Raw genomic sequence first — 288,358 nt, forward strand, 5'->3', positions numbered from 1 at the left:
AGTGCAGAGCCCGACACAGGGCTCAGATCCACTAACCCTGAGATCATGACCTGAGTTGAAACCAAGAGTTGGAAGTTTAACCTACTGAGCCACCCAGATGCCCCCTCATTGGTATATTTGGACTATAGATATCATTATTTTATTAGAATGTCTTGTAAAAATATATCTGCTGCAACTTTCATATAGTTTTATTTTATGCAAGTTTGGGGCTCTGCTCTGGGGCAAAGTTTTGTTCTTGAGTTAAGTTAACATTAACACTATTGGGTCACATGTTTTCTTTCAACGAACCTCTTCATGACCATTTTTATATCACTCTCAAGATATATTACTAATCATATAAATACTTTCTCTATCGTGTTTTTTTTCTTCATAATAGTTTGGTTAAGGCCACTTTATTATTTGGATCAAGTTCTGTTATTTCTTTGTACTCTCTCTGATCTGCTGGATGAGTGGCATATTTGCTTCTTCAGAATGCATGATTATGGAAACACATACATAGGCCTGTAGGCAGTGGGATTCAGTTTCCATTTATTTGTACTGAGTATATCCCAGCATTGCTCTTATTCTTTCCCATCTAACACATAGATCTCCCATCGATTTCAATAGGATCCTGAAAAGGGCATGAAAAGATGAAAATCTGATGCTAATTTTGGAAAGTAGAGTTCACTTTCTTCTCTTGATGGGTTTGCATCATCTAGATTAATGTGATCTTTTTATTTGCCTCTATCTCTACACACGAAAGGTAGAAGTATCACAAACTGTCCCTCTGAAAGAGAGAGAAATAGGGAAAAAGATTGTTTTCAAATTCCAGACTAATCATTTTCACCTAATAATGGCTGAGAAACAAGCTTGAAAAGAGAATGCTTCTTTAAATTAGCTGCCACTGTGCAAATTAAATTAGTACAATAAGTAATCTAATGGTGGCTTGCTATATCATGTAGCTAATTAATATATTATGATTTGAAGAATTACCTTTATATTAAATGTATATATAATACACATTTTATGGGAGATTTTGCAAAGCAGTTTTTAACCAGCAATAGTTGCTGTGTGGTTTTCAAAGTTAAATTTGGAAAGCAAACTTTAAAAAGATTAGTCATTTGTGCCAACTTCTATCAATGTAAGCTGAGCTTTTTAAAAAGAGGAGTTTACTTCCCTTTTAAAATCATACATTATGTGTTTAAATTACATTTTATTTTACTAGATGTTAACAGAACAAGTTTGTGATTTCACTTTAATTTTATCATCTGAAAATTTAAATGGTAATGAAAATCAACCTTCATGATTATTCCTCAGAAATGAGTAAATGCAGCGGTTATTGTGTTCTTAACAACAATGATATTAACACTGCTATAAAAAAAGGCATTTAAAGTAGCTAGGTTTAGAGTATCTCACTAACATTTTGAGTATCTTAGTCAAAACTAGTTCCAGATTTCGTAAATAACAATTAGTCCCACCTTTTTAGAAATGGTTTATAGGAAAAAAAAAGCCTGGATCCACTTCATAATATGATTTTAAATCACTTACACTTATTTAAACATGTATGTTTCTATAAATATATGAATACTTGTATATATACATGCAATATAAAGTGGTAAATGTATACACAAATATGAACTATATCTATATGTGTATATGTATGTGTGTAAATAGGTATGTGGATAAATATGAAGTGATAAAATTAGTGATACAATACATTTTATAAAGAAAAAACTAATTTTGGAAACATAATAGTATTTTAAATATTATTGAATATATGCTCTAAATGTTAGCAAAATACAAAGGATGACACAATTTTGCATTTAATATTATTTAGTTGTTAGGAAACACACCCACCAAAAGTCTCCTTTTCGGAAGGGAGCATACTAGGATGAATAGATCAAGCAAACTTTACAAAAACTTCAAGTGTTTTCAAAATCTCACCTGCTTGAAGGAGATACTCTTATTAGTCCTGCTTGTTGAAATAAGGAAACTGAGTCTTAGAGATTTAAGGCAGCCTGGCCAAGTTCACAGAGCAGGTGAGGGAAGTAGTCATGTGAATCTTGTGCTATACTGCTTCGAGGCTCATTGGAGTAGGAATTGGGAGTTGTGATTTACAAAGTTTCACTTACAATAGTTTAAAATAGAGATGGTGAGAGAATGGAGGTAAGCCTCATCAATCCTAAAAATACTTTGGTTTTTGTTTTCGTTTGGTAGCAATCTATCGAAAAGTGACATCGAGGGGGCCCAAATCAGAATAGAAGCAACTGAAATATTTTTGAAGTTTAAAATTTTAAATTATGTATGAATACTAGAAGTCTGAAAAGTCAAAATCAAGAATGTTGCCCAACTGACTGGGCAGGAATTGAACAGAGAGGTGCCAATAGCAAAACATAGGAGAATTGACTAAATAGAACAAAGTTTACTCTATTTCTAAAGGTTAAAAGGGAAATACTCAAACTGAGTCAGCTACCGCAATACTTTATTAACACTTATCTGTTAAAGAAATTCTGCTTTTATGTGCCGTGCTTTTCTTTTGTTTAAAAAAAAGACAAAGAAAAGAAAAAAAAAATGATTATTCTAGAAAATTTAGTGTGTCAAATTCTAAATTTTTCTTACATTTTCTATTTATGCTTTTCAAATATTTCTCCCTCTCTTGTATTGAAGAGTTACTAAGTAGTGACTTGACTTAGTCAATTTAAACATTTGAGAGCCACAAGTGGCTCTAAAAAAATGAGTCAGCATTTGGGTGGTAACTTTTCTTAGTGACTTATAAAATATTTCCAGGTTGCCATATTATAACTTTTCCTGACCCCTCTCTCCCAAATCATGGGCATATAAAGGCAAGTACCCTTACCCCCAAATTACTTAATTTAATTTGTGAAAATATCATTAGTTCAATAAATTATCAAAGAACTGCTAAAACACACTATACTGCCTCTACCCCCTGCATAGTTCTGCCAAAATCATAGGTTTCTGAGTGCCGGTCCGCCCATCACCTAGATTAAGGTGTCTGTGTGTCCAGAGCATCTTTCCATCAGGCCACCATGGCTTTGAAGCAGCCACACACTTGTTTGCTCTTGTCCTGTTCTTACAGGCCCATAAGCTGCCAAACTGTTGCTAGTAGGTTTAGCGTTATGTTTGGTTTACTTACTCTGAAGCCCTGAACTCAAATGTGGCCGAACAATCTTCAGTTTCACCAGTAGGTGGGGGAACTTATTTCTTTTTGCTTATTGTCACCATTTTTCCCCCCTCGGAGGGAAGTATAGTATTTTTTCCTGTGGCTTCTCCCACAATCCCACTGATGTGCTCTGGACTTTGGGTTACTGTTTCCTAGAGAGTACCATTGAGGATGCCAGGAGGAAGATATTTAAGAAATAAGAAGCTTTAGATCTATTGACTAAATTAAAGGATACAAATCAAGGAAATTTTTAAAAACCAATTTATTTGAAAATGATCTTTATATTTGATAATTAAGAGAAATTGTGGCCTTTGAGAAAAGTCTTTGCTTGAGAAGTCAGATAAAGATAGAATCCAGATATTGTACAGTAAGTATTTAAATGATTTAAAAGATTGCATATAATCTGTACTTCAATTTCTTTGGATGGGACAGAACAAATAGAATCAAATTGGGTTGGAATCTGCTCTATTTTTAAAAAATCAACGGGAAAACAAATTTCTCAGCTCTCTGAGCAGCCTACTGTAATTTTTAACAATGTTTCTGGTAATGAAAGTCTTTTCATCTACCATGAGTTAATTTAACTTATCTATTCTGTTTGTGATACAAAGATAGGGAGTATCAGTCATCATTTTCCATTTGCAAAGAAAAAACACTGCTTATCATTTTCTTCTTCTGTGTTTTTCAAACACTTTCCCCTCCCTTATGTGCAAGAACCACTAGCTAGATTTAGTCAAGGAATTTAAATGTTCAGAGATAAAGCCTTTTTAGTTGCAAGCAATGGCATCTAAATTGTCAGAAAAGGACACTAGAGGATGGGTATTGGGTGGCTAACAGCAGTATGCAGGAGTCAAGATAACAGTGATTCATCTAGAGATTAAAATGTGCATTAGTGCCTTTGAGCTTCAGCACAAGTGTTATGTGGACAGATGTGGATGGGCACACTTTGGTATGTATTCTTTAAAGAACCTTCGGATCCCCTAGTGTTCCTATCACAGCCCATACAATCAGGGAGTTTGCAAAGCCAAGCACATGTTCTCATGTTGAGAAGCAAAGAGGAATAAAAAATATAAAATAAAGCAAATGTCCACAGAAAGTAAGTAAGATTTAGCTGAATTTTAAAAATGATTTGCCTCTGAGAAATGTTGACTTTGATCTAAACAACAATTAGAATTGGTTTACACCATTCCTTCTTGTTTTTACTAATCAATTCTCTCAAAATATAGCATATATTGACTAAACCTAAGAAACGCACCACAGTATACCCATCCAAGAGCTATAATCTAAAATACAAAATCAGAAAATCTGAAGATTAACACAGATAACGTTTCACTATTAAATAATTTTCACTAAGTGTATGCTACCACAATTAGTAGTCTCCATGCATATACTAATGGGTCAAGTAAAAATTCCCATGAATTGTTTTCACTACCTTATCTTACAAATGTTGCTGAACAAACTAAGCTTAGTGAGCAGAAGATGCATCAATTTTAAAATCATTGAGTAGGCAAACCTACAGAAGAAATATACCTACTATATTAGAAATAGTGAAGAGCTGCCATGAAAATGTTGATGAACCACACTAATTCAAATTTACCTAAAAATATGCGGTGCTATTTAATTTATTATCATGTATTATGTATCTTGCTCAAGCTTCACTTCAAAGAACATCTAAGTATGTCAGTTCAAGTATACCCATTTAAAAATATACTGAGGCTCAAAGGTATTAACACACATTTTATTCTCTAGTCTGGGACATTGTAATCTTGACCCCTGTATACTGCTGTTAAACACAGAAGATTTACTTTGAAGCTTTCATTTAAGGAATTGAGTTATTATCCTTTGCTTGACCTTTGTCCATGGCATATTTATCATGAAGCCCTGTAAAACCATAATGTGTGAGAAAAGTGAGAAAAGGAAGTAATATATTTGTGATTTATAAAGAAAGGAGAAATAGGTGTAAATCAGACTTTTAAAATCCATTCAGAGGTACCTCTTTACATAATCCATTTATAATCTCAAAAGCCCTCCCTACAATGATTTTTGCACATTTTTAAAACAATCATTAGCAAAAGTAACTTGAAATTAATCATGATCTGTGATTTCCAAGATCTATTGCTAGGTATCATTTATATTTATTACTGGGAAGAAATGAGGGAAACAACATTATTTTCAAAAGTACAGAAAGAGTTTTCAAGCTGTTCCCTTAATGAACTAGAAATAGTAACCCTGTCAAATTTAATATAAAAATAGTGTTATAAGCCTATGGCATCTATTTATTACTGGAGAACAAAAGCCTTCATCCATTTCCTTTAGAGAATGACATTTTTGTAATTCGCTGCCCATTTCATTTGTTCCAAAGGCCTTCGTGGGGTGACAAATATCCCACAGAAATGGCTACTGATACTTGATAGGATAATGCGCAGCCCCTCAGGACAAGGGCAAAGGCAGCAAACTTATCATCCTTTAGTTTAGCTTAGCATGGGTCAGTAACAGCGCCAGAGGTGACAGAAGATGTTAAAGTGTGGGAAGCAAGAGCTGAAAGCTGTAGGAGGGGAGTTTTTATAGTTTATCCTTTCTTTTGCCAAGAAGCTACGGAGACAGCTTGAATCACATTGTTGATTTGGTTCACTGCACGCCACACTAACTGTTTCTGGAAAAGAAGAGCAAGGGGGAGAAAAATCCAACACTTATGGGTCATTCTCACCAACAGCATGTGGCATTTCAACATGTCCTCCAGGAGGAGGAAATGCATATTTAATATTTTAGCTTCAAGTTCATACTTTAAGAATGCATTATCCTGTTGGAAGGTCTGTGGTGAATAATCAGTAGGACATTGCCATTGTATCAACCTGATAATTTTGCAGAGAAAAAAGCATTAGCCGTGTTGTCTTTCATTTGGGAATTTTCGCAATATTGTTGTCTGTGTCAGAGTGAATAAACTACGAATGTGGTTCTTCTTAAAGAATTTCATGTACAGGTGTTCCAAAACTGTGGTACTTTAAATTTATCATTAACGTTTGTCCATTAAGGACAACCGACCTGCATGAAATCTTGAATATACATATTTTATTCCCAAGAAAATTAAGTCAGTATAGAGCTTTCCCTCAGAATATTATAAAAGGATGGTATGCATCAGCTGGTATATTACTCCTGATTCTATTAAAAGATCACGTGAACAAATTCTCCTCCACACGTCCCAATTTGAAAAAGAAGAAAGTGAAAAGGAGCATAAGTTCTTCATTAGGCAGGTATCTCTCGTCATGGCTGTCATTGCACACAATGACATTCACAGAAATGTGATGGTTATGCTGTGATGTCTCTAATGGCACATCTGGTGGAATGATTCCTGTGTTGCAATATTAAGAAATTACTTTTTTATGTTACATGTGATTTGAATTAATTTGTTTTAAAAATTAAATTACACAATGCAAAAATTCCTAAAGGACTGATAGGAAAAAGAACTGACAATGGTGACCTTGTTTCACAAGGCAAGATGCCAACTCCACCTGAGTAATTAACAGCTTTGATGAGCATTTTGAACCATGATGTCCTCCCTAAGAACTGTCAGAGCCTTTTTGAAACACTTATTTTTCTTCGTTAAGCAGAAAAAAAGGCCCACTTGTGAATCTTTTCTTGCTAGTACAGATAATGAAGTATGTGTTATCAACAGAGAATGATGAATATTAAAGCTTAAAAATAATAAAGATATTTTTAATTGAGTAAAACTCTTTGCAGTTTGATATAAATATAAGGAATGTTACGAAGCGTGGAGTATTTTCTAGCAGACTCTTTATTCCAGGCATATCTGGAAATTACATAATTCTGAATTGTCGGAAGATGAAGACAAAGTGATGCCTACTTTGAAATAAGTATGTTAAATAGTTCACATACTTTATCTCTGAAAACCTGGTTGTGTTCTCCTAATAGCACTATTGCTGGCTAAAATTTATACAGTACTTTTTCCATTGAGTTGGAAATTGTTCCCTTTTCAGAGAGAGGTTCATGTTTATTTCCAATGCAGAAGAACTTGTTTTAGTTTTGAAGGTAAATTGAACAAGTGATTGCTTTCATATATCATGTAATTCCTTACATGTTGATGGCTGTAACTTTTCTACTTAACACATTTTATTCCTTACCATGCCTGTCACTGGTTTAAGCAATCTGTGGGTAATTGATTTCTTCTGTAAAACAGATAACATTTGCTTAAAGCTCTTCTGATAGCTTTACAGCCTCTGCATTAGGAGAAGCACTTCCGTCACCACTGGCATTCTTATAAAATATAATTATTATATATCCATCAAAGACTAGAAGAAAAGGGGAGTAAGAAAAGGCAGTGCAAATATCTACTGAATTCAGTGTCATGGCCGTCATACTGCTGCTCCTGTTCATCAAACCACCACTCACCCTGTTTCACTGCCTTGGTCATATGATCCCCACTGGCTTTACACTTCCCTGTTTATTTGAACAAACAAATCTTAGTCTTCTTCAAATGCTAAGCTGTGTTAAATTAGGTTCCTAAATTTAAAAGAAAAAAAAGCTATCTTTAATACTAGTAGTGGCTATTTCTTAACTATGATTCACATTTTTATTCATAGCTTCAGAAAAGTAAATATGTAATAAGTCCCCTAAATAAACAACTTCAAAATGCACATAATTGGAATACAAATAAATTCAAGGAGTCAAAATTCTTTTTGTTTCTTTTTCTCCCTTCTTTTCGTCCTTCCTTCCATCTCTCCCTCCCTCCTTCTTTTCTTTTCTTTCTTTCTTTCTTTCTTTCTTTCTTTCTTTCTTTCTTTCATGTTTATTCCTTTTCTTTTCTTTCTTTCTTTTTCTTTCTTTCTTTCTTTCTTTCTTTCTTTCTTTCTTTCTTTCTTTTTTGCTGTTTTGCTTTTTCAAGCCCCAAACAAATTTTCTAATATAGTTCTTGTCTTGAGATGAAAGAAATGACAGTTGTGGCTATTTGTGTCTATAATACAAGAGAGCCAGTCTGACTTGGTTTTCAGTTTATGAGTGTGTTTGTATATGTGTATATGTGACAGAAGAATACAGAGAAAAATGGAGGTATAGTTATGTTTCAAGAAAAATTATTTGCTAATCTAGAGATCTAATTGATGTGACTTGATCTTTCCTTTCCTTTTTCTTTTTTCCCTTTTAAAAATCCTTATACAATGAAAACTGATTATTTTTGCAATTCTGAATGTCAGTTCCCTGAAAGAGTACACTGCAAGCTGAAAATGCAGATAAGAGGGAGATAAACCAGAATGAGATAGTTCAGTTTGAGTTGATGGAAAGTAATCTGTAAGATTTGAGTGCTATATTAAGTTTAGTATCTTTAATAAATATTTAGGAGATGCATATAATAGAACATTAAGTAAATAACCCACCAACCAAAAACAAAAACAAAAACAATAAAAACAGACAAATGCTTTGTGTTTTTCTATCATAATGAAATTGGATTGGTGTTCTTCACTTTCAAGTGGAAGTCCTGTATAATGGGTGCAAATTTAGCATTTTCTTAACATTTGCATTTTTCTTTTTTCTCATTTGAATCATTTTTGCATAGCTCATATATTAAACACTGCTCTGCCTTTAGTTTATATGTTTCTCCCACTGAATTTTGTGGTTTTGACATAGCAACTGTCTACATGGAGTTTCTTATGAATAATTCTCATACTTGTTTTTTATTTCTGTTGTTTCTAGTTAAGTTTTTTTTTTTTTTTTTTTTTTTTTTTTCAATTCAAAACCAGAAGTGATACTGACTTCTCCTTGGTCTGGAAAGCTGTTATCCTGGTCTAGGCGCTCAGGTTTCTCTGGCCTCATTTCAGCTCCCTTCTCCATTTTGCTGTGTGCACCTTTTCATAACCTCAGTCACAGTTTCTCAGCTGCCTCCTTTCTGTCATTCCACCCCCACCTCCCAGCGTTGTTCCAGTCAGACCCCTAACATGTGATCACGGAGAATTCTGTCTTGTCCCTTTGCCCCAGTGTAATCTCCCTGGAAGCCCCACATCTTCCAGAAGTCTTTGTGTAGGATCAGAGGAAAGCTGATACATTCCTTGTCCCCACCCTTCTGTTCAGCTTTCACTCAAAGTTTTTATGACTTCCACTCTTCAGATGACTTCATGGTCATATTTTAGTATCTACTTCTTGTCAGTTATTGTGACATATAACTAACACTGATCTTTTCAAGTTAGTGTCATCAGTTCTGATTTTAAACTCCTAGAGGTAGAATCTCTTTTTCTTGTCCAGTGACTTATATGTAAATTGTAAGCAATACGTATATTTTAGTTATGATGCTCTTATGCATTTTTAACTATAAGAGAGAGAGTAAGCATGCAATGCTATCATGTCATTCTTTCAAAAACTAAAACTGTTAGTAAAAGATTTAAGCCACAGATCACCATTTATTTCTTTTCCCTTGACTGATTTCAGAACTCCATGAAATTTGCAAGTTTTACTATTTACTTTGTTGATAAAGCTCATGTGTTCAGTGCACGAAGTTGTAGTTACTTTCTCTGAATTATGTTCCTTTCTTTCTTTTGACTAACTCCATATGACCCAGACCATTCAGATGATGGAAGAAAAAAATTCAGTCTTCAAAATTGCATCTTAACAATCGAAATGTTTCATCTTAACAGTTGCTGTTGCCTAAAATTTTTAGTAACATTTCTGAAATGATTTAAGCTCCTCTTGACGATTCATGGCATATATTTGGACTCTTAAGTTCTCTGGGAGGAATATAATTCAGTTTTTACACTGACTGTGTGGAGAGGTACCAAGCATAGCCCCAGGCCAAGACATGTCTTTACAAAAATGATATAGAAAAGTTGTTACTTCAATCACCAGTTTGAAATCACATCATTATGATTACATTAGGATTGTCTTCAGTATTACCAACAATACCTTAAATTAGGCTTACTTTTTTAACACTAAGAAAGGTCTCAGTCAGAAGTATTACTAATACTTTTGAAAAATCAAAGCAAAAAGCCTTGGCATTTGCACTGACTTGTGAAAGGTTACCCAGTGTGATGGAAGGGAAGATTCATATTAGTGATTTATTCTTGGGAAAGTGCTTTTAAGTCCAAGTATAATATTAAATGCCTTTCTCAAGACTCTAAGTGAGCTCTTCCAAGTGACCTGTGAGTTTAAGTCATTTGACCTTTGGGTATTTGAGTGAACTGCTTAATTTCCTTTCTACTTAAAAATAATGTTGAGACAGGTGTTAATACTTCTATTTTAATTGAAATTTACTTATTCACTGTGGTAGTATGCAGAAATCCCTACATATTTTTTTTTAATCTGATAGGGTAAAAAGGGAGCATCTGGGTGGCTCAGTCACTTGAGTGTCTGACTTCAGCTCAGGTCATCTCATGGTTCGTGCGTTCAAGCTCCACATTGGGCTCTGTGCTGACAGCTCAGAGCCTGGAGCCTGCTTTGGATTCTGTGTCTCCCTCTCTCTCTGCCCTCCACCCCCAAATATATATAAACATTTAAAAAATTGAGAGGGTAAAACAGTCTGTAAACTTAAGAATGCCTATATGTTTATCTATTACTACTTTCAAGTATAGGCCTTCAGGGTCCTCATTTAAATACTTGTACTTCTGGGAGATAAGTGTCCCAAGAATGTGAAATGATGCCAGTTTTAGGCAGAAATGTTTAGCAGTATAATGCTGATTCCCTTGATCCCTCCCAGTCCCTTAACACAGTTCATAAGGAGGATTGCATTAGCAAGTGGACAACTACAGCAATTTAGCTGGTTTGCCTGAGAACGGCCCACTTTCTTTGCTCTAGATCTCAGCCACTTGTTCTGTTGCAACTTGAATTGTGGCCACAGTGGTTACCAGGCTGACTGCTCATTGTGGGACAGGCCAGAAAGGAATTTAACATGGGAGAATAGTGTGCTAGGCACTGGCACAAGGCAGGTGCCAGCAAGGTCATAGCGATTTTGAAGCTAGGAGGATCTTTGTAGCTCATACGTGTGTCAATCAGAATGTATTAAATTATTCCATCCCATTATTGTCATCATTGCTTTCTTCTTCTCTTCCTTCTCCTCCTCCTCCTCCTCGTCCTCCTCCTCCTCCTGCTTCTTCTTCTTCTTCTTCTTCTTCTTCTTCTTCTTCTTCTTTTGTATTTTCCCTATTTGTTGTTCTCTTAAAACTTGAGAAATATTCTTCTTTCTAATTCTGATTTCTCACCTATAACACTAGCACATGAAACATAGTAAATACTCAATGAATGTTTGCTGTATGATTGAAGACATGTGTGTGTAAGTCTTAAGTGCTTAGACATTACTGCAATTGTAGATAACATGGACATTCATGACTATTAGAATCCAATGAGAATACTCCTAATTGACACAAAATCACAACTTTATATAGAGACCTTTTGGGAAATGTAGCACTGTCAGAGAGAAGGAATTCCAAGTCTCTTATTTTACCTGTTTTTACAATGCTAAAACCCTGCCTAAAAATATTTGATATTGCTTAGAACAAATCTGAGTCACTCTAGGCCTGGTCAGAATGTTCCTGTGTACTAAACAGGGTTTTCCTTCAGGAAGAGACAAAACTTAGAAGGAAAAGAGAATCAATAGGGAATGATAGACTTTGAAGAATTAAAAATATGTTTTCAAAAGTCATTCTTAGGGGGAATTTAACACCATTTTATAGAGTGATCCTAACTGAAAAGGACGGTACTGGGATCCATACCAGGCAATGAGATAACTGGAGGAGAAAAGAGCTTTGCCATCCCCTGAAAAACCAGTGCTTCTTGTATTCTCAGGGCCTCCCCAGGTTTCTACGCTATTCAAGACTCTGAGCTTACTATATTCCAGTAGTTTTGGTTACCTTTAAGTGGCGGCCATAATTATAGGAGTTTGGGTACCAGGCAAGATTTCTTTAATAGGAGAATGTATGGACCAGTGCCAGAGGGCAGAACATTTACATATTAGGCAGGTTTGCAAAATTACAATTTTTCATGCATGATTTTTGAAAAAAAAACACATTTATACACAAGACCATCAAATTCCCTATATTTTAGTAACGATGTGCATAAAGAATATGCTTAAACTTTAATAGTAGCAGTAGCTCCAAAGAATATGAATGAAGTCATAGTCCAAATATGATTTTGATTCTTATAAGAAGAGACTTTTTATTAATGATGTGGCTGGAGAAAAACAAATAAGCAGTAGTGTTCTTATATTTGGTTTAGGTTTATAAGCTATTAGGGAATTTCATAGCACTAAATAAGACTGAAGACAGATTACTTAATGAGTTCAGTCAGATATTGATAAGCCACTAAAACCCAAACCATTATTTATTTTTGCTTATTATTCTCCCATCCATAACATTTGTTAACGTTTTATATTCCTGACAGGTATCTGAAAATTGCAGGCTTAAAATGAGACATTCCAAGGTAAATTTGCTTATAGGCTGTAAAGTTCGAGATGTTTCTTCTTGGAAAAACACTTCATGTTTTAAATCAACTTTGGAGGCAACTGGCTATGGCCATAACAGATGTTATGATATTTGGCTCACAGGGAACAAAATTCAGCAACACATAAAGTTAACAGGTATTCAAAAAAGGCAGTGTTGTTTTGTGGATAGTCTGTTAGCAAAGGCTCAAGAGACATAGAAGGACATACATAGTAAAAGACAATATGAAGATGCATGGCAAATTCTTGGGTAAAAATTATACACCCATATTTCTGAAAGATGTCAACATTACCTCTAAAAAATCTTTCTAGTGGTGGAGAAAATTATGTAGTTTACCACTGAACAGATTTCATCTGTCCTGCCCCTATTACCTATTAATGAGACAGAGAAATGAGACTGCAAGAGATGAGAAATGGAAACAAGTTGGACAGTGTACAGATATATAGAAGCTTTGTGTGAAGCCCAGTCAAATCCAGTGTAAATCATTTTACCTCCAGCCATCGGGCAGACTGATAAGCATGGAAAAATGATTGCTACTTTAGGACACTGAGGAGTTTACGAGTGGTTTGTTACACAGCATTAGTATGGAAATAGATGACTAATACACATGCTATTGTTAATCTTTAGAGGGACTGATCAAGTACAGGTTGCCCACATAGACATATTGAAAGGTATTGATTTTTCTGATTTCACCACTGTAGGAAAGAGATATATTCTGACTGAGTCACATAAATTCTAAAACAACTCTGTACTAGTAATGCAGAACTAGCCATTAAGATATAGTTAGGGTGTATTGAAATCTGGCTCTAAAAATAATGCATATAATAATAACGAACCAAATAATGATAATTTTAGTAATTTTACTTTTGTGTAATCACTATTTATAACTTTTTTGTCTCTAGAATTCTATGACTTTTTAGGGTTACAGTCTTTTTCTGAAATGTTCCTCAAACAGTCTAATCCACACATTTTTTTTTTCATTCTCTAATAATCTAATATTCTCTAATATAGAAATTTATAAGCCTCCAGCAACGACTCTGTTCTTAAAAGTCCTTTTTCAAAAAGTGTTGAGGGAATTGATAATTCCAGCAGTTTGACTCTGTAGTAATGTTTATATATAGTCTTTGGAGAGAATATGCAGGTCTACAAATAAATGCAAACATTGTTGGTGGGGGGAATCACAATTCCTATTGTAAACACTCAAGGAAGGAGGTGCTTTATCTGTAACATACTAAAGCAGTCTCCTACCCCACACATAAGTGGAGTGATCAACTGTATAGGCAAATATCTTGGTTAGAATTCTTATGTTGTACACTTGTGGGAGTTAATATTCTTTCATCTGCCACTTAGATTATTTGGAGTCCAGATTGTTTTCGGATAATACAACCTACAACTTCTTCTGCAATTTTTATAAAATTTTGTTTGACAGCAATTTTAGTCATGGATGATTGAATAAATACTGTATAGTCCACCCAGTCCTCTACATTAAGTGTATCCTTGGATCAAGCTGGTACATAAGAAAGCTGTAAACAATAAAAACCCTGTTTTAGGGTTCTTTATATAGCTAACTTTATTGGCTTACATTTGTGTTTATATTTAACTTAGCTACAAAAGCCATTTTGGATTCTAGAACAAAGACTGACACAATGAAAGCAGTATGTTGTGAAGATGAGTCTGTAATCCTCCCCCTGCCCAAACAATCCTTCATGTAATTAATAGCCCTAGAAAGTAAAATGTTTAAACACAGTAAATAATAGTTAAGACATTAGTGTAAACTTTCATTCCTGGTCAAGATGGAGTCATAGTGATTGGAACTACCCTCCTTTGGGAAACATTTAAAAACTGGAAAAACATGTTTGAAACAATGGTGTTAAGACACTGGACCACAGTCAATGAAGGATGCTGATTTCTGAAAGATAGGATACAAATAAGGTGAGCCACTAATGCCCCAGTTAACTGTCCTGAATTTCTAGACAATGGCAGAGAGGAAGAGAACATAGGCAGAGTCTGCCAGCTTTCCTGAAATGAGGAGATGGAGTGGGAGTCCAGGGGGACGAAGGTTGTTAGTATTCATATAACAGAGTTCAGAAAAGGAGAGGGCTGCACATAGAGAAAATTCTAGAGATCTACAGAGGGCCCCCTTAAGTAGTCAGTAAATCAGTGCATGCATGTGAGGAAAATACCCCAGCCCTGGGAAATAACCACCCAAAAGGATTAGAGGAGATGATGCCCAACACTCATCAACACTGGCAATACTTCCTTTCCCACTAGCCAGACTAGAAAAACTCATAATTTGGCAAAGGACCCAGACGAGTCTTACCTCATTAGATGGGAATCATTTATCCTAGATAAACACTCCCTGTTTCTGAAATAATGATTTTAAAGGTAAACCAGGATGGCTGGAACTATTTCTAAAACTGAACTGCCTCCCAAAACAAAGTTAAAAATATTTTTAGGAATACGAAATTATCTACTACCCAAAAAGGTGAAAGATACAATGTCTCATATACATTCAAAGATTAATCAGCATGCAAACACGCAGGAAATTATAATCCATGATGAGGAAAAAAAAATCAAGACCCACCCAGAACTGACACAGATATTAAACTAAACAAAGACATGAGAAGTTATTGTATCTGTTTCATATATTCTCTATATTTACAATTTTAAGTAGAGACATAGAAGATACTGTAAAAAATTACAAAATAAACTACTAGATATGAAAACTGCAATTTCTGACAAAAAATACACTGAAATTAATAAACAGAAGATTAGACATTGAAGAAGAAAAGATTAGTGAACTTGCACCCATAAAAGTAGAGATCATTTGGAATAAAACATAGGGAAAAATAATAATGATAGCAGTGATGATAAAGAAAAGTACATCAGTGAGTTATAGGACAACTTTATGTGGACTAATACAAGTGTACTTGGAATAACTGAAGTGAAGGGGATGTGAAAGCTATAAATCTACAAATCCAAGAATCTCAACAAAACCCAAGTACAAGAAACAAATAAAACTACACCAAGCATGTCATAATTAAATTGATAAAATGGTGATAATGAGAAAAAGTGTAAAGCAGCCTTTTCCTTTATACATAGGAAAACAAATAAAATGAGGACAAAATATTTCTTTTTGGGAAAAATAAGAAGACAATGGATCAACATCTTTTAAATATTAAAAAACCACAATTTCTTTATCCATTCATCAGTTGATGGACATTTAGGCTCTTTCCATAATTTGGCTATTGTTGAGAGTGCTGCTATAAACATTGGGGTACAAGTGCCCCTATGCATCAGTACTCCTGTATCCCTTGGATAAATTCCTAGCAGTGCTATTGCTGGGTCATAGGGTAGGTCTATTTTTAATTTTCTGAGGAACCTCCACACTGCTTTCCAGAGCGGCTGCACCTAAATGTCCATCAACTGATGAATGGATAAAGAAATTGTGGTTTATATACACAATGGAATACTACGTGGCAATCAGAAAGAATGAAATATGGCCTTTTGTAGCAACGTGGATGGAACTGGAGAGTGTGATGCTAAGTGAAATAAGCCATACAGAGAAAGACAGATACCATATGGTTTCACTCTTAAGTGGATCCTGAGAAACTTAACAGAAACCCATGGGGGAGGGGAAGGAAAAAAAAAAAAAAGAGGTCAGAGTGGGAGAGAGCCAAAGCATAAGAGACTGTTAAAAACTGAGAACAAACTGAGGGTTGATGGGGGTGGGAGGGAGGGGAGGGTGGGGAATGGGTATTGAGGAGGGCACCTTTTGGGATGAGCACTGGGTGTTGTATGGAAACCAATTTGACAATAAATTTCATATATTGGAAAAAAAAATAAAAAAATAAAATGCAAAAATTCTGAAAAAAATAAATAAATATTAAAAAAAATGGCAACCCAGATTTCTATATCCAAAGGAAAGATCTATGAAACATCTATCCAATGGAAATGATCTGTCTATCAAAATATCTATCAAATATCTATCAAAATATCTATCAATGAAATTGAAATGAAAACTTCTTCAGGCATACAGAAGCAGAAAGAATTCATCACCAGTTAACCCATACTATAAGAAATGTTAAATAATCCTTTTCAAGCATAAGGAAAATTATATAAGAAATAAATATTGGTCTTCACAAAGGAACATAGAACATCAGAAATGGTAACTAATATGTAAATATAAAATACTTGTATATATTTTTTTAAAAATTTTTTTACATTTATTTATTTTTGAGAAACAGAGTGAGACAAAGTGTGAGTGGGGGAGGGGCAGAGAGAGAAGGAGACAGAATCTGAAGCAGGCTCCAGGCTCTGAGCAAGCAGTCAGCACAGAGCCTGCTGCGGGGCTTGAACCCACAAACTGTGAGGTCATGACCTGAGCCGAAGTCGGATGTTCAATCTACTGAGCCACCCAGGTGCCCCTACTTGTATATATTTAAATCTCTTTAAAAATATACAACTGTTTAAATTGACGTAATTTCAATGTTGTATGGAGTTTATATATATGTATAAAAAGACTGTATTGCAACAATAGGACAAAGGCCAGGGAGGGAAAATTGAGGTACACTCTTGTCAGGTTCTTACATTATATGTGAAATGGTATAATATTGCTTGAAGATTGTATAATTTAATGGAGTGAACCACCATACAGGCAACAACATGGATGAATTGCAAAATACTTTGCCAGTAAACGAGGCCAGACCAAAAAAAAAAAAAAAGAAAAGAAAAGAATACATGATATATGATTCCATGTATATAAAACTTTAGAAAATGCAAATTAAGTGGTTGCCCAAGATGACAGTTGCGGGGGTGATAACAAAAGGGATAGGAAAGCCACATTAAAGGGAAACTAAAAAATTTCTTGAAAGTGATGAATATGTTCATTACCTCAGTTTTGGTACTTTTCATAGGTTTATACATATATATCAAAACAAAATACATATTAAACATATATGACTTATTGCATTAAAAAATACACGTTAGGGACACTTGGGTGTTTAGTCAGTTAAACGTCAGACTCTTGATTTTGGCTCAAGTCTTGATCTCACAGTCATGAGATCAAGCCCTGTGTCCAGTTTTAGCATAGAGCGCACAGCCTGCTTGGGATTCTCCCTCTCCCTCTCCCTCTGCTCCTGCCCCACTCATGCTCGCTCTCTCTCTCTCTATCAAAATAAATAAATAAACTTTATATAGATACATAGATGATAGATAGACACACACACACACACATATATATATACTTGGAATAAGTTGGAATATATATATATTCATATGTGTTTATGTGTATACAGTGTGTGTGTGTGTGTGTGTGTGTGTGTGTGTGTGTGTGTATAAAACTAAGAGTTATCAGTGTTAAAGATTGCCAAATGATTTGGACTTTTTTTCTTGTAATAAAAGATAATTCAGTAATCATAAGATACTCTTTAACAGTATAACTGAAATAATTACTGTATGTCAGGAAAGCAGCTACATGGAGTCTTAAATGCCTATCAATATATTTTTTTCAATAACAAGAGAATCCAAGGCCAAAGGAAATTGTAATAAAATTTAAGTGATATTTTCAGAAATTTTCCTGTAATACAATTCTTTTCCTTTCATACTTTGAGTTAGAACTAATTTTCAAGTGCCGGTTTCTTCAGTTTCTGAGATAAAGAGTTTATCTTTAATGAGTATTTCATCATTCATCATAAAGATGAAATTTTAGGGGTGCATGGGTGGCTCAGTTGGTTAAGTATCCAACTCTTGATTTCGGCTCAGGTCATGATCTCACAGTTTGTGAATTCAAGCTCCACTCAGGCTCTGCGCTGACAGCGCTGTCCTGCTTGGGATTCTCTCTCTCTCTCTCTCTCTCTCTCTCTCTCTCTCTCTCTCTGCCCCACCCTCACTCACATACTCTCTCTCTCTCTCTCAAAACAAATAAGTAAACTTAAAAAATAAAGAAAATATAGATGAAATTTTTTGCCTTCTAGTAATATTTTTCTCAACATCACAAGTTCAATCCTCAAATGTATTTATTTTCTTATATAGTATTAAGACTAGATATCTAATAAATATCTATTAAGACTAGATACCAAAAACTATTTAGGCAATAAATACTAGTGATATAGTTCTCAGGCATGGTTGATAGCTATGTAAATTGGCTATAGACTTTCTTCATGGGAACTTGGTAAAAGTATTTAGTGTACTTAACTGATTTAACAACTATGCTTCCAAATGTTTATTAAATAATTTATCAAGGTATGTAAAGATTTAGCTCTAAAGATGCTCATTAAATGGTTAGTTATAATAGTAAAAAAAATTGGGTACAGCTTTAAGGCTCAATTACAAAGTATTATTTAAGTAAATGTGGGCACATCTAAATAACAAAGTATGAAGCCACTATAAATAATATTTAATCATCAAAAACATACTTATAAAAAGTGAGAATGACCAGGTGCAATTCTCAAGACAACCTATACAGAATGCTACAGTTTTTTATTTTAAAGTCTGTATTTATAGCAACAGATATACAAATGCATACATACGCAATTCCTTAGTTAATCCTATATTTCAGTTAAGTATTACTGCGAAAAATATCAGCTCAAAATGATTTGGCTTAAAGAATTTTTTCCACAATTGTGTTTGTTGAATAGGACCACATGAGATTACTTACAGAGAGAGTGTGGACAGAGAGAAGAGATCTCAGAGGCACACCAATGCCTAGTAATTGGTAAGAGAAAAATCCAGCCAAGGACATTGGAAAGGACCATCTAGTGAGGTAACAGGTTAATCAGTAAAGCATGGAGTCTTGAAAGCAAGTGGAAAAGGTTTTTCAAGAAAGGACGGATCAACTATCAAGGTGAGAAAGAGAGAGAGAAAGGAAAAGAGAGAGAGAGGGAGAAAGAAAGAGCAAGAGGGAGGAAAGAAGGAAGAAGAAAGGAAGGGAGAGAGAGAGGGAGAGAGGGAGGGAAGGAAGGAAGGAAGGAAGGAAGGAAGGAAGGGAGGAAGGGAAGGAAGGAGGGAGGAAGGAAGGAAGGAAGGAAGGAAGGAAGGAAGGAAGGAAGGAAGGAAAAAAGGGAGACAGAAAATGAACCTTGACCATTGGATTTTAAAATATAGAGATGTTTGGTGACCCTGTCAAAAGCTGTTTCATGGAGCAGATCCAGGAGAGAATGACAAGTTAGAAAGTGGAGGCAGTACAAATAACCAATTCTTTAGTTTTATTAAAAAGCACATTTGCAGGGCACCTGGGTGGCAGTTGGTTGGGCGTCCAACTTCGGCTCAGGTCATGATCTCACGGTCCGTGAGTTCGAGCCCCGCATCGGGCTCCGGGCTGACAGCTCAGAGCCTGGAGCCTGTTTCGGATTCTGTGTCTCCCTCTATCTCTGACCCTCCCCTGCTCATGCTCTGTCTCTCTCTGTCTCAAAAATAAATAAAAAAAGTTAAAAAAAAATAAAAAATAAATAAAAAGCACATTTGCTTTATAATGTGGATGCAAAGAATTAACCAATTTTCTAAAGTCACCAAAATGCAGAAATCCCTGATCTCAGTTCAATGGCCTGAATGTTTATGCTGTGCCCCAAATTCATATGTTGAAATCCTACCCTCAGATATGGTAATATTGGGACATAAGGTCTTAGTAAGATCTTAGAGAAGTAATTAGTCATGAGGGTGGAGCCCTCATGAATGGAATTAGTCTCATTATAAAAGGGACCCCTGGGGAGCTCTGGAGCTCACTTTCTAAAGTTCTCTCTTACACATCTGGGAAAAAATGAGAAAAGAGTAGTCCACAACCTGAAAAAGGGTTCTCACCAGAACCTGACCATGCTGGCACCCTGATCAAAGACTTGTAGCCTCCAGAGCTATGAACAATAAATGTCCATTGTTTATAAGCCACTGTCTATTGTACCTTCTTAGAGCAGCTCAAACTAAAACAGGTTTTTCAATTTTTATAAAGAGGACACTTCAGACTTAAGTTGTTAATTTATCTATTGTCAAAGGTAGACTGTTACCCGCTTGGCATTCTGCAAGCAAATTGGGCAAATAATTTGTGTTCAGGCCAGTGAGTCCTCCTTATGTAGATGTTCAATTAATGCATATTCAGCGCTCAGTCTCCCATATGCTCTCATTTTAGCTGGACTTTCTCAGTTCCCAGTGCTCTTGGATTCTAAAGAGAAAGAAATCTCTCTTTTTGGCTCTATTTCCTCTTCATGTTCCCTAGGAAATATTGTTTCTTGTTTCCTTTTTTCTACTTACTTTATATCTTCCACAAATACTTTACAATTCTTAATTACTGAGGCATCTCACCTGTTTCTTCATTTATGAGTTTATATCATTTTTTTCTTCTTTTGTATTAATAGATCTCAGGGAAGAGGGGAAGTAAATGCATTTATTTAAACTTCTACTTGTAACCAGAAGGGGTGTGTGTGTGTGTGTGTGTGTGTGTGTGTGTGTGTTTGGCAGAAGGGAGTTGAGGAGGAAGAGTTACTGTTACATTAGGATCTTTACTCTCCTGCATAAAAATATAATGCTGCTGCTTGCTTTGGGAAAACAGAAGCAATTTTAACAACATTGAATTAATCATTCTTTGAATAAAGTATGTTGCTTTAAAAATTTTGGGCTTGTACAGTAGACATATAAGCAAAACATAAAAACAGTTTCATAACCATACATATTGAAGTTTTTCTTGGAAAGTGTTCAAATCAACTATAATATATACAATGTATCTTTAGATATGAGGCACAGATATATTATGGGCCCCAGGAATTATTTCAGAAACAATCAAAACAGTACATGGAATGTCAAGGAATTTTGGAGTTGTTCTGGAAGGAGCACAAGACTTCATTTCACGGGGAAATCAAAAAGGTAATGCAAAGGAAATTGATGTTATGCTAGATAGTTTTCTACCTTAAGTATTACATGACTCTTAAAAAAAGGAATGAAAGGAAAAAATACAAGAGACCAGACTATTCTGTCAACTGAGAAATTCAGAATGGATATCCATATGTTGTGGTGGATGCCCTATACTGACACTTTAAAATCATGTATAGATATAGATATATGTATATATATGCATTTTATATATAATGACATTTTAATGGCATATATATGACATATAACCTATGTATACTACTTAATATTGATCTAAAACTATATTTCCATAAACTCTAATAATTTCTATATAGGTTTTAAAAATATCTCTGTCACTTGTGAAATTTGTATTCGATATCAACTTTTGCTGCATTGGCAATGATTGATAAAGTTTGGTTAAAAAAAAAGGATGTAACACTTTCGTAGTAAATTAAAGTACATTCAAAGTAGTTAGAAGTAATTTTTGTCATCACAACAAGATTCTGCAACATAAAAGTATTATGAAATTTATTTTTGACTTAAAACTTACCTTCAGAAGAGATATCTGATAAAGGAAATAAATTATGATTAAGTTCCAGAATTCTTAGCTTATTTCATGGAAACTTTTTCATTTTATCATAAGTGGAACAGAAGACATAAGGAAAATGTGAATAAAAAGTTATGTTCAAAGAAGGAAAAAGCCATGTATCTTTTTTGTTGTTGTTTTCTGCTCATATTGCTGAAGACCTAAAATGAGTGATTCCCCAAAACTTTACCTTTTTTGGTTGACAGAGAAATATTAACATTGAAAACCTTTGATAGTGATGATCCAATTCAAAACAAACTATGCTAAACTTTTTGAATTTGGAATTCTGGAAAACTCTCATTTCAGGAAACACAACAACCAACAGAAGGGAACAACCATATAAGTGTAAAAAAAGAAGAATAGCATGATTTTTGACATTGATGATTCAGACTTTATGACAGTCCTGACAGACTGAAACTTATCTTTGGCTTTTTGCAGAAGAAAAAAATAAAGGAAATGTAAATAAAATAAAATAATAACCTGATTAAAGTCCTTTCAAAAGCTGTCAATTCTCTACACTGTTATAAAAGCACCTGTGGCTAATTATTTCACGTCTTTTTAAAAAGAGAATCTCCTAAGGATTTTATATAGGGAAGACTTAGAATCATTGAATATGAAAAAGAAAGGATACTGGGGAGACTACCTTTACTTGAACACTTCCAGAGGCATTACTTCCAGCTTCTCAAACAATTCATTGACATTTTTAACTGTTCAAAAGTCCTTTCTGATGATGTTAGGAATAAGAGTAGAATGAATTTTCTTGGAAACATTTTCAACGTTGGCCAGACATCTGTTGTAAAGAATGTAATGAAAATGGGTAAAGAGGGCAGAGAGGAGAGTGGGAAATCTTGTAGAAAGTGGGTGGGAGAAAGCAACCAGATGTGGAACAACTGGAAAGGAGATTGTGGAAAGGAAGACTGGAGCAGAATTGTCAAGGAACTGGCTAAGTGGAAGATTTCACCAAATGTTGATATGGAATGTGAATTCAACCTTCCTCAATTTTTTAAAAAAGTGAAAAGTAGGGGCACCTGGGTGGCTTAGTCAGTTAAGCTTCCAACTTTGGCTCGGGTCATGATCTCACAGACTGAGTTCAAGCCCTGTCTCAGGCTCTGTGCTGACAGCTTGGAACCTGGAGCCTGCTAAGGATTCTGTGTCTCCCTCTCTCTCTGCCCCTCCCCTGCTCATGCTCTGTCTCTCTCCGCCTAAAAAATAAATAAAACATTTAAAAAAAATTTTTTTAAAGTGAAAAGTAGGATTGGAAAATAGTTTTCATTACCTTTTGGCTGCACCACCAGCAGTCTGAACCTTGTCCAGTCTTACTTCTTAGGTTGCGTGTTTTTTACAGAAACACAAATATACCTAGATTCTGTCCCATTAGGAGGTCACTCAACCAAATTTTAAACAACTGCAACGACATAAATATCACTATCTAGATTGTTTCTTTTAAGACATGTTGTTGTATGGTCTCACCACACTACACTCACTTCTTCACTGTTTGTCTTTAAGATAGTGATTTCACTAGTTTGCTTCATTTTCCTTGTTGATGTTAAGTAAGGACCTTGTGCATACTCATAAAACTCCCAACTTAATAATATATATCATTGAGGCCCTCAAAAAAAAAAACAGATGTCAAAATTAATTGTTCAAGGTTTCCATTAGAAGTATCTGTGTGAAGGAAAATAGGAGAGGAGTTGGGTAAAGCTGGGATGGTGATAAAACCACAAGCAAATCTGACTCTGATTGAAGGAAGGAGGGTAGGGACATTGTCTGGCATTGTTCCAGACAGACCTGCAGTATAAGGGAGGTTTGACAAAGCTGTCTGAGAATGTCCTCAAACCAGGGTTGCCCACCAGAGGAGTCCATGTCTCCCAGGAATGGGTCTGCCTTCATATTCCTGCCACTCTGTCATTGACTGGGAGCAGCCCATGGAGCATTGTGACCTCAGCATAAATGAGTTTGGATTTCAGAGCACAACAGCTGGGGGCTTTACGGTCAGTTATACTACCTGCTGTGGGGGGTCTGAAAAGTTTATTCTCATGGCCACCACATTGAGCCCTTGCACCACTCAGATCTACTTCATCACACAGGTTCAGGAGCAGCTCCTCCATGGGTTCCATGGGCCTTTCTTCCTGAGCAAAAATGAGGAAGAGGGAGGTTAGTGTGATGAACTAAAGCTCCTATCACTACAGTTATTCTCCAACTTCTTTCTAAATCACTTATCCTCAGTGATTCCTTCAGCAGGTCTTGGTGGCTTGCCAGGTGGTATGAACCAAACCCTCATTCCTGAAATATTTGAACCCTTGATTATCACACCTTTCATAGTCCAAGTTGCTTCATATGACTGTTCCATTTACAGTAGGGTCAGGAAATACTAGGGTACAAATGGGTTACTTGGGTTCTACATTCATTTTTCCCTGTCCCCACTGTGCAAGCAGCTTTCTGTCATTCTGCTAATCAAAATCAATTATCTCTGCCAGTATGGTGATTTCCGTTGTCTCTTGTTAGTCCCTGGATGTGAGAAGTACCAAGTTCTCAGATGTAACCATAAATTATAGCTTGATGGAACTCTTAGTGTGTTCCCTGGAAGAGCTCAAAATTCTGAGGAAGGACAGATCTTCCAGTGAGTCATTAATGGCCACTCTTTTGGACCCATGTATCCTTCCTATTAGAAACAAAGTGCCATATAGGGGTCTCTGACTTGATAAATATATTGCATCCTTATGGAGTGTTTCCTTAGTACTGGTACCTTAGTTGCACATTGAGTAGGCTATTCTAGGATTCTATAAGGCTGGCCACTCACAGAGTTGTACAGTTTGTGTTATGATTAGTGGACCCCCTAGTCATGGGTCCACTCCCATACTTCATTTGCTGTGAAGTGGGTCCGGAAATTAGATCCTGTGCTATATGGGATTCCATGCCTGTGGATCAGGTGTTCTATTAGCCCCTGGAAAGCAGTTCTGACTAAAGTTCTGCAGGCATAAAAGGTAAACCTACACCCAGAATAATTACCTATCCTTGTAAGTCAAACCAGAGTGTAGATGGGCAATGTAGTCAACTAACCAATTGAATTCTTCAAGGAATAGTGCCATATAAGTGACTCAGTATTGGTCTTTATTGTTGGCAAGTTGGACATTCAGAGATAGCAGTAATTAGATCACATGTGGTAAGTAGGAGTTGATGTTGTTGGGCCCATATATAGCTTTTATCTCTGCCACTATGGCCACTTCATTTGGGTGCCCATCATGGCCATCAGAGTCGCTGATAATGAGTGGCTGATAATGAATGCAACTGCATGAATCATTTTATTTACTTGGTTGTTCAGTTCCTTTTCTATTGTGGATACTTTCTGGCAGACAATGTATAATACAAAAATCTTCATATCTTGTGCCTACTCCTACATGACCATCAACATGCCTCTATGTCAGACCACTTTGTCTCTGATGTTCTTGTTCTTTTTCTTCCATACTCCAATGGTTAGATTATTAACCATTGCCCAGAAATTTATATATATTCTTCCTAGGGTTATTTCCCTTTGCACACAAAATAGGTGACTAAGTACACTGCCTACAGCTCTGCCATTGAGAAGATTGTCTTCCCACTCCACTGCTTTGTAAGTCCACCCCTAAATGTGGCTATAATGCAGCCACTGTCCATGTTTTACTTGCACCTCCATGCTGAGCCAACCCATCCACAAAAGGTTAAGCTCAGACTTTTTCCTGCTCATTTGGCTGGTAATACAGGAACTCCCAGACAACCATAAGTACAAGCCAGGGGAAGAACACTAGTATCAGTCTGTTGTGTGACATGTGATCTGGGCTACTTTCTCATGACCAGTGGACTATGTCTGACCCTTTCTGATAATTATGATTTGGTTGGCCAGACAGAATTAAGCTCATGATGGGCAGTTTTAGGTACATGGCCAGTATGTTTTCCATGGTTAAGTGTTCTGTGTTTACCAAAATCCAAGAACACAAAAGAGATGTTTCTCAAAGAATAATTTTCTACTATGCCTGGCCTTACTCCAGAATCAAGGGCCTATATTGTGATTCTTCCACTGGAACTTGCCAGTAAGTTCCACGTTGCACATTTTCCAACATTTTAGGGTCTGCTGGATTCTTCAACACTAGAAAGTATTGTATGGCCCAGATGGTGGGGCTGGACATTCTACCGCACACTTTCTTGCTTCTCTATTTTTGCATTTTTGTTTATTGTTTGTTTTTTAATTTTAGATGTCAAGCAGCAAGTCTTGTTGGCTTCCCATCTCTTCTGCTTGTAAAAATTCCATGCTGTATTAACCATTTACACAACTTTTTAGGTTAAATCCTTTGACTTTCTCTCCAACTTTACCTGTCATTATGTAGTTGGGCTGGCACTTAAGTGTCATAACCTGGTTTTTATTATTTAGAGGGAGGGCATTATTACCCACCATGGATGTTCAAGAGCCTAGATCTGTAACTGCCCCTCCTAGCATCATCCCTAGTCTATAAAGAATGATCACTGAGTTTCATAGTTATTCTGGTGCCTTACTTACTAGCATAGTTCTGATGGCCTTGGTGAAGGGCATGTTCTCTTGAGTCTTCTAGTTTATATAACAGTCCATTCATCATGCTCACTTCCCTCAGCCTCATTATTTCTTCTTCTATCTGCCAGGGCAATATTTGCATTTTGTTTTGCTTAGAGTTGGCCATCACTTTTTATAGATCTTTAAAATCCATCCCAGCAGCAAGTTTGCCCTATTGCCTGGAGTCCTTGCTAGGATATTATATTCCTTGTCTATAGAAAATACATCTAAGGCAACAAATTCTTGCTTTTCCATCCATACATTCTGGTGCCCTCTATTGCCCTCAAAATCTAATCCAAAAGTCCTTTCTTCACTCTTGTCAGAATATATCAGCTAGTTCTTGAAATGTTTAAAGTATTTGGTCTCTCTCCTCCCTTATTAGGCCTGGCATATTCCCAGCCAGGTTATGCTCTTTTTCAACCCTAGCTATTGGCCCAGCAACCAGAAGAGAAATTGGGGCAACTCTTGAGAGAATGCCTATTGCCTTGTGAAGGAGAAGCTTTTGTAGCATTTTTCTATGCAGTAGAAGTAATAGCTGTAACTAAAGAAGAATGGACTATCTTTCCAAATCCTGAGGGTACAGGGGCAGCCAGGGGATTAAATAGTCAGCATCTTCAAGGTTGTCCATGCATATTTCCTTGTCCCATTTTTCACAGTCTTAGGTTTTTTCCTACCAATGCCCTATTTTTGCATAACATACCTGACTTGGCATTGTATTCAAACATGTCTGGAGTTCTATGACTGATAAGTAACCCTTCAGCCTGTTGCTTGATTGTGTGTAGCATTCCACTACAGGAAACTACAGCTAAAACTCTGGGTTCAGACACTGAACTCCTTTTTAACAACCCTCAGTCGTTCATTATCCTACTATAAGGTGCCCTAGTCTGCTGTCTTTGTAGGCATTATTTCTCACTATTTTTCAAACACTTACATCATTGTACCTGCTGTAGCATTCTGCTTTACCAGGACATTTTCCTTGTCATCATTGATAAAATCTTTAGCAATTAACCTGCCACATTGTACCAAGAACTATCTATGCCCACATACTAGCCAGGATGGTATCCTTTACCTGTCCAGTGTTGGGTTAGCCAGTCCCAAATGTCTATCTTACTGTTCATTTGCTCAGATCAGTTTCAGTACTACTTGTCTGGTTCTTCCAAGAAGTAGATACCAAGATGGGATTAAACATGCAACTGTTTTGTTACAGAAAACACTTCTTTGAGATAAAAGGGAAGAATTTAAGGCTGGGAGCATCTTCAGACTATAATGTGAGAGAGAAGGAGGGAAACGCCCTTGAGAATGACCAGGAAATTTCAGCAGCTTCAGGGAGTCTTCAAGCTAAAGTCAGCCATCAGAGGAGTTCCATGTCTCCCAGGAATGAGCATCACTTAATATCCCTGCTATGCTCCATCATTGGCCAGGAGGAGGCCATTGGAAGTGTGACCTCAGTGCAAATGCCACAGTGAATTTCACAGTATAGTAGCTGGGGCCCTCTCATTGGAGGAAGCATACAAGGCATGTTCTCATGACTTTCACACAAAGATAGATGTTTACTTCTAAAGTCCTTTCCCATTCCCCCTCCATTTCCTTCCTTCTTGGTTATAATTTATAAACGTAGTAGTTATCTTCTTATTATTTTCCCTAATATTAATAATTGGAGACAGCAAGGGATTCCATGTTCAAAAAAACCTTGGTTAAATTACTACCATACTATTGGATGGCTTCAGGACAAGTTAGATGACATCTCTGGTTTGCAGTTTCCTCATTTAAAAAATCGTGAGGTTGCAAGATTGCATTGAGTGATCACAATGAGTGAAACCCAGTCTGCAACCTGATATATTATATACTAATTTATTTATCATCTCTCTTCCTTTCCCCTCCCCAACTTCATGTGCCTTCAACTGGCATTTAAACAATATTTGTTGAGTGAATTAAGTAACTTGTTGACCTCAGTATTTGCGATATATTTTTTCCCCTAGACTAAACAAGTACAAATTCTTCCTGTACATTCATTATATTGTTTCCTAAGTACAGCCAAGATTAAATTTTCTGGTAGAAAACAAACAAACAGGAAAATGGTGTAAAAAATTTCCATGATAGCCAGAGACTTCTGAGACCATTTGAAAACCATGGATGTGGATAAATCACAGATAATTTTTGGAATTTTATTCTATAATTTAATCAGTATATAATTTTAGACAATGTCTGAATATTGGGATTATTGTTAACATAGAATGTTTTATTTCAAATGCATATTTTAAATTTGCTCCACTACTTAACAAATACTTCATATATTCCAGGCAATGTGCTAGACTTACAAACTTGCACACATTTAGAAGTATACCTGGCTTTCTAATATTTATGGCAAGCTTTCTTAACTAGTAAACTAGAAAAAGACAAGTCATTATTAGAATTCCATTCCTGACACAGAACTTTCCTTTATCCGATACAAGTATATGTTCTTGTGCTAGGCCTTCCAGCATGCCCAAGGCCCTGGTTTTTCAAAGGACTGTGAACTTTCTTTCAGAGGTATATCAGGGCACAAGAGTTTATCTTAGCAATAGTAAGCAAGTTCCTATCAAGTGTGTGTTCTAATACAGAATCGGAGCAGAAAGAAAATCAGGCTAGCATTGTAGATTGTGAAACTCACTAAGCAGGGACCGTGTCTAATTCTGTGTCCAGTACTTGATTTTTAAATAAAAGAAAAGAAAAATGAAACCATTTTTTTTCATGAGTATTGGAGTTTCTCATTTGAGGAAAAATAATGTTTTCACCAGAGGTTTGTAAAAGACTACACAGTAGGAGTTTGGGACTTAATTTAAAACATATAAGCTTTTGTGTAATAACTATTCACTTCAGATTCCTGATTGGTTTAACAAGTTTAATACCTTTTCTTAAATATGTACAGATGTTATCAAAAATTTGATTCATTTTTAAAATGAATAATAGACAAATGTACTTTAGAACTGGTAATTGTATTTATTAATTTAAACCTTTATGGAGCCTATTTAAAAGTGAATAAAGGTTAAAAAAGACTCCTTATTGAATAGTAGTATGCATATTATTGTAGTGAATCTACAAGATTTTTCCATTGTTAAAAATCTTTTCCTCAGGAGGGGCACCTGGGTGGCTCTGTTGTTTAAGCATCCGACTTGGGCTCAGGTCATGATTTCACCATCCATGAGTTTGAGCCCCATGTCGGGTTCTCTGTTGACAACTCAGAGCCTGGAGCCTGCTTCAGATTCTGTCTCCCTCTGGCTCTGCCCTGTCCCTGCTCTCTCTCTCTCTCTCTCAAACATAAAGATTAAAAAAAAAATTTAAACATTTTCCTCAGCAGAGGCTGGAAGATGGCAGCAGAGTAAGAGGACTCTGGGCCTGCCACCAATACAACTAGATAACTATCACATCATCCTAAATATGCCAGAAATTGACCTGAAGTCTGACAGAACAAACTCCACAACTAAATGTAGAGAAAAGGCCACATGGAAGAGGGTAGGAAGTGCGGAGATGGGGCTTGGGAGAGAAACAGATTGTGGCTACAACAACGGGGAAGTAGCTGTGGTCACAGAAGAGGGTGAGAGACAGACTAGCACTTTGGGGGAGCACACCAGGAAAATAAAACTCCATAGCAATTGGCTTGGAAAGGGAGAGGGACCGAATTTTGTGAGTTCTTCTAATAGTGGGGCTTAAAGCCTGAAGTTCTAAAGGTCAGTGGGTGGGGCTGGGATAGAGCCCAGAGGACATTGGGGCTGCTCTTAGAGAAAAGGCAGGGAAACAGCCCATGGACATACAGTGTGGAAACAGTGATCTGAAGAGTGCATAGGACACACAGTGGGGAGGTTAGTTGCTCATCTTGGAGCAAGTATGTCCCAGAGAGACAGAGCTCACGGAGAGATCCCTCAAAACAAAGGAATTGGTTAGTGCCATTTCCCTTCCCTGACCCTCAGCTTAAGCACAGAGACACTGGTGGGAACCAGCACAGGGTGGACACTCCCTACCTAACTTGTTTACATCAAGCCCTGCCCCCTCTGCAGTCAAGTGCAACTGCTTTTTCCAGCCACACTTGTCTCAGTCCCAGCACAGCAGTCCCCTTCCCCTCGAAGACTGGCCCAACCCCTGCCTACACCAGGTCTTCTTATGTGGGAGTTTGCAGGGCCTTGATTTCCATAGCAGTGTGATAGATCTCAGTTCACAAGCAGACCAGACCACACCTAGTGAAAACTTGCCACATTCAGGATGGGCACCAAACACTGCCACAACAGGCAAAGAGAGCCTCTGCAGAGGACTGGCCTGAAGGATAAAGTAGCCAGGACACAACAGCAGAGCGCACACAGCACACACTGGAGACACTCCTAGAAGTGCCGGGCTCTGGGAAACAAGGGGCACTACATGGCAGGGCACTACAGGACTATTTTTTTCATAAGGCCATTATCCTCAAGAAAAAGGAGATGTAGCTGACTTGCCTAACACAAAGAAACAGGCACGGAGACTTAGACATTTTAGACAAAATGAGAATACAGAAAAATTTGTCCCAAATGAAAGAATAGAACAAGGCCACTGCCAGATATCCAAACAAAACAGATACAAGTAGCATGCCTGATGGAGTATTTAAAGCAATGATCATAAGGGTACTCACTGGACTTGAGAAAAGAGTGGAAAACATCAGTGAGACCCCAAACAGAGAGATAAAAAAAGAACCAATCAGAGATGAAGAGTGCAATAAAGGAGATTAGAAATAGGCTTGATGCAATGAATAGCAAGCTGAAAGAAGTGGAGGAATGAATTAATGACCTAGAAGACAGAGTTATGGGAAGTAATCAAGGCAAACAAAAGAGAGAAAAATAATTATGCAAAATAAGAATAGACTTAGGGGACTCAGTTACTCTATCAAACATCATAACATTCATATTATAGAAATCCCCGAAAAAGAATAGAGCAAAAAGGGGGCAGTAAATTTATTTGAAGAAATAGTGGCCGAAAACTTCCCTAATCTGGGGAAGGAAACATATCCAGATCCAGGAGGCACAGAGAACTCCCGTCAAAATGAACAAAAGCAGATCCGCACCAAGACATATTGTAATTAAACTGACAAGATACAGTGATAAAGAAAAAAATTTTTAAGCAGTAAGACAAAAGAAGACAGGAACTGTCAAGGGAAAACCTATAAGGCTAGTAGGGGATTTCTCAGCAGAAACTTTCCAAGCCAGAAGGGAGAGGTATGATATAATCAACGAGTTAATAGAAAAAATCTGCAGCCAAGAATGTTCTATCCAGCAAGGTTAACAATCTAAATAGAAGAAGAGATAAAGAGTTTCCCAGACAAACAAAAACTAAAGGAATTCATGATGACTAAACCAGACTTGCAAGAAATATTAAAGGGGACTCTTGGAGTGGAAAGGAGAGATCAAAAGTGGCAGTATACAGGTAGGAAATACAAAAGCAGTAAAATGAATATTTATGTGAGAAATCAGTCAAAGAACTCACAAAGTAAAAAGATGTAAAATGTGATACCATATACCTAAAATGTGAGGAGGAGAGGGAAAAGAATGGGCTCAAACTTAAATGCTCATCAACTTATTGTAGAGTACTATATGAAGAAGATGTTATATACAAACCTAATGGTAAGCACAAATCAAAAGCCAATAATAGATACACAAAAATAAAGAAAAGAAATCTATTTATAGCAATAAAGAAAATCAACAACCTATGGAAGAGTGAAACACAAGAAAAGATCAGAGAAAATCTTCAGAAATAACCACACAAGAAATAATAAAATGACAACGAATACATAACTATCAAAAATTACCTTGAATATAAGTGGACTAAATGCTCCAATCAAAAGACATTGGGTGACAGAATGGATAATAAAACAAGATCCCTCTATATGCTGCCTATAAGAGACTCATTTTAAACCTCAATACACTTGCAGATTGAAAAAGGCGTATGTAGAAACATTTATTATGAAAATGGATGTCAAAAGAAAGCCAGAGTAGTAATACTTATATCAGACAAAGTGTCTTTAAAACAAAGACAGTAACAAGACACAAAGAAGGACATTATATAATAATATAGGGGATAATCCAACAAGAAGATAAAGCAACTGGAAATATTTATGCACCCAACATAGAAACACCCAAATACATAATACAGGAAATAACAAATATATAAGTAATCTTTAATAATATAATAATATAGGGGACTTTAACACCCCAGTTGCATCAAGTGGACAGATCATATAAACAGAAAATCAACACAGAAAAAATGGCTTTGAATAACACACTGGACCACATGAATTTAACAGACATACTCAGAACATTCCATCCTAAAACAGCAGAATATACAGTTTTTCAAGTACATATGGAACATTCTCCAGAATAGATCACATATTAGCTCACAAAATAAGCCTCAAAAAATTCAAGATTGAAATCAGACCATGCAACTTTTCTGACTACAATGCTATGAAACTGGAAGTGAACCACAAGAAAAAATATGGAAAGATCAGAAATACATGGAGGTTAAATAACGTGCTACTAAACAATGAATGAGTCAACCAGGAAATAAAAATAAACAAAAAAGTACACGGAAAAAAAAATGAAAATGAAAACACAATGGTCCAAAACCTTTAGGATGCAGTAAAAGTGTTCCTAAGAAGGAAGTTTATAGCGATACAAACTTACCTCGAGAACCACAAAAAATCTTGGGGCTACTGGGTGCCTCAGTCAGTAAGCATCCAACTCTTGATTTCAGCTCAAATCATGATCTCATCGTTCATGGGATGGAGCCTTATATGGGGCTCTCCACTGATAGCCTGATGCCTACTTGAGATTCTCTCTTCCTGTCTTCTGCCCTTCCCTGCTTGTGCTCTCTCTCTCAAAATAAAATAAATAAATAAATAAATAAATAAATAAATAAATAAACCTGAAAAAAAGAAGCACAAAAAAATCTCAACTAAACAGCCTAAATTTACACTTAAAGGAACTAGAAAAAACAACAACAACAACAAACATAACCTAAAGCCAGCAGAAAGCAGGAAATAATAAAGATTAGAGCAGAAATAAATGATATAGAAACTAACAACAACAACAAAAAACAAAAACAAACAAACAAAACAACAGAGCAGATCAATGAAACCAGGAGCTGGTTCATTGAAAAAAATCAATAAAATTGATAAACATCTAGCCAGACTTATCAAGATAAAAAGTGCTCAAATAAAATCACAAATGAGAGAGGAAAAATAACAACCAACACTATAGAAATATAAACAATTATAAGATAATACTATTAAAAACTATATGCCAACAAATTGGACAACCTGGAAGAAATGGATAAATTCTTACAAACCTATAAACTACTAAAACAAAACAGAAAGAAATAGAAAATTTGAACATACTGATAAACATCAAAGAAGTGGAATCAGTATTCAAAAACTCCCATAAAACAAAAATCCAGGACCATATGGCTTTGTAGATGAATTCTACCAAACGTGTAAAGAAGAGTTAATACCTGTTCTTTTGAAACTATTCTAAAAACTAGAAATGGAAGGAAAACTTCCAAATTATTCCATGAGGCCAGCATTACCCTGATACCAAAACAAGATAAAGTGTCCACTAAAAAGTGAAGTACAGACCAATATCCCTGATAAATATAGACACAAATTTCTCAACAAAATACTAATACACTGAATCTAACAATACATGAAAAATAAATCACTCACCACGATCAAGTGGGATTTTTTCCTGGGCTGCTAGGGTAGTTCAATATTCACAAATTAATCAATGTGATGCATCACATCAGTAACAGAAAGGAAAAGAACCATTTGATCAGGGGCGCCTGGGTGGCTCAGTTGGTTGAGCTTCTGACTTTGGCTCAGGTCATGATCTCACAGCTCTGTGAGTTTGAGCCCCACATTGGGCTCTGTGCTGGCAGCTTGGAGCCTGCTTCGGATTCTGTGGCTCCCTCTCTCTCTGACCCAACCCACTCTCATTCTGCCTCTGTCTTTCTCAAAAATAAATAAAACATTTAGAAAAAAAAATTTTTTGAATAAAAAAAAGAACCATTTGATCATTTCAATAGACATTTGACAAAGTACAAACATCATTTGACAAAGTACAACATCCATTTATGATAAGAACCCTTAACAAAGTAGGTTTAGAGGGAACATACATCAACATAATAAAGGCCATATATGAAAACCCACAGCTAATATCATCCTCAATGGGGAAAAACTGAGAGCTTTTCCCCTAAAGTCAGGAACAAGACAAGGATATTCACGCTCACCACTTCTATTCAACAGAGTCCTGGAGGTCCTGGCCACAGCAATCAGACAACAAAAAGAAATAAAAGCATTCATCAGGAAGGAAGAAGTAAAACTTTCACTATTTGCAGATAACACAATACTATATATAGACAACCCAAAAGACTCCACCAAAAACCTGCTAGAACTGATAAATGAATTCAGTAAAGTCACAGGATACAAAAATCAGTGTACAGACATCTGTTGCATTTCTATGCACCAATAATGAAGCAGCAGAAAGAGAAATTAAGAAAACAATCCCATTTACAATTGCACCAAAAATAATAAGAAACGTAGGAATAAACCTTAAAAAGGGGTGAAAGACCTGTATGTACTCTGAAAACTATAAAACACTGATGAAATAAATTGAATATGACACAAAGAAATGGAAAGATAATCCATAGTCATGGATTGGAAAAAAACCCAACATTGTTAAAATGTCTATAGTACCTAAAGCAGTCTTTAGATTTAGTGCAATCCCTATCAAAATATCAATAGCATTTTTTAAGAACTAGGATCAAATATTCTAAAATTTGTATGGAACCACAAAAGACCCCAAATAGCCAAGCAATCTTGAACAAAGAAAAGCAAAGCTGGAGGAATCACAATTCTGGATTTCAAGATATATTACAAAGCTGTAGTTATCAAAACAATATGGTACTGGCACAAAAATAGACACATAGATCAATGGAAGAGAATAGAAAATGCAGAAATGAACCCACAACTATATGATCAATTAATCTTCTACAAATCAGGAAAGAGTATCCAATGGGAGAAGTTCTAGAAGGCAAATCTGATGAAAGGTCAGTATCTGCCAGATGCCAGGGATGGGGTCAAGAATTACCTACAAAGCAGCACAACAGAAAGAAACTTTTGAGGATCAAGGAAATATTCTATACTTTTATTAGAGTAGTTGCATTACTGTATATAATTGTCAGAATTCATCAAAATGTATACTTAAAATAGGTGCATTTAATTGTGTGTAAATTAGAAATCCATAAATTGATATAAGAAACATGTTAAACCTGCTTTGATTATTAGCAAAACATCTTTTTTATTTAATGTTTCTTTATTTTTGAGAGAAAAAGAGAGAGCATGAGCAGGGGAGGGGCAGAGAGAGAGGGAGGCACAGAATCTGAAGCAGGCTCCAGGCTCTGCGCTGTCAGCACAAAGCCCGACACGGGGCTCCAACTCATAAACCTCGAGATCATGACCTGAGGAGAAAGTCGGTCACTGAACCGATTGAGCCACCCAGGTGCCCCTTTTAACAGAACACCTTAAACCTATCTGCTTGCTATTAAGAATACAAGTTGTTTTAAGAATGTGAAACAAGGGTACAAGTAATCCACAAACCCAAGCATTGTGCCTTCCAGGAAGTATGTCTGTAAAAGCTGTCTGAGTATCCTGATTTTGTTCAATTCAATCAAATCTTTACACCTAGGGAATAAAATTCTGATCAGGTGGTTAATTGGGTCCAGTTCTGATATTTCTAATTTACCAAAATCTGAATCTTTATTTCCTAACAATTATTAAATGAATACATGTTCTTATAAAAAGCAACACAAGGTAGAAGAGCATCCATCATTCCATCACCTAAAGAAATTATTGCATTTTGGAGCATTCCTTTATTTTTAATGCAATTTTTACATGTCTCTGATAATATGGTGAGTGCTATTTTGTGAGCGTGTTTCTTACTCAGTATTAAATCATTAACATTTTCCCAAGTCATTAAATATTCTATAAACATCATTTTAATAACTGCATAATGGCTCATCATATGCCTGTACCATAATTAACGATTACTCTTTTAATGGCATTTAAGTTTTTTTTTCTAAACAGCAGTCACACTGCCTGGCTCACTGAAAGTACAATGAAATTTTTGTTGAATGAGTGAATGAGTCATAAACAATGTTGTGAAGAACATCTCTTTGTCACAACCTCTGTATTTTATGAGAAGCTAAGATAAATTTCTGGAACTAGAATGTCTATGGTAAATATATAAAAAATGTCTTAAAAATGTTAAAGGCACTCAATTCATTTATCATAAGCTTTTATCTTGAGAGAAAGATGAAAATGATATTATATCTGGGTTTTCAAAAGTTAATTAAGACACATTTTAAAATAATTGTGTTTTAGAGAGTTACAGTTCATTTTGAACAGGCAATTTATTTTAATAGTGTACTAATGTGATCAGTTAAAGGTAAAACTTCACCTCTGCTTCTTTCTTCCTTTTCTTAAAAAAAAAACAAAAAAACAAAAAAACCTCATGGTAATCCTATCTCCAAGAACATTCTGGTTTTATTTTTTTATATATATTTTTAAGTTTTTTTATCTTTTATTTTTGAGAGAGACAGAGAGAGAGAGAGGCAGAGGCAGAGACTGGCTCTGCACTGACAGCAGTGAGCCGGTTGCAGGAACTGTGACATCATGACCTGAGCCCCCCAGGTGCCCCTAAAAACATTGTAGTTTTATATTGTCTCTGATTCCACTGTATTTCTTTAACTTCAGTTTCTAAATTCAAGATTTCTTGCCTCGATTATAGCTTCTGCTACTGTTTTGTCATTACTGCCTTTTTCATACAGTTTGGTCTTTCTGTAAATTCATTTCCACTCTGGCACTTACTGAGTAGGAGATTCTAAGAAAACACAACTAGTCTGTTGTAATGGTGGCAGAGTTAACACTTTTTTTTCTTGTCCTCTGCTCTATATTAATCTGCCCTGGTTTATTTTCCCAATGCAGCAGCAGGCTGCTTTTTGTGTTGATTCTTCTTTGCATTATTTCTCAAAGTCAAACTTCCTCATTCCTGAAAGGGTGAGTTTTAGGCCCTATTGAACACATTTCAGGTCTTCTAATCAAGTTGGCTGTGAAGGTGAGAGTGCTGGCTGAGGATCTGGCTCCTTGGCTGGAGAATTGCTTGATGCTGGCCCCTACCTACTCCTGTCTATTCTCTCTCTGATCTCAGCCTTTCCTATGCAGGGAGAGGTTATTGAGCCTGATGCAATGATACCGAGCTAGAAAAAAGGATTTTCTTGCAATATTGCTGCTAAGACATCAATTTGGAAGGCTCTTAATTTCTTTATAGTCTTTTCTAATTTCTCCATTTCTAATTCTCCTCTTTTATCATAATTTGGAATAGTTGTTTAACATAAAAATATTGTTATTTATTTTCAAAGGACTGTTTTCCTGAGAGAGAAGTCACTTTTTAAATATTTATTAGATAATTAAATTATGCCATGTACCTTATATAAGTCATGCCCAGGACTTACATCCGTATCCATAAGACCCAAATAACCAAACTAGTGTGTTTTCTTGATAGTTTAGCCATCCTAAAAATGAAGTCCATATGCCACATGCGTAGCCTGCCTGGCTTTTGCAAAGATGAGTCTGAAAAAAGTAAATAAAATAGTTGTAGCAATTCAAATGATTAAGTAACAGCATTTCAGTATTTCATATATGTTTCAAGGAACATTTATTCTTTCACTTCTTTGAGTAGAGTTCAGAAACTGTCTGTTTGAAAATTTAGAATTTCTATGAAGCTTTATAAAATCTGTGAGGAAAAAAACGTGGCTCATTGTTTCCCTCTAGGAGATGTATTAAAACTGAGGTACAAAAATCTGAATACAGGTAAATAAGAAATAGACCAGACACCGCAATGAGTAAAATTGGTCATATTGGTCAATTGACCAATATTGGTCATATCAAGTTCACAGAACTTGAAATTATAATAATCTAATAAAAATTCTGAAAATAGAAAAATAAATTCTGGAGGTGGATAATACACTAAATGTAGTTAAGAATACAAAAGATGGGCTTAACAGCAGAATAGACACAGTTTAAGAGAGAATTAACAATTTGGAAGAGAGGACAGAAGATAATATCCAGACTGAAGCAAAGAAAAAACAAAGGATAGAAAATAAGTAAAAATGTAACAAATATGCAAAACATGGCTAACTGGTCTAACATATATGTAATTGAAGTTATAGGAGGATAAGAGAAAAAGAATGGGGCAGAACCCATTTTTCTGTAGTAATGAAGAGGTAATTGGTTTAGAGTTTTCCAAACTGGACAGAAAAAAAATTGTATCAGACATCCACAAGCTTTGTAAATTCCAAGTAGAGTTAACAAACAAAACAAAACAAAAACAAAACCACCTAAAAACAAGTACTACATAGAAAACTGCTGAAAACCTAAGATAAAGAGACGATTTTAAAAGTAGCCTGAGTAAGAAGCTTAGTTTCACAAGAGTAACAGAAAGACAGATGAAGAAATAAGCCAAGAAATAGAAAGACTTGGAATTCAAGAAAAATATGATCTAGACCAGGAGATGGAAGATATCCTTGGGTTGTTGCTGAAGGGATTATTTTAGTATATCAGCTGTGCCCAGATTTAGAAATTCACTTGCCCAGATAAGAGAATAAGGGCATAAAATATCCAACCTGTTGAAAAGTTCCCTTGTGGTTGCCTTTTCTAGGTCACAAATGACAGCAGGAGATGCCCCAATAGACCTGGACTTTCTTATTTTAGTGGGGGAAATAACAAGATCCCTGGTAGAGGCCAAATAAATCGGGATGCATATCTATCATAGACATAGTAGAAGCAATATTTACCACAATAAATCTTGGGAATGAAAAAAAAAATATGACTGCTTTTGCAGAAAAGCTCAAATATTTTACAAGGTTATTTGCTGACATGTGACAGTAAATAAAGCTGTGATATCTTGAAACTCAATCTAAAGCTTTTTAGGCTAAGCAATACTATCTTCAATTTTAAAATTCATTTCTCTCCATTATAAATGAGTTGAGAGATACTGTTAAAGTGGCTAGTCAAAAAGTATGGCTCAATTCCCTTGGCAGCTGCCCATTTCCTTGATTCCATTACTATGCACTTCATGAGGTCCTGTCAATGCCGCCAGCTGAGTAAGGGTCAAGGGTTTGGCGAAAACAGGTGTTGCTCAGACCATTTTACTTGACAGTAGTGAGCACTGAGGTCACTGACCCAATGGAAGGAAAATAGGCCCAACAACGGTGGCAAGCTGTACGTGTGACATTCTTTGCCCTCTTTTCTACATTCATTTCCTTTTTGACTCATTGTGAATCTTTTCTTTTTCAACAACATAAGGAATGCCTGTTGTTTCTGGGCCCTAAAAGGATTCAAGTCTAAAGATACCTGTGGATTGTTGAATTTTCAAGACAGGATGAAAAGTTATATTAGGCCAGTGTCTGGGTCATTTAGTGATAAATTCTGACTTCTGTCAAGAAGCATAAATAAAATAAAATAAAAGGTACGGATGAATTAGGCAATGATTTTTTGTTTGTTTGTTTAATCTGCTTTGACTTTAATTTTCCTACATACAAGTGGATATAATGTTTTTTTTTATTTGACTTTTCTTTCTCTCTTTTTATTTTCTTCAGATTTCCATTGCTCTATTTTTCTTTTTCTCTCTCACAATCTTTCACACTCTAGGTTGCTTATACATATACACACATACACCAGCACATTTCCCTCTTTAAATAAAGGGTAAGGTTTTATACAATATTTTGAGATTTTTATTTCAGGAGTATTATTAAGGGATGAAAATTGGGCATATTTTGAAATCTTCTTTGAAATATAGCTGTAAGTCATATTTCTACTTGATGCATGCCACACAAAATTAAAATATTCCTGCCTTTTACTGTATTTTTAGATTCTTTTAAAAGTAGCAATCTTCTATAAAGATGCCATCAGGTGGCATTAAGTGTCTTAAATAATTTTGCAAAATATAAAAGGTATTTCACTAGATACTCCTATTATTATTTTATAGCTTAGGTAGTATGCAGCCTTCTAATACTCTAGAGTATTTATGAAGACAACTGGGAATTAATTTAATAAGTATTGAGTTTAAAACCACTATAGCATATTACATTGCCTAAGTAATACCAGTATAAATGGGGAAAAAATTAAAGAGTATATCAACATGAAAATGATAGTTAAAAGAAATATCATTATGTACTGTGATGGAATGATAATGTTATGAATATCTGTTGGTATATTCCAGCAATTAAAAGAATCTGTTTTTTGTAAGTGGAATAGACACATTTAATCAACATCTGTCAAATTCAGACTTGAACAGCTAAGGGAAAAACCAAAGGCAATGATTGCGGGGGGTTTATATTTACAAGGAAATAGTATATGGATCAGTTTGTAAGCTTCTTTTTTGATAAAATGAGAAATACCAATTGTTTTCAAGTTTACTTTTACATTTGACATTTAGTTTGCACATGTTTCTTTGTTTTACTTTTCAGGCTCAACTTTCCTACATAATTAAGAATTTGCAGCTTAGGCACTGCCAAAAACCACATCTGCACTGAAATCAATTATCTGTGTTTGGTAAGTGGGGCCGAAAACATTTGATAAATATTTTTTGTCTGCAGTAAACTTCAATGTTCATGTTTTAGCTATGATTTTATTGAAGACACTTAAGAAAAATTTCTAAACATCTCTAAGGATTATTTTTCCCAAACTGCCTTGTATTTTGGCAAGGTGGGGGACTTGCTTTTATGGATATATTTAATCTAATCTATTGTACCCAAAGCCAGAAAAGTCTGGTATACTGCCATTCATTTTTTAAATTTTTGTTTAATTTTTTAAGTTTTATTTATTTATTTTGAGAAAGAGAAAGAGCATGAGCAGGGGAGGGGCAGAGAAAGGGAGAGAGAGAATCCCAAGCAGGGTCCTCGCTGTTAGCACAGAGCCTGATGCAGAATTCGTTCGAACTCGTGAACCACGAGATCATGACCTGAGGTGAGATCAAGAGTCGAGACACTTAACCAACTGAGCCACCCAGGCAGCCCTGGTATTCTGCCATTCTTAAATAAAAAACGGGAAAGACCAAAACTACATGCCTTTCTATAATCCATTTGAATCTGGTAGTTTAACTTTCCATCAAAGTCAAGCTCAAAGCAAAATACTTCTAATTGATCATATTAAAAAATTAAACTTACTGGTCTTAGTCTGCATCATATATCATCATATTGGAGACCAGTTTCAACATATAAATTTAGGGAGACAGAAACATTCAACCTGTGGTATCACTCTTCATTGCTATTTCTTTCATCACTTTATTCTATCAAGATTAGGAATTCAGATACCAGGATATTTTACTTCAGTGGTTCATCCCATCTTCCTTAGAGAGTCAAACTTCCAAAATGCCTATGCATTCTCTGACTATACTTGGCCCTTGGCCTCAGTTTTCCCTTTGGCACTTTCTGTTGTTTTTTTTTTTTTCCTGAACATTGAATTATGTACACAAAAATGGGCCATGATTTTCATCTTTGATAATATCAGCACAAAATACAAAATTCATCCATTTATTACTGTTGTTGGTTAAATCATTTACAAAAATGATGACAAACAATGAGCAATATTACAAAAGCAGTTAGAGTGATTGTGGAAAAGTTAATCTAAGATCAGGGTATAGAAAAAAGTATAAGGAAACAAAAGGTTGAGAAAGAGAAAAGACAACAAAATTTAAGAGAATTGATATTGAGTGCTAATCCATTCAATGAATATTTTTTGAACAGCTACTGTGTTCTAGATGCTGATCTATTTCCATGATTTGCCACTAATCACTTTGTATTGATAATTTTTATGTTAAATATTTTTCTGATATAAAAGAATGGCTTTTTGTAGCAAAATTCTAATATGGAAAAATGTCTAAAAAGAAAAATGAAAACCTCTTTAATAACATCCTTGAGTATGAAGCATTGCTAACATTTAGTATATTGTCTTTTTTCTCTGTATATACTGTTTTTATTAAAGTGCAAATCTAAATACTGAGCATATATTCTCATTTTTTAAAGTTAGCTTTAGTTTTTATTAATTTCCCGTCATATTAAAAATCTAAAATATTTTAAATGTCTCTATGATATTTCAACAAATGTCTGTACCAAAATACATTTAATCCTTCCCACACTCGGGGTTTGAGGTTATTTACAGTGTTTTGTTGCTTTATCTAATGCTAAAATCAATATTCTCATTCATATATTTATGTTTTTTCTTCATCACATACATCCCCAAAATAAATTCCCAAAAATCTAACTGTGAACAGAAAACATAATTATATCCAGCAGAATTATCTCAATAGAAATGTGTAGTAGTACCTTGAGACTATGCCTAATTCTTGGTTTCCCCTTACCCTACTGTGAGTAATACTGAAAAAAAAAGTGATTATTAGAAAAATTTTTGTTGATAATGAATGAAGAGAGTATTTTGTTTTAATTTGCATTAATCTGACTGCAAATGTGGTTGAATATTTTTCATATGCTTGTTAAGCGTTTGTATCCTTCTCATATCATAATAGCTTACTGAGCTATTAGGTTTTTTCTTATTTATTGACAAGAATTTATTATATATTAATATTATAGATGTATTTTTATATTTATAATAAATTTCCCAAGTATCATTTGCCTTTTCATTTTATATATATATTTGACATACTTAATTTTGACCAAACTCAAATCCTTGGAGTTTTCTATTATGATTTCTTCATTTATGTTTGGAGTCGATCCCATCTAGAGAATTGAAAAGTAAACTGATAGAATTTCCTCTAGTTCTTATTTTATCACCAAACACCTTTATTCTTATGGAATAATTTTGGATTATGATATGAAGTATGAGTGCTGATTAATACATCTATTCTCACAAGTAAATTTCGCAGGTGAACTTTAGGATCATTTTGCCATTGTGCTATTAAATAGTATATCAGTTTCAGGAAATTTCTCCTTCAGATTTTGTTTAGCACAAAGAATAGATACTTCTTAAAATTTTATATCTAAGAGAAATTTATGTCTCTATTCAAATAATATTGTGAAAATTACAGTAACACAAAAATAAAAACTATAATATAATAATGAAGTATATATTTTATAATATATGATAATGTGATATTTTATTTATACTACTATATAGTATACATTGTACAGTATAGTATATTTTGTATTACTATATGTAATATACTAATATAAAGCTGAAAGTTTAGTAATAAAACTAAATTATTTTTTAGGTGATTTCATGTTTTGGTTTAAATCATTTATTAGTGTTTTATTATTTTGTTGACATTGCAATTCTATTTTACATAATTTTATAACTGATTATTAAAGGTATTAGGAGAGAGATATAGAGAGGAAAATAGTGCCATGTTAAAAGCTTAGACTTTTGATTCCAAAGTGCTCAGTTTTTCAATACTGACTTTGGAAAAATGCATATTTCTGGTGAAATTATGTGCCCACCAAAGAATTATGTTATGTAGAATTATTATATAATTAATTATTATATTAATTGTTATATAATTGTGAGGGTGGGAGAAAGATACTTGAATATATGCAAGATATACAAGAATATCACTAATATACCCATGTACCGCTTCTGTGGGAATAACTCAAAGCTCTAAATGAAATGAACACTAGAGAAACCTCAACAAGGGGATGAGAAAGAAGAGGAGAGATACTGGGATCAGTAAAACTTATACTGTTTCATCCAAATTTACCATTTGCTTTATATAATGCATATAATGGGAGTGTATAATATAAACACTATATTAAAATCCTTGAGAAAGGACAGATATTCTGTAAAGGAAACTTTAATAACAATATCAAATTTGAAATATGTAACCATCTCAACAAAACATAGAATTTATGGTTGAAGATGAGAATAAGCTGGGGAAGGAAGTAAGGAAGTAAAATTTTTCCAAATGTCTCTTCTTTCTGCAGAAAAAGAGAGAAGAGTGAAAGGAATGGATTTTATTCCTCTGAGCTAATCTTATTGCAGTGGGGGCTAAGTCTTGGATAAAAGAAAGTAAAGCATTTTGATGTACATAAGAGTTCATCTGAGTGGGGAAAATATCTAGCATATTCTTTTCTAATCATGATAGAGAAATATATGCCTGATTATGTAAATAAGGAGAATAATATCAATAACATGATAACTTGTAGTATTACTTTCAAATTTACAAGTAGGGAAGAAAATGGATCAAATGAAAACAAAATAAAATTTAGTACCTAAGAAATATATAATTAAGATCAAAACAACAAAGTCAAATTTATAAAACAACACTAAGCAGAAACAGACTGAATTTTCTCATTAGAAGACAAAAAAAAAAAAAGAGGGATGGGGAAAGAAACACTAGACAAAAGTAAAGAAGGTAAAATGTCAGTGGTCATATCAGACATATTGCAATCAGTGTTAAAAGCCTGAAAATGAGAAAGATACCAAGCTCTGATAACACACTCCAGTTAGAAAGGTGATATGCCATGATCTTGTATTTGACAAGGCACAAAATAGCTGAATCTGTTTTTAAATGGATATTTCTATTATCCTCAATAGGTTTGGAGAGAGATAGGAAAAAAAATAGTCATACAAAATAAATTGCATATTCTCTATATATTGGAGTTTATGTCTCTTGAAAAGGGAAGATACTTATTTTGGGTGCTCTGAAAAATTTGCAAAAATCTGACCATACTTGGCAGAAGAAAACATTGAAAACTTTAAAACAAAAAAGTTTTTTGCAGGTTTCATTATTGATTATTACCAAATAAATAAAGCATAATAAAAATATAAAAAATGCAATTCATTTTGTGGAAAATACAAAAAAAAAATCACTTTATGACAAAATTGTAAAGACATAGCAAAAGTCCTACCAAAGGAAAATGCATTAACATCTTGATAAATAAAAAAGAAAAAGATTATAAATTATTTTACAAATTAAGAAAAACTGCAGAATAAAGTAGAAAGAGACCATCCTAAAGTTAAAAATAGAAATTAAGAAAATAGAATACAGAAAATAGTAAAATTTAAAATCAAGACTACTTAACATCTGCAATATACAGATGAGTTTTGACTTACAGTGATTTAACTTTGGATTTTTCAACTTTACCTTGAGAAAGCAACAGGCATTTAGTTGAAACCATACTTCAAAATTTGAATTTGGATAATTTCCAGGGTGAACGATATGTGATGCTGGACAGCAGCAGTAAGCCATAGCTCCCCCAGGCAGCCACATGATCATGAAGGTAAATAACTGATACACTTAAAGTAATTCTGTCCCATACAGTCATTCTGTTTTTCACTTTCAGTACAGTATTCCATAAATTCAATAAGATATTTAACACTTTATTATAAAATAAGTTTTGTGTTAGATGATTTTGCCCAAGTGTAAGCTGATGTAAGTGTTCTGAGCATGTTTAATGTAGGCTAGTAAGCTATGATGGTCTGTACATTAGGTGTCATTAAATGCATTTTCAATTTATGATGGGGTTTATCAAAATGCAATCCCACTGTAAGTCAAGGAAGAGCTGTAATGGGAAATTTCTCATAGGATTTATTAAAAATAAAAGTGAGTAAAAGAAAAAAAGATTAAAAAATGTAAAAGAGATAACTACATATTTATTTCATATAACATAATATATACATATATATAACATGCATATACTTTTATGTATCATAGGTATAAAATTATGAGATAACACCGGGTATAGCTTCATGAAAATATATGACAGAAAGGATAATTAGTGTCCCTGAAAATACAAAATTTCCGAAAAATAGGCATGACTACTGAATAATTTAGAAAGGTAAATAAAGATTTACCTTTGAAAAATATGACAGATACTTTCATTTCTGATGACATCATGGACTGCATACTGTGCAAAATATTTGCACTTCAAAATAAACAAAAAAAATCTGTTCTTTAAAATATACTCTAAACAAAATAGACCAACACATAGACTTGGGTTAAATATAGATATGAATCTCAAATATGTAAAATGCACTTAAAAATTAAAGAAAACCATAATCCTTTAAAATGAAAGGCTTTTACCCTTTAAAATAAGTTTTAAAAATATTGAGCAAACCTTTCACAAAATAGGATGTACAAGCTACTAAGAATATGAAAATTTTATCAAAAATTGTTTTCCATCAGGGAAATGCAAATTAAAGCCCAATGGGACATTCCTTCACAGTCATTAGAACATCAAAAAATTAAGATTAATAATGCCAATTGTTAGCAAAGTTTCAGAGCAATAGGTACTTTCTTAAATTGTTGGGGGCAGGAGTTGTAAAATGGTAGAACTACCTAGGAAGGTTATCTGACAATTCCAATCCTATATATTTACCCAAGTGAATTAAAAACATAGTCATAAAATAATTGTTCAAGGGTATATGTAGCAGCTTTATTCATGATATCTAAAACCTGAAATCAGCAAATGGCTCATAATATGTGAATTTGTAAACAAATTCTGATATAATCACAGAGTGGATTACTACTCAGCACTATAAAAGCAACAAATTACTGAAACTTCCAAAAATCTTTTAAAATTATTATTATTTTATTGTTATTATTGTTGTAATTGTTATTATTATTAGCTAAGATGAAGCTACATACAAATGCCAGACATAAAAGAGAATACTTTTTGTATGATTTCTTTTTAAATGTTACATCACCATATGTTTCTTTTTTTTTTAATATTTATTTATTTTGAGAGAGAGAGAGAGAGAGCATGAGCAGGGAAGTGGCAGAGAAAGAGGAGGAGAGAGAATTCCAAGCAGGCTCTGCATTCTAGCACAGAGCTGGATATGGGGCTCGAACCCACAAACTGCAAGACCATGACCTGAGCCAAGATCAAGAGTTGGATGCTTAGCCAACTGAGCCACCCAGGCATGCCTGTATGATTTAATTTATATGAAGTTCAGGAACATACATGATTAATTTATGGTAATAGAAATCGGAGCAATGGCTGTCACTGAAAAGAATAATGAGAGAACTTTCTGAGGAAATTGTAATGTTCTATAATTTGATTGACTTTGAAGTTACATGGATATATACATTTGTCAACCAGGGCACATATAAAATAATATTCATCAAATAATTATTTGTAAAAGCAAAATCATCATTATAATTTATGACAAAAATTTAGAAATATGCTAAATATCTATCCACAGAGAATGATTATAAAATGCCTAAGGAAATTGTAATGTAGTGCAATAGTATACTTCAGTGAAAACTTGAAGAATTGTGGATATACAGAACAATATGAGTGACAAACACTGAAAAATACTGTGTTGCAGAAAAATACATGTGGTATTATTCCTGTTAAGCAATGTTTGAATCCATTTCAAATTAAGCAATGTATCTAACCCATAAGTAGAAACATCATAAAGCTATGAGAAGAGCCATAAAATTAATAAATCCAAAATTTGGGAAAGTGGATGCCTTTGAGTTGGAAGACAAGGGTTAGTTATGCATGTAAAGGAATACAGGGAGTTTCAAATGTTTTTGGAAAAAAAAAGGTTCATTTTTTTTAGCTTGGTTGTGCATTCTTTTATATATGTGAAATATTTAATAATTTATAAAATTGGGGTGAAGAGTCACTAGAAAAAGATTGTTTTATGTCTGAATTTTATCCATACCCAGGAATACAATTCCATTGTGATTGAAATTGTTACAAAATATAAGCAGCAACAGAAATCTACCCAAAACCTGATAAGAGGAGCATAAACTAGAGAATTATGAATCAACTCTTTTATTAGCCTTGAGTTAATATGGTAAAAATGTCAATTCTTTAAATATTGATTATTAAGTTTAATGAAATTGCATTTGGAATCCAAACAGAACTATTATGGGAATTAGATAAAATGATTTAAGCTGTATATGGGAGGTTAAATAAATAGGAGTCTATATAGATAGGATAAGTAATCAATAAATTGGACTGCTATAATATAGCATGTACAAAATAAATTCCAAATGGTTTGAAAAAGAATCTCCACATATAGTTTAGATTACATATTCAACCTGGGTTTCTATGAGAAGCCTTCTTAAACAAAAATGGAAATCCGGTTGCCAGAAAAGAATAAATAGGCATGTTTGATAATGTAAAAATAGAAATTTTGTATTGCAAAAGATCATATTTTCCTAAAACTTGAGAGGCAATACAAAAGTAAAATAATTGAGGATCTCTTATATTGTTTCTAACCCTGCTTTGTAGGATATTGTATATTGAGTGAATTATTTAATTACTATAATTAGATGACTGCTTTAAACTCAAATGAAATCATCAGTCAATAAGTATGTTTCAAGGCACCTATTATGTTCCAGCCCTATTATAGGTGTGAGGGACACAGCAGTGAATAGAGCCAAAGAAGAAACACCTGCCCTTGTGGAGCTTACACTCTAAATAAGTGAAATATATAATAAACAAAATAATATGTAAATTGTATTTCAAAGAAAATAATATTTAGGTATGTAGTATGTGAGATAATGATACAAGCAGCGGAGAAAAACCAGAGTAGTGATAGAGGGAGTATGTCTGTGTGTGTGTGTGTATGCACAATTTTATTTTTTTAAATTTTTTTATAATGTTTATTTACTTTTGAGAGAGAGAGCACAAGCAGGGGAGGGGCAGAGAGAGAAGGAGACACAGAATCTGAAGCAGGCTCTGGGCTCTGAGAGCTTAGCACAGAGACAGCGTTGGGGCTCGAACTCATGAGCGGTGAGATCTTGACCTGAGCCAAAGTCAGACGCCTAACTGACTGAGCCACCCAGGCTCCCCTGCGTATGTACAATTTTAGACAAGATATTCAGGGAATTGCTCATTGAGTAGGTGACAGGTGACTAAAGACCTGAAGGAAAGAAGAAAACAAGTCATGTGACTATTCAAGCTAAAACTATTAGAGGCAAATGAAAGAGCAGTTCAAAGGCATGAGTTGGGAACATGCTACGTTTTTTGGAGGAGCAACAGAAAGGCCAATGTGGTTATAACATAATGAGCTGGGTTGGGGGCAGTGGAAAGGAAGGGACAGGTGATAACGGCAAAGAGGTAACAATGGATCAAATCAAGACTCTCCACAGTAATAGCAGAAAAGGCAGAATATATAGTCAAAAGCAGATTGCCAGAATTAAGAAAATTCAATAAGCTTGTGGAAATTCTCTTGCATAAGTTTCTGTTTTCTCAGTGAAATAGAAAGCAGGGTGGTTGCTGAGAGCGAACATGAGGGAGGAAATACTAGAGAATTGTAGGAGGAGGCGATCTGAGTAAATCATCATTGTAGGTGATGGAGAGAGTGAATGGAACTATAGTACCATTGAGCACCCAGAACACAGTTGAGGTTTGTGATTATAAATGTAATGTGAGTTCAGGAAGCATTCTGTGTGTGTGTTTCTCCAGCCATACTCAGTACAAATGTACGTGCCAGAAGAGACGGAGTTGGATTTAACCAGTTTGGTTGTATTGCTGTTTGTTACAATGAATTGAAAAGGAGTGAGGGAATTTGAAGTGTATGTGGGGGAGTAAATAGAACTAAGGAAGGTAAGCTGTGTAAACAGGTGAGTGGGGACACAAGGATGAAGACCATAAAAATCTAGTCGAGTCAATAGATTATTGACTTCCAGGTCCTCTGGAATCGAGGGTTGTTAAAAATGGGGTTTAAGAGAATGAGCTGAAAACATTAGATGTTATATATCAGTCATAGGTTGACAATATTGGCATGTAGTTATAGAAGAAAACACCTGCATTTCTCACAAAGTTTAAAGATAAATAATATCTATTAGATTCATGAAAATTCCAATTCAGTAATTTGTTTTGGACACAGGACTGAAGAGGCACTTTGTACAATATTTAGTAGTCTACTTGATAACAAGCTTCTCAAAAAAAAAAAAAAAAAAACCTGGCTAAATGTATTGTTAAATCCATAGTTCTGTTTTTCATCATTTTTTTCAAAAGCATTTTGGAAGCCATTGATAATTTCTTGAGTGATATTATTTTATCACCTCTGACTATAGGGATTTTTATATGTTTTAAAAAATACCCTTTTCAGTGGATGCTTTATATTTTAATGCTGGAATCAGCAGTATCCCAATGTGACACCAGACAAGACATCGACTTTTAAATGAATCATTGTTTTCTTTCGGAACTAGAATTAGAATAGCTGATTCATCCACAATCTATTATGTGTACATTATTGTTGCTATTGTGATAATAGAGAATTTTATTTATTTTTATGCCGGATTATATTGTGAGTACACTTTTAGTCAGCTTGGGTTTAGCAATCCTGTTATATTTGTCCTTAGAATGTCTTTCACATGTTCGAGGTTTGTACTTGAAAAGTTTATAAATAAATAAATAAATAAATAAATAAATAAATAAATAAACATATTATTTTTAGAGAATAAATTTATTCAATTGTGAAAAATACCCCTTTCAAGTTTTAATGCCCATTTGTTCAAATACATATAATTTACATGTTTGTGTCTGTTTATTTGTGCATATGTATGTGGGGCTTTATGACTGACAGTCCTTTTTAACACTGATTCTTAAATTTCATATACTGAAGCATCTTTAAAAATATGTGTTCCCATGGGGTGCCTGGGTGGCTCAGTCAGTTGGGTGTCTGACTTCGGCTCAGGTCATGATCTTGAAGTCCGTGAGTTCAAGTCCCACGTCAGTCTCTGTGCAGACAGCTCGGAGCCTGGAGCCTGCCTCAGATCCTGTCTCCCTCTCTCTGTGCCCCTTCTCCACTTGCACTCTGTCTCTCTCTCAAAAATAAAGTAAAAACATAAAAAAAATTAATAAAAAAATATGTGTTCCCATAAAATAACATTTCCCACCTACTCTCATCTACTTATGGTGGTCATTTTTTCTACAATGTTCACTTTCCATTCTTCACATGTCTTTTGTAAGGTTCCAGTACTAGAACTTCAGTCCTAATCTACCATAACATTTATTTTTGGCTGCTGAAGACATGTAGGTCGTCTGTTTTAGGGAACTTGAATATGAAGTCACTTTGTTATGCTATAAATGTTTGTAGAAACATAGATTTCTGTAAACACAGTTAAAAGTATTTTTTCAATACAGTTTTAATTTGAATTAAATTCCTATTTCCTGTATACACATAACCTTTAAAAAAAATCCCTAGAATTTTAAAGTTTTACAGGGAGGAGGGAACTTAGATCATTTTTTCTAATTTTTTTTTTAATGTTTATTTTTGAGAGAGAGAGACATAGTGTGAGCAGGGGAGGGGCAGAGAGGGGGGGAGACAGAATCTGAAACAGGCTCCAGGTTCTGAGCTGTCAGCACAGAGCCTAACATGGGGCTCGAACTCACAGACCCCGAAATCATGACCTGAGCCAAAGTTGGACGCTTAACCAACTGAGCCACCCAGGCGCCATGGAACTTTGATCATTTGTTTTAACATTTTGCATAATCTGTGCAAGATGATAATAAATGTTCTATTTGTTGTGTACTCTATTTTCTAATAAGACCGTCACAAAATATATTAGAATGTTAAAAATTCTGGGAAGTCCTGTAGCAAAGAAATCTGACCAAATTGAATACAGCTTTTCTCAAACATGGTTGATATCAAAATTACTACGCGTCTTTGTTTTTTGCTGAACACCTATTAACATCTCATTGAACAAATTGTTCTCAGAACAGTTTAAGAAATTCTGTTCTCTCCTTAGATGAATAAACAGAGACATGGTATATTAATATGTTATTCTAAAGTATATGGCTATTTACTAGCAGAAAGTATCAGAACTAATTTGGACTCCCAATTAAGTGTCTCTTTCTTCCTGCCATTTGTCTCCTGGTATTTTCTTATTCCCAGTGCTGTATTGAGCCATCTGTAACGCTAATCCTGTCTTTGTTTAAAATGCTGATATTTTGTTTTTGATTTATTTGTATAAATTTTATTTTTAAATATTGATTAAAATATTATCTATCTTGGTTACTGAGTTTTGTGTTGTCCCCTATATTTTGTGCATGAGTGCCCCATTCACCTAGCCCAGTTCTGGGTTGGATTATCCCAACAAAACTGTATGTGTCTCCTCCAGTCTTGGAATATCCAAATCATTCCATATTCCAAATTATTTTGAAGTATGATGAATTAGGTCTCCACATCAAAACCCAATCTTTGGTTACTCTCATTCTTCACATTTATAGAGAGAAACATCCTAGTGTTTTCTGCCCTCTTGTTCCTGGGAATAAGAATATCCCTCCGATTATTTTGCATATTAATTTATAAATACCACGTAGATTATTACACTTTCTGAAAGTCTGAGATTTTAATTAACTGATAATTAACAACCCAGATCTTACATTAACCAGTTCCTATGTTCAAGGGAATAAACTTGGGGCTGAGATAACATCTACTAGCCCCACTTAATAAAAATTCATATTCACGAGCTCAGTGAACTCTAATACAGCATGTCCCAAAGTATGTTTCAGAGAAGGGGATGTTAATAGGTTCAGGGCAGGGGGGTGGAGGGATGTAATAATAAAATTAGTTGGATAGATAAAGATCTGAAGGAAACTAAAGAGAATCTTTATTTCGGGACTTCTCAGAGCCTTTAATATGCTGATGTTCTCCAGGAATATGAAAAAAAAAAAAAAAACTCTTATACAATGCGGTGTTTCTTAAACATATCTGACTGTAGAATCTTTATATATTTATCTGAATGTATGAGAGCTTTTGCACAAAACATCTGTCATGGCACTATTGTTTCACAGATCATGTTTGGAAAGTATATCTGTAATAAGCTAGCTGAACCTGGATTGTGTTTTATAGAAAGTGTTTTTCAGATGATGTGTAATTCAATGTCCTATGGTACCACTTTGTTTTCCAGTAGTGGTTCACTTACCCCAAAAACCAGCCAGGACTCTTCTTGTGCATGAGAGAAATACTGAAAATTAATTGTTTTACTGAGTGGAAATTTATAAGAATAGACTATTTTTTTTGATCATCATATCCAACTTTTTCACAGCTGAATGTTTTTATAACTCTTGGGTAGCTGGTATCCACTTAATGAAAGAGTTCCCCCTAATCAATCTCATATGGAAGAGCTGATATGTTTACCCCTCTTGTCTCAGGTATTTCTGACCTGTTTACTTCAAAAGAAATTTTGAAAATGTGCAAAATCTAAACTTCCTTCCTCGTTATACCTGTATTATTTTCTATATACAATGCACGCCTAGACCATCCCTGAGGTCTAGAAAAACTCTTATTTTGCTTCTTTTCCATGCTCTCAGAGATGCTGACAGAAATAATTCCTTGCCCTCAGAGCCAGTTATTAATTGGAAAAAGATTAATAGTGATCTGCTGAAAATTTAATGTGAAGTTTAAACCTGGTATTCCTGAAAAGATGTTTGAGAATAATTTTATATTTTAGAGAAATTTTGGATAAGTTCTGATAATAGTATTTTCAGCTGCAGACAAAGATCCAGTACTGACCACAGTTTAAAACCATCGTCTCTAACTCCTTCTCCATTTCTTTTGTTTTAGGGGTGGACACTTTGATAGCCTGTCAAGGTATGGTAACGAAACATCGGCCTTTAATAATAGCACAACAACTACCCGTAGTACACGTAAACTTATTCATATAAGTTAGTTCTGAGCTCTGAGCACCCCATCCATGGCGCATTCCCTGGCCACACACGTGGACCCTATTTGGATTCGAAAGGAATTTTCTCATCTTTAGCAGCCTTACTTTCAGAGCTTGAGTTTTTCAAAGTGAAATAGGTAATTGTTGTTTATAAAATATTATGATGGTACAGAGTCTGTAGCAACTAAAAACATCCCAGTGTTTGCTGCAAGGCATGAGGAGACAGTGACACAGCTCATTTCCTCAGCCGAGCTCTCTTTGCCGCCTTGTACAACACTTATTTCAAAGCACGCCACAGCTTAGAACTGTCGTGATCCCCATTAATATAAAATCATTGACCCCTGCTCCCGCTGGTGCGACTAAATTACATTCTGCTGCTCAGCGGCAGCCGCGCATGGGGCCAGCGCTTTTAGTCATCGCCAGGTGCCTTGATGCAGGCGCAGCCCCTCCTACGCCCAGGGTTTGCCTTTAATGAGGATTAGGCACCTTCAAAGATCTAGGAGGACCCACTCCCAGGATGGAAGCCTTTCTAATGGCATCTGGGCTTATCGTAGGCAGTAATTTAGTATCTCAGAGGAGACTGAAGAGAGATTCATTTCTCGCCTCTAAGAAATTGCAAGAATGTGTGGTTTTGTGATTGGCTTTTTCCCCCCCCCTCCCTCTCCACCAGCACAAATTCAAGAGCATTATGCCTAACAATATCCTGGATTTATAAAGCCTAGAAGGTGGATATGGTAAAACAGTATCCCAAATTATGATATATCCCAGCTGAGGAAATTCCTCCTTTATACTATATTATATGATGTGCTGCTAATAGGACTAAACCCACTCACAGATGCCCCACGCTCATTTCATTTTTGTATTTCAGTGGTGGAATTTCCTTACTAAAGGATTGATAGCCGGGTCCGGAGTGTGGTCTGTCTTCTCATTGTGTGGTCTCCCTTTGCATCAGCTCCTCACCCTCTCAGGCCTGACCTTCCACGTGGTTCCCTTGCCCTCTGAAAATGAGGGGATCAGGGGTCTGCACCTTCCTACAGTGGGTGTGGAATTTGCAGGAATGTTCTCTGTGCTGCTACAGCAATCACTCCTGCCTTGACTGTTAAGGGACAAAGCTGGAGAGCGCTAGGTGTAATGAAATGTAGAAAGTAGTCATCGAACACAGCAAGCATACTTAGATAATCAAAGTCCTCCCTTACAAAAATTGCAGAAAAATGAAAAAAAGTATTTAAGGATCAGTCACACATATGGTATTAAAATAAGTGTGATTATGTGAATGTATATACATATATTCACACAATTATTTGCAGTGTGTTTAGATTAGTTCTTTATATAGCAAACTGTTACTCGTAAAAAGCTCAGAAATAGTTTAGCATCAGAGTAAAATCTGGTGTTCAAAGTATTATTTGTGGAAAAATCGGATGTTTTTGTCTGGCGAGGGAAGAAAGCTATGTATTAAAGTAAAGCTGGTGTTTAATCCAGGAGAATCTGAGCTCTGATGAATCAGTTGGTTTTCTCTCTGATTTATTTGTAGTGAGACAAAATCATGAAAGTTTCTCAATCTAGTAAATGTCAACATTTAATTTTTAGTTTTTCAGTATATGCGGTAAGAAATGGTGCCTTAACTGAGTCAAAGTACACAGTGAAGCTAGTCAGCAGTATAAAATGAGACAAAATTTAATCAGTACTGTGGTGGTCACACTGTGTATGGAGACTTTGTCTGAATTTTCTACTCTGATTCCTATCAGAAGAAACAAATTAAGTTTTATGGCCATAGGGAGTATCTGCAGAGAGTTCTTACTAACTGCAGAGAGGTTAAATGGTCTACACTATTTAATTACAAAATTTATAAATACTATTTGTTGATAAAAATCCATTTTAAATAAAAATGCACAAAAGCAACAGTAATAAGGAAAAATGTGAAATTTCTGCCGGTTGAGTTTATCTATAGGATCTATAAATACACGTAAGTAATATAAAGAAAAATAGGTATATTCACTATACTTTGGAAAAGACATGGTTTTGGTTCCTGAAATTATTATTTTTTTTTCCCTGAGGTTTAATTGTATTTCATGAAATTCAGTATCTGGATTAACAACTTGCTTCTGAAAGCTGAGACCCAAACAGAGGTCTTTCTTTCCAGAAGGGTGTCCTAACCCCAGTCACACGTCTGCTAATTTGGCCTCTCTCTCAATCTCAGAAGAACTTGCTGAACAGAAGTGAAACTATGCACGTGCTAATGGCTCACGCTCTGCAAACTCCCCTCTCTCCCCAAGAGTGTCTGGTGTGCAAAGCTGAGCTGGAACAAAGATACACTAATTATTCCCCATTAATGTGTCTGCTTGAATGGCCCTAAATACCAGAGTGATTAATTAGCGCAAGGCAGCCGGGCCAGGATGTCACACCCTTCCCTGCGTTTAAGTGTCGCCAAGGTTGTGCTCGAGTGTTGACAACAGCATATCTTTAATTTTCTCCAAGAAGAAAAGTTTCGTCAGTACAATTAATTTGAGCTTGGCTGGCGTGCAGGAATAAATGTAACATGTGGAATGATATTACTGCTGTCTAGGCAATTTTTTTTTTTTTTTTTTTGCCTCCTTAGGGTACAGTAAAACTTTTTTGGCAACTTGGTTATCGAATAGTGTATTTCTATAATTGTCTCAATTTGGCTTAATTACTTTTGTGCACTTTGCAGCAAAAAACATGGATCATAAAATAGTAAGCGGTTATTATTCACAATAGCTGGGATGGATATAGATGAATGCATAGATAAGAATTAGAAAAAGAATGGCATTAAATTTGGTATCCTTTCAACTATGCAATTTTCTCTCATGGATTGAAATGTACATCAGTGTTATCAAAAATAATTTGAGACCACTTAACCCCTAAAAGATATGAATCTATTCAAAAATATGTAACAGAAAAGTGCCTATTTGGCCTGATTTTTTAGGAGGCAGGTTTTGCTGAGATTTTAAGCTTTCCGAACAATATTTTGCCTCAATTAGACTCTCAACTACTAACATATATAAATCAGTTGTAAAGAATAATAGCATAATAAGTGATTTTTAACACTTTCATTATATTCCTTTCTTTTTTGTAATTTTGTCAAAGTGATTTCTTAAGGAAAAAAATTAACTCTATTTTAAAATAATTATATACTGTTTAGAGAAATAGAATGAATCAAATAAAGTAGCTGCGACTCATACTATTTTCCCTCTGTTTTTAAGATTGAGCTACAAACATAATTCTGGAACAGAAACAAAATACTGTATAATTGGGAAGTAGTGTGTTTCATTTGCTGCCTTATATTTCTTTGCTGTTGCTGAAATTTTAAATTAATTCATTTTGCTATGGGCATGCTGTCTCGTTTTGTTTTGTTTTCAAACAGTGGAAAGAGAAAAAAATCAGAGTGGCATGCAACCGGCAGCATGGATGTTCTTCTCTTTTCTTTCACAGTCTTCCTCAAGCTCTATACAGGCCCAAAAGGCTATTCAGCAGCAGGGGTGAGAGCACTGAGGGAGAGAAGGGGTCACCTCTCCCATCTCTCCATGTATCTCATTGTTCTTCCCTTGTCAGTGTATTTCCCACACACCATCTCCAGCCACTCTGCGCCTCATCCCGGCTGCTGCTTCCATGACCCCCACAACATTATTCTCTCCCCCTCCGCTCTCCACATCTAAGCCTTTGTTTTCTTTTTTAATTTTTCCCAGACTGTTATTGCTATAAGACAATCACTGCGGTATAGGGTTGTAGAAAATATTTGTTGGAACAACTAAGCAGAAAACAAAAGTTTCTCAGTGCGGTGATCCCCAGCTCCTACTGCATCTAATTCTTGCCTTCCTTCCATTCTTTTACCTCCAGTTCTTCCACAGGTTTACACAGTGTTTATTCACTTCTCGTGGAAGCAGCATGTATAGTGAAAAAAGCGCAGTCTCTAGGCTGGAATCTCAGTTTTACTACTCATTAATTGTGCAATTTAAAGCAAAAAAAAAAAATCACTTAACCTTTTGAGCCTCATTTGCAAACTAGGATTATTAATATTTGCTCCATGGAGATGTAAATGAAATAAGAAATCTGATTCCTCATCCACTTTGTTCAGCAGTCTGTTACTCTGGGTAAAGCAAAGGTAACTATTTTTCTTGGTGTTTCAGAGTTTATTAAATATTTGCCATACTTGCCACCTCGATGGCAGGGCATAAAATTATTGGCAATACTTACATTCAGTTGAAATGATAGAAGTCCCATTCGTGAGTTTTGTTACTATTCCTCTGCCTCAAGTGCAGATAAACCCAGAGACAGTGAAATGGTTTTGGGCCTCTTTAGATCAAAAGGCAGAAGTGCTTTCACTGAAATTTTTCACTTTAACTTTGAGACATGTGTGCATCTTTGAAGAGAGTAGAACCCCTAAAAAGCTGTGATAGTTCAAGCTAAATACCATCAATTTCTTCCCTCTCTGTATGTGTACACTGCTTCTCACAACAAAAGATGGAATTTAGTTCCCCTCTTCTTGCCTGGGCTTAGCGACTTGTCTTTTTCTATAGAATGGTACAAAGAGAGATCCTGGGATTTTCAAAGTAGGTCATAAGAAGCTTTGCAGTTTCCCCTGCATTGCTTGGTATACTGCACTTATGATGCTTCTTCTCAGAACCTGTAAGAGGCTACATGAGAGAGCTACATGGAAAGGCCACATGTGGAAGCCCTGGTCAACAGCTCTAGCTGAGCTTGCAAGTGACATCCAGCATGAACTGACCACCATCTTGGATGTTTAGCCCAATCAGACCTTCATATAACACCAGCGCCAGCCACCATTTGTTTACAAACCCATGAGAAAGCCCAGTTGAAGAGTTACCCAGATTTTTCTGTGTTCAATTCATTTACAAAAATATGAGAAATGAAACTAAAGTGTTGCTTTAAGGCACTAAGACCGGGAATGATTTGCCATATAGACAGACTAACTACAACAGGAAAACTACATCCGAGCATAATTTAAACATAATTTAAACATTTAAGCATAAACATGTACATCATAGTGGCAAATCAAGATCATATTCATAGCTAGAACTTGAATAATTGAAGGAGAAATTGTATTTATGTGTATCACTTGGCTTTGTTCATTCATCCATCCATCACAGGGCTACCGTGAGCCAGAATTTTTGTTTCCTATATACACTGTAGAATGTTTAAAAACAAAAGGTTCAGTCCCCTGATGCATATTGATTTAGAAATGTGCATCACAAAAATAATTTTTATAAATAAAGGAGCAGGTTAAAAATGTGCGTCTTTAAAAAGCCATTATAAATCATTTTAAGATGTTGTATGGAAACCAATTTGACAATAAATTTCATGTTAAAAAAATATAAATAAATAAATAAATAAAATACATCATTTTAAGAAATGAGGTGAGATACCAGATTTTGTGCTGTAACTGATTTATCCTTAACTCTAAATTACATTGATTCCTAAGGACAAAAATTACCTGAACAGAGGTTATAATTTTATCAGTGTTTGTAAATATAGAATGTGAGAAGAAGAATGGAAGACTCTAACTGTTAAGACAATTACACTTCTTTCCCCCACAATTCTTTGATAGGATCGTCCTAATGGTAGTGGCATTAACGCTCGCTCTTTTAGAAAGATCAGTGCCAGTACCATCTTACATGCTGTGGACAATGTTGGTCACAAAAATCACATCTTTTGGGAGAGCAGTAGATAAAAACAATTTAATTTATGGACTTGACTTTTCCAGAAAATACACATTTTTTCTTTTGCTTCTTGCCTTTGGCCTTCTTTGACAGTTCCATCTGCTTTTCTTTATCACCTTTGTGGGCTTGCTCCCTGATGGACCTTAAGTTGCAAGGCTCAAAGAGCAGAAACAGTTTATCAAAACAGCTTGTGTATCTTATAAAGTAGAAGTGACGCAGGGTGGCATGGTTAATATTTGGACATCAAGCACCTTGTAATATCTAAGGCAATGATATACCTCCCTTCCTCTTGCTTCACTTTAATGAGCACTTGGCTACTTACAGCCCAGGAAAAGAAGAGAGATAGAAGGTGATTTTGCTTTGTAAAAATAAATGAATGGATTTTAAAAGCCTATGCTGCAAGCAACAATGAGCAGGGGAGATGATAATTGTGCTAAACATAACCAGCCGGATCTCTTGAACACTAGGTTACATTCAGGAATTCCTTCCTTATTCTCTCACAAGTGTCAACACTGTTACGATGCAAAGGAGAGCAGAACTCAAGTAATGGAAAATTTTTCCTCTTTCAACAGAAGACAGTTTCTGGAAGCATTTCTTTTCTTCTGCCCATCGAGAAGCTTTCTGAAACAGTGTTTTAACATCCACCATCATACTGAAACTAGTATTTGTGAACCTTACTTCACTTGTAATACCTAAATGCGAAGCTTTAGAGGCACCTGGGTGGCTCAGTCATTTAACCGTCAGACTCTTGATTTCGGCTCAGGTCATAATCTCACAGTTCATGGGATCAAGCCATGCATCAGGCTCATGCTGTCAGTGCGGAGCCTGCTTGAGGTTCTCTCCATCCCTCTCTCTCTGCCCCTCCCCTGCTCATGTTCTCACTCTCTCAAAGAATAAATAAATAAACATTTAAAAAGTAAATAAATACAAAGTTTTAGCTTTAGCATCAGAAACTCTCAAATATCAGTCCAAGGTATGATGCCAGGAAGTTACCCTGAAATCACCTGGAGAGTGTGTTAAAAATCCAGACCTGTAGACCCCACGTTGCAGGAATGGGGCCTGCGAGTTTGCTCTTGTTGTCATCTACAGCATGCCCAAGATTTGTTCTACTGAATTATAGTCCCTAAGATGTTCTATGAAAGGAACATTCTGTCTTAGAGATTCACGATCCATGCAATCACATCAAAGTCCTTAAAGATATTTAACCTGGCATAACCAAGTATTTCCAAACTTACTGGACCTTCAGAACATTTTTTAACAGAGTATTCCATGGAGCACACTTTGAGAAAAGGGAGTTTAGAGGAGTGCTGAGATGCCCCTTCCATAATAGAAATTAAGCAAAACAAAACTTCCTTTGCTTTTGCAACTTTTTTTCTCATATACTCTTGTAATATTTCCTGTAAGCTCAATATTTGTTCTCTCTTTCTAATTGCTCAGTATCTGTTGTCAACTTATATGTGTGTTCTAATAGTATTTAAAAATTAGAAATTACCTTAAAATTATGTGTGCCTGAGATGCCCAGCTTTTTCCATGGAACATATGTATTATTCATTACTTCAAAGGTATAGTTCTAAGAATTTATAAAAGTCTAATAAAAACATTCTGCTATAGAGTAAATGGTCACCTGAACACCTTTCCATATCCTGGTTTGTATTATAACTAGTTATGGTCATGAATTTTCTTTCACCGGACTCCAAACTACTCGAGGGAAATGACGATATCATGCTCTCGTTGCCATGTTCAAAAACCTTTGTTGAATTGTGTTGATTTCTGAAACCAGGTTTCTCCTGATTTGTGATAGCAACATACAGGTGCTGTCCAACGTTCTGATTCACTAATTCACTGACTTTGTCAGGTTTCTCTATCTTGTTTTGTTTTTTAAAGATAATTGACATTTCATCCTCAGTTTGTATTTTGGAAGCATCAATAACCAACATTAGCTCATCATCCAGTTCTGCACCAAAATCCAATTTGTCATATTTTTTATAAGCTCCTTGAGGACAGGACTTATATATCTTTTTCGTAACCCTGCAGTGCTCTTTTGTACGGAAGCATTCAAGAAGTAGTTGTGGAGTGGATATAAATAACCAAAAGGAAAATATGCTGAGCAACCTGTGACCATTATGACTTTCTCAATACAATGTTTTTCTAAAAATCAAAATCCCAGACTTGATGTTTATGGCAATGTATGTGCCAACCTGGGGCTGCTTTATGCACTAAATGGATTTCCCCTGTTTGTTTTTTCTGTCCCCTTGCTCTTATTCCTGCTCATACCCAAAACTCTGAATATTCAGTTTATGCAGTTAAAAGTTAAATTTCAAAGGTAATGAATTTCAAAGTGGGTGTTTTATTAAGTGCAGCAATAAACAAGTGAGAGTCACATTACACTGTGACAAAAGTTCTTCAGCTTCTATGGGCCCTTGTGTTCCCAGATGAAGAGCCAAATGGAAATGTTTAATAAAACATGTGTGAGACTGCACAATAGAACAGTCCTTACATTTTACATCAAGCTGCATCAGGGTCACGGGAGGTGTTTTATTAGCACAGTCAACAATAATATCGTGATTTTTATTAGGAGGAAAAGATAGTGAGAGACTACTAATTATTTTTCAGCCTGAGGGGCATTTTTTCTTGAAATGACTGTTAATTTGATCATTGTCGTGCAGTTCACAGATTTACATGAACTTATTTCACTGTGACACATGGTTAAGAACCAGACTAAGATTGTTGCTTTATTAATGGTTTTCAGTAAATGTATTCAAAAGTGCTAACTGTGTGGGTGTATGGATGATATTGATAGCACTTGGAAGGTTGAATCCTTTTGGAAGTAGCTAGCCTGAAGCCCTTTTCACATGATATTTTCTTTGTTCATGCAGTGAGATGTTAAGCCTACAAGAATGAAATAAAATCCCAGGGAAATAAGAATGGTGTTGTGTCAGATATTACCAAAGTGGCTTTTTTTGCAAATGTTTCCTTTCTTGTTTTCCCCTTCCCACGAATAGGGCAAGCTTTAAAGATATGAAAAAACCAGTGATTTCTCAAAACCCTTGCTTTGGCATAATCAACAAAATACTGCACCATGTTTTTGTTGTTAAATGTTACAGAATAGACATAATCCACTAACACTTGAACTAAGAATTCTTGCAGAGTATACTTCTAAAGCTAATTTATTATGATTTTCTTTTTGATCTGTATGCATTATGCTAAACTGAAAACAAGAATCTTAAGCTAGTAGTGACCAGGTTCATTTTTCTTTTCTCTTTCTTTTTACAAACATCATTAATGTGGTAAAAAGTTTTATAAAAATCTTCTCCTGCCCTGATACCGAAAGAGATTCCACATAAGACATATTTTTAATGATGGAAGTAGTCTTCAAAAAGGGCAAAAGTTTAATATGTATAGAAGGAGAGAACCTGTGATTCATTCTGCAGAGTTTTCTATTTAATTTAAAATTGACTTGTTCTAAATAATTTAATGCATTTGGAAAAAAATCCTGAATTGGACTCAGAAAATTGGCAGTTTTCTTGACATAAGAATCTTATTAATTTGAGAAAAAAATCCATTCCTTAAGGTAACAAATTTTTAAAGTGATATTACAAATATAAAACTGACTCGTAAATTATAAAGCAAATCAAGATTTTAAGTTATTGTCGTTATTAAATGAATAGTTAATATGTTGGCCACAAAAACCACTCTCACTGTCTTTACACTATGTATTGTTAAATAATCAAAAATTATAGAAAATTTGGCAGATATAATCCACACAACAGAGTGATCTTATAAGAGATATAATGAGTAGATACCAATTAAAAAATTAATGTTTATTCCATGACAGATGAATATAATTCATATTTTAAGGACATCCTCATTATGAAAACTGCTTGATATAGCAGCTCTTAACTCTTACAAATGGGAAATGAATATGATAAAAAGTGGACTGAAACTTGAATTTAATTTTGCGACAAGTGAAGGAAAAATATAGCATACTATTCAAATACCGCCATTGGTCAAAAATAGTTAAAAAGTATTATGAGGAAATAATCTCAATTATATTTTCATCTTTGTTTAAAGGGGAATTTTTTTGCCCCAAATGCAGTGTATATGTTTGAATTGATGAGCAAATTTTCCTTTGAATTTTTTTTACCCTTTGGGGAAGTTACCTATACGAAAGACAATTTTTCCATGTTTTTATCACCGATCATTAACGAGTCCTCTTTTAAAAGCATATTAAAACGCCATTTTGTGACATGGAAAACTTCCAAGAATTCCAAAATTCCAGGAATTCAGAAGCACAATTACAGACTTTCAGGGCCTGCAGAGACCTTGAAAATCATTGATTCCATTTGTCAGATTCTCAGCAGGATGTGGGAAATTTTGCTTATTTATTTATTGTACTTTCCCACAACTCCCTTTCAAAACTCTCATAGCATCATATTGTAGCAATAGCCTGTGGTCAAGGAGGCAATGATCTGTTTATACTTAAGTGATGTCAGTCTCCTGGAAAAGGGTGACTCCAAAATTCTGAGTCTTTCTGAGCCCCTATGTACAATAGTGGGCCACATCTGGCCATGGATAATTCCAGATGTAATTGATACTCTTATCCAGAAAGAATTTTGATTGGGAATATCTTGAAATCACTTCAGTTATTTTTGAGAAATCTCACAATAAATTAGATGTGTATTAACTTTAAGGGTCATTTAAAGGTCTCACCAAAGATGTTTCAATAAAGAAAAGTCTATTTGTGCACACCGATTAGGCTAACAAGCAGTCCTAATTATATGGTGTCTCTTGCGCTACATTAGTGTAAAAGAGAACTTTAACTTACCCATTGCCGATGCTGACAAATGCTTTGTTAGTCAGGGCCATTTGTCACCAAGAAGGCTGACTATTACAAAAAGAAAAAAAAAAATATCGGCAAGTCTCTGAATCACACTATAAATTAAGAAAAAAATCAAAACCAGAACCAAACCCTTACTCTAAGATAAAAACCCATCACATTATAGTTTGCATTTCTTCTACAGTGTTTTGTAAATCTTTATCATGTAGTCCATATATACAATTTAGAAACAAGTTTGGGTGCTTTGAAAACTTACTTTGTCTTTTTATATACAGAGGAAAGAATTTAAAAGTTTATCTTAAGAATTAAAGAAGCTAATACTACCTAAAACATATATGTAGTTTTGATCCCCACTTTATTATAACAACCATTCATGACTAAAACCTACAAATATTATCGTTCTTCTTCTAAAACAACTTTCATTTCCTTATGACACTTGCCAGAACTAAGAGATGATACGCATCAAGTTGCAGGGTGATTTTATCTTAAATATGTAGTCGAACAACAAGAGATGGTTGATACTAATAAGAATAATAACAATAATTGACAAAGCTTTTGCTTTATACTAGGTCCGGTGCTCAGTAATTTACATGCATTGTTATATTGCGTTATACATACAATATAATGAAGACTAGGAAGATGTTTCTTAAAATATGAAAACTTAATTGCATTCAATGTGATGGTGGTTAATATTTTGACTGGCACATTTTTTCTTAGGAACACATGCAAACTTAGGCAACATATATTCAGGAAGGTTCTGCTGAAGATTCAGTTGGCCATTAATGCTGTCTTCCTCTTCAAGTATTTCCTGCACTTGGATAAGAAGCAGTGAGACAGCTTATATAAATTGCTAGAGGAGGAAAGCTGACAGGCAATGAAGACAGGAACATGAGTCTCAACTCTGCTCCAGAATAGTAGATAGAAAAGAGAAATGCTGGAGGGGATACAATAGCAAAAAGCCAGAAAAGAGCCAGAGTCTTTTTGGTGAAACCATCAGAGCACCAGGCACTACAATAAACTGTATTCTGGGAGCATGTTCTTTTATCGCTATACCTATATTGGAATGTAGATTAAGAAGTACATGATAGCACATTATTTCAGCTATGCTGAGAGTCAGTCTCTCCGCATTTCTTTAAGTTACATCTCTGTAAGGCTCTATCAGTGGTTGGTGGCCATATGCCTGCTCCTATGTATGGAAAGCAACAACTACGAAAGGTAGACTCATTCAAATGTGTTATAGCAGCAATGCAATATGAGCAGCATTGCCCTAGGTATGAAATATGTTGTGAAATGGTAACTGACTTTTATCAGTCTGGAATAAATGAAGGGCATACTTCCATCATTTTATATAATGGCCCAATATCTGGCAAGTTCCTATTATGTTAAAACTATACAAATAACAGCTTGAGTTTCTTTTAAAAACTGATGTAGAGGGGCGGCTTAGTCGGTTAAGTGTGTCTGACTTCGGCTCAGGTCACGATCTCACTGCTTGTGAGTTCGAGCCCTGTCTTCGGGCTCAGTGCTAACAGCTCACAGCTGGGAGCCTGGAGCCTGCTTCAGGTTCTGTCTTCATCTCTCTGCTTGTCTGCAACTCAAGCTGTGTCTCTCTCTCAAAGATAAAATAAATATAAAAAAAATAAAATAAAATAAGGAGGGGTGCCTGGCTGGCTCAGTTGGTTAAGCATTCAACTTCATTTCAGGTCATGATCTCATGGTTTGTGAGTTAGAGCCCTGCGTCAGGCTGTATGCTGACAGCTCAGAGCCTGGAGCCTGCTTCGGGATTCTATGTCTCCCTCTGTCTCTCTCTGCCACTCCCCTGCTTGTACTCTGTCCCTCTCAACAATAACATTAAAAACACTTTTTTAGGGGCGCCTGGGTGGCTCAGTTGGTTAAGCATCCGACTTCGGCTCAGGTCATGATATCGCAGTCTGAGTTCGAGCCCCGCATCGGGCTCTGTGCTGACAGCTCAGAGCCTGGAGCCTGTTTCGGATTCTGTGTCTCCCTCTCTCTGACCCTCCCCCATTCATACTCTGTCTCTCTCTGTCTCAAAAATAAATAAAGGTTAAAAATTAAAAAAAAAAAAACCACTTTTTTAAATAAAATATGGTGCGCATGGGTGGCTCAGTCGGTTAAGCTTTCAACTTCCATTCAGGTAATGAACTTGCAGGTCATGAGTTTGAGCTACATGTTGGGCTGTGTGCTGACAGCTCAGAGCCTGAAACCTGCTTTGGATTCTGTGTCTCCCTCTCCCTCTGTTCCTCCCCTGCGCTCTCTCTCTCTCTCTCTCTCAAAAATAAATAGATTTAAAAAATTAAAAATAAATAAAAACTGATGTAGGTTCTAGGTACCATTCACATCTTTATAAATATCTTGGCAAAACATTAAAAACTTGTGTGGGACTCAGGGCTATTTTTCGCAGGTTTTCTAGCATTCATAGCTTCTATTCAATAAAATGCCAAATGTGCCTCAATTAGCGTGACAACCAAAAATTGCCTCTATAACTTTCCATTATCAGTCTTGGTATGACAATGAGACTTCTGACCTTTACAACCTAAGTACTCTGGTCTGTTTGAAAGGATGACCACTGGTTCTCTTCACAAAAACAGGAATTTTCTCTTCCATATGCATTAAGATAGTTTCCTTTAGTGGTCTTATTTGCCTTTCATCCAACTTTGCCCAAAAAGTTGATAGCTTTTTAATGTAAAAGCTCAGAAACAGAGTTTATGATAAATTCACTGGCTGATACTGTATTTGGTCTTAAACAAATATAATCATCGCAAGGCTCTCTTCCTACACACATCCACTTACCACTTACTTTCTGCTGCATAAAGAATTATTTTTTACAAATAAATTGATGACAAAACAAAGAAGGCAACTTTAGTTGAAACACTCCATGAAAAGTCTATTTTCAAATGTCTCTAGGAAGGCTAAATCCAAGACTGTCACACAATTTCCTCTGAGCATTAAGATGCTCTGTGATACACATTTCTTCCTCTGTTTGGTTTGCTAGTTTTTTCTGAGGACTTGTCATTACAACCTCAGTGGAAACTTCTAGTATCGGCTTAGTAGGGCTTCCTTATTCCTGGATATCTCATCAGTCAATATCTTGAATGGTGAAAACTCTATGTGGAAGAATGTCCTTGAGTAAGTATTCCTATTAAATTCCTTGAAATAATCCTATCTTCTGGAAGTTTCTACTCTAATACATTTCTATTAGAAGCATTCTATGAAATTTTGTTCATTTAACAAACACTTATTAAATGGGCTAGATGAGCCTTGAACTCAGGTAGGCACTTCTTAAATCCTTTTCTTGATGGACCAAATAATAAAATATAATTTCAAGTTGATTATTACAATAGCATTACTAAAAAATGATACTTTAATTCATAGCTATTATAATATTTATTTCTGTTAATCTTATAATAGGAATGATAAAATACTATATGATAATATAATAGAGAGGGCAGGCAGGGTGGATTCAAAATTTCCAGGATACTGAGAACAGATAGTCTAAATACACTTATGTGAGGCCTACAATAAATATATTTTAAATAATTTATTTCCTGGTCACAAAAAAACTCGAGTGAAAAAGCAAAATTGACATCTTGCCCTGCCTGCATTATGACTCAGCATATCATAGCTCAGTCAGAATGAAAACGAAGTACATAGACAATCAAAAACAAACACCTTTGCATTATGGGATAAAGTAAAACAAACAAAACAAGAACCTCTGTCTAGTACCATTCCTCCAAATCGATAGACTTTAGTCCTCTCCCCAAAGTGGCCAACTTGCCAGCAAACAAAATTAATCCTGACTCTGCAGCACCTGACACCTACAGATAGGTGAAGACCCTTGAAAATAAGATAATAATTTGAGAAACCAACTGTTTTTCTTCCACCTTAGTAACCTTCTGTTTGGGTGTTTGTTTCCCTTTACACAGCTGCTTCCAACTGTGCTCAAGAAGCCAGTTTTTCAGAAGACTTCCCTATACACATATTACTTTTGCAAGTAAATGTACTTTTTTAAAGTGGTTTTTCTCTGGATTTTCCTTTGACACTCACCCTGTGACACATATTCAAAGAAAGCATTAACTTATAAATAATGATTACAAATTTTGTGCACCCTTACTACGAATTCTACACTCCTTAAGGAGAACCAAGCACTTAAACCTATTTTCTAAAGTGGATTTCAGTTTAACTCTATTGAAATGTGTAATAAATGGTTCTTTTTCATATATTTAGGCGGCTTCAGAAAGTTATGTTAAATTCAGTAATTTCATCATTTGCTTATTTATTCAATAAATGCCAAATATCTACTATGTGCCAGCCCCTATTTAAATCTCTGAAGATGAAGGAATGAACAAAACAGACACAGTCCCTGTCCCCATGGGGTTCACATTCTAACAAGCTATTAATATATTATAAATTACATGTAATATTTGGGATAATTGATTGTATATAGTGAAAACATGGCTAAGCAATTGGGGCTTCAGATTTCATTCAGAAATTATTATCCTACTATTTTTATGTATTTTTGGAGAAGTTTTATATCATTAATATTTACTGACTGTTAAAGGCAAACTGCAGTAGAGGTTCTATGACTCATAGAGAGAAAACACTTAGTGTATCTTTTTGAATGTGATGGCTGTTAAGATGGCTGATACTTATTTTTAAATCTTCACATTTTGAGAGATTAAAAAATAGAATAGTCTAGTGCTAAAAGTCATTAGCAAATTAACAAAATTTCTTAAAAAACTTTAGAGTATCTCCATTCATGCCACTAAAACAAATGTTAATGTAGCTGTTGTAAGTATCTAGGACACAACTTCCTCACTGAATGATTTTGGCTCAATATTTATACAAAAATCATTGCAAACCTCATTTCTGTTTTGGGGGATAAGAAAGAAAATTAATACAATGAGAGTTACAATTTCCATCATGAGCCTTGTGAACGTTGTGAGGTGGACAAACTTAAAGAATAGCAGCAGCCTTCAGAGAGACATGTTTCTTGAAAAACTATGGGATGCGTGGGTGGCTCAGTGGGTTTAGCTCAGATCATGAGCTAAATGGGTTCAAGCCTCGCATAGGGCTCTGTGCTGACAGCTCGGAGCCTGAAGCCTGCTTTGGATTCTGTGTCTCCCTCTCTCTCTACCCCTACCCTGTTTTCTCTCTCTCTCTCTTTCTCTCTCTCTCTCTCTCTCTCTCTTTCTCTCTCTCTCTCAAAAATAAATACACATTAAAAAAAACTTAAAAGAAAAACTCTGATTATTACTGGCCTTCCTAAATGTTATTAACACAGTAACAAAGCTTATTTAACCATTCCCTGCTGCACGTTCGCAAGATTATCTATCACACAGAGCATACATGTGACCATGTAAGGATTCTCTTTGCTCTTCAGCTGACTAGAACCTCCAGTTCACATCATTTCTTTTGCAGTTAGGGAACTTGGGGTGCCATCTACAGGGTCATTAAAACACTGTTCTGTACGTAAATTATCTTAATGGCTTTTGTCATTTGTTTCTGATTCTTCTTTGCTGTTCCAATAGGGAATCCAGTGAGGGTGGCTCTGTTATTCTGATGGAATGCTCAGTGAGATCAGAGCCAAGTTGTTGAAGATGCCTATAGAGTCTGGGGGAGTTTGAGATAACCTGCAGGGTTTGAGAGGAGGGTGCTGGAGCTTAGAGATTGTTGTGGATTTCATCCTGGATGGTTTGCTGAGTGCTTTGGGATGCCTGAGGTGAAAATTACAGCAATTTTAAAAGTCTGACACACTCTCCAGCTGGTAGCACTAAAAACATGACTCGTTGCGTCCTCTTCTTTCCTTGTTTCCTTCTTTGAATGAAGATGGCACAAATGCTCTGTATGAACTATTACCCATTATGTGAATTTCTATGAATTAAATTAGTTTATCGTTCAAAAATTCACTTAGTTTTTTCTTTCTCTGTGAGCAATTTATACCATGGAGCAAATCCACAATATTTGTCAAGTTATTAGAGCCCTGGGTTTTTAATTACTAGTTGGAACCCCAGCCCTTTTGGTAAAATGCAGACTGCATACTGAAAGGAAAATAAGAAAAAAAGAAATAACAGATTATGCAGTATATGAAGAGGATGTCAGTGACCCATTCTCATCTAAGACAATATTTAATGCAATGATAGCTGCTGTGGAACCCATATCCCTTATATTCCTTTTTTTTTTTTTTTTTTGAGGGGAGGAGGGTTTTGATGTTATCAACCAGTACAATAAGTTGCAACCTCAGATGACACATTGTCTTTAACAAAATTAAAATAATGAAAAATTCAAAGTTGCATGCATAAATAATAGAATGTTTTTATGTACAAGCTAAAACTTTATCCTGTAGTAAAACTTTAAGTGTGTTTCTCCTTAGAAAATGAAATTATATGCCTAAAAAGAGATGACATTACTCCTATTTGTATAACTTCTATCACATTATAGAATTAGATTTGTCAGAACTTACTGTCAATAATTTGAAAGTGTTCTTTCAATATACATGAAATTTGAATTTACTATTTTATAGAAAATAAATAAATCATATTTTTCCTTTCCTAGAATTTTAGAATCTATGAAAAACTCAAAGCAAGTGTGAAGCACCAATTTCAAAATGAGTCAAATTTGAGGGCACACTAAGCTATTCCTACAGACAGTTTTTGTGCAACCCTCAAAATATTACACCTCTAGGTAGATGTGAATTACCACTGTGATTTGAATATTAGAGTCTACATGTTAGTTTGAATGCTGACATGTTCAGGACTTGTTATTTTTCTCCATTCTTATGACTCTTCAACAATATAATAAGATAAATAGTAAATGCTTTATTGATGAATCTAAGCATAACTAGTAAAGGTTCTATGATTTTTAAATTAATAAAAGAAAACATTTCATATCAAATATCTTTAGTTGTAAGTTACGAGGAAGTTGAATAAGTTTAATTCAGCTGTGAAAAATCATATAGTTCTATTCTAGTTCTGAAAATGTCATATTTCTTATATGCATGGATATGTCAAAGAAGTTTAATGAATGAATATCTTTACTTATAATAAATAAATGTTCTTACTTCTTTCTACAATGACTGTGGTTCTGCATCTTTTAACTCTAATTCTGCTCTTTGGTTTCCCCAGAAGTCTGCTATCCATCAGCTCTTCCTTTCTACATCTCTTTTCTGCATATTAACACTATGAGGAATCTTAAGCAGTCCTCAGCAATCACATCATAAATCTAAGAATGAAGTCTAAACCTAATTGTTCCCATGTTGTCAAATAAGAGTGACCAGGAAGGAGGTGGATGACTAAAACGGCCACTTGTGAGTATACATTCAGCTCTTGACACAGTTGAAAACCGTAATTCATAAAATATCAGTACAAAGAACAAAATGCAACTTTGCAATTATTTGCAAAGAAGTTACCACTTAAAATGAGCACCAATACCTGTGACATTTGGGCTGTCTAGACAAAGGTTGTTTACCCAAACTTAATCCATGAAAGGTATGTCTCACACTGTTAGCTAAATCCTACTAAAAATATTCATATGGAATCCAACTTGCCCTGGTGCCTAACTCCCTGGCATAAATTAAGATTCAGAGAAAGTTTCTTAACTCTTTCACGTCAAGAGAGCCGTATTCGTAAAGAGCATTTCAAGTAATCCTTGGATTAATCCAAAATGCAAACATCTGCATGTGAAGGTTTATTTATCACTGTAAGTTTTCATCTATATTAAAGACATGAAATGTAACATTTGAAAAGAGAGCCACAAAAACTGGGCATTTACTAAAACAAAGCAGAATAAGATTGTGTGTATGTGCAGGAGGCAGTTTGGGTAGAATGAAAAGTGTGTGAGGGTTATCCTTCAGAAAAGTGTGTGAGGGATTATAGATGAATCACTCGGGGATCACAGCAAAATAGTAACAGTAAGTACTATTCCTGCAAGGAGGAAGCAGGACTTGACATCTACCCTGAGAGGTTATTATGTCTTCTAACTACTTAGACTGACTTCCTTTATGAAATTTTAAAATTGGACTCAATTTGTGATTTTTCATCTTCTTGTCTTTTTAATATTTTTACGTTTTTGTCTCAAGTTCCACAGACCAGGTCCCTATCTCTTATTTTATAGTCACTGTACCTTATATCTTAAGTCATTCTTTTATTTCTGAGAATGCAAACTAAAACAGATGGAGTCTGAAACTCTTCAACCAAAGTTAGAAAGGCTGCTGAATTATCAATGAATTTAGTACCAGAGGTATTCAGCACTTAAAATCACACCATTTGACAAAAACGTGATGAGTGTAGAAAAACCTGGGCTCGAGAATCTACATAATCTAATCGTTCCTTCATTGTCACTTTGACTTTCTTGCTACTCAAGTCATTGGATTTATCTAAAATATTTTAAAACTGCATTTCCCCTCCCTCACCCTGAACTTCTGGGATTAGCTCTTCAAACCAGAATGTGAACTGGTGTAGTCTGTTCCTCATCTATCCAGACTCAACCAGAAATAACAAATTCTTGAAAAATATTTGGGTAGAGTGATTGTAATCATTATTGGTTTGGTTTTTGTTAACCTTTATTTTTTGTTTAAGGAAGATTAAGTCAATCCACCTGGAGTTTAATACTGTATGTTACTATAGTAACTTTATAGCCTGTTTGGCTGTGACAAAGGGGCTTCATCTCGTCCATTTCATGCTCCTGTGTCGACCTACTCCCTCCCAGTGTTTTATTATATCTGTCTTTAAGGGTATCTGCGGGAGCCACAGCTGCTGTGCTTTTGTCACAGAAAGCAGCTTTCACTGTGTGAAATGCTCAGCTCTAAGAGGTCTTACAGGCTGATAGCATTATTGAATTTCAAAGCAAAGACAAACAACATTAAATTGTTTAAAGCTAATATTCATGTTTTCCTGCATACAGTGAATTTTCCAGAAACAGTATATACTCTATCTTTCTAGAAAAAAGTATATAATTGCTATCTCATGGAATTATGAATGAAGATATAGGGAGTAATCTTAAAGTAATATAACTTGAAAAAACAAACCCAAAATATATTCGGGTCAGAAAAGATACCAATTTTATATACAGTCTTTTAAGTGGGGAGATTTTCCTTCTAATCGAGTAATTTGCTTGATTTTTAAAAAAATTTAGAGATATCTAAATGTTGTTTAGTGAGTAATTTCTGAATATGCTCTTATAATCTACATACTGATGCTGATTCACTCACTTCTGCAAAACCTTGCGTATTTATGTTGCATATTTATATTCTTAAACCAAATTTGGTCTTGATCTCTTTTGAGGAATTGTGTTAGACCCTGTTATTCCCAAAGATAAAACAGCAGTGTTTGTAAGGGCAGAACTGAATGTAGTTTCAGTGCACTCAGAAATTATTCATATGAATGTACTGAGAAGATACTTTTGATAAGAGTTCTGTCTTGCAATTTCATCTCAGTTTAGCCAAATCATCCGCCCCAACTTGCAACTTCAAAATACTCCTCTTCCCAAAGTGGACCAGTATTTATTTGCCTCTGTTCCATAGAAGGCAACTTTGGTCAGATTCTTTTTCAGAATATCTATGCAGTGATTTTCCAGTTGTGTTAATTGTTGTGTTGGAAAAGTGGTGAAAGCTCAGTGTGATCCTGTTAACTTGCTAAGCATCTGGTCAGCAGGGTAGTTCAGTTCCAGCAAGGCTCTCGACACCTCTGCCAAGGGTTATTGATACCTCACACACCCCAGCTGAGGCAGATTGTTTTAGCTGGGCTTCACATCCATGGCTAGCCTGTAGTTAGGAAAAAAAAGAAAAAAAAAAAAAAAACAACAACAAACAAGTGATTGACAGCCCACACCTCCTGGGCCCTTCTTACTACCAGACACAACATCTGCTATGCCCTGTGGAGCAGTGAACCAACACACAGGAGAGAGAGAACTGTTTCTAGTATTGTCAGGGTGGATTTTGTTTAACCCTTTGTAGTTACTCTCTGGAGACAAGTGTGAGATGGCTTTTATTTGGGGGAGAGGATGGAAGTAAATGTAGATTTGTGGGGAGATTAGAATGGCTTGCAGTAAAAGGAAGTTTACTTAATAAAATACCACAAAAAGCAACAAAAAAAGGAAGTCTACTGTAAATGCCTAGACATAACCTCATTGTGGTGCTTCTTAGTGTCCAGTGTAAGATCTGTCGTATTCTCTCCCATTGCTCTTAAAGAACCAGGAAAACTGACTTGTGAAGAATGGTGAATTAGGGACAAGTGGTTTTGATTTCGGTTTTCATTCACACATTATCCTCAAGCATGTAAGATTTTCATTCCATCTAGATTTGTAAAAATTATTCTCAAAACTTCAAAAGAGATGAGGAAGCCAGTGTATTTCTTAAGTAGGCAGAGAAGTCACAATGTGTCCATGCCAATGTTTTTATAAGACAAAAGTACTGTGCATCTAACATTCTGTGACTTCTGAAGTTACCATCCTGAAATATGCGAGGTATATATCATTTTAGAAAACTTATTTTTTTGTTATTGCCAACTCAACTACCCTGCTGATAGCATACAAAATCCTGTATTTGATAATAAATATGGTTCATTAAAAATGCATCAAGGAGATTTTGTAGACTTCCAGCAATGTATAGGAACATTTAAAGGTTTCCCAAAGCAATTTCCAAGTTAGAATTGTTTTGACATTTTTGAAGGGCTCATCTTTGTGTCTGGATATTTTAAGATATCTTCTGAAACAATTTTTCACACCTTGGGCACATTAGTAAAATAGGTAGAGAACAGGGGATAACAGTGAGGTAAAATCATCTAATTGCTTTGTATATGTGTTCTTTTGATACTGACAGGAATAAAATTAGGACCCAAAGCTTCTACATTAAAACAATATAGCAATGGATCTAAGAGTAATGTAACTATTTCACTTGGGCCAGTATTTGTCAAACTAGCTGTCCATCATAATGCTGTACATCAGGGCTCATACTTAATAGCCATAATATTTCTGTTTACAGCACTTTAAGGACAAGCTATGCTACAGTAGAACAAGTAGTGTTTTTATTACATCTTTAGTACAGCAATGTAATTAGCAATGTTATTATTGTTACCTTACCTCTTGTCAGCATCATACTACTCCCACATAATTCACCCAATGTCATGAAAACAAAGAAATTATTACTTGAGTTGTATTCTATTATCATACTGTTACCTTCATAGTTATATTAGTGAATGAATGTGTACATATTTGGTATTTAAGATGCATTTGTTGGGGCGCCTGGGTGGCTTGGTCGGTTAAGTGTCCGACTTCGGCTCAGGTCATGATCTCACGGTCTGTGGGTTCGAGCCCCGCGTCGGGCTCTGTGCTGACAGCTCAGAGCCTGGAGCCTGTTTCAGATTCTGTGTCTCCCTCTCTCTGTGACCCTCCCCCGTTCACGATCTGTCTCTCTCTGTCTCAAAAATAAATAAACGTTAAAAAAAATTAAAAAAAAATAAGATGCATTTGTTTTATTTTTTATTTTTTGAGAGAGAGAGAGTGCATGGGAGAGGGGCAGGAGGGGAGGGAGAGAGAGTATCTCAAGCAGGCTGCACACTCAGTGAGGATCTTGATGAGGGGCTCAATCTCATGACTATGAGATCATGACCTGAGCTGAAATCCAGAGTCTGACACTTAACCCACGGAGCCACCCAGGCACCCACAGATTATTTTTCTAATAATCAAAATATAAAAATACCTACATGCAGACAATTTAAGAAATATTTTTTTTCCTTTTTTCCACGGCTTGAAATTTACTTACATACCATATTTGTGTGTGTGTTTACTAGTTAACTCTGTTTCATTGATTTATCTATCTGTTACTATTCCAAGCTACATAATTCTCATTATTATTGCTTTACATTATGTCTAAATGTGTGCTTAGAAAATATTTTAGTTTTGTCCTTTTTCATCATTTTTTTCCTGGGCTATTTGTGCACACATATGATCCATAAATATACAAAAAAGAAAAAAGAAAAAGGAAAAGAAACTTAGGTGTAATAGTTTGGTTTCTTATATGTGATTCAATCATACAGTCTCTGAGAATAGGGAGAATTTAGCTCCCTCACAGCCATCATGTTAGCCATTCATTACTCATGTCTATCATTTTACTTTGTGCGTTTTATCTATCACGCACGATCTATGTTTCCTGATTTTCTACTAGATTCACTGAATTTCATTTGGTTCCTATTTTGATAGCTCTATGTTCTATTTCTATTCTTTGAGTTGTTAATGCTTAGTTTTCAAAACATAAATTTAAACATTTTTTTTTTCTTAAAAGGTCAAGAGCTTATTATTTTGTTCTTCCCCTTTGCCTTTCCTTGCCTCTCTGACCCCTCACCCTGCCCTAAATCATTTGTGCCCCTTATCTTGAATTTTATTTTCAGATTAGTGTTAAAAACATTTCTTCCTTCTTTTCTTTGCCTCCTCTGCTGCCTCCTCCTTCATTTCTCTTCTCCCTTTTTCTTCTTCTTCCAATTATACTTAGTAGGTTTTAACAAGCATTTTAGTTAATCTTATGCCCATCATTCCTTCTACTTCTTGTACCCATATGAATTCATTTTTTCTTTTGGAGGAATATATCCTTGAGTGTTTGCTTTTATTCACTCAGAGAGGCTCTTATTTTACTCTTGAGAGTAGATTTCTTTAAACATTTCCCCTCCTACATACTATTTCTCCTTCAGAAGCTACTAGTAGAGCAAATGTTTTCCTCTATTCTGCTTAATATTTTCTTTTGTTAATGTCCTTTCATTATATTTTGACATAATTTTTTACCTTGATCATTTAGCTCACTAATTTGCTTTTTACCAATGTGCAATTATTAACCTATTTTTTAAATGTGTAATTCTATTTTTCATATTAAAAACTTTTAGCTTTCACTTATAATGAATTTTGAAGTTCTTTTCTGACTATTAATACTGTTTCTTTGGAAAACAATTCATTTGAATTCTTCATATTTTTTTCTCTTAGGTCAGTTACCCTGGGAGTTTGTTTATTTTTTGGCAGTACTTCATTGGTATCTGATTTTCCAGTGCAGTGGTGTGTTAGTTTTCTATGGCTGCTATAACAACCACAAATTGATGGCTTAAAACAACATAAATATATTGTCTTATAGTTCTATAATTCTGAAGCCTAAAATGGGTCTCATTAGGCTAAAATCAAGGTATTGTGAGAGCTGCCTTGCTTTTGAAGGCTTAAAGAACAATTTGCTTGCTTGCTGTTTCCAGTTTCTAGAGCTTACCTGCTTTCTTTGGCTCTTGGCCCCCTTCCTCTTTCCATCTTCAAACAATAACACTGGACTAAGTCCTTTTTCACCTGCCATCTCTCTGGTTCTCTCTTCTCCTTTCCTCTTCTTAACAATTTTTAAGAGCAAATCTGTATAATCTGGAATAATTTCTTTATTTTATTTTAAGCTCTGCTGAAATTCTGTCTGCTACTTCAGTTCTCATTTGCCATGTAATCTAGCATATTCACAGGCTCTGAGAATTAGGATGTGGGCATCTTTGGGGTAAGGGGCATCTTTTATTCTGATTATTACAAATGGACTATAGAACATATTCAGGTAAGGTCAGCAGCCTATTGGAGTGACCTTAGCTAATTAGAGTAACCTTGGTTGGCCATGTGAATTCTCATCTGTCTACTCTTTTGCAAAATTTCTCAGTATTACGTCAATACAAAGTGTCTGTTTTTTTTTTTTAGAAAAATGTGTATCTATTTAATTTTCTTTCATGTTCTGAGTTTGACATGGAAGTAGTAAATTGTAACAGGTACTCAAGTGTAACAATTAGAAAAATAAAAAGCAGAAGGTATATGTGTAAACCACTAAATTAGGAAAAAATAAACTGTTTTTTTTAGAAAATATTAGGGAAAAAGGAAACAACAAGAAAGAATAAGAAAAAAAAAGGTACTAAATGAGACACAATCTGAAAACCAAACGTATGAGTAATAAAAATATGTCAAGGTTCAAATTATTGATATTTTCAAATTAGGTCAAAAATGTAAAAGAAAACCATTTCTTTTAGAAACATTAAAAGAAAATCACCTAAAAAAATGTAAGACAGCTATGTTGAGATAAAAGAATTTAAAATGTTGCATAGATACAAAAAAAAAGCAAAAAATCATAATAATATAAAAAATTTACTCATTAAAAGTAAGTAAAAATGCTAAAAATAAAAAGATTATTTTTAATGAGTAAGTTTATATGATTTTATTCAGTAGAATTTCAGATTTTATTTATGGTCTAATCAAGTTGGTTAATACTTCATTTTTAATTTAAGAATATATATTCGGTCTGTTCAAATAAAATTTTCTTGTTTTTATAATATCAGACTTTATGTTATTCAGTAACAGAAAGATACAGAATTTAAAAGATCTGAATGACAAAAACTAGGAATAATAGAGTATAAGATGATTTTAATGTTAAAAAATAATATATATTTTATACATACAATGGAAAACTAACAAAATTGATATAGGTCACAAATAGAACCTCAAATTCTCCAGAACATAGACAGATCACATTCTCTGATCATACTGTAGTAAAAAAAAAAAAAAACAAAACATTAATATAAAATATTTAAACAAAAACCTCTCCTCACATTTATTTTTTAAATTATCTGTTATGAAACTCTTAAGGAAAACAAAAAGTGTAATTAGGTCTTTAAAAAGAACAAAGATAGGAATATTTTTGTCATCACTTATGAAATATTGCCAAAGCTTCCTCAAATGACTATCCATAACTGTGAATATTTTATCAAGTAAAAATATGAAAGTGAATAAATTAAGAACTGAATATTAGAGAACATGTGCAAAACAAACGTAAGTAAAAAGTTTGTTAAGGACACCAACAGTATAAAATATAAAATTGGTAAAGCTAAGAACTTACTTTATGCAGGAAAAATAAAATAGGAAAACTTTTAGATAGTCCAAAACCCAAAATTTAGGCCAAGAAAGAGAATAAAATTTTAAAAATTAGGTTAAAAATTATGACTAAAATAAAAATTGTAAGTCTATGTGTATACATATTTTCCAAATAACTTGAAAACTTGCTATAAGAGAATGCTCTGTTTAAAATACAAATGACTGGACACCTGGGTGGCTCAGCCTGTTCAGTGTCTGACCTTGATATTGGCTCAGGTCATGATCTCACGCTTGTGAGATAAAGCCCTGGTTGGGCTGGACTCTGTGCTAAGTGTGGAGCCTGCTTGGGATTCTTTCTCACCCTCTCTGTCTCTGCCCCTCCTCTACTCATTCATGTGCGTGTGCACACATGCTCTCTCTCACCCTCTTTCTTTCCCTCACTGTCTCTCAAAATAAATAAACATTTTAAAAATAAAATGATTATATTCGACGAAATAAAACACAACAATCATGAAGAGAACTGAAAATTTTTAAAATAATTGCCTCTAAAACAATGTACCAAACTCCTTCAATTTTTCAAATATGGGAATTACTATACTTTATTGTTAATACTGTAGAGAAGCATGGAATTAATGACACCAGAATTAATAAAAATTATGCAAAAATGTGAACCTATATTTTTTAATTAATTTTTAACACTTATTTTTGAGAGACAGAGAGATATAGGGCATGAGCAGGGAAGAGGCAGAGAGAGAAGGAGACACAGAATCTGAAGCAGCCTCCAGGCTCTGAGCTGTCAGCACAGAGCCCGACACAGGGCTCGAACCCACACACCATGAGATCATGACCTAAGCCGAAGTCTGACGCTTGACCAACTGAGCCACACAGGTGGCTATATTTTTATGGAAATAATTGAAAATAATAAATATGACCAGACCCCAAAACTGGTAATGTCCAACTAAATTTATTTCTGAAATGTAGTTTTTCAGAAATTTTCCCAATTAATACAGTATAATAATCTTAATATTTACTGAAAAGATATTTTACATATTTAATATTCATTCCTGAATATCATAACAATGAAATAAATTAAAAATTAAAAACAACAACAACAACAAATAGAATATACATTCACTGGACATAACAAGGAATAATGAGGAATATGAATATTTATTATATCTTTAGATCTACTTTAAGCTACTAGCCAACATCATTTTTAATGGAGAATTATTAAAGTCATTTCAATTAAGTATAGGTAGGAATTTCAAAAGTCCCACTATTTTTTTTGTGACATTTTGTTTCACGTCAAGTTTTGTATAGTAATACAAGAAAAAATGATAAACAACTAGACAGAGAGAGAAAAAAGAGAGCAAAAACTGGAAAAAAAATTGTTAGTATTTACATGATTTTGCAAAGCCAAAAGCCATTAACTAATAAACTGTATTAGAAATAGATTGAAAAGACCACCCTGAAAGCATACAAATACCAATAGATTTTCTACATCCAAGAAGAAAATTAAATGGGAAAACAAAGGATTACCTATTAAATAACAATCAGAAACATAAAATATCTGGAAATTAACTTAGCTGTAAATGTGCATCTAAAAGAAAAAAACCAAAATCTTACCAATAGATATACAAATACTGGCAAAAATGTATATACTTCCCAGGTTCTCATAGTGGAAGACTAGATAATTGAAAGATAAATATTTACCTGAAATTAGTTTGTACTTAATGCAAATCTAATCATTTTTAAAGGGATGTTTAGAACTTTATTGTGATTGAGATATGAAAAAAAGAATGGTACTAGCCAATAATATGTTAGAAAATAACAGTTATAAAGAGGAATTTATGTGATAAGATATTAAATATATACTGCACAGATATGTTTGTTTAAACAGAAGGAACTGCTGTAAGAATCTACTATCCATGGAAAATAATTAGACCATACATGAATTCAAATATGATCTCAGTAAGGACTATTCCAATCATGGTATTTAATACTGGGAGCCACCCTTATCTTATTTTTTTTACCATCTAATAAATTATTTAAGTTCCTTGTTTATTGTCTGATTCCATCCATTGAAATGTGAACATCAAGATAAAAATTTTTGTTCATTATTCACTAATAGATTGTGTGAAAATAAACAAAGAAAACTTCATTTAAAATGAAGCCAGGGAGCCCTGAAGGGGGAAGATTGCAGGCACTGGTGCTGACACCCCAAACAGGAGGAAGCTTACATTACATGCACCAGCAGGAAGGTGGAAGAATTTTTCCTTGCCAAGCAACAGCCCAGCCAATGAGAAGCATCCCCAATCTAAACTCTTCAAAATAGCCCTTCTCACAACTTCCTCCTTTCCTCCAAAAAACCAAGCCATTCTCTTCTGTTCTCTGGACTTGCCTATGGTTATCCATAGTCTGCTTGTCCCAAATTGTAATTCTCTGCAATTCCTGCAGAATAAATAAATTTTGCTGGTAAATGGCTTTTTTTTAAATGTTTATTTATTTATTTTTGAGAGAGCATGAGCACAAGCCAGGGAAGGACAGAGAGAAGAAGACACAGAATCTGAAACAGGCTCCAAGCTCCCAGATTTCAGCACAGAACCTGATATGGGGCTCAAACCCACGAACTGTGAGATCATGACCTGAGCCAAAGTCAGATGCTTAACCAACTGAGCCACCCAGGTGCCCCATTGTTTTAAGGTCAACAATTTAAACAGTACTTGGAGTGTATTAAGTGCCTACAAATATATTTTGAATTGGTTAATTGCTTCAAAATCATTGGAAATAATAATTCATAAATAGTGGTGGTGCACTTGATTGACTATTTGATTTAAGGAATTGAGATGTGCCAAAAATATAAGTACAGCTACCTTATACCATGCAAAATACTATTCAATGGAAATTTCTATTATTAAAAAGAACTTACTTAGGTAGCTCTGCTTTAGAACATAGTAATCAAGGCCATCACTTGTGAAATTTTACAGTAATGATAGACCTGTGACTCTGATTACTTACATATTTTTCTTATATTTTACGCTTTTTTGTGGAATTTTCTTACACTTTTTATGATTAAACTGCTACCCCATTAAAATTTAGATAATGTATTTGGTGGACAAGAATAATCCAAGGATTTTGACTTTTGGCTATAACAAAGCAACTAGTTCTAGAATTGGCCTCTAATGTAATAGAAGATAAACTGAACAAAAGATGTAATAAAACAATGTTCAGACATTGGATAGCACACAGCACAGGGTGAGAATCTGTGAGAGAAAGAAAATGCACGAGGTGAGATCTACAATTACTCCAGCTTTGTACCTGAGCATAGTCTGGGCCCCATTTAGACCTACCTGTGGAAAGGTAGAGTCAAAACAAAGTAGCCCTTTTGCTGAGCTGCAGAGATGAAGATTGGAGTTTGGTGACACTGAGACTACTAGTGTCTACAGGGCAGGGTGTTGGAAAACTGTGTAGGAATAGAGTTCTAAAAATCTGCATGAGGGTTCCTTCACAACTTTGTCTGAATAGAAAGTTGAACTTGAGTAGGATGAGATGCTACAAAGGCTGGCAAAGAACACTTGCTGGAGTGCTGTGAATTGAATGGAACCTGAGATCTCACAGTGACAGGAGGTGTAGTCTTTCTGACTAGCTAGAGTGCAGAAACCTCTATACAAATACAGGGCGTTTGGTGAAAACACAGAGAAACCACTCTGTAGAAGAAGGTGTGCTGTAGCCCTAAAGTAAGTGCTACTGTGGTCACAACCTAACAAATCTAAAAGACTCACAAAATTCAAGCTGATCACAAAGCATATCCCCAGTAAATTTAAGTGCGTGCCAGAAGAAAACAACATTTTCTAAAGGAAAACAACAAAATATGGACTTTCAACAACATAGAATCCACAATGTCCAGCAAACAATAAAAATGATTAATAATGGAAAGAAGCAAGACAAGGGAACTTCTGAACACCAACAACAAAAAAAGCAGTTAATTGGAAATGATTTTGAAATGACCCATACTTTGAAATTAGCAAAAACGAAAAAAGCATTTTAAAAATATGTCAACATAATTGTAATAAGGTCACAGCTAAGACTTTAATTCAAGACCTTAAAAAAAAATATATATATATATGGTTATAATAAATAAACAAATGAGTAATCTCATCAGAGAAGTAGAAACTATAAAAAAAAAAAGAATCAAATGGAAGTTATTGACATCAAATTATGTGAGTCCACTGAGTGGATTTAACAGCAATTTGAAGATGACAGAAGGAAAGTTTAGTAATTTAAAAGAGGTCAATAGAAATTTTCTAATATGAGGAATAATTGAAAAACAGAAAATTTAAAGAAAGAAAAACAGAAAATATCTTAATGATCTAAATAACAGTAGCAAGAAATACCCTAACTTTTTCAACTTGATTACCAAATATCTACTCATAGATTCAAAAAGTTCCGTCAGCTTCAAGCAGAATAAAGCATAGGCAACATAAAAAAACAAACAAACAAACAAACAAACAAAACCCCACCTGATTAAAAGACATTGATTTTCTTGGAAATAGTCAAACAAAATGACACATTACATACGGTTCTCATCAGAAAAACTGGAGAAAAAGATGATGGAACATCTTTCAAATACATAACTATTAGCTCAAAATTCTAAATGAAGTGATGAAATTATTTAAAAACAATGGTTTCAGTAAAGACATTTTCAATTACTAAGAAAATTCATTACCAGCAGACCTGCTCTATAAGAAACACTAAAGAAAATTTTTCAAGCAAAAGGGAAGTGCCATGAGATGGGACCTCCACAGTAAAGAATGAAGTCCATCAAAAAATAGCAAACATAAGGGAAAATATGCAAAATAATATTTTCCTCTCAAGCTTTAAGAGCAAAATTTTGTTTTAAAAGCAAAATTGTATGTAAAGTAAAACACAGAGTATTTCATCATTCTGGACCGTATAATTATATGTACAGGTTTTATATATGTATATGAGTAATTAGTATATAATTATTATATGCTTATATGAATTATTCACATATCTGAATAATAGCACAAAGTTATCTAGGACTAACAAAACTGTATTGTTCAAATATTCATATATTTTATATGAAATGGTACACTATAAACCCTGAGTAGACCTTGACTTACACATATTATAACCCATATTTATAAGTTTAAGAGCAAAATGCCAAATATTACAGCTATAAAATCAGTAAAGGAAATAAAACAGAATAATAAAAATATTTTAAAAAAAATAAAAAAAGGAGCAAAAAGAAGGACAGGTAGGCATAAAATGAATAATACTGAATTAAAAGGTAGAAGTTATAAAACAGTACAGAAAAAGCATGACTCAAATCTATGCTGTCTATGAGAAGTAAACTTTAAAATATAAGGCACAGGTAGACTGAAATAAAAGAACAAAAAAAAGTGTCTCACACAAATTATAAGCATAAAAAGCTGAAAAATGGACTATTACTATCAGAGCAAATAGATTTCAAAACAAGGCTTATTATCAAAAGATTAATTTCACAATGATAGAAGAGTCAGTTCATCAAGAAGATGTACTGATGTACTAATTTTATTAGTGATGTGCCTGCTAACAAAGCTTTAAAATACATAAAGCGAAACTGACAGAACTAAAGGTAGAGAGACAAACCAATGACATAGTTAAAAATTTAAATATTTTCTGTCTAGAAAATTGGACAAAAAATGTCACATAGAAAATTTGAAAAGTACTAGCTATCATCTTGCTGTAATTTGTCTTTGCAGAATACTCACACTATATACATAATGTATATAGAATATACATTGCTGTAAGTGCTTATTAACTAGACCTAGTATACATCTAGGTAGATAGACCATATACTGGAACAGAATATACTATCAGGCCATAACAAAGTTAAATTAAAAATTAGCCTTGAACAGGAATATTTAGAAATCCTCAAATGTTTCGTTATAAAATAAATCGCTTCTGGGGTACCTGGGTGGTTCAGTTGGTTGAGCAACTGACTTCGGCTCGGGTCATGGTCTCAGGATTCATGGGCTCAAGCCCTGCATTGGGCTCTGTGCTGACAGCTCAGAGCCTGGAGCCTACTTTGGATTCTGTGTCTCCCTCTCTCTCTGCCCCTCCTCCACTTGCACTCTGTCTCTCTCTCTCTCAAAAATAAACATTAATTTATTTTTTAACATCAAAGAAATCATTTCTAAATAATCCATAGGTCAAATAACAAATCACAAAGGAAACTAGACTGTATCTCAAAATGAATGATAACAAAAATGCAGTACATCAAATGTACCTAAAGCAGCACTTAGAAATTATATTCATAGCGTTATATGCTTATACGAGAAGAGATTAAATGTTTAAATAATCTAAGTTTTACCATAGTGTTAAAAAAAGATGAACACAGTAGACCCAAAATATAAAGTATAAGGAAAATAATAACAAGGATAAAAATAGAAATACATAAAACAGAAAATTAACACAGCCGAAATCAACCCTTTAAAAAGATTGTGGGTTTTTATCATTCATCAACTAAATATGTGGACTCTTGGGGTGCCTAGGTGGCTCAGTCAGTTAAGCCTCTGACTCTTGGTTTCAGCTCAGGTTTCGGCTCATGGTTTGTGACTTCGAGGCCTGCATCAGGTTCAGTGCTGATGGTGCAGAGCCTGCTTGGGATTCTCTCTCTTCCTCTCTCTCTGCCCCTCCCCCACTTGCTCTCTCTGTCTCTCTCTCAAAAATAAATAAACTTAAAAAAAATTAAAAAAAATAAATATGTGGAGTCTTTTCCAACACAATTTTTCATCCTTCTGACACTAACTAGGTGTCCTATAACTTAGTTCATTTGTGACACTAACAATCCAGAGTTAGCATCAGACTCCACAGGTTTAAGGGCTCAGTCCTATCAGACTGCCCTTACTTCAGACACCAGTCAGAAGTCCCAGCTTACCCACACTTCAGTCTGGCTTGGCTACAAAGTCTGGGGTTTCCACAATACCCCTCCTCAGGTTCAGTAAGTTGCTAAAATGACTCACAGAATTCAACAAAATACAACATAAACTGTTATAAAGAATACAAATAAACAGCCAGGTGAAGAGGTACTCAGAGCAAGTTCTGCCAGTGTCCCAAGTATAAGAACCTCTGTCCCCCTGGAGTTGGGGTATGTAAACTTCCTCATATGTGGATGTGTTTACCAACTCAGAAGCGCCCCAAACTCTGTTATTTAGGTTTCGTTATATAGGCATGATTACATCCCTCTCCCCTCCCCAGAGGTTAGAAATTTCAGTCCCAACCCCCTACTCAAGGCTTGGTCTTTTTGGTGACCAGCCCTCATCCGAAAGCTATCTAGATGCCTGCTAAGTGCCCTTTCATTAGAACAAGAGATGCTGCTATCATCCTTATCGCTCAGGAAATCCCAAGGGTTTTAGGAGTTATGTGCCAGGAAATGGGGACAAAGAACAATTATTTTTCTTATCATACCACAAAGACTAATAAAAATGATTAAATATGGGTAAAACCCATCACAAAAAAGAAAAAAAAAACAAATTATTACACAAGAAAAAGGGATCTCACTATAGATTTTTATAGACAATATAAGAATAAGAAAATATTATGAATGACTTTATTCAGCAAATTTGACAACTTAGATGAAATGGATGAATTCCTGAAAAAAAACACAATTTTCAAAAACTAGCACAAGATAAAACAAAATTAGAATAGCCACATATCTAGTAAAAAGAAGAATGTATTATTTTAAAAATATAAATAAATAAAACCTTTTCATAAAGAAAACTCAAGGCCTAAATGTTTTACTGGCAAATTCTATCAAGAATTTTAGAAGTGCCAATTTTTTTTTATTTTTTTTAACGTTTTTATTTATTTTTGAGACAGAGAGAGACAGAGCATGAACAGGGAGCATGAACAGAGAGAGAGGGAGACACAGAATCTGAAGCAGGCTCCAGGCTCTGAGCTGTCAGCACAGAGCCTGCCCGACGCGGGGCTCTAATCAAGGACTGTGAGATCATGACCTGAGCTGAAGTCGGACGCTTAACCGACTGAGTCACCCGGGCACCCCTAGAAGTGCCAATTTTATACACAATGTCTCAGAAAGTAGAGATGGAGAGAACACTTTCAAACTTATTTTGAGGGAAACATTACCCCAAATCTGACAACGACATTACCAAAAAAAAAAAAAAAAAAGAAAAAAAAAGAAAAAAGAAAAAAAAAAGAGAAGAAAGAAAAAAAAAATCTAAGGCCAATATCCCTCATGAATAAAGATGTAAAAATTCCTAACAAAATGTCAGCAAAATGAAGCCAGTAATATATAAAAAAGATAATATATCCTGAGTAAATGTGGTTTCTCTAAGGAATTCAAGGTTGTTTTAGCATTTGAAAATCAATTATTATAATTCACTATGTTAATAGACTGAGAAGAAATAGCTTAGAATCCTCTGAACAGATGCAGAGAATGATTTTTTTTTTAATCTTATATAAGGCATATCCAAAATATCTACAGTTAATATCATGAATAATGATGAAATATTGAAAGATTTTCCATAAAATTTGGAATAGATACAAATGTTTGTTTTTACCACTTCTCTTCTATATTGTGGCAATAGGTAAGAAAAAGAAATTAAGTTTGGAAGGAAAAAGTGAAATATGTCTTTAATTATGGATAATATAGTTGTTTACATAGAAAGTCACAAGGAATTTATAAAATAACTGCTTGATTCAGTAGGTGAATGTAGCAAAGTTGTGGGGTACAAGATTAATATACCAGCAGCATAAAAACGAATTAAAAATCAGTAACATGTACAATAGTATTTAAAAGTATAAAATATCCAGTAATAAATTTAACAAAAAACTGCAAAACCTGCACACTGAAAATTACAAAACATTCCTGGAAGAAATTAGGGGAAATTTTAATTAACGGAAAGATACACTATGTTCGTGGACTAGAGCATTCAAACTTGTTAAAATGTGAATATTCCACCTTCCCTAATTGAGCTGTGGATTCAACACAATCCCTATGTAAATTACAACAAGCTCTTATAGAAATATAAAAACTGACTCAAAATTTATTTGGAAATGCGAAATGACCAGCATCACCAAAAAAACTTAGGGGAGAAGAAAGACGGAGGATTTATATCGTCCAACTTAAAGATTTACTATAAAGCTACAGTAATTAAGACATCTTGATTTTGTTTCATGATAATAAATAAATTAATCAAACAGACTGGAGAGTTTAGAAACAGACCCACACTTATACAGCATAATTACATTTCCAAAGAGGCAGTAAAGCAAATCATTGGGGAAGGTGTTTTCAACAAAGCTGATCAACTGAATATATGGAGAAACATGAAGCTGAAACTTCACTCAACAGGAGAATAGGAATTCATTTGAGATGTATCATAATCTAAATGTTAAAGCTAAAGTCACAATGGTTCTAAAAAGCAAACAAAAAAGATTAGCTAGGCAAAATAGAGTAGGCAAGTATTTTAAACAAGACACAGTAAACAATTACTTTAAGAAAATAAGATGAATGAGCATGACTAATACATTTGGGAAATACATATTATAGCCATAAGTGGGATGCTACTATAATGACACTCAAATTAATGAAATTGTGAAGTGAAAATACCAAATTAGGTGAAGACTTGAAGCAATTGGAACTCAAATGTTACCACTGAGAATGTAAACGGTGCAACCATTTAAGAAAAAAAGTTAGCAGGTCCTCAGAAAGTTAAACTTATACCTACCATATGGCTCAGTAATTCCAATACTAGGTGTTTTCCAAAGAAGTTGAAACACATGTCTATAAAAGACATTTTAAAGAATAATTTTGGAATTTTAGTCATAAAAGGTGAAGGAGTCTAGAATAAGTCACCGTGCCATAAAAATTATTTTGAACTGAAGGCATTTGAGTTCCTGAAATCTCTTATCTGCCTGAAATCAGAACCTTGCAAAAGAACTCAAAAATCCCCTTCCAGGAGCATCTCTAATCTTGTAACCTCTTCTTGGAGACAGGATTCCCTGGCAACACACCCAAGCAGACTTTATCACAAAACAATTATATCTCTTATCTGTTTTCTTAAGGCCCCAATTATCTCTCTAAAAAGAAATCCATTTTTCCATAAGTTCTCCTTTCTTGCTTCTAAGAAATTTGTTCTTCCAGACACACCCCCTTCTCCTCCCCATTCCCTACTAAAATGCCACATAAGCCTCAAATTCTAACCTTCTTGAGTTACAATTTTTGGTGTACCTCCATATTGTTTTACCCCCTCTTGTGACTCTGCTTTTGTTAATTTAATTTGCAAAACACCAAAGGCTGGACCTACGAAAGTAGAAGAAAAGTTTATTTTTTATATTTTTTTTAAGTTTTACTCATCTCTGCACCCAATCGAAGTGGGGCTTGAACTCATGACCTTGAGCTCAAGAGTTGCATGCTCTTCCCACTGTAAAGTTTTTACTTTAAATTGATAAAACCATCTGCTGAAAAAAACCCAAATATCCATTAGGAGGAGAATGAACAAATGACTTGTACATTATATGTAGGAATACTAATCAGCAATAAAATGGAAGAACACTCCTAATAGATGGAACAACACGGACAAATCTTACTGACATACTAAGTGAAAGAAGTCAAACATCAAAGAGTGCATATTATATTATTCTACTATACTATAGGATAAAAATATTCTAAATTTTTTAGGAATGTGAGTTTAATGAATATCCATTTTCAAGACTAATAGAATTTTACACTTCCAATTTGTGAATTTCACTATGTACAAATTTTATCTATAAATTAAAACAAACTTTGAATTCTTTTCCATAAGCTTGCTTTTCACAGTGGTATGGATTAGCAATTTCAAAAGTATCTTCTATGTTTTCTAGGCATTAATGAATAAGTAAATATATTGAGGATAATGGAAGGAAAACTTTTTTGTTGAGGAAGTGACTTACAAATATAGAAAAGGTGAAAACTAGTTGTATCCTGTGGCATTGGGTAATTTAAAAGTATCGATATAAAATAATTAAATATATATGTCATTTACAACAACATGGATGGAACTAGAGAGTATAATGCTAAGTGAAATAAGTCAGTCAGAGAACGACAAATACCATATGATTTCACGTATGACTATATGTGGAATTTAAGAAACAAAGCAAGCTAAGGGGAAAAAAAGAGAAAGAGAGAAAAAAATCAAGAAACAGACTCTTAATTATAGAGAACAAACTGATGGTTACCAGAGGGGAGGGAATGGAAGGATGGGTTAAATAGGTGATGGGGATTAAGTAGTGTACTGGTCCTGATGAGCACCAGGTGATGTATGGACTTGTTGAATCATTATATTGTACACCTGAAACTAATACAGCACTGTATATTAACTAATTGGAATTCAAATAAAAACTTAAAGGGCCCCCCAAATTTTTAAATTCCATATATATTTTAAATACCTAATAAACATGCATGAACATATATGCATATATATATATATATATATATATATATATATATATAACATAAACACATGCATGTATACTTACATTTGCTAGATCTATCAACTGATAACTGATACTAATAGAAATTAAGACAAACTTGTTTTCTGAATATAAGTTTCCCGTAAAGAGAACTAGGGATACTTGGAGAAATGGTTGAATCCCAAGACTTTGGCAGAGAAAGCACAAGATAAGTCTGAAACATCTTGCAACAATTAAGAGACTGTTAAGAGAATACTGGGGATATGTCAAAAGGACACAAAAACCAGCTTGAAGTGGCTCAAACTTGGTCAAGTCTGGGACAAATTGAGTATCATAATAAATCATAATAGTAAATAATACTAATAGTAAATAATAGTAAATAATAAATAATACTAATCGATTATAAATTATAACATAAGAACCCACAGTTCTGTTGAAATGATAAATGAAAACTATATGATGATAGATAGACAGTAGATAGATGAATAAATAAATCTCTTCCTTATAGTATGACTCCAACTAATAATTATAGAAGAAACAATGGAGTTGGAAAATCATCAGTGGAAGCTAAAATTAGTGGGTAATTTGGATGAGGGACAGAATAGTTACATATATACAAAACATGTCATGACAAATTAGACTCAAAATATCTCCATGTAAATCATATATTAATTACAAAGAAGAAAACAGTAACTGCATAGTGGAGAAACCTAATTATATAACATAATACAGCATATACCGAATGATCAAAGTTGACATCATTAATGTTGGGTCTTGTATCTCCAGTTACAATGCACTAAGAAAAACACAGTGTTGGTGTTCTTGCTGCCAAAGATGCAAAACCTAAATTTCATCATGAGGAAAAATTACATACTCTCAAATTGAGGAATACTTTTACAAAAAAAACCTAGTGTGTACTCTTCAAAATGTCAAGGTTGACAATTAAAAGAAGGCTGAACAACTCTTCCAGATTGAAGGATTCTAAAGCTCCACAGCACTATAGGACACCAGATTGTACCTAGACCGGGGAAAAGAAAATAGGAATTCTCGCATCAGTTCACAAACTTGAATATGAGTTGCTGATTACATAATAGCACTGTGTTACTGTGAGATTCTACAGTTTTGATCATTTTACTGTAATTTAATAGGATATCTGTTCTTTGGAGGACATTCTGAAATATTTAGGGGTAACAGGAAAAAAATATCTCCCAACTCTGTTTCAGACAGTTCAGGAAAAAATATGTATATGTACAGATGACAGAAAGGTAGAATCATAAAACAATTAGAGCAAAAAAAAAGTTAGTAATTCAGGATAAATAGCTTATTGGAGTCTTAGAGATATTCTTACAACTCTTCTATAAGTCTGAAATAATTTTGAAATAAACTAATATGCAATTCCTCATTTGAGGATACATAAATACCCTTTCTATCTTTTATAATCTTAGCTTCTGCAAACAAAATTTAGAAGAGGATATCAGAAATTACCCTAAAGCTAACTGAGAATTGTATGTAAACTTCATAGGGACATTTTTAACACTGCAATAATATATGCATATTACTTCTGAATTATAGTTTTATCCCACTCAAAATTGGTAGTTAATGGGAATTCCTCTATAATTTGCACCTTGTTTCTCCTGTAGTTTGTCTGTAATATGATGATTTTTATGGACACTATTTCAATATCATATTAAAAATCTAGAGACTGTGATTTGCCATCTTAGATTTCCTGTTTTATTTTGATTTCCAAATTCAGACTACTCTATTATATTTTTCAACTTATCTCAAGTACTTTATGAGTTCATAAATTTACTTTTCTATTGCTTTGTTCAATAACATATACTAGTTGGTAGTAAAATGTGTTGTGCTTCAACAACCCAAGTTTCCTTCAAAAACCCAGAGGTCAGAGCAGAACACATGGGTTGAGTCATTTTGGATGAACAGAACCTTGAAATGACTTATTCTGAACATTTCACAAATCTCTCTTCCTAGACCACAACTTCCTTCAGTTGATTCAAACTAAATAATTCATTGTTTATTAAGTATAGTCATTTATATAGCCTACATACAATGCTGTACTTATTGCATTAAAGTTTAATATGATTGGGTATGAATCAGGGGAGTATATTAATAAACAATAATAGTAATAACTTCAAGAATGGAAGGTAGCAGATTCAAACGTATCCATATCTTTTTAAAGCAAACTCTGGTCCATCACTTTTATTGTTAAGTGAATTAAAAGACATTTCAAAACAACCGTTCTGTCTTCCATTACTTATTTTTCTATAGGGTTCATAACTTGTCATTATGCACATGAAGTTATTCTTAATTATTCCAAAATTAAAAATTATCTGTGTCAGAGTTACTATTCCCAAATTGCTATCAAGGACAGTGTTCCAAACATATGACACATATACAGATAATGGCCCTGTTACTTACCATATCTGAATAAAGAAAATCATAAAAATACATTAAACATTCTTCTTGATTATATGGGCTATCAGGATATATCATTGCACTCTATTTTCTATACCTAACTCAATTAAATGCTACTGGAATATACCTGATAGGTTTTCCTTTTCAGATTCCAATTTTCTACTGTTTCTGTAAGAAAGTAATGATAGTTAAACCTTCATCTCACACAGGTAATGTTTCTGATGATTAGGTTGACTTTCTTGGCTCAATTAATTCAAGATCTAAGCTGTCCTCATTTATAAGCTATCTTCAATTATACAAGCTATAGCTACTTTTTTATGTTGGGTTCTGTTTTATTTTTTGTTTAAATTATATTATATTTGAATGATAAAATGATAAGTATTTCCCACTGAAAATAGGTGCCTAAAATATTACCAATTTCTACCTATTTTTCTAAAATGTATTAATGGTATACATGTAAATATGATTTATATTCTTAACATATTACCTTATTTCATATTTTCATCTGCGTGTTAATCCCGTTCTTTTACTTGTATATGATGAAGTTTAAGAACTAGCCTGTTATAAGATAGGACCCATATTTTCCCAATCTTTTGCCCTACTGTTTCTAGTGGTTAGCACACAGCACCATCAGCCAGTTAGTGTCTTCCAAATTGGAAATTTCTCCTTTCAATATATATCACTATATTTTATAGTGTTGGGATGTAGAAGGATATCACCATCAATGCTCAGAAGGGGTTAAGTTTTGAAAGTGATGTATAAAGACCCACCAAAATGATTTCATTAAAGAGGTGTCATTGAAATGCCTCTTCATTTATGCAAATAGCCTTAGTCTCCACTATCTTCTATCCAATCAAATGTTTAGTGCTTTGGAACAAACAGTGGAATACATATTTTGTTGGGGAACAGATGCTGTTTCCATTTGGTAATGTGTCTATCATAGAGTTTTTCATATCATTATTCAGAAGCTCCAGTTAGTAACCCTAAAGTAATATAAGGAGTAAAGAAAAGGGTAATGACTATTAATTGAGCATTTAAGTGGCACCATATTTGTGCTAAGCACCTGAAAAGTGCCACAATTATTATGTATATTAGGTATATAGTGCTTGATTTACATGCTCAAATTCGAAGAATGAGATCTTTTGCATGCAAACTTTGGGGTGTAATAATAACCAATATTTATAATTTACTAACTGCAAGGTAGATGCTATTAGTAGCTTCACTTTGCAGATGAAGAAACTAAATCACAGAGAGTTTAAATGGTGGACTAAAAAGTGGAGTCAGAAATCCCTCTCCAGAACTCATGCATTTAACTTCTACATTCTATTATCTATTATTAACCCAAACTAGGTGGAGAAATAGATGAATGGAAAGATAATCATTCTCACATGATGAGAAATACAATGTCTGTATTATTTAGCATACTTCAGTTATGTTCTGTTAGCATTATTGAGAACTTACCATGTACCAGGGAATGCTCAAGAAAAAGAAAAAAGGGAGAATTTCTTTGGGGCCACCTAGAATTCTTCAACTCAAATCAATGTATATGTAATGAAGCTTACTATGAGCAAACTGATATCCTCATCCCAATAGAGGCAAAGATCTTTGCCTGGCAGAAGAGCTTGTAATGTAGTTGGAGATAAATTAATACATACCATATAGTGGGGTAGGTAGAATAGGACACCAAAAAAAGATGTGAATGATCAGGGAAAGCCATATAAGTCTCAAAGGAAAGATTAAAATTTTGAGTTGGGACTGGTGGTAAGGGAATACCAGATGTCAAAAACATCACATTGAAAGGCATAGAAGTGTAAATTACATGGTATGTTCTGAGTATGACCAGAGTATAGTATATTAGATGGAAGAGGCCGAGTGATTATTAAGTGAATCTGGAGAGAAGACCGGAGACAGAAATAACAATTAGTACTAATGGCCATGGTATTATTGGTTAGCTTTGCTAAAAAAGAATATGCTATCTAAGACCGTTGGCTGGCAACGATATGTTGATCAGCAGAAATAGCAAGAATTGACCAGCAGGGCATATCTAGGTGTTAGATATTCAACTCCATATGGATGTCCTGATCACTGGCTTCAGAAAAGGCCAATGATTCTTTAAGAAGCTGAAAGTCCACTCACCCCACCTCTGAAAATGAGCCCAACTATTTTTATTCTTTCAGTCTTCATCCAATAAGGGACAATCATCCCCTGTCCAGACCCAAGGTGCAGACAACATTTTAGCCAAATCCAGTCAATGCTCTCCATGAGCCTTTGGGCCCAAGACAGTGTTTGCTTTGGATTTAATTTCTTTGTCTTGTTACTCTTGTGTCTTTGAGGGCTTACAAATGTGACCCTGAACTGTAGTCTTGTCAGTGTTGGGGATGTCACACATATCTTAGTAGAGAAATACATGACTTTCAGACTTGGATTATACATCACTGATTCACCCATGTGTTAGGAACTCTACTACTGTCTCTTTTCAGAAATCACTGGCTCATTATTATCTCAACCACTACTAAACATGCTTTTGATATTGAATCTTGAATTTCTTCAGCATTTCAGTTTTAGCTGCCATCATCTGTCCTACTTTATTGTGTGAGCTTCATGGAATAACTTACTCTGCCATTTCCTTGCTTTCTAATATAAATCATCATGCCTCATATCAAGCCCAAGATAGGGAAAATTATACCAACTTGTGTGGATCTTGCAATCTCAAGAACATTGTGCAGTGAGCAATCTGCATCCTCTTATATGAGTCAAAGACACGGATGGAGCTTTCCTAGGACAGATTTCACAACTGGAAGAGACAAAATAAGAGTATCACTAGGATATCCTGCCAACCATAGTACAGGCTAAAAATCTCCTTCTGAAATATCAGGTCATATGGTAACATTTTGACTTGCTGAGAAATAGTATTTGTTATAATAAATATTAACAACACCAATACTAAGTAGGAAGCCGTTGCCCTTAACTGAATTCTTCCAAAGGGTTATGGTACTTAACTCTGACCAAAAGAACTGCATGATAAAGTACAAGTGATAGAGGTGGCTGTTTTATTTTAGTATTTTATCTTACTATTTTTCACAGTTTTACTTCCCTAACCCAGCAGTACAGATGAGTACACACTCCTGGGGAAAATTCTTAACAAATCAGAGACAGAGGTCAGTGGATTAATGAAGTCTCCTTGTCTTCCTGTGGGACAACTTGGAAATATTCTATGTGGTTTCTTCAAGCATTCATAGCGGGGTTGAGCCCCAGTTACCCACAGCACTAACCCTCTCTTTCATATACATTTTACTAACTTCTCTCTTTCTTGTCTCACTTCTCTCTTTCTTGTTCACTCTTTCTTGTGAACCCTGGGATCTCCTCTCAAATAAACCACTTGCACCCAAACCCTCATTTTATGTCTATTCTTGAGAGACCCAAACCAAAATGAGTGGTTGCTTTTGGAGTTGGTGATAACTGGTATGGGAAAAGAAAGAGGTTTCTGGGGGTACTGCTAATGTTCTTTGTCTTAATCTGGGTAGGGTTAAAAAAAGTGTTCACTTTGTAAAAATTCACTAAATGTGCACTTATAACTTGTTCACTTTTTTGTTATATTTTATGTAATTCAGTGAAGAGTTTTATACAAAGCAGTAATTATATATTAAAAAGTATAATGAGGGATGTTTAATTCAAATAATTATAGTCATATTGGGTGACTTTTGATGTATTGTTGTTGGTATTAGAGTACTGAAATGATCTAACATATAAAATAGCAAATTTTGTTTATTTTGTTATTTTGCTTTTCCCCAAATCTCTGTGGATTAAAAATAGTATATATACGCATTTCTGTATATATGGGTTTATACATTCGTATACATTAATTTTAATACATTTAATTAAATTAATTAATTCAATCCAATAAAAATTAAATGAATAACACACTCACAGACACACACACACACACTTGACTATAATTATGTGTGGATAAGAAATTAAAGAGCTATATGACTTAAATTTTATATCCACAGTATTCATTTCAGGTTATATCAAATATTTAATACCAGCTATTCTTTGGGATTTGTTAGCATATCTTTTAAAACTTGCCTGCGGCAGTTACAAGAACGAATGTAAAAAGTGGTTTTGATTATCGTTTTGGATTGTCAACCTTGACAGTTTGGGTGGGATTTATAGGCATGAAGAAAGAATACACAGACACTCACACCAGTGTACCTTTATCCTTTTCCTGGGGAAGATTCTTTCCCAAAATAACCAAAGAGCTTGTTATTTGTCAGAAGAATTATAGAGTGGAGCTCTTTGGGATTAACCTGGGCACAGAAGTCTGGAAGCAAGAATCTACTAGTGATCAGTTTGGATCTACAGGCACAGACGAAGACATTTTTAAAAACTCTGCTTTTTAAAAAGCGGTCTTAAAACCCCATTTACTTTATTTTATAGCCACAATCTGGAAAAATATGATACTTGTAATGTTCATTTCCTTAATTGTATTATTCAGAAACATAGCAAGAGTTTAAATTCAAAAGTAAAAAGCAAAAATAAAATGACTTAATATGTGGCTTACTGTTAAGGAAAAAGAAAACCAAGTCACTAACGTATTGCTTGGATGTTATCAGAGGGTGAACTTTCTGTATCCAGATGCTTTAGAGAAGCTACTTAGGGCTATTTGACCCCTCTAGGAGGGACCTGAAAGAAAGGGAACTATGAACTTTATGACTACAGAAATCCAGAGGTGTCTCGGAAAGAATGTTTGAATTCTCTTACCTAATGCCTAACCGATGCTTTAATAATTCATTAAAATGGAGGTTCCAAAGGATTGGCTGTTGAAATGTCCATCTTGTGTTCATGGGGGTCACTTTCTGACTAAGCTCTTCTCTGCTCAGATACTAAGGCATGAATAAAATATATTGGTAAGAGGATGATGGTGCCAGAGGAATAGAAGCGAAGAATGCTGCATTCAGGTCTTTCCTGAAACTCTTTCATGATTTGATTGGAAGCTGAATTTCAAGATTCTTTGTTACTAACACCCATGCATCATAATTGCTGAGGCATATTATCATCCATCCTTACATTGAGTCTGCATATAGCTTTACCCTGAAATCCGCATGTCTTTGTGAGGCATACATTTTTTTTTTCATTTAAGTCCTTTTATTACAGTGGTGCCAGCTACTGCTGCTATCGTTAAATGCCTGTCAGCATTTCCATTATAAACCTTATTTTCAGGGGATTTATAACCTAGCCATTTTAATTCACATTCGGCTGAAAGTTGCCATCGAAATTCTCGACATACAGTAGGTGCTGTTTTCTTTTATCACCAAATTTTATTTGAATCTGTTTATCTGCCAGAGATTTAGCAATGTGTAAAACCATAACACTGAGATGGAAGAAAAGTAGAGATGTTTTGGTAGATCTTTTCTAAAGTAAAGCTGTACCCATGGAAAACTGGAAAGGAGTTGTAAAATTGTCAGATTTTTGACAAGCAAAAGTCTTAATGGATAATTTGAAGCCATTATTATTTGTAGTGTACTAATATTTTATGCTCATAGTTTTTAAAATATATTTTACCGTGAACACCAATTCATATCATGAAAGAGTTATGGTCAATTCAGCACAGCATCCTGTTCACTATAATAGACTTACTGGCATCGTGAAATGTAATATAAAGCCATATCCCTTTTATGGTAAAATAAAAAGTTTTAATGTGCAAATTTGACAACTAATTTTTTTTTAGAAATCCTATCTAACTTAGCTTTTGTTCTTCATGAGGGAAACTGTGCTTTATTATTTTTTTCAAAATATAAAATGTTTTTACATCATCTAGTTCCTTTAGTTCATTTTTATTGTTGAAATAAGTATATACCGATCATTTTTAAACATTCCGGAAATAATAATTCAGGTATTATATAAGCACATAAAAAGACCAGATCACTTCAGGTCTTATGGCTGCTGAAGAAAACATAAGACCAGGTCATCTAAACTTGTGGAGATTTTATGGCAATGAATAAAAACAGGTATGTCAACATCATGCCCATGATGAACACAGATAGCTAAATAACTAAAACAACAACAACAACAACAACAACAACAACAACAAACCTTCACGCAAGCCACACAACATAGGCATAAAAATATTTGGACCTTCTCCAAAGAGTAAGAACATATGTTGATGGGAAAGAACTGTAAGGATAGGGGCATGTTTGACCTTACTATATAGTTATCACTTAGCATTTCCTTTCTGCAGGAAACTGATTTATGCTTTACACTGCCTCACTTAAGAATCATAATAATTTTTTGATATGAGAATAATCATTGTGCTCATTTTTTTATGAAGAAACTGAGGCTCAGTAAATTAAAGTTGTTTGCTTAAAGTCAGACAGAATGAGGTAACAGAGCCAAAATTTTACCCAGACAGTTCTTAAGTCTGTGACCCCTTAGCCAAAAGGTATAAAAATTGAATGCAAAGAAGATATATTCATTTTTCATATGCATGTGTGTGCATCTAAAATATAAAAGTAAAAGCAAATTGCACTTAACTGGCCCTCCATTTCTCCATTTCTTTATGGCTATTATACACTGGCTAGACATCTAGATGAAAGCATTTAGTCATTCGGCATGAGTCAGTGAACCAGCAATCTGCTGCCCAGAATCCCATTCTCTATAGTGCTTTACTTCATAGAATGTGAGGCATGGAACCTTCTACTGATGACTTTTAACATCTGTAATTTACTTCTTGAATTTGAGATCCCCTCTTACTCCGTATATCTGTACAGATTTCATACAGCTTTCAGTGACCATTCTTAAAAATAATTTCAGGTTAAACCTGTTAAAACGGGTTGCTGTCACCATTTTTCAAATCTGTGATCTTTCGGTCATTTTCAACATGGCAACTAAATTTAATTGCAACGTTGGGACCAAATCTCTTATCCTTCTAAGACTTTGACCATGCCCCTGAGTGTGCAGATTCAAACCTTGATCTTTCATAGAACCATACATCTCTATTAGAGCTCTGCCTCTAATTTGCTGTTTTAGATACCAGACATCTTTGCTTTGTTTCTAAGATGGAATTCAGTGAATGCTGCAGTTCTGAACTTTACTGAATAGTTTAGCCTTAAAAGTTTTTTTGTCTATTTTCTTTAGATCAAAAGTTTTCTTGGTATAAAGCAATTATGTTGTTCTAGGACTTCCCTTATTGGCATGCACTTATTTTTTAATGTTTATTTGTTTTTGAGAGAGAGAGAGAGAGAGAGGAGAGAGGAGTGGCAAAGGGGAGGAGACAAAGGATCTGAAGTGGGCTCCACGCTGACAGCAGAGAGCCCGATGCAGGGCTTGAACTCAGGAACAGTGAGATCATGACCTGAGCCAAAGTCTGAATGCTTAACCAACTGAGCCACCCAAGTGCTCTTGGCATGCACTTTAAGACAGGAAATGCAGGATACAGTAGGCCCTTATGCATAGAGTTCTCTAGAATACCAAACTTCTTTAATTCTTCCTTCCCCTCCCTTCTCTCTCCTCTTTCTTCCTCCCCTCCTCCATATCCCACAGCTTTTGCTCCTCTTTTTCTTCCTTCTTCTGTTTCTCTTCCTCCTTCTTTTTATCCACTTTCTCCTTCATTCTTCCTGTTGCAAGTATAACTTGGAAAGCTTTCAGTGAGGATTTTTTAAGCTAGATGTTGGGAGGACACAACCTGGTAAATATTGGTTCATGCAAAGTTTGACTAAAAGTCCCTCAACAGTAGAAGGTATATTTGCATTTTCTAACAAAGATCCATGTTAACTTTAGAAGACCTCTCATTGGTTAGATTTGTGGTGGCATATCAAAAGTATCAGTAAAGCCTAGGTGAGAAGATGTGGAGATACACTGGGACAGAGGAATATATTATACAGATTTTTTTTTGTTTTCATGTGAAGTAACTCTAACTTAAGGAAGTCATAAAAACTTATTAGTTTAGGCAGTCTTAGCTGTATCCGGTAACTCAGCCATGTAATCAAGAATCTATTTCAAAGCAAATCACAACTGTAATGAGATATTACTCACACCCATTAAGATAACTACTATCAAAACTAACAAAGCAACAGAAAAACACAAAAAATAACAAGTATTGGTGACCATGTAGAGATTTTGGAAAACTTGTACACTGTTACAGGATTGTAAAGTGGTGTAATGGCTTTGAAAACAATATGGTAATTCCTCAAAAAGTTACAATTAGAACTACCATGATCCAGCAATCCCATTTCCTGGAATATATCCAAAGGGATTGGAAGCAGCATACTGAAGAGATATTTATATATTTATGGTCATAGTAGTCACAAGAGCAAGAGGCAGAAATATCACAAATGTTCATTGATGATAAATAGATAAATAAAATGTCATATATTCATGCGATGAAATATTATTCACCCTTAAAAACAAAGGAAATCCTGTCACTTACTACAACACAGATGAAGATTGAGGACATAAAGCTAAGTGAAATAAGTCAATCACAGAAAGACTTTTACTGTATGACTCCGCTTAAGAGAACTTAAAATAGTCAAATTCATCTAAACAGAAAGTAGATTGTTGATTACCAGGAGCTGCGAGGAGGGAGGAAAGGGGAGTTGTTGTTTAGTGGCTATAGAGTTTCAGTTTGCAAGATGAAAATGTTCTGGAGATCTTGTGAATATGTGAATATACCTAACAAAAATATGTAAACAATGTGAATTGCTTAATACTACCAAACAACATACTTAAAAGTGTTTAGGGTGGTAAATTTTTTATGATGTATTTTATACAATTAAAAATTACATTTTAAAAAAATTTTTTAAAAAGGGTTATCTATCTCTTCAGTCCTACACAGGTCTCTTCCATCAGTTACTGGATAGGTGCTAGCCTCTCAAAATACAGGTTCTTTAAAGATCATTATTCTAGAAGAAAAGAGAGCATCTTTCCCAATAACTTACAGAAAAGCTCAAGAGTGGAACTGATTGAAGAGCTCTGAGATATGTGGACTTGGGGAGTGGCAGCGGGAGGAGATACAATCCTTCCAGAACCCCATGTAGGAGCACTACTATGGAATGGGGGGTGGTTATTCCAAGGACATAAATCTGCTCCTGAAGCTTGTCTTCAAGGAGGCAACTCCATTGTGGCAAGAAATTGGACCAAAGCCTTGAGTTTTCTGAGCTATGAATGATCTTGCTTTTGATAGCCTTTCTCTAATTCTTTCTTTCCAAAATGCCGAATTTGCTGATGGTTTTAGTTATACCCTTTAACTTTCAAGACAACGTGAACATTTATTCAACAAATCATTCCGAGTGCTTATTTGTGCCAGATGCTGTACTGAGAGCTAGGGATTAGGGATTTGGTGTTAAAGGCCATAACCCTGTGGAATGTATATTATTACAGTATAAAAACAAGTTAATTAATATGTGTGTGTGTGTGTGTGTGAGTGTATAGTACAACATGATTATAAGCTTTGATAGAAATGTGAACAGAGTTATGAGAGCACCAAAGAGGGATGCTTCCTCAGCCATGGAATGGGGAAATGAGGAGGATGGGGGGAGAAAAACAGGCGAAGGATGTTCAGTTTTTTAATTTTTTTAATGTTTATTTATTTTTGAGAGAGAGAGAGAGACAGAGCATGAGTGGGGCAGGGGCAGAAGGAGAGGGAGACACAGAATCTGAAGCAGGCTCCAGGCTCTGAGCTGTCAGCACAGAGCCTGACATGGGACTCAAACTCACGAATGGTGAGATCATGACCTGAGCTGAAGTCGGATGCTTAACCAACTGAGCCACCCAGTCTCCCCAGATGAGAGATATTTAAACTTAATCTTGAGGAGGGAAGTGTATGTAAGAGTTCCAAAGCAGGCAAGATTGAAAAATTCCAAGGGGAAGTTTGAAATGAAGGGACATTTCAGGTTGTGTGTACAAGTAATGGAGAGGTAAGAGAGCAAAGCATATTCAAATATCTTCAAATGGTTTAATATGATTGGAACATAAAATGTGGGAAGTAAGATCCAGAAGACAGGATCATGATCTTAGTCTAAGAAAATCAGCATAGATTTTATTCTGAAAGTTAAGACAATTCACTCAAGGCACAAATCATAAAGAACACCAAATTGTAAATAATTATTTAGGAGTTTAGGAGAGTGACATAGGGACTTTTCCAATCTAGAAAACTTGATCTGCAATTCTGTGGTGGATATAGTGAAGTCTGTCGGGTTGTCCTTCATTTTGCAGGTTGTATCTCCAGAGCTTCCAGAAGTATCTCATAGGGTTATCCTGGTGTTTTAGCTCAGTTGGTAACCATGAAAGAATAAGCTAATCTCCCTACCTCCCCCCAGCCCAGTTCACCCAGGGTATCCAAATTCCTAGGAATCCTCCAAAAAATAAAATGTCTGAATCTCCTTGACTTCTGCACAGCTAAGATAAATGGCGATGTAAAACCAAGTCCAGAGTCAGATTCTAGCACTTCCTCATATCTAAACTAGGCTTCTAATACATACAAGTAAGACCATGGTGGAGGTGTTAAAAACACTAAATCGTTTATAATTTGGTATTCATCAATATATTTCCACCTGTCTTTTAACTGTTTCTCTAGGTTATATACTTTGATGACTTAAATTTACTTAAGAGAACTTCTAAGTACGGTTTCAAGAACTTATTATTTGAACTCCTTTATTTTCAGTGATAATAGCATTCCCCAGTCACTCTCCTGTGAACATATACATTAATATGTACTTAAAATATTGAAAAGAAAACCAGGTGGAAAATTTTCAGTAACATTTAACTTTGATAACTTAATATGTTATATTAAGAGACAGAGCCCTATCCAAACTAAAAGAATTATTCCATTGATCCATAGACAGGTCAGGCCATTCATGAACCCAAATTCAGGCAAAAAGTTGAAATTGCTGTTCTTTATTTGATCTTTCAGAAGGTTTTGATTATTTAATATGTGGTGGGATTTATATGAGTTGATAACTTATTGGTTTTCAAACCTTAAATTGGTTACTTATTGAGCATGGTAGATATAATGTATTTTTCATCAATATACTGTATCATAAATCTGCAGTTTTTGCTATTTACTTTAAAATCAGCAAAGCAAGCAAAATACTGTGATAATAGTTTATGTAGTCAGCATCAGCCTTCCAAACTGGTCAGAGATTGAATATCTTTCTCTTTGGGATTAAATAAAATGTACATAAACAGAGACTTTCTATTAAATTAGATCTTTGTTACAAAGTTTCTAAAATGGCATTGTCCATATAGCATTTCATCTGTGATAATCATGAAAAAGCAAGACTATTTACCCAAGGTTAGTGTAGTAAGACTTTAAGTTTAAACTTGAAATTTTAGTATGGCAAATTCTACTCAAAATTCAGTTCTTAAAATACATTTGAAAACATGAAGCAAAAATATAAGTAAGTTGTGCTTTAGAAACCCATTATCTTAATATTTTTGGTTATTTTCTGAAACATCGCTTCACTCTAAGGTAAAAAGTCTAGAGAGATCGATTCAAACCCTCCTATTTGCTACAAAAACAACCTAAAATTAACTGCATTCTTAAGTCTTTATCAATGACAACATTAGTTTTTGTCTATTTCCAGGACAGAGTACAATTTCAAACATAACTAAATTTTTTTTTTTTTTTTTTTTTTTTGCTTTTGTCACTCAGGAGCTTGTATTTAGAAAAGACTAAACACATTCTGTGAAAAACCACATCTCTCTTTCAGGTGAATATCTTCTATTTAAAAAATTATTTAATCAAGGGGTACAAATTAAGGGGTACAGTCCTTCTACTTGATGTGCATAACCAGTTACACCAGCATTCCGTAAGACAGGGATTCCCATTACAGGGTTAACAAAGAGACATTGATGAATTCTGGCTTCATGATTCTTATCTCCACTGTATTGTAAATACAAAGAGGAAAAATAGGTCAAATAACTATGTTTTCTCTTATTAGTTACTCATTTCACTTTAATTCACAGTGAATTTCACATACTGTGAAATGTCAAAAGCAACCTTAGATTGTTTCATGCAGTAATGATATAGTTAAGCAGTTCCTTTAAATAAATGTGTCAAGTTTCATTCATCTTAGATCCAGATGATATGAGAAAACTTCACATTCTCATGGGGGATGATGGGTGGAAGAAAAATTACTCATTCCAGTTGCACTGATGGTAAACACAGATGAGAGTTAGAATCTTGGATTTTAGCTAAAATGGATTCTTATAGTAGAAGAACACAATTGGGGACAATAAAAAGACTGCCAAAATATTAAAAATGAAAGCACTCTTCATAATCCTCAGTGATTCCTATCCTAACCACAGGTTATTGTAATAGGTGTATATAATAGCAATCATGTCAATGGGATTGAGCCATGTTAAATTTCAAACAAGAAATATGCAATTTTCCAATTGCTACATAAAATGTAATTTTTTCCCCCAGGAAACATTGTATTTCTATACCCAAAACTAGAATTATAGTTAATATTTAACAGTGATGACAATGAACCCCCCAAATATTAAGTTATTCTCTTCATTCATCTCCCTTAATGGGGCTCCATTTCATATATTTTGTCTTTCTGAAATTTGATCTATGGGAGAAGAGCAGGTAACACACTGAGCTAGAAAGAGCACCTTCTCCCAGAGACTGAAATGACTTTGTTCCATGTAAAGTGAGTGTTAGTGACTGGTAGAACTATAGTGCTCCGTTTTTAGGGAGCTACTGATTAATTAGATACTGTAATGTCATAATACATTCATCTTACGTTTCACTGACCAAACCTATTGTCTTCCTGTCTACTACATCAGGGTCAGTTTAGGCAACAGACACGACAGATACAGTCATATGCCACTAAGGCACCTTTTAAATTGGAAAAATGAAGAAATGTGCTCTGAATCCACTGCCTTATTTCTTAGTGTAGAAGGAGCTGTGGAGGTAACCCAGAAAAATAAAGGCTGATTTATACATTAACATCCCGTTCAAAACGTCCACTCCAGACCAATTAGGAATCCTTCTCCTACCTCCAGGGCTACTTTTGCACATATCAGTGTGAAAGTCTCCAGAGAGGTCTGTATTCATTGTCTATCCATCAGCCCCTTTCTTTCTCAGGAAGTGGGCCAATGTAAGTAGAAAGTGTTGCCCAGAATATCCTCAAGGTTACAAATCATTTAACAAATATAATAAGCAATGTCTCAGCTAAGGATGATGGCCAAAGAGCCAGTCTAAAAGAGATAATTCTTTCTATAGGCTTTAAAAATTGTAACAACAAAGATTCATCTGTCTCTTTGGTGCAAGAGACATAAAAAGGCTGGCTACTTGAAATTTGACAGATTAATGCCAATCGGATTACTATCTGCTGATTTTTATGCTTTCAAAAATGTGTAGTTCTAACATCACACATTTAAAATAGCATGAATGTGGGGCGCCTGGGTGGCTCAGTCGGTTAAGTGTCTGACTTCAGCTCAGGTCATGATCTCACGGTTCATGGATTCAAGCCTCACGTCAGGCTCTGTTGGGACAGCTCAGAGCCTAGAGCCTGCTTCAGATTGTGTCTGCCTGTCTCTCTGCCCCTCCCCCACTCATACTCTGTCTCTCAAAAATGAATAAATGTTAAAAAAATAATAAAATACAATAAATAAAATATCATGAATGTCTTTTAAATTACTGCTTATGAAAGGTTTTCTGAAATAAACTCAGTGCTGTGCTGAGCTGTTGCCAGCTCATGAGGGCCGATTGTTAAATTTTTAGGACTTTTGGTTATTTGAAATAACTATTACCAAAAATAAATTACATGAACTTACAATCAACGAACGATATTAAAATAAAAAGGAGTAAATACTACAACCTATTACTTCCAAATTGTTTCACTACATTTACTGTGCTCTTAACGTCCGTTCCAACTATCATATTGGTATGGTGAAAATACCATATAATGGTTTGCTACCGTGAATCTCTTCTTAACTCCTCATTCAATTACCCTATACTGGTAGCTGGACATTGGCCATAGTGAGAGCAAGTACACAAATGAAATCAGCAAACACTATGAATAAGCCTGTTTTTCCTTTCTTCTGTAGAGTTGGTGTTAAACATTTACCAGCACACCATTGACTACAAATACTATGGTGAAGCAGGTGAATGATTAGAGCTGTGTTTGTGGAAAGGAAAGGAGACTCAAAGCTGTAACTAACAATAATACAGCGAGGCCTGGGTCACTACCATAGTGTATGAAACTTGAGAAAATACTAAATTTGAATTGCAAAATACTTTTTATCCACAATTACAATTGAACTGAAGGCTAGAAATAAAAGAGACAAAATTCCATGTAATTGCTCTAATTCTTTCTAAACATTTTAATGAATATTAAATTATTATAATTTGTTTTATTTGAATTTACCAAAATAGTATTCTGTTGGCGATATTGGGTGTTCTGTAAACCTATCTAATGTCTGTTTATGTTTATGGTCATTCTGTGTTTTCCCCACCAAGGCAGCAGAATTTGGGTTTATGTGGTCTCTTATATACACTGAATTATAGAAAGGACTCAGATATAAATCAAGATCAGAGATACGAGATTGTGGAAAGGTTTATGATTTTTAAAATAAATGTGATGCAATTGAATCTGTGGCTTTAATCCATCATCTACTGCTTATACTACTCCTTTTTTTGGGATACTACTGTTTTAATGATAAGTCTTAGCTTGAAATTAATGCAGAGATTGGATAAAGCAAATTTAAACACAAAATTTAAATACCTAGAGAAAAAGTAGCTTTATTTTATTTTTCTCCTTTATTCATGGGCATTACAGAAGAATTAATTATTTCATGGGATATGGTACATTTTTCTAGGGAGAAGATCCGGTTGTAATGGGCTGAAATTGTTGCTAATGTCACATGATTCAGACAGTGTATCCATGGAAATGGAAACACTTAAAATGCTGTTCATAATGTTGTTCTTCCAAATAACAAAAACTTTGCTATATTTTTTTAATAAACTATTTATTGTTACAAGTTAAAAGCTGGCCTTTTTAACCCGTATATGTACCTGGAGATAATAACTTTTTCTAAAATGAATTACACATTTTTACATAAGAATTATATCCTGGGAGATAATAATTGTGTTAGAATATTTCGATCCTTTGCTTTTGTTATGTGATACTATAATTCATAAACTTCACCATTCATTAAGTATACCTATCCCCAAGTTTTTAATAATGCCGAAGTAATTCTTTTTTTGTATCTAAGGAAAAGCCTGATCATAGACCTCTGCTAGAAAAAACGCCATATCTTAGGGAATGTATGTAAAATCAAGTGCCTTTCTTCTCCACAAAAAGTATTATTCTGTATAGTTAAGATTTTTATATTCTTCTACTAGAGCAAAATGACATGTTCACCTCAAAAATAGATGTCTATTCTATCACTAAATATTCTCCTTCTATAAAACCTTTCATGTGAAATTTTTTAAAATCTAATTTATTGCATGCAAAAAATTGAATTTTACCCCTAAAACAATGCTTATAATAACAAAACATTTTTATTTTAAGGTGATGTTCCTATGCTGCAGAAAGGTATTAAAAATGTTTAATTAGTAATATGAGTCCATGTAACTTGTTGCATAGAAAAGTTAATGCTTCTTTTGCTACTGAATTTTACATATGAGGACAAATGGAATAGCTCATGTGATCGGTTCACAAATAGGATATTTTTATTTTCTGATTTGTGAAAATAAAATTCATGTGCTATTTGATTTTTATAAACTGTCTTTTTATACAGGGGTTAATGTAAGTAGGTAAGGATAAGAAAATCAGCTTCGTGGTACATGAGTCACTGTGTGTTGGCTAAGTTCTACACAATAACGCTTAGTAGTGAAATCCTTCAGTATGACTATTTAAATTCACTTATATAAACTTCTTTATGTATGGAGCAGGCTTTTGAATTTAAGCCACACTCTAGTATTGATGAGACGGTACTGTGCAAATTTGCTGGTGGGTATCCCTTTCTGATGATAAATAAAAGGAAAGAAAAGAATAAAGAAAGAAAATAGAGAGATTATGGTGGGAAGAAAGAAACACATCGAACTTTACTTTTAGCATGAAATTGCTGCCTTTTTAAAACTTACATTAATATTGCATCTGTATTCATTATGCATTCTGGCATTAATACGTATTATGATCACTAATGCTTGATAACAAAGACTGTAGTTTATTTTTGCTTCAAAACATACTTTAGCAATTTTCTGAGAAACAGAAACAGGGCAACATACATACCTCTTGAGAAAAAAAAAACCAAAAAACCAAGGGTTCTTAGTTGTAGATTAAAAGCTGATGATAAACCATCTTTACTGAATATTATAGATGTTAGTGGTTACTAACATTTGGCACAAATGACAATATATGACATCCATAAAACCTTCAAAGGTCACATAAAAAGACAATAGAATTTTTGTTTAGAAATGTAGTTTAATGATCTGGGTAGTTGTATGTTTAAAATTAGGGATTTTTATGCATTGTTATATTTTTCTGTAAAGGATCTTGTGGAGATCATCAAAATACCATTGTATTTAAACCTATTCTCTTTATTCAGTCATACTTGTGTCCATTGTTGGCATTAATCTTTTTTCCTTATTAATGACTTGGAATTCAGGCTCAGAAAATTGTGCTACCACTTGATAAGTCAGGCATAAGGAATAGAATTCTATTTATAAATGCATCTACTGCTAATCTGAAATTAATAGAAAGGAGGTACAGAAAAAGCATATGACAGTCTTATAGAGAAATATTAATGTAGTGAAATATATTTACTTTGCTACCTAAGATGTGACAGTAGTCCCTTAATCTATAAGAATAATCTCTTCTGCTGTAGCAGCAAATAAAAAGAAAGATGCATATTATGGATTCTTTGAGTATCAGCATATCACTCTGCTATAATATATCATGCTTCATTGTGACACATTCCCCCATTTGTCACTTTCTGTCATGTTACTGTATCTCAAAAGACACAACATTGCCCAACCTTTTTTTTTTTTAAGTGTAGCAAATGGACACGAAATGTTTGACACCGAAAACAGAACTATTTTTAAAACCAGGGAGTCATAGCCAAAAACTGTTTAAATGGATATTTCAAGGACTACATACCAGGGAAAGTTTCTATTTAAATGTATATTTGTACAGGTTGAATGTCTAGTGGAAACTAGCATTTCTCCTTCCTTGTGAGCATTTTATTCTTAAACAATGAGAACTTGTTTCCTTCCTATTTGACTGAATTCTAAAAAAGGATTCTGTTTTCATTTCTGTTTCCTACAAAAAAAAGTTTGTCCTTATAAAAAATACTGAAATAGTCAAACTGCCTTTATCAGCTTTTACATCTAAGTGTTTCAAGTTAGTGTTTTAAATTGTCCTTTGAAGAAGTACGTAAACATATACACATGTATTAAATACTTAGGACTCCATGTTAGAATTCGGGCAACAAAAGCCACAGAAAGTGCAGACCATCAGCCATCTTGCAGATACGGCCGCTGAGAGCTGGTGCTGTCAGAACCAGTAAACTTCTGCCAACATTCCACATGCATCCAGACAGAATAAAATGGAAACGCTTAAGTAAATAGACAGAGATTGTTATAATTCACCTACCTTTCCATGTAATCTCATCCCATGAATCTTTTTATATAGACTAAGATTTTCTAGCGTCATTGGGTATCTCAACCTAATTTAAAACATATTTTGAACTTCTACTGTGTAATTCGGTCCCTTGGAACTTTCTGTAACTATTTGGGTCAGTACATAGGCGAGCTCCCAGATTTTGTTCTCCAGTGTTGACCCTGCATTAACATTGTTAATAGCTGGTATTAGCTCTTCTACTGTACCAGGCTCTATGCTAAGGGCTTTACATATTTTGTAATTTTATGATTTAAACTTTATAATGTAGTGTTTAATACACTAGTATTTTTGTTGATGAGAACACTGGCGCAGAGAGTTTATCAGAGATTGAGTTTGTAGCTGCTGCTTTAATACAGAGTGATCCCTTAGAAACATCATTGTACTCTGCAAATTTTTATTGTTTTTGTTAAATAACATGGTATTTATGCTACATATGTTAATATGTCATATTTATGTTATATTAATATAATGTAAATAATTATGCTAATAAAATGTTAACCTATAAATGCTTTAGTTTGTGTAAATTTGGAGCAGTATTTTTGTTTTTCATTTATGCAGCTAGTACCTATCATAAATAGGATATTTTGGTGAAAACGTCATAAAGAAAATTCCATTTAACTATGGCTTCTGTAATATTTTCAGTGTTCAGCTCTACTGGAGTCATTCCCCTGTTTGAAGACCTCTAGTCCTCCCCATTACACATAAACTTGGTTCAAACTCTGCCAGGATCTTTGTTGCATACATGAAAGTATATTTTCTGTTGTCTTTAATTATATGTTTATGTGCCATTGGTCTCTGGAACAGCTGAGTCTATCAGTATATTCATGTCACCTTAGTTCTGTCATTTGCTTTGGATGGCCTTCCCTTCCCCCAAGAATGTCAACCTGTGGTAATATATTTTGTTCTAATAATCCTGTACTTTTATGCTTTATATGTAACTCTTACATCTATATCAAAACTTGCTGGAGTATGGATTAAATATATGACTTTATTTTTTCCCAAATGCTTCCTTCCTTTTTTCTTTTTTCATAACTGGAAGCTTGTACCTCCCACTCCTTATCTTCTAAAAAATTTAGCCGAGTGACTAAATTAGATATATTTGCACTACAAAAATGAAGTCATTAAACACAATCACAATATGCCTTTGCAAGCAAACTGTGACTCATGGGTCAATAAGATATAACTGTCCCCTGTTTATCGCTTGCTATTTTTACAATAGCTACTCAGGCGGGACTTCAAATCATTCTTTTCTAGGGGATATCTTGTTGCCTAAAGGGAGTCTAGAGGGTCATTTGTACAGATTTGGAGCAAATATCAAGTTCTGAAGTCCAGGTCATGTTCTTGCTCAACCACCATGTAGGTACAGGAATAGAACCCTAGAATATCACCTTCTACATGTTGGAAACAGGACTTTTCCAGGTGAAGGGGTTATGGCACCAGCTGGTCGAGGCAGGAGCAGCACAGGGGGATGAGTTTCTATCCCTGAAAAAGACAAGCAAGATGTAAATTGTGGGAGAAGTCCAAGACATGAACAGAACAGGGACATGCTTGACTCGTGGCCAAATATAACATACTCAGGCGAAGATTTCATCAGTACCCTCCTCTCTCTGTATCTGTTCCTTAAGCTCTGCCTCAGACTACCACTTCTTGTTTGGAAGTACACATTTTCTGGGTAAAGAGGAAGTAGAAATAGTACCTTTTCACATTAATACAAGGAGTTATTTCTGGACCCTTAAGACTTCTACCAGAAGATGAAAAAGAAAACTAGACTTGAGGTTTTTATTTCTTTTTCGTCTTGGGAAACAATTTATCACAAAGGGATGGGAAAAGTAATTAATATTTTCAATGTTTACTATGGGCTAATTGCTTTCTATATTTTATCTTTAAATTTTTTTTTAATTTTGGGGCACCCGGGTGTCTCAGTGTGTTGAGTGTCCAGCTTCAGCTCAGGTCATGATCTTACAATTGGTGAGTTCAAGCGAACTGACAGTGCAGAGCCTGCTTCATTCATATCCTCTGTCCCCCTCCCTCTCTACCCCTTCTCTGCTCATGCGTGTTCTCTTTCTCTCTCTCTCTCTCAAAAAAAAAAAAATGTTTTTTTTTTTTGTTTTGACAGTAGCTTTTCCATGTAGGTGTTATTATCATAATTTTAGACATAAGAAAACACAGATTCGGAATAGCCACACCACAAGAGATTCAGGATTCCAGACTACGTGCTTCTTCCTGCACAGCGTGCACTCTGCTTCCATTCTCCGGCTCCTTCTCAGTGGTTCTCCAGCTGCCTTCTACGCAAAGACAACAATCTAAATGACTCATTTTTCTGATTTCACACCCAGCCCTTTTAAAAGACATTGCTCAGTAAAGAAGAAATGTTTGTACCCCTAGCTCAGATTTTGCATTGCATGTTACACTGATTCACAGAGTAAAACTCTCCTTGTGGCAACCTTCCTCAATGAAACCAGCTCATCCTGGCAGATAAGTTTGTTTCGTCTCAAATACCAGTGTCAAACATTACTTAGCAGATAAGAAAACTGGAGCAAAATTAAAAGGACTTTCTCAGCACTACCAAGATTCTTGGTATTCAGAATTCATGATCCTTCAGTTCCTAGTAAAAAAACAATATCCTGAAAGCATGCACCTGCAGAGGCACCACACACATTCTCAGTTTGGTTTCCATATATACATCTTTTTATTTAAATATTTTTAAATGTTTACTTATTTTTGAGAGAGAGAGAGCGAGCAAGGAGGGGCAGAGAGAGAGAGGATCTGAAGCAGGCTCCACGCTGACAGCAGAGAGCCTGACATGGAGCTTGAACTCACGAACCACAAGATCATGACTGGAGCTGGAGTCGGACGCTTAACCAATAGAGCCACCCAAGTGCCCCCAGTTTCCATAAATATAAATGTTTATTTTTTGAGAGAGAGAGACTGGGGGAGGGATGGAGAGAATGGGAAACAGAGGATCAGAAGTGGGTCCTGCACTGACAGCAGAGAGCCCGATACAGAGCTCAAACTCACAAACCACCAGATCATGACCTGAGCCAAAGTTGGACGCTTAACCAACTGAGCCAGCCAGGCGCCTCTCCATATATTTTTAATAGTAAAGCAAAACCTCTCAGATTCTTGAAAAACCCTGTATAATGTGTTTTATGAGCGCAAATGTCCTTTAGCTCAAGCAATGAAACTCACCTGTGCCATGTAAGTAGAACCTGCACGTAGAAACGGACTGTGTTTTTAAGCATTATTTATCATCAAACCATTGAGAATCACTCAGTTCATTTTCTTCAGAAAACATGTTAGTTTTTGTTTTGTTTTTTTGTTTTGTTTTGTTTTGTTTTCCCTAGCAGTCACTCATCAAACTTTCATAGGATCACAAACCATTTATATTCAGAAGGCTTATTGTTCTAGGTACTCACATGGTGCAAATAAAACCCAATACAAGTATATTTGGAAAGTGAATTTTAAGGAACACCTGGTTTACTTTTTAAAGAAAAGAAAAACATGGTAATTCGTTCTGTGTCTTTCATTCATTTGTGTATATTGTATTTCAGGTGCAGATGATGGGTATAATCATAAGTATCTGTGGCTCCTTACAGGCACTGGTTCATGTAAAACTCTCCTGCTTCATTCACTCTTCACTCTTTATTTCCATTTCCCATTCCCTTCCATGGGCAAACATCAAATGTGTTTCCATTTGTAAACTTTCTTTTGTGTGCATTGGCTTTTTATGTAGCTATTTTTTTAAGTTTTTTAATGTTTATTTTTGAGAGAGAGAGAAACTGAGCGTGAGTGGACGAGGGGCAGAGATAGAGGGAGACACAGAATCCAAAGCAGGTTCCAGACTCTGAGCTGTCAGCACAGAGCCTGACATGGGCTTGAACTCACAGGCTGTGAGATAATGACCTGAGCCGAAGTCAGATGCTTAATCAATTGAGGCACCCAGGCACCCTTTATGTAGTTATTTTTAAAGTTATATATTTATTTTTGTTCCTATGGTGGCTGCCCTTAACTTGAGACCTATACTCCTGTATACTTACTCCATTTAATTCCTTAAACATTCCAATATCGGTGTATCCTCTGAGACCAGATGTTTACCTAGGCAAGCTGACCTGTCCCACTGATTTATCTTCACCACAAAGATCTTTATAATTTCTCACTTTGGGATCTTGTGTTGTTGTGGAATCAATAATAAAATTATTATTTACGATAAGATATTGTGTAATAAAACATTGCTACAACGTATTATTGTTAAGATAATAACACACGTTATAAGACATCTGGTTATCTTTACTTTCCATATTTCTAGATGTATCCCCTTTTTTTCTTTTGAGTTTTTACCACATTAGTGTTTTTGATATTAGCCTTTGCTGTCAACGCTAAAACTGTGAGGTCTTACTCTTTTGGTGTTTTGTTTTGTTTTACCAGAGAAAAGTTCCATTGACCTTTGGTTGTATATAACATTCTAAGTTCAAAGTTTCTTTTCCATTAATACCTCAAAAATATGATTTCTTATTCTTTTTGTATCTAGCATTGCTTTAATAGATCTGATGATATGCTTATTCTTATTCCCATGTGGGTAATCTGCTCTTTCTCTCTGGAAGCTTTTTAAAAAATTTTCTCCTTTTCTTTGATGTTGTTAATATTAATATAATGTGTCCAGGTATGGCTTTGCTCCCCTACTTCTCCTGTGTAGCAATGTGACCCCATTGTATTTGAGGTCATTCATCCAGCTCTATGGTGGAAAGCTTATTTTTATTCATTTTTCAAATATCTCCCCTGATAATTCTGCTTTTATTCTCTTATTTTTTTTCCTTTCTATTTCTATGTTTTTATCCCTTCCTGCTGCCTTCTGAAAGAGTTCTTCAATTTGGTTTTACAGTGGACTCATTTGTCCTACATCTGTTATTATCTTTTTCAGACCTATTATCTTTATCTTTTTCCACTTTATTCTTTTTTTTTTTTGAAATTGTGTCTTCATATTGTTTCAGATTGCTCATTTGTTCCCTCATCTTCTTTTCTGTAATGTTTATTTCTTTATTTTGAGAGAGAGAGAGCATGAGCAAGGGAAGGGCAAAGGGAGAAAGAGAGAGAGAAAGAGAGAATCCTAAGCAGGCTCCATGCTATCAGTGCAGAGCCAGATGCAGGGCTTGAACCCACAAACCATGAGATCATGACTGAGCCAAAATGAAGAGTCAGATGCTTACCAACTGAGCCACCCAGGCACCCCCCTCATCTTCATAAAAAGGTTGCTGATGCTTCTTTTACATTACTGGTCTATCGCTTTCAAGAATTCTGTTTCAAATGCTATATACCGTCCTTTTCATTGTCCTGTTTTATTTTTGAGGTAGTTGTACTTCTCAGTTATGTGGCTATTTTGACCTGTGAATTCCTTCCTGTTCCTGACGGTGCTTTGAGGAGGGGTCAAAAGCCTCATCTTCATCCCACGTGAATCTGAGAAGAGGGGAGGAAGGAATAAATCCAAGACAGAGAACCCCGGATACCATAGAACTGGAGTTTATGACTCCTCTTTGTTGCCTGGTGCCAGCTATTGCCAATACTTAGGGCTCTTCAGAAGCAGTGTTGGTAGTGCATTTACTCAAATCATCATTTTGCAGGCCTGAGGGTTTGGAATGGGTTCAAGGCAGAGGGCGCCTGATTTTTCCTTCTCTTCACCCTTTGGAGGGCTTTTAAGCTGTACTAATACTACCCCCTTCTTTACTCCTATATATGCTTAAAAAAAAAAAAGGCTAAATATAGGGACTTATTTGCCTCTTCTGTCAACTTTGATTTATGTTTGAATTTTTTCATAATAAAAAGTTTAAAAAACTGGAGGTAGAGAATATCGCTATTTTCTTTTATTCTTACGGTTTAATATGCATAGAGAACAATGAAAAAATCAATATGTAAATAATGACAAGAATAAATCATTAATATTGCTTTAAGATCTAGCCTATCTAATCCTAAAATAAAACTTGTATTCTTTTATTACTTCAACAAGCTTTTATTGAAATACATATCTATTTCTAGCATCAACCTTAGATTATACATTTATACTCAAACAACAACAAATAACAATGAATAATGCAACTATAGTTTACTATTCCAATGTCATAGTGAAATATAAAGTATGAGTATGTGAGTTTTAAAAATATGTTACTGATTTCCTTCTCTCTCTTTTTATTTTCCTTACCTGTGTTTTGGAACTGTCAGAATTATTTTCTGCTTGTCGTCTAGAGAAGCCAACACCTTTCTTTTGGAAAGGGCCAGGTAGTAAATATTTCAGCTTTGTAGGCCATGTGGTTTCTGTTGCTACTGAGTAGTTTTGCTGTTATAGGATGAAAGCAGTCATAGGTAACATTTAAACAAATGGGTGTGGCTATGTTCCAATAAAATTTTATTTGCAAAAGATATATTGTGGGCCAGATTTGGTCTGCAGGCTTTAGTTTACTTATACCCAAACTAGAGGTATCTCTGTGTTAGACTACATTGCTGAGAGTGAGAAAACTCAGAGAAGTAGAAAATTACCTGCATTGAATAATTGATATTTGGTTCCCTGGGAAGAGAGGGAGGTTGGCTATTAAAAAAAGTTATGTAATATTATATGCATTAAAAATGTTATATGTTACATGTATTTAAGTTATGAAGCAGAAAAAAGAAAGAGAGAGAGAGAGAGAAAGAGAGAGAGAGAGAGAGAGAAAGAGAGAGAGAGAGAGAGTCCATGCACCCAAATGAAGAAGTGGGGTAATATTAAACTAAGAACTGGCACAGAAGCTATTGTGCCCTGCTCCTAATCCCATCCACTTTCCCTGTAAACAGAGAAATGGACAATTTTAAACAGAATTTTTGTGGCTTTCTGGGTATTTAATGATGAATTTTTTCACTCACAAATTACTGCCTAGGAAAACAAAAGATACTTTATTTATCTAAAGGTGTAATATGTTTCTGGAACTGCTTTCCTCGGACACAGCGGGGTCTAGTCCAATATGTGTACAGCATTTTCATTACCCTTGCAAAATTGTAACTATAGAAAGACAATGTGATATTATTTTATTATTGTTGATATTAATAGAATTGTTCATAACGAGTTGTTATTAATGATGCGATGTTATAAAAAGAATCCTTAATTATTAATGGCATTGATATGACATTATTAATTTTGATACTAAAATGAACATTTCATTATTCCCGATGCAATTATATTGTTAGACACAAGTTATTGCTAATAGATTATACTTTCTGCAGCCTTGTTTTGGCACATGGTAATTAGCTGTAGGTTTATATTGCTGAATAAAAAATCGGCATTGGGATTTTATTTCAGGATAGCGGAGGATGAGAGCATTAACTCAATGGAATGGGGCAGGTAAGAAGAATCATTGACCTTACTTTGTTCAGTCCATGTCCATTCTGCTCTGGATGGCTTCTCAGTCATACACGTGAAAGAAAAGCATAGCTGACAGTGGTAGTATGTAAAGATTTGGCTGGTGAAGGGTCTTCTGTCATGTCACATTTTCTACACAGTAAATCAAAAGAAGTCTCTTTTCTGTTCAGCATTGGTTATTAAGATGTGATATTATCCTGTGATTTATATCATGTTGTCACAATGCATTTCATTTTGCTTTGTTTCAATAATACAATGAATTCTTTCATAATTTCTTTCAATTTGCCTCAGGAGTTGTTATATACTCCAGGCTTTTATTTCTTTATATTCTGCTCAGCCTTATTAATACAAGTGAAGAAAGTATATCCCTCCATAATTGCTTATAGCCTGTACAGTGCAATACAGCATATTACCTCATTTTAGATAATTCTTTTGTAGTGGCGTGATATTCTAACACTTAAATGCTCTGTGTAGAAGCAAATAGCTTTGCAAATTACTTTATAATCTTGGTTAACTTCAACTGGTTATTCCCACACAACACTTCAGTCTTTGTCCTTTAACAACCACCCTGCACTTTAAAGATCCTCAGGCACAACTTGAAGGGCAGTTGAACAGAAAAACTAATAGAAGGAATGAAATCTTCTCCAACAAAGCCTACAGCAGGATTTCCTAAGGCCTCTTTTGCCCTCTCCATGCCTCCATCCCCTCTTGATCGCAGCACATATAAACACTTCCTCAGAGCCCCTGCACCCACTCACTGCCTGGCTTAAAGAAATCAGATGACCATCTCATTTGAGACAATTAAGGCAGGTTGAGATTCTTTAAAGGCAGGTGTAAAAATGTAAAATGCTTTATTCTTTTATCTGAACAGAATGTCCAGCTGGAGATTTGATTTCACTTGGTGGCTTAGTCAATCCTTAGTCGATTATTAAAAGATTAAAAATTTCGGGTTAAAAAAATTCTTAGTCATTTAAGATAAGCAAATATTCCCTGTTAATATTTACTTACTCTTAAATATTTATGATATAATATTTGGCACATACCAAGAAATATGTATCATATATGTAAATTATAAAACTAATAATGAAGGGAACTCTTAAAGAACTTTTTTTTGTTGTTGACGTATAGTTGACATACAATATTATATTGGTTTCAGATGTGCAACACAGTGATTCAACATTTATATACATTACAAAATGATCACTAGGATAAATCTAGCAACCGTCTGTTACCATACAAAGTTGTTACATATTATTAACTATATTCCCTATGGTATACATTGTATCCCCGTATCTTATTTATTTTATAACTGGAAGTTTGCACCTTTAATCCTCTCTCCCTACTCTGCCCATTCCCCGATCTCCCTTCCTTCTGGCAACCACCAGATTGTTCTCTACATCTGTGGGTCTGTTTCTGTTTTGTTTTGTTTGTTCATTTGGTTTTTTTGTTTGTTTTTTAGTTTCTACATATAAGTGAAATCGTGTTGTACTTATCTTTCTCTGACTTATTTCACTTGGGATAATACTCTTTGGATCCATCCATGTTGTCACAAATGACAAGATTTCATTTTTTTTTTTAATGGCTGAGTAAATTTCCATTGTGTGTGTGTGTGTGTATCACATCTTATTTAATAATTTGTCTATTGATGGACACTTATGTTGCTTCCATAACTTGGCTATTGTGAATAACACTGAAATGAACAGGGGGCATATATATCTTTTCAATTTAGTATTTTTTTTTTATTCAGACAAATACCCAAGAGTGGAATTGTTGGATCAAATGGCAGTTCTATTTTTATTTGGGGAAGGGGGAAGCCTCTATACTGTTTTCTATAGTGACTGCAACCTTTTTGCATCCCCACCAATAGTATATGAGGGTTCCTTTTTCTCTATATCCTCGCCCACACTTATTATTTCTTATCTTTTTGATAATGGCCATTCTGACAGATGTAAAGAGTTATCTCATTGTGGTTTTGATTTGCATTTCCCTGATGATCAGCGATGTTGCACATCTTTTCATGTGTCTATTGGCCATCTGCATGTTTTCATGGCAGGTTGGATTTTTGTCTATACACTTAGAAAAATACCTCTGTTAAGTAGTTTTTGAAGACTTGTTGCTTCTTTTGTGTCTTTTAGTAATGAGAAACTTATGAGAGAAATTAAAACTGGCAAGAAATTTCAATAGAGTCCTATAAAAGTAAACTTTGAAATTCATTGTACATTCTTATTGGCAGTGTAAAAATATGACTATGAAATTTGATGATTTATTCAAGATAAAATTGTATTATTGAATTTGGTGATTTTTAAAATTTCCTTTAAAAATAGAATTTAAAAAACAATGAAGAAGAAAAGCTTTATTTTATCTCTCTCACAAAATAATTATAAAACTGTAGTATACTTTAAAATAATTCAGCATAAGCAGTCTGAGATCATGTTTAAGCCATACTCGAGGGACAAGTAATTATCTAATCAGGAAATCTCACACCATGGGTGGTCACCAAGTGTCTAGTCAGAAAGAAGACCACTGTCCAGAGGTAGCTATTAAAAGTACTTTGAGAATCTGTATCTTTCATCAATACCAGAAGCTTTGCTGATTTGTGTAGATCCTAAAGGAGAAGTGGGTTTTCACTAGTGATATTGGTGGCTTATTAATTAAAATAAAAGATATTATAGGCGGCATTGATAAAAGTACGTTATTCAGTATAAATGCACGTGCAGGAGTATTGCAGCCATTTTTCCATCCGTGCATGGACAAAGCGTACAAGTCCTCAGGTCATTGCCTGTGTCTTTAGGTAAGGCAATGTGGACTAGTCTCTAAGCTTTCTGATTTGCTGCTGGGTCAGAGGCCTCTTGTTTCTCTGACCCTGACAAAGAGTTAATTAAATTCTGCTACTAGAATAGCATTTCATTTGCTTTAGGTACACTCTTTCTGCAAGGGGTTTTCAGCGCTTTGGAGAACACGGGGACACAAAACTTGTAGGACTGACTATATGGCAGTTTTGTGATTTCTTATTAATAAATATCTGTGTATGTTGCTTTTGTCATAAACCTGGTAGCAGGTTGAGGGGAGTAGCTATTTACGTACTTCAAATTCTCTTTGGCTTCCAAGGTGTACTGAAAAGAACCTGATACATTTGTATAACCAAATTAGTTTATGGTAGTTCACAACAACAGAGTGGGAAAATAAAATACAAAATAATCTGGAATTCACTGTACCTATGGTACACCAGATGTTAATTTTCATCTTTTCTGCTTAAAATTTAGGATAAAATTGTTCTGTCCTAGGTGTCTGCTTTATACATCCCCATTGATCCCTCCCCTTAGCTGACGTAATGGAGCTTTTCCTCAGCTTCAGTCATTTTTGTTTTATTCTCTATCTCTTTGGTATGCTCTTGGGGGCACAGCTATGCTAATGGATTCAGTTGGTTGGAGGTCAGGAGTCTTGTAATTGGTGTCCTCCTGAGGGCAAAGGAGAAAGTCTGGCTTTATTATAACAAAAAGGTAGAGTTATCTAATAAACAGCATTGTGCTTGGGAAGCTGTAATTATGGTTATGGAATTATTTAATTTAGGTTCCTACATCTGTGTTTCCTATATCGTATCATCAAAAATGCATTCTTATTTTACATTACTGTTGCACTGTATTTCCCAAGTGATTTACATTCATAAATTAGCTTCTGTATGTGAGAGTTTGATGTGAAATGAGGGTAGTGATGGTCTTCCCTCACTTCCATGGGGAAGGTTAAAAAATAATATATTCCAAAGGTTAAAAAATAATATACTTTATATCATCAGTTTTTCCCTGATTGATTTTTCACCTAGATTTTCATTCGCACAATTTCATTCACTGCTAAAGTAGGTAAAATGGTTAGAGGGTTACATAACACTACTGCAACTACAAACAAGTAATTATAAAAATGAAATTGTTTATTTTATGATGAGTCAGTCTCTCAACTTGGTAAATAGTTTGTGTATTCCCAATGGCCACCATAGTTTGTACTGGAGATGGAGAGGTAATGTGCCCAGAGCAGCTCTGGGTCCAAGGTAGGGTTACTAATTTTAGCACTTCTTATAAACAGAAGGAAAAGTACAAATGTTCAGGTTATAAAGGGCAAAAGATATGAACAGATAATCGACAGAAAAATAAATGCAAATGTTCCTTTAACGTCTGAAAAGATGATCCTCATCCTTACTATAATATGAGAAATGCAAATTAAAGCTATGCTAAGCTATCATTTCTCACTTATCAGATTGACAAAAATAATAACAGTTCTACAATATACTCTGTTGATGAGGCTGCGGAGAAGCAGGCACTCACACATTACGGGTGGGAAGAAATGGTAAAGCACCTATTGGAGGCTTAGCAATTGTATGTGTATTACACCGTGTACCAGAAATTTTACTTCTAGGATTTATCCTGAATTCTCATTGAAAGCATATGAAGTCCTATATACAAAGGCTATTTGTTGTGACATTATTTATAATAGCAAAAGGCTAGAAACATTATATATGCCATCCATAGAAACTGGATTGAGTAAAAACTGGTACTATGCGGTGATGGCATAGTAAAAAGAAATGAGGAGCATCACTATGTAGTTAACATGGAGTGATCTCCAGAATTAAGAGACTTAAGAAAGTTATATCCAAAGCAATGTACGCTTGTATGGAATTTAAGATTTTCTGTTCATGATTCGAATAAATCAATGTAAGCAGACATCTTTGTGACAATTAGAAGAATTTGAATATGGACTGAGTATTAGATGATAGTGATAAGAATCACTGTTATTTTTATGAGCTGTGTGGTGGAGATGCATAATGGAGTATTTATAGGTAAAATGGCATAATATCTGAGATTTGCTTTAATAAACTCCAGAAAAAGAAGTAGGATGGTCTGTAAGTGAAACAAAATTTGGAAACATATTGATAATGCTTTGAAACTGGAGTGGTGAGTAAATGAGTGTTTGTTAAAATTTTCTTTTCGTATGTGTATGTTGGAAAATTTCCATAATAAAATGTTTTTAAAAGTAAGCATTTAAGCATCTCATACTTGCTTATAAAATCCAATAAGAATGAGTTATTTAAGCTACAGGAGAATTCTATCAGCATGAAAAATTTGTTCCACCTGCATTATACACAAAAATTCTTTGCTCATGGTGGAGAAATAAAATGTAAAGAAAAGCAGCCATCTTGGCAGTAGTACTCATGGGACTGATAATGATAAGGTTCCATAGGCAAAAATATGCTTGCTTGTTTGTATTTTCTTTTATAGTAATATGGACAAACCCAAAGGGCACTAGCGTCAGTATGTTTGGATTCCCCAAGAGCGACATGTTGTAACTCTGACTCTGTAGCCTCCTTCCTCTGCTTCAATGGTCTCCTTCTTTTGAATGTGTTTCAGTAGGCAAGGGTATTCCAACTGAAAAATTGAAAATCGTGATATGTTCAAAGTTGGCTGAGAAATGCCATGGTCTCAGGTCTAAATGCAGCCAACGTGTGGCTTCACCTTCACAATTGATAAAATGGTTGCCAGTGAAAACATTCCACTCATTTCAAACATGCTGGTTTGTATACTGGATGTCAACAAATAAATTTATCTGAGTATTCTCATGATAAAGTTAAATAATGGTATTACTAAGATAGGCATAAGTTGTGGCTTCAATAACAATTCCCAAGAGAATTGATGTTCAACATAATACAGTTTTTCCAATAGAATGAATATTTGGCATAGGTCAGTGGAATTTATGCCAAATCTTTGTTCCAAAGTTAAAACAAGAATGTTGCATTTTTTTTCTTGGCATTCAGTTCAGTCAGGTTTTGTCACTTATTCTTTCAGAAGAACAACAGATGTCATTAAAGAGAATAACCCCTTTTAGGTGTTTATTATCGATGAGGATAGTATTATTACACAGCAGTTCATTTTTAGCTATCCTTTAAATACTTTGCTGTGGAATCAGGATTTATTAATGACAGTGTTTTCTACAGCTCAAAGTGAAGTATATATCACAAGCAAGGAAGGAAATTTGAGATTTCAAGATCAGGTGCTAAACCAAGATTGATTTTAAGTCTGCATATCAGTAACAGATCAATAATATAAACTTGCCCAATTGAAAAAAATGTGGACTTCAGTCAGGTTCCGTCAATATTTTGTGAGTTGCGCTTTTTTTTCACATTTACTGTCCAGTTAAATTCTATATAGTAAGTATATAGCAGTGAATAGTTATTAGAATGGCACTTTATCAAAATAACTTCAAGATTGTTTGTAAAATACTACCAGTTCTATTATTTCCACTTGTTGTAATACCTAAGTTTTGGCAAAAGTAGAATTCCTAGGAAGAGGAATAGAAAGAAAACTCCAATTGCGAAGAAAATAATATACTTTTAGGCAATTGTATTTATAGTAATTCGTTTTGTTTTTAATAAAAAAACCCTCAAAATACTTCATCCTGATTCACTGTTTACACAAAAATACAGTTTTTCAGCTGAACTACAAACAGGTTTTTAAATTGTGGAGCTGATTTATAACAGAATAATAGGGAAAAAGGTTTTTTTTTTTTTTTAAAGAAAGGTAGAGTTGGAAATGCAGGTAATGAATTCTACACATTTTGCCTGTGTTCAGACCCTGTTTCACTGATAAAGACTTGACTCAGGTGTAATCTTGATGGGCTGTTGGAGGTGTTGCTGGGCAGGTGAGCAAGGGGAGGGAGTCAGAACCTGTCTTGTATGTAGATATGCAGATTTCTTCCACTAATTAAAATATATGAGTTCCAGAAACATTTCTAATTAAGCAAATTTGTATTAAATGACTCATCAGTTATAAAATTGGAAACTGTTTTTTAATATTGAAATTAAAACCTTAGAAGTTATCAATTCTAACTCACTATGGGACACATGAGTCTTTCTATAATTCAATCCAGGAACTATTTAGCCTCTTATATATATTCAAGATTGTGCTGATTGGTGGAAAATACAAAAAAATATATAAATTCATATAAATTTTTATGATCCGTCTTGTCTCAAGTTGACCAAAACTTGAATCTTGCTCTCAAGAAGTCTCATTCTAAGTGGGATGATACACACACACACACACACACACACACACATATATATATATTATGACATAAAATTAAATATGGTAAGAGAAATACAAATTAAATACTAAAAGAGTGTATGGATGTCCTGAGGCAGAACTAAAGCTGGAGATTGGAAGAAGTATTGTTTAACTAGGGCTTTCTTGGCCGAGTAGGTTTTCAACAATAAAGAGGGTAAGAATGCAGCAAAAAGGTCATTTGGGCTGAGTGCACAAACCCTTGAAGGTGTAAAAAGGCACAGAAGTCAACTTATCTGACCTGGTTAGGGAACAGTGAACAGTTCTGGGTATCTGGCATAAGGTCTGTGAAAAGCTAATGTTAGGAAGATAGTTTATGGACAAACTGTGAAGGACCCTGGATGGCTTTTGAATTTTTCTTTAAGAAATAGAAGATCATTGAATGAGAGAATGTGGTAATTACATCTATGGTTGAAGATTAGGAGGCAGTGAGAGGCAAGGATTGGAGAGAGAGTAAGCTGAAGGCAGGAACTCATTGAAGGACTCAGCAATTGTGCCTCTGTGGGAAAACAGTGGGGGTGGAAAAGAAGGCAGAGACGGGAGACGTTGTTGAGATGGAGTCTATGGGGTCTTTCAAGGGATGGGTTAAGAAAAGTGAATGAAAAAGAGAAATGGGAAATGAGAAGATGGCCAAGTTGTCAAAAGAGAAAGAGAAACATAGAAATTGAGAAAAAAGAAAGAGGATCCCTGATAAAAGCTCCCTTTGAGGACTAATGAGTTTGCTGTGTTGCTAGATCATGCATGTCTTTAGAAATGAGGATCTTAGGAGACAGATGAAGTCTGAGGATGAAGATCTAAGAGTCAGCGGTGAACCGGGGATGGCTGAGATCATGGGGAGGGGAAAGAACTACCTGGACTGAAGGTCAGGAGGAGTGAGTTTTACACCTGGTTCTGCCATCCATCAGCTGGGATCTGGGCAGGTCACCTCCCCTCTGGGCCACATTTTTACACATCTACAAAAGGGCCTTGTTTACTTCACAGGGTTATGGTAGCAATGTCATAGGTTGGTGGCTTTAAAAGTTCTTTATTAAATGCACAATGCAATACACACATCATGTAGTTCAGAGATCTTGAAATAAACATTGTCATCCACAAGATGAATTATCAATTTAATATTTTCATTCAGAATTATGTACAAATGAATATGCTTTTTAACTTTCAGTTACATTTACATCCTTGAACTCCTTTCTCTCTCTCTGCATGTATGATGTCTGTATTGTGCTTTGTAACATCCAAGACACTATATTGGGCAATAGAGGAAGGGTAACGTGGAGTCCAAACTAAGAAAACAACGAAGCCTTTGCCCTCGGGAAGCTTTCAATTAAGCTTCATCAGGAGCATGCTCACATAGGCGTGTTAAGAAGGAGGCAGGGCAGAACAACTGAAAGAGGATGTACGTCCGGAGGGAATGCAGAGCAGACAACGGTCAGGTGGCTGTGAGTTTTACATGAAAGCATTTAGGCAATGAATTATGTTCAGTCCAAATTGTAAAAGGGGGTGTGAGGCATGGAATCCTAGAGAGAAGGAAAGAAGGTGCTCCAGGCATTTGTTACAGTCTATTTATTCAGGTAATAGCCATGCTAATGAAGACTGCTGTTGCCTATAATCACTGCTGTCTGCCAGCCGTTCTTGAACAGGGTGTGCACAGAAATCACTTGAGCTCCAGCCTTTCATGTGAGGGTTCTGACTAGGATGTCCGGGACATATACTCAGGCATTGCATTTTTCTTAACTCTCCCAGATGATTTTGATGTATTCCGGTCCCTGGCTAGATACCACTATGAAAGTGATGCCCCAAGTTTTATGTATACTAAAATTACATGAGGATTTAAAAATTCTAAAATTCAGTCCATATCCCAGACCAACTAAATCACAATATCTGGGGGTGAGGGAGGAGACACAATCATCAATGTCTGTCAAGCTCCCCAGCTGATTTCCAATGTGCAGACAAGTTTGGGAACCACCACAATTTCCCTTCTCCCTCAATCCACTCCTCAGAGGGAGGAGAGACTCATATAAGAGTAGAGAAAAGAATGAACTCCAGAAACCCACGTATATTAATGTGTTAAACAAAGGAGCATCTATTTGAAAAGGGGCAAAAATTCCTCTATGAGTCTCTTCCTTATTGGCATCTCAATGTCTTGACTCCTTCAACTCTTAAAAAAATATTTCATGCCACTCTTCCTTCACTTCTTCAAAATACCTAGTGCCTCAAAAGTGGCTGGGGTTCATTTCACAAGGGAGATGTTATCTTTCTTCTCTTTTCTTTAGAGGAACAATCAGGGAAAGAACAGGGGACAAGGAAAAGGAGTTATGGAGCATTCAGGATGAAAGACTTAGATAATTTTAATTGTATAGGAAAATGATGTATTATTTAATAAGTTCACAAACAGATAATATAAACAGTTAGCCACATATGGAGATGCATAATTCTAGCTACTTTTAGATGGGACTAACCACTAAATCCACACTTAGATCTTATTACATCATAGTTTCTGGTATTTCCCATTTCGTTGTGAAATGGAAAGTTTTCCTGGATTTGCTTCTTCCAGAAAAGAAACATCAGAAACAGCTACAGAGAACATTGTTTTTTTGTTGTTGTTTTGTTGTTGTTTTTAATGGGAGTAGTTCCTTTGTGATTTCAATTTCTTCTGTAGTGATGAATGTGAACCAAGTTAAGGGTCAAAGTGACTCAGAGCCTATTTTTTTAAAAATTTATTTATTTTTGAGAGAGAGACAGAGCATGAGCAAGGGCAAGGCAGAGAGAGAAGGAGACAGAATCCAAAGGAGGCTCTAGGCTCTGAGCTGTCAGCACAGAGCCCCACATGAGGCTCGAACCCACAAACTGTGAGATCGTGACCTGAGCCAAAGTTGGATGCTCAACCGACTGAGCCACCCAGGCGCCCCAGAGCCTATTTTTTATTGTTGTTCCAAAGGTCCTGGGAATCATAGAAAATGTGAGGTAGAGTTCCTTGAGTCTGCTGTAACCCAAAGTCTTGTGATCCTGAGGGTCTGGTGTTAGCCAGGGAAATTATCATAGTATCAAGGAAATACTGTCACCCCACCCCCAAATTCTAATCCATGTTTTTGTTCCTCGATCATCCCTATACTTGAGGGAAATTCAACAAGGATAGTTTCTATCCTTGGAGTTAAGGCTACCCTCTAGAGTAACTACCTTATATTGAACTATTTCCAGGAATAGTTCAGGAATGTTATTTAAAACCATTCACCATTGAGAAAACAAATATTCTTCCATTGGGAGGGTACAGGCAAGGAAGATTTTTCTCAGCTATATCAGAAGTTCTGCATCTGTCACCTGTGTCCTCATCTTGGTGGTTGGAGACTTGTAACATGTCATATTCCTGCAATATCAGATCTAAGGATCCTAGTAGTGAATGGATGGGACAGTGGAGTCTGTCACACCAAGTTACATAGGATAAATTGGCCCCACTCAGTCCTGAGAAATTGGGCGGCACAGTTTAGTGTTTGTACTCCAAGAGAGATGTTTTTCCAACATAAAGGGAGCCCTATGTCTGGTCAATATGGCAAAAATAAAAATACCATGAACTGGGTGACTTATAAAAGAGAAATTTATTTCTCACAGTTCTGGAAACTGGGAAGTTTGGGATCAGCATGCCAGCTTGTTTGGGTTCTGATGAGAGCCCTCTTCCTGGTTTGCAGTTGGCTGTCTTCTTATTAAGTCTTCACATGGCAGAGAGAGAAGAAGTGATCTTTCTCCTCTCTTCTTATAAGGTCACTAATCCCATTATGAGGGCTTCACCTTCCTGACCTAATTGAATCCATAGTTCCCATCTCCAAATACCATCACAGCGAGAACTAAGGTCTCAACTGATGATTTTTGGAGGGACATGAACATTCAGTGCACAGCACCCTTTGTGTAAAGTTCTGTAGCACTTAGTGGTCAACAGAGGAAACATTCAAAATCGTGATGACCACAAAAGAGAGAAGCAGATATTGTTAGTTCAATGAACACAGAACTCTTACTACTAAATGAACAAACAAACAAACAAACAAGCAAAAAACAAAACACATGTGGGCTTCTGGGACTCTGAGAAGATAAATGCAAATTTGGGTGTTGTTTTTGAGAGTCCTACAAGAGCACACGCTTTCTATGGAGTTTATTTAGAGGCTTAATGGAACTTAGTAACAAAATTGGCTTGAATGTGGAAGGCACAAGCTTTTGCAGTGGCTCATACCAAGGGTAGGTCAATAAAAATGCATATCATATTTCCCCAAGTAGGAAGAGATTTATGTTATAGGATCTCAAGATTGTAAAGATTATCCATTGTAAGTTTGACCCGAGAACTAGATGATAGCTAAGTTCATTCATCTATCCATTTATTCATTCATCACTTTATTCATTCACCATCTAGGACCTAGAGATGTCACTCCTAATGCCATTCTGTTTTTCTATAACTGGATCCACATGCTGGGAAGAGAAACTCAACTAGTGTCCTTGGTCACCACCAAGCTGATTTAAACAAATAGCCTCTTTTATGACAACTTAGAGGACAGCAAAGGTCCATACAAGGCAAGTGGCCCACTATACACCTAGTAGAATGGCCCAAATCCAGAACGCTGACAAAACCAGCTACTATTGAGGATGACAAAAGGACCTCTCATTCATTGCTGGTGACAATCCAGTTTGGCAGTTTCTTATGAAGTTAAACATACTCTTACCATACAATCCAGCAATTGTATTCTTTAGTATTTACCCAAAGGAGTTCAAAACGTATGTCCATGCAAAAACCTGCAAACACCGATTGTTTTATTAAATAGCTTTATTCAAAATTGCCAAAACTTGGAAGCAACCAAGATGTCCTTTAGTAGGTGAATGGATACACTGTGGTACATCCAGACAGCGGAATATAATACAGCACAAAATGAACTATCAATCCATGAAAAGACATGAAAACAACTTAAAGGCATATTACTAAGAAAGAAGCCAAACTGAAATGGCTATGTACTGTAAGATTCCAACTATATGACATTCTGAAAAATGCAAAACTATGGAGACACTAAAGAGATCAGTGGTGGGGCACCTGGGTAGCTCAGTCAGTTAAGCATCCAACTTTGGTTCAGATCATGATCTCATGGTTCGTGGGTTCAGCCCTGCGTTGGGCTCTGTGCTGACAGCTCAGAGCCTGGAGCCTGCTAAGGATTCTGTGTCTCCCTCTCTCTCTGCCACTCCCCTGCTCATGCTCTCTCTCTGTCTCAAAAAAAAAAAAAATAAATAAAACATTAAAAATAAAAAAAAAAAAGATCAGTGGTTGCCAAGGGTGGAGAGAGGGGTGGGATGAGGGTGGAACACAGAGGATTTTTAGGGCAGTGAAACTACTCTGTATGGTACTATAATGATGGGTACATGTCATTGTCGATTTATCCAAACCCATAGAATGTACAACACAAAGAGTAAACCCTAATGCTAACTATAGACTTCGGGGGATAATGAAGTGTCAATATAGGTTCATTGATTGTAACAAATGTCCACTCTGATGGGAAATGTTCATCATGGGGGAGGCTCTGCATGTTGGAGGCAGAAAATGCTTGAGTAGTCTCTGTCCTTTCTGCTCAGTTTTGCTGTGAACCTAAAACTGCATTTTAAAAAGTCCAGGCCTATCTCAAGAAGCAAGAAAAATCCCAAATACAGAACCTAACTTCACACCTAAAGGAACTAGAAGCAGAGCAGCAAAGAAATCCCAAAGCCAGCAGAAGAGAAATAATAAAGATTAGAACAGAAATAAACTATAGAATCAAAAAAGAAAAAACAGTAAAAAGATCAATAAATCTAAGAACTGGTTTTTTGAAAGGATAAACAAAATTGATAAATAAACCCATAGCCAGACTTCTCAAAAAGAAAAGAAAAAAACCCCAAATAGATAAATTCATGAATAAAAGAGGAGAGATCACAACCAACACCACAGAAATACAAACAATTATTAGAGAATACTATGAAAAATTATACGCCAATGAACTGGACAATCTGGAAGAAGTGGACAAATTCCTAGACACACACACACTATCAAAACTCAAACGGGAAGAAATACAAAATTTGAACAGAACCATAACCAGTGAAGAAATTGAATTGGTTATTCAAAAATCTCCCAACAGATAAGAGTCCTGGGCCAGATGGCTTCCAAAGGGAATTATATCAGACATTTAAATCAGAGTTAATACCTATTCTTCTCAAGCTGTTCCAAAAAATAGAAATGAAAGAAAAGCTTCTGGACTCATTCTATGAGGCCAGCATTAGCTTGATTCCCAAACCAGACAAAGACTCCACTTAAAAGGAGAATTACCGGCCAATATCCCTGAGGAACATGGATGCAAAAATTCTCAACAAGATACTAGCAAGTCGAATTCAACAGTATATTAAAAGAATTATTCACCATGATCAAGTGGCATTCATTCCTAGGCTGCAGGACTGGTTCAATATCCACAAATCAATCAATGTGATACATCACATTAATAGAAGAAAGGATAAGAATCATATGATCTTGTCAATAGATGCAGAAAAAAAGTTAGACAAAATACAGCATCCTTTGTTAGTAAAAACTCTTAAGAAAGTCAGGATTGAAGGAACATACCTTAACATAAAAGCCATATATGAGAGGCCCACAGCTAATATCATCTTCAATGGAGAAAAAAATGAGAGCTTTCCCCCTGAGATCAGGAACACATCAGGGATATCCACCCTCACCACTGTTGCTTAACATAGTGTTGGAAGTCTTAGCCTCAGCAATCAGACAACAAAATGAAATAAAAGACATCCAAATTGGCAAAGAAGTCAAACTTTCACCTTTCGCAGAGGACATGATACTCTACATGGAAAACCTGAAAGACTCACCCAAAAAACTTCTAGGACTGATACATGAATTCAGCAAAGTTGCAGGATATAAAACCAATGTACAGAAATTGGTTGCATTTCTATACACCCATAATGAAGCAACAGAAAAAGATATCTAGGAATCAATCCCATTTACAATTGCACCAAGAGCCATAAAATAGCTAGGAATAAACCTAACCAAAGAGGTAAAATATCTGTATGCTGAAAAGTATAGAAAACTTATGAAAGAAATTGAAGAAGACACAAAGAAATTGAAAAACATTCCATTCTCATGGATTGGAAGAACAAATATTGTTAAAATGTTGATACTATCCAAAGCAATCTACATATTCAATGCAACCCCAATCAAAACAGCACTAGCATTCTTCTCAAAGCTAGAACAAATAATCCTAAAATTTGTATGGAACCACAAAAGACCCCGAATAGCCAAAGTAATGTAAAGAAGACCGAAGCTGGAGGCATCGCAGTCCTAGACTTAAGCCTATACTACAAAGCTGTAATCATCAAGACAGTGTGGTATTGGCACATAGACCAATGGAACAGAATAGAGAGCCCAGAAATGGACCCACAAATGTATGGCCAACTAATCTTTGACAAAGCAGGAAAGAATATCCAATGGAGAAAAGACAGTTTCTAGCAAATGGTGCTGGGAGAACTGGACAGCAACATGCAGAAGAATGAAGCTGAACCACTTTTTTTATACCCTACACAAAAATAAACTCAAAATGGACGAAAGACCTAAATGTGAGACAGGAAATCATCAAAATACTAGAGAAGAAAAATGGCAACAACCTCTTTGACCTCAGTTGCAGTAACTCCTTACTCAACACGTCTCTGAAGGCAAGGGAAATAAAAGCAAAAATGAACTATTAGGACCTCATCAGGATAAAAAGCTTCTGCACAGCAAAGGAAACAATCAGCAAAACTAAAAGGCAACCAATGGAAAGAGAGAAGATATTTTCAAATGACATGTTGGATAAAGGGTTAGTATCCAAAATCTATAAAGAACTTACCAAACTCAACACCCAAAAAACAAATAATCTAGTGAAGAAATGGGCAAAAGACATGAACAGACACTTTTCCAAAGAAGACATCCAGATGGCTAACAGATATGTGAAAAGATGCTCAACTTCACTCATCATCAGGGAAACAAAATAAAAACCACATTGAGATACCACCTCACAGCGGTCAGAGTGGCTAAAATTACCAACACAGGAAACAACAGATGTTGACAAGGAAGTGGAGAAATGGAAACCCTCTTGCACTGTTGGTGGGAATACAAACTGGCGCAGCTATTCTGAAAAACAGTGTGGAAGTTACTCACAAAATTAAAAATAGAATTACCCTGTGACCCAGCTATAGCGCTACTAGGAATTTATCCAAAGGATAGAAGAGTGCTGATTCATAGGGGCACATATACCCCAATGTTTATAGCAGCACTATCAACAATAGCCAAATTTTAGAAAGAGCCCAAATGTCCATCAACTGATGAATGGATAAAGAAGATGTGGTGGTTATATAGGTGTATACCCATATACCAATAATACCTATGTACCTATATCACATACACACACACAATGGAATACTACTCGGCAATGAAAAAGAATGAAATCTTGCCATTTGCAACAATGTGGATGTGACTGGAGGGTATTATGCAAAGTGAAATTAGTCAGAGAAAGATACAATATGTTCTCGTTCATATGTAGAATTTGAGAAACTTAACAGAAGACCATGAGGGAAGGGAAGGAAAAGAATAGTTACAAACTGAGAGGGAACCAAACCATAAGAGACTCTTAAATACAGAGAACAAATCAAGCATTGATGGGGGAGGGATGGCAGATGGAGGGGAAAATGGGTGATGGGCATTGAGGAGGGCATTTGTTGGGATGGACACCAGGTGTTGTATGTAAGGGATGAATCATGGGAATCTACTCCCCAAGAGCACACTGTATACTCTGTATGTTAGCTAACTTGACAATAAATTTTATGTGTGTGTGTGTGTGTGTGTGTGTGTAAATATGTATAAATTATCTTTATATATGTATACACATATATACATACATATAACATGTGTGTGTATATATATGTATATATATAAATTCTCTTTTTTTAAAGCAAGTATCTGACGTTCATGACGATGTGCCTCGAATTCCTTAACTACTACTGGTACAGAGAGGTTGCATTATCAAGGGAAGTGAACTAATATTAAGTGATATTCAGGGAATGGAACAGGCCAAGAGAGTAGAACGTCAGAGAACATTGGTTTCTAGAATAGGCAGAGACCCAAACAATTATATTTATTGAGCTGTAACCTGAGAGCAGTCCTCTCATGGTGGCAGGAAGAGAGTTGCTTTGGAAGCATTGATCTTTGGCAAAATTTGCCTATGAAACAGGTTCATCCTGTAGGACAAGAAGGTACCAATAGTTAGGAATGTCCTGCTGAATGTCATTAACTCCGAGGAATAAGAATGAATTGTGAAAATAATCAGGAAGGGCAGTTTTCTTATAAAGGAAGAATACTCAGACCTACACCAGGTTTGCTCAGAGCATCAGATGGCAAAAGAAAATGGAGTAATATCTCCAGAGTTTTAAGGTATAAAAGAATACAAATGATCTATAGCTAGAGAAGTTGCCATTCATGTGTGAAGGTGATAGAAATATATTGTCAATGAAATGCCATGCTATTATATTGGGTAGAGAGTAATTATTAGTATAGAAAGTCACAACAAGATAAATAATAACAGTGTCAACTTAATAAATATACACCAAACTTGTGTACTGCAGACTCTACTTAGACAGCCAGTCACTCTCCTTAGAGGTCTTTTGACCTCCCTGTCATGCTGTCATGTACTCTCAGATGTTCCTAGAATAGGACCAAAATCCCTGCCTTTTTCCCTCTATGTTTTCAGCCAGGGCAAGTCTCCCCCTCTTTCTAAGTCTCCTTTAGGGTAGTGTTGCCAGATTTAACAATAACAAAAATGATAGGATGCTTTGGTATATTTGAACTTCAAATGAATAATGAATAATTATTTTTTCCCCTTTTTCTTTCTTTCTTTCTTTCTTTCTTTCTTTCTTTCTTTCTTTTTTAGTTGTAGCGTATCTCATGCTACATTTGGGACATAATTGCACTGAAAATTATGTGTTATTGATCTGAAATCCAAAGTGAACTGAGTTTTTGGTATTTTATCAAGAGAACACTCTCTGTTCTAACCTGTATCTCTTCAGGATACTTACACAAGCTGACTCAAGCTTTTGGAATTAAAAGTGAACTAGGGAGGAAATTGTTTTCAGGTGAATTCTGCTTTTACCCAATCCCGAATAGTAAGCACAGAGCCTTATTTCATAATAAGCTAATAAGTGAAGGAAAAAGGGGAAGACCCAGTGAAAACTCTCATAACTCAAAAAAAAAAGTGCTTCTTATTACCTTGACTCTTATTGAGGGAAATTTCTATGTAAGAAATGTAATGTTGGAGGGGTTGGACAAGAGGGAGGTCTTCCAAATTTTGTCCTTCAGTGGATACAAAGGCTTTTCAATAACAAATAATGGTAGCATATAACCTGAATAAAATATATTTTTTTCCAATCATGAAATAAATTATTCACAGTCTCTGTGTTTAGTGCTGATTTGATCCATGTTTCTCACTTCTTAGCACCAGTTTTCAGTGTGAAATAAACCAGATGCTCTTTTAAAAACATATTCCTAAAAATCCTTGATTTTAAAAAGGCAATAGATAATTTTTTTAGAATAACACTAAAAGTAAAGGATTTCATTTTTATTTTTTAATTTTATTTATTTATTTTGAGAGAGAGAGAGAGAGAGGGATAGAGAGAGAGGGAGAGAGAGAGAATCCCAAGCAGGCTCCATTGTTGTCAGTACAGAGTCCGACTCGGGGCTCAATCCGAGAAACTGTGAGATCATGACCTGAGCCGGAATCAAGAGTCCGATGCTCAAACTGAGCCACCCAGGTGCCCCAAGGATTTTATTTTTTTAAAGAGATAAATAAGTGAGGGAATTTCGGATTAAGTTTTCATTAATAACTTCTGCCAGCAGAGTTTAGTCAGAGACCCTGGAGGAATATTTCAGCCCATGCTTGAAAGAAATGTCACTGCCACAACAGAACCCCGAGTCCCTGATCTTCATCTTGTGAATGCAGATATTGTTCATGAGGGATTCTGGATGTAAATCTGTCACTATTGCACAACAAATAATCCAAATTACATGTCTCTTACCAGTGGGCAAGTAACATATTTTTCACACGTAGGCAACAAAGCACTCATTACCTGACTCTGATTTGTTTCATCTACTGAGTTTCTCCCGTGTGCTGTGACTGTAAGTCATCAAGTGACTTTACATGTATGTACCTTTTAAACTTATCATATCTAAGATGGAGTCACTGAACCTTCCTTTATCCTGGAATTGGTTCATCCCCCAAGCTTTCTCATTGTAGTCCAAATTGTTCACGGCATGAGATCTGAGAGTCACCCTTGATTCTTCTCTTCGTCTCACTCCTCACATCCAATCCTCAAACAAGTCCTATCAATTCTGTCTCCAAAATATATTTTGATGATCTTTGCTGCCATATTTCACACTTGGACCACAGCAATAACATCCAAAAAGGGCTCCCAGCTTCCATTCTTGTTCCTCTATTACCCATTTTTCATACACATACCGAATAAGAGTTTTAGAAATGTAAGTCAGATTATGTTACTTCCTTGCATAAAACCTTCCAAGGGCTCCTCTTGCTCTTACAATAAAACCCAAACTCCTACAAGTCCTGTCTCATCAGGCGTCTGAGTACCTCTGCAGCTTGATGTCATGCACACTATCCCCAGTCACATTAGCCTCTTTTCTTATCTTCAAATACAGCAAGTCCTTTTCCACTTCAGAAACTTTGCACTTACCACTTCCTCTGGCTAAAATGTGTTTCGCATCTTTTTCTCTGATTGCTTATTCTTATTCTTTACTCAAAAGTTACCTCCTGTAAGGGGCATTCCAGATGAGCTACCTTAAATTTGGTCTTCACTTTATTACCTTTTGGAACTCCCCCCTCCCATCACTCCTGTTTCCCTCATAGCCCTCAGTAACAGTCTGTTTATTTTTCTCTATGTCTTATTCATCACTGTATTCACTGCATAGTATATACCATATAATAGGTGCTGAGTAAATATTTATTAAATGTGTAAACCCTCTAATACCTACTGTAATATAAATGCCTGTAAACTATGAACCCATAGGAATTGTAGCAAAATGATGGAAATGATATTGACAAGGCCAACCAGGAGAATCCATGTTCCCCACCTGATTCCAGTAAATGTGATATTATTAAATATTGGGCTTCCCAAGTGATTTTAGAATTCATAGTTATTTTTTTTGTCAGAGCCATGGATAAGAAACACTTTTTTCTTTACCACAAGAAAAAGCTGGCAGCTGTCAACAACACCCATTTTCCACAGAGTTCATAGGATTGTTCTCTGAAGACCTTACCTATGACCGGAACTGCAATTCTCATTTTGAATTGGCAGCTATTTGAATTGTGTTTCATAAACTTCCTGATTCCTAGAGGCATTTTTATAGGAATGTTTGGTCACAAACTTAAAATTGTGCAATTTTATAGATTTATGTGTACTAAGCTTCTAATTGGAGTATTGATTTTTAAATCTCTATAACTATTTATTTTAGATGCAATGAAGCATTATCATAAATAATTGAAACTCAGATAACAAAGTCCAAATAAATTACAAAGAACACATTATAATTTGAGGTAATTTTTATTGCATTTACCATCCACCACCTGACAAAATATAGCGGTTCATAGTTAGCAGCTATACCTACAGAATAAAATAGATTGTAGTCTACATGTAATTTTGACCTCAGTTACACCTGTAGGTTATTTTTTTTAATTTCTATATAATTAATAAGTAAAAATTATTATATAGATAGATAGATAGATAGATATAGCATTTTCTATACTGGCTTTTCCTACCCATCCATCTAGGCATTTAAAAAATACTTATTGAGCCACTATCATGTCCCAGGCCCTAGACTAGATGTGGAAGACCTAATGGTAACTAAGGTGGATGGTGCCTGTTTCCTCCTGGAGTATATTATATCAGGGAGGTCACATAGCACTGCATGACCTTATACAATTTGCTGACTCCATGAAATTGGAGGATGTAGTGTATTGGGTGGGGAAAAGGTAAGGTTGTAAGTCAAGATTTCTTGGAGGAAATAGGTCTTATTGAGGCAGAGTATGGGAGAAAAGATTCCAAGAGAGGGAAAAGCATTTACAGAGTCCCAGAGGTAAGAGAGAGCATGGCTAGAAGAATTGAAAGGTATACAGGAACATAGATGCAAAAGAGGAAGGTGCAAAGATATATTCAAAGGGTCCAGATGATGCAAGGTCTTATGAGTCTAATTAGAGTTTGGACTTATCATAAAGACAATGGGATTCAACTGTGAATAATGTGATCGGATTTATGTTTTAGAAGGTCTTCTTTGGATGCATGATGACAAATGGATGGGAGGGAGAGAAGACACTAGGTGAAGAAGTTGCCAAAAATAAAACCACTTTTAGTCAAAAATATAATGGGGTAAATTAAAATTAAAAATAAAATGCAATGACAACTCCAGACAGATGGTAAGGTTCACAGAGCCAAACTTGGATTAAAATGCATAAAATATATAAAATGTGATCTAATCAAATGCAAGATGTATGCTAAATTCATGTTCTACTGAAATTTAAGATGCTTAAATAAGGAAATAGAAAAGTAGAGCAAGTGAAGCCACATTACCACAATTACTCAGTGCCATCCCATGTACCCATATAAAGTATGTTTTCCTTTCATATGAAAGTCCAAATGGTCACTGCTGCATAGCCTGCAAACCCAGGAAGGCAGTGGCATAAGTGTCTACAGCATTTTTCAATCAGCACCCTGCAACATTAACTCCTTCATCCACCTGATATAGAGAGCATTCTAATCCTATTGTTCCATAGAGAATCCAGGGTAAAACTATTTGATCCCAGATAATTAGTTAATGGCATTATATATAATGAGATGCTTTTTTGTTCTTTCTCTGAACAATGTCACTAATATGCAGACCTTCACCTTGAGCACCAATGGCACGGTGTTAAGATGCCATGGTTTAAAATGTAGATAATTTACTTCCTTAAAAATTTTACAACTGCACACCCAGCATTAAAAGACAACTGTTTTGACTTATTCCTTTTACCGCTTTTTTCAGCTTCCTCTAAAGAAAGGAGAAATACTTTAAATACACCTTCAAACCTGCGCAGATAGGCAGGGCAAACTTCTAACAGTATAAATTGAAATAAATTGTTAAGTGTATGTTCAGTTCCAGATTTTGAAGCAAAAATAACTTTGAACATTTTGGGGCTAGAATTAACAAATATTATAGAATTTCCTTCCCACATTTGAAATTTTAATTTCATAGTATTTTCAGTCCTCTGGGCTGAAACGAGGACCAGATAATATTTTAGCAAAAAAGGTGTTTTGTTTTCACGCTTTCATCATGCAAAAATAACCCAACTAATTTAGCCCTAACTTTCAAAAAAATATTCAGTTACATACAGAAATCAACTATGTAATTCTCAGGCCAAAGGAATATTTATCAGAAAAGTCTGAAGCAAAGATTTTTATAAAAATATACTCTTCCATAAAGTTTTATTTTCAGTCATTTTTGACATGATGTAAATGAATCACTGCATTATTGCCTACTAGTTATCTCTTATCCTTGATCTGCCAGGATTTTGTAATTTTTTTGGTATAAATTTTGATCATTTAAATTAAAAACCTGAGGCCAAACTTAAATATTGTAATTTTTTAATAATTATAAAAACAATAGCGGTGTGCATTTATGCTGTGCTCCCAAAATGCCAGAGACTGTGCTAAATGCTGTGTATACATCATCTCTTTTAACTGTACCACAGTCTTAGGAGGGAAGTGAAATTGTTATCTCCAGTTCACAGTTAAGGAAACTAATTCTGAAAGGATTAAATAATTTGCACTGAGCTACTGTGTTAGTTTGTGATGGAGCCAAGATTCCCCTACCCCCTGCCTCTCTGACTCTAGACTCCGCTCAAAAGTGGCACCCCCTTGTGAAACAGCCCCTGGCATAGCCCCAGTCAGAACAGTCAGAGTGAGTAGGAATAAAGCCAAGGGTAATGAGACTCTATCATATATTATAGTAGGTATAGATGAAAAACTATATACCTAAACCCTCTGATAAATTACGTAGCCATAGGAATTATTAATTCATTGTGTTAACTTCTATGGTGGATTGAATCAACAGATGTTTAAAAGCCAAATTAAAATTATTTACGGTATCTTAATACTGGCAGAAAGTATCAGCTCAATAATAGCAACATATTAACTTAGTTGTTAGGATACTTTGGCCTAAATCTCGAGCTGTCAGTGGCCATTCTAAAGATTTTGGATAAGCACAGAAATATATGTTTTATTCAGTTTCCCTTAGGATTTTCACTCAACCAGCTATTCTGAGCACCTCTGCTAAGAGGATACTGGCATTGTTAAGTGCTGGAATGAGGGACATTCAGGTGAGTAGTAAATTGATTTTGACCTTAAAGAATGTACATTCCATATTTAGAATAAGGGGATTAAAACATGTAAGGGAATCGCAAAGTATAGATTGCTAATAATAAAATTATGTATAAATCCCAATAGTATGTGAAAGAAAAAACACTTCTGCCATAAGCAGTGCTCTATAAGGCACACATGATTTGCTCGGGGCTCAGCTCTGACTGTATCTCTTTCCATACTTCACTCTTGCTCACTTTGTTCTTGCTACCTTGGGACCATGTATCTGTTTCTTGAAATCTCTGAGCTCAGGGACTTTATATTTGTTCTTACCTCTGCCTGGATACTCTTGGACCAGCAGTGCATATGGCCGGCTCCTTCTCATCTTTAAGGACCCAAGCCTTATGTCCTGTTCAGAGAGAACTTCCACGACCCCTTTTTCTAAAGTGGTCCTCTTCTATCACTCTCTTCATTTCTTTCAGAGTACTTAAAACCATCTAATGATAGAATGTAATAGTAATTTCTTCTGTTTTGTACATTTTGAGAATGAATTAGCTGTGAGAGTGATTAGGTGTCCATATCACAGATAAGTGATTAGATATGAAAGACTTGATGATCAGGATTCGTGTCCGTGCACAATTGGAAACTTCGGTTACTGATGGGGGCACTCCTGTGTACATGCCCTAGAAGTCAGTCCCAATTCTTGATTCAGATGAGAGTTGGAAGGAAATGGAGAGGTCTGATGTCACCTGGTTCTGTTTCAGTAGGTTTGGATTGAGTACCAGAACCTGCTTTCCCAAAGTTCCCAAGATTTTCACTGGTGACCAGCCTCCTTCTGAATATAGTCATCTCTTTGACAACATCCTTGTTGGATCATTATCTAGTCACTGTTTTAACATTTTGGGTCATCAATAACTCAGTACTTCAAAAGCATACATTGATTTTAGTCATGTAAAACCTTTTTTTAATATAATTTATTGTCAAATTGACTTACATACAATACCCAGTACTCATCCCAACAAATGCCTTCCTCAATGCCCATCACCCATTTTCCCCTCTCCCCCACCCCCATCCACCCTCAATTTGTTCTCTGTATTTAAAAGTCTCTTGTTTGCCTTCCTCCCTGTTTGTTAACTATTTTTTTCCCCTTCCCTTCCTCCACGGTCTTCTGTTAAGTTTCTCAAGATTCACAAATGAGTGAAAACATACAATATCTGTCCTTCTCTGACTGACTTATTTCACTCAGCATAATACCTTCCAGTTCCATCCACGTTGCTGCAAATGGCATGATTTCATTCTTTCTCATTGCCAAGTAGCGTTCCATTGTATATATAAACCACATCTTCATTACCCATTCGTCAGTTGATGGACATTTAGGCTCTTTCCATAATTTGGCTATTGTTGAAAGTGCTGCTATAAACATTGGGGTACATGTGCCCCTATGCATTAGCACTCCTGTATCCCTTGGGTAAATTCCTAGTAATGCTATTGTTGGGTCGTAGGGTAGTTCTATTTTTAATTTTTTGAGGACCCTCCACACTATTTTCCAGAGCAGCTGCACCAGTTTGGATTCCCACCAACAGTGCAAGAAGGTTTCTGTTTCTCCACATCCTCACCAGCATCTTGTAGTTTCCTGATTTGTTCATTTTAGCCACTCTGACTGGTGTAACAAAATACAGCATCCTTTCTTAACAAAAACCCTCAAGAAAGTCGGGATAGAAGGAACATACTTAAACATCATAAAAGCCATATATGAAAAATCCACAGCTAATATCATACTCAATGGGGAAAAACTGAGAGCTTTCCCCCTGAGATCAGGAACATGACAGGGATGCCCACTCTCACCATTGTTGTTTAACATCGGGTTGGAAGTCCTAGCACCAGCAGCCAGACAACAAAATGAAATAAAAGGCATCAAAATTGGCAAAGAAGAAGTCAAACTTTCACTTTTTGCAGACATGATACTCTACGTGGAAAACCCGAAAGACTCCACCAAAAGACTGATACATGATACATGAAATCAGCAAAGTTGCAGGGTACAAAATCAATGTATAGAAATCGGTTGCATTTTTATACACCAATAATAAAGCAATGGTCACGTAAAATCTTGATGTTCATCCAAAATTTAACCGAAATTAGCCCTCCCATCAACTTTGCAACCTTCTAATTTCTGCTCATAAATTTAAGCCTACACCTCAACACTAACCTCTTTTGTTTCACATTATAGCACATATTTGAAGACATATACCACCTTCCCTACTACATTTTCTATTCTTCAGGTTAAACATCTTCACTTTCTTTTACTCTTCTTCCTTTTAAGCAACAAATATTTGAGTTACTACTACTTACTAGACACTAAAGTAACACGTCCATTCCTTTTGTAATTCTAGTATTTTGCACTATACTTATACTGCATATGCAACCTACAATTTGCACTCTTGAGACCCCATTGTCCCTTAATGTGGACTCCACACATTTAATAATATACTGTTAACTCATTTGTTGAGCAGTGCATTACCTTGTATTCCAGCATTTCTTAAACTTGTCATTCTCATATTTCCATCACCATTTTACCATATTTCGGTACTACCAGTACAGACTTGATGATTTTCTTTAAATTTTCTCGCTTTTGACCTAAATATTGTTTCAAAAGAGGTTTTTATGCCACTGCCATAAAAAAACACTAATATTACTCTACAAATGGAAAGAAATTATAAAATAAATACAATGAAGATGTTAATACAGTTAAAAATAAAAATTATCTGTATCAATAAACATAGTTGTGTTTTAAATGTCTACTTAAGAAAAAAAAGTTCTCAGTGAAAGGAATAGAACTATTTTCACTAGTCACTAAGTTTATAATGAAAAGAGGCACTACATATATGAGTAAACATAATTTTTAGTTAGATATTAATTACCTCTTTGAAGTTTTGGTCATGTATATCCCTAGACCAGAAAGTGATAGATAACATCAGCTACAATATAATTTACATTTTTAATGGCAATAGGTGGCCCTTTGACCAGTGGGGAAGGAGTTGCAAAGCAAAAGCTTGGTCAGCATTCTTACCCATTAAACTCAGCCTTCATTCTTGTTCAGGAGGCAAGAGCATAAAAAACCTGTGAAGTGAAAACAGCTCCAAGGATGGCAAGCTGGGCACATCCACTGGCCTCTATTCTCCCACAATCCCCTCAGAAGGCCTACTGTATCCACAGGAAAGGAATGGGGGAGAAAGGAGTTCATTCAATGAAAAAATGGGGAAGAAGATAATAGCAACGGCTGACAAATAAATGGAAAGATTGTAAATGATTTAACATATCCCCAAATGTGACTCTCTTTAGCTGTGGATTAATCCAAGAAGCAATCTGACTTACACTGCCCTGAAAAAATCTCAGAAAGTTCAGTAACTGGGTAATACCAAAGATTTCTGAAGACATGGATGAACATGGGGTTAATAATGTAAAGAATTGTTAAAATATTATTTAAGAAGCAATCATAACACTAAGGTACCCCCCTCACCAACTGACTGATGACTAGAAGTTTATTCTCTGGAAAGAGTAAAACAGGCTCATTGGACTCAGACAAGCTAAGCACAGTTAAGGTCAGGAATGGCACATTGAAATTAGAAGCATTGGTGAAAATTTTCATCCTGAATATTGAACCTCCAACTTTATTTTCCACCCAATTCCCATAATGCTAACAGCCGTGATTCTTTCATCCAAGCAGGAGATTGGAGCAATTTTCTCTGAAAAATATGACTTTAATAAGACCAAGAGAAAGAGACTAAATCTGCTGACATCTGGGTTTCCATCTCCACACCCCCATATGACTCAAAAGTAAGAATCCCTGACAATGTTTACATACACATACAGAGGTTCCACCTAGCTTTTTATTTGCCTGCTCTAATATCAGTAGACACTTGAGAAAGCCTCTAACGTGAGAGGGAGATCAAAACAATCAAAATAAAGCAATCAGTGCTGTGAGCACCACACATTAAGAAATAAAACCCTTGGGTTTTCATTTAATAATTAGTAAACATTGGTTAAGCACCTACTGTTAGGGATTATGACCAATTGTGAGGTGAACTGAATCAGACAGAAGGAGATCATGATTTTCTTGAAAATGTTCCATTGGAGGGCATGACTTAATGGTCTAGCTAAAAGGGCATGCTAACATGATGCTAACCACCTACTCACAGATCACCATCCTCCCAGTCTAGACACTGGGAAAATATGGAGAAAAGTTTTCATCTACAGAAAAGGCACAATACACTGACCTAGGATTGCTGCTTTAACCTGATCTGATAAAGAAGCCAAGAAAGCAAATCCTCAGTAATCATGAGTTTTCAATTGAGTAGTTCTACCCAGTAAGGAGGTGAGGAGTGATGGCACCAATGACCATCACCGACCAATCTAGTAGCACCTTCTTTCTCCATAGATAGAAATGAGTAAAGGTGGGAGAAGTCAGTGGTGCTACTCCAGTTGAGGTCCCTCCACACAGAAATATGAGGAAGGGAGAATAAATGTTCCTCTGTAACACCTGTTATGTTTTAGACTCTTTTCTGTAAGAACTGAAAAAAAAAAAAACCCATTCTTTTTCATAGTGTCATTCAATTTACATTTACTTCAACTTATTTTTACTTAATTACTTTGGAACAGTCTTCCCAAAGTTTTGACATATTTTCAAGATCTGAATGTAATAATAACCAGCTTATCTACCTTTCTTGGTTGTACAAATTTGAGATCTTATCCTTTCTATACATGTATCCAAATAAAGTGGTACTACAAATATGACAGAGGATGAGACCCTGTTCCTCCATGGTAATGATAACATATTCCATGACTTTGGGGGGGTATGATCATTTGACCAGTTATAAATCTACTTACCTAAACAGAGTTTATTTTGAATTCTTATCACCAAAGAAACATGAAGAAATTTTACCAAATTTTGTTCTGGAATTCACATATTTGATGTTAATGGCAAATTCTTCATTCATTTATGCTATAGCCATTTTTTAAAGAAAAAAATATACATATAAAGAGAAAGAGGGTTTTTTTTAATTAATTGTTCTAGGTGAACCCTTTCAAGCTATAATTGAACATTGCTTCCTCTTCCCAGTGCTAATAAAATAACCTTTTAAAAAACCTTTCTGCAATGTTTTCAGTGACAGGGTAATACTCATTTACCTATGGTTTCCATATTTTGTTTTTTTGCTTTTTTTTTTGAAAATCAAAGAAAGATTTCCCATTTCTAGCAAGATTTCTGGTTTCCTAGCAAGTTTTTGTCAGAGGTTATCAGTTGAGGCTCTATAGTCACATCTGCAACTTATTTCAGTTTCATAGGATGAAATTCACCTAGCCTAGAGATTTGGATTCATTTAAAGAATCTCAGTACTTCCCTACTGTCTTCTCACATTTACCTCTTCATCATTTGTAACCTTTCCGGTTTGCAAGTCATTCTCCTTGAAGAAAAAGACAAAAGCAAAATACTTGTGTAGTTTTGCTTTCTCTGTGTCAGCTGTCAACTCAATCTCTCTCCTCAGAAATAAAATGATATAATATCTGTTTGGAGCCTGAAAAATCCTTTTTGCTCAGCATTTGTCTAAGAAAAAACCTAGAAGGAGAGAAAGAAGAGATAGCAGATTTTTTTTCTATCTTTAATGTGTACATTAATTTACTTGCTTGCTCATTGAGCCATTTATAGGAGGTGATTAGGCACCATTTTCTTGGTTTTAGATATTGTACTGAATACAAATGATAGATGAGTAGAGACTGATACTATGTCTTGAAAGACATGTTTTCGTCACTGGATATATGTTCGGGTCAGGGCAGGGGGCAGATCAGAAAAGTAAATTAGCAAAGAGAATGCAAAGATTGTGTACCCCAACTGGGTGCCAAAGGAAGCACACTTTTGCCAAAATCAGTGCTTATGGTGGGGAGGCTGTGCAGAAAAGTCAGGCACAGCTTCCAAGTAGAGTCAACCCTTTTGCTGAATCTTAAAAGATGAGTAGAAAAGAGCTTCTGGAGCAGAGGAGCAGGGTCAGAAAAGGTAGAGAAGATGCTAAATGGTTAAAGAGAGCATGACCACTTAAAAATCCCCAAGCCTGGCCATCTGATGAAGTGGAGAGGTGATGTGGTGTGTTCTTTTTAATGACACTTTCATTAAAAGTACAATTTTGGGGTGGCTAGTTAAAGTTTTCTCAAGTGCTCTTTATTTTGCTTTCATTCATGCCCATTGGGGGTTTGCATATAGGAAGTGATTTAAAACTCATGCTGGTCTTGTCTTGTTCACAGCAAATTTATATCTCCTTCTGAGAAGCAACATCTTTCTTCAAAGGCTTTGCATGGTGAGCATCTTCTGTCCTGGGGTGCCTTCATTTCAGATATTTTGTTATCTCTTATACTAAAATACTTGTCCCACTGTTTATAGTACAGAGGGCTTTATATGAGAGAATACTGGAATTATTGAAATCTTGGCTTTTAAATAACTCAGAAAGCAGAGAAATGTAAATAATGAAAAAGAGTTCATAGCACAACCAATACAGACAGTACTTGCATAATTATTTTTTTGTAATATTTCATGTTGGTCTAAAAAGTATCTTTGGTTGTTGCAGATTATCATTCACAGAAAATCATCTTCTGAGGCAGATGATTAAAATGTTCTTCTCTGTTTATAAAATTTAGATAATGCTTCCCAATTAAAATAACATTGGACCAGCAGAATTCCCTAACTTCCTACTATAGCCCATAAGACATTGAACATACACACACACACACACACACACACACACTCACCAGGTAGGAAGCTTCTTTATACCCCAGTTTCTTTTCACAGCTATACCATCCCTAGCTCCCTTTTGAAATGGAAGTCTACACACATAACTCAAGATCATAAAGCCCACATATGAAAGACCCACAGCTAATATCATCCTCAGTGGAGAAAACTTGAGAGCTTTCCTCCTAATGCCAGGAACATGACAGGGATGTCTACTCTCACCACTGTTATTCAACATAGTATTAGAAGTCCTAACGTCAGCAATCAGACAACAAAAAGAAGTACAAGAAATCCAAATTGGCAAGGAAGAAGTCAAATTTTCACTCTTTGCAGATGACATGACAGTCTGTGAAAAACCCAAAAGACTCCACCAAAAAAATTGCTAGGACTGATATATGAAGTCAGCAAAGTTGCAGGATATAAACTCGATGCACAGAAATCAGTTACATTTCTATACACCAATAATGAAAGAGCAGAAAGAGAAATCAAAAACAGACACATAGATCAATGGAGCAGAATAGAGAAACCAGAAATGGACCCAAAAACATATGGCCAACTAATCTTTGACAAAGCAGGAAAGAATATCCAATGGAAAAAGACAGTCTCATCAGCAAATGGTGATGGGAGAACTGGACAGAGACATGCATAGGAATGAACTTGGACCACTTTCTTACACCATACACAAAAATAAATTCAAAATGTATGAAAGACCTAAACATTAGACAGAAGCCATCAAAATCCTAGAGGGGAAAACAGACAACAACCTCTTTGACCTCAGCCATAACAACTTCTTACCTTGACATGTCTCAGGAGGCAAGGGAAATGAAGAACTGTTGGGACCTCATCAAGATAAAAAGCTTCTGCACAGCAAAGGAAACAATCAGCAAAACTAAAAGGCAACTGACAGAATGGGAGAAGATATTTTCAAATAACATATCAGATAGAGGGTTAGTATTTAAAATCTATAAAGAACTTATTAAACTCAACACCCAAAAAAGCAAATAATCCAGTGAAGAAATGGGCAAAAGATATGAACAGACACTTTTTCAAAGAAGACATCCAGAAGGCTAACAGACACGTGAAAAGATGCTCAATATCACTCATCATCAGGGAAATACAAATCAAAACCACATTGAGATACCACCTCACACTGTCAGAACGGCTGACAGGAAACAACACAGGAAACAACAGGTGTTGGTGAGGATATGAAGAAAGAGGAACCCTTTTGCACTGTTGGTGGTATGCAAACTGGTGCAGCCACTCTGGAAAACAGTATGGAGTTTCCTCAAAAAATTAAATATAGAACTACCCTGCAACCCAGTGATAGCACTACTAGGAATTTTCCAAAGGATACAGGAGTTCTGATTCGAAGGGACACATGCACCCCAATGTTTATAGAAGCATTATCAACAATAGCCAAATTATGGAAAGAACCCAAATGTCCATCGACTGATGAATGGATAAGGAAGATGTATACATACAATGAAATATTACTCAGCGATCAAAAAGAATGAAATCTTGCCATTTGCAACAACATGGATGGAACTAGAGTGTATTATGCTAAGTGAAATAAGTCAGAGAAAGACAAATACCATATGATTTCACTCACATGTGGAATTTAAGAAACAAAACAGATAAACATAGGAGAAGGGAAGCAAAAATAAGATAAATACAGAGAGGGAGGCAAACTATAAGAGACTCTTAAATACAGAGAACAAAAGGGGGGTTGCTGGAGGGTTATTGGCTGGGGGAATGGGCAAAATGGGTGAGGGGCATTAAGGAGGGCACTTGTTGGGATGAACACGGGGTGTTATATGTAAGTGATGAATCATGAAATTCTATTCCTGAAATCATTATTACACTGAAATATTATTACATAACATTAGTTATGTTAACTAACTTGGATTTAAATTAAAAAAAAAAAAAAAACTAAAAAAAAAAAAAAGGAATAGCAAAAAAAAAAAAAAAAATCAAATGTAAGTCTTCACCAAAAGTTAAAATCAACATAAAATAGCCCTCATTGGCATTGGTATTCTAACAAAGGTGACCACTGTACCACCTTAGCATAGGTACTCTTTCCACATGCATTCAGAGACAGCAACTTCTAGGTAACAACCCTTCAGCAAGGAGGCAGGTAAAATGTTTAACCTTATGGTGGCCATAGAAACTAATATCCGAGCCATTCCAGCCCATGAGCGTAAAATGACATCACATTAATCTTTATGCCTACACTGTATTGACTTAAGGCCCTTTGTTTTAATTGTTGGGTGTCAAAACAGTTCCTCCCTTAGAAATTATCTTGGCAGAATTATCCTGAAATTATTTCTTAAACCCCCAAACTGGGTATATATAACATGTATACATGTTACAAATCACTTCTGCCAACTAACATCCCTAGGGCCACCTGCTGTGTTCCTTTTTTCTGCTAAAACTATGCCCAGCTGAGGTGTGCAACCTTTAAGTCCACTACCTAGAGAAGCCTCACAGTTGGTACCATTGAGATGGCAATCATAAAATTGCCTGTGTCTGTGTCAAGGTCTGAGCAAAGACCTCCATATTTTCACACTCTGCTGAGAATCACTGGACTTTGTGTGGAAGTAAGAAGAAATGCCCTTTTATTAATATCTCAGCCATATTTAATTGGTTGGTCTCCTAAGCAACTCTGGTCATCACTGGACTGTTATAAAATTCTTTATTTCAGCATCTATGTTTTGCTCTTTTTCTCATATAAGCAACTTTCAACCTGCCCCACCCACAAGAAAACACAGTCCTTCCCACTCTCCCCACCAAATGCCTATTTCCATAGGAACAAGAAAACAAGCCACAGTCCTGACAAGGTCTATTTTAGTTTATTTTTTTACAAAGAAACATTTTTTTCTACTCCTATCCAGCTTCTACTCCAGGAAGACATAAATATAAATATAAATATAAATATAAATATAAATATAAATATATATAAATATAAATATATAAATATAAATATAAATATAAATATAAATATATAAATATATATATACACACACACACATGCATATCACACACACGTCAAAACAACAACAACAAAATACAAATTGCCATGGCTGTATTACCAACCAGAATACTTAATACTATCAGTAGGGAATTTTTAATTTTCCTCAAGAATACTGATAGGTATGTGGCAGATTATATTACTGTGAGAGGGGTCACAACTATATCTATCATCCCACATGCTCTTCTTACAGGATTATTTTGACACACCTCCCATTGAAAGGCAAGGTCTAAGTTCCCTCTCCTTGAATTAGGTGGGCTTGTGATCATATCACAAGTGACACTATGTGATTTCCAAGGAGGTTGTAAAAGGTGATACTATTTCCACCTGATTTACTTGGGATGTTTGCTCTCTGACCCAGCCAGTATATTGTGAGAAAACCCAAACAGCTCATGGAAAGGCCTGTGGAGAGAGGAACCAGGCCCCTGGCCCACATCCTTGCTGAGCTCTTAGCACCAATCTATCTATCAAGTTGAAAATGGATCTTGCAACCCCCAGTTGATCTAATCCCCTTCCTGACACAAGAAGGAGCATAGATAAACTGTAACTGCTGACTTTGTAATTACTAAGCTCAAAATTTCAAATTCGTTAGCAAAATAAATGATTGAGGTTGTTTGAAGCCATTGAATTTGAAGTGGTGTATTATGCAAGAATATATAATTGAAACATACTTGGGTGCCTGAAAGTGCTTCTGTAACAAAGGGCCTAAAGTGTGTGGCATTGCCTTTGGGATCAGGCAGCACGTGTAAACTTCAAGGGTCTCAAAGATAATTAGAGAAAGCTCAGAGGGCTTCAAAGAAAGTGTTAGCAGAAATCTAAAGAGACCAGAAGATGCTGTCAATGAGAGCTTAAAGAAGATTCAGGAAAAGAGGGGCCTTCTTATGTAGTAGCAGAAAGTTTGACAAGTGTTACCTGAGTTAATTTGAAATTATATCTAATGAACTCGATGGTCTAGCTAAAGAGATTTCCAGAAACAGTATTGAAGGTACTGTCTCACTTCTTCTAGCTGCCTACACTAAAATGAGAGGGATAACAGATGAGCTAAGAAAATAATTGATTAGTTTACAAACAAAATGTGAGGAAATAGAAATGGTCTAGGACTTGTAGGGGTCCTAAAATAAAACTGTTTCTCATTCCCATCACTCTTGACAGCAAATGGTTCTCAAATGAACAATTGATCCTGGTCAAAGATCAAACCAAGTATCGTCTGTAAGATCCTTTGTTAAGATCTCAGAAAGATTTAAGATGGTCCATCAGGGTTGCCTTGTACCTCCACACTGAGAGTTTCTCCACCTAGTAGCCTCTGATTCAAGGCACCCAAGTCCTATGGCATATCTCAGTGCAGCAAGTCCTTCTGGAGTATATTCCATGTGTACTGCTTGGGGAAAATTCTATACCATCTCATTTATATCTTCCAATAAGGTGGGTACCGGGTCTTACAGAGCCTCAACAGATGCTTACAAATGCTAATGAAGGTGACTTATCTTGTGGTCATCTTCAACTGTTCCTTTGTTCCTGCAAGTCTTGTCCAAGTTGTGGATTTGGGAGCTTGTTACTGCGTTTTGTTTTGTTTAGCTTAAGGTTGTTGTTATGCAGCCACTAGATAATTGAAAAAAGGTATTAGCTTTGCATTTAGGTGCTTTCTCAGAGAACTGGATGATACTAATTATTATAAAAAGTTAAAATTTATCAAATGACCCATCACAGCATTACCTTACCAACTGTTTGATATTAAAGAAATAGGTAAATTGTACCTTAGCCACCTTCTTGACTATTTTGAAATTTTTTGAAGTGTTACCATGTAATAATTTAAAAATCATATGGTTGTAGGGGAGCCTGGGTGGCTCAGTCAGTTAAGCATCCGACTTCAGCTCAGGTCATGATCTCGCTGTTCATGAGTTCGAGCCCTGAATCCAGCTCTGTGTTGTCAGCTCAGAGCCTGGAGCCTGCTTCAGATTCTGAGTCTCCCTCTCTCTCTGCCCCTCCCCCACTCGCACTCTGTCTCTGTCTCTCAAAAATGAATAAAGATTAAAACAATTTTTAAAAAATCATATGGTTGTAAAGTGTGTGGGGAAAAAAAGACACCACATATTATGTTTGCATGTGACTATAGCTATGAGAAAATAAATATTCCAAAAAAAAAAAAAAAGAGTCAAACCAAAAAAGAAATACCATGCATGGAAAAAATAGTGGAAAAACATTCAAGAAATCCCCCCAAATGATGTGATAGTTTTGTTAATCTTTCTTTGTTAATCTTTCTTGTTTCTTTCAGTTATTTCTAAAATTTTAAAAACATATGTTATTATACTTATAATGGAAACACATTATGCCAATTTTTATGAAAACTAAATGATTTGCTGAAACCTCAGCACAAAGCAAAATTGTGGCTTTGTAGCTGCTAGTTGTCATTTCAGGTTTTCAGGGCAAATAAAACATGAAATTTATTTTACTTTCTTGATACGATTTTTGAAATATGCCTAGATGAAACTGGTTTCTTCCTTTTATTTCCTTACTATTCCTAGGACAATACTTTGAAATTTTCCTACTTAAATACATGTTATTCATCTTCCTACATGTATAACTAATTGGCACATGCCACAAAATGGCCCTTCAATAAATATCATCCCCTGATGAGTCATCACCTTTGTCACAAAACTTCACATGTCCTGTAATACTTGGGGAGACTGATGCATTTTTTTCTCAATCATCCTCTTAAAGAGCTGTTTTTCTATGATATTTTTGACTACCTTCTCTGTGTAGATAAATCACCAATCTTTGTTCTCATTCCCCTCTCCTCTGCCAGTCTTGCATTTCTCAGTGTTCGGTTAATATCAACACAGGGGATGCTTATATATTCAAGATTTCATTATTTCTCTAAACGTCATGCTTATTTTCTCATCCCTATAATATGCAAAAAAAATTCTTCCCTTTTTCATAGTTGCTATTCAATCATAACCAGACTCTTCCAAAATTATTTCTCTGCTTTTTCCAACCGATCATTAAATTTTCTTCATTTCCCTCCCTTTCTCCTATCCTGGGAGTAAAATGATCAAAACATTTTGTTTGGAGCAAATGAAGAACTCCAGTACTCACCTCCAGCAGAGTGCCATTCAGTCAGACCTTTATTCACTGCTCCTTTCTCTCCCTAATCCATTGCCCTGGTTATGCCAAGCAACGCACGCTTCTTTCCTTTTCTCTTCATTGTGGCTGGACTCAATCCCCACGGTCACAAGTCACAAGCATCTTTCTCATCTATCCTTTTGCCACCATAACTCTTCACCATAAATCCCCACTGACACCGGTTTTTTTCTCTCTGTCACTAATGCAGATGATTGATATGAAGCTGTAAATTCTCTAGTAGCCAACCCTATTGACTCCCTTGATACTTCATGATCAGGCAAGCAAACTTGCTTTTAGTCAAACAAATATAAAAGAAATGATTTGAAGAAAATAAGTTATCTGGGAGAAAGTGATCTGGAGTTGTTAATTTTAAAAAAAAGCAAACTACACATTAAAAAATCTTATCACTTAATTTATCCATTAACAATTTTGTTTTGATTTTGTGTGTGTGCATGCATTTGCTAGTTTTTCCTGTTTAGGAGGAAAGGGAAGATGTAGGCAAATTAAGAAAAGTAGACCCATTTGAGCAAATCTGAAAATAAAAGTACATGTGCTTAATGCAGATGAGTATAATACATGACTCTCTGTTTGTAAACATAATGGATGGTTATGTAATAAAGTACTCAATGATACACTATACTTAAGGATGTATAACACTTGAGAATATGCATAGGACAGAAAGTGCACAAAATAGAAAATACAAGGTGATGCAAAAGTTTGTAAACAAATATGGAACTTTTAAACCTTGCTCAGATAATCAGGGCCAGGAAAAGTAAAACAAAAATCTATTGCCATTTTTTTGCATTAAGTTATCAGAAAATTTAAATTATATTACAAATGTAAATAAGCAGGTCATGAAATTATTACCTTTCATTCTCTGTTGGTGGCATTATCAATTGGTATAAGATTTTGGAAAGCAGTTTGGCAATGTCTATTGAGAGTAATAACATTTGCAACCTTTGAGCCAATAACTGCATTTATGGAAATTATTTTGGAAAGTAATCCAAAAACAGAAAACAAATACATTGTTATGACAGTAAAAGAAAAGGTAGTAGCTAATACAACTTCTCTCAATTATGCAATGGAAATTATGCTACAACTAAAAATTATGATTATAAATACCATGTGATAGAAAATATTGAAATAAGGAAACTGATATGATTTATTTTACTACATTTACTGAATTTCTTTTTGTAAAAAAAAATCTTAGAACACACTCTAGAAGCCATAGAACACTGATTAACAATTGAAATTGTATTATCTAGACATAAATGCTATTAATATTTTTGTTCCAAGAAAAGATGGACAAATTTTTTGCTGGTTAGATAAATACACAGATAGTAAAATAAATACATAACATAACTATGAATTTTTTAAAGCTCATTTATTTATTTTTAATTTTTAAAAAATTTTCTTAGCATTTATTTATTTTTTGAGAGACAGAGAAAAACAGAGTGTAAGCGGGGAAGGGGCAGAGAGAGAAGGCAGAGAAGGAGGGGCACAGAATCCAAAGCAGGCTCCAGGAGGGGCTCCAACCCACAAACCATGAGATCACGACCCGAGCCTCAGTTGGACGCTTAATGGACTGAGCAAGCCAGGAACCCCTATTTTTAATTTTTTTAACGTTTATTTATTTTGGCAAGACAGAGAGACAGAGTGTGGGTGGGGGAGGGGCAGAGAGAGAGGAAGACACAGAATCTAAAGCAGGCTCCAGGCTCTAGGCTCTGAGCTGTCAGCACAGAGCCCAACGCGGGGCTCAAACTCACCAACCCTGAGATCATGACCTAAGCTGAAGTCTGACGCTCAACTGACCAAGCCACCCAGGCACCCCTCAAGTTTATTTATTTTTGAGAGAGACAGAGATAGTGTGAGTGGTTGAGGGGCAGAGAGAGGGAGAGAGAGAGAATCCCAAGCAGGCTCTGGGTCACTAGCACAGAGCCTGATGCAGGGCTCGAACTCATGAAACTGTGAGGTCATCACCTGATCTGAAACCGAGAGTCTGACATCTAATCGACCACCCAGATGCCCTTATAACATAACTATAATTATGGAGTTTATAGTTTTCTGTTTATTGTATAATATTGATGCTAAGTGAGAGGAGCAAAACAAAACTGAAGATAAAACAATGATGAAAAAAATTTAAGTAGGGGAGAAAATGAAGGAAGTATTGAAACACATTAACACTGGACTGGAATAGTGAAATGCAGTTAATTTTTTTCAACTTAGCCAGAATTTTGTTTTTCTGCTTTTGCTTATGAGGATTCAATGATTATTTGTTATTTTAACCACCCAGATCCAAACATCCTTCCTCTCTGGAAGAACACCCCAAAATAAATGGGAGGTAGGGTCTCTAACAGAAGCTTAGAAGAGGTAGCTCTTAACCTTCCCAGCTGTCTGGCATCTAGTGTTTTAGGTGTGTAGCACAAGCAGAGACCATCAGACATTTTTGTCTGTGACTTTGAAACTAATGTTGCAGTGACAGCTGGGTAATTTTAAGTGACTGTGGAAAACAGGGATGTGGCCATTTGTCCGGAGATAATGATACCAGTAGCTACAAAATTATTCAGATTCCATAGGGTAAATCTTGGCTGTGCCACACATACCTGGGGGTCTGTGGACGAGCTTCCAAAAACTTAATGAAATCATAGGTCAAATACATTATGTGTATATGTACATTTATCTTTGAAAAGAATTCCTTGATTTCCTTAGATAGGCAAAGGATTCTATGACTCAGGATGTAGGTCATTATTACAGAGGTGCTCTACCTATTTCTGGGTTCCATCTGTTCCTTGGAAGATAGCTCTATCAGACTGCAATGCTCAATAGGCAGAGGTTTGAATCAATTGTTATCGATCTATTATTTTATTCAATTAATGATTGATGAATCAATTCATCTGTTAAGTTGCTTAAAAATATATTCACTGCCACCTTTTTTCCTGCAGGCATCATTTGGCAGAAGGGATGCAAGGCATAGGCATTCTCAAACACATTCCAGGTCGAGGATACAGACAGATAAATGAAGTCACTGCAGTCTTTTTCTCCTGGCAAATGGCAGATTAGATGCCCTGAAAGTTTCCCACTACAAAATATCTAAAAACTCCAGATAAAATATAGACAACATCCTCTTGAATAGAGGAATGACCTTGCAAGATAGTAATGGTAATCCTCTGAGAACAAGAAAAAAAAAAATCCATGATGTGAGTTAGTGCTGCAGCTACCAGCAAGCTACAGTTCTGGGTGGCCCCAAGCTTCGGCTTTAAAAGGCATGTGTAGGAGAGAGACTTTCTGTAGTCAGTGGAAATCCAGTATTGGGTTAACTCTGAGCTTTCCTGCAGTTACCAATACTGGATTCCTGGTGGATTCCTCCCACTGATAGGTTTGTGTAAAATTAAACAAGCCATTTAAACTCTTTATCTCTCAATTCCTCTACTAATAAAATTTTAATAACAATACTTCTATTACCTTTGCAGATATAGAAAAATATTAATCTATGTTACACAACTATATCCACGTATAGACAGAATTCTTGCATCAGACGACCTGGTAGGCCTCCAGATAGGTTACCTTTGTGTCAGGTATTCACTGCAGGTCTAAACAGCAGCATGTAGTCCATTTTATGCTTAAGGGATCACCTGAGCCCCCTTCCCTCAGCAAAATCTATGGGTAGGAACATGTTGGAAGGAAGTAGGGAAGGAATTTTGAAGCTTCGTGTGTCCAACTAAGATGAATAAAGGTATAAGTCCTAAAAAGAAGCATTTCTCTCTATTCATAAACAGGGGTGTGGGGGACAACTATTTCATTTGATCTGAAAGAGTAACTTAAGTATAATACATTCCTGAATTCCAGCTTTCAAGCTCTAGTAAAACAATGGAAAGAAAATAGTTTGTGTGCAACATAGGAGACAATACGTAACTGGATGTGTATTTTAATATGTTATATTGAAAATGTGACTTAGAAAACTAACCCCAAGAGGCTGGGAAATGTGTAATGTGTCAGTCATCTGTATGAAAACATATAAGCAAAAGGTAAAATAACCTGACAAAAGACTAAGTGGTAACACTACCTAAGACATGTATTAATTTTCTTTTGGGGGAGAGAGAAAGAAAAATGGCAAGAGTCTGTATAATATAACTTGATTTAAGACTAATAATTACAAAGGATAGCTGAATCTTAAATTTATAAATTTCATAAAATTTGGGTGGCTTGTGAGCACCAGCTATAACTGAAAATATGTTTATGAATATAGAGAGGTTACAGCTTTGAGTAGGAAATATCAAAATAAGATTAGGCTTTGAAAAATGTAAAGTAATGCATCTTGGATGAAAAATTCACAGATAATCAGGGAAATGGAGCTACTGTACTTGGAAAATGGTAATGTTGAATGAGACCTGGGAGTGATAGTTACAGAAAATTAGTATGAGATTGCACAGGATGATATAGTGGTTTATAAAAACTGTTTGGGCAGCACATGCAGAGATAACACATCATGAGTCAGACAAGTGTGTCCATTTATGAAAACTTCAGTACCAGAAGGATGTCATCATACCAGAGTGAATTCAGAGAGAGCTACAAAAATGATTGAGGGACTGGAAGGGCTGATGTGAGGTAAGATTAAAAAGAACTAAATATGTATGGCTTATCCAAATATAGACTATATCGCCACAAAATGTAAGGTGCTCACACAGTGAGGAAAGGGAGAAAACTTTTCAAGGAAGTTTAAGCAGAGGTTATCAGGAACATTCTGAAGAAAACTAAAAAAAGAAAAGTCTAGGTGAAATAAGCATTCCCTAGTGGGTTAAGTGGAGAAAATGGTACACCATTTTCATTCTCTAGATCCATTGTGTGAAGTGGAAAAAAAAAAAAAAAAAAAAAAAAAAAAAAAAAAAAAAAAATATATATATATATATATATATATATATATATATATATAATTTAATCTCCTACTCCTTCAGTTTCCACATCTTTAAAACCAGGAGTACTGGTTTTGGCACACTTGAGTTTTGACTGGTAAGATCAATTCTAGCCATATTCATTTAAATACCATTTTAAAAATTATGTGTCAAATGCTCAGCATCAGCTATAATGGTACAGATTTTTTTAAATAATTAAATAAAGTTGATCTAAGAAATGAACAGTATACTTAAGTTTTAGAAAATGGGCTAAATATGAGCATGTAATATGAAAACTTGAATTTATTGTCGTTCTTGACATCAAAGAGCTTACAGTCTCATAGATGAGTAAACATGTATTCAAGTACACAAGCAAAATATGCTATAGCTGTTATAGAGATTCAAAAATGAGCGATTGAGATTCCAAAGAATTGAAAGAGGAATGTTTCAAGGATAAGAAGGAGGAGCCCTGAAGGGTACTTGGAATTCAACAAGAAGAAACTGGAGGACGATTCAAGGACAGAAGAGCATGACACACACAACCCATGGCCAAAGCCATGAGTGATCTGGTGTGGGGGAAACAAACACAGAAAAGTATGGTGTAATACAGATCTGGACAGGTGTGCTGTCATTTATTGGACCATGACTGGAGCTTGAATGGGAGTTGAGACTGTAGATAGACCACTAGTTTTCACAGTTTTCAGGCTTTCATCAAATAAAATCTAAATAGAAGCCTCATCTATGGAACAGATAAAAGTAGTGCTTCTCTGTTTGAAGCTGGTTAGAGACCTAGGCTCCTGCCTGCAGTATACTGTCAATCTCTCTTCCTCCCTACTCCTGGAGACCCTGAGGCTTCTCAAAAGACCCCTACAAACTGTTCAAAGAACACAAATTTAGCAAAAAGTAATAAATAAGGAATTCTGAACAAGGCAATGAAATGACTGGTATAGACCTGTAAAAATTGACTGGGAAGAGCACCTGGGTGGCTGTTTGTTAAGCGTCTGACTTCAGCTCAGGTCATAATCTCATGGTCTGTAAGTTTCAGCCCCGAATTGGGCTCCATGCTGACACTGTGGAGCCTGTTGGGATTCTCTCTCTCTTTTCCTCTCTCTGCCCCTCCCCCATTCATTCTCTCTCTCTCTCTCTCTCTCTCTCTCTGTCTCTCTCTCTCCCAAAAATAAATAAACTTTAAAAAAAATAGGAGAAATAAGAAAGTGGGTTGAATTAAGAGTATACTGCATGAGTCTGAATCTAGATTGTAGCTGAGGATTAGTAAAGATGTGGCTTTGATATTATAGATTCAAACACCAATTTTTCTTGATTAAAAAAAAATCTCATTGTAAGAAGTAGAATAGATGCTAACTCAGATTTTCACAGTGAGTGGGACATTGTTATGCCACTAACTAAAAGAGAGTTTTATTTAATACATGATTCTGGTTTAAGATTTGAATCTACCGTAGTCTTCCTTAGCGGTTCTTTTTGTATACCTACCTTAGCGGTTACTTTTGTATAGTAAAATGTACTGGTTTAGAAATTATAGCTTAATAATACTTCTTTTTTGTTGAGTCTTGAATTACAAAATCTTGTCACCTGGATGAGAGAGGAATAAAATATATGCCAAGAATGGGAATATCATTTTTGTAAATGTATTCATTCATTTCTTCATTTGTTTGTTATGCATTACTTATTAATCATTTAAAGTGTATGAGATATTGGGATAGATTCCAGGAGAATTGAAGTTTTAACTGTTACTCATATATTGGCTAGATTATTAACCTTTAAACTCATCTTCCAATAATCTTTAACAACATTTCTTCCAGATTTATAATTTATTTCCATATAAACTCAGATTCCTTTCTGAAATGTCCTTTCTTTTTATATTTTTGTATGTGTCTAATAGTGCCACATATTCATGTAAGTACCAAAATTCTATCCCTAAATCAAAGCATTTTAACCATCTGTTATCTAATGTACATACATTTTTAAACATCCCAATTAATCACTGACATTCTAGTTTATATTTGTCTTTATTAGACTCTATATTTTTTATTTCAGCCATATTTATCAAACCGAAAGTTAAGTCGGCTAATTCTATTTTGTATCAAACAAGAAATACTCAAGTTTATTTTGAGCAAATCTGATCTATAATCATTTAAGGGAAATTTAGATTCTAAAATAATGTGATCAGAGTGTTCATTTCACCCATAAATCTCCATGCCATGATGTCACTTCTTACTTTGTATGATTAGAATAATTGGGAGCAATACTGAGGATTAGAGTAACTTTTTAACAAGAAATGACCACTGTCAAGATATTCTGGACAATCTATTTTAGAGAAGGATCAAAATTAAAGTCAGTATTAGGTATATAACCTCTAATATATGCCAATGTAGTGCTACACATTTTACTTCCTATCTCATTTAATCCACAAAACCTACGTGGCAAGTAAAATCATCCATTTTATAAATGAGGAAATTGGAGTTAAGAAAGTTTAACTTGCCCTGGGGAACACAGCTAGTAATCGATAGAGCAAGACTTATAAATTTCAAAGTCCAAGTACCTTTCACTAAAAATGCTCCCTACCAGTGAATAGTAAAGAATTCATTAATAAGTATTCAATATCATTGTCAATGGAGGAAGGAATCGGGATTAATACTTTATTATAAAAGTACCATAGTTATCTTCCCTGTCATATCTCAGGAATTGTCATTTACTATTATAATATTAAAGTGACAAACCAATCTTACTTGACATTTTCCTGCCTATTTGAAAGAGTTATCTCTGGGCAAATAGCCTTTTAGAAGGAAATCTTTTAATTTGGATTTGCTGTAGATGAACATTTGCCAGAAACATTGATCACCATAGTCATAATGTCTCAAAATTCTGTACAAAGTAATCAATATCATCAAGTCTCAAAAATACTATACAAACTAATGAATAATTTGAGAATATACATGTTGAAAAGATGTCAAATTCATTAATGATATTTGAGAGATTGGTCTCTATTAGGAATTATTTACAAGAAATGCACATCAAACTAGGTCTAAGTGAGAAGAAGTAAGTTCTTAGAGAAGGTAATTGGAAGACTGATACATTAACATTACATAGAAAGTGGTTAATTATTCTTCTTTTTCCAAAGATGCTTTGCCAAGTAATTAGACCAAATAAAACAACAACAAAATAGGCTTTCTTTATAGAAATTTCCAGGAGTGCTTAAATGCTGATCTGTGGGTCAAGATTCTAGTTCTGTGGTTTCTTATCTCTATATCCTTGGCAAGTTTTTTAGCTTCTCTGTGCCTACAAGTGTCTTTACTTGTACAAAGGAATAATGTCAGCATCTGATTTACAAAGTTATTTTTGAGTTTTGAATTAACCCATATAAATATTTAGTCCACATGGGTGGAAAAGGGAGAAATCAAGCATAGCTAAAGAGTAGAGAGCAATCAGGACGATGGCAGGCAGCGAGGCAGGAGCTGGGCCAGACCTGATGTGCTCTGGAAGCCATGTTCATAGCCTATCCTTATCCTAAAGACACAGTGAAGTCATTGAATTGTTTTAGGCAAGGGCATGACATGATCAGATCTATGATAATGTTGAAGCTAAGGAAAGAGGTTATGATCAGGATTATTAAATTTGCACTCTCATTCTGGAACATACCAAGGTGACTATTTAGTCATTTTGTCACTGTGAAATGGGATCTGGATTAGGTTCTGATAGACTAGCTCTGTTGCTCTAAAATAGAAACACTCATTGTTGTGTGTGTAGTATAAGGAAAAAAAAGATTAATCAAAAGACAAGATAATAAAGTAAAAAAGAAAGACAAGTTAAGGCAGGACATTAATAGAAAAATGTTAACTCAAGCCATCATACTTAGAAACAACACATATGTATAGTCTATGTGGTATTCTTATATAAAAATGATGCCATATAATGAATGCATCATTGTCAATATGTAAGGAAAAAGAGAGGGAATGAAATTAAAGAATGGAAAAGGATATTGCTTATAAACATATATGCATACATAAATATAAGTTACAGCTTCTTTACTATGTTTAGCATCCTGAATCTATTATTTGCATATCCATGGATTTAAACTACATAATTAATAAAAGTTTGAGGTAAATATAATTTGTTTCATATTTTAAATATATGGCTATATATATTGCTAGATAATACAACAGATAAACAGAAGAGAGCATAACAAGGATATTAGAAACGAATTGCATTGAGTTAATTTGGGGCTAAAAATAGGTATTTGCATTTTCTCTTGAATTTGAAGGCAATTTAGAGGAAGAAAGGGTTTCTGGACAGCCAGATATCAGCCAAATCCATAAAGAGCCAAGTATAGCTCCAATCTATCATCTGGAGCACACTACTGCTGAGCCCTACCCTAGCCAAGAGAGTCAAGTATAAAATGTGCTCAGAGCTCCTGATTCCTCTCCAACATTTTTCACTCTGCTTTGGCTGATGTTCATTTAGGTTAGATTGCCTTTTTAAATTTTTTTTCCAAAACAAGAAGACATACTTCATCAACATAAAAATGTTCTTGAGACATTTGTTCAATAAATGCAAATGATTTTAAAGTCTAAATTATGGAGTTGGTTTAATAACTTCAGAATATGCTATCTAATTATCTGGGTTATCGAAGAAAAAAAAAATCTTCCTTCCTTCCTTCCTCCCTCCCTTCCATCCCTCCCTCCCTCCTTCCCTCCTTTCCTCCCTCTTTCTTTTTTCCCTTTCTTTCTCTTTCTTTCTTTCCTTCCTTTCTTTCTTTCTTCTTTCTTTCTTTCTTTCTTTCTTTCTTTCTTTCTTTCTTCCCCCACTCTTTCTCTCTTCATTTTTATTTCTTTCCTTCTTCTCTCCCTTTACCCCATCCCTCTTCCTCTCTGTCCCTCTCTTCCTGCCTCTGGACATCTTTTCTTCCTCTCTTTCTTTCCTTGATTGAACTAATTGGGTGGTCAGTGATTGGTTCCTAACCAATAGCCACTGTGCAACATAATCTACATTCTGATAAATAAAAACTAATTTGCCATTGAGGAATTTTGTGGTTTACAATTATTACAGCCAGTTCTAGTCACCACATTGCTCGGTTTTGTGTCACCAATTGAAGGAGCATCAGAGACCACCTTTAGACCACTGTGTGTCTAATATTATAATCTAGGCCTTTGGTTTCTACTAATTATTATATTGAGGAAACTTATCATAAGAGACAACTCCATAAAACATCTTAGAAATTGGATATTTCCCTAACAAACATCTAATGTTTCTATAGAAGGCATATCATACTTGTATGGTACTTCATAGATGACAGAATTTTTAGTTTTTTTTCTTTTATTTGTTTATTTTATTTATTTATTTATTTTGAGAGAGAGACAGAGAGCACACATGAGCAGGGGAGTGGCTGAAAGAGAGGGAAAGAATCCCATGCAGGCTCTGTACTATCAGTGCAGAGCCCCACACAGCGCTCAATTTCACGAACCATGAGGTCATGACCTGAGTAGAAATCAAGAGTTGGATGCTTAACCAACTGAGCCACCCAGGCACTCCAATCATAGAGTTTTTATATTGTTTCATCTCACTCATTCCTTCAATATTAATTTATTCACAAAATTATTGTGTGATAGTTATATACAACATCAAAGAAGATGTCTTTGACCTTAAAGAATTTATAGTCTTGTCACTCACTCCTTCCAAAACCTATAAAAAGTAGATCTTATTATCTCAACCTGAGGCTTACAAATTTTTAATAATTTAAATCAATAAGGTGTGAATGCTGGGTAAAATCCTTCTGAATCCATGATTCTGAGTCTCTGACATAGCCTGTACTCATCAATCCCTCCTAGTAAGCCCCATGAATGAATTCACAACAGTGTTTCTGGAGTCAGATGATTCTGAGTTAGGATCCCAGCTCTGTTTTTTAATACCTATATGAATGTGAGCAAATTACTTTTCTTCTCTGAGTGTCCCCATTAGTGATAGGGACTGGTCACACCAGTCTTCACACTACAAGGTTGCAGAGAAAACTGCTTCCAAGACTGTAGCAAATGAAAAGGTGGAGGTGGAACATGAAGGGCTGAAACTGATATGGGGTCATTGAGGCACTTAGCATGGGTATAAAAATAAAGGGGAGGTGGCCCCAATCAAAAGATATCTTAATATTAAAATCAAATTGGCAATTTATGACTCATAGACTGTTTTTGTAAAAAGAAAAGTTTTATCAGAAACATGTTTGGGTTGGGTAAGGAAGTGAGTCAGGGTTGTGCAGGTGCAGGGTTAAATATAATATTTAAGATTTTGAGACTTTGTTCATCTTTGTAGTAGGCAGAATCTAAAATAGCACCCCAGGGGCACAGGGGTGGCTCAGTTGGTTGAACATCCTACTTCAGCCCAGGTCATTATCTCATGTTCATGAGTTCAAGCCCCGGGTCCGGCTCTGTGCTGACAGCTCAGAGCCTGGAGCCTGCTTTGGATTCTCTGTCTCCCCCTCTCTCTGCCCCTTACCTTCTTGTGCTCCCTCTCTCTCTCAAAAATAAATAAACATAAAAAATTTTTCAAAAAAATAAAAAATAAAATAAAATAGCACCCCAGAAATTTCCTTTGCTAATCCTCAGAACCTGTAAACAAGATGAGTGATGTACTATCACTCTTATGGTTATGTTATGTTGTTATGTTATGTTATGTTATGTTATGTTATGTTATGTTTTATGTTATGTTATGTTACTATGTTAGGTCACAGTTGATCTTAAGGTAGGAAGATTATCTGGGTGAGCCTGATCCAATCGCACAAACCCTTAAAAAGCAGAGAGCTTTCTCTGGCTGATAGCAAAAGAGGAAGGGAGAAGGTATAAGGGAGATCTGAAGGTAGGAAGGATTCACCTTGCCACCACTGCATTTGAAGAAGCAAGGAGTCACAGAAAAGGACTGAGGAACAGCCACAAGGTATGAAACTGACTAGGCAACAATGACAAGTCCTACAACCACAAAGATCTCTATTCTGCTATTAACAGGAACAAGAGTGGAAGGGAATCATGAGCTAAAGTTTGATTTCAGCCTTGTAAGATCCTGAGCAGACCCAGCCATGCAGTAGCCATGCCGTCACCGACTTCTGACCCACAGAAACTGTGAGAAAATAAATGGATGTTTAAGCCACTAAGTTTGTAGTAATTTCTATGCAATGATAAAATTCATACAATCGTGAATATTTTGCAATAATTTCTGTGTTAAATATATTGTATTAAATTACCATTTATCTTTATGATTGACCTTTTCTCAGCATGCCTTTAAATTGTGTAACCTGAGTGTAGTGTCTCATTTACCTCATCCTTATCCAAGTCTTGCAATGCTTGGCATAAAGAAGGCCTACAATACCTGTTGTTATCTTTATCCTTATTAGTTCACAATGACTTCTAATTGCAGTCTTACTGATAGGGAATTTTCTTAATCTTCCCAACTTCGTCAAAATTTCTCCTCTTCAACTGCTCCTACCCACCAATGGCCAATACTCATGCCTCCTTACTTACATCAAATCCACCTAGTCCTGAGATTAGTCAGATGATTGCCAATTAGGGCAATATGTTAAGGATATCACCAGATACCATGCCATGTAATTGTCTTCTTAAAAGGTCCCTGCCTCTCAAACAATTCCAAAGTATTTTCCTCCTATGTATTTGGAAATTTCTTTTTAACATTTGGTATGGTACTTTGGATTCACATTAGTAAGAACATTATCTCTCATATATTTTACCTTTCTCCAGCTTTCTTTTCAAAATAACTTTGCTAAATTTAGGCGATTTGGGAAACATGGGTTTGAATATGGGAAGTTAAGAACAAAAAGGGTAATAGCTAATAAATTTACTCTCTGATCTAGTGCATATGTGTCTAAATTGTTAGAGTAACTCTTGCTGAGTTGAAGACAACTCTTACTTTATTACAAAAGGAAGAGAAGCAAAGTAGCTATAAGGGTCACATAATCACCCATATTAATGACTGTTTTCACTATGATTGAATCATAGATATTTTTTGTCTATAGAAAGTGGTCATTTTTACTGCACATGTTGATTCATAGTTGCATAACTAATCATGACAACTTTATTAATTGCTTATTATCAAAGGTTTTCTCTTTTATTAGAGAACAAGTGACTTCCTTCCCTTATACTGGTGTGTGTATATATCTCTGTGTGATAGAGATTAATGCATAAAGCTTTGCAGGAAACTGCCTCATTGATTTTGTTGCCTTTATATTTGTCTTCCTTAGATGACTTCCACTAACATAGATGGAGGATGTATAGCCCATTCCAGTGGGACACCCAGGGCCTTGCCTATGGTGGTTGGAGTTCTGGCTTAAATTCAGGCAGCTGAGTAAGTAAGAGGTTACAGGGGTATTTTTAGAGAAATGAATGCATTGTATTATTGGTTATTTTTAAAGTCCCCAGTCCAGCACTTCTTGATGGAAGTACTCTTGTAAAGTATTAATCCTTGCTTGTGTTTTGTATATTAACTAGGAAATGCATTGCCAATGCTGCTGTAATCATGTGCCCTGAAATATTATTCAATGTTGTAACGAGTTGTACACAAGTTCTATCTCTGGAGTCTATGTGTTTGAATATTCTCATGCCATACTTTCAAATTCTTCAAATCTCAGGCTAGCCAATCCACCACTCTACCATATGATTTGGAAGTGTTTTCAAAAACTCATGTTGTTTCCCCACATTATTTAAGACTTAAATTGATTTCTGAGATTTTTTTATGCAGTAGTAACTTCTACTCTTGCACATAACTTAATTTAGCAGCATCAGAGCTAATGATGAATAAATGTACCCACCTCAGTACATGGCACCTCCTTTTAGAGAAAACTCTCCAAAAGTCTTTATTGAAGAAAAGTATCAAATCAGTACCTTAGTCTTCAGTGCTATGATAGTGCATTGAATACAAGAAAGCTGATGGGGTAGTTTTAAAAAATGTCCTGACAGAGTCAAGGTGATGGCCATTTTTAGCTGCCCTGCTATCCATCACCTCTTTCAGCCAAGCATACTCCATCATATGCAACAGCCTCATGAATTTATGCATCAAGCTGTGCAGCCAGTCGTGCCGAGGGCGCTGGTGACAAGTGAAATTGCTGTGCGCCTCATTTAGCTGTTTATTGCGCCTGAGTACGTGTTGCAGCTGTCATCCCACGATGGGATGATAGTGCTCGTTAATAGACAAGACAGGCAAATAATGATGGAGGCCACAGCAAGAGATGCTCATCTGCCAATGGGCTCTGAGCAATATCACAAACATCCACAAAGTTTTCCATCAAAAGCAGCTCTGTAAGAAAATAGAGAGGGCAGGGCTGTTCTTCACAGGACTAACAATGGAGATTAAACTTTTGAAAAAAGTGTAGCCCAGTAGATTGTGTAACTTAGGGCTGGCATTTGGGGTTCTACACCGTGCTTCCCTTTTAAGAGAATCCCAGGAAAATGACCACACACACCAACCCGGTTTGCCACCAGTGTGGCAATACAAGATGACTGTATTCCTGCTGCACACCATGGAATTAACCTTAACACACTGAACAGTTGGCCTTACTCCCCTGCCATCCATGGCCCCAAGAATTTGCAAATGTTATTTCCCATTTGAAGACTTATTTCATACATTTAGGACTTCGGATTGCTATCTTTCAATTCTTCTCAGTAATTCAGTGGAAAGTAACTTGAAATAGAAATATTCTATCTTTAGATTTGAGTGGAATTTTCTTTTGTATAAAATTGAATTATACTCAAGCATTCATATCTTGGCGTATAGGAAAGAGGCTCTTAATAAAATCTTTCCCAGATGAAAGTCTGTTAAACAACTATCTTCTATTTCCTTCCTTCCCTGAATGTGTGGTGCTTAATCTTATGGGTATTTTAGAGTTGGTGATGAGCAAATGCCTTAGTTATGGGCTTAAATGTGAATCTTTATGATTTACCAACAGATTATTCATTGTGTAAGAATATAGAACTTAAAGAGTTAATTAATATGTTTGGTATAATGAGATGAAGCAAATTCTGACACTCCTTTGCAGACTTTTATACACAATAGTGATCTCCAAAAACACTTGAATGCTATGCTTGAAAACTGGGTATTGTTTTGAATCCCAAATATAGACACAAACATCAAGTTCCAAATTGTGAACTCAGAACAGAAATAATTATAGATATTTTATAGTTTAATAGAAGAACTTGGAAAACCCATCAACATAAAAATACGGAAAACAAATATAGGAATAACCATTAAACACACACAATTTGGGGAATGGCTCTCTTGTATATAATAACATGTGGCCATGGTCTTTTTTGTGGTGTCCATCTTACTATGAGGTGAGACTGTCAAAAGTTTAATAAGGACATTATTGTTAATAAGTATGTCAAGAACCATAGAAAGTACTAACTAGGTCTACATAGAGAGAACACTTTTATTAGGATCCCAGAGGTATAATGATGGGAGAAGAAAAAAAAACAAAAAAACCTTTAGTGTGGCCTTTTCATTTTAATGATGAGGAAACCAAGTCCCAGAGAGGCTAAGTGACCCGGAGAGGTCTTCAGTCATCTGCAGCACCTGCAGTAAACCCAGGTCTCTGGGACCCTAATGTCCTCCAGAGCTGCCTTAGCTGTGACATTACTCATGTTCTTGCGGGGACTGACAATGTAGGCTGTTTTTTTTAAACTACTTATTAACAAAAGTCTTGTTTATATTTGTATGTTATTTTGAAGGGATATTCTGACTTATTTATTTATCATTTATATATGGTTATTTCTTTAAAAAATAAAGTAGAGTAGGGAATACAAGGCATCTAACAATGAAGTTAAAATAATAAGGGTTGTGTCATGAAAGACAAGAGAGAATTATAGCAAAAAGCTCAGGCAAAGGATAATTACTAGATTTGAATATAAAATTTGCCACTGATTTAAAAAGGTTGATTCATTCTTAAATGTGATCATTGTCTTTGAGCCAAAAATTACTTCAGTGAGAATGGATCTTTAGCTTTATGATGGAAATAAATGAGAAAGTATAAGTTAACTTGCAAAGAAAATAGTTTTATGATGCACATTTCAGGAATCTACATATTCTGTAAAGTGAGGCACATCCATATTAATTATCTAAGGTCCCTTCCTTCTTTAAAACATTCATATCTGTGAATCTGCTGTTACTTAAAATGTATAACAAAATTCAGTAGACACAACTTTCCACTGGGTATCTTGATCCAGGAATATCTGTTTGTCTTAGAATCTTTGATAAACAGTATACAGGGCAATGTGTATTCTATAACAATTAATTTGGATGCACAGTAGACATCATTATACAGGAGCTACAAAATCACATTTGGATTATACATTATAGCAGTGATTTAGCTCAGAGTCTTAATGTAAAATCCTATGGACTAACATGTAATAACTTTATGTACTTTATTTCTTTTTCCCTATTCTGTGCTTACTAGGGAATAATACAGTGGGAGCTATATTATTCTGCTCCTTTGCTTTTTCAAAAATAACAACAACAAAATTTTTTGGCATTTATGGAACTAATGGTCAGCAAATTTAAATATGTTGACTACTTTTTCTTAATTAAATGGAAAAGAGATGTGTGTTACACACACACACACAAAGTTTTATTAATGTTTCATAAAATGGTTGCTACAATCAAAGGAACTGCTCTGAAAATTAAATTACTGGGCTGACTCTGGAAATCAGCATAATATGCTCTGTTTAATTCAGTCATGCTAAGATGTTAGATTCTCCTTCATTCTCTCAGCTTTCTCTCTCCTTCACCTGGGGGCATCTGCTGATGAGTCTCTTCTAGAGGTTGTTTAATGACTATTTTACAGGAACTGTCAGCTTTCTAAAGCCCAGTGGCATTGGGCGTCACTGTATTACCAGCCTTTTTACACAATTGGCCTGACTGTAAATCGGAGGTTTAAAAGTACAAGAAAAGCTCCTATTTGATTTAATGACTGGCTGATGGAGGTCGATTAATCTTTCTGTGCTCAGATGTTTTACTCATAAAGGTCATCTATTGTTTGTTTATACTCACTTTTCTGATGTTAGAAACACAAGAAATAAGAAGGCCATTTTGAGAAGAGCAGATAGTCTCCTTAAGAAAATCCCTGTCATATGCACTCTGGGATTTGGACTCAAATCCTAATTATACAGTAAGTGAAATGAACACAGCCTTTACATTAACCTAATGTAAAGCTGCAAAACCACGATACCTGCTCAATTTGGTTAAAGAAATTAAAGATGGTGGCTTTTTTTTTTTTTTGGTAGGAGGAGGCTGTTTAAAATGCAGATCTTTTTGGTTGCATAAAGAAAAATATTTTTTCCTTCCCCTTCTTCACCTCTCTTAAAAAACCAAACGGGAATCTTTGAGCACTATCACCTTTACTTAGGGCATTACTTTTATTCATGGTTAGGAGCTCTATTTTATAAAAAAAAAAAAAATTGAAAATGTATCTTTTTTTTCAAATTAGATTAATTCATTGTAATCTTGGGATATAATACAAAGTCTTGCTTCTTGAATGTTAACATGAGTACTCAGGTTATCCATCAAATTATTTTTTTTTGGTTTTAATTTTTGATCAAGGGATAACTTGTTTAATCAAAGAATGTGTCAATCAGTCGAAGCTAGTCAATGAAGAGCGTGGATTGAGAGTACAAAAAAGTAGTGCACAGAAGGTGACCCTGAGGAAATATTCAACAACTTTGTAAATCTACTTTTTAAAGTTGAGACAACATAGCAGAGTTATTCTTTGACCAACAAAATATTACCTGACCATTGGTGTCTCCAAACAAATGGAATAGAACAATGTTTCCGGCAGTTGTCCTGAATGGAGGTTTCTGATTACAAGTGACTATAGGAGAATGAGACCCATGAGCAGGTGGAATACACATAGTGAACAAATATGGTTGTAAATTCCGCCCCGCCACAACCTTTCAAAAGTGAGAATATAAACGCTGAAGAAAAATAGAGTCCCATAACTTTTCACTGGACAACCTATCTATTCAGACATGCAGACCAAGGCTTCCGGATATTAATTTTGGAAAATCCCTGGAGGTAGGAATTTCTGCTATTACCAAGCTATTCGGGTGTCAAAAAGCCACAAAAGTAAATTTAACATTGTTTTCTATTTGAATCTCAGGTCCACATTCTACTACCAAATGGTCACAGAGCAACCATACATACTAAAATGTTGAGTCAAAGTTTTTCTCGAAGTATTCTTTGAAAGGCATTTCTAAGGGCAAATGTAAGAGAAGGGATAACTGACAGGCAATCTCTGATAATACTGGCATAACATAACATAGCTGTCTTCACAAGGACAGTGCCTGTTTTACATTCTTTTTTTTAAGTTTTATTTAAATTCCAGTTAGTTAACATACAGCGTAATATTAGTTTCAGGTGTAGAATTTAGTAATTCAACACTTGCTTGCAACACTCAGTGCTCATCACAATAAATGCACTCCATAATCCTCATCACCTATATAACCACCCCCCGCCCACCTACAACCCCTGTTGTAACCATCAGTTTGTTTTCTGTCATTAAGAATCTGTTTTTTGGGGGCACCTGGGTGTCTCAGTAGGCTAAGCGTCTCACGTCGGCTCAGGTCACGATCTCATGGTCTGTGAGTTCAAGCCCCACGTGGGGCTCTGTGCTGACAGCTCAGAGCCTGGAGCCTGCTTCAGATTCTGTGTCTCCCTCTCTCTGCTGCTCCCCGACTCATGCTCTGTCTCTCTCTTTCTCTCTCTCTCTCAAAAATAAACATTAAAAAAAAGAATCTTTCTTGGTTTTCTTCTCTCTTTCTCTCCCTTTTTTCCCCTTTGCTCATTTGTTTTGTTTCATAAATTCCACATATGAGAAATCATCTGGTATGTGTCCTTTATATTTATCTTGATGGATCCCAAATATCCAGTACCTAGGACAGTGTTCAGCATCTGGTAAGCACTCAATAAATATTGTTTGAATGAAGTAACCAAGTTATGGTGTTTTTCATGTTCAGTAGGGGACTTACTAAAGTGTCTAAATATTACATTCCTCATTGGAATTCAGACTGCCTCCTCTTGCTAAGCATGAAGGAGCAATGAGATTGGACATGGAGATGGAAGCTCTAGTCTCAGCTCTGTCAATCTGTGACAACCAAGCAAAGCACTCAAACTTGAGCTTCTCCAATGCTTATCTGTAAAACCCAGGATAGGATGTATCATTGCAATCCTTGACAACTGTGATACTCTGATTCTTGGGTCCCTGCTGTTCTCATATGTGGTCAGCTATTTTTTTTCCATCTACTTGCAACTCTAAATTATTACTAACACCTAACATTTACTAAGCAGTTAGTTATGATGGTAATATTATCTCCCCTAATTCTCCTAACAATGCTGTGAGTTAAGTTTTTACACATAATGAAACTGGAGTTCAGAATGATTTAAAAACTTGTCCTAGGGATCACATTAGTCCCAAGTAGTATAGAGAAGGCTCAGGCCTTGGGCTCCCACTGCTGATTTTTCTGCTCTTTCCATTGTGCTGCCTAACTCTATATGTGGCTCATTCTTTCCTGGACTTCTAAAAGTATTATAAGTTTGTATTTAGTATTATAACATTTTGAATGGAATTCCCAAAGGAAACAAGACCCTCTATGAAAAGTCCAATTTATTATGAGTCAGACATTCTGAGTTGTATTGTTATCAGAAGTGAGGAGTCTCCTCTGATCCCCCATATCTCTTCTCATTCTCTGGTGGCCAGTGTCATGCACTTTCAAGACAGCTGGCCAGTGGACTCTATGGCCACAAAATAGAGCTCAGCAAGCTGCTCACACAAGGACTGAACTTGTGACCTTGGCGTCATTTCCATCACACCCCAAGCAATTGAATTAAATAGCCAAAGACAAGTCTAACACAACATGAAATGAAACACAGTCCCAGAGATGTGGAAATATTTACCATTCAGTCTATTTATATTTCAATTAATTTCAATTTTTTATTTTGAACTTGCACTTTGTAGAACAGTATACTAGGAACTGAAGAATAAATGCATAGTCTGGACCTCTAGAACTTGAAATATAAGGGACGAGGGGGAAACATTTCTGGATGACCACAGGTCCCAAGAGATGGCAAGCCAGAAGTCATGGAAGTACAAAGCCAGAAAAATGCTCCAAATCTATAGAATGACTTTCCATATCTATAAAATCCTTTAGGATTAGCAATAGCCCCCAAAGTTACCACATCAAAAGGACCATTTAGGAACGCATTGGCTCTCATAGCTTGTTGGATCTCCAGTCTTTGCAATGGCTCTGGTTTGACTTTTGTCTTCTCTGTATTGTGATCTTGTTTTTATTTAACCCCAGCAGATCTCAGTGAACTTTGTTCCTTCTTTTGAGTTTCCATTTATTGTTCCCTAGTGCTCTGAGTACTTACTGGACCTTATCTTTGATTTTGCTTTTACTCCCTTATTCTTTGGATTTACTTCCTCCATATTATACTGATGGTCCTGCTGCAGTTAACATGTGGATTCCCTGAACTAGTTGCTTCACACTGTTCTCTCCAGCCTCCAGAGGAGCCCAGAGATTTTCACCTTAATCCTTTGGGATGCTACTGCACTAAATGCCTAGGGACAGGGGTTCCAGAATCAAGTGTATGTTGAAGAGACAACCTTAATATTTTATTTTCAACGGAGTAAACCCAGAAACTGTGGGCTAAGGGTTCAACTCAAGGTCAGCTTGACCAGGAAGCAGAATTTTCCAGATAGATTTTGACTTTTAGCTAATGAACTAATTAAGGGAAAGGAGTGTCAAGGAATGGCTTCCTCTTCTTCAGTGCAATGGACTGAATGTTAGTGTCCCCCACCCCCCAGTTCATATGCTGAAATCCTATCCCCCATGTGAGGCCTTTGGGACATAATTAGGTCTTGAGGGTGGAGTCCTCATGAATGAGATTAGTGCCCTTTTAAAGGGACCCCAAAGAGCTGTCTTGCCCTCTTTCTATCATGTGAGGATACAAGGAAAAGAAGGTAGTCTACAACCTAGAAAAGGACTCTCACCAGAACTCAGCATGCTGACATACTGATCTCATACTGCCAGCCTCTAGATCTGTGAGAAGTAAATTTCTGTTATTTATAAGCCACCCATTCTATGGTACTTTGTGATAGCATTCTGGACTGAGATACTCATGAGTCTTCTACCTTTCTCGGTTGACTTTTCCTTTAAGATTCCTTCCAACTCTGAGATTTTGAAAGATTTAATGCCAGCCAAGCTGAGCATATAGGAAAATGTGATGGTTCATTTTCCTGCTTCTGTTGTCTACAAATCCATTATTTCCTTCTAGGAATTCACTCCATAAAATGAGTTATATTTTTAAACCACCGAAAGAAAACATTTAATTTATAGGGTTTAGAAAAAAAAGATTACCCTTTATTACTGTTCAATAAATAGTAATTAATTCAAAGTTGTTTGCTCAATGCTGGCTCTTAAGTTTGTATCCCCAGCAAGCTATATGCAATATTTAAAATTAACCTCAACTTCATTATTACTATATGAGTCCAAATCCTTAGAGTAATCTCACTCTCTTGATATGGGCTAACTTCAATATTACATCTTAATGTATGTTATATTTGGGATTCAATTTAAGTAAGTCATGCCCCTGAGTATGTTTAAATCTTTATTTTCTAAGATTTCTACAAAATAGGACTGACTTAAAAAAATCTATAATTGTTAAAAATGGATGAATTTCCTACCAATAATTGCATATCAAACACAATCAAATGAACTCCAGTTTGCTAAAAGATTGTTCTTTATTGCTTTGACAATAGAATCTGGAGACCTACTGAAGTTCCATTTTGCTATTTTTTTCAAGAAAGTTTCAATGAGTTTAACAGATTATCTGTTTATATCTGTAATGATGAGGAGGACAGGAAATTCGGACAGCAAAATAGGTCACTTCTTAGGCTGGCTGCCAGACTTTGAAAACCATGATAACAAGTTGGTTCTGCCAAGTAAGTGAAATCCAAATGCTGGCTGAAACATTTGCAAAAAAAAAAAAAAAAAAAAAAAGAAAAGAAAAGAAAAGAAAAAAAAGTAAAAAAAGGAAGAAAGAAACCCATGCTAATAGGCACTAATGTGTGAATAATAATTAGCGCTGTGTGGGTGAAATTTTCAGAATGTATAACATTAATGTAGGGGTTTACATACACATAAACAAAGCTTTAACATGAGCTAATGTGAGCTATGATTATGGAAATGTGTAAGGGCCAGTATAACAATGGTGAAATTCTCATTTCAGATAAGCTAATTTTAGGTATAGAAATTCTAAGAATGTTAATCATTATTATAATCTTATAAAGTCCTCAAAGATTATATCTATATCTATGTCATCTATATCTATATCCCTTTATATGGGAAACAGGTCTGAAGTCTGATAAAGAGTTTAGTAACACAAAATTAATGCATGTGAAGTTAGACAAATGTCATGTATACAAAGCCACACTACATAGATGACTGCTGAGACAGCTATTTATCCTTCCCTACCTCCTGGACATGCCACCCTCCAAGGCATCCATGCTTCTATTCTTTAAATCTCTTTATATGTCTTTCTCTCTCTCTCTCTGTTTCTCCCTCTCTCCCTCTCCACCTATTATTTATCTGAAAATATAGGACCAGTTTTCTCAGTGAATAGTACAGAATTATAGCTAAGAACCATCATGGGCTTAGTTTATCTAACATGAAGAATAAATTATTATTCTCTTAGAAATACTGCTGTGTCAAGGTCAGGGTTGAGGTCATTTACAAGGCAATGTAGAGGACAGCATATAATTTACTAGCCAGAATCACTCACAGCTGATGTGTGTTGGGGGGATGGGGATCTTTCCATCAGAAATCTATACTCATTTAGCTTTCATAAACAAATGCTTTTAAGAGTATAAAAAAAAACTGTGTTGTGAGCTTAATTAAGAAGCATCAAATTACCCACTTCTTTTGTTCACCTTTGGAAAATATATTTAGTAGCTGATGATTAGCGACCTGTGTGTTTATTCAACAGAAATAAGAAACTAAATCAACATGTTCTAATGTGCTGTCCTTTGCAAATGAAGATAACACTATTGATTCACAATCAAAGGGCATGCATTTATTTCTTTTTTTCTTTTGGGGGGTTAAAGTATTGATGATGAGTAGAATATCATCCCCAGTTTTTTTACCTTATCTAATTTGTGACCAGCACGTTAGGAAATAGCTGCTCAGGGCAAAACAAGTAGCCCTTGATTGTGAAGCACAGTAAACACAATACACAAAAATTTTGTTGTTGTTCCAGGCACAAAGTGACCCAGAGAGTTTTAAAATAATGTTCAGATAATCCTAGCTTTCAGTGTTTCCAAACATTTTTACTGATGGTCCCATTCACCACTACCACTTGTTGTAGAGTCTCCCTTTATGCTAGGAATGTGCCTGTGAAATAAAGAGGGCAGAAAAAGGGACCATCAGGGAAGAATCCAGAAATAGTAAAGTCAGCTGCCTGGAAGCAAAAATGATCTAATGTTCTGCAAACATTGTAAGTGACATTATGGTCTTAACCCTGTAATTTCAAGTCAATATTTAAAGCCCACCCTTACCATTTCAATCTAATTTCAAAATACTGTGAAGAATCCCCCTGTTTGATAGATCCTGCTTCTCTGTTCTCTAGCCTGTGTCTTTCCGTCTCTTTCTCCTCATAAGCTTTCTTTCAATAACCATTGCTCTAAGCCAAAGGGAATTAGAGACAAGTTAAATGAGGCCCCAAGTTGTCTAGTGGAAAATGTTGACAAAGAGATAATTATCCACTACATATTCTCATGTATTTAAAGATATAGTACATATAGAAGGGGCACTCGATCCATGCTGCAGGGAGAAGGAAAGAAGGCATAAAATAGATGGAATGCTAGGGAAAGCTTTCTGGGGGAGCAGTTTCTGTTTACCCCTGAATTTCAAAGCTCTCCTCTGCTGATCTTTTGCCTGTACTCAGTGAGTATGTCCAAGTATTCCCTACCCTAACAGACGGGAAATCTTCTCATCAAGCTAGCATTTCTCTTTAACAATAACCCAGCTTCTTCCACGTGGCCAGCTTCCTTCCCGTATGCCTGGATCACATGACCTCTGCTTCCCAGCTCTCACAGCTCACCTGAAGCTTTTCCACCTTCAATTGTCACTTTTGAGCACTTTTTCTTGTTAGAAACTCTTTATTCCCAGGAATTCCACATCATACCTCGTTCTGATTTCCCCTCCTTTTCATGATTTCAACTCCTTTCCTCTGCTCCCATTCTAAAACCAAGTGTTCTTGGACTCCCTCTTTGTTTGATTGCTCAGCTTACTCTGTACATTGTCTTTAGTGGTGTGTGTGTGTATGTGTGTGTGGGTGTGTGTGTGTGTGTGTGTGTTGAAAGTGGGGCTCATCCATTCTCTTGATCTTAACTACCACCTACATATGTCTATCATCCAAATACTAGTCTCTAGCCCTCTGGTCTCCTCTGATTTCAGAACTTAATACAGATGTTATGAAAAATCTCTACTTGGCCGTGCCAGAGACATTTCCACATTTTCAACAGGCTCCAAAATGTCTCTAACCACGTCCTCCTCAGCCTACCCCATCCATATCAAAACTTATTGCTCATTATAATGCTTCTAACTTCAAGCCCTAGGGGTCATTCCTCAATTGCCTGCCTGCCTTCCTGCCTTCCATACCTTACAGATGATCACCAAGTCCTTCTATGTTTACCTCCTAAACATTTCTCAACTCTATTTTTTCTTGGCCCAAATAGTGCCTTTTTACTTCCTGAAGCTTCTCCTGACCTCCAGTAGGTAGAGTTCAAAGGCAAATTTAACATAAACCTAATAAGCTTCACCTTCCAGATGCTCACTTGAGTGTTCCTCTTCTCCGGAGGCCCTGGGAGGAGTCTGACAATGTACTTAGTCAATTTGGTTTGTTTGTTTGCTATCTCTTTCTACACTGACTCCTTCTTCATTGCACTTTTCTTTAAATTGAGTGGCCTTGGAATGGCTATAAGCATTTTTAAGCTCTGCCTAAGAGGAGGGTGGGCTGGGAATACACTGATTTGGGTTCATACAATATATTTATGTGGTTTAAAAATCATTTGTGTGAGGACTTCAATTATTGCTAGCCATCCAGGACTAGGAATGGCTTCCAGGAATCCTCTTCATCCCCACTGTGTCAGCTCACACAGAGTGGTAATACAAAGCAGCTGATGCAGAGTTCAGGTCATCATTGTGACCATGTCCTGTGGCTCCAGAGGCAGAAGCATGTATACGTGCTTGTAGGGTACAGTAGAGTGCACAGTAGAGTGGAGGAAAAACTAGTCTGGAAATGTCCAGGCACAGAATCTAATCTATGGGCAAATTCTTCTGATTGTGAGACATGTAAAATTCAGAGCGGAAGGCTCATGTCTTATTGATCCCAAGTCAAAGTGGAAGTACTGTCCTCAAAAATACAGCATATATAATTGGAAACCCATCATGGACTCTTTTTTCTTTTTTGATGAAAATAATGTAAATTTACCAAGTTCCTGCAATTTTAGGGCAAACTCTTGTACCAGTGTTGTGGTTAGAAACTCATATTTAGGGCATCCCAACATAATGAATTACTTCTTAATCTACCCGACTCACTTGAAGAAAATCTATCAGTTTCAAAGGAAATAGCAAGCAAAATTGTCACCAGTGAAGAAACAGCCTAAAGAAATCAGTGTTCTGGTGATAAAACTCCTACACGTGTTAATTAATATGTCAATATATGTAGTATGAAAGTAATTTGATGGCACATTTAGGTCATTCCATTCATTTGAGTTGCTCTTATATATAAATTAGGATTATATAAATTATATAATCCTTATATAAATTAGGATTCCTTTTCCTAAAGAGGACCCCCAAGCTTGCTAGAGGTCATTGTTCCCATTTTTCAGTTATGTAAACTGAAGCAAATGCAGTTTATATTGCTTTTCCAAGGCCAGTTAAGTGGTAGTAATAAGTCAGAGTAGGGATTCAAATCTAATTCTTTTAATTCTAAAATCCTAATTATTTTTACCATGCCAAAATGCTACATCTACTAGTTAGAATTTATAACACAGTTTCTCTACTCAAAACCAAAGGTCAATACCATTTCATAACCAAATGATGCTATAGTATATAAAAAAAAGAGCTTTGGTAATTTTTTTTTACATTACTATTACTTAAAATTGAAATGAATTATAGATATTATTAGTACTTACTGATGTACAGCATATGATTTCTTAAGACTTTGCCAATGCAAATTTCAAGGATTATACTACTTAAATCTTAGCAAATTCTATTAAACACATTAATGGAAATCATATTTTTAAATTTGTTTGTAAATCTTCAAAATTATCAACGTGTGAAGGCAATCTGTTCTTCACACTTTACCCTTGAAAGTTGATATTAGCCCTCTGAAAGCAGCTAAAAGGACTGAGGTAATAATAAATGAGAAAATGAATCCTTGGAATGATAATTAGAATGGCACCCAACTGAAAGATCATGACAAAACATGGCATGACAAGTAGTGGAAATTAAAAGCCAAAATTAATCAAAATATGAAATAAGCACCAATAATTAAAGTCCCTTACAAAAATTAAAGATAGTGACTCCTTTAATGATGAAAGAAGCCTTGAAGGTATGAATATGATACATTATAATACAATCTGCTACTTGGCGGCAGCCAATTCACAAATATTCATGTAGGAAGAACGGAGAAAGTGTTTCTTACATGTTGAACCCCTAAATCTAAATAAAAGCAAACGAATAAGCAAATCTGATGACAGTTTTCATTATATAAATGAACATTTCTGATTTCATTTCTTATAGAAACTGCAGAAAAGCATTTTGGCAAATAAATCCAGAGATGATTTTACCTTAGATTTAAATGGAAAAACCTTTGAAGTGGGAAGTATAAGAAAGCAATAAAATAGTTTAGTGGTTTGACCTTTACAGTTTTTTTTAATCCTTAAAATATTTCACTAAAATATTTTTAAAAAATAGAATTTTAAAACATGAAGTTGATCATTTATCTTTAAACAAGGTGAATACAGGCTGTATATGGAGTAGAAATAGGTATCATTTTGAGTTGCAGGAAAACAGTGATAAAAATATCTGATAACCAAGAGTGTGAGAATATAAAAATACAAAATAAAACTGAGTGAAGAAAAGAAACAGACTGAGAAGATAACATGGCTTTTAAAACTAAACAAAATTCATTTTAAACCATTACTGTATTCTGGTTTTGAGCTTTATTGGGTAACAAGGAAAAATAAACCCAAGAGGATATTTTAAATTTTCTCCTAACCTTGTGGATGTATTCCTAAATCTTCAGGTCATTCTAAAGATCAGAATGAGTGCATGACTAGTGTAATATAGGAACCATAAGAAGCATAACTTCTTCATAGGATGGGAATATTCACCAGGGGAAAAGAAAGCTTAAAGTCTTAACATTTTCTGAATGAGTCACATTTGATAGCAGAAAAAAATAGACATACATAGATGAATTTAGCAATCGTTTACAGTAGATTAATTGTTAAAATGCATTTTCATCAACTCAAATCTCAAATGTAGAAATTTCTACCTTTAATATTGTAAGATTAAGATTCGCAACAATCTTAATCTCAACATTCTCAAGAATTTCAGTCATGTAAGCACTGGTGTCAGCCCCTCTGTTACCAAAGGCCAAGAAGAACGTGCCACACTTCTAAGCAGGTACGAATGTCAGAGAAGAAAGTATTTTAGGCAGAAGTTGATTCTTCTAGGCTGTAGGAAGAATAGCACCAAAGATACTCCACAGAGAAACCTGAAAGCATTTGTAATGATAAGAAATGAAGAGGTGATAAAAACCAGGAAGAATCTGTCTTTCTTTGCTTGGAAATTATGAAAAAGAGAACAGAGGATAAAGAGGAGGAAAGCATTGGGTTTTACAGCATGATACTTTTTGCCACAGCTAGATTGCCACTGACTGTTGGAGCTGAGCAAGCACAACACGGGAAATGCTAGATGCATTCTACAGAATGGAAGTCAGGAATAGAAGATGGCAAGCAGAAGGAGGCAGGACAAAACAGGATGGTAAATTACACTGAAACTGACTCAGATGCCTTGCAGGGCGTCATAGTATTTCTTTTTAGTTGTTAAAGACACATGGACCTACAGATCTCAAAAAGGCAGGTTGAAATGAGTAAAATTTAGACTTTGGCTACAGATGCCAAAGGTATCTGTAAAGGTAAAAGGCCTAGTTCTTCAACTGTCCTGTGTCTTCCAGGAATCTCACCAAACCATCTTAAGTGAAGAACTTTGCTCATGCGCTGCCTGAACAATAAATAGTGTGGTCTCCTTTGTTCCCCTTAACTTCTTAAATGTCCCAGCGTATTTTTACTTTAATCAAGAAGTTTTCTTTTATGGGAACAAATATTACAGATTATTACAAAACATTATATTATTTTCCATATATTATATTCTACATATATACTATATATATGGTATATTATGTTCTATATATTTTATTCTAGATTTCAAACTGAATTCCATTCTGCACTATGCTTTACCATGCATTTTTCAACACTTCCATTATGCCCATTTTTCTTCTCTATGCCCTTGTCAATTGATTAAAATACAGAGTTCAAAAATAGGCAAAACGATAGGCTTAGTCAGTCTGGGATATGTGGAGCCCGTGATGCCGTGTCCTTATTTATACATCTTTGAGACCATAATCAATTACCGACAAGCATTGCTGACTCATGGTTAGTTCTCGGGTCTTTCTAATCCGTACTGCTCCCGCCAGTCATGCCCAATTTTATGTCTGTGAAGTCATTGTGAGGTCTTTTATGTTTGGGAATTTAATGTCACTCTCTGCCCACAAACATCCCCAATTGTAATTTTGTTTTTCAACTATGTTTACTGTGATGTTGACAATAGATCTCTGCTCTAAGTGATAATAAATTTCAATAAATTCAACTTGCTGGGACTCTCCTTGAAGGACTTCTTGGGTTAGTAATGAATGATTGGTCATTTTTTACCTGCTAGAAACTTATAACACGTTTTCAGTATTTAATAGCAATATGAGCCAAGAAAAAATTTTCTAATGTGTAGAAGGCTCTAAGGCTCATCAAATAATAAAGATACAGGTATATAATTTATTGTTTAAATTCCGTGTTATCACTGTCCATGTGGCAGCACCTGTTTTTGCCAAAAAAACATCATTAAATAGCACAAAGGAGTTTCTCGGTGCATGATTGCCAACACTGTGAAATATTTACACATTCATTTGAACGAGCTCTGACTTAAGTTAATTTTATAATAATATATTATTTAGCATTCCATTAAAACTAGAGAATAAAGTCTTAATTTTAGTGAATTCTAGACAAATTAAATTGACTTTGTTGCTAGATTTAACAACACCTGAGTTCCCAGAATATTAAGTGGAATGAGATGCCTCTTGGTAAGTTTAAAGAAAAGGGGGAAAAAAAAGAATCTTTAGGGGGGAAAACGTACGTAATGGGAAAGGAACAGCTGACTATTCACAAGTGCAATGGAGTGCCTCAAGATGCAAAGCAAAATTACATATAGCTGTCTAATACTGACTTACTACTGCATATGCTCGTCAGTTTTCACAGTTTTTCTCATGAGTTGTGACAAGATGACAACAAAACTACTGCCTTAATTACACGAAGATTGGAAGGTGTGTAACAGCCCCTCAAGATGACTGAAGAAATTTCACAGGAAATACAAACCTCAAGACTAGCATTTAAATATGCCGAGATAAAAATGTTCAAGTTACACGAAGGCTAAAATCTTGATACCCTATTCATCCTTTGGTATATGCTACTGGTTACATTTTGAGCCAAAGGCCCACTGTCCCCTTTTAGCAATATGAATACATTTTCTAAAAGTTAGTTACAACCCTCATTGGAAATCTTCTTGTTCCCACAACATCATCTCATATAAAAATTGTGGATGATATGAAGTAATGAATTTCTAATACATTCTTTCTTCTAGTGGCATCATTTGTGTTTACATGGTAGGCAAGATCTCACATATGAGGAAAGTCTTCCCAAAGCCAATTCACAGCTTGCCACTGCCCTTAGTATTCGAAGATGACATTGCTGATCATGAGTGTGCTCCAAATGGAAGAGTAGAGGAAGAAATCAATGTACAATAACACTTTCCAAATGTAAAGATGACTCTTTAATTTTCAGGATCTCTTAGACTTGACTGCCCAGATGTTTATTAAAAAGACCAACAGTCTCCGACTGCCGCGTGCCAAAATGCCCTGACTGCCTCGGCAGTCCCCCATGCCCACCAGGTGGTTGGACTGTGAGCAGCTATGAAACCTGAGAGCATTTCTATTTTCTATTTTCTTTGCCTGCCTTCTCTTCGGTTCACTGTACAGCAGCGGCTTCGGGATCTGACTGTCATTCATTCTCCACGTATCTACAGCCTCAGAGGGTTGTGCTGTGATGAGCCGCAGACTTCTGTGCTGACAGACTGGCTGAGTTCCAGCCTTCATTTCGAATGATCCTATCTTGCCAGTTAGTAGAAGTGTTGCCCATATCTGGGTCAGTTCAAAAGCAAGGTTCTAGTGAAGGCCTGGTAGGGCCCTGGAACACTGCATGGGGACCATCTCTGCCCTCTGACGACTAAATCATCGATTGTTAATGGGTGTTAAATGCATGTCGAAAGAAAGTGGATCATTAGTGTGTTCGATATATTCAAAAGGCCATGGATTTCATCCCTAACCCTCCCAAATTACTAATAAGGTGAAATACGGTCTGCTGAGGGATCCCAGAATAATCAAAATGACAACTATATTGGTGTTCAAGTTAGATGAAGATAAACACATTTGCAATATGTATTCTTTAAGATAAAGACGTGAAGTCAAAGCCAAAGCTAAGGACTTGATGCTCGTATTTATAGCTAAAAAAGTTGAAAATTAACTCAACAAATTTAGGAATCCCTCCTAAAGATCTAACTGATCACTTAGGGTATAGCCTGAACACCTACATCCCACAATGGATTATCTCCCCCAGAACCTGTCACCAGACAGGTGAAGAACCTCTACCCCATTTTACAGCAGAGCAACCGCGTCCAGACGCTAATTACTTGAGAGCCAGAATCCGGAGAACCTAGATACGAGGCTTGTACTACCTGACCACCACACCACGGTGTACTTCATCCTCATGCCAGTAGACATGGAGAATAAATATTTAAAAATTCAATAAAGTTTAGAACTAGAACTGTGTCTTTGTGTGCAAACTAATTTGAATGATTTTTTTTCTTTTTAATAATGTCTTCACCTGGTAGGTTAATTTTTAAAAAGAGTAAGCATGAATTTAAAAAGTATAGAAAAGAAAATGTCTGTAAACCTGAGTGATTATAAAAAGCTGAACAAATGCGTTTATTAATAACATGAGTGCTTTCATTTCCAGGGTGGAAGATAAGCGAGTTTTAGCTCATGAAATTATTAATGCATTGTGATTAAAATATTATGTTTTCTGTAACGTGTTCTAGATGCACTGCTTGTTATGGTTTGTTATGTTATGTAACTGCTTATATCTCAAACGTATTTATTTTATTGAGTAAATAAAACTTCGCTCTCCCTCTGAACTATATTAATTTTAATTTTTGGCCGAGAACACTGTGATTGACTGTGCTTCATTATTTTTGAAAATCTTGTTTAACATTTTTGAAACCGAAACGCTAAAAGCTGGTTTTCAGTTGTTCACCTCGTTGTTTTCATTTTGTTATATTGTATTTATTTCATTAGACAGATGACAGCTATGCCATCTCTAAAGGCCGCATAGAAACAATACCAAATTTGCACTCAGGGTGAGGTTCACTGTGCCTGTATATGCATGTTTCAGACTTCTCTGATGAAAACATATTAGCTGACTTCTTATTATATGTTCAGTCATTTTTACATCAGTGTGACTGAAAAGCACACCATACAAAGGGTCCATGTGTCAAGACCTTTTACAGAAGACCAGTCAGTGCACAAATGAAAGAGAGAGAGAGAGAGAGAGAGAGAGATCTGCCTTTCCCTCAGGACACAGGGCATCATCTACTGTGCATGCCAGACACAGGAGCACTGCATCTTCTGTATGAAATATTAGGAACATATACATACAAACTGCATAAGAAGAAAGGTCTTTTGCGTTTTTTTCCCCTCACGCATTCCAATTTAGAGACTCCTTGTTGTAGCACAACCTCTCTTTGGTTTCTCTTGTTATCTTGACTAATGCCAGTCTACTTATTGCCTCCCTCATTTCCATCAGACTGTGAGTTCTATGAGGACACAGAGGATGGCAGGATTCCTGATTCCCTTATCGAGCTACCTCATCCAAACAGCTTAGAGCAATATTTTAGCATCTAGCTGGTGTCCAATATATACTTGTTGAGAGAGTGAATGAATAAGTGAATGGATTTTCAAACATAGCCATGAATAAGTTAACTTATGACTTCTCCTTTTTCCCCTTCCTTTGTCCCTGGCTTTTTCTTTGTCCTTAGGACACAAGTGCCATTAACTCTTGCTGAGCTCTGTGGTTTTTCCTGGATTCTGCCACAACCACCAAATACCTCGTCTCATGTAGATGCTGCCAGCAACTCCACTGGGTAGTAGTCATCCAAAAGGCATCACTCCTGCTATGTCTGCCATCTTCTGCTCATCATACTTCCGATAGACTGAGGGTTTTTACTATGGTATGGTTATGTTGTCCCATTTTCAATGGAGAAGTGGGGTTAGCAGTATCTAATAAAGTAAGTATAATAATAATGGCTAAAATATACCGAGTATCCATAATGCACCAGGCACCGGGTTGGCTTTTTATTTACTTGGGCCACATCCAATTCTTATCGTGTTATATCCATTTCACACATGAGGTGAAATGACTGACCCAAAGTCACATTGATAACCATTAGCTAAGCTGAAATTCAAGCCACGGTCTGTTCGGTTTCAACATCTACATTCTTTTCACCACACCGTGTAACCATACCAAAGTTGCACTGCCTGTACCCCTATACTTTATAGAGAATTTACTGATAGTTTCTCCCACCCACTAGTGGTGCAGCAAGTGTTTGTGCAGAGATATTTCTAGAAACACTGCTCACCTCTAGTCGCAGGATCAAGGTTCTCCACTTCTCTCTTTCTTTATTTGTTTCCTCTCAGGAAAGGTCTCCTTACTTTCACACTTCTAGAAGCATACCTCACTAGTAAGAGCTTTTTGAGGGCAAAGCTAAATCTTGTTCTCCTTATTCCTAGGGTCCAAGACAGTATCTAGCACATGATGTCTTATGGACTCATCAAGCACTATTTGAATGTATGGATTGAATTGAATTGCATTGGAGACAACTCACAGACACACAAGTTAACAAGTACAAAGAATGCAAGACAGATGGATCAGTTCGATACAACCACTATCTTGAGCAAGTTACTTAACCCTTCTGTTATCACATACATAATAGAAGGACAACTACTCTCTTATAGGATAGTTGTAAAGATCAAATAATAAGGCAAGAAAAATGATCTAGCATAGTACCTGGAGAATTCGCAGGCCTGTGCCCTCAGTCACAGTCCCTCCACCAGTTTAACTTTGTGCTACTTTCAAGGATCACATTGTTACAATCTCAGTGCTTTTTAAAGGAACTGTAAAGTCCAAAGCAGAAGAAAGAAGGGAGCTCTGTAAAGCAAGAATGGCTTGGAAGAATTGACCTTGAGTAGGCTTGTCTTTCTGCTAATTGGTTTGTTTTCCTCCAGCACTGATGATTTTGATCCACCATTGGAGCTACTCTCACCATTTAGCTCCCCCTAACATTCTATCTCCTCCCTTTCTCTCCTCCCAAATGTAGGCCAAATTTTGATATTCCTACCTGTTAATATCTATCTTAAATTTGTGTCCTCTCTGTCTCCTCTGGCTTGGCTTTATCTTAGGTCCCATTATCTCTCTCCTGGTCCACTGTAACAGCCTCCTGGGCTTCCTGCTTCTAGCTGGGCTTTTAAAATCAAACAGAATAAAGCAAATCCACCAACTTTCTCTTTTTCAAATGGTACTAGTGTAGAAAATCCAAATCTACTGGATTTTCAAGGGTAGTACCAATTCCAGTGCATTACCAGTAGGATATTCTGGGAGGAAAATTCTTTATTTTCCAATTACATACTATCATTAGAAAAAAAAAAAAAAAACTCTTGCTGGGCCATGTGCCCCACTTCTTAATTCAGAACAAATGGTCACCATATCTTTGGGTTGTCTTGTATTCAAGGAAAGGGAGTCTCTTACTCGTCCTGCATCTTCTAATTCAAAATGAGTTATCCCCATCTCGGAGCTCACAATTCAGGCTAATACTTAGGGCAGTGCAGCTGAGGAGCATTGTATTTTAAATAGGCTTATGTGGACCAGCCTTAAAACCAAACAATGATTTATAACATTGATTCTTTGGGAAAGGGCATTTTATGTCCCACGTGAGCATCTAACAAATGAATTTTTGTAACCCAGCCCCATTTGCAAGTTGGAGGCTGCCTTTATTAGGAAGAAAGCATTAAACCAAGAATTCATATCCCTCCCATTAGCAGTGCTGGAGAGGACAGAATTATGTACTAATTGTTTAATTGATGAGCATAAAAGGAATATTTTATTTAAAGCCACACTTTGGAGTCATTTCCTTTCACCCTTTCAGTTGTCTGCCTTATAAAATTCTAGCAATCTTTTTTTCTGCATTTTCTTTTCCTTTCCTTCACCCAAATCTCAGTAAGATTTCATTCTAGGTCTGAGCATATTATTTGCTTTACGGTAGGCTCTGGTGGTAATAAAGCATTACTCATTTTTCTGCTTTATTTCCTTGAGACACAGAGCAAACATTCGGTAAGTGATAGCTCTGTTCAAATGCTACTGTGTAAAACAAGTGAGCAAGACTCATGGCCCCTATCTCCTCATGGAGAGATGGAATGATTTTGAGAACAGCACAAGACAATAAATTAAGTGAAGGAAGTTGTATCTCCTGAAAATTTTCACCATAATTTCTCCCAAATAGTTTCGAATAGTTCATTCTGTTTTATGGCAACACCCTCAAGCTAGACACTCTTTCTCATTGATTTTAAGGAGAAAGGGAAGGTACCGTTGTACATGAATAGGTACTGAGATCATTAACTATTATAAGATCTCTTTTGTTCTGTTGTTTGGGTTTCCTTTTTAACCTAAGATTACATTAACAAATCAGATCTTGCTGAGAAATTACTTGCACTTTCCACCAAACGCTTCCCACAAGGAAAATGGTGATTTTTTTTCACTACTGCAAACCAAGAATATTGTGGTTTTCTCTAGATGAATGAAACTAGAGAATTCTTTCTCTGAGAGCATAAAGCAAACTGATTAAGTCAAAGAGGTGAAAGCCACAGTCTTTACTTTTGAAGTATTCCCAGCAAAAATCTAGGGGATCTCATGGATAGTCACACCATAATCCATTGTATCTTAGGTATTTGCAAGTCCTCAGCAGGTCACCATAATTTATACTTGTTAACCATGCAAACACGTAGGAGACTCCTAATTACTGCGAACACTGTTGAATTGTCTCTGTTTTTAAGTAATGATAAAAAATGTTACTAAAAGAGTGTATCATTTTGTTAAATTGACTAAATACGTTTGTATACATGTCACTTTTCAATCTGTTGTTAACAATAACCTTAGAAACGGTCCATTGTAAAGGATTTATGAGTTTAATACATGGTACCTAGTCTCATATTTTAATAAACATTCTCAGTATTGAAAATGAATGAAACGTACCACCAATTTAATTCATAGGATTCACTGAATGTTACTGAAGGATCAATATAACAGACAGTTAAGATGAGCTCTGGTTTAAGACTACCTGGGTTCAAGTCTTAGCTCTCTCACAGAGGGGCTGTGGGACAATTAAAAAGACACTGACTTTTTTCTACACCTCTGCCTTTTCAATAGAATGAGAATAAAAACTGCCCCAGCCCTCTATGGCTGTTGAGATGATTAATATACTTAGAACTCAGCACCTTGCACATGGGAACATGCACTGATATCTTAAATTAGTCATGTGCATTTGGGGCTGCTTTGGCATTATATTTGATAGTGTTTGCTAAAGTAAAACAAAAATGTAAAATATTAACATATATTTATGGTTAAAGAAGTTATCATTTTAGCTCTTGACTATTGGCGATGATGATAAGAAATTCTGCATTCTGCTTTTCACTCCTAACAACTCAATTTTTAATAGACAGTTGATACCTGAAATATGTAAGCTTTTCGAATCTGAGATTAATTTTTGCTAACTAGATCCATAATTTGGTCTCACCATTCGTAAGCAAATAAGTATAGGAATGGATGCCAAAGGACAAACATAGAGGAAAAAAATAAAATTCTTTCACAGTATGTTTCACCTGGTTTGGCAAACTTAAGCTATTTAATAATGTTTACCCAGTGAAATTAGTTTGAATCCTTGAGTCATGTCCTAAATATGAGACAATTAAGTTTCATAGAAATTGTGAAAACGCACGGCTTCCCAAACTCTCGATTTTTATATGTTCTTTATAGGAACTCATAGTCTAGCAACCGCTACTGAGTTTGGCTGTCCTCAAACCAACTCAGGGACGCAGAGTCTCACATTTCTGAGTTTAGCAATCTGGAGACATATGGGGAACGTGTGAGCTGGTCAGCAATCAGCAGTGCTTGATTCAGTTGCAGAATATCAATTAAGGGAGAGAATAGGCTAATGTTCTTTCCACTAGAGAAATGACTAGAATATTATGTCTCCCTCAGCCTACCCGGTGACAGCTGACTTGTGCCCATAAACTTTGGTGCAAGGACCTATTAGTTCACCTACTACGATAAGCTTTATTTTCATTAATGTACCCAAGCTGTGACTTTGCCATAATTTTCCCCATGGGTATTCATATTTGGAGTGCTCTAATATGCACACAGATATTGGCACACCCTCTAAAACAGTCTTGAAATCACCATACACAATTTACTAAAAGCGGCGTGGCTGGGCTCTAAAGATGATCCTACTGTTAAGTGACTTTGAGTGCTGAGCATTGCTTCGTTCGTGACAGGAAAAAATACCCATCCTCTCCAATGTCTGGATTTTGTGTAAAAAAAGAGAGAATGAAATGGAAGAAGGAGAGAGAGAGAGAGAGAGAAAGAGAGTGTGCACGCAGACAGCTTATCCCTGTTTACATTTTCATCCTGTGTCTACTGGATTGATCCCCTACTTCATGTCAGCTCACCAGGCTGACAGCAATTCTAGCAGAGAGACACAGGGTAAGAGGGACTTTGATTCGTCCCCTCCCCCCTAAGTCCCTGCCTGTCATTGTCTGCTCCTGAGTAAGCAAAGTGAATATGGTCAGAGAGGTCTGGGGCTGCTGGAGCTGTGTTTTCCAATCTCAGGGGCAGCCACCTTCTCATCAACAAATCCATGCAAGCATTCTATGCATTATGCCGCTTTTCACTCACAAGTTTTGTTCTACGCTAGAGAAGCACTTAGCCCAAATAAGACAATTCACCGTAGAATTTGTGTACGTGCATGGGTGTGTGTGTGTGTGTGTGTGTGTGTGTGTGTGTGCAGATTGAGTGATAGGTTGAAGATTTAGAGGGTCTGGGTTTTTTTAAGCCTTCATCTTTATTTTTAAAATGTTAATTTTCCCCTCCCCCTTAGTTCTTCCCAAAACTGCTCTGTGATGTGATCACAAATACTCATGTGCATAAATTCCCATTATCATAATAGGAGCACTGCAGTGAGGCTTCTTCTGAAAATAAATTACTCTGTAGAATATATTAGGAGGACTAAACCCAAACAAGCTAAATTGTGTGTTCTCCCATCCTGTAAGTTAAGCATTTGAAGATACAAAACCAATTGCATTTTTCATTTCACATGTATTTTGTTTTCTTGTTTTATTTGCATCTTATCTGGTTCATCTAGTCTCTCTCTTTTTTTTTAAGTTAGAAGACATTTCAATTATTAAATTTCTTATTTTCTTTCAGTTGTCTTAATCATTCTGTTAGCTGCCCGTCTCTTTTCAACACATTGTAGTCCGTGTCAATATCCATGGCTGACTTCAAACACATGAATATGTATGTTCTCAAAGAGAGGAGAGGCACCCACCAGGGTGTATTTACCATGGGCAGTGTAAAGGCAGAGAACAGGCTGAAAGTGTGAGGTCTGTGTCCTGATACCTCACAGCCTTGAGTTGGTCACCAACTTTGCTTTCTCTCTCCTCATTTCTAGAGCAGGGAAAAATAAGCCAGCTCTCCTACCAGTTTCCCAAGGAGGGTGTTAGTGCCAATAAAATAATCTATAAGAAATAACATTAGGAGGAAAAACATTATTAAATTCAAGGTGATTCCAGTAAATGATCCTCATTCTAGAATTTCTGGTAAGTATTTGTTAGTAACTTTTGGATATGTTTGTAGATTAGTTTAATGTTTTAAGCTACTGGTGAAGTGATTATGATTAACCTGTATTCAAAAGGGCTAGGGTATCAATGCCTGCATTATAGCAGGGTTTACCCTTAGGGATGAAGGTTACTGAGAATATTAAAATCACCTTAAAATGACCCAGAGGTGTCGATGCCTTTCTTGCTCCCAGTTGGTAACCACCACTGTCATTGATTCAAGGGTAGACAGTCAGCTAATTAAGAATTATCTTTGATATCATCTGGATTGATTAAAAAATGTATAAAAATTTTACTTGATGCATTTTAAAAACTGAGCTTTGAGGGGTCTCTTTTGAATTCAATATGAGCTTGAGTGGTGAGTCAAATGGATACATTAAAATATCTTTAAGTTAAGGTTGAAACTTGTTTAAGATTATGCTTGGCATGAAAGGCATAAATCAGCCTACCTCCTTTGTGAATATATCAGACGAATGCTTTTCATGATCCTGTGCATTTTATCTTCTCTGGGCCCAGCTCTACTCGGTTTTCTACTGATTTATAAGAATGAAACCCACACGTATAAGAGTTGATATTTGACCAAATAAAGAGGTTCATAAGAATTTTATTCTTTTTCAGATGCACATGTTCCTCTTTTTATGTGATCCCCCCCTCCCTTTCGTCTATCAGCAATGGTAATTTTTTTTACATCAATTTACATTGCTTATGCCATGTTCATGTCTTGGCTGGCTGGGAAGTGCCTGCATACTGGACTTTTCAGTGACACACAGAAAAAAAGCAAACTCCCTCAAGCTAAGCGGAAAAGGATTTAAAACTCAGTGTGCATCCCTGTTAGGGACAAGAGAGCCTGTTGCAGAAACAAAGAGTGAAGAGAAAATTCTATCCTTGGAAGCTTCACAACACAACCACAGCTTTTCATGTAATAGCTCAAATGTTCCTACTACAGCCATTAACAATGTAATGAAACAAATCACTTGCTATCTGTCACAATTATGATCGATGGAATCCAACTGGTCTAACTTGGGAGAAAAAAATTACGTCTCAGAGTGGATCCATTTTAGAAAATAGCGAAGTTTGGGAGGGAGGGATGACACTTATTTCCCATAAACAATACAGGCAGGCAGGCATTTGATCTATCTAAACCAATAGATTACTGTCTTGATACATCTTTCCCCTGCAATTTTCTCTTTTATTTTATTAGGCCTAGTAGAGGATTTCTGGCTGCCCATGTGAATGAGAGAACAAGTTTAGGACCACACAGAAAGTGGTATTGAGACATATAGCAAAACAGTGTTAGCATCACTCACTCTTGACTCTGCAGGGAACTGCTCTTGCTTTCTTTGGTTTTCATTTTTCTGATTAGGTTTCCTTATTCCTGCCATCTTCAGAAATCTCTAGAAATATTAATAGGGATAAAAGCTAGTATAATATTTTAAAAAATAATAACCAAGACCTATACTGAGAGTATATAATGCACTATATTAAACAAGATATGTGGCCAGCAGTTTCACCAATCACTTCAGAAGTTAGGGTTTTTTTCAAGTTTATCTATTTATTTTGTGAGAGACAGAGACAGCACAAGTGGGGGAGGGGCAGAGACAAAGGGAGAGAGAGAATCCCAAACCAGCTACCTCTTTGCTCTCAGCACCCATAACCTGATGCAGGTGTTGTCGACCTCACAAACTGTGAGAGCATAACCTGGGCTGAAACCAAGAGTTCGATGCTTAACCAACAGAGCCACCCAAGTGCCCCAGAAGTCAGTTGTGTTTTAAAGGTTGTTTATGAGTTCAGGGGCCTCTGGGTGGCTCAGTCCGTTTAGCAGCTGAATCGATTTCGGCTCAGGTCATGATCTCACAGTTCATGAGGTCGAGCCCCACATCAGGCTCTGCTCTGACAGAGTGGAGCCTGCTCTCGGGATTCTGTCTCCCTCTCTCTCTGCTCCTCCCCCCGCTAAAAATAAAATAAATTCACATCTTAAGAATTAAAAAATAAATGAAAGTTGTTTATGAGTTTAAACATCTTTTCCTCTTGAAAGAGAAAGTAGAATGCAGAAAGTGTTGATTCACAGGACAAAATATAATAATTGTAGCCATCACTTACTAAACACCTGCTATGTACCAGAGAAGCATACACTATGATCTGAATCCTTACTGAACTCCTGTGGTCTTAGTAGTTCTTTTTCAACCTCTTTTTATACAGGAAGAAACAGAATTTTACAAAGGCAAAAAGACTTTCTCAAGAGCAACAAGCTAGTAAATTGCCAGAACTAGAATTAGAATATAGAAATGTTTTCTTCAGAGCTCATGTTGTGCTCATTAAAGAAACTCCCTCAAATTTGAGAATTCTGTCCTACTCAAAAATACGCAGGCACATTAGTTAGCCACATAACATTAGTTGTAGTTAGCAGTACTTACTCAGCACTACAAAGCTGAAAATGAAACACTGTCCCTGGGTAGAGCAATGAGTACCAATGTACTCGTCAACACAAATCATAATGGGCCCTGAAATCCCATGGACAGTACCTAGTTATAAAGTAATAAAGCAGATAATCCAAAATTGTAATTGTGTTATCACTGAAATGAAGAAATGAAAACATTATATATATATATGATATATGTATATCATATATATAAATTATATATATATCTCTATATAAATCATATATATATATATATATATATATATATATATATATATAATGTAAAATGCAACCCCTGAGAATATGTTCTACATTCCGAGCTGGAGAAACTGTGCCCTCCATCATACTGAACACAAAGGATGCTCAGGGCTGAGTGCTGAGTGCTATGGCTGCATTTTGGGAAGTAGGAGGTGAAAATGTGCTGACTATCCTAAACAGAGGCATGGCTGCTCTCTTAAGAGGCATACATTATGTAAAAACACTTCATCACTGACTCTTGAGTTAAATAGTTGCCACCCCAACCTTGGGGAAAGTGGGTTTCTATCCAAAGGGAGATGAGTGGCCACAAAAATCCAAGCCTGGGGGTATCTTTTCCTGTTTTATCTCTTTTAGAGAAAGGCAAGAATTTTAGGAGATGGCTTGACTGTGCAGAAATAACAAGAAAGAAAAGAAAAGAAATGCTTGAGATGCAAATGAATTTAAATTTCATTCATGGGCAATGAAAAACTAATGGATGCACGAGATAGGAGAGGGAAGTGTGTCTCAGAGTTGGGTCAAAGAGATTATTTGGAAGTAGCACATTGGCCTGATTGGAAAAGTGTGATGAGGCAAGACATGGAGAGCTCTTAGAGGGCAGGAAAGAGGCTTTCCTATGTTCTCTAAAAAGGTGCGCACCTTGCCCTCTGTGGCTTCTAATAAATATTAATAAGGGGGATAAAGAAAGTGGTTTCAAGGACCCAAATTAAGAAGTGACTAAGCTCTGAATAATAATTTGGTGCTAGAAATGGCTGATACTTAGCACATTTGGGGTACTCCAAAAAATAATGATTAAATAATAACCAGAAGGGCAGAGTTCATTATCTTCCTCTCAGGAGAAATGATGTTTTAGAAGTGGTTAAAGAAAGTTTTGTACTGGAAAAGGAAGAACTTAAAAAAAAATGATGACTATTCCCAAGAAGCCAGGAGATGAATAGGGCAGAAAAAGCTAAGGGTAGACACAAGATTGAAATGAGGCTCTGTATTCGAAACTGTGAATGAGGTTCTATATCCCAACCTGCCTCTTAAAAAAAAGGCCATTCTATTGAATAAACATCTTAGTAAGAAAAAAGAGAATTCTTTTTCTTCAAGGACCGAACTCCAGAATAAAGGACTAAAGGACTCTGTGATGCTCAAGTGGGCCAAGGGATGCCCAGATAGCTGGTAAAATGTTATTTCTAGGTATTTCTGTGAGGATGTTTCCAGAAGAAACTAACATTTGAATAGAAGACTAAGTAAAAACCTCCCTCACCAATGTGGGAGGACCTCATGTCATCCAACCCACTGAGAGCCTAAATAGAACAAAAAGGCAAAAGAAGCTCCAGCTTGAGCTAGAGTATCCTAACTCCTGCCCTTGGACACCGGTGCTTCGTTCCTGGACATTTATACTTGATCCAAGATTTACATTATCAGCTCCCTTAGTTCTCAGGCCTCTGGACTTGAGTTATACCACCAGCTTTCCTGGGTCTCCACCTTGCACACAGCTCATTGTGGGACTTCTTGGCCTCCATAATCACATGAGACAATTTCTATAATAAATCTCCTCATATATCTACATATACTCTATTGGTACTGTTTCTTTGGAGAACTCTGACTAATACAGACTCCTCCCCAGCTCCTGTCCATTTCATCATTCTCTTACTGTTTTCAAGCACATTTTGTTTTCAAATTCAAGTCTAACTATAAAGACTAGAATGGATTTACCAAGTTGGAGACAGAAATGACAGATTGTACAGCAACTTGAAAATGAAAGAAATAAACAGACATCGGAAAGCAACAAACAAAAACATGTTTTCCATAGTACACAAGAGGACTAAGGAGTTGCACAGCTCATTCTAAAAATGGAATGTGGAAGTCAGGCCAATTATTTAAATTACTAATTCTCCAATAACTCAGTTCAGGTGGATATATATAGGCTAAGAAAACGAAACACGACAGAACAGTGGTTTACAGTCATGCTAGATCACCAAAGTGTTTCAAATTTTTTGAGCTCCTTGAGTTGACAACTGCCCGTTTTGTGTTCAAACCCATATTTGTAGTCTACTTGTATTATAACACATTTTTCACAATGATTTGTTTATATTTTGGTTATGCCCCTCATACTGGGAGATTTTTGAGGGCACTAACCATATCTTACTCATGTTTAACCTATTCTGGGAAATAGTATGCTTAATAATTGTTTGTGGAAATTAATTGAATCAAATTAAAATGATAGCACAGGTTTAAAATATTAACTAATCCCAATTGGTTGCTCCATATTACCCACAGGACTTAATTATGATTCTTATATAGACTTGCTACTCAGAATGATCCACAGAACCCACAACAATGGCATCACCTAGGAGCTTGTTAGAAACAGAAACTCAATTCTCAGGCCCCACTCCAGACCTGAATCAGAATCTGCATTTTAACAAGACCCCCAGGTGATCCATCTGCACATTTGAAGTTTGAGACACATAGATCTACCTTAAGTCAGTTTTCATATATCTATTTTTCAAAAAGTATTTGTTGTGTAACTACTATGTGCAAAGCATGGTTCAAGGCATGACAGATAGAAAAACAAGATTTACAACTCTTATAAAGCTTGCATTTCGAGCAGGAAAGGCAAATGATAAAAATTCCTTTACAGTGAATTATTTAATTAGAATATAATGATTGTTCTCTTGAGATACAGGAGCTATGAGAGAGAACTCTAACTTGGGGAATGAAGGAAGGTTTTTCTGAGAACCTGATGTTTGAACTAAGATCTGAAGAATGAGCTAAAGTTAACTAGAGAAGCCTGATGGAATGAAGGATGGGCCTTTAGGAAAGGGGACAGCCTATGTGAAGACTCTGGGACAGAAATAAGTGTAGCATTTTGGAGAAACTTAAAACAGCCAGTGTGGCTGTAGTTCAGAGAGTGAGGCAGGCAGTGAAAAGAGATGAAACATAGCTGGGACACATCATTCAAGATCTTGAAGATAATGTTGAAGATTTTGACTGTGATCCTAAGAGCATTGAAAAACTATTAAAAAGTGTTAAGCAGGATAATAATAAGATTATATTATTAAATTTATATATATTAAATATATAGATTTATATATTATTATTAAATTAAATATATATTAATTTAATTAATTAATTATATATATTTAATATATATATTAAAAAGCCTTTGGCTACATTATGGAAAATAGAAGAAACTCAAGGATGAATGCAAGGAGACTATTCTGGTTATCTATTGCTCACTAACAAACTGCCTCCAAAACTTTGTGATTTAATGAAACTATTTTATTTTGCACATATTTTGTGAGTTAGAAATTTGGGAAGGATTCTGTTGGGTAGTTCTTTTCTGATTCATGTGGTGTCAATTGAGGCAGCTGGGGTTGGAAGCTCTTCCAAGAGCAAATGTCTGCTGTCTTGGTTCTCTCTCTCTCTCTCTCTCTCTCTCTCTCTGTCTTCTCTTTCTCCTGCTCCTGCTTCTGCTTCTGCTTCTCTCTCCCTCTCTCCTTGTCTCCAAGACATCCTATCTTCCAGTGCCTCTCCACATAGTTTGGGCTTCTAATAGCATGGTAGTCTCAAGGTTGCAAGAGTGAATGTTACAAAAACAAGATGTAAAAGCTGCTAGATTTTTAAGGCTTGAGTCTGGAAATTGGCACAGCATGAATTAACGCAGTCAAGAAGCCAGCCCAGATTCATGGTGAGGATATTTAGACTACTCTCCCCTTGCCCCTAACACACAAACACGCACACACACACACACACACACACACACACACACACACAAAGAGTGAATGAGCAAAGAATTTGAAGCCATCTTTAATCTACCATAGAAAGGAAGTTGACAATTACGAAAATAATATAGTTTTTGTTATCCTAACATCAAAATATATTTTCTAATTTGGAGGCAAACCTTGTGTGAATCTAAATTCAAAATAAGTCAGATATGTCAATTTCCTGATAGCTAGGACATGGACATATTTCATAGTCGTGGCCAATCAAATGGTCTCAAACAGAACTATGATGCTAAGGGAAATTACCTTTGCTGTGTTATCTGTAGTTTTCTTTCCCAGTGTTTCTGTTGATATCCCCAAACCACCTGTCCAGTATTCAATTTTCAGTTACCTACCCAATATTCTGAGATTAATTTTTTTAAGTTAGTCACTTAGAGTTGGTTTCTGTTGCCTGAAATCCAGAATTCTGATCACTTGGAGTAGTTCAAGCACGAGTTAATGATAATCTTCACTCTATGGCAGCAGTGGAAAGAATTGATGAAATTAAATGATACTAAGTAGATCAAATATATAGTGTTGGATGAAATATGAAGATGAGGGAAACGATCACCAAATATATGGATGACACTGAGATATGGACATTAGAAGAAGGTGACATTTGGGGTGCCTGAGTGGCTCAGTGGGTTAAACTTCTGACTTCAGCTCAGGTCATGATCTCACAGTTCGTGAGTTTGAGCCCCGTGTCAGGCTCTGTGCTGACAGCTCAGGGCCTGGAGTCTGCTTCAGATTCTGTGTCTCCCACTCTTTCTGCCCCTCCCCAACTCATACTCTCTCTCCTCTCTCTCTCTCTCTCTCTCTCTCTCTCTCCCTCTCTGTCTCTCTCTCTCTCAAAGATAAATAAACATTAAAAAAAAGAAGAGGTGACATTTTAGGTATTCTCCCATGTTTTAAGTTTTGAACATGTCGATTATAGTTCATTTATAAGATCTGGATAGAATTGGAAATATAGGAATAATTAGCTTATAAATGTTAAACAAAATCATGTGTATGGATGAGTGACCCTGGAATAAAGAAAGATTTTTTTCTGTACCTATTCTCTGGTCAGTAGACTTTTATTTGAAGAGGATGTTCCTCTACAACACTGTCATTTAGGTTTCTCTTCAGAAAGAGTCTGCATTGTTGCTTTGATGGAGTACATTAGGAGAGATAACAATTATCAGAGTCAAAGGGACTCTTTTCAGAAATTTCCAACACATATCCTTCAGGTAGCAAGAGACATACAGAGCTTAGTGCAAAAGTAAGATGAATACTCATTCCTCAACTTTTGGTTCCCGAGGTTCCAAATAACATTGTGACCAGAATCTAACAAATATCCTCATGAAAATTCCTGTTGAAATTTTTGAAATTCCTAACTAAGAGTCCTATAAGTACAAATGGTAAACTATCTTCTAATAATTCATGACAGGTCCTGACTTTTCTAGATAGAAAATTTATTGTCCGTTAAAAAAAATCACATATAAATAAATGAGGTATGCCTTATTGCATTTAAAAGACATTAAAAAGAAAATTTGCCAAATTCCATAGAAGAGTCACCATATATCCAAGGCATGGAGTTGAGTCTTGCAGAGTAACTACTTGATGTTTTTGTTCCAAGTGAGGAGGCTCTGGGGACTAATTCATGTTGTCCAAATTCATGCATGATAGATTAATCAGAATTCTAATTTATAGATTTGTATCAAGTTATAAACAGATGTGTTGGCTGGTGTACAACCCTCTCTCCTATAGAAATGTGTCTTTGGGAAACCAAATCACTAACCAAAATTCATTTGGTGAATACAGGGAATGTTTTCCAAAATTTTTTTGGTAGAACACAAGTTTGAAGTTATGACAGTGAGTGTTAAATTTCCCCTCTTCTCCCCCAAAAGCGTTTGGTGATCTCACATTTTCTGTGTGTCAGTAATTCAGAAGAGGTTTGGCTGGGCAAAACTTGGAATCTCTCATGCAGTTGTTGTGATATGATGTCTGGGGTCAGAAGAGTGGATGGCTTGAGCAGCTAAGTGTTGGCCAGTCATCTCTCCCTCTTTTAATATAGCCTTGGCGTTTTCCATTTGGTCTTTTGGTATGAGCTGATTTGGGCTTCTTCACAGTATGCTAGCCTCATGGCATTTGGACTTCAAATATTGAAGCTCAAAGTTTTAGCAGGAGAATTTCACCAAATAAGGTGGAAATTGTATCACTTTTCTGACCTGGCCTAGGAAGTCATGCAGCATCACATCTGTTGACTTTTATTGGTTACAAGCAGGTCATAATCTGCCCAGATTTAAGGGAAGGGAACAAAGACTTCACCTCACAATGAGAAGAGTGTTAAGGTCACATTTCAGAATAGCACTTGGAATGCAAGATAATGTTGTGGCCATCTTTAGAAAATATAAAGTGCCACACTAGCTGTGTAACACTGGTCATGTAACTAAACATCTCTGAGATTCTGACACCCCACATTGGAAGAAAGGAATGAAAAAGAAAGAAAGAAAGTAAGTAAGTAAGAAAGAAAAAAAGAAAGAAAGAAGAAAAAAGAGAGAGAAAGAAAGAAGAAAGAAAGAAAAAGAAAGAAAGAGAGAGAAAGAAAACGTCCTGATTTTGGCATCTACAAATCAATTATAACAAAAGATAACTATTAAATACATATATCAATCAAGGCTGATGTAAGTATCATTCCTTCTTTGCCTCCAATTTTTATTTCACCTATTTCCATATTATTAACCATTTTGAGCATCTGTTTCTCATAGTTCATGATTTATGTTCTATCTGTATGCCAGCAACTCTCAATTAGTATCTCAAACCAAGCTATCTCACCCAAACTCCAGATCACAGATTGAACCACCTGTGCAAAACTAAGTTCCTGTTGTTAGCGTCATAAAGGATCAAGATCTTCCTATAACAAAGTGACACAGGTCTTGGGTCTAAACTGCTTCATTTCTTGAACTATAGAATATACTTGTCTTAGACTTGCTTGCCCTTTGGTCAGTGGTTCTCTAAGTGTGGTCTCTAGATTGACAATGCCAGTATCATCTGAAAACTAGAAATGTGTATTTTTCGGATCACCCAGCTCTACTGAATCAGAAATTCAGGGGGATGGGGCCCAGAAATCATGTTTTAACAAGCCCTCCCAGTGATTCTGCTGCACACTCAAATTTGAGAACAACTTGCTTAGGCCAGGTGTTTCTGAGATCTGAGAACGGTTAGCTTAGCTCTTCCTCACTCACCACCTCATATTTCTCTTTCTCATTCCCATTTTATTATGGCCACCTAATGCTCATAAGCTATAAAACCTCTTGTAATTGCCAGTAGGCAGAATAGAATCCCATTTATATGCTTCTCATGTTGCAATAGGAAAAAAAAAAAGCTTTCTCTTTTTCACCTGTTTTCTGGTAGGACTCTTGACATCTCAAATTTGCTATAATCTCAGGCACAACCCCATCTTTCTAGCATTCTTGAAGTTTCTTTCTCTCATCCCAAATCAAATCCCCCAGGGAATTCTGTTTGCTTTACCTTTAAAATGGATCCAGACTTCAGCCACATCTCACTACATCAACCTCTACCACTCCAGCTGCCATAATCTCCACCTGGATGACTGCCAGTGGGTCTCCCTGTCTGTCCCTGCCTCTTTAGACTACTCTCAACATAGGAACCCAAGCAGTCCTTTTGCAATATAAACCAGATTAGGTCATATCCCTACTCACAACCCTGTTATTACACCCAATTTTTCGTAGAGTCTTTACCATAGCCTACAGTGTGATGCACGGTCCACCTCTGCCCCTTATCTCTGACCTCTCCCCACTTTCCTCCACACACACTGGTCTCTTCCTGCTCCTGCCTGCTTGCCTTAGGGGGGGAGAGAAACAGCCTGAGGGCTTTGGGTATCTGATGCAGAGAACAAAGAGGTACTGCAGGGAACCAGAAGAGTAGTTTCAACCCTAATGAAAGAGTACACTGAACTACTGGCTACTGCAAAGAATCAGAGATAAGTGTAAAAGCAGGTCACATTACAATAATTTTCTCCAGAACTACCTTAGGCAGGAAAATAGAATAATCTTTCTGTTTGTCCACCGCCTGCTGGTGTGTTTCTGTTATTGTTATTGTTTAAACACACCAGGCTTGCTTAAACAACAAAGATGTTTTTGAGAGCCCTAATGAAAATCACAAGTTTTCATTTGATGGTCGACTATAAACCACCTACAAGATGAGTGAGATTTACTGTATTTAAGGAAACCCCAGGTTTAGTGGGACTCTGCATTCTGGGGGTGTTAGAGACTCCTCATTCTCTAAATTTAGAATGGGATGAGTTAAGAATAAGATTGGAGCACTAATCTGCCCTTAGTATCTTGCTCTTTAAAGAGCAGAAGCAAATATAAGCTTTGATCAGTGCCAGATTTGAAGAACAGAACTACAGCCCTATAATACCCTTTGGTTTGGAAAGAGTCACATTTCACAGTGGGGTTCAAAGCCTGATCTTTACTCTTGGAATCTGTTTCTTGTGAGCATGAGCACTCCTAGCACTTGGTTTCCAAAAGGATTTCCTTAGACTTCCTCCCTTCCTTTCTTCCTTCCTCCCTCCCCTCCTACCTACATTCCTCTTTTTCTTCTTTCTTTCTCTTTCTCCTTTTCTTTTCTTTTCTTTCTTTCTTTCTTTCTTTCTTTCTTTCTCCCTTTCTTTCTTTCTCCCTTTCTTTCTTTTTCTTTCTTTCTTTCTTTCTTTCTTTCTTTCTTTCTTTCTTTCTTGTAACCTCTGTACCCAACATGGGGCTCAAACTAGATGGTAATGAGTGTCTATCTCTTTCTCTCTTTTTCTGTCTCTCCCTCTTCACTCCTTTCACCTAAGGTCAAAATTGCAAGTGACATTCAGTTCAGTTCTATTTTATATTCCAGGAGTAAAAACCTCCATTCTGTTGGTACAGCCTACCATCCTCTTCCCCATTCCACCTGTATGATATATTTACCAAATGAGAAAATGAAATATATACATTTTTAATACCTTATTTTTATTCCCTCTGGTCTAAGATTCTGTGGAACTTGCCCCCTCAAAAACCACAATTGCAAAAGTTGGTTCCCTATGGCTTAGACTTCTAGGGTCATGTATAGTTAATGACCAGGGACTCCAAATTGTTTAACAGTGCACAGCAAAATTCTATGAGAACCCACTGGATGCTAGGTGTAATGTTAGTTGTAATTGCTGAAAATATGAAAGTTCATAGCCTAGTGGGAAAGTCAAACACATAAACCATTGGTAACTCGAACTGTAGCAGGGTATCAGAAGTGCCTGGGAAGCAGGGGTACCCAAGAACCCCAGGGGAAGCAGTCAGTGATAGAAATATAGGGCAAGAGATGCCCCAACTGGAATGGAACACAAAGAGGGCTTGTCAGTTTTACTAAGTAAATACATCATTTCATAGTATATCATTTCTGTTTTGGTCCATGAGCCCTCACAACTCTTATTTCTAAAAGGATCCATTAAGACCTAAGAAGATAATTAATCTAATTTTCTGGAAAAAAAATAAATTTGAAACTATGTTAGAGCTGTTCTGAGCTATGTGGGTTTGTTTGTTGTCCTTAAGGAAAGAAGGTAGGTTTCATACTTTGAAACATGAATATACTTATCCTTTTTGTAAATAAGTGATGACAAAAAGGGAAATGTGAGATTTGTATCCTCCACACCTGGCACCAAGCTGGTGCATTTTCAATACTCTGCCTTGTTCAATGAGTAACTGTCTTATCACACTTTGAGCATTTTTTTCTCCTGGTCAAGAATTTTCATTCATTATGACTGCCTTCACACACATGTGAGTGCATGTGAGCGCGTGCACACACACACACACACACACACACACACTAAACCTTTTCTAAAATAATTTAAATACTTGCTCTGAAATATATTTTTCCTGTTTCTATCCTACATTTACCTTTCTCTTCTTAGAATTTTTGTTAGTCATTAAGTCATTATTAGTACACTGTTTCCCCCAAACCCCAACCCACACAGTCAATTTAGAAGTTTATATATTAAGTTTTGTTCTCTAATTGTTTCATCTGTAAATTTCTTGTTCCTCTGATGAGATTAAGCTTCTTGAAGTCAGGAACCGAGTCTCATATATATTCTCATATTCCCAAAGCACCTAGATAAGGTGGCAATGTAGGCTTTATTAACTTCATACTGTCAACAAAAAGAATTAACCTTTCATCCCATCAACAAATCTTTCTGCTGTATTCCCTCTGCATCAGTATATTCCCCCATATTCATCTGTACCTACACACACACACACACACACACACACACCCCACTCTCATGCATCAATCAGATCTTCAGCTTCTGCTTGCATAGCCTTAGCCTACAAGAAATGCAAAAACAGGCACTCATATCTTTCTCCCTTATACTTATCAGTCATACTAATATAAAAATATTTAACTAGCCTATAAAATCAAGTATTTTTAATGTATTTTAACAGCATACTTGGTATGGTTAATAGACTGCTACTTTACCAATGGAACTTTGGAGCCAGAGAAGTTTCAAGATTTATCAGCACATTGCAGGAGAATCCATAAAGAATGGTAGAAAGAGCACACACCGTGCCACCTATTTAATGGTGGGTATTTACTGTCAAGTTTCTTATATTTGGGGACACCCTCATTCTTTTTAATATTTTAAAATTCCATATTTAACGATGAAATATAGTTTCATATGAGGAAGACTACAAAATAACTTATTTTGGACACAATGTTATAATACCTCTGACTACATTTTAAAAACTGTAAAGTAATATACAAGCGTACAGTATTATGTTTTTAAGAAACTTTGGCATCCCTAACAAAGTCGGCTCATAAGAATTGATTAAAACAGAACTGTTAAATGTTATCCTTCATTTTCAGTGATATATATATGAGGATATAATTGATAGAAACTATCTGTAAAGTTGTAGGTGATATGCTGACAATAAATCAGAGGGTAAAATGTTCTGGTCTCCTACAGGAAGCTGAAATATTGTAGCTATAAATTATACATGAATATATAATACATGAATTAATAACTCTATACATCTATACAAAATAATCCTTTGATAAGAATTTTGATTTGGTTTGCTTTTGCTAGTGAATGAAGAATTTTTAAAAACCTAAAGAGCTCTCCTCCTGCCACCATTCAGTTCTCAATAAGTAAAATAAAATGTAGTTTTCAACTAGTTAAAACAAATGAATAAAATATCCTTTATTCAGAGACTCCCTGATTGGTTCTGGTGATGAGTGCTATACCTCTACAGATTACGTCCCTCCTATTGTATACTATCGCTTTTATTACCAGAATTTCCTCACTTCAGGGAGAGAAATCATCTGATGGTTTGAAGAGAGAATTAGCATGACAAAATCCAAAGTAACATTTTACAGCCCCATCATAATTGAAATAGCTTTACGTCTGTTTCTCCTGGCCCAGGGCCATGAAGGTGGGAAGGAAGGGACACGTCCTTGTCACAGACACCCTGCTCATGTTTCCCTGCAGTTACACAATGTCAGAGAAGGGAGGGAATATCCAACTAAGCAGTGTTATCAAAAATGGCCAAGGAAACAGAACATTCTACAAAAAGTATCACTGCACTGAAATTAATTTATCAACAATCGATTTATAGAGAGGAACATACTTATTCCATAAAAGCCCATGCATTTCACTGTATATGTCCATTATGGTAGCTGATTCAATCTTTGGAGTCATCTAAGGTCACGACTACTGAATGTGAATGTGTAAACCGAATTTAAGTGTAGAATGAAGGCGGGCCACTTCATTCCCATCATCCAGCCAGGTAGCCCATGTCAATCGTTACTTCATTCAAACCACATAACATTCTTCCTCAGAATAGATACAATGTTGAGAACCTAAGAGTACAATGCTGAACAAGTTGGTAACTCTGCCCCTGCACCAGCAGTGTCTGAGGGATTTGCAGGCAGTCTCTAGTCCTGCAAAGAAACTTATCTAGATAACCCGTGCTGTGAAATGGAACGATGGTGAGTATTCTTTTTTTGCTGTCTCTGAATGATCTGTTTTTATTCTTATAAAAATTAGCCTTGGAGGTCCAGGTGACATCACTTTCTCTGTTTTTTTTTTTTTTTTCTTTTTCCATATTTTGCTAATCCTCCTCCCACTCTGCAGTATCCCATGTTCATCCCACTCCCACTTCCTGGGTTCAGATTAATTGTGCTTTGTGTCTACTGTTCTTAAAGTTAGTTCTCACACTGTGGTCAAGACCCGCACAGTCCATTTACCCAGCCGCTTCCTCCTGGCTCTCGTTACTCAGAACGGAACAACTATATGACAACCCATTACTAATAATGAACGTCCCTCATAGTGCTGCAGTGCTAGCGGGATAAAAGACTTTCTACTATGGGTGAGGACAAGAAAAAAATAGAGAGGTTAACAGGATAAAGACATTTGTCTTACCATGTGTTCTGCCAACTGGGACACTTGAGACCTCCCAGGTAGACAGTCATCCTTTTCCAAATAAGTGGTCTGTGATTCTGTCATTGTTCCATAAAAACCCCACCAGTGTCTCCTTGGACACAGATAGATCAGCATATTGGTGACTTTACCCAAAGTTTTTTTAGGGAGCTGTCCCTTGTTCATTGGTACTCATCCTTTGTAACACAATGCATTACCCACATTCCTGTCCTAGGCAGACAAGGCCCTGAAGACTTGGTATCTAAGTCTTCAAGATTGTGGTCTGGGAGGGGTGCTTTCTTTCTGAAATGGCAGTGGGGGATTGCATCCCCAACCTACCAAAGATCAGGGAGTCATTGAGTCTGTACCTTTAAGGAATATAACCCCTTACCTTTTCTTTCTGCTTTCTTTTTCCCTCAGTCTTCTCTGTGAAGGTGAAGACGGGGCATCTTTCTGGTTTTACTTGGTCAATAGTAACTAATTTAAATAATGGATTTTATCATCATTATCTTGGATTGATGTAAATCCTCTACCCATCATAACAGGTTTCTATAATGAATTGCATATTCTTAATAGCCTCGACTTTGGCTTTTAGATTGCATCTTATAGTGGCAATGATCGTAACAGATACACTGACACATGCAGGGAGCACTTTCAGCCATTCTTCAGCCTTGTAGGTCCTTTTTCCAAAATCGTGGAGAAGGTCTCAAGCCCTGACTGAAACGCAGGACCCTTACCCAGATGTCAAAGTGTTCGTTCTGGTGCCCATTATGATGAATTACCAGAGCTGCCAGCCACAAAGAGTCTTGAGGTCTCCTTCTTGGTTTATCTCTGTGCTAAGTCAGACTTTCCCAAACTCTCCCTTTGTCACTAACCCCAAGACACAAGTCAACTGGCAACTGGTTCCTTCAAAATATCAAGACAGAGATTAGGCTTTCCAAGTATCCTTGTCTAGATGGATCTTTGCAGGCTCTCTAGTCTCTCCTGGCCCTGCCCAAGGTTAACCAACAGATTTACCGGAGTTACCTTAGCTCTCCTGGGTGGGGGAAGAATGGTGTCCCTGATATTAACAGGCATAATTCTAAAGTTTTTATTCATGACAATTAGATTTCTTTCCAAAGGTATGACTCCCCAAATCTCTCCCTTGGCCAGAATTGATCAATAAATGAAGAAGAAATTTAGCCTCCATACTTGAACCACACAGAGAAGTTTGGCATATGTGTATGCATAGAGAAAGAATAACCAATCTATTGTGCAGATTCTGGTATTGTCTTTAAGATCTATGAAACTTGTAAATGTATGCTCTTGGTTGGTGGACTAGGTTTCTTGTATCAAGGTTCCTGATGGCACAGTCTTTGCAGGGCACTTATTAAATTGTTGAATTCAACCCAGAGAGGGCTATTCTCTTTCAAAGTCCAAACTCATGAAGTAAGAATACTTTTTTTCTAATCCATAGGCTCCCCCTCAATCTCTGTTTTTTTTCTTGGGCTCTACAGAAATCCCCGATCAAAGCAATCTACACTCAGCTCTGACTTGTTCACATTTGGGGACATGTTGGCTGAGGAATAGGTAAGGCTGCACCAAGGATCTCTCAGTTTCTGTCTTACCACATGTGTTCCCACAAAATCCTGTGAGGGGAGGGTGGAGGATCCCTCCCGCCCAGTAGTGACCACAGTAGGGGGACAATATAGAGTAAAGTTGAACTCTGTGAATGCCATCACTGTAGTTAAAATGTCTAGTAGGGCTCAGCCCATCAACAATATCCACCAATTTTCCTACCCCTTGACATCTCAGAGACTCCAGGCTCAATATAGTGCATCTCAGGTCAGTAATATTATGTACTATGACTACAAGTTTCCATAACATTTTAGACCTTGAAAGAAAACTGGTGCTCATGGACAGAATAGTTGAAAATGAATTATTGTTTGAGATCCACCTATAGCTTTGGTTGGCATATGTGGTAGGTAGAACTTTAAGATGTTCCCCAATATCCCTGCCCTTAGATGTACAGGCTATCTAAAATGCCCTTTCCTTGAGTATGGATAGGACCACTGAATCTGATGGGATGTCACTCCTGAGAAAAGGTGAAGAGTGTTTCAAGTGCAGTTAAAGATCCAAATTGGTTGAACCTGAGTTAATCAAAAGGGAGAGTATCCTGAATAGGCTAAACTGGGTAGGTAAGAGCCTTTAAAAGAGGGACTGGACCCTTCCTAAAAAGAGAGATGCTCTCTTGCAGGTCTTCAAGAGGCAGTCATCCTAGGAACTGCCTATAGAGAATAGTGGTCTCTAACAGATGATATCCTTAGTCCTTCAGCCATGGGAACTAAAAAAAAGATAAGATGCTAAGAACCTGAATTTTTCCAACAACCTGAATGAGGTCAGGAGACAACCCTGAGCTTTAGATGAGAACTCAACCCAGGCAAGACCTTGATTTCAGCCTTGTGAGACCGTGAGCAGAAAATCCAACTAAGCCATGTTTGTGAGATGATATGTGCTGCTTTAAGCGGCTAAATTTGTAGTAGTATGTTACACAATAATAGAAAACTGAAACAGTGTTCTTCTTTTTCCATTGTTATGGACACATTTTCTTCTGGTCTCAACAGTCTCAATGAGAAAGGCCTGACTGAAATGTCATATAGTTCAGGTTGGAGGGTTGGGATACTGGTGTGGATGTGAACCATTTACTTCTTGTTTCCATTCAAAGTGTCCAGAATTTCATATCAACTTCCCAGCCACCCCATTATTTCAAAAATTTCCCCTGACATTAGGGAGGAATCCTCAAAGGCTCTCACAATTTGCCAGCATGTGTCTCCTCTCTACACTGGTAGGCAAAAGGGGGTGATGCTCAATGCATAGTAGAGAAGAGAGGGGGAAGTGGGAGATGCCCCAAACTCCCTTCTTCATCATGAAAGAAAAGCTTATAAATTCCTAATCCCAACTATTTACAAGGCAGTGGGCATAACAAGCCTCTCTGTGGTTACTGCTAGCTTGTTTGTTAGGAAAGACATCTAACCTGAGATACCACCCTGGATTTTTGTTTTTGTTTTTGTTTTTATGATTCTTGATAACCTTAGCTTTTGTCTTCTTTCAGGCAGATTTATTGTGACAACAAAGAGAATCCTGGAGCACACACATTCCTCTCAAGCTTTCTAGAGCTGGCTAACAGCTGAGCCTGGCACTTCATGAACTCCTGCCAGAACGTATTTTGGTCTTTACTGATTTGGCTAATCTCGATTACTTTACCTTACAAAATTCTTCTAGTTTTATAGTAAAGTTGAAAGTCCTTTTATCTTCCTTCTGCCTGGAGATCAAGATATTGGGATATTCCTCCTCAGCAATTTCTATACTGACAGTCTGTTCTAGAATCAACAGCCTGTCTAGTCTAGGATCTGCCTTTTTTTAAAAAATATACTAACCTGTCATATCAGGTAGCATCCTTTATGCTTTCCCATGTTTGCCTGCATGTTAAGATGCTGAGGCATTCTATTCTTGTAATGTTACCTATGTTAGGGTTCTCCAGAGAATAGTAACCAATAGAACAGTTAGACAGAAAGATGGATAGATAGATGATAGATAGATAGATAGATAGATAGATAGATAGATAGATGATAGATAGATAGATAGAAATAAGAGATTTATTATAAGCATTGGCTCACATAGTTATGGAGGCTGGGAAGTCCCTCAATCTGTCAACTGCAAGCTGGAGAACTAAGAAAGACAGTGGTAAAATTCAGTCTGAGTATAAGGGCCTGAGAATCAGGAGAACCAATCAGGTAACTCCCAGTCCACAAAGACCTGAGAATTAAGGGGCAGCTGGTATAAATCCCAGAGTCTGAGGGTCCAAGAACCAGGAGCTCCAGTATCTGAGAGCAGGAGAAAATGGATGTCCCAGCTCAAGAAGGAAGAGACAATTCTCCTTTCCTTTTCTTTTTGCGTTCTATTTAGGCCCCTAAGGGATTGGGTGATGCCCATCCATATTGATGAAGACAAATCTCTTTACTCAATCTACTGAATCAAATGCTAATTTCTTCTAGAAACACTCTCAGAGACACACCCAGAAATAGTATTTTATTAGCTATCTGGGCATCCCTTAGTAACATTAAGCTGACACATAAAATTATCCACCACATTACCCTCATGGGTTCCGTCCATAGTTCATTTATTTCCCTTGGCACCTGTTCTACCTTGTTTCCCAAATCCTACACTTGGAGTATCATCCAACATCACTTATTATATTGCTTCCCCAAAATCCAGGTCACTTGATAGCTAGGACTCATCCACTTGTACCACCATATTGTTCTTAGATCATTTATCTTTCCCTGGGAACAATCTACTATTCTTCAAAAATTCCCCAAGAAATGTATCACTCTTCATGAGATTTCCTCCTCAATATCTCCTGTAGAAAATTAATTGTAATATTTACAATAAACTCTCATTATAAACCATCATTCCATTTTTAAATTTTACATTCCCCTGGCAGCTCTTCCGTGATTACATTTGTCCCAGTATGTTTCCTCTCCCAAGAAGAGAATGTCGCTAATACCATAAATGCTTGCACTGGATCTTATCTCCTTCCATGTCACATTCTGCTAAAAGTGTGTGGAATGCTACTAGCTCATTTCTGTAGTTTACTTTGTTGAGAGAACAGTTACTAGTGCAACTGTCCAAAGTTCAACAAACTTAGCCTCCACAAATGTAAGTGTGTCAGCCCATCCTTACATATCTGAAAGAGATATAGATAGGCTCAATCTATTATCAGAAAGGGGGGCAGGGGTAGTCATAGCTAAATTCTCTCAAAGTGAGAAGGATGCTGGAATGTATCTTTATGGTTTCCATTGAGTTTGTTTTTAGTCTGGACATTCCATTTTGAATGCAAATCCTAAATTGTCTACCTGCTTCACTGCTTTCCTAGCTTTCTCTTCTCTCTGCTCCCAACCCCAGGATCCTTGTTCATGTTACAGTCATCCCATGTGCTCAAATGAGCAGTTCTTTTCATCTCATTTGGCCAAGACACACACTTATCTTCTCACCCTGGTTCTTCACCATAAAGAACCAACACTACAAACCTTTCTTGCTCCTCATAGCGTAACTTTAACATGCAATGTATTTTATATATACATAAATATTATACAGATAAAATATTATATAATATCTATAAAGATACAGATACAATATACAAGATGTTACATAATGATGTGTACCTGCTGGGGTAATTATGGGAAGAATCATTGAGGTTAAAGTGGACCAAGCCATTGTTGTCCCCCAAAACTCCCCTTGTCCTGTGTACACTTAAGTAGGGAATCTGAGCAACAAGGAAAGAATTCACAGAAAAGGTACGACAGCCATATGGCAAACACAAAATGGCAGTAAAGGGTAGTTGGCCCATGCCTGTTTTCACCCCCAGTGTACCTCAACACAAGACACAGCTCCTGAGCAGGTGCTGTGGGAAGCGGCCACCCAGCATCTGCAGAACTGTCCACCCCAATCACACACCAGATCATAATGTTAAAACACATTTAAACAGAACCTCCAGTTTGAACACTTATAAAGTGGTTTTTGCCACAGGGAACATCTTTCAAACTTGCAGAGACAATTCCCAGATGGGTTGTCTGTAGATGCAATCTGGACTGGGGCTGTCTGTCACCTCCAGCTAGGAGGCAATCTGGCAGCACACAAAAAGAGCATGGAGAAAAAGGGAAGATGGGAACAGTCAATGCGGCTCTTATTAAGTGACCATCATTTCCACCTACTCCTTCACCTTTATTTGAAAAGTCTTCCTTATTTTGTTCTGTTGCTATTGTGTAGAGAAAATAGAGATTCAGTCTAGAAAATATTGCATCTGCTCAGATGGAGAATTGCACGTGCCCCTTGCATTTTGTGTGAAATATGAAACGTGTGTGAAATATTTTGGAAAAAATACTGAGTTCACCATACAGTTAAAGAATTATACAGCATGTATCACCATCAATTATTAGCATTTACCAGTTGGAAAACTTAACCCAAGTCAAAGCTAAAAATGTTTTGAAAGTATGTTAGCACATGCAGTTTGTGGATGAGAAAACTGTGCTCGGAGAGACTGATTTGCCAAGATTACATTGGTGGCAGAACCAGGATTAGAATATGTCATTTGCCTCCTTGTCACTGCCACTTCCTACAATGTCATATACTTCCCATTGTTTGACACCACAAACAACCGATTTGCTTTTCAACAGGTAGCTGTTGCATGATGTCAGCGGTGTGGAAAATACATATGGGAAAACGTATTAGAAATATAAAATATAACATCCTGACTATCGAAGGGAACCATTGTAGACCTAACTGTACTTTCTCAAACACAGTCATTCTCAGATGAGTATATGTGATTTGGTCAAGCACCAACTTAAAATCAATCATGGTATAAAAAGGATATGAAAGTTCAGTGTGTGCTGGGCACTGGGCATAAAAAATGGAAAAGGCCCAGGTCTTGCTCTTTGAGAGAAACTTACAATTACACACACCACCTCAGTACTTGTATTTTGTATCTTTCTAGCCTAGAATTATTCATCCACAAAGACCCCAATAAAGAATAAAGTATTATTTTTGAATTTTTCTTTAAATAGGTAGAAAATATTTCCTATTATTTTCAGCTCTCAATTAAGTTTGCAGTTTTAAAACATGTCATGCATTCAAAGATGCAAACCATTATCTAAAGTGCCTAAGTGTAAAGGGAGTCCGTCTATGCTGATTATTCCTAATCTCCCTGACTTCTCAACATTAGAGTGGCTGGGGGCTCAGTCTTCAGACATTTTCTTTTCTATCTACATTCATTTACTCAGTGATCTCATCCAATCTCATGACTTTAAATACCATCTATATGCTGACAATTTGCAAATGAATAACCCTAGCTTAGAACTTTCCCCTCAACTCCAGACACATATATCCAATGCCTGTTTGACATCTTCACTTCGATGTCAAAAAAAAAAAAAAAAAAGAAAAAGAAAAGAAAAAGAAAAGGAAGAAAGAAAAAGAAGAAAACTCATTCTTCTCCTCCTGCAGGTGTACTCATTTCAGTAAATGGTAATTCCATCCATCCTATGGTTTTCCATTTCACTCAGCTAAAAACCCAGTCTTTACAGTTACCTATATGGCCCCACTTCCCACATTTGCTATCCCTCTCTTCACTTCCTCTCTGAACTCATCTTCTCCTACTGTCTGCCCCCCTTGATCACTGAACACCATTGCCTGGAGCACTTGATGTAGGATTATTCAGGGTCTTTGCACTGGCAGTTCTCTCTGCCTGGAGGGCTATCATCTAGATTCATTCTTCACTCAAGTGAAGTCTTCACTGAAGTGAAAACTTCCCTGGACACATTATCTAAAATTGCAAACTACATACCAAAATGCACACACACACATATACACATGTACACACACACACACACACACACACACACACACCACTTCTATGACCATTCCCTCCCTTAGTAATCTTCTTAATAAATATTGCACTTATTTATCTTTTTCTTTTTTTGTCTGACTCCCCCAGCAGATGCTAAGGGTCAGCAAAATACAGCCCATGGGCCAAGTCCAACTCCCCACTTGTTTTTGTAAGTAAAGTTTTATTGGAACACAACTACACCCATTTGTTTTTGTATTCTCTATGGCCGTTTTCACATGGCCCCAAAGCCATATTTATTTTCTAGCCCTTTGCAGAGCAAGCTTGCCACCCCCTGTGAATACAAGCTTCAGAATAACATGGGTTTTATTTTATGTTCTTCTTTGTTACTAGAGTCACAGTGTCATGCCCAGCACATATTAGGTATTTGATAAGAATTTATTGCCTAGTGAATAAATGAGCAAATGAATGAATGAAGTATTACTGGCTGTACATTGTAAGGAACTGGATGGGGGATTGATGTTCAATGGGCTTCCATATGACTATAGGATATTCAGCACACATTCTGGAGGGTTTTGATGAGGTTCTTATGTTGTTTTTCAACCAAGAAAATCCCTTCTTTATATCAATCATTCTAAGTAACAGTGGTCATTTCCTAGTGTTGACTTTAAATAAAACATAAAAATAACTGGTGGAGGTATTGTTATTATGTTAGTTATATTGTTACAGAATCACACCTTTAATGGAGACATTAAATAAGCCCTTTGAGAGCAGTTACGTAGGACTAAAATTGCCTAAGGTGCCAAATGAAATCACCTGTGTGACCTTTTCAGGACTGTTTGTATCTTGTTACCTACCAACTGAGAGACAAAAGCCAAACCATCTTGAATGCAAGATTATGGTTGATTTGGGGCATTTGAGTTTGGCAAAAAAATTATAGAATCCTCTCTGGCTTTATACTTTTAAGTGACAAAATAACCTATTGCTTCCAATGAAAAGGTAAGCCTGAGAGTATTTTGTTTAATCTTTGATCTCTGGTGGCACTAAAAATTTCAACAGTAAAACCAAAACCAATGTCTCCTTTCTATTCTGTGGAACCATTCACAAAGGGATGGGCACAAAAGACCCTTCTCTTTAGAGGGAGGGGTTGAGACTCTTGTATGAAGGAGGTTTCCGCACTGTTTATGTGACATCCCCAATACTCCATTCAAAAAAACATGGGTTTCTGGGTTAGACTGATTGATGGTAAAGATGACAAAACCTTAAGCAGTCTGTTAGCTTGCGCTGAAAAATGTGCTCAGCTAACTGCCTTAAACATTTTAAAATATAACTCGCTAGCTGTAGTAAAGGCTGTCGAGCTAAGATTTGGGATTAATTGTTCACTGTTCAACATGATTTGTGAATAATTGCAGAACCATAGCAATTAAATTGTACTTTCTACAAAACAGGCAGCACATGCTTCCTGCTTTAGAGAGACCCACTTTTTTTTTTCTTTTCTTTTCTTTTCTTTTTTTTTTTTTTTTTTTTTTTGCAGATTAGCAAACCTCTGTAATCTATTTGGATGTACAGGTGACATCTCTCTTTGAGTCTTCAGGACCCTGGGACCTCTGGGGTATGTGCTATGTCATGAACTTGAATGATGAAAAAGCAGCAGGGCTCCTCCAGCCTCTAATTGGAACCACTCAATGTGGCAAAGAAACTGAGCAACTCTTTATTATTCCATTTAATGTTTTTTTTTTTACATTCACAAATCATTCATCAGTATCATCTGAAAATGAAAAACGATAAGCACAGTGATATTTGGCACAATACATCCGGTTTGTTACCCAAAGTTGGTGTGTAGGTACAAAAGTCTTAGCGATGAAGTCATACCCTGGAGAGGATGCAGGAGGGGACTTGCTCTTCGGTTCTGGCTGAACTCCCAGGTTTTGGCCAGTGTGAGTCTACCGGAATCAGTGATAATGTTTTCTGTCATGGTTATAAAATACTTTCAGAGAAACATAAAGTTTTTATGAGAAGAATAGTAAAAGAGATAACTTCTTCTATGCCTGGGGGTTAATATTTGTTCTTGTCGGCTCATTTGAGGATAGCAGAGGTTGAGATGGGGAAATTAATGCACAAAGCTTCAAGCTTCCTCTTGCTGCTGCTCGTTGTACATAGCAGCTTCCAGATAGGCACAATCGCCCACGATTTAGAAGCCCCGACAAATCCCCGAGTCACTAGGTTGAAGCATTGGCACTCGCTGGCTTCATGTAAGTCAGAGGCCCCATCACATTTTTCTTTCCCTCCTCTTCCACCCTCTTTTTCATTAGGATTATAGAATTCTTGGTGCGATAGGTTTCCAGGCTCCAGATATTATTTATTTAGAATAGTTTATTGTAAAATGTCAGTGAGGTTCAGCAACCTTCCCAAAGAATGGGAATGTTAGGATGCTCAAACCACATGCTGTCAAAGACTATTTTAAGTGCCCTGTTTCATCAAGTAAATGCAGTTAGTCAAATTGAATTTGGAAGATTTTCTCCTCTTTGTGATGAATAGAGAATGATTATCATACCTGTGATACTCCTGACTTCGCTTTTGTACAAGTAGAGTAGTCGTTCTGATCTTGAAGTTTATTAGAGCTTTAAGCTGTCAGGTTATTACTGTCAGTTTCAAGAAAAGAAAGAGTTACTGATGTAAAATTAATTTATTGAATGGAATTGTTTTGCCCTCAGGGAATAACATCACCATTTAATTTAATTTCCCCCATCATATTGTCTCATTTGCAGAGGAAAAAATAACTTTTCTTTTTAACAGAATAAAGTGCATTATGCTGAATGGTGTACTTTATCCTCACAGGTTTTACTTGTTCTAGATCATCAGTTGTCATAACAACGTGATATATTGTGCAGTAACTCTTGCTTGCTGAATTTGGGAAAACAGCATTGGTTTAGATATTTACTTATAAAAAAACGTTAGGAGGAGTTAGTAACATTTATAAAAGTTTTTCTCTGGTTGCTTTTTTCCAATATCAAACAGTTTCAGTCTGGAAAGTATGTTTATTTATATTTTTAGATAGGCTTAGAAATCACAAATATCCTTGTCACTGGTGGCGTTCTCAAGGTTTGCTCAAAGAAACAACTATGGTCCATTGGGGCTCAGAACACGGTTGTGCTTGGCCTAGTAGGTGGGATTGGAAGGACATAGATACAAACACTAAACAAAGAGCGTAGCATTTAAGCCACTTGTCAAGGAGAAGCCTGCCAAGGCACTGGAGGCAAAGGTGGAGTTTTGGAGAAAATCATTCTCTTAATGCATGAAACACTAGGACTCCTTTTGAGTCTGTTCCCAGAGGATATTTCTTTACAGACAACAGTTAAGTATCACACTAGAAAATTTTGTCATGTATACATAGATCCAGGAAAAAAAATAAACTATGCTAGCTACAAAATGAAATCCACAAGGACTTCCTTTCTCTCTTTGTGTGTATTCTATTAAAGCAGTGTAGTCTCAATACCTCCTCTTTTCCTCCTCAGAATGAGCCATAATGGAAAATCAATATTCATTCGACAAACACTTTTTGGGCACTTACTATGTAAAATGCATAATACATACCTCTACAGTTGGTAAGAGGATTCAGAGGGCACAGTTTATAACCTCACACAGTTTGCAATCATATACCAAAGACAATACAATTACACCAAGAACATGAACAGAGAATAGAGCCTGGTAACAGACCAGATGTCCAGATCATATATGCACAGGTACAGCTGTACTAGTTTTTCAAATATTGTATACTTTCAAACTGGTAAATAAATGCTGTTCCAAACCCTGCAAGTGCCCACCCCCAGCCCAGCCCGCCAGCCTCTCTTCAAGGACCTTTATTTTTCCAACTCTTTCTCTGTTATCTGAAGTGTTAAAAACCTGCACAGCAAGAGACCATGAATGACCCTATTTCACTGAAGGAACTCATTCTAGGGGATAAGCAATAAGCCTCCAAACTAGTACCAGGTTTGAAGTGTTTTTAATATCATCTCTAGTAAAAACTACTGTTGGAGTTGTAAAAGTTTGCAACACATGAAACCACCATTTTGTCATTCGAGAAGAGTCACGCATCAGTAATTACATGTGGGTCAATCCATGCACATGAGTGTTGTAGATATTTAAAGGAAAGAGTGACTATATCCTGTTGTGTTGCGAAGGCATCTTGATTCTAACTTGGTGGTCCTCAAATTTCAACACCCGTAAAAATCACCAGTAAGGCTTGTTGACACAGCTTACGGTAGGGCTGGGCTAGGGCCTAAGAATCCCGTTTCTAACAAAGCTCCCAGCTGTCACTGCTAGTCCGGAATCACTGAGATGATAGCAGCTCTCCATTCTTCCTGGGAGAAATTATTTTTTACTATATACTTCTTATAAGCCAATAAGGAGAAGGTGAATCTCTCAATATAAAAAATGGTCAACATGCTACATTGGAAAGTCACCAAAGAAAAATACAAATAGACAATTAATATAAACAGTAAAAAATCACTAGTTACCAAAGACATGTAAAGTAAAGAAATAAAATACCACTTTTGGATAATCAACAGCCAAGATGGGAAAATATTAATAATAATGTTACAAGAGAGAGAAATGGATACTCTCATAAGCTACTAGTGGAATTACAAATTGCTAAAACCTTTCTGAAAGGTAATTTGGCAGCATGCATCAAACGTCGCTGTAACATTTAAGCTTTTTGCTCAAAGAGTCCTACCTCTAGAAATTAATGCCAGGGATCTCATCATAGCTGCACATTAAAATTTATACGTGAATGTTCATCAAAGCAATATTTATAATAAAAATTGGGAGTAACCAACCTAAATATTTAATACATTAGATCCACAGGGGAGATTACTATAAATCATTAAAAAAATTTTCATAAAGGTTATTCTTAAATGGGAAAAAATGAATAAAGCTGGAAATACAGCTATAGATAGAGCAAAGCTCCAATTTATGTGTAAGCTTTCACACACGCAGTACCTATAGACATAGATATTTGGAAGAAAGAGTGAAAGTGATTAGAATTGAAATGTTAACCACCATTATCACTGGCTGATGAGATTACAGAGAATTTTTCATGTTCTTATACATGTTTTCATTTTCCGAATTCTTCCATGATGAACTTTGTAAGGAGTGATAGGGTAGCTCCAAGACTCCAAAAGTTCATTGCTGTTGGAATAGTAAATTGGCAAGATTTTCTGGTCAAAATGTTCTTACTCCTTGACCTGGTGATTGCACTCCTAGGAATATAGTCTATCAAAATAATCAGACATATAATACAAACAGAATTTCACAAATTGGGAAAGCTCATTATAGCAGTATTTATAATAAAACTTATTAAAACCAAATGTTCATGAGTTACAGAAGGATTAAATAACTTGTGGCTTATCCATAACATAGAATTCTAAGCAGCCATATGAAAAGAACATACCATTGAAAATTAGTGTCCTGGAGAAATGGCCATTGTCTAATGTCAAGTGAGAAAAGCAAATGTATAATCTATGTACAACATGATCCCACTTATAAAACACAAATAATTATGCAAAGAAAAAGATTGGAAGGGGTACATCCACATGTTAACAGTTTTCATCTAATTTTGGATGACTTTTATTATTTTATATATATTTTTCCAGTAGTCTTAAAGTTTTTAAATAAACATATAATATTCCTAAAAGCATTTTTAAAAGAGTATTAAAATATCAGACTGCCAGCTTTTTCAATATCAAAATTCCTTTTCTAAGATTGTAATTGTTCCCACAGCCATTTGTGATGCTATTTTTTATCTACCACTTAATATGCAAAAGTTCAATGAAAAAAGAATGATTCATTTGAAAACTTAAAAAATGGCTAACATGATTTTTAAAAAAGGAGTTCTTGTTTATCTGATTGGAAAATAGTGTCCAAGCATCACTTTCCCAGAACAGAGACCCTCTGCATATCTTCTGGAGGATAGTGGGTCCCTCAGGGCTTCAGTCCCTAGTTCTGGCAAGAAGTTCAGAGACACAAAGCCTTCAGACTTACATAAGAGATTCACCCCTTAGATCTGCACATCTCTCCTTGTAGTCACTGGAAAGCAGCAGCCAATAAACACTAAACAAGAGTTTAGCTTGGAGCAAAATGGGAAGTATGGAACTGGAACACCCTGCTCTGAGGTGATGAGCTGGTGTCCCATCTCTTTCTTTAGTGAACTCCTCCTTCCTGCTGTTATGGGACTGGCTATCCTGGGCCTCTCCTTCTGGTAAACCCAGAGACAGGCACTTGGCCCAAACCAGGCCCATCAGATTCTTCTCTCCTAGGACATAACACGTTGAACTGGGCATTTGATGGAATGGCCTAAAGGGACTCTCCGTGAGTTACTACTGCTGAATTCTCTGGAATTGCTCTCATTATTTAACTGAGTCTTGGCTATTCAACTTTTTCTTCAGTTCTGGAAGATACCCGGTTTATTTCCAATAAAATCCTTCGTTTTAATTGTCAGTGGACATTTCTATAGCTTACAATCCAGAAATGTTGCCGAATGTGTGGCTGCAACTCAAAAACTGTGTAGAGAAGGAAGAGTGAGGTTGGGGGTGGGGTGGGAAAGAGCAAAGATTCTGGTGCAATCCAGTCAGGTTTGTCACCTGCATCTATTAAAGCATGATAGCGTATGCCTGTTTACATCTCCTTAGGGGATATTGTGAGAATGGGCTTCTGTCTGCTCTTGAGGCTTTGGCCATACTGACCTATTCCCTTTTCCTCAGAAGAGCCAACTCCTTTCCTGCCTTAGTGTGGTCTTGGTAAATGCTGTCCCTCTGCTTGAAATATTGCCATCATCATCACCACCACCCTTCAACTAGCAAAGTCCTTTTTGTCTTTAAGATCTTCGTTAAATGTCATTCTTAGGGAAATCTGTGTTACAGAGGCAAAGCAAAATTGAGGTTTCCCAAACTTCTTGAAAGCATTAATGGTAATTATATATAAATTATTGACTTTATAGTTAGGTATTGAATGTTTGCTCACTCTACTATAATATATATCCCATGACTGTACAGAGCTGTACCTTTCTTATATATCCTGATGCCATATTCATTAACATGTATCCAATTTCTAGCAGAAAGCCTTCCATCTCACAGTCAAATATCTGCTGAAGACACAAATGATCTGATGAGGTAAGCTATGTGAAAACTTTTGAACAAATAATATAAGAGGATGAAAAGATGGGATACAGTAGAGTTCCATACTCCACAACAAGTACATTTGTGTAACTTATTTTCTGTTTCACATTTCCTGTCTATCACCATGGGTCACTAAATGTCAGCGGACTTAATTGCCTTTCCTTCTGAGGACTGATTTGGAAAAGGATAGTTTCAAAAGTGCAGCCTGATAGGTGGCAGGGTCTCAAAGGGTAATTAGTAGAATCTCGGTATAGCTTCAGCCATGCCACCCACTCCAAAGACACTCCAAATAACACAAGGTCATATCTAAAACAATGTATTTTCTAAACAAATGCAGCCTTAAGACAGGCGGCTCTCCCTGCAACAAGATTTTCACCCCTAACCCCTCTTCTGTAGACTCTGGAGATGGCGCACTCCAGATGGCACACTTGTTGAGGCTTAGTTAGTCTGATTCCTTCTCTGCTATAGATCAGAAGATAGGAAATGTGTGCCATGGCAGATAGTGACCTGGCCCAAAAGGATAATGGGGAATCAATGCTTGTACTGGAGAACGAAGAGAAAGGGCACTGGGCATGATCACCTGAACTACAAGAGAATTCTGTTAACAAATCCAATGTAAGAACAAAGAATAACTCACAAAAGAAACAAAATCATCAAAGATGCGCCCTGCGCAATGGTCGTGTTCCTCGCCGTTTTAGTTACGCCGCCAGGAAGGTAACCGCGGCGTTTGTCCATGCAACAAAGATACAATTTTATGATTATTTTCATGCTGAAAACAGCTTCTCTTCCAACTGTCTTTTGAGGCCTTCGTTTACAAGCTCTGGGAGGGGAGCTTGAAATAATACGAAATTGTGGGTGGAAAAAAATAAGCACATGCATTCCTTTGAAATGTTCTTAATAAATTTTTAAATTAATTTCCAGGCTGATAGGTCTCAGAAATCAATTTAAAATATTTAACTCACCATGCAAGAATGAAATTATTAAAAAAAAAATAAGAGGCAAGCTGAAAAATTTTGAAGGCTATGTGCAGAAAGCCTTCAGCAGACAGCAGGAAGGAAAACTGCAGGCTTGTAATGGGATTAGGAGGGTTTTTTCCTCTTGGAGAAGTGCTCACTGAAGAGTACTAAGAGGTCCAATTAAAAACCCCATTATACTCTTATGAATAGTTGAGATTTCAAACACTCATCCTAAGATAAGAGTTCTAACCAGCTTGTACTAGATGATCCTAACCTGGTTGAGAGTTTGGGGTTATTTGTAAATCATATCTTCAGTTCTATCTTTACAGATGTTTACATAATAGGTGCTAGACTGTATCTCTTCTGTTCAAAATGTGTCTGTTTCAGGATTTTCTACATATATACAAATAAACACCAACTCCACTTTTCCTATTACTCCTTCAATAAAAAGAAAAATATCCTCATCATATCATGCATAGCTTTGGTCTCTTGGGTTGAGCAAAACAGAATAGATACATGGAAGAAATCTAAATTTTTCAGGCAATTGATAAACTCTTGGCATGTTTCATGCAAATGTAAACCAAAGCCAAATGTTCTCATTGGGCATTCACCTCGATCACAGGGGTAGGAACTCTCCCGCATCCAATTTTTGGGTCTCCAACTGTAATGCTGGGTAGAAAGCATAAGTTTAACAAATATTTGGGTTATTTGATGGGAGTAGTGTTCCTCCTAGCGGTGTGTTGTTCTTAGAATTCATATTTCTTTTATTGGGAAATTAAAAGCAAAGCATTACTTCTAGCCTAGGTATCTCTTTCATTCCATTCAATTTGATTCAGTTCAATTCAATTCCACCTTGCAACTATTTACTGAATCACTCCCTATCCAGAACCAAATTAATGTATGTTAAATAAAACCAAGAACCTTACTACTTGGCTCCTTTAAGCACTCATCCATTCTTCATTTGGTGGCAGACAAGTGATATATTCCTCTAATTGACCATATGGATGTCTCTCTGGCTCTTTCTGTCTCTGTCTCTGCCTCTCTTCTTCTCTGTCTCTAATATATATTATTATATATTATATACTATATACACATATTTTTCTCTTTATCTGTCTAAATATCTATTAAACATTGAATCTAAGTATCTTTCTATCCATCTAGCTATTTTAGAAGAATTTTACCCAGAATCTTTAGAGGAGAGTTATGAAAATAAATTTTATCTATATAGTTCCTTACCCTACCTACAAATGCTTAGGCTTACACACTCATTCACTCACACCCACATGCACACTCACACACATTTTTTTTTCCTTATTTGAATCAGCCACCACAGCTGCCAGTGCCTCAGGGGCTTTAAACATCAATCAGTTTCACAGCTGGAGGCAGAGTGATCTACAGCAATAAAGCTTAAAGTGCTTCCTTTTCTGATATAATTTGATTCTTCCATTAGAGCACTCTTTCTTTCTTTCTTTCTTTCTTTCTTTCTTTCTTTCTAGCTAAAGCAAATGTTCCCTGTCCATACCAGGGCAAATAAATAGTGACCTTAAAGAAGCAGAAGGTATTACTCACCAGTTAGGATGCTGGGTGGAGAAAATCAATCCAGTACTCTTTACTTCTGAGTTTCTCACCTCTGTGTCTAGGAGATTTGCCTTTCTCCTACCTCCTCGGGGCCGCCAGTGACCTTGGTTCTGTTGCTCTGGGAGTGAATTCTGGTAGCTATAATAGAACAGATAACAGTGGCTTTACTGAATATGTTCTTGGGTTGCCAATCCTATAGAATTCAGTGAAATGCAGAAAGGGGTTATGGCAATCACTGCCCTAGAAAGCATTCCTTTGATCACCAGTTTTAAATTATCTTAAACTTGATTTATCTCTATCTTTACCATTGTCTCTCTGACAAGCTCACTGTAATTGTTATTCATTAATTTTGTAGGGTTTTTTTTTTTATTATTTAATAAAGTCCTAGAAAGGGTAGAAAGTGATATGAATTCCACCAAACTTTGACAATGGTACTTGCAAAGAATTAGTTGTTGTCAATAAGGATGTGCATTCAAAGATCAGTCATGAGAGTGGGTCAGAATCCAGCTATGGTACATGACCTTATGCTTTCTTTCCTATCTAAAAAGACTGATTAGAATATTTGAGTTTGTTCTGCTTTGCTTTTTTTTTTCCAAAAAGGATAGGATTTTAGCAACAAAAATCCAGATTATTTTTAACAAAATGAGCAATCACGTCTCAACTGGAAGCCTGTTAGCCCCGTCTGTCTGCCACCACCCCCCCTTTTCAGCTGTAATACTTGCTGTTGCACTTCTGTGGGCTCTACAAAGTTTCTCCCCTTTTTTCTTGCTTTATTTGAAGCTTGATCATCCCTTAGAAATTGTTATGTTAATCTTTATTCACGCCATCTATTTGGTAGTTTGAAAGCACAAATCAATAAAGCCAGTTTATACCAAACTCTACAATGATGGAATCTGAAAATATTAACACTAAAGGGTCCTCAGAAATCTTTAGCTCTCTACTCCTCCGTATCACCCCTTTTTACAGGTGAGAAGTACAAAGCTCGGAAAATTTAAATGGACAAGTAAAGCACACACAGGAGGTTATTTATCAAACTGAAATTTGGGCCCAAATTTCCTAAATCCCTGTTGCACACAGCCCCTCCATTCAAATGATAAAGCCTTAACCTTCAATGTGACTGTATTTGGAAATAGGACCAAAACGGAGGTAATTAGGTTTAATTAAGATCATAATGGTAGGACATAATCTGATAGGGCTGATGCTTTATATAAAGAGGAAGAGACACCAAATTTTTTTCTCTCCACTTTGTCAGAACATAGAGAGAAGGTGGCCATCAGCAAGTCAGGAAGAGCACTCTCACCAGGAACAAACCCTGACAGCACCTTGATCTTGGACTTTCCAACCTATAGGATGGTGAGAAAATAAATTTCTCTTATTTAAGTTTATGGTATTTTGGTACGGCAGCCCCAGTTAAGACATCTGTCTCCCCCCCACCTTTTTTTTTTGTATTTTATAACTGCATGCTAAGCTCAAACATTTTATAAGAGATCCAATTCCACTATTAGACACTGAGTGGAATATGGAGGGTTCCTGATAAAATGTGTTTACCGGCCAAGCACACCATCAGTAATTGTGTCTACTCCCTATATCCAAGCCATGGCGGACAGGACCAAGAAAGGAGGAAACCTGGTTTTATTGGTCAAATTTTTCTAGCTTCAATCTCACACAAATGGAGCTAGCTCTCATTTATTTTTATGCCATAAGCGTCTGCTCCTTGGTTTAGTTCTTCCATATTGGTGTGATGCCCACCACCTGGTTTTGTTTCCTTTTTCCTTATCCTCCTTTTCCATGTTCTCCTTCTCCTGCCTTTTCTCCTAGAGTGGTGCATCAATTTTGTAAAAAAAAAAAAAATACTCTATAATCTGTTATAGAAGTTTTTTTTTTTTTTTTTTTTTAAATTCAGGACTCACCAGGAGACCCTCTTGAATAAATGCCTCTGTCTCTGTGAGACAAAGACAATAGAGGGGAGAGAGAGAGAGAGAGAGAGATGGAGAGAGAGAGATGGAGAGAGAGAAAACAGAGAAAGGTTTGTGTCCCCACTTGGACCAGAGTGAAAAATTAGTTTTTCCCCAGGTATTTGCTTTGCAGTAATTTTTAGGAATGTCAAATTTCCTCATATTTGAAATTACATTTTAAAATATCTACTTAGAATTATAAACAAGTAGTAATTACCAGCTCACATATTTGCTTTCAAGTTTTTAATTCGCTAAGATATTTTAAGAAAAGATGAAATGTATTGCACTCAGTCTTCCTAAAATTTTGCTTAGGTACCGATTTTCTGTTCTAACCCATTCCGCTGAACTTTTCTTCTTGAAGAGGGAAGTAAAACCCCTAAGACTGACCCCTGAGGCTCTTCATGACTGAGTCCCTTCCTGTTCTCCCAGACTTGATGTTTGTGGGTCCCTTACAAGTTTCCTTGCCCTTGACAAACTGGTTGATCCCTCATCTCCCAAAATCACAGTGTGCATTTCTGTCATTTTGTCGTTTCATCCAAACCAAAATGTCTTCTTTCTTCTCCTCTGCCACTCAAATACATTCTACCTTTTCTTTAACATTAAGTCCATGTCCCATCTCTTTCCCCAAATACTTCCGCAAACAGTAAGTCCTCCTTGCATGCTACTTCTATACATTTTAGTCTGTATTCGTCTGTATTTGCTACTTATATGCCAATCTGTCATAGTATTTCTCTTCCCTGTGTGTGTGCCTGGCTCCTTAAGAGTCAATGCCTTCTAACACTCTACTCGAGCACCTGACACAATGCCATGCACGTATCAAATGCTCCTTAGATTTGTTAATGGCGATAATGAACTTGTTCTGTAACTATTCTTACTGCCATCACTCGCTACCTAATGTGCATGAAGCAATTACCATGGAGCAAGTGCTGAGCCAACTGCCTGACATCAGTTCCTGCATTTACTCTTTCTACAACCTCCTAAGGTAGGTCCCCCTCGCTGTTTCAAAAATAAAGAAAATGAGGCTGAGATGCCATATCAGAATGATTATTTCATGACTAAATGGTGGGGAAAGGGCCTGACACAGGTTTATGCCGTCTCCGTGGCAGGTACTTCATAAACATTACATCACAACCCTCCTGTGACACGGTTTCATCTCCCAATGAGAAAATCCAGCACCAAAAGGTTAAGTAGGTTGGTCAAGGTCAGGCAAAGTTTCAGACATCGGATTCCTCTTCTTTGAGAATAATTTTCTTCAGTACCTGCTTTGGGGTTTTAGAAAGAAAAATACTATGTTGCAATGTACTATGTTTTCTTTACCAAACTTAAATTATATCCTCCCTTTAAATAAGAATCACCAAATGCAGATTGAGGAAGGAGGTTATCTGTGTTTAAGAATTAAAAAAAAAACTACTTTAACCAATTAATGGATGTCATTCCAACATGATCTGTGTGTTGGGAAAATAAACTTCCTGCAGTTGGGGATCAGTTCACGATAATTGATTTTAGGTTGTTACTATGAGGAAAAACCCGATTCGAATAGTTGGTTCAAGGTATGGCCCAGAGCCTCTGAGCACAGAGCACTTGGCAGAGAGCACGCCTGGAGTCTGCCAGGCAGAGGGATGGGTATCTTCAGAGAAATACTACATTTTAAAGGAAAGATTTTTTTTTTCCCCCTCTTCACAGCATTTTCAAATCTTGGCACTAAAGAGGGGGAAAAAAGGTATGTCTTTTCTTTGAAATACTGGCTTTTTCTGAAAAGACCACCCTCTCCCCAAGCCTTGGAAACTTCAAACACTCTGACCGAGAAGTCAGAACTCCTCTGGTTGAAGAAGCTGTTATCTTGAAAGCTGCTACAGGCTATAAGCTCTTAGAGGGTCCTGGAGCTCAGAGTCTGTTTGTATTCATTTTTAATAAGCTAAATGAAAAGTGGAAGAGAATTCTGAGTGTGTGTATAAATGCATACATATGTGTGTATCCATATATGTATACGTTCTTGCATTTTAACATTATAAACATATCAAATTTAGTTAAATATGCACCTTATGAACTAAAGTATTTTTTTAAACAGAAATAAACTTCAAAAGCAGATGTAAATTTATTTGAAAAATTGCGATTAGGCTTTTTACTAAATATATTCTTGCAGCAAATTTCCTGTGAAATTTTAATTGGATTTCATACTTTTTGTCTTATTTTTATGTACCTCACATTTCACTACTCTGTAAGAAGTTGACACAATTTCCATGTGTTTCTCTTACCTGATATTATGGTTTAAATACACTTTAAATGCATGAATTATAGGGCAAAATCCAAAGTCATTGACTAGAGTGAATATTAATTTTAACGCAGCAGCTCTATTTTTGGCACTTCTATCCTGTGGCTACTTCCTGTGTCTCCTTGGCCCATCTAATTGTTCTTGCTTTCTACACAGGAAGAGTCCCAAATTATGCATACACACACACGTGTACCTAACTATCCTACAAATGCATCCAGAGAGGAAAATAATAACCAGAGCATTGAATTACAGTCCAGAGGGTTTTGTTTTTCTGCAGTTCCCATAACTGTACCCCTCCAGGAGTTCCAAAGTCTAGAAGAGGAGCATAATGTATCTTTGGGCTACCCCTGACACTTCTTGGACCCCACTTTACATCCCTACTATCCACTTTCTACTTGAACTGTGGCCGAAGCAACCAATCTCACACAGGAATAACCAGAAACATCTGGCCTCAGCACTTCCTTACTTTTTGACCAAGGACTTCTTTGATGACTTGTAAGATGCCTGTGTGAACCCACCAGGCCATTCTGACATAGCACAAAGGAATACAAGGAGCCAGCTGCCCACTGAATTGACCAGGGACCAATGACAGATATGATACAATAGATAAATAAATACATCCTTCAGGTGAACAAATCAGAGCTGCATCTTATATACTTCAGAGGTTCTCCAGCAAAAAGGAGTCCCATTTTGGAGTCCCTCAGTAGTGACTAACTTAATAACATATGCGTGGATTGACTTTTCCTCCTTCTGAGTGTCACATTATGCCACTGGTTCTCAGCTGTGGATGATTTTGCTCCTCCCATCCCAATTCTCAGGGTATTTGGAAATGTCAGGAGACCATTTTGTTTGTCACAACTTCAGAGTAGAGGCTATTGGCATTGAGTGGGTAGAAGACAGGGCTGCTACTAAATATCTTACAATATATACAACAGCTCCTACAACAGAGAATTACCTGGATCCATATACATTAAGGCCCTATTTTTTAGGGAAATCCAGACCAAGACAGAAGTTACTGGGTTCTAGCTACATTACCAATATCTACTGCAAAGCATTTTTTATTAAAAATATGTGTGTGTCGGGGCGCCTGGGTGGCTCAGTCGGTTGAGCGTCCCACTTTGGCTCAGGTCATGATCTCGCGGTCCGTGAGTTCGAGCCCTGCGTCGGCTCTGTGCTGACAGCTCAGAGCCTGGAGCCTACTTGGGACTCCTTGTCTCCTTGGAGCCTACTTGTCTCCCTCTCTCTCTGCCCCTCCCCTGCTCATGCTCTGTCTCTCTCTCTCTCTGTCAAAAATAAATAAACATTTAAAAAAAATTTTTTTAAAAATATGTGTGTCTGTGCACATGCACATGTGTGTATATTAGCTGTCAGCTCAACTTGCCTTCTTAGACTGCCAAAATATATTCCAATGACCTTTTAATTTGATGCAAACAGGTTTGGGGAGGTGGTGAGAAACTGGAAAGGAAGAGCTAAATTAAAATCTAATGACACTTAACAACTTAATAAAAAAAAATCTAATGACACTTGAAAAAAAGAGGCTGAAAATCAGCAATTTAAGTTCAACCTGAATGAGTTTTGCAGTAGTCTGGTCTGGACAGTGATGAAGCCAGAGTTTACACAAAGCTTTCTGTAAATTAAGGCTCTTCTTTTTCTAAATGGCAATTCCAGCTTTAGTTTTTGAGGGGAATGGTAATTTTTCCCCCACTGAACTGTGAATTCTTTGGAGACAGGGTCTTGTTTCATCTGTGATTTTCTCAGAACTTTTGGTTTGTCTCTGCCTAGCAAATGTTCAGTTGGTTACTGACTTTGTGGCAGAACCAAGGTTATGCCCTGGCCCCTTGATTCTTAAAGCCCTTCTATTCCCAAGGAATATGGATGGCCTGAGATGTTTAGCACAAGGATGACCAATTAAGCAGGACAATCATTCTGTAGCCATTTTAAAGTAGCATTCTTTGTCCTCCCTGAGGATGCATTGCTTATTTTTCTATCACTTTTAGATGTTTGGAAAGTTCATTTCAATCATTTTTTCTGTTCAGATATTGTCATCAGATCAGTCTTGTTTCCATACCTTAAGAGAAGTATCTCTAAATGCACTAAGTTTGTTTCTTCTTCTCAGGATGCAACACAAGACAATGACCTTTCATCAGATATTTGGCTTGTTTCAGATACAGGTTAAATCTCTGAATTCTTTTAACCCCTCTATATCTACAAAATTGGCTAAAGGAGAAGAAAACATTTTCAAAAGCATTCTGATCTTCCAGTTATACTCTGAACAGGGAGCTTTTCCCCTCATCATTCAATTACATCTTAAAAGATCAGTAAAATTAAGGAAAGAGAACTCTTCTTATTTTTTGTTGTTGTTAAATTTGATTTGAAATTTGAGACAGTGTATAATTCAACTACACCAAGTCCCTCATTTCAAGAATCAGGACACTTAACTTCTCTACAGGCAGACCTAGAAGAGACTGCTGCCTTGATCATTGGAGATTGTGCTGGCTTCCCCTGAGCAGATCTTCTTTAATTACAGAGCATGATATTGCTGCCTTACACTTCTGCTTGTGTCTTCTAAAGAGCCAATCATAGCGTTAGTATCAGGCATAGCACTCAAGTGGAAGAAGAAAACAAGAACACAGGCGAATGAGCAAATTATAATTTTTCATGCTGACAATGCACCTTCTCAAAAAAGAGAAATGATATGTAACCTTGAATGAACTTCTGACTTGAGTTCTGCTCCCTGACCTATGGCCTGGAACCTCTTGGCCCTCTCCTCACCATGGAGGGACAATAATACATATAGTATTCATTCTCCTAAAACATCAGCAGATGTTTAAAGGATCTGTATTTCGAAAGCATCCTGGGAACAAAAAAAAATGGCTTGGAAACATGTAATAGTTTTAGTAATTCATCTTTATAATGAATCATTAAAAGTGAACCCAGAGCAACCTACCTGTTGTGGATTCCTGCTTCAAGCTTTCTCTGTGCTCCCCACTCTGAATCTGAAACTTTGTCGAGCATGATTGTAGATCCACAGTTTTAAGGTTCATTAATCATACTCCCTGCTGCATATGCTTTCTGATGTGCTGTGATGCTGAATGAGATTCCCATATTTATGCAAAATATTAACAGAACTTTTTTTTATTAAAGACGTGCTTTATTAATCTTAATAAATCATAGTTTGTCGGATCCTTTCTGACTGCTTCTCAAGTAAAATGGGGCTTGACTGTGCAGTAACAGTGTTTATGTCATGCTTGAATTGTTTAAGGTGAGGCTTTGAGTAGTTTTATTGCTTTTGTTTATATAGGTAAACCCAATCTGCACATTTGAAATGATTGATGAACTGCAGCCCCACTTGGAGTGTTTGTCATCACTCATGTGCTGAAGTGACATTTCTTTATGTATTTTGGCATAAACACATGCAACCACTGGCAAAGCATTTGACCCTAGAGTCTGACTATTTGTCATTCTAATCTTTTTTTGCCCAAAGTCAGGCAAGTTACTGTATATTCTATCTTCACGCACATTGCTAATTATTCAACAGACAGTAAAATAGTCTTGGGGCTGGGATTGCATAAATTGCTGAATGAGCGATCTTCATTTCTCCAGCCAGGCAGCTAGGTACTATGCAGAAAAATAAATAAAGTTGAGATGCATGTAAATGTCAAGGAAGACAGCCATATTGAACTACAATAGCTTTTCAGGAAATTCTGCAGCTTCTATCAATGGAAACAAAACAAAACAAAACAAAACAAAGAGTGGAAAATGCTATGAGTGTGGAGTTTAGCAAATCAAATGTAGGCAAAGATAAAGCAAAATTCATTGAACATGACTACCTTGGAAGAGAATTTTCCTATAATGGGTCTTCTTTGAAAACCAAGTAACCAATAACTCATATCATGTGGACAGAGATAAATGAAAGTCTTCCTAACCTCCAGGCTCAGAGTTCAAACTCTATGTTGTGTTGTTTGAAAACTTGTGATTATTTATTGGTGAAAATGTCAGAAAAATAATTAAAGTGTGAAGGAATTTTATGAGGAAAGCAATCACACCTCATTGGGAGAACTTTGCCATGATTGTATTCCTGTAATTCTGAATGAGCAACAACAGAGGGGAGAAGTGAAGATGGGGAGGAGGGAACAAATTTCAAAACACTTTAAGAGAAACCAAAATAAGTGACATCATTATCACCTTGTTCATAGAGCATAACAAAGAGGCAAATAGGAAATGTTTCATAGAAAAATAAGAGTTAACAATTCTAGATAGAATACAAGACTTGGTTCTTAGGATATATAGTAACAAGAAATAAGATAGCTTGCCCTCTTTTTAGGATACAAAAACAGTTTAGTTACCATCAACCAATTTTAAGCTAACTATGCAACGCTGGATAGTTGACAAAGAGGAGACTGTGTTGAGCAGAGAGATTTCAAGTCCTTATCCATGGTTGGTGCCACTCAGTAGGGTGATGTTCCAGGGGAAGTTTCCATCCTCTCTCTTTGGTAATCAAGAGGACATGCTGGTCCTCACAAAATGGATTTTCCTTAGTTCACTCATGTCTGGAGAATAAGCCTTTAGGTAAAACGAGAAAAGGTTAAAGAGTAGCGTAAGAAGATAGTAGCCACTAAGTGAGTGACAAAAGTGAGCATTGCGGTCGCCACAAATCCTCACAAGTATTGAAGTCTAAAATGTACCATTTTTATGTTAACTTGATTTGAATATTATAGTTCAGGCAAGTAGTATAGGAATCCCTTTTTTTTTTACTTTAATTTTCTTTTGTTTTCAGGGTGGCTTTTGTTTTTGCTTTATTGACTACAGTTTCCTATATTATTGTTCAAAATATTTGCTGCCTTCCTCTGAGGTGGATTTTACTTCCCTATGACTTTGGATTTATTGTGTAACTGGCAGTGCCCCTGCCAGCAAAAAGATTATGTATTACGAATGGTCGTGTGATTTCCTTTGGCCAATGAAACGTGCACAGAGGAGCCTGTGACACATCAATATGGAAGTTTGGGAAACCATTCTGTATTTCCACCACACGCTTGTCCCTCTGCTACGAGTCTGGAAATATTTCTGAAAAGGCACAGTTCACCTGCCTGGGCTCCAGAACAAGAAGAGAAGGAGAGCTGCACTGGTTCAGGAAGGACATGGAACATGAGTGTAAAAGATATCCTTGTGGCATGTTACTAAGATTTGGGGGTTGTTTATTAATGCAAGATGTTATCCTAAGTATTTGGCAATCTTTTGTAAATCAGAAAAAAATTGTATGAAAATGGACCTCAGGGATACTTCATGTTTCTTCTTCTATTGTTTAAATCCGGTTCAAAAATTAATCATTGAACATCTAACATTCTGCAAGATGGTGTAAAGAGGTACCAATGAAAGCATGCACCATAATCTTAGCCTTCATGGCTCTTACATTTTAGTCACTATTCACAGTCTCTACTGAAGGAAATATTTCTCTTACTCTCTTACTCTTGACACATAGGCACTAAAATGATGCACACATTTACACATATATGTGAACCATCATTATAAATCTAATATCCAGAAGCCATAAAGGGCAGTCTACCAGTTCATGTTTCTACCTTGATATACCCATACCTTGGATATATCTTCAAAGATAGTTGGCATTATGCAGGCTAGTTGTCGCTAAACTCCATGCAGAGCATTTCCACATCTTAACCCTCATAAGCTCTATCACTGCCTGTGAGGTAGATATCACAGTCCAGACATTACAAATGAGCCCTGCCTAAGGGCTCAGGACTTAGAAGAAGTGAGTAGGAAATCCACTCTCGATCTGCTGGCCTTGACCACCTCTCTTTCCTCTATGCCACCCTGGCATGGAACAAGAGTGTTTCACAGTGATGGTACACTGGGAGCTGCAATGCACTGGGCTCTATGAGAACTGGGCTGTAGGCTTTTTTCAGGCACTCTGAAGCTGTGTCCCCATGATCTCCTCTGGCATTTTGTTCATTCAAAATCGTTTCAGTTGGACAACACATCTCAATGAATTTCTTCATGGCTTATTTTGATGGACATGGGAACACAGGGAGAATTTGCAGCTCTCCTTTCTTTCCACTCCCTTCTTCCTCCTAGAGATAATAGATCCAATGCCATGAGCAATGGTATCCGAGGACTATCAGAATAAAGAGACATGTTTCCATTTCCTTTTAAAATCCTACTGCATATGCAGCAACATCATCTTGACCTGGCCTTTTTTCTTTTAAACCTTAGGTTTATAACTTGCGCTAATTTGCATGGTTGCATTGAAATAATGAGGACAAGGGGCGCCTGGGTGGCGCAGTCGGTTAAGCGTCCGACTTCAGCCAGGTCACGATCTCGCGGTCCGTGAGTTCGAACCCCGCGTCAGGCTCTGGGCTGATGGCTCGGAGCCTGGAGCCTGCTTCTGATTCTGTGTCTCCCTCTCTCTCTCTCTGCCCCTCCCCCGTTCATGCTCTGTCTCTCTCTGTCCCAAAAATAAATAAAAAACGTTGAAAAAAAAAATTAAAAAAAAAAAATTAAAAAAAAAAAAAAGAAATAATGAGGACAATAATTACAGTCCAAAACATTATGAATCAGAGGATTCACTTCAGTATAACAAAAGCATTCAAGAGTAACAAGAGAGAGCATAGACCAAAGAATGCAATTACAGCACACTTCATGTAACCATAGGCTGAAAGTAGATACACCAATGTGTTTGGTATCAGAGAAAGTATTAGAATATACTTTGTGTTTGGAGCTCACACAGCATCGAAATTTTAGCAGGAATAATATGGTATGTAGTGCAGAATCAAGTCAAAAATTTCATGAAGAAACAATGACTACAGTTTCATCGCTTTGTAATTGTAACCTGGGCACCCCCCACCCCAAAATATGAAGTCTGGTGACAAAGACTACTACAAGTTATCCTCTTTAATTTAATTTTTTAAAGTTTATTTATTTTGAGAGAGAAAAAGAGCTCATGTGAATGGGAGAGGGGCAGAAACAGAAGGAGGAGAGAATTAACCCTGGGCTCAAACCCATGAACGGTGAGATCACGATTTAAATGGAAATCAAGAATCCAATGCTCAATCCAGTGAGCCATCCACACACCCCAAGCCAACCTCTTTAAGATGACCAAGACCTTCAGCTTTGTCTCTTAATTCTTGTCATTGCTTATGCTCCTCATTTTATTGATTTTAAGCTATATTCATGTTATCTGTGTTATCTACACCTTTCTCTGTGTACTTACAATGCGTAACCTGTAATCTGACCCTCATATATTATTGAAAAACCAAGTGACTTTGATATGAGGGTACATACATGAGTATGTACAACAAATTTGAATGCAACTTAAGTTACCTAGGTTTATTTGCTGAGTAGGTGTAACATAAAAAAAATGTCAGTACTTGAATAAACATGTTTATATTACAATACATTGATGTGCATACATTCATGCATTCATTCATTTAACAAAAATATGTTGAGTGCCTGGGTTATGATAAGCCCACTTTCAGGAGTTGTAGACAGAGGACTGAATAAAACATAGACTCTATTTCATAAGCTGATATACTAATGGAGAAATCTGATAATAAACAAATGAGAAGAAAGGTATTTAAACATGTTTAAAAATAGCAATTGGTAGTTACTAAAAAAATGTTAAAGGGTAAAGGGATAAAAGATACAGATGTCATTTTAAGTACTGTAGTCAGGGAAAGCCTTTCCTAGGAGGCACTTTTGAACAGAGACTTGTAATAGGGATAAGGGTAACAATTATAGATTAAACTCTCCATTGATAATTTGTCTAATGGCTCTTTCTTATCTGAGGACTTAACAGTTCTTTCTCTCCTCCTTTTATCTTCTCCCCTCCCAATCTTTATTTTCCCAATTATATTGTGGTATTTATTTTCTTTTTTTTACACTTATTTATTTTTGAGAGACAGAGACAGAGCACAAGTCGGGGAGGGACAGAGAGAGAATGAGACACAGAATCCCAAGCAGGCTCCAGGCTCTGAGCTGTCAGCATGGAGCCTGACACAGGGCTTGAACTCACAAACTGTGAGATCATGACCTGAACTGAAGTCAGACACCCAACCGACTGAGCCACCCAGGCGCCCCTGTATTGTTATATTTAAAATGCTAACCTTCATTTTCTTGCATTTTCGTTACCAACACAAAACCCTTCAGACAATGATAGCTTCTCTTCAAAAATTAGAAATACTTTATACCCTATCATTTATACTGGGAATTCTCCAGATAATCTCTCAGAGCTAATAATTTCTTTTGTAAGCAGCAAGTTTTTAAAAAATATTTTCCCTTGAATTAAAAGACATTTCATTTTTCTATATAGAGATGATTTATCAGCCAGCTTCTCCTCCAAATTATTACGCCAATTCAGGGGAGATGAAAGAATTTATTCTTTAAGGTAAATATAGAGAGAAAAATCAGAAAGAAATTGACAGCCTACTGAGACAAAAAGGCGGATTCATTAAAGAAACCTTTTTAAGAAAAACTTGAAACATTACCTGTTTGAAAAACTACTTCTCTGTCACAGCTGTGTGGCTACACACACACACTTAAAGCTACCTGCAGGTAGGGCGGGTAGCCCTCTATAGCCATGGTACACGAAGCCACCTTGAAATAAGTCCACGTTTCTTTTCATCCGAAAGCTGGAGCAGGAAAGGGTGGGGGTGGGGGGGATTTCCTGCAAAGAGTTGGGAGGCAGTGACAATGTGTCCTGGCTTTGCACTCTGACTGGATGCACTGTTATGCCCAGAATTCGTGATCCCCAAAGACCACTAGGGAGCCGAGTCCGATGCAAAAACACAAGAGCCTTTATTCGAGCTAGCTCGAGCTCAATCCCCTACCTGCACCGACGCAGCGGTGAGATACCAGGGAGAGAAAGCGAGTTTCAAAAGCACAAAGGTTTTATAGGGGTCTAGGGGCAGTTGGTGAGGTAATGGCTGTGGCCTCAGCCGATTGGCTGGGGAAGGGTCGGAGTCCTGTTATGCAGGTCGCTGGGCGTGTTTTGATCAGGAAGTTTGAATGGGTGAGCAGGAGGTTACTCAAGGGGAGGAGGCTCGGTCTGAGGTTTCTGCGATTTTCCCGGAAAAGGGGTCATGTCGGGGACATAGTCACTCAAGGTGGAGGACACAGAACAAGATGGAGTCGGCCGGCGTAGGCCCGCCCTTTCAGCACTTGGGCACATTACTTGACCCAGGGACTTGATTTTCTTCAAGTGTAAATGGAGGTAATAATGCTTACCTCGTGGAGTTTTCTGAGGATTACCTGAGATAATGTACATACAGCACACACCATGGGACCTGGCCTGTGGTCAGCACCCAGTAATTATGAGGTCTAATTATTACTATTGCCCCATTTTCCCTTTCCTCTTTATTCATTCATTGATGCATATTGAGGTATGGACATGAGACATACTTGAAAGAGATGAAAAATTGGAGATGACTAACAGACACCAGGTAGTAATCATCTGTCATCCTCAAAACTTTGAAATTCTAAGCTCTGGCCACCATGAAGTTCTGAGCCTTGCCAAGGATAGCAGTTCTGTAAATGCTCAAGTAAAATGGAAGAGCATATGTACCTGGATAAAGGTGAACCATGCCAGATTGTTTTACCACCTGAACATATGTTGTAATGAGCACAGAAGGTTCAGATGAAACCGTCATAGTTTAGATCTCATCAAAAAGAGCTTCCAGAAGATAGTAATCCATGTGTGTTGCAGTTTTTGAGAGTCAGGAGAAGGACCCAGGCTTGCAGCTATGGCCCGCTGGCCTTGACAGAAACCTAGCCTAAGAGGGATTTGCCCTCTGCTTTTGAAGGGAGTTCAGACAGACATTTTGGGATTTTGATTTCGGTTTTTCTAAAACACGATGAAAACAAAGAATTTAGTAAAATTATTCTCTTTATTTGTAAAATTTTATTGTCATTCTCTCCCACTTCAATATAAAATCTATGAAGGCAGTGTCACTATCTGCATATGTTCAGAACCTAAAACAGTGCCATAAATCTAGTAGGGCATTCAAATAACAAAAATTGTAGTTTGGGGAGAAAAAAAGGTAAATATATGAATGATTGGATGAATGAATGAATCAAATAATAGCCAGATGAGGAAGTGTCTTTTTATTCCCCTTCACTTCTAAGACTGTGCCTGGAACCAAATGAAACTTTAATCCATGAGTAGATATTTAAGATCTTGAACCTCAGACATACTCTTGACTGAAGAATGGTCCTCTTTTCTTCAGGAAAATTGACTTTTCAACCAAGGATGTAGCTTCAAGAAGACATAAACAGGGCCATGAGACCCAGATGGACATTACACATTGCTGTCACATTCAGCATATGTGCTTTGAGATACCCTTTATAAAGCATGTTGTCTAAACTCCCAATCAACTCAGAAGATTCTCTTTCAACAGTCCTGGAAGATGAGTATCTGCTCAAATACATCTTATAAAGAGAAGCTCATCACTTTTAGAGCCAGCCCGTTAAACAATTGGAAAGCTATAATTGTTTGAACTTTCCTCCTTCTGTGGGGTTGAAACCTGCCTCCTAACTAGTACCTAATGCTCTTTGTTGTTCCCAAAGGAACAACAAAATCAACTTTATTATCTCTTAAATATGGAAGATAAGATTCTTCTCTTTCTGTTTTTTTTCTTTACCCCTAGTGTTTCTGTTGTCTCTTATTCAGAGAAAACGTGTTTGATGATTCATGTTCTGCGCAGGTAGCATATAATGTACATGGCCATTTATAAAAAGGTAGCAAAGAACAAGAGAAGAAAATATGAAAACTGTCATATTTCAATCTATTATTTCAAATGCATTCTCACTCTCATTCTATGAAGAGGCTATTATTAGATCTTTTTAAGAATTAGGAGACGGAGGCACAAAGTAACTAAATACTGTTAACAGGGAAGTTAAAATTTGAGCCCAGAAATAGCTGACTTGAAGAATATGTGGTTTGTCCTGTCCAGGTAAAATGCAGTATGTTTCTGTAGATTTTGGATCAAAACAATTCACTTTCTCTGAATAAAGGTAAGCTTATATTCCCCAGTGGTAAGGGGTTTGTTTCAAAACCAACCAGCCCTATTAGCTTGTACCTTGGGTATGTAAGATTTCAAATGGGGTATAAAGTATCACTGACAAGAACAGGATACCTGAGAAGTGATAGAAACCTGTGTATAACGAGGCAAGAATTGCTTGGCAAGCTCTCTCCATTGGGTCTTAACAGTTCTATAAGGACCTGGGAAGTACAGAACAATCAGACAGACAAGTCCACTCCCAAGGACACTAAAGGACAAAGACATCAGATAGCTGCCATAGTCCTCCGCAAACTGAGCCTGAAGTCTGAAAACCCAACACTAATAAGGTGGTATTCATAACCATTTCATGATCTATTTGCCTATTATGTATAAACTTGCCTACTTTAAAAATAGTTTAAATGTTTTCCCATGAAGAACATAGATGTAAGAAAACCAATAAAGATAAATGCATCAGATCAGATAGCACAGGAAGGAACAGAATAATATCTGAAACAGTGAGTAGCAATTAGGCTCTGTGATTGTGCACTATATTTAGCTCTGAGCTCCCTGGCGGCCAAGACACAATTAGTGAACAAGAAGCAACCGATGTGATTTTTGAGGCTAGCACAGAGGCTGTCGTCATATGCCTTTTCCTTATTTCCTAATACACACGAGAGGAGAAGCAACAGTGTTTTAAGTGTAAATTGCTATGAACCAAGCTGGAAAAGGCAGACTGGACCCCCACACATCATTTACAAGGGTTGATACTCAGACAGATAGTATCTGTCTGTGAATAATACTTCTGTAAATGACCTGATATGAATTTATTATTCAGTGAATTAATCAACAAGTATTTATTGAACCTCAGCTAAGTGCCAGGCACAATTCCTCTCTCTTTACAGCACCCAGTCGATATAAAGAGGGCTTGATTATCTCCCAAATGGTAGGTATAAATCAGACCTTTTCAAAGTATTTTCATTAGAGAATCTCTTCTGAAATATGCCCCGCACATGAACATACCCAGAAACCCAGTCGTGATCGAAGAGTGAGGGAGACAGAGGGTCCTGCTCTCCTGGAGCCCTCATTCTAGTGGTATTTTCATACTCACATCACGGAAATCAATACACAGAAATGATTCAGTGCTCAGGCACTGAGGTCAAAGGACTTCAGCTCATATCTTGGGTCTCTCGCTTGCTGAAATGTGTGCCATTGACCATCAAATGAAACTGCTCCATCCCCCACTCCTGTTAGGTAAAATAGGGAAGATTATTCATATGGCTACTGTAAGGATTAACTGTGACAATGAGCAATGCTTGGCACAAAGTGCTCAATATAAGTTGGCCAGCACTATGTTACAGATGAAGAAACTGAAGTCCAGGAAGATAGAATGATAGTCTGAAGTCACACAGCTAGCAAATAGTAGAATTTAGATTCCTATCCAAACAGCATGGCCCAAAATTCTGTATTCTTCACCAGTATACAGTGAAAGACAAGGTCATGAAAAGTCTGGGCCAGATCTTGAAGTCTCTGGAACGACAGGCTACAAAAAAATTAAAAAATTAAATGAATGGAGCAATAAGGAGATGTTGAAGATTGGTGGGGAATGGGGGGTGTCCTGTCAGTGAAATAACCCAAGTGTGGGTGTAGAGTAACTGTTTTCTGGCAATATAAAGAATTATTGAAAGGAGAGTGAACAGAGGTTTAAAATTTATTTGGATTTATATTTTAGCTTTTAATGAAAATGGGAAAAACTTGCTGCCATAGCTCAAAAAAGATCCTAGTCATTAAAAGTTTGATTTCAAGGGACAGAAGCAATGAGAAGCAAGTAGGCTCTAACACCTACCACTCTCTAGGGTGGGACCATCTCTGGAGATTGGAGAGCAGAGGCTACCGTGGCTGTCCAAGGGGGGCCAGGACAGCATAGTATAGAGCATGGGATGGACTTGGGCCCTTGTGGTTCACAAGCACATAGGCATCCATTTCTTTACCTCTTTTGGGTTCTACTTCTTTCATCTATAAAATGCGGATAATAAAATACCTACTTCAAAGGGTTGCTGTGAGTTTTAAATAGTTAAAATATGAAATGTGCTTAGAACAGTGCCTGGCACATACTATGTTCTCAATAAACCCCACCTCTTATTATTACTAAAATTAGATTTATGACTTTGGGAAAGTTACCTGAGCTCTTTGAAACTTCAGTGTCCACTTGTCTAAATGGGGACCACACTGTAATTATTCAGTTCTGTGAACTTTTTTCCACATTTTAAAGTTATATAGTCAAAATGAATCTCATATTTGATTTATATACTGTATGTATAGTTTTTTTTCTTGAAAAACAAACAAACAAATAATTGTTGATGGTTAAAGAAACCACACAAACCCCAAAGCCTACCACACTGGAAATGTCAGCTTCTCGTTTTTAGTTTTTTTGTTTTGTTTTGTTTTGTTTTTACTCATTTTGGTTCCGGAATCTCATGCTTCCATTCCAGTGATATATGGGCATTTGCATACATCATGATTTACCTTTCTTTGAAGTCAAGTATTCATTTGTTGTGTCTGTCTCTTCAGAATTAGATCAACATATACTCGTCCCCCGTCTTCTTATAATGTATTTTAGAGCATTACTTTTGAGAATATGTATTTGCCCACTTCATGAAGCATGTTACCGGCACAGAGGTTAAGAGCCTGGGCTTCCAAGTTAGATAGATAGAACTTCAACATCTTCTTATATAAGATGGTAATAATGAGATCAACCTTACAGGCTGTTTGAAAATGAGTCAGTGATAATGCTAAGCACTTACCACAGTACCTGGCCTATCACAAGCCCTTAGCAAATGATTGTTTTTATTGTTTTTATGATTGCTTTACTGTTTTTATGACAACAATCATGAGTTCTCTACTGTCTAACTATGACCAATAAAGCTATGAGCATAAGAATTCTTATGTAAAATATACATTTCATAAAAACTCACAGATTATCTAATATACTGTGTTTTAAGTGATCTCAAAAGATTCTTAATTTCAATGCATAAATTTCTATATTCCAAGGTCAGGGATACCTCTGTCCCCAAAATATGCAATTCACAAACAGTAAAAACTCATGTTAATAAAATATAAATTAAATACATCCAAAAAATGAAATGCATATGATACAGTCTATCTCAACAGTGAAGCTTACTGCAAAATGTAAAGGTCCAGAATATCTTCTATTAAAACTATTGCATAAACTTTGGAAAGGACCTAAAACAAGTAAGAAGCAATTCTATTCAGTGCTAAGTGTTATTTCTGAAATGGAGATTCATGGAGCAGCATAGTTTATAGATAAAACAAGTAAGCCCTAGAGCATGATAAACTACAGCTAGAGTTCCCCAGTTCCTATAAGAATCCAGGGGAAAATCTATACATGTAATATGTACATCAAGTGTGAGATTCATCCTGAGTATACAACTGAAATGTGAAAAGAGGTCACAGAACTGAATGAAGCCATGAATCATCACTCCTGGAGGGAGGAGCAAGAGCCCACCCATTTAAAATTTCACAGAATGTTTCCTTTGATCTGTCAAGCTGTAGTTATTAAGATGATGATCAGGTCAAATAAGAAAACTGATAGACTTCCTTCACTACGTAAAGATCTTTCAGAGAATCAATAACTAATAGTAATAATCATAGTCAACATTATTAAATACTTAACTGTGTAGAAGCCCCTAAGTTTATTAAACACTTCTCATGTGTAATTTGTCAGGAAGCCTTTCTGTTCTCTGCCCATAGCACAGCTTTTGGTACATAAGAGGCATTCTATTCACATTTTTCCAATAAAAATAAAAATTTTGTCTACATGAAAATGACAGGAAAGACTGTCATCTTTCCTTAGTATGTTTGAAATGCCACCATACTTATAATTGACTTTTTACCATCTTCCAACCTTCCTTCCTTCCTTCCTTTCTTTCTTTCTTCTTTCTTTCTTTCTTTCTTTCTTTCTTTCTTTCTTTCTTTCTTTTGCTTAGGGCTTAGGAAATTATTTTACTCAAACAATTATAAACAAACGAAACCCTTGATTTTGAAATGTTACTCAAATTCAAATTCTTTTATATTCAAATTTACTTTGTTTTTTTAAATCTCAAAAATGATTCTCCCTGGATATGAATATATTCTCAAAATGCCGTCCTCACATGGGTCGTTAAAATATCCCCTTTTCCTTCACTTTAATTATTGTTGAGTTTTCTGGGGGTCATTTTCATCTCTTTTGTAAATGCAAGTAGAGCATTGTATTTTCTTTCCCTTTCATCTCTTATAGCTCCCTAGATCCCCACAGTTTTTCAAAACTAACTGTAAATGATGCAGTTAGCATGCTTGCCAGTTTCTTTCATCCCACAGATAGAAGGTACATCATCTGAACCTGCTGATTTGTAGATACGCCGACTTTCCAAGGACTCACTTAGCCTGCTTTTGTAGATAGCTATTTTTACAAGATCTTCATTACTTCCTGATTGCCCAATATTTTTCTTTTTTTATTCTTTCCAAAGACCAATTTATAAGATAAGTTCAAGGCCTCAGACATGTTAAAGTTATCATTAATTTCAAGACGCTCCACATTTATGAGTCCACTGGTCACGGCGTTGATTGTGTCCCTACTGTGTTCAGAGCACTGTATTTACCAAAGCTAAGAGCAGCTTGAAGCTTTTCTCCCTGAGAGCCTCTTCTTGTTACAATTTCTTTGTTACTCTGTCTCATGTTATCTTTTGCTATAGCTTCTTAACTCACCCAACGGTGTTGGTTTCGATTCGTTATCTTCTTCTCAATTTATAATACAGATTACATGCTCCCTTAAAACACCTGGAAGAGTATTTATTACAAGAAAGCACACTCAATGTTTACACACTTAGGTTCTGCTTTGTTTATGTAATTTTTTTGAAGTTACTTTGTGTCACATGCTCATTTGTTGTTGTGGCTTAATATTTTCCAAAATCTGATTCACTGAGACCTTTGAATTTATTCAGCTATTGTGTATATATCTTGGTTGGAATAGAATACAAGCAGTGGAGTTTGTGAGGTAGGTTCGTCATTATTATTATCCTAGATACAGCATGATGACATTTATTTAAGGAATAATATAGCTGACTCTAGTTCTGTTAATGGATTATTTTATTTTAAATATGGTTTTAATTTTTTTTGATGTTTATTTTTTTGAGAGAGACAGAGAGCAAGCAGGGGAGGGGCAGAGAGAGAAGGGGGGACACAGAATGCGAAGCAACTCCAGGCTCTGTGCCCACAGCTTAGAGCCTGACGTGGGGTGCAAACTCACGAACCATGAGCTCATGACTTGAACCGAAATTAAGAGTCCGATGCTTAACCGACTGAGCCACTGAGGCATCCCTAATGGATTATTTTTGAAGTATGTGTTAGGACTATTAACAGGTAGGAATTCTACCCTCACATTGTGACATTTGGAAATCACAGTTAACTACAGAAACTGGCATTCAGACACGCACTGTACATCACTTTTTGACACAATAAAATGGAAGCAAACGATGACTGTCCGTCTGGAGTGGTATACTGATGGCTCCGTTTACAAGGCGCACAGCTGCTTTTGGATACTACTTGAGTTTCTGTGGCACCTTTCTGACTGTACTTTGGAATATTTGAAGGAGCAAGACAAGAGTAAGACACTTTGTTCACTTTGTTTTTGTTAAAATTTCAAGAGCCTTATTTTTTCCCTCACCCACTGATTTAATGATCTCTGTGTGACATAATTCCATCATTAGGCAAAACATTTTTGACTCTTCAAATATTGGAGAAACACTGGGCCAAATTAGCTGAAATAAATGGTTCTTAAGACTTAAAAACCAAAAAAAAAAAAAAAAAAGGTTGTGTGGGTTTTTTAAACTTTTTTAATGTTTTATTTATTTTTGAGAGAAGGAGAGACAGAAGGTGAGCCGGGGAGGGGCAGACCAGAGCCCTATGGGTGAGGGCTACGCGGGCCTACATGGGGCTTGAACTCAGGAACCACGAGATCATGAGCTGAGCCGAAATGAAGAGTGGGAGGCTTAACCGACTGATCCCCCCAGGCTTAGTTTATCTGGGCAGCAGCCACAGGTGCCCAGACTGGCAGGAAGCACAGGCGGGCTCTTCTTTTGGCATGGCCCCTCCTGTGGGGCGGCATAGGACGGCCTAGTGCCAGGTGAAGAGTACGGACTTGAGACTCACACCAGTCAAGTTCGGGTCCCAGAGCTTCTGCTCCTTATTCCTTGAAACTGGACACGTTCCATTATCCTTCTGCGTTTCACTCTCTACATATGTAAAATGAAAAGTGTACCTGCTTTCCTGTTATGTGAGATGCCGCGTGGTATCACATACAACCCAGCATGAGACTAAGTACTGATTTAATTTTCCTGCAAGTTTTTTTTTAAATGGAAACAGAAACAAGATTATTCCTAGATAATTAAGCCGCATTAAATGAACTATCTATACAGTACCAACATATATATATATATATATGTATATATGTGTGTGTGTGTGTGCGTATGTTGTATACATATATATACACACATGCAGTACATGTAAAATCAGTATTTTAATGCAGTGCCTTTACTTGCAGTTTGCTAAATTGCAAAATGTTTCTGTACTTTCCTCTTCATTCACTCTCTCTTTTTTTCTTACAAGTGTAGGAACATGAGAATGGCTTTGCAGGCACGATAAAGGTCAAATTAATACAATGTAGGAAACAAGCAAAGGCAAGTCTACCGTTCCTCAATATTTGTCACACTTATTTTTCAGTCTGAAGGCCAAGCGGTCAGCTGTGTATCAGCATGGGAATTTGTTCTTCCCACCGATTAATGAAGGCTTTCGACAAGTACAACTAGAACTTGTGTTGTGGGGTTAGACCCCTTTTGCTTTGAACATTGTATTGTCGTGTTTTCCTCCTGTTCCAGTCTATGTTGGTCTGGCTCAGTGCCCAGTCCCTGAACATACCACATACTCATGTTTCATTTGAGAATGTTGTCCCCACTCCCAGGAAGGCCCTCTGGAATTTAGTCTCCTGGGCCCCTGCTGTTCACTGGTCAACTCTTCATTTCAGCTCAACTCTAATAAGCCAGGCCTGAAGTCTCCAAGTGCACCAGACACCCCTTTCTCTCTGTTTGTACAGACCCTCTATTATAGCACTCAAGGGTCCTTAGGTACCGAAGAGCGTTTTTTGTCTTATGACACCAGCATGGTGCCTGGCACACAATAGGCCCTCAGTTCATACCCATGGATGAATTAATGGACGTTTGTTTCCTTATGGCAACGCTGGTGTGATAAGTGCCATGTAATAATTGCTATCAGTTAAAGGACTCAGAACCTGAAACTCTAAGGCCATTTCTAGTCACTGTTGCATTTAATCTTTAACACAACTCTATACAATTGACGTTATTATCCTCCTTTTATAGATGAGATTCAGAAAGGTAAAATTATTTTCCCAAAGTTGTATAGGCAGTAAGTAGTAGGGTGGGGAAAAAACCCAGGTTGGCCTGGGTCCAAAGTCTTAGCTTTCAACACGAAGTACTGTAGAGGGTTATCAGTCTTTCTAACTCTACTCTGCGAAGCTACTTGTCAAAGAAAAGCCCTGTGTCCCAACCACACAGACTTCAGTTACAGCAGTCTCATGATTTGCCTTAATTCTTTCTTTTACTATTGAGTTCTAGCACTACAAAACTATAGGTTCTGTAAGTGGTGCTACTTTCCATCGAAGCTTTCTTGGAGTGTAAACATGCTCCACCACCCCTCTCTGGAGCTTCAGTTTGAAACCAGAATGGGTTCCAGGCTAAGTACTCCCTGGGAGAGTTTCTCCCATGACCCTATGGCATTTTTCCATATGTTTGCCCGTCAGTGCTTCCAGCGCTAAAGTGTGTGACTGTAGGGTTAAGCATAGTTTAATTAGCTGGAGATTTTGTTGTTTCGCTCTCTCAAACTCACCTTAAGTGTATTTTAACATTACGGTTTATTGCATGAATTTGTATTGATAGCCCTTCAGGTTAAAGTAATTGTTAACTCCCAACTTACTGAGCTCTTAGTGTATGTGAAATGTTCTGCAAGCATTATCTAATTTAAACTTTATGATCACTGTATAATATTATGCTATTGCTAAACTCAAAGAGGAGAAAAATGAGGCCACTGGCCCAAGATTACAAAACTAACAAGTGAAAGGTGCAGAATTCTATCGCTGTGCTATCCGTTGCTGGAGTCTGAACTTTTCATTACTGTTATATTATCTTCAAAGCAGTACCTCACAAAACATAACTATTTATGCTAACAGTAAAAGCTATAGCAGTTACTAATATATGAATTAACAGAGTTTCTCAACAGCCATATCATATTTTTAGTGGCAGTGCTTACCTCAAAAGCACTGAACACGAAGGTAAGATCATAGACCTATTTATCTGTAAGAAATTTAGAAGTAGAACCAAGTCTTATTTACCAACCTTCTTGCTATTAATGGCTTCTTTTATTATATGTCATTGATCATTAACATACGAACTTGAATTAATTATAGCTAAAAGCAACTAAAGCTTATAGCTTTGAGCTTCTGCAACCTAAACACAAGTACACAAATGATTCTGTTAGCCATTGGATAATGTTGACAAGTGCTTATAGACCCACTCGTACACTAGGAGAGGCAGTCTTAGCAGAAATGTCTGGGGACCCCAGAAGAGTATATGATTGATCTAATCCATTTTCTTTCGAACGGAACGTTTCCTATTTTAAGTGATCCCAAAATAAATCCCCCACTGTCTAATATCAAAGAGCAATTGTTTCTGCATTGATTTTAAATAAATGAAGTCAAAAGCCATCATAAGTGTAAAGGTTTTGAGCTACTGGGTGGACACATCATTCAAAGGTCTTCATTGAAAAGGTCAGGGAAAGCTCTCCTGCAGGTCTTAAAGGTGTTCTCAGTTTTATCTGCATATTCTTTAGACTCCTGACTATGTGAGGGTATGTAACATTGAATGGAACTCTTCTTGTTTTAATTCTTACCCACCTATTTATAAATTTGACCCCCTATCATTTCAGTTCACAAATATATTATATAGACAGGATGTTTATTGAATATTTCTAGGGTGCTAGAATGAGCCACCTTCCATAGAGATGCACTGACAGTGAACAAAAACAACACCCAAACACATGTCTGAAAATACCACATTTTGTTATTCTTTAAAAACAGGACGGTCAGTTGTGTCTCATAGTTGAATTAAATACTGTATATTGGTGTTATAAATAAATGAACTAGTGAGCACATTCCTTTTCAGTGTTGCTATCTGTGAGGTACAATGAACTGCTTTCCTGGAGGAATTCCTGTGGGAAACTTAGTTGTTGATAAATATGCTTTCTTTATAAATATTAGGGGTTCATTGATCTTTTATGTTTTGTACATTTTTGTTAAAATTAGCATTTGAGAAAAGTGCTTTAAATAGGAAGTGAGATAATTAATGCATGGGAAGTTATGATTTCTTTTATCATGGGGGATGGAAAGATGGATGGATAGATAGGTAGATAGATGATGGATAGATAGATAGATAGGCAGGCAGATAGATAGACTGATCTTTCTCTTTGGTGTCCTTTTCTATAATTCGCTTCTCTGATCAATAGTTCACTGGAGAAGTAGAAGGATATTACACAGGATTTTTAATTGGTCAATTTCTACTTTTAAAAATCTTCAATACTTTTCTAATTCTCCCCTTTCAATCCTCAAGGTTACATCTGCAATTATGCTACATTATTGAGGTCATTCAAAATAATATATAGACACCTTAGTATTTTCTCTTCTCCATTGATGGCTTTACTGTCCTTTCTCCTGATTTGCTCTAATAGAGCTCACTTACAAGCATTCTGTGCGCGTTGGGCTTCATCTCTGTTTTGCAGCAGCAGCAGCTGCTTGCTTCCTCAGCATTGGACTCAGCACAGTATCATGCTGGATGCAAGATCACCTTACAAATAAATGAAAACCTTCAGTGTTAATTCTGAAACAGCCAAAATAAATCAATCAGCACAAGTCAGTTGAATTATGAAAAAGTTTATACTTTAAAATCTTCAGTCACCAGCCAATGGCTTTTTTGTTAGGTCTGCACTTTTCTCCCTGGGGGTCTGGACCTGTTATCCTGATCCTTCCTCTTCTTCTAGGAGCTGGGGACAGTTGGAGAAATCACCTGAATCATCAATAAGGATGGTGGGAAAGAGGGACGTGGGGACATGACTGCACAGTAGGATGCTTTTCTGTTTGTGTGTGTGTGTGTGTGTGTGTGTGACAGAGACAAAGAGAGAAAGAGAGACAGAGTGTTAAAATTGCTAAATTATTGTCTTCTATGATGATGTCAGATGTGGCAACAACTACACAATGAGGAAAGAGATCTCATGTGATACAAGCAAATTTTAATCAGGGTCAGGAGAAGTTGAACTTACAGCTATTCTTTTCATCCAAATCTTTCCTGGGATCCACAAAATCCCTCACAACCTGCTGGAGGAGGAGTAATTAGGTGCAACTAATTTGGATAGTTATGTCCTGATGTTGAATATTTATATTACTCAGAAATTCCTTTCTTAGACATATCCTAGACTCTTCATAACAGTGCTATTCACAATAGCAAAAACTTTGCAAAATGCCCTCAAATGTTGAGAAAATATTAAATTTTGATATATTCACACAAAACATTACACCATAGTCACAACAAATGGACTGTAGCAATGAGGGTCAATGTAGGTGAATGTTAGCAATAAATTATTGAGTGCAAAATAGAAGTCCAAAGGTGGCACACTGTCCTTAAAAACATCTAAAATAAAAGTATGCACTTCTATGGTAAAAATATAGATGCAATAAAAACTATAAAACATGGAATGTTGCCTGTGACCAATTTGAGTTTCAAATAATGGTTATCTCGGATAGGGAAAGCATGACAATAAGATGAGGAACAACAGGACCAAAGGTATGTTTCAGTGACTATGGCTGCCCCAAAAATCTACCCCCCAAATTTAGTATAATAAAACAGTCATTTATTATGCTCATGGCTTCTGTGAGTCAGAAATTTGGACATGGCATAGCAGGAGGGCTTGTCTGCTTCACTATGCCTGCAACCTGAGATGGAAAGCTTCAAAGGGATAGAATTGTCAGAAGGCTCATTTATTCACAGAATTGGTGCCTGATGGTGGCTCTCAGTTGGGGCAATGAGGTCCTCTTCAAGTGGACCTGTCCATGGGGACTCTGTATCATATAGGGTGAGTCCCTACATCATCGTGGCTTGGCTCCAAGGGCAAGTGTCCCCAGAGAGAGCCACGTGGAAAACTCACTGAGAAGTAGGAACAGAACTAAGGGCCATAGGCAAATGGTAAAGTGTGCCTGGGGAAGTGGCAGTGAGGTCAGAGGGAAGAGGAGAGGGAGAAAGGAATGGCCAGCAGACCCAAGCACAGTGTTCAAGGGGCAAGACAACTCCAATGGGTCTGGCTAAGGGGAACCTAAGGACACCAGCAGGTCATAGATCTTGGCCTGTCTGGTTTGGAGTAGAATTCTCTCTGAGTAGAGTTCTCTCTGAGCAGGACCAAGGAGTCGTGGCCTCCTTGGGGCCATCCAGTTTCATGACAGACTTCAATCCGAGCAGGAAGTCACAGGAAAAGCCAATCTCAAGTGCAGTAAGTCTACTCCAACACTTCTTGATCCTGTGAGGCTTGCCCTCATGTGTTCCCATCATTGCCCATCACAGACATGTCCTGCTGTATTGCGGTTGCTTATTTACTGTCAGAAACTGAAATTGAGGGCAATAACACATCCATCATGTTCATAGTCACACCCTAGATAGAGCTTTACCTACTATGAGTCACTAACTGGAGCTTAATAAGTATAGCTTCATAAATGTAAGTTAATTAAGTGAAAGTTGTAAATCTACCGTGCAGTTAACTAAGGGCTGTGGGTGGTTAGGGGCAATGGAGTGTGAGAAATGAGAGCAGGAAAGTACAGGTATAGGTGTGGTGAGAGCTCATATTGATTCAGGGAAAGCTGGAAAAACAGACTTAAGCTTTGGCAGGGGGTGCCCACAGTTGTTGGAGGAGTGTGTGTGTGTGTGTGTGTGTGTGTGTGTAAATGCATTTGTGAAATATATTGTAAATACATTTGTAAACACATTGTAAATACATTTGTGAAACCAATACATTTTGGGGGAGTGGGGAGGATGAGCAGGGTGTATATTGAGCTTGACAAACAGAGTAAGACTGATTCCAAATTCTGTATGTGTTTGGTCAAGATTTGCTCAGACGTAGGATGACATATATGATTCCACTATTTGAGAATCACACTGAGGTTTAGAGAAATCCAACAGCATACTGCTCCAAACAGCAGCTATATACTTTATGTCTCCCTTTTGGTGTAGTTAAGGAAATTGATCTTATGTATTTGGGTGCTCCCAAATGAGATGCTACCAAGTAACAAAACCTTGTTATAATTTCTTATTTCCTGAAGATTATATAAGAAGACTATATATTCAAAATCACTAATATGTCAAGGGTAGCCCAAATTTATAAGCCTGGTAAAGGTAGACAGTGCATATTATGCAATGAAAGTCATTACCAGAAATGTAAAGAAGGTAGAGTCCTTGTTAACCAATCCAGAAAAGTGGCATTGCTCACTGTCAGCATATGATGAGTACAATTTAGCCAACATGCTATGAAAGTTACTAAATTATCATAGATTTGATTTCCCCATAGTTGGCCCAGAAGTTCAGAGATCTACCACGAATGGCCGTTTTCAGGTGTTTTATTTATTTACAAAGTAAAATCAAATGCTGTTCAAAAAGACCATTCGCTATTAAAATAACCATAAAGAAAGGGGAACTCATATCCTTTCTTTGAACTATTAATATGACATTGGAAAAATTTGATGAAAGAAACATGCAAATCCCACGTTTTCCCAGAGGAGCCTGACTGGCTGTGGATATCTGGGAAAGCACAGCCCTGATTATTCTTCCCCACAACACAAAAATTCTCCTGACACCATCTGTCTGTCCTCACCTACCAAACATATCTGCTCCATTCTGAGAAAATGTCTCTCGGCAACTTTCTTCTCATAAAACAAAGTTATGAAAATAAACTAGCATTATTCATGAACATTTCACCAGTCTGAAACAACATGTGCAAAATAAAAATAAAATTTGGAAAACCACATCTCAGGGAAAGCACAAATTCAAACCACGAAGGAAAAAAAAGAAACAAAAGAAAAGAGAAATCGGCCAGTCCCATAATAATTCTAAAAGTTTCTTCAGTTGAAGTAGCTAGGCAGGCTTACTTGCCTCTCAAGCCTGAGGTTGAGAGGATATAACCCTTTTTTGCATTACATGAAATAACTTCTCCTAAAGAAAAAAAAATTCACACTTGTTACATAGCCCTTGTGGTTATCCTTGAAGCACAATAAGAAGGCAGTCAAGACACTTAGAAGAATACATTTGAGTGAACTGAATGACTTTAAAGGAAATCAGAAAATGACCTCCAGAGCAGTAATCTTCATAGAGATATTTATATTTTAATATTGCAGGAAATTTTGCTGCTTATCAAAGCTGGAAAGTAAAAGCACTGTCTGGGGTTGAGCTTCCTATCTCCTGGGAAAAGACTTTTTCCACACATAGTTAGTTTTTCATAAATCCTGACTTGATGTGAACCTCCTTTCTGGTGATATCTACCACTTTTCTTGCTCCTGACCGCATAAGTAATGCTTTTCAGGGACATGAAATGGCTCCATCCTGTCCTTAAGAAGCTTACACTCTAATTTAGCAGCTTTCAAGCTATGTTCATATCCACCCAAAAAATGCATTTTATTTCATAACAGAGCAAACACACATACACACAAGAGTATTTATATATATTTTTCTGGTTGAAGGGCAACAGGTAACAATGAAATTTCATTAAAACTATTAAAGAAAAAATTCTTCCCCCCCAACGTTCTCTTCTTTCTAGTGATCGCATATTTACCATGTAAGTAAATCAGTAAATTAGGGAGCAGTATGTATCTGCATATCACAAATAGGGGTCCATGCAAGCATAGTAACAAGTTTAGAAGCACAATTAGATAATTAATTAGGTTGAAAATTAAGGCCCATAATTAACTAACTCCAGGCCCACCCAAGATTTGTGAGGCATTCTAAAACCTTCGTGTTTCTAATTCACTAAGCAACACAAGTTTGAAAATATTATTCAAATGACTATAACCTAATAATCCTTACAAATCAAAGGTGGAGAATAAAATACTCCTACCATTTACTGAATATTTGTTATGTGGTAGGCACTACACTGGGAGATTCACATACACCATTTTTAGATTTCATAACAAGACAGCAGGGTGTATTGATTGTCCATTTCACAGGTAGGAAAACAAAGACTCAAAGAAAAGAAGTGACTTGCTCAGGGTCAAAAATATTATGAGGAGTAGAAAAAGAATCCAAACTCAAGACTGTCTGGCTTGGAGGCACCTCTGCATGGTGCCTGTCCCCAACAGCCTGTGAGCATCAGTGTGACCGCTGATCACGTTGACGCCGTGAGCTTGCAGGCATCAAGTTGCATCTGTAAAATAGGTATAAACATGTTTACCTCCACAAACATGTCTGCCAGGCATTTCCCCAACTAAATCACAGAAAGTGCAGCCTGAGATAGGAGAGACGATGTCTCCAATAGGTGTCACAGCCGGCATGTTAACTTGTTAAAGCATGTCAACTGTAACACAAAACTCTTCGGTTCAGGAACCTATGCCTCTTTCAACACTTGTTTTTGAGATTTTGTGGTTGGATCGCATATGGAAGAATAAGATTTCAATTGTCTTCGATTTCTCTCAGACAGACATACAGCCACACACACGGACACGCACCCACCCTCTTCAGCCTCTTTACCTTACTCACTTTGAGCAACGTTACTTGTCCCATGTTCCTAATGTTCTTTTTGGTTTTTCTAGTGTTTTTTTTTTTTTTTTCATTAATGCACTACCTCATGTGATTGTTTTTATGGAGGGACACAAGCTTACAAAAGCCTCAATTTAAAAAGCGTATCATAAAATATTTTTCTTAAAATAATGTTCTTTTTCTGAAGTCAGTTGGACAACTTGTACTAATTTAGGAAAGATTGGGATTTTATATTTTCTGGTTTCATCAGGATTAAATTAGACCGGCCTATAGAGAGGACATAGGTTGTTAGGTCAAGGTGAATGCCACAGATTCAATTCTAAATCTAAGCTTAAATGCAAATTGAATGTCCATCTTTGGATGGATTTACTCTTGTTCCTAATCATTTGAAGAAGAAATGTGTTCTCCAACCACTTCAGATTTATTTATGAATTCATCCCTTCATTTTTTTTTCCTTTCTCCTTGCTTCCCTCCTCTCCTCTTTTGAGTTTATAGAAATTGTATTTGTAGACAAGAGAATAATTCTGTTGGTACGTGGGGGGAGTAATTTAATTATGCAAAACAGGAAGATGCTCTTTATATTTGGTCTTCTGGGCTTGAAACGATGTCATTAATCAGACGCTCATAAGAGTTATTTCAGAGTTTCGAAACATCATCTCTCCTGTTTTTGTTCCTCCTGCAAGTTCCAAGCTCTTTCTCTACCTACCTTGTATCCAGCAAGTAATGATTAGGAACTGTTGAAATCTCTACATTATCTTAGTAATGTGCCAATTAAAGAAGGTGTTTTACCCAGATTACCAAGATTTGTCTGAGGTGGCCACCACTTTGTTAAGGCTGTTTTGTGGACATCTTCATAATTAATGGAAAAATCATTAGGAATTCAGTCTTTATTAACCCCTATAGCTGCAGGGGCCCATTTCATCTTAATTGCATTCATTTGGCACTGGCAGTATTATACAGCATAATCACTAATAAATGATCTTTTAATTTGTACCAATCAACGGAGCTTGCTTTCATGCCAATATTCCTGTTTCTTTGATGTTGACCTGTCTTGATTTTTGATCATTTGGGCTTAAGATGATTTACTGGAAAATCAATATCAATACCAGAACTGCTTGTGTTCATAAGTCTGTGGTTAGGTTCTATTTAAGTGTATTTTGATTGAAATAAGTAGTGCTTGATTACCCATTCAGATGAGGGGGGAAAAAGCATAATCAAGTTGGGAAATCTGGTACTGTGTTCTTATTCAAAGGAAAATAATTAGAAACTGTAGGAAAACTGAAGATTCGGGAGAGCGATAGAGGTAACACTTCAGATGCCACTAATTAAGCAACTTTGTCCACCACCTCCTAAAGGCCTTCACCAATAGCGTAATATGCTATTACCCATTAGCAAGGCCAATGGGGGCTTTGGTTACACTTGTTAATGGGAAACCCCGAGACAGTTTCTCTCATTATCCCCCTGTCAGCACTGTCTCTGCAGTGTAAAGTGGTCGTCATTGTTCTGTGGGTCAGCTAACCAGAAACCAAGCTACTGTAAAGAAACATTCTGCAGCTAATTGAAAATGACTGAAAAATCCCCTTATCATCCAGTCACCTCTCTTTATTTGTGGAACAATGGAACATATATGGACTGTGCTGGGGAGTGGGGGAGGGGGGGAGAGAAAGGAAAGTTCAGACTATGACATTGAATTTTTCCTGACTAATACAACTACAAAGAAGTCTTTGAAGATAATTCCAGGGGAAAAATCCACTCACATTTTTTTAAGATAATGGCAGTAAGACATAAGTTAGTGTAGAATATTGCATTTGCTGTTCTGAAGAGTGCTTTATGTTTATCTGATTCCCTTCACTAGAGGAACTCAAAGTTTTTCCCATGGAACTGCTGAAATCCTCATTATCCTAATGAGCAAATGGCACAAAACTGGAAAAGCCACAAGGAACATGAAGCTTAATCACATATGCTAAGCTGGGCTGTTTTCCTGAACTCTTAAATGCAGTTCAGTATAAGGTATATCTCACTTTAAGTTAGTCAAAACCTGGAAATACAAATTTGTGGGAAAAAACAAACCAGCTCTTTTACACATGAAGAAAAGGAGAAAGAAGGACTGGAATAATTCGTATGTTTAGTGTATTGTTTGCTTTGTACAAGGATTCAATTCACTGTTCTTCCCTCTCAATCGTAAGATTCTAAGGTACATTTAAAGTACGATTGAAATAAATATTCAAATTGATAGGCAAAATGGGATCTTAAATGAGAAATGCTTAATTTGGGTATCTGGAGAAGTTTTCAATTTTTTCATCCCTAAAAGAGGCAGCAGTGGTCCATACTGCAGCAGACTGGCATGACTGAGCTATTATCATTCATTCACTGTTATCTTTCCATCAGCATTTTCTGGCAGCTGCTCCGTGATAGGCACATTTTCTAGACACTGGAGATACAAAATGAATTATACATGATGCTTTACCTTAAGGAATCCACAATCTAGTAGAGGAAATAATACTACAAACGTATAATCATATTACAGTGTAATAAGTGAAACAAATTATATATAGCAAATATATATGTAGTAAAAGGGTACACAGAGGAAAGAACCAAGACACGTTGAAGGGGTTAGGACAGGTTCCTGTGAAGAAGTAACCCATCAGTGAGTTTTAAACAATCAGCTAAGTTACCTGAGCAACTGTTAGAAGTGGTAGTAGTAGTCTTTGAACATATTTCAGAGGCATGATGAGCAAAGAAGAGAAGAAATAAATGATATGTCGTATGTAAAGTATTACAAGCAAGCAGTTCAAGGAGGCAGAGAACAGAGGAAAAAAGCAGTAGAAAACAGTGTCTACTGTATTCCTGCTTCCTCAAAATTTACCCTCCAAGATACCAGAAAAATAGAGGAGTCAGCTTTGCATTTAAGTAGACCATTCTGGCGCCCAAGTGGAGGGCAGATGTTGTGAGGAAAGGATCAGAGAGAAGGCTATTCTTTGTCAGCATCCTGTTTCAAGAATCCAGACAAGAGATGAGAGGGGCTTGAATTGAGTGGTAAATGTGGGAGACATCAGTTTATAATGGGAAACCATTAAAGATAAGTGTATAATCCTTGTGTAGGGTGTCTAAAGTAAAAAGATTAGTGTGCTAAGAATAGAATTGGGATACCAAAGTGTGACAGGTAAGTAAAGAAAAGGAATTCACAAAGGAGTCAGAGAAGGACTATTGGAAATACAAGAAAAACCACGAGTGTGAGAGGTGTGATAAATTCCAGTGAGATAGAGACTTTCAACATAGAACAAGTAATCAATTAGGTCAAAAATGAAGGGAAAGCCTACACTCCAGTAACCTCTTTAGAATATTTGTTGCATTTAGATTTCAGGGGTTATCAGTAACTTAATGAGAACAGCCTATGGGAGTTGAGAGGTAAAGGCCTGATGGTAGGACAGCGAAGAGATGGGAATAGTGGGTGTGAACAACACTTTCAAGGAATTAGGATAAAAACGGGAAGATCAAGCTCAGCCAGGGGCTCCTTGGGAAAACTGAATCAAGGGAACACTTTCTAGGATAGGAGAGACTTAAATGTGTTTTCAGACTGAGGAAAAGTCTCCAGCAAGACAATACAGAAGCGGGGGAAGATTTAGCCAAGAGTAGGGATGAAGAGAAACAGAGCTGCTGGGGGGAAAGAGCAGGTCAGAGGATCAACATAGAACTCAATCGTCAGGGGTGGGAAAGGAAATAAGCCAGACTGGATAAAATAGGTTTTACCAGAAATGCTGGTAAAAGTAACAAAGGGAAGGATAGGAATTATCATTAGGGGGCCAGATCCACTCTTAACCTTTGATGAGTTCTTGGTAATGCCAGATTGGTTTGAAGACGTCAAAGGAAATTAGACTAGGCAAGTGCACGTTGACTTCATCCAGGCTTATTTAGATCCCTTGTGATCTCAATCTTTAGAAGATTCTAGACTGAATGGGCCTCCTGCATGTTGGCCATCTGAGGCAATTAAGGACCAATTACTCTAGATCATCATATTCTAAACGATTTTCTAGCTTCATGAGATGTCAATAGGTAGTTATAATCCCACCCCTTCAAGAAAAAAAAGGTCCGTGGATGAATTTTAAAAACACCAGGTTAAACACAATTAGCAGTTATTTATTTTTTGCCGAAAGAGCCTTTAATAAGCTCATGAGCATTGTGACTTTCCAAGAGGAAAGTACAGTCTGCGGTTTCCAACGTTTATTTGATAATAACACATTTTGATCCTCAGAACTCCTTTAACTCATTGCAGAGCTAAGGAAACCCTGCACTGGGTTTCCATTTAACAATGACATCTTTTGATTTTCAATGCTGGCTACTTTGACTTTCACTTGAAATTTCAATCTGAGCAGTAAAGTAGTGCAAACTACTTAAAATAACTATATTATTGTTTCTTAGTTTTACCAACTGGCTGACTTCAGTAAATGCTCATTGGATGTGTGCGTGTGCTGGGAGCTTACCACTGTGTTGGATGCTGACAGGTGGCAAGCAAGGGAATGTGAGTTTCTCGTCGGTGCCAGGCTTGGTCCCAGGAGGGAAATGGAAAAAGCATGGTTTGTGTATACTGAGAATGCTTCTTGACCTTTCCTCTTAGGACACATCCTTTTGTTCCAGCCCACTGCAGCATTTTTGCCAGAATGTTCCTTTTTATGAAATCGTTCTTGGCACGTTTATGCTGCCCAACACAAATACTACTTAGGTGTATTCTGCATCTGCTCTCTTTTAATTGGCATTTATGTCCTCCCGGTCCTGTCTTCTTGTGCCACACTGAAAATAGCAGTTCATGTTGATATTATCTGGGCCATTTAAAATTTTAAATACCCCAACTAAATCTACTCAAGTGAAAAAAAAAAATTTTTTTTTTCCTGGACTTCACACTTTCAGGTGTTCCGGTCTGTCCTCAGACTTCACGTCTTCAACCTTGCCACGTTTTCGAGCACAGCAACGTCTTCTACAATTTCCTTAGTTTGACATGGTCCCCAAAGAGCGCCACCGACTTGGGGCCTCACATTCTTGTACGTATGCTGTATGCTCTAATTATCCACATCGGCTTGTCTTTGACATCACTTTCTAAAGTTCTATGGAAAAGTTCTTCTGCATTTTTGAAATTATATGTCTCTCTAAAATGTATTTTAAAGTTCTGGTTTTCTTAGGAACAAAATCAAGACTGCTATTTTTAAGTTATGCTTTAAAATGTTCCTTTTAAGAGCTTGATTAAAAATTATGCTGTTAATTGAGATTCATTATTTCCTTCAATTTAATAAGGTCTCATCCGAGGTTATATTAAAAATATGATACTAGCTCACTGATGAAATTCCTGAAAATTGTTTTTCCTGTCACTAAAACACACTGTCCTCACTATTATTGAATGGTTTCTTCATATACCAAAGGACCACACTTGGTTAGAAATTTCAACAAAACCTCATTCCTATCTATTCATCAGGCTCCTACCATCTCTAGTAAGCCCGCTGTTTAGAGTGACAACGTGAATCGAAAATCAGGGAAACCACCCACCCACCCACTCCCCGAAATCTGTTAAAGTAAGACAATTACGAAACTGGAAACTTCAGCCCTTTGCATTATTACAATGCTTCGGAACAATGTGGAATTATTGAAAACACACAAACAGCAACAAGCCAAAACAAAAGCTAGCGTTAGAGGATGCTCTCTGACAGAATAATGCATGGCTATCAATCAGGGATTATGATGACATTTTTCATAGATGGTTCACACTTCCGGGTTTCTGATGTTTTTGATAAGGCATTTAAAAAAGCAGAGTAGAAACGCGTTGATTTTTTCACGTATTTTATTTCTAATAGTTTTATTTTGTCATATATCATTTAACAAGCTTTCAAGCCCACAAAATACAATGAAAACAGGCATGTTTACCAAAAGCCTCTGGAGAGCAAGGTAGGGCACCCTTCACCCAAGTTTCTCCATGCAAAGCAGACCGCAAGCCGTCACCTCCACCTCAGCTTCTTGGAGAGAGCTGCTCACTTAATTGCTTATTTGCCCCCTGCCTGACCAGTGGAAGAATAACCTTTCTAGGGCATTCCTCCACAATTCTGTGTGATTTGATCTTTCTTTGGTGACCTGGGCCATGCCATCCCAATATGAGAAGAAGCAGCAAATTGAAGTCAGATACTTATTGGAATGAAACTCTCATTTTAAGAAGAAATTCAGATCTATTTAGCTTGACCTTGGAACTTGAATTAAATCTTTAGACACTCAACTTTCTCCAGGGAAGTGTGAGGTTTATATGAATTTGAGTGTATTAAAGCTAGTCTGGCTCTGATCTACGTACCAAGTTGGTTAATTTTTCATTTAAAGGACAAAGGGTTTCACTGGAACTAATTTAACTGACTTAATTTGTGATATTCACATACCAGTTTATATTCTAAACCAGGAGAGGTTTTTTAAAACCATTAACATGTCATTAAAAAAACATAATATGTTCGCTGATTGATGTTTTGAAGGCAGCCACAGTTGCCTATGGCTGGGGACTTCTGACATGGTTCATTTTTTGCCTTTGCTACTAACCAATTGTGTGACGCAGTACGAGGACCTTCACCTTTCTCTGATTCACTCTGTAACTAATAAACTGGGGTTAGAATAATTCCCTCTTCTATCTTTCTCAAAGGGGTATACTGAGAATTAACAAGTTAATGGTCATAAAATACATCAAAAGGATCGGTTAAAAGGCAATATGTTAGGACTTTTATGTTGTGAAAACATATTTGAAATGTATTTGGTTAACCAAAAAAGAGTCCTTCTTTAAGATGTATCATGTAAGCAAATATGAGAATAAACTCGCTTGTTTTATACTTAATCTGCTGATGTATGTGGATCGGTAGGAATTCTGAATTAATAGAAAGAAAAAAAAATCAAGTCCACATCTGATCATCGTGTTCACAACATTTCTTCCTAAATATTTTCCCACGTATTATATAACTCTTCAAACCTTGGGGCGCCTGGGGGGGTTCAGTCAAACATTTTTGCTTATAATTGTTCTTTCCTCCTTTCAGTTTACATAGTTGCTATGTCAGAGACTGTGTACCTGCTTACTTTACCTTCCTCACTGCACCTTATGAGCAGACCACAGCAACACTGCAGAAATAATGTTCGCTAATTATATACAAATAGGGCTGGAGGCCGAATTTGATCGGTGGCTCCTTTCTCATCTTATTTTTTTAGCTATCTTTATATAAAATTAGGCACTGCACCATGATAGAAAATAAACAGCCACTGTCTTGTGGACACTTAGAAGTTCACACGTGTGATTTTGTTGCATTTAAGTTAAATGACAGATTTTTAGGCAGTCTTGTTTGTAATTATATTGTTGATGAAACACAAAAAACTAAAATACAGAAAATTTTCATTGCATCACCAGTTAAAAATTATAGTGATATTTTCCAGGATAAATCTTGCTGCTTTAGAAGCAATAAAATGTATGGATATTGGAAATAAAGAAGATCACAAGAGGGGGAAATGGAGCATAGGGAAGAGAGTGATAGATACTTTAGTTTTCAAGGGATGAATTCAAAACCATCTATTCATACATAAGGTAAATGTTAGTATTTTGAGCATCTATAAAACAAGCTCTCAACATTCTTTTCAAAGGAAAGAAAAGTAGAAAAAAAAACTTCTAAGTAATGCACAAGTGGGAATGAAGGAGAAATCTTACAGCACCTAGTATGACACTTGGCAATTTTTTGTTTTGTCTTTGTTTATTTTCCTTTTTAAATGAACTGCTTCCTTATGAAAATCTGGCATAGAACAGAAAAATATGTCTATGACTAAATAATAAGGGAACTTCAGAACTACCTGATACTATTTATTTCGCTACTAAAATTAGTTATTCAATAAAATAAAAAAGAAAGAAGCTCTCAGTCTGGAGCACTGCTTTCATTCACCCTTCTTTATCCACTTGGTGTTGCGAGTCTATCTTCTCTTTACATAGAGAAACAGGATCCAAGTCTGTAGCTCTTAGCGTGAAATTGCCGTACAGGGTTTAGATTACATTTGGGCGCCATAACCATCATGAGACCAGCACTGATAAGTTGGAGATAAAGTGTACCTGAGTATCATTCCAAAATAACAGACAAGGATCATTCTCCAATTCTTGCTAGTTTATATTTTCTGAAATTCATTCACTTCGTAAAGTTTTGAAACATATTTGCATAAAATTGGGCAAAGCATCTCTTAACTCCCTTCCTTATATGTAGTTACATTGAAATCCTTATTTCGAATGTATGTTTTCTCTGTGTTTCAATCACTTCTAATCTTTCCTTTGACTAGATATTGATTCATCAGGTTCCCCCCCCACCACCCCGCACAGAGGGCAAGGGATCTATTTTACAATTCCAACTTTTTTGTCAATTTGTCTTTTGCTTTTATCCCAATTCTTTCTCTTTCTTTCTTTTTCTTTCTTTCTTTCTTTCTTTCTTTCTTTCTTTCTTTCTTTCTCTCATTCATTCTTGTTCTTTCTTTCTCTCTCTCTTTCTTTCTCTCTCTTTCTTTTCTCTTTCTTTCTTTCTTTCTTTCTTTCATTATTTTTCTCTAATTCCTGAATATTAATTCTCCAGATTTCCTTCTGGGTGTAGCTTTGCATGGCCTGCGGGTTCTGCTACATAGTATACTCATATAATTTTATTTTCTATAGTCTCTAGTTTTATATGTAGTTTTTTTATTTTTAGGCTTTTTTTAATTATAATTTGTGTCTTTGAAGAGATTTTCCATTTAAAATTTTCCAAGTTATTGGGATCTTTGTCCATGATTTTGTTAACTTCAAGTTTTACCGCACTGTAATCATAGAATCATTTTTTAATTGTGGTTTTCCCTATGATCTAATACTTAAGGAATATTTGTATATAGTCAATGTGCAGTTGCTTTAAAACTAAGTAATTTCAACTGTAGAATTATTGCATCACTAATGATTTTATGTCCCTGATAGTTATACTTAAAAAAATCTACCTGGTTTTGTTAGGGGCTGAGGAATGTTCTTCCAGTTCCTTATAATTCTGGTGATTTTTGCTTTATATATTTTGATGCTATGTCATTTGGTACATCTTTATTACAGTTGTGTTTTTATTGTGACTTATACCCCTTACTGTTATAAAGGCCTCTTATAATGCATTTTTCATATATTTAAACCACTTTATAAGTTGAGATCCTGGTTTTCTTTCCCCAATTTTCTACTCTTCTGGGGTTCTTTTCCATTTCTTTTACTTTCCACCTGTCTGAGATGTTCTGTTTGTTTGATGTCTTATATACACTGCATAAAATTGAATTATCTTATACCATACAGCAAGAGTCTGTCTTTTTGTAGGTAAATGCATTCCATTTATATTTTACTATAACAGATGTTTTGTCTTAAGTTTATTATTTTATGTAATGATTTTTGCTGTTATTGTTTTTAAGCTTCCATTCTCTCCTGAACTTCTTAAGTATGTACAAAAGGTTTCTTTTTTTTTTTCTTAGACTGATTTTAACACCTAGAAGAGTACAAATAAAAAGAACTTGTTCAACATCTTTTTTGTTGAATGAATAACAAAAATGAACAGAGCTCTATTCACTGATTTAACTACCTCCAAATATATATACTTATCCTGAATAAACTGACATCTTTTCCAAACCACCTTACATAGAGAAAACAAATAACCTTATGTTTTTTTTCATCTCCCTTTCTTGACAATCTTCCATTTTTGATTAGGTATATTATTTTTAAAATGTCAAAATTTCTATTGAGCTCTATATCCATAATCTAATTGTTATTTCACACCATATCTTCCTCATTCTTGAGTTCTTTGTTTTTATTTGTGACTGGATATTTTCATTAAATAGTCATTTTCAAAAATGCCTCTAGGTTCCTTATCTCTTGGGTTCTTGAAGATTTTGAACATCTCTCTGTTACTTTTATGCATATCCTACACTTTGGTCATAACACTTTGGGTCAACATTTTACCTTGTTCTTCCAGGGTGCTACGAACATTCATTCATTGTCTCTGGAAATTTAGTATACCTATGGACACTGTTGGCCATCACTTTTATAGATTATTTCATACTTCTGATCATTTTTCCATAGGATGAAATTTTTTACCTTTGCAGTTAAATACATTTGTTAAAATATACCTGACTGTTGATTGTTTTAAATATGTGCTTCCCCACCCCCAACAGCTCATGTGACATTCAGATTTCCATTTCTTATTTTTTTCTTTTTTAAAGGAAATTTTTCTTGTACTACTAAACTTTGTTATGTCTATTCCACTTTGTTTGTTATCTTCTTTAGAAATATGAATGTGAATGCATACATGGGACAACCTTTAACTTTCTCCAGTAATTTTCTTTTAATCCCTTTATTCTCTTTGTTTGTTTACATTCTGTTTTGTATAATTATTATTATTTTTTTAATTTTTAGAGAGAGAGAGAGAGTGAGCAGGAGAAAGAGGCAGAAGGAGAGACAGGGAGGGACTGAGAGAGAGAGAGAGAGAGAGAGAGAGAGAATTTTAAGCAGCTCCACACTCAGTACAGAGCCCGTTGTGGAGCTCAATCCCATGACCCTGGGATCATGACCTGAGCTGAAATCAAGAGTCAGATGCCCAACTGACTGAGCCACTTAGGTGCCCCTGTTTTGTATAATTTTTTCAAGCCTGACCTACATGACTATAGGTACTTTTTGCAGCAGTACCTATTCTATTTCTTTATGCTTCATTTTGCAGTTTTAATTTATAAATGGTTTCATTGTTTCACTCAGTTTCTCTTCTGAATTCCATTAGCTTACGTACAATGCGATTCTTCTGTGTGATCATTATGTCCTTTCTCTTCTCGTGTCTCTTTTAGGCCTCTTTTTAGTAGTAATTTTCTCCTTAAATTTATGAGGACAAAGATAAATATTTGTCTGACGTTTGCTATGTGCTGGAGTTATTCTCTGTTTTTCTTTTGTAGATTTCTTTATCTGTACTTGTTTTGTTATGTTCTTTCCCTTTGTTTGAACGGAGAAGCTCTATCCAAACCTAATTCCTCAAGAATAACATGGGAGGAATGGGAAAAATAGAGTTGACCAGCAGCTGTGTGCATGCACATGTGTGATACACAAATGTGTGAAGAGAAAACAAAGATGCCATATATTTATCATCCGTCTTTACAAAATACAAACACTACCTACATTATCTGTGAATATGTTCATACAATTGGCGTCAACCAACACATTTTGGACCTTATCGCATACAAGATCCTGTAGAGTCTATTTCATGTTTAAGAGTATCCATATTTTGTGACTTAATAGAAAATAACACTGGCCAGGATCCATGAGACCTGGGGTCCAGAGACAGCTTTGCCTAAACTAAAATTTTTTTAGTATAGAAAACCTCATTTAAATTCTCTACAACTCTGATTCCTCAGAAATTTAGGTAAGACCACTAAAAATTCTCTACAAATTCCCTGATACTGGGAAACAGAGCAGAGATACAGAAAACTGCTTAATTCTTTTGAAATATCTTATCCAGTCTATAATGATAATCATCAACAAAAATGAATTTTTAAATATAGAACTTTTATTTACACATAAACGGTTCTGTACTCAGAAAATATATAGGTATGTTTTCTTCACTTACTGCTGGCCGTGTTCATATGTCTTTGGAATGCCACATCACAGAGGGTAGCTGTAGAGGAAGAAAGCTTTGCTAAAGTTTAGACTTAGCTTTGTACTTTCTTCACAGAGATATATCTTTTTGCATTCTCCCCTAAGTAGGAAAAATCAAAGTAAGTCGACAATTGTATTTTTTAAAATTACAACCAGTGATCTTTCTTTTCTAAAATGAATATTGACATCAAAATTCAGAGAAAAGTTACATATTGGCAAGTAATAAGCTTTGCTGTTGAAAAATAGATCGTGACTTGGAATTGTTTGCCTTAAACTGTAACTGTCTTCATGAGACATTATGAAATATCTTGCAGTGTCTTACATGAGACTGAAAAAATACGTATTTTTGAAAAATCCACAAAAAGACAATTAATAAAAGACTTACATTTTGCTTACACTGAAAGCTATCAGAGAAAGAAATTACAAAAGAAAAACCTATAATTTGAAGGGAAAGAAGGATAAGAAAAAGCAAAGAGATTCTGATAGGTCACTCTTTCATACACAAGCATTTAGTCTATGGTAATCTTCTAGGACTGTCAGATTTGATTGAAAGATAATGCAAGATTTTTTTCTTGCCACAATTTATAGCATGTATCCATTAGGAATAATTATGGTTGCATGATTTTGCTAGCTGTTATCTCTACAAGTGTTACTAATGGTTTTATCAATTACTCCCTGTCCAATAACTGCATGGTTGTAACCTAATTTAAAGACACTCTATCACCAGGCTGATTTGTGTGGTAGTAAATGACAGCATTTGAGACACCAGCCAAATGACTCACTTCAGTGACTTAGTTAGTCTCTAATAATTAACAATTAGTAGGTACCTAGAGAAAGCTCAAGAGACTGGAGCTCCCACGTTTCTCTTTCTTATCTAAATATAAGAAGTTAGAGAGACTTCAGTGATTCATATTAATAAAATTGAAGGCCTCTATGGGTTTGGAGAACATGTGTATATAAGAGCTGTTAATAATTTCTATTTAAAATGAAAGAAATTGGGGTGATACATGTTCATAAGGCTATGTCTTAATACATTGGGATTGGTAGATATGCTAAGACCCACAAGTAGAAAAATTACTCTCTAAGTATTTTTTTCCAGGCAGGTTAGTGCTTCAGTTCAGAAGTAAAGTCAATGTGCTAAAAGGGGAATAGTGTTGGCAAATTTGTGCTATTTCTTGAACTTTAAAGGGAAAATGCTGGGTGTGCAAAAAGAAGCACTTCATTATAGATCATTAGTGGGAACTTTATGTACAGCTGAAGGCTCAGAAAGGTATTGCCTGCTTAGAAGTAGCTGGGAAGAAATTTGAAATCCCCCTCTTTTTTTTAATGAATGTAAAAGATGATTTTTCCCTCCAAAGATGTTATCTCTAAGGATTTTTTTAAAAGAAATCGGCCCATTTTGAAAGTCTAAATAAGAGCCCGAACTTCAAGTCTTAAATGGCCTGCATTTTCTGAAAGTAGTTTGTTTTCTCAGGGCGCAAGATGCTGAAAGTGAGATACGAATGCATGGAGAGTCAGGGTTCTTGCCCTATGCTGCCCTTTTGCAGAGTTCATCAGTATACTTGGAGCTGCCTTGATGAGACCAAGTTGCTCAGGGGTAATTCATCACTCAGGTTATTGTGTCAGACCTTAGTACTTTGAGCCTTTAAGGTAAACCGTGAATTTAAGATAACAATCCATTTACAAGAAAAGTGTATCAGGTACAGTGATGAAGAGTCTCATTCAACACTATCATGACCTTCCCGGTGGTACGGAAGACCCCAACCTGTAGAGAAACATGGGTACTGTGCTCATTCTGTGCCAGTTTATTCTCAGGAGTCTCTGTGAGGAACTGGTGAGCAGAGCCAACTACAAAGACATTACAGCCTCAAACCTTTATCAATGTGGTGGAAAGCACTCTTTTAAAACATCTTCACACTTACAAGCAAGCCTGTTCTGATGACTGCACTTCACTACACAGTCATGGCTAGTGAGCAGAGGTTCCTAGATGAATTCTGATAGACATTTGTCACCTTGACTCCTTCAGCTTGCTCCCCAAATGTGCTGAATGAGTCAAACGTGCAAATGAGCTGAAAGCCCAAGTCCCCAGCCACTCCCTGCTACAGACCATCACTCCTTGCACATATATTTATGTCACCGTTTTGTACTAATCACAAAAGAAATCAGTGAAAAGGAAGAAAATAAATCACTGAGGCTCTGATCACCTTCCCCCCCCTCCCCCCACGAGATCACAATGGCCTATTTGCAGGAAAGGATCTCTCTAATTTCCCCTTGTGGTGGCGATGAGGTTATGAAACAGTCATAATAGCACGAGAACTGCCCTCTCTGGAAGCTGCTAAGAAAACTCCAACCATAATAGAAGGGCAAGGCCTCTTGGTGTTTCTTACAATGGATTTGAAGCCCCACCCGCCTTACCCAATCGTATTTGCATATTCTTTTGAAAACCACACATTGAGTATCTATAGCCCCAGCTGATGTCATCGGGCACAGCATGCAGCCACTAGAAGTGGGACAATTATAATTTTTGTAGCTGATTAATCATCATGAAAAAGTAACAGTCAATTGACTCAATCATACATCCATGGTGATTAATCACACTTCACTTGTGTTTTTTTCCCCCAAGTATTTTACCGACAGTGCAGATGTTGGTTGATTTTCTCCTTTAGCCTTTTACTTGGTCACAGATGTTAAGTAATCACCTTGTCCTGATACTTGACTTATCCATAATCTTTAGTATTACAAGCCCTTAAAAGAAAATGTGCTATTTTCTTAGAAATCAAATGGTAACATAGTTATTACCTTAAAAAAAAAAACAGGTTAATCAATATATGAAATAGCCATAATTGTACTCTGTAATCACGGATGCTTTTTTTTAATAATCATGCGACTCCCCCATTTGTTCCCCAATGGCATGATTGCTGATAAAACATTGGGAGAGAGAGCCGTTTTTCTTCCCTCCTCCTGGAGTGTTAATAGCTCAATTCCACTTAGATTTAATTCAAAACTAGATGTTCTAATCCAGATTCATAAAAGACCTCACCTGGTTGCATTTCACTTCTGGGACAGACATAATTTAGTCCTGAAAATAGAACAGACCTCATACCACACTCTCACCTGAGCATAACACTATTTCACTATTTCAGAGGTCTCAGTTACCGGCCCATAAGAGAAGCTGAAATGTTCCATGGGTGCCGTATTTATAAATTGGTCACATATGAATTGTTGATATTTAAGAAGCAATTACAAACACACCAGTCTGTTGGTAAAAGAGGAATAGTCAAGGAATATTCTCAATAATAATGAATCAATTAAATCACTTTTAGGGACAAGTAGGGACCTAGTTTGTATTCAAGGCAACAGAAATGCTTCACTTCGGGCTTCTTTCCATAGTAGCAGGATTAACGGGTGAGGTGTGTTGAAGACATGCTACAGTCAAGCCCTAGCAGACAGATTTGTCTGTCTAATTTCTCAAATGGAAACACCCGATCCTAAGGGAAAAGCAAGGTGGCCATCACAAAGTGAAGCCCCAGCCCCACGCCCCCCACCTCCAGACTGGCTTCCATGATTTCAGACTCTCCACTCTTCGAAGAAGGTATCATCTACCAGTACTGACCTTCAGATAATCTTTGAGATCATTTCCCACGCTGCAAATTGCTTTCATGCCAAGATAACACAGCACCATCGAGTTCTGTCCTAGGTGACTGTCTTGATACTGTTAATAAAGAGCCTTGGGTTGGATATAATTGTTAATAAACTAATTCTAAAAATCCACTCAAATGTCACTTATAATCAGGCTTTTCTGCTGGGCTAGGACCCCTGGGGAAACCTTTGAAGTTGTAAATCTCTTATGCAATGGCAGGGAGGAACGTTAACAAAGTAGAGGGCCACCGTGGCTTTCTGGCTTAGTTGTTTAAAATGATCACATATGATGAAGCCCAGAAATACTTGCAGCTATGAGAACCAGAAAAGGAAGTGAGGGATGGGGCGAAGAACCAGTAGGAAACTCTCCAACTAAACCCAGTCCTCTTTGGATGTGCCAGAGGGAGAGGTGAAAAGATGTTATTACTTGTAATTTCTAGCAAGAACATCAAGGCACAGAAGATAATAGAAAAGCATTTCAGGGAGAAGATACCCATGACATGGAACTATTTAAAACAATTAATCAAAAAAGCCTAATTATTCAATTAGATGGATAAGTGAATCTTCTTAAAGTGGATATGCAAAAAAGAGAGTGATGATGAAATCTTTTAAAGGGAAATGAGTGTAACAAATCAGCGAAATATGATCTCTAAAAAATTCTGAATAATAAGTCAGTGATTATGTTTTAATTGGGCTTTAGCTTTATTATAATTGAGGACACTCATTATCTTGTTTTATTGTATTTATGATTTTAATATTCATATCGTTCGGTACTTTATCTTTGTATACTTTCTGCCAGTGCTTGTTGCACTTCCTGGCTGATTAGTGCCTGGGTCAGTGTGAAGAGAATACAGATGCCTCAATAATGACCGGCAGGAGCATTGGGCTGATTTTCAGTGTTTGAAAGTCTCCTATAAAGTCGTCCTTTGTGCAATTGTCAGGGTGATTTTTTTCTCTTATTTTTTTTTCTCTCTCTCTCACCATGAGCAGCACTGTTAGTAGGAGTCCTCTAACAGAAAACTATTTTTCACTCTGAAGGGGATCAAGGGACTTCATTTCGGGGTATGATAAGTGTTTCTAAAACGACAACTTATACATGCACATTTATCCTATCTTAGGAAAAAAATGTTTTATGCAAACAGTAACATCTAACTGAAAATTCAAGCTCTTTATGTGAGTATAAAACTGAGGGCAAAAGAGAGCTCTTAATGCTTGTAACTTCCAGACGATCGGATAAGCCACTCTTTGTTCACAGAGAAGGGCAGTTGAGCCAAAGATTATTTCCAAGTTTTTGTCAATCACTTTGCCCTGTAAAAGGTGCACACATGGCTGATTACTTACACACTCAGAATCAGCCAAAAGGTGCAGTCAGAATGGGTCGGCAACCGTTCAGCTGCCTTATACGTACAGAGAGCTTTAAATGGGTCTTTGAGAAGCAAAGAGGGTAAGCATTTAGTGTGTGCATGGGAGTTTTGTGAGCCCAAGTGACGTACATGAGTATTTAGTCCATTTTTTAAATCTTTCAAATGATTCAGTGGCAAGAATTGCACTTAAGCTTTTATTTAGGTCCATAGTTTTGCTGCCAGCCATACCGAGATTAGAAGGTAAATAAAAGGTATGGACTCTATTTTTCCCCCTTGTCAGATAAATATATCTTTTCAGGCCAAATCATCCTCTTACTAAAATAACTTGATGAAAAAATAATGAACGAGTAAATAAACAAATAAATTTGAGGTAAAACACACATATCTGATGGCCTGTGAGATTCTGAGAGCTCTAGTCGGCCTGGTCACTTCTCTAAACACTGCAGTGAAAATCATTTGAAAACTTGGCATAGCTCTTAACCAACAGATATATTTTTATGCTCATATTTTTAAAAAGAAAAATTGACTTGTGATATCAAGTCATATTGTGTGTTTTCCATGACGTGCTTTCTAAATAGCAGACTGTAGGCAAGTGCTCCTATTTTAAGCTGGCTCTCTCAACTTTGGCATTATTGACCTTTGGGGTCAGATAATAATTTTGTTGTGAGACACTATCTAAACACTGTAGGGTGTTTAGCAGCATCCCTGGACCCACCCTAATCATGCCAGGAACACCACCTTTCCCTTGGTTGTTACAATCAAAGATGTAACAGACATTCCCAAATGTCCCCTGGGAGGCAAAATAGCACCCCAATTTGAAAAGTATTGCTTTAAAGCCTTAGCTGACAGTAAGACATTCTCTTTTAAGTTTACTTATTTATTTTGATAGAGGGAGGGGGGAGGGGGGAGAGAGAGAGAACACCAAGCAGGCTCCGCACCATCAGCATGGAGCCCAACACAGGGGTCCAACTCACAAACCTCGAGATCATGATTTAAGCTAAAACCAAGAGTGGGATGCTTAACCAGCTGAGTCAACCAGGAACCCCTGACAGTAAGACATTCTTAAAACAAAGATGGCCCATAATAATATAGTAATGGCTAGGCACCTGGGTGCTCAGTCAGTTGGGCATCTGACTTCAGCTCAGGTCATGATCTCATGGTCCATGAGTTTGAGCCCTGTGTCGGGCTCTGTGCTGACAGCTCAGGGCCTGAAGCCTGCTTCAGATTTTGTGTCTCCCTCTCTCTGCCCCTCCCCCACTCATGCTCTGTCGCTCTCAAAAATAAATAAACATTATAAGAATTTTTTAATTACAGTAATGCACAATCATAAAAGCAGGCCACTAATCAATATACTGTAATTTGGAAATTGGGAAGGGTTGGATGATTTTCTGCTCAGTTTTCTGATACTAACCAGTACTATCATCCAGAGTATTTTCAAGTTTTCCCAGGGATGAAAAAGAAGTATTATGAAAAACTGGGATGTTTTAACTTGAGGAGAATTTGTAAATTTACAGGAAAATAACAATAATGAAAGTGATAATAGCAACAAGGATAATAATAGCAGCATCCACTTAACCAACACAGTGCTAGGCAGCCTTATATTCATTTACTCATTGAGGTTATTTTACCATGAACAATTTTTCGAGGTAATGAGTCCAGATTTCTCTGCTTCATCAATGCTTATTCTCTGTCCCAGTGCTGGTTTGGTGACTAGAAGCCATGTCACAAATCGGTTGGCACCCGTTCTCAAGGCTGTCTGTATCTGGGCTCCTGGATCAACACCAGGTGTTCAGTTGGGTACAATGACTTAAGTGGCTCCATTTTGAAAATGTGAAGATCAAGTTACTTAACCTGAGATACTGAGTGCAAAGGAATTATTAAAGAAGCTGTAAGAACTCTGTGTATGTGACTGAACAGTTAGTTTACACATGTATATCTTTAGTTATAGGAGGCCCAGCATAGAATTTCCACTTTACTTGGTTGGATCAAATTTTTCCACAGAAGAAGACAGTCAATGGCATATTTCGTGCTGCTCTCACATGGTGTCTTCTCTGTGTCCCATACGTGTTCTCTGCAGAACTGATGGCTCCTTTAACTACCCTTATGGTACTTACTTTGGTTTAAAAAAGTTAAAAGGCAGCACATTTCCTCCCTTAACTTCTTTGTAACTGCTACTGGGATTTATCTTCTATCTAGCTGAGTGTTTTTATTTATCTATCTATCTATAGCTTTTTATGTGTTGTATGTTCCTCTCCTACGCTGGTCTATCTATGTTTTATAATTTCTGAATTGGGGTCACCCAACACACTTCTCATTCCATTTCTCTGTCTCTCAAGATTTGACTTCCCTTTGGGGTGCTTGGGTGGCTCAGTCGGTTGAGCATCCGACTTCGGCACAGGTCGTGATCTCGCGGTCAATGAGTTCGAGCTCGGTGTCGCGCTCTTTTGCTGACAGCTCAGAGCCTGGAGCCTGCTTCAGATTCTGTGTCCCCCTTTTTCTCTGCCCCACCCTTGCTTGTGCTCTGTCTCTCTCTGTCTTTCAAAATGAATAAACATAAAAAAATTAAAAAAAAAAATATTTGACTTCCCTTTGAGCTTCTCCTCCTGTAGAGAAGTTCCTCGTCCTTTAAGAACCTGAGCCATCTGATCTCAGAGTAAGTGAACTCACAAGTCGCTTTTCACGCTGATGATTTTAACCCCTACTACATGGCTATTGTCCATTCTGTTCTTAGAGTCACTGCAGGTCACACATAGGCTTCCTTCACATGTTCTTCTCCCTTGACCATGAAATATGAGATCTTTAAGACTTCTCTCTTCAAGCTCTGTGCACCACAGCTTTGGTTGGTAGTGAAGAGCTTCTGCTTAGGTGCTTTAGGGATGTTAGTTAACACCCAAGAAATAAAAGAAATGAGTCCTCAGGGATGGCGACTCTACTCTTTTTCCTTTTTTGGAAAAAAAGTCCTCAATTGCAGGACAAAATAATAAACAGAATTTCTAAGCATAACATTCAGGAGCCGCAAATTGCCCCTAAACATGTATAATCCCTTTTCATGTATGTAAAACTTTCAACTCCTTGTCTCATATTGTGTGCATTACTCTAGTAAAAAATATTCTTCCCATTCAAGAATCTTACTGGCAGTGTATATTAATTACCGAAATTGAAAGCTAACATGTTTTTTCTACATATAAGAAAGATGGAAATCTATTCCCAAACTTGCATAAAGATTTTGTGACATTCCGTTCAGAAGCCAGTGTCATAATTATATGCCAATCATTTTAACAAGAAATTTTATTATTTCTCTTTATGAGATAATGTATATCAACTTGTGAATTCAGTGATACTCTGCAAAGATGCAAAAATAAAGTGAGTTTTTTAAAGTTGTTTTTCTTCTCCGAAATTAAATTCAGAATAAAAATGAAGTGATATGAAATTATACACACATTAGTGGGATTATAAAAAAATTAGATAAAATTATAAAATAATTAAAAAGAATAAATGTTCACAAAGTCAACCATCGCATTAAAATTCCTTTTAGCTGGGTTAGCTCAAAGACCATGAAAAAAATCCACCTGCCATTCAGTTTAATTTCTTGTGTTTAGAGCTCTACAGCATTCTGTGTAAAACTAATCAATAAAAAGGATTTATGAGACCTTGAAATAGAACAGTCGAAAGGAGGAAATTATAGTCAGTTTTAGTTATTAAAGATTTTCACCACTAAATTTAGTATAAGGGAAACGTTATACATCTTTTTTAGCTGAAACAGGACATTTATCAAATGCATGGATTGGGGAGACAATTGTGCTTGGACCCACTGTAATGTGTCTTTATTTGTTGCTCACCATTTATTGTTGGCTGTAGTAAAGTAAGCCCAGACAGAAGGGACACAGGATTGGAAAAACTATGTTAAAAAAACAAAAACAGGGGCATCTGGGTGGCTCAGTCGGTTGGGTGTCCGACTTCAGCTCAGGTCCTGAGCTGGTGGTTGGTGGGTTCGAGCCCCGTGTCGGGCTTTGTGCTGACAGCTCAGAGCCTGGAGCCTGCTTCTGATTCTGTCTCCCCCTCTCTCTCTCTGCCCCTCCTCCACTCACACTCTCTCTCCCTCTCTCTCAAAAATAAACATTAAACATTTTTTAAATAAATAATAATTAAAAAAAAATACACACAGTGAGCCATGACCTAAACACGAGAGAACAAAAGTATCTGTGAATACAGAAGCAGTCCATATGAAATTGCTTTGACTCTATTTTTAAAAGAATGAGGACAAGGAAAGAAGGAAACAAGGAGAGAAGTAATGAGGAAATTTTGGAGGCAAAACTCGCCATCACTTAAATGGCTTTTCAATATTATGGAATCAAAATTTAGCTTTGATCACACTCAGAGACCAAGTCATTACCGATTTCCCTTTATTTTTGGTATCATAATATTTGTAGGAGCATGAACATTTCTGAAAATAGCGATGCATGGACTACGTAACATTGTTGCTTAGTGACAATGAGTTTTGAGAGACCACCTCAAAGTGCTCTGACACTGAATATACAGTCTGGAGACTTTTACTTAGATTCATTTCTTAGCAGGGTAATTTGAGGAAATTCAAGAATTTCACTTTTGGTTGATGAAATACAAATGACAGATGGAAAATTGCAATATTTTGAAAAGAAAAAATGCAATGATGCACAGAACGTAAGATTGCCATAATAATAATAGCACTTAGCATTTACACTGAGTTCTTAGGCTGCAAAGTACTTTGCAAACAACTAATTAAGCCTCATAACACTCCTGAAAGACAGGTAAGTATCATTACTGCCATTCTACAGATGGAGAAAATGAGGCATGGAGGTTAAGTATCTTTGCCTAAGGCTGCTGGAAATAAATGGCAACACCTGGATTGAAGTTTAGGGCCTCCGTCCTTCCTGAATAAAAGGCCAGAGGACCAGCATTCTTTCAACCAAAACAATGACGCTTTTAGTGCTAAATATTTCTGCTTTTGAAAAGATTAACACATCATTCAGTTAGCACTGATTTTGTTCCAAACTGCAATGATACTTGCCTTCAGAAAACAATAGCCTGTTCCCTGTTCCTTTATTTTCCTCATTCATTCTTCTCTCACTGTCTTCACAATTATCCCCAAAGAATGCCTTTGGTGAATGACTAGGTGATGAGAGCCTTTACAGTCAGTGTCACCTGGTGGCAAACATTGAGACTCGGGTTTCACTTTATATTAAAGTTACAAATCATATCGATGGGTTTCATTTCAAAATTATGACGACTTCTCCTTTCTGATGGGTAATAACTGTTGGCAATCCCCAAATCCTACAGTATGTGAGGGGGAAAAATAAGTAGATCTTCTTCTTTTCTACTACTTAACTCTCTCCATAATCCTTGAATCCCCAAATTATTGTTCAAGATGTAGAATGTCACCGAAGAAACAATTCTCAGCATGAAAGCAATCACCTAGTAGATTGCTTGTTTTTGACGGTGCTGCTGTTTACTTTTAGAAGTCACCTAGTTTTTGATGAATATTCTGCAGAGCTGGAAGCTCATTATGGGAAATAGCAAAAATTTTAGGACAAGGTTCCTTTTCTTTCTCTTTGTAGGATCAACAGGGTTGTTAACCTTAAAAATAAAAGTGCCAGTTATTTTACCAGCGGAAGAAGGCTTTATTAGGAAATAAAAGAGTATTACAATCCCAGACAAACAAGCTGGGACAAAACCATAGGGGAGTCCTCCACACTAAGGAGAGGACCACTGTCGTAGAGAGCAAAGGCAGGAGTTGGAAAGACTGTTGGAAAGGAAAAGTCCATTGGAGCAAACTGTGAGTTCAGAACATGGTGGCTTTTCATTGGCTAACTTGAGACAGTCTCTTATCAGCTGAGCTATTGCCAGAGGAAAAGGTAATTCTTCCTCTTGTTGGGACAGTAGTTATCCACCAGTCAAGTCCCTCTGGTCCTGTTGGATATGCAATCAAAGGAACATGGAGGAGCATGAAATCTGCCCCTGTGGAACCTCCTGACTTCAGTTTTTTTTTTCCTCCTGACTCTGTTTTAATGAGGTTTCCCTTTATTAATTTTTCAATGACCCTCATGTTTTCATGTATACATATTTGTACATTCCCAGCGCCTAAGATCTCACACACCAACTAGGGGGAACAGGATTTGACACAAGAGAGAGCAATGCACTAACACTGTGGGATGTAAGTGTATAATTATTCTGCTATCTAATAAATATGTCAAGGAAGTCCAGAAAGGAACAGAGATCAATTTTGTCTGCTGATGTACTCAAAACAGTATGTGCCAAACTTCTGATTTGTGCATGTGGCCATTATTTGAATGATTTGATTCTGAAAAATAACTCTTGTAAACTTGTTTTTAGAGTCCCAAACAATGAAAATTTTCTAAATTTATAATGTAGTGATGGTTGCACAACTCCATGAATACACGCAAACCATAGAATTGAACACTTACAATTGTAAAATTTATGTGACTTACAGCTCCATAAAGCTGTTTTAAAAAGAAATTGCCAAGCCTCTCCACATCCTCCCTTTCAATGGTAGTCAGTAGCTTCCAAGAACTATACTCTATCAATTTAGAAAATACTCTTCCTAGTATTTTTAAAAGATTTTATTTTCTCACTTTGTTTCTGTTGACTCCAGGAGCCATTTGGAGCTGCTACCCATTCCCCACACTTATCCTACCCAATGGGAACACTATTGAGAAAAACACTGCTGTAATACCAGATCAACCAGCATGGGTCCCATCCCCACTAAAAGTGAACCTTCTCCTATTCAAAGGAAACTACAGTTTATGAGGAAGACAGATTAATTTCTGTGCCCTCACGGTTACTCAAAAGATTCAATGCTGTCCTTGTTACAATTTGACACACCCCACCCTAGAGTCCAAGGTTCCACCTTGATTCTTTCTGGTTAGCTGCTTCCTCTATCTGTAGAAGACAACAATGGGCAGGGCCCATGACTTTAATGATCTGTAATTCCCACAGGAAATAATATAATGCATGTACTGAATATTTGCTAAGTAAATACGTGAAAGATTGGATTTATTGGCGATTAAATGGAGTTACTATTTTCATCATTTCTATCTTCTCTTTACTTCCCCACTTCTTGTGGCCAGTACTCTATGAAAACGTACTTGTAATGATGACAGAATATTCTAGAAAGTGAATATATCATGATTTATCCAATCATTTCTTTATTAGCATATAGTTGGAGGTGTGTGGAAAAAGTAAAGTTGTGATTCCTACTTTTCACTAACGTACACAGTATCTTCTGAAATACCCTCATTTATAGGTTTTGTTCTGTGTTATTATTTCATAGTTAATCTAATGTTAAAGCTTTACTGTATTAAAGTATATAAATTGTCCTAATCCTCTTTCTGCTGGTTGCCAAAAGCCCATAGTGAGTTTGACCAATTATCATACCGTGTCCAAATGTATGAGAGTTTTCCTCTCCCTCAACCTTTGGCATTTTTGCATTCTGATTTCTTTCAAATACATTAAACAATTCATTTAAAGTACATTTTACAGTGTCCCATAAATAATGAGGTATTACACATAAAGATATTACTATAAATTTTGTTACTAGTAATGAGATAGATACTTGTCCAGGTACTAGGAAAATAATGGTATCTGTCTTAAATTTGTCTTTCTTTCATTATCAGTAAGTTGGAAAATGTCTTATCTTTATTGATCATTTTTATTTCTTCCATGAATTTTCTTATTTTCTCTTTTATTTATTTATATTAGGGTGCTTCCCTTTTTTAAAAACTATTTATTTTTGAGAGAGAGAGAGAGAGAGAGAACACAAGAGGGGGAGGAGCAGAGAGAGAGGGAGACACAGAATCCAAAGCAAGCTCCAGGCTCCGAGCTGTCAGCACAAAAACCAATGCAGGGCTTGAACTCAAAACTGTGTTTATGACCTGAGCTGAAATCAGACACTTAACCCACTGAGCCACCCAGGTGCCCCAGGGTGCTTCTCTTTTTATCTAGATTTTTAAGCATTTTAAATGTAGTAATAATATTAACTTGTCATTTTTGTCTTAAATATTTTCAATGATATTTATTCCTTGAGTTTTTTGATATAAAAATTTCAAATTATTAATGAAATATATTGATCTTTTAAAAATCGTTATATCCACCACTATTTTTATATTTGGAATAGATTTGCTCAAATTTTAATCTTTGCAACGCTCCATCTTTGAAAAGTGTTGTTAAATAAATAAAATTATATGGCCTAATAAGTTTGGAGAAAATGAAGAGGTATAAAATGTAAGTGGTTTTCTTTCATGTTCCCCATGCTTTTAGGAAGTTACCATGCCTTGAATTGCCAATGAGGGAATAAAGTGTACCACATTTATACAACATATTTGTATGGCCACAGACCTCTTTGTTCATAGAATATGCCATAGAGCTACTGTGGCTCAGAACACACTACAGGTGACCCTACGTAGAAATTATTTGCCTGCCCCAAGATTATTTTTTAAAAAGTTAAACCATACTTTCTTTCAGTTTTTAAAGACTTCATTATTTATTTATTTAACTTTTTTCCCCCCGTAAGGTGTTATTTAGTACACGTTGTAGGCTGGGACTCTCACTTTCTTTTTCTACCCAATAATCAGTTTTCCCAATACACCTTTTGTTAACAAATCTGCATTCTTTTAATCATGGGTTCATAATCTACTCTCTTTTATGCCATGATATAATTCTCACATACGTATTTAGCGTGTTGAAGTACCATGTGTTCTATTAATCTGACTGTACTTTCATGAACCAGAATGACATATTGTTTTAGCATAACAATAAATTTAAGTATCTCTTTTAATATATTTAAGTATGTGATTTATTTTCCCCATAATGTTCATAGATACCTTTACCTATCCTTCCAAATAAACACTAGAATTATTTTATCACGATCCTGAATAGCATTTTATTAATCCTATAATTATTTTACAAAATCCAGTGCTCCACTATAGAGATACAGTTTTTGTTCCTATTGTATTGAAGTTATTATTTATATTGCTAGGAAAGTATTTTAAGAATCCTTATATAGATTATGTGCATTTCTTAATAAGATATTACTATTATGTGAATAGTACCTTTTCTCATTATGTGCTCTAATTGGTTATTGCTGCTATACAGAAAAACTATCAACTTTTTGCCATTTAATTTGTATCCAATCATTGTAATGAACTTTAATATTAATTCTCAGAATTTTGTAGATGGTTCCCTTGAGTTTTTCTATTTAAATAGTCATATCGTCTGCAAATAATAACATAAACTTGCCTTCTCTTATTTCAGTATTGTATTTTATTGTCTTGGCAAGGAAGTCTATGTCTGTGTTAATTAGTAAGGGTAATAGCAAGCATTCTTGATTTTAATTAAACATAATACGGGCTTTTTAAAAATAATTTTAAAAATATATTAATGAACATTTTATTCCTAATTTTGTAGGAATTAATTTATAAAAATCAGAAATGGGTGTTTAATACTATTGAAGGCATTTTACCAAAAAATAAGAGCAAAAGAAATCTCTCGGATTTCTTTTAGTATCTATCTATATATCTATCTATCTGTCTATACACACACACACACACACACACACACACTCACACAGACACACACACACACATTGGGTTATAAATTAAGATATTTATATATGTAGTTATATATGTCAATATATGTCATATAACCACACACACACACACACACACACACACGCGCACACACACACACACACACACACTCTATGTCTAAGGTTACTAAAAAGACTGGCTTTCCTGCACTAAACTCTCTCTGGTAGAGAATTTAGAGAATTCTCTAAAGCAGTTTCCTAGAGGCTGTGTCTTAGTGCTTAATCCTGAGACTGCCACATAATTTTCTTGTGGTTTCTCATTTCTGTGATAAATCATTTTCAGATTCTCCTTGGGCCTCAGGATAATGTTCTATTTACTTTTTTTTTAATTAGACCTTGTCTTAATGTTATTTTTGTTTTTTCCTCCTTCCAATGCTTAAATCAGAGTCATCTAGTGTTTGCCATCAGACAAGTTATCAATTTCCTTTGAAGCTGTTCATGGTCTAGTAGGTGCTAAGAGTATTGCCTTTTTATATCTGTGTATATGGAAGAGTACTTAACAGCTAGATTTTCAGCCATACATCAGTGTCTAATAAAACTCTATCTGATTCAGTTCTTCTGGACTGAAAGAGAACCAACTACTATTTTCCAACTATTAGAGATAAAGGACAAGGGAATTCTATACTGTACTACTCTAGAAGCTTCTGCCTATAGACCATTTATGGTTCTGCACCTGCAGGCGAACACCTGTTCAACCCTGCTCCATCTACACAGGTGACATATTGGAATTGTGTTCTGCATATGGATGTACCTAGACTTACAAGGTGGGGTTGGTCTGAGACATAAGAACCAATGTTCAAGGACAAGAGAGAGGCCTCAGGAGCTAAAGGTGGTCCCAAGCTGACAGACAGTAAAAAACAAACAAACAGGGGCGCCTGGGTGGCTCAGTTGGTTAAGCAACTGACTTCAGCTCAGGTCACGATCTCATGGTTCATGGGTTCGAGCCCTGTGTTGGGCTCTATGATGACAGCTTAGAGCCTGGAGCCTGCTTTAGATTCTGTGTCTCCATCTCTCTCTGTCCCTCCCCTGCTGGTTCTCTGTCTCTGTCTCTCAAAAATAAACATTTAAAAAAATTTTTTAAACAAACAAACAAACAAAAAAGAAGATCTGCCACCATCAGAAACTGGATTCTGCCAACAACTTGAATGCCCTAGAAGGAGAGTCTCCCCAGAACATCTAGATACGAGCCCCAACCCGCCAACACCTTGGTTTTGGTCCTAGGAGACTCTCAGCAGAGAACCAGCTCAGCCACGCTGTGTTACAACCTCCTACCAAAACTGAAAGATACCAAATTTGTGCTGATGAAAGCTGGTACGTTAGTGGTGTCAGGCCTATATTGCTGTCTGACAGCTTGTTTTGTCTCCTACTGCCCCCCTTCGACTTTCACAGGCGTTACCTCCCTTAAGTCTCTTGCAATTAAAACTTGAGGAAATTGTGGGGGATGGGTACCAGATGAGAATGCCTTGGTACCTTAAAAAGCAACACTTTCACGTGGTAAGGATGACTGCACCAGTGTTCCATTACATACTGACCCGGAGACTCTATGTTGTTGTGTATGCAGTATAGGAGAAATGAAGTGTCTTCTCATTGGTTTTCAGGAAACAGGGCTCGTTTGCTATAGGAAAGATGTTGAAGGAAACTATTAATTATTTTTTCCATAATATTCCATTGCTCTGCTATTCAATGGAAACCCCTCTCCCAACCAGCTGAAGCCCTTTCAGTCTTAATTTTCCAGGTTTCTTTGAGTTTACATCTTTTCCGTCTTCATTGATGATTTATTGGGGAGTTTAGAGACCCACCATGAAGAGTTACTTTGTGGGTGTCCATTAGGTAGAAATCTGAAAAGACATTCAGGTTCTTCAAGTGAGGATAAAGCTCACAGAAACAAATCAAAAATAGTTTAGTCTATTTGGTTCTAGAACATTTCAATTCTCTTTTATGAAAAGAGAATTAAAAAACACTTTTAGCAGATACTTTGAAACTTCAATCTTAAGTCATGTAATAATCATATGATAAATTACTTCAGAAAAAATACTATGAAACTACTTAGACCATATAGATTTCTTGAAGTAGCTAAGAGAATGAGAAAGGATAACTATGTAGTGTACCATTACATATGATTTGAAATTATGACTTAGATACAGAAAAATTTTTATTCTAAAGAATAGCAAGAGGCTTATACAGTTGTTGGCATATAAGTATTTGACCACTTTTTGAAATAATCCCCAAGGGACTTTGTAAATTGCCAGTCTGCCAATAGACGCTTGTATTAGTATGAATTCTCCAGAGAAAGAGCATCAGTAGGAAATAGAGACATAGGTATATAGATACAGATGGATATAGTTAGAGATACAGATATAGATATACATACTACAAGGAATTGGCTTCTGTGATTATGGAGAGAAACAAAAGATCTGCAGTAGGCAGACTGGAGACCCAGAACAGTGGATGGGATAGTTCTGGTGTGTATCCAAGGGCTTAAGAACCAGGAAACCAAGTATTACAAGTTCTAGTCCAAGTCTGATTCCAAAGGCAGAAAAAGACTGCCATCCCATCTCAAAGACAGTGAAGCAGAGAGAATGAATTCTTTCTTAGCCTTTTAGACTATTCAAGCCTTCACCAGATTGGATGAGGCCCACCCACAGTGGGGAGAGCAATCTGTTTTAGTCAGTCCACCAATTCGAATGTTAATCTCCATCCAGAAATGTTCTTGCAGACATACCCAAAATAAAGTTTAACTCGATACCTGTGGACTGCACAGCCCAGTCAAATTGAAACATAAAATTAACTATCACAATGTTCGTTTTTACAACACTATAATAATAACAACTAAAGAAAATACATTTAAGTTCACTTGACAAATTAAAAAAAAATTGATCCTATGTCTTCTAACGCCACTGTTTTATTTAACAGAATGCCATTTATTTGCTATAAGGAAACATACAGTATGAAATGTAATTTGGTTCGTTTCAAAGTTTATGGCTATTGTGAATTTCTCATTTCTATGAGTCAATTTCCTTAAAAGTTCACTGAAACTGTACTGGTTTTTTGTATTTAGAACCACTGGGTTTTAATGTGAAAAGCAATACATGCCTGACCTGCACAGCTGTTCACACCTTCCAATCTTCCGTACAACTTTTTCATGATTTGGAAATATACAGTATAAAGTATTATTTAGGAAAAACTCTCCTTATCTGTATCTTCATATTTAAAGTTTATAAATTAAAGATGTGGTATCAAAATATTCTGAAAGGCTCCTTCTAAAATGTACCATAGAAGAACCTTAACACTATAATTCCATTATTCTTATTTTATAAAGGGAAAATGTAGGCCTGTAGACATGAAATACTTTCTGCAAGGCCATGGGACTAGTTAATTAGTGGCAGAACCAGAAATGTGCAAGATGAGTAAGCAAAGGCAAATTAGTTTTACAATATAGGGACACCTGGGTGGCTTAGTAGGTTAAGCATACAACTTCAGCTCAGGTCATGATCTCGTGGTCGGTGAGTTCAAGCCCCATATTGGGCTCTGCGCTGAGTGTGGAGCCTACTTGGGATTCTGTCTCCCTCTCTCTCTCCACCCCGCTTCTCAGGTGTGCTCTCTCTCTCTCTCTCAAAATAAATAAACTTAAAAATATATAATATATTTACTCTTAAACAAGTTTTTATTAATTTTTTAAAAATATATTTAATATATGTAATTTAATATTATATTTAAATAAACTTAAAGTAAATGTCATGCATCAGTTAAAGATTTGAACTACATATGCTAGGAGGTAGTCTTACTTCTTACCTTTACCTCCAAAAAGGTGACTTAATTAATTATAGACAAGAATATAAAACAAAATCTAATATGACATTTGAGCCAAGGGAGCATTTAAAGCTGAAAGCAAATTGGTCATGATCTAATTTGAAGACAGTAAACTATTGGCACTGAAACTGAGAAATCAGGTATGCCCACCTTCAAAGAAGTAAACTTTATAAAACACTATTTCTATTACTAGTAAATATAAAACAATTTTTAACTGATTTTATGTTACTGTAATAGGAGCATATGATAATTCCACTTCATTTTTCATACCCTCTTTCATCTGAAAACCTCCCAAATATACCTCACAAATAACAATTTATTAATTCATTTAAAAATTACTTTTAGTCAGGTAAGGATAGACAAGATCACCTCACTCTACTCACATTTTAATGGGATCATCCCATTGAATTGAGACCCAGTGATCTAGACACATTTCACAGTGTCTAGATTTCAAAAATGTCTTTAGCTCTATAGAGTTGTCCTTTATAAAAATAAAAGGATCACAACGTTACTTGTATATTTCACATGAAATCTAAGCACGACTTGATCAGATGCCATTTTTTTTTCTTAGTGGGCATATGGCTATAACCATTGCAGAATTATCTCTATTTCTGGCTCTATCCCTTTGCCTTCAAGCTGAATAATGCCACTGTTTCATACAGACAGCTCATTTCCAACCACCCTATCTGTGGCAGTTAAAGCCAGCAGTTACCAACTCCCAATGGTATATGTTTGCAATGAAATTCTTGACCATGCACTCCACTTACTTTTCTCATTCCTGATATGCAATACACATCTTTCCGAGCAAGGGAGTTAACCCAACCTAGATGGTTCTATCATCTATTTCTGATGCTGTTCATTTTTAATTTTTGGTGCTTAGGTTTATGTAGATAAAAGAGATAGTTTTAAAGAACATGGATGTGTCAATGGTATGTCTATCTCAGCTACACCAAAGACTGGACTTAACAATGACTGGGAAAACTTTCCAGGGGCCTAGGCTGGCTGATAGGCTGATGTTACTTTTTGGTAACTAGTTTTCTCAGAAATGCAACCACACTCAATAGTATACTTGTGTATCTATAGATTACATAGTGGAGACATTGTTCTTATAGGCGATTGACTTAAAATATCTGGACTTTTACACTGGATTAACATCTGGAAATTTTACCATAATATTTTTTATATGTGCTGCATCAAATTTGATTATTGATAAAGTCTCAAACACTTATTCTTTAATTCAGTTCTTATGAATTGGAGATCAGTGTATCTGCATAGTAAATATCAACCATACATAGAAATTACTTCTTTTAAGAAAGAGGAATTCACTGAGCTACAGAAACCACAATTGTCTATATGGAATTTGGGTGCTCCTTCCATGAACTGATACAATAATACTCAGTTTATAAATTGTATTTTTTTAGTGTTTATTTATTTACTTTGAGAGAGAGCGTGCATGCACAAGCAGGGGAGAGACAGAGAGAGGGAGAAAGAATCCCACAGAGCCTGTGACAGGGCTCAAATTCACGAACCATGATATCATAACCCAAGCCAAAATCCAGAGTCAAACACTTAACCCACTGATCCACCCAGGCACCTCTCAGTTTATAAATTTTAAAAAGGGGGCTCCTGGGTGGGTCAGTCAGTTAAGCGTCCGACTCTTGATTTTGGCTTGGGTAATGATTTCATGGTTTGTGAGATCGAGCCTTGCGTGCAGAGCCTGCTTGGGGTTCTCTCTCTCCCTGTCTCTCTGACCCTCCCTTGCTTTCTTGTTCTCAAAATAAATAAATAAACCAAAAAAATTAAAGAAAATTTAAAAAGAAAATTTTTAAAAGAATTATTGCAAGCTCAGCTTTAAAACTGAAGACAGAAAAGTATTATTTAATGTCTTTGGATAAGTAAATCTACCTGCACATATTTTTTTTTAATGTTTATTTAGTTTTGAGAGAGAGAGAGGGAGGGAGGGAGGGAGCAGGGGAGGGACAGAGAGAGAGGGAGACACAGAATCAGAAGCAGGCTCCAGGCTCTGAGCTGTCAACACAGAGCCCGACGCCTGCAAGATCATGACCTGAGCTGAAGACGGATGCTTAACCAACTGAGTCACCCAGGTGCCCCAACCTGCACATATTTTTTAAATCAATGGAATGACTATTCTTAGAGCAATATCTCACACTCAGTTGGACCTCAAGCATTTACAATTTAAGTCTATTGGACATAGAATTGAAAACTTCTTTTATAATGAAACAAATCTCAGTGGAACTGTTTCTTACCTCCCTTGGTGCTCGTCTTGGCTTAGCTGAGCTCCTCCAGATTCAGAGCAAGATGACAAATGCATCCATTGCTCTTACTAAAGTAGAATCACTAATTTTTAAAAGTTGATATTACTTCTTGAGAAACATACTATTAAATCAGCAACATTGTACTGTATCTGCAATTATAAAGTAATAGCATGTTCTGGGGGAGTTGATTGCTTATATCGCATCAAAATCAAGTAAAAAAAGGAAAGAAAAAACACTTAATTGAAGGTGTATGTTCTGAAGGTGTATTTCCTGGGATTCAGAGGAAATTGCATGGATTGATTATAAACGCTAAGTTTCATTAAAAATAAAGACCAGTGGAGAATGTCTTGTCATCTTTCCAAAAGGCAGGCATAAGATAGCTTATTTTAGACTTATTCTTTCAATAATCCTTACCAAATGTCCACTCTGCACATGAAGAAATTTCAAACAAACCTAGCTTAACAATATCTTCTTATCACTCCCACCTCCGATGAAAATTGCAAAATTCTATCTTCAAGTATGATGAATACTTTAGTATTTCCATTATGAACTGTTTGTTGGTGGGGCACTGTTACATATTTTGAGGTGAAGTAGTAATTGAAGTGATTTTTGTGTATTCATTTCAGGTGCATATTTACTGGAAGGTAGACTTCATGGTTTAAATTTCAAAAAAATTAATCTTAACTGCATGTCTAACAAATTATTTATGTTAATTCCCACTCTCCTAAATACCTTAAGGATCCATGGTCTCGATAGTCGTAGTACTTTGAAGAAATTGTAGACAACGTAGAAATGAATTTCCTATAGATACTAAATAAAATGATGACACTATCTTCTTAAAAAGGCACTATAGTTCATATTTAAGAGTGTGGGTTCTAGAGCAAGACTTCCTGAGGTCAAATCCCATGAACCTTGTCACTTTGGGCAAGTTATTTATGTCTCTATGCTTTAACTTCTTTGTCTCTAAAGTGGGGTTAATAATAGTGCCTAATTCATTGAGTTGTTTTAGGATCAAGTAAGTTAATGCACATAAAGCATTTAGAATAATGACTGGTACATAAAGTACTCAATAAATGTGAATTTGTAGTATTATCAATCTCACCTTCCCATGGTAAATCAGGAACTCTGAGTGGAAGGAAGGTCAGAACCAACTGAATGGTCCAAGACCCATTCTCCTGAGCAGTGTCACACTGACCTAGGTTAGAGATTCTAAGGGAACGCACACCTGAAATCTGCTAGGCAACCATCATTTTAGTTTTCCTTTTTATTTTGTTACCTTCCCTTATTCAAAATGTCTTCAGATGGTAATCCATCATTCTGCCCATTCTTCTACTCAATGTGCCTCATACTGATCATTTAACTCTAAGATACTCTAGGCACTGGAATCCTTAAAAATTAACTCCTTTATGGATTCATCTCTGAATGTCTCATGAAACAAATTTTACAGTAAAGAAATTAGTTGTTCATTGAATTTTAAAGCCAGAGATTAATTTACTTAATCTCAAACTATTTAGTTAAGCTTTATTGTCCAC

General features: G+C 36.1%; 1 long non-coding RNA gene across 1 annotated transcript; it reads left to right on the top strand.

Annotated features, from left to right (window-relative positions):
- The first annotated feature begins 24,022 nt into the window (after positions 1–24,022).
- Positions 24,023–186,731, top strand: LOC122220202. The gene is made up of 6 exons (XR_006202719.1): positions 24,023–24,163; positions 41,145–41,229; positions 54,166–54,192; positions 165,928–166,041; positions 167,175–167,278; positions 186,460–186,731. It is a non-coding gene; the product is annotated as an uncharacterized LOC122220202 (long non-coding RNA).
- The last annotated feature ends 101,627 nt before the right edge of the window (positions 186,732–288,358 follow it).

The sequence above is a fragment of the Panthera leo genome, chromosome B2, assembly GCF_018350215.1.
Source record: "Panthera leo isolate Ple1 chromosome B2, P.leo_Ple1_pat1.1, whole genome shotgun sequence".
Lineage (NCBI taxonomy): Eukaryota > Metazoa > Chordata > Mammalia > Carnivora > Felidae > Panthera > Panthera leo.